A 288,358-nucleotide genomic window follows, 5' to 3' on the forward strand; every position below is an offset into this window, starting at 1 on the left:
CAATCAAGTCATCATCAGCCTTCTCCGTGCCTTCTTTTCCTCTTGCTGCTGAACCATCTTCTGTGGCTTTATCCTTCACATAAGACTCACGGGGGAGCAGGAGCTAATCCCGGCTGACATGGAGTGAAAGACTGTCACAGGGGCCAACATACTGTATATAGATAAACAACCATGTACTTACATCTACACTGAATTTACAGTGTTTGATTAACCATGTTAATCATGCCTGTTTGTGGACTGTGGGAGCTGGAATACCCAGAGAGAGCCTGCTGTGAGGCAACAATGTTTGCCACTTTACCACCCTATATAACTTGATATAAAATACACTATATGGACAAAAGTATTTGGCCACACCTGTTTGAATTGAATTCAGGTGTTTCAATCAGGCTTTGGGCTCTAGGCCCTTCATCTCCAATGAAGGACAATCTTAACGCTTCAGCATACCAAGACATTTTGGACGATGCTATGCTTCCAACTTTGAGGAAGTCCTTTTCTATTCCAACTTGACTGGCCCCACACAGAGCCCTGACCTCAACCCAATCGAGCACCTTTAAGATGAACAGGAACAGAGATTGTGAGCCAGGTCTTCTCGTCCAACATCAGTGCCTGACATCATGATTGGAATGAAATGGGATGGATGCGCACAAATTGCCATGGAAACAGTGTAAAATTGGAAAGGAAAGTCTTCCAACAAGTCTAGAAGCTGTTGTAGCTGCAAAAGAGGGACAGACTCCATATTGAAGTCATGTATATAGGTCATTACAGTCCGTGTTGGTGGAATGGTCAGGCGTCCAAATATGTGTGTCCATAGAGTGTTTATAAAACTGTTTTTCCATACAAAGTGTGTAACCTTTTACCAATAAATGGCAGCAACATTAAAAAGATAGCAGAACTGTTCTGCGAGACCAGGCTACAACCTTGTGCTCTTTTGTTGACACCCTCTAATTTGGCCTGAAAGGTAACTGGGCGGGTGATGGATGTCTTACTCTTTTATTATGTTGATTCAGCCAGGGGATCTTATACCATCTGTCAAGATTTGTTTTTGTAATCCTCCATCATGGGCACTTTAAGTAGTAACAATCCCTTTTAATGGCTTTAATCGATGGCTGTGAGCAGCTGCCAAAGTCATATTGTTGCAGACATTTCTCATGTGATATTTATCACTAAAATATGCGTATACAGTACCTTTAAGAGGCATTTATCACTTAGTGAGCCTTTTGGGTTTTACTGGTTCGCAATGTAAAATTAAAGTAGATTTAATGTGTTTTTCCACACCGATCAACAGAAGACTCGACACAGATTTTTATTAATAGGCCTTTTTCCCAGAGCAGCCATTCTGACATCGTTCTCCAGAGAAACCACAGGAGTTTCTGTGCAATCAAAAATGGGGTTCCCGAATCCTGTTACAGCAGCAAATAAGCACTTGTAATCAACATTAGTGATCCGTTTTTATTTGACCTGAATATCAATTTTAATTCACAGGCTGTAACTGTTTTACTCAACACTGACGACAACTGACTCGCATACCAATGTCATTGTGCTCCTAACAGAAAAGTATTGAATTGAATGGGATGAGGTGTGCAGCACAGGGAATCAGAAACAGATGACAGTGTCCAGTTTCCATGAGTGTGGAAAATGAAGGCTGCTCACTGTCCCTCGGGAGGTGAGAGTCACTGTTGCATCTGATAGCCAACAGAGATTAGCATAGCAACAGGTTCCTCTCCAGGTCAGTCTGTGTCTGTCCTCTGGGACAGTAACTTGTGACAGACAAGGGCTCCATTGAAGGGGCATAAGTTGTTGTTTTTTTACTTGTTGGTTTCTGAAATGTCAGTAAGACGCATGGTCCTGCCAGCTACTATGATTGAGGGTGGAACCCATCTCTGGCTTTTTGTGTAAATGAGCTGAATTTATTTCTTTCCCCCATCTGACTTGTGTCATTTCAAAGATGGACAGCCAACTGACCTCCTGCATAAACTCTCTGTAAAGGAGGGGAGGGTGGTGTCATTGGAGGGGAGGATAAGCACTGTCAAGGTCAAGTGCTCCTCTCCATCTTATCTGGCAGAGTTCAGGCACATTATTTTTTTTCTGTCCTTGTAGTAGCTGAATGGCTGGAATGTCCTTCGTGCATGGTGGACTCAAAGACTCACATATGGGCAGGCAGAGGACTAATAGGAGGCTGTTTAGTTTCAGTAAAGTGACACTTTACTCACTGTGTCCCTCCTCTCCGACATTAATCTCATCAGGACATGGCAGATAGAGAGGAATATTCATGGATGGACCATAATATACCCATAAGAGGCAGACACCCAAGAGCATCTTCTTTGTCATCTTTTAACTAACCTTTGGCTGAGGATACTCATCATGGCTGCTATGTTTTGATTGTTGTAACTTGACTCAGTAACTCAGCAAACTGATGATTCACAGCTCCTTTATTTCCCTGATGAAACACTGAAACTAATGCACGATATACACCAGTCTGGTAAACACCTTAACATCATCCAAACAAAATGAATTATCAAACATTGAAACCCTGCAACAAACAAGGACAGCAGATCAGTTCCATAGTGTAGATGTATTTGCAAATTTGATTCCAAAGGGTCCTGGGTCTGTCTTTGTCACTGTCCTCACTGCTTATATGGGTGTCATGATTGCCTGCAGGACCTACAGTAGGTGTTCCCAGGCCAGCCAAGAGATATAATTTCTCCAGCATGTCCTGGGTCTGTTCCAGGTCCTTCTTCCAGGTGGGCGCCCTATCTAAACCAGACACCCTGGGGAGGGAACCCATTTCAGCTGCTTGAATAGAGTAGAACAGGGTCTTTTGTCATTTTACAGGTACAACGAAAGTAGGGGGGGGGTTGGGCACCATGCACCACAAAGACAATGACAAACAACACAAGCAACGTCTCAGACAAGACGCTGCGACTGTTGGGGGGGGGCATGGGAGTCTGTGCGAGTGTGTGTGTGTGTGTGTGTGTGTGTGTTGGCAGTTGGTATGGCCCAGGAGAAAAAGCTGTCGGACAGTCTGCTGGTGTGGGACTTGATTGACCTGTAGTGCCTCTCAGAGGGCAACAGGTCAAACAGGGGGTGGTCAGGGTTGAGGGGTTTCTTGATTTTCCTAAGGCAGCAGGATGTGGCGATTTGATCCAGGTCGAGCAGAGAGCAGCCGATGATCTGATGTTTCTGATCCTGTCCTCATCTGTGGAGCCTGTGTACCACACACTCAGACAGTATGTCAGTACGCTCTCCACAGAGGACTGATAGAAGGCCAGCAGCAGCTGTGTGTCCAGGTTGTTCTTCCTTAGGACACGCAGGAGCCACTCCTGAGCCTTCTTCACCAGGGCCCTGGTGTCGAACGTCCAGGAGTGGTCAGCGGAAATGTGGGTGGCCAGAAACCGGAAGGTGGTGACAGTTTGACACCGGTTCTCCATTTATGAGGAGGGGGGTGTGGTTGTCGTTGGCTCACCTACACTAAAGTCCACATTGCAGACCAGTCCAACCACGGTGGTGTCGTCCGCATATTTTATAATGTGGTTGATTGGGTAGGTCGGAAAAAAGAAACTGAAAACATTTTGACCTGCTTCTGTCACGGAAATGAATCAGGAACATACCAGTGAATATACGCCCCTCACCCCTCACACACATTTTCCACTTCCACAGCTGGGCAGTACCTCCCCGCTGGTTTCCACTGTGTCGATCAAACCATAATATGAAGACAGAGATCCTTACAGACACAGCCTGTCCCCCAGATGCTTAATTACAGCAGGTTCCACTAACATATGGCTCAGTCACCATGTCTGTTCTCCACATGAACAGAGCAGAGGCCCACATCCCATATGTATGCCACTTTAATCCAGAGTGAACCTCACACTGAGGAGAGGAAACGTGGTTTCATGGAATCTCTCACATCTCAGCACGGTGAGGTGAAAAAACAGAATAACATAATGTTTTAATTTTCTTTACTTTTGTACGACCAACCACATTTTCAGTCCAGAGAAAAATAACCTGGCCTCCTAAAAACAGAAAATGGGGGTTCTTTCCTACTTTCCTAGTAGGTAAATTGGACACTCTAAATTGACCGTGAATGGTTGTTTGTCTCTATGCCTTGTGATGGAACTTAACTTACCCACAAATATCTGTCACCATAATCATCAGTTTGGTTGTAAACACTTAGATTCTGGTTTTGGTTTGTAGGAAGGGCAGAGTGCAGATTAAGGAGGGTTTTCATATGTAACCAGTGAGCCACATTTCTTAGATACTGGAGCACATGGAGTGGTTGCTGTGGTACCAGGTAACCCAACCCTCTCATTGGCCTGTTTCTATAGAACAGCTGGTAGCCTCTGTTCAGCCTGTCATATTCTAGTGGCTGTTATCTGTTTACTCCTATAATTTTATGTTTATAATCATTTCTTTTTGATTTCATTATTGTATTCCATAAACATTCTCACCTTTATATTGTAAGTGCAGTGTTTCACATAGTCCAGGCTCCTATGAGCCGTCCATCCATGAGAGACTGCAACTCATACGTCCTCATACACATATAATCTGTCTAATGACCGTAAACATATTTAATCTGAATTAGGATGTTGTACACTCCGGTCGCCAGGTTTCAGCTCTCAGCTGAGCGGCCAACCAATACTTTTACCGTGCCGATGTATCTGAATTGGATAATCTTAATTTATTGTACTTAAGGGTGATGCATTTCATTTCCCAAACAATTAATGTGTTGTTTTAATTCAAGGGTTATTTATTTTATTAGAAAAACCATATTTATTTAAAATATTATTATTTAACATATCTTAATTTGAACATTGCTGTTTTATATTATGTTCTGTCTATTTTGTTCCATTTGTGTTGCTCTGAATATTTTACTCTTGAGTAGTCTTGCATACTTGTTTACTCAAGTAATTATTTTGATGAGTACTTTTACTTGTACTTGATGAAATATTTTCTTAAAGTAACAGTACTTTTACTTTTGGCTACTCTACCCACTCTGATGTCTGTGTGTGTGTGTGTGTGTGGGGGGGGTTATATATAAGAGTTTATGAAGAGTTTTTTTCTGTCACTTGTGATCATTATTCATCCCTATGTGTAAAGAAAGACAAACGTGGAACGAATCCAACTTTCTTTGCAATTCACTGTATTGCAGTAAATAAAAGTACCTTGGAGGTAATTTGCATTCTACTCTTTGGGTAATGAATCAAAGCCTGAAAGATCCTTTTTTATTGTCAATAGCCTTTGAGATATGACTATAGGATGTGAAAGTGTTATTTATTCCTGCGGTATTGTCAGTGACTCTCCCTTCGCCAGGCTGTAGCTGAATGGGGCTTGTAAGAAAAGCTTTTTCAGGCAGAACAAAGCAGAGCATTAATCATTCAGAAACAACTCGCGCTGTCTTTGGGGGTTACGTCAGGGCTCAATGCAAAATCTGTTAAAAGAAATAGTTTTGGAGACTCCACCAAAGGTCAAGAAGATGGACTAAGAGATAAGTCTGATGAGATAGAAGTCTACGACACAAAAGGAATGCACCTGAGGAGGTGGAGGCCCTGTCTCCTTGCGACCTTTTCGGGGAGGTCCTCAAGAGGACAGACAGGCGTCCTCATCCGGCGTGACCTTAACCAAAGTAATCTGCCTCTATAAGCGTATCAGTGGCAAACTAGATCATCTCATAGGTCAGATGATAAGAACTTTGATTCTGTGTGGCGGTTAGAAGTATCCAGGAATAGCAATCACCCTCACAGTCGTCTCAGTGAAGGACTGTGTGAGGCTGCAGGTGAGGAGCAGGAACGTCTGTGAGTTAGAAGCTCCCATCATCAGGAGAGGCCTTTCAGAAGGTCAAGGTGCCAATTTGGGACACGGTGTGTTGTATTTATGAGCGGTTTTACTGCTTCTAAACATGGCACAAACTCTTTATATGCAGAGTGAACGTCCTCAGTTTATCATCACGACTATCCTGACCAAAATAATTATGATTCATGGTGTTATTATAATACCTACTTTTATTTAATGTAATAAAATATGCTTTCAACACTTAAAGTGGCCATAAAACACAGTGGAATCATTTTACCCAACATTCTGCTCAGAAACAAATTGTTTTATTAGTAACAGTTTGTTTGGGTCGGTGTGAATGTAGAAAGAGTTCATGTAGATCTATTGTTTTGGATAACAAATGCAATGCAATGTAATTCAACAAGTAATCTCACTATTATTCACAAATCTGTCAAATGATTTAAATATTACATTTTTCAACATGTATAACTTTAATGTCAATAACAATAAATATGTACAAACAGTCTGAATCCACAGACAGCCGATGACCATTTCTGCAGAGCACAATCAGACATTTCACAGGTGCAGACTTCCCTGCTCCCATTTCATACACAACTTGTTGTATGAATTCTCATGCAGGAGCACATTGCTTTGGGGAGTTGATGTCAAAGACATAAATCAACCGCCCCAAGCAGTAAACTTTGCTTTAAAGCTTGTCCTGCCAGAATAACAAACACCTGTGTACAACACTGAGGCTTGTCACCAAGAGTCAGGATGAAGGTAGGGTCACAACAGGGACCATACTGTTACCAACCTTAAACAGAAACAATTATAATATTAATAATAAATACAATGAAAATCCTGTTTAGTTTATTATTAAAATGGTTAATAACTAGACTTGTGTTACAAATGTTCCCGCTGTATATTCAGATGATCCTTTGTAACATTTCCAACAATTATTTCAACTTCACGCACAGGGTCCATTTCCTTTGGGGTCCTGTTAACATGCTGCTCTGTGCTGTTCATTTTTTAAACACTTCTGATGTTATTGATAAATCAAAGCTCCCAAATCCCCGTTCACTCTCGCGTGAATGGATGAACGTGACATAGTGCACCCTGGATTGGACAGATAACCAATTGTTAACCTGATAACCTGAACAGCTAATGTAAGTAACAAATAAAAGTGCCAGAAATGAAAAAAGTGCTGGATCTTATTTTAATTAAGAACTGTTCATTACTGTAATATCATGTTTAGCTGACTACACTCTGAATACTTGTACTGCAGTACAAGTATTCAGAGTGTAGTCTCTGTGTCATTCTGCTGACAGTAGCCTGATCCTGGTTAGCTAGCGGCTTCGTCAATTGTCACAATAGTAATTCACTAGCTTGACTAGCATCATAGTGATAAAACACTAATATGTAACATTATCTGTGACATCCTGAGATGTCTTGTGTTCTGTTTCCTGTTTTATTTTGAAATAATTACCATTGCCTATGGTTTCAGTGTCTGCTTCCTGTAAAGTGTCCCTCCTCCGTGATTACCTGCCCCGCCCTGATGCGTTTCACCTGTTTATCGTTAATCGTTATCCCTCCACCTGTGTATTTAGCCTGCATGTTTCCTGTGTGCTGCCAGTTCATCTTGATCAGTAAGCGTCCGTATTTAAGAGCAGTTACTAGGAGCCTTTTGATTTTTGTTGTATCTTTTGTTGCCGTGTGCTTCTTGGAAACATGTTTTGTTCAAGATCAGTAACTGAGACTGCTTTTGTGTCCACATCCAGTGTTCATTCATTCTGATGTCAATGACATCATAGGTGACTTTTACCTCGCCCAGTCGTAAGCTTCACTACACTGTCGTGTGGACGTCACGGTACAATAATAGAAACTAACGTTACAGTGATAGTTTTAGCTCCAGTGTCATCCTCCCGACACGCTAAACCTGTCTGCCTTTGGGAAATGTTTAACCCAGTAGATAAAAAACAAACAACCTGTGTGTGAGAAGAAAAAAAGGATATAAGACACTCTATATTGCACATTCTTATTCTCATTCCTCTGTAAATACTGTACTGTATAATCCAGCGACTGGATTACACAAAAACAACTACCTTTAAATAAGGTAGTTGAATAATGACCCACCAGGCTCAACCCAGCGGCTGGGTTGAAAAAAAAACCCAGCAGTTTAAAGGGAGTGATAAAAACAATATTCATCCTTAGCACGACATCAACTCTTTCCAAAAGACCGTTTTTCAAATCACAATTCAAAACTCATCTGTTTAAAGAATAACCTTACAACCAATAACCCCCTGCACACTGTCCCTCTAAAAGGTATATTCATTTCTGTTTTAATGTCCTGTGATTTAAATGTACAGTGTCCTGGAAGGCACTTTTTAACAGGAATTTAAAAACAACAGCGAGGTGTGTCCAGACAGTAATTTCAGTGTCAGACAGTTGGACAGCACGATCTACTGTACGTCCTTTTATAAAAGACAAAAAGGGCAACAAAGGCAAACACTTAACTATCAGACTAAGTTTCATCTGGATCTGATCCACGTTACATGATTCAACCCCATTGAACAAGTTCAGATGTATAAACATTCAAACAGACCTGGATAATGTGTGACGTGCTGATGTCAGATGGTAACAGCTGCAGTATAAGCAGGTAAAGTTCTATACAGATCCAGAAAGTCTTGTGGATCCATTAGATCAAAATGTAAAAAATCCAGGTGCCTCTCTATAAAATTCTGCCTCTGTTTCATCGAAACAAACAGAGATGACGTAACATTATTTGTTTGTTGTGTTCTTCATCTAAAAATGGGCACATTTTTATTGTGAGTGTGTCTTTGTGTTCTCAGTCATACTCACACTTGTTTGCTGCTATTCTGCTTTACCTGCTTAATGTTGCTGTTGTGCGCGACACACACCCCCACAACACGACACACTACACGGCACTCTGATTGTGTCACAGAAGAGACTGCGTCTGAAACGTGATGACGCTTACTAACGTGATGACGTTTACTATTACTGAAACTTTATTTACACACGCGTATCTCATAGACACTTGTTGACAAGAGACTTTTATCCCAGTGTGCGTCAGGAATAGAGAAGAATTTAATACTCTTGTTGACGTATATGAAAACAAATGTACTTTCTATGCAATTTGTGAATAATTAATGTCACTTTGTAAACTATGAAATGTTACAGCCAAACTGCTAAAATATATACATTTCGATTATATTATACAATCTCATGTTTACGTAACATAGTATCACATTTACATGATACTATTATCATGTTTATACAACATAGTCTCACATTTACGTGATACAATGATCGCGTTTATACAACGTAGTCTCACGTTATAACGTGATACTAACCCCAAAAAAATTCCACTGTGAACACACTTCCGTACAATGTAACATTTTGAATTATTTCATTTGTTTTTGCAAACTTTCAACATCATGGTTACCTGTATGTTACAAAAAGATGTGTTTAATATAGGCCTACATTTACTGATTTTTTTATTAGTCTGTAGTTTGACATGTTATTCAACAGAACAGAACAACGATTAGAGCTAATAAAAGTCTACTTGATCTAAAGATGGACTAAGAGATAAAAATCTGATGAGATAGAAGTTTACGACACAAAGAAATACACCTGAGGAGGTGGAGGCCCTGACTCCTTGCGACCTTACCGGGCAGGTCCTCAAGAGGACAGACAGGCGTCCTCATCCGGCGTGACCTTAACCAAGCGCTGATACGCCTCTCTAAGCGTTTCAGTGGCAAACTAGATCATCTCATAGGTCAGATGATAAGAACTTTCAGTACGTCAGTAAGGAGATGTTACCTATTTCCAGGAGGATATGTAAAGCATTGGTATCTGAATCAAACCCAGCCATCATGGTTAGACATCAGTAAGTATTTTGATGAAAGTAAAACAAAAGCACGAAAACCCTTGATTCTGCACAGAAAGTTGTGTAACTTTCAAATCCATGTAATGAATACAAGTATTGAATGATATATTGTTTTTATTTTTTGCACAGCAGACAGTTTACAATCTTGCAAAACTCTGTCAGGGATTACAGAAATTCCTCACTCTCTAAGGCTTTCCTGTAATTCCCCAGGAAGCTTTCCAGTTTCAGCCTTGCTTTTGTGGACGTGTGGCTCTGAAGCTGTTCCCCAAGCTGCGTTATCTTGCTGACAAGACAAAATGATATAACAAAATAATGAAGTCGTTAAAGACACTCACATACATCATAAACCATAAACTGTTATGAACATTGGATTAACAGTTTCCTAAAATACTCGGCTTACCTTGAGTCAAACTCCGTTCCACGTATCTCCTTGGCTTTGTCCAGGAAGATAGAGTGAACAGCTCCAAGGGCGTATACTGTTGCCTGTGGCATGAAGATTAAGATTCAAGATAGTGTCAGACAGTGACCATGTGTTAAAAGAGACAGACATATGCAGTCATATAAAACATGGAGTCTACAAGTCAGTGTCAGTGTCTGAGGTCTCACCTCTGGCAAAGGTACATCCATTATGAAGCGTCTGAGTCACTCACTCACTCACTCACTCACTCACATAACTACAAGCAAAAACACATGTTTCACCGTAGGAGTGAAATGATACCGGGTATTAACCCAATATCCCCTCAAAAATAATAATTGTTTTCCACCAGGACAATGCCCCACCACCGTCTCAGTGAAGACATACTAAACATAAAGCACAGTTACACAAAATATAGCATATTAATGGCTATATTTTAATAATGAAATAGTGAATAGTGACCCTGGTTTGTGTAATAAATGTCATGTTCAAAGCAAATGTTGAATTGACTTAATATTTAAAACATTAAAGTCAAAACTAGCCTCCATTGCTGGAGTCACTGTGGACACAGTGTCCGAGTCGCATCTCCTCGGCTCAGGGCCTGTTCCATCTGTTAAAGTACTCTTGCTCTATAAGAGAATTTTAACATTTAAAATAAAATTGTATTTTGTATTTTTATTATGGGAAAATGTTTAATCCAGAATCAAGTAGTAATGAAGTGGTTTGCTTTTTCCTGTAAGACTTTCCCTGTCTTAAATGAATCAAATCAAATGACACTGTTGACCGTGATTCAACAGAACTTTTCATTTCTAAACATGAAAAACATTATTCACCATCAAATCTTTTATCTTAACAATCTTTGTTTTCAAATGAGTCATTTAAAGATTAAAATACTAATATATAAAGAGCATGTAGTTACAATGTTATAACCTGTACATATAAATAAAAGAAAAAAAGTGTGTTGTGCACATCAGTCTTGATATGAAACAAATCACTTCCTGTGTGCAGCATGAGAACGTCGGCAGGCAATATGAGATCAGGATTGACACAGATCAGGATTGTGTGAACTCATTTGACGATGGTTTGATGGAAAAGATTGACACAGCCCACCTGCACTAACCTCAGGCCTACACACTGGAAATCACTATAAATCATCCATATTTCCTGTCCAATATCACCTGTGACGTATTTACTCTTTGTGCTCCTTGTTTAGCAGAAGACATTTATATTCTGCACAAACACAGAGTCATGCATGGACATGTGCATGTTCTCTCCCACAGTGTCTCCTGTACTCCGCCCTCGTCTGCTAATGAACACCAGTAAAACAAGGAACAGCTAATGGAATTACACTTTAATGACGTTTGCTGGGTTTTTTTATCGCTATAATTAATTACATCAGTCTAATCTCCATCGCCCAAAGATCTTCCCACGCAAAAACCACAAGCACCAAGCAGAAGTCCTGATGCTGCAGTGGTGGCGTAACCTTCATTACAGAGTGAGAACACAGAGGAAGAATATGAGTCTCAGTTGCTGGAGATGTTCACAGAATAATTACCTGATCTCTACATATACATTTAAAATTCCACTTCACCATTAAAGCTCCTGACTCAGCCTGTTTATTGAATCCCAAAACACCTCTTCAGGTTGAGTACCGCTCAAATGAGGTGTCATCACGCTTTAACTCTAACTTCATGTTGTATATTGTTAACTGCCAGACTACCAAGAATGTACGGGCTGTCAAGGGAAAAGCACCAGATGTTGACTTCAGGGAAATATGCAGATGAAAATGGAAACAGGCAATATGGTATATTAGCTCAATTAGCCAAAAATGTTGCTGAGGCATGAAGCCTGTCTATAACAGCAACAATGTCCTCAATGCTTTTTGCAGGTTTTCGTCAAGGCAGCGCAGATTCAGGGGTATTGAGAGCATTCACTGTCTAGCTGCCAGTATATTTCTGGATGTTAGGTTTAAACATCTTGGTTTTCAAGGCAAAGACAAAAGAATCTCCTCTCTGAAATGCAGGAAGTCTATCAGACAGGACAGGCCGCTCCCACTGTAGCCCCAAGCTCAACAGCTACTGTTAGCTCCAGATCAGGGTCTTCTGCCTCAGGGCCAAAGAGTCCTACCCCTCAGGTTCAGCTGTATCAAACAGATGGATATGGACTGATTTTGACATGCAGGTTTTGTCAGGACATCATCGCCGCTCAGCTGCCTTTGATGTGCTCATTGAAGTACGTCGGAACTCGGAAGAAAAAGTGATTCCCTGTGATACGGCTGCAGTGGTTTGGTGGCAAGAACATGAACCAACCTTGAAAAGCCCTGAAAACTGCACACTGGGAATTACTGCCACTTCTGTAGGAAGTCTTTTCAAAGGCAGGAGACGTTGTGAGCAGAAAACAGAACAGACTTAAGGGGAAGACAGTAAACATGCTATTGTTCCTTAACAAAAACATTTTCAGGTTAACATGTTCATGTAACGTGAATTAAGATGCACATTTTCATTTTTAAAGTAGTTCTTGATAATTAAACAGAAATATATTTTAATGGTTTTATTGTTTTACTTATTTTTGAAACACCATTTTCACATATTTTGTATAACTGTGTCCTCTTTTTTCTGTTGTTGCATTAGCTCGGCTATATTGTAAATGAGGCTGCTACCTCAATATACTTGCAAGTTTAAAATAAATGCACGTTTTTTATTCATTTTTATTTACCGAACACATTAGTTGTATTTGCACAAAGTATCGTATCAGTATCGCCGATACCAGCCTGGTATCATTTTTCTCAGATTCTCTATCCTTCCTCCAGGATAAATCTGAATTCCCTTGAGTAAAAATCGATTCATTTTAAATCAGAGAGTAGCAGCCTTCCAAGCATTTCAACATGTAGCTGCAATTCCTGGTCTCCTGTTTTCAATTTGCATTTACAATGCAGCCGTCATGTCGATGGTCACCCAGGAAAGTGAAATATTTGCCCTTCACTCACGCAATTGACACCACATGCAGCAGCAGGGTGTGGAAACAAACAGGGCAAATGAGCGTGTCACATGGTACAAATAACCTTGCTTTATGGCTTAAGTGCTTCCCACCTTCCCCTGTCGTCATCTGCCACCTTCATCTATCAATCTAACGACATGGTTCATCAAGTGCAATTATTTTTTTGCTCTCATTTATGACTGACAGTGATGCAGCACCGGAGCAGCTTCAGTGTCAAGACGTTGGACAAACATGCTGTCTGAAGTGTCCTGGAAGAATAAAATGTATTATTACTGTTAATAGTAGTATTTGTATTAATATTATATATATACTTCTACATCTCCTACAAAATACATTTACCCGGTGGCGGCTCCTGACAAATTTCTCTGGGGGGGGCAAATGTTTGCAATGATGGCTAAGATGACCTGTTCAGTGGGTAAAATAATATAAATAAAAGTCAGATGTTAGTATTATATTGCATTGTTTCATTTGGTTTCCCTGTTCAACCACTTGATGGCAATACCAGACATGAACTGTACATACTGTAGTATTTTTGTAGAGCTATATCAAGTTAAATGTCTTAAACACTTCCACCCGTGGCCTCGCTAACTCAAACACACCACAGAATTTTACACAGTCAACAAGTCGGCCTAGGATATGCCGGTTCTTGCTCACCTCATTGTTGTGACGACGCACAGCTGTCCTGTAGCTCTCATCCAACTGTGTTACGATGTTTTCTGAGAGATGGTGCATATCAGTGACACGTGTCTTTGTCCAGGTGCTGTCCGTGTTGGCATCATTGTGATATCACTTGCATGCAAAAATGAAGGAAGTGTAGAGTCTTTGCCTTCTGCATTTTTCAGAGTTGGTCTACTCAGGGGCAAAATGTCGTCAAGCATGGTGAGGAGAACTCTGGCGGACTGAAGGCAAAGTGTTGGCATACATCAGAACGTGTTTCTGAAATCGAGCTCCACAGTTGTGGTTTGCCATAATTCACCTGAAACGCAGATATTTGGGCACTTTTCCACAACAGTGTCCACCAATGCTTTGTGGCACTACACTCATTAATGAGTTGACTTTGGGACAACACTTGTGTTCATTTTGACACATTAAGTGTGTAAAGAATATAGTACACTGTGTAAAATGATGTAGATGTGTTGTGAAAATTACACTAATCAGAAATGTCATCTATAATACAATGAATTTATTTTAAGAAATGTCTTTTTCTTAACATTTTGACATTAAGTCAACATTTCATTTTGAATTCATAACAAGAAGTTTACATCTTGGGTTGATGTACATTTCATTTTCCCTAAAAGAAGAAAAATCTAGTGGTCTAAAATCAAGGCATTTGTACCACTTTAAACTCATCAACTCTTTTAACAGAATAAGCATAAAAGTGTTCGTCAGGGTACATATAGGGCAACGATACAACGAGCCAAAGTCTGAAGCTTGCTGATGAGCTTCCTCACTTTGTCTTAGACACTGGCAGATTATAGATATGCTGGAGAAGCTGACAAAGATAAGCAACATTGCATACCCAGAACAACCTGAAGAGCTTATCCAGGGCACAGGTTAGTCTGCCATCATGCAGTGCAAGGGTAAACTTGTCACTTCTGGCAACAATGACAAACTGTCGTGCTGGAAAGATCACCAATGCACACCAACAGTGGCTGATGGGTCGGCTGAGGGAACCTCAAGGATCCTTCATCAACTGCACAAAGGGAGGGGGATGCTGGTCCCTTCCTTAAAAAAGAAAACAGACCACACTTGTCTGAAGTCTGAAAAAAATCAGGACAGGACCTCTCTGCTGACCCACTCTTTGTCTCTGTCTCTTTCTTCTTCTCCCTCAGGTAGGTGTCTCTGAGGCGCTTCCATTTTCTCCTGCATGTCTCATCTTAACAGATAGTTTACTAACTTCTTCACGCTCTATCCTTTTGTTTCTGTTCATTTTTTCTCTTCATGGCTGTTGGCAAGTACGTGACTTCATCCGGAGAATCTCAGAGCTGATTGGCCATCGCCTCATCCGATTTCTCGCCAAACTTGAAAAATTCAACAACACGGTGGGCGTCTATCGCACCGCTCGGTCCGGCCAACGCGAAAAACGTTTTATCTGGTGAAATAAAATAAATAAATAAATACAACAATTATGTGGCGTTAATATAACTGTAATTTAAATTTCTGCTAATCTGCTACATTCTGCTGATGTAGCCCCAGAAATACTACACACTGTAACTTTAAAGGTGCCCTTTAATTAAAAAAAATCTTGCCTACTGTACCTTTAACTTTGGCGATGTATTCTCCCAACCTTTATATAATAAGTGAACACTCAACACTTTGTTTTACTTTCACCTTTTCATCCATCCTTTCTCTTTTGTTCTCCTTCTGTTGTCCCTGGACAATATGACCTCATTAGTCAACTGGTGACCCTCTTAATTTGAGATCAGCTGCTGCAGTCTGCGAACAGAGAGAGCGAGCGAGGCCCTGAGGCCCCCATCAGCTTGCCAGATCATTAGCGAGAGACTCCTGCCTTCCTGCCCAAACACATCAAAACATCTCTGCCTCTGTCCTTGAGCAAGTGGAGGTGAGACACAGGGAACATAAGGTTCAATAAATATTGCATTGCACTATAGGCTTGCCTTCAAATGGCAGCTAACAGATGTTAGTACATGAAAAGTTGTACTCCACACACACAGGAAACTTGATTTGCTCGTATTATCCTCTCTATGTTTAGGCCAAGTCTTCTGCATAATTCAGATTCAGAAGTCAGTATTTGCTCTTACTTACTTTACAACATACTTACTCACTTACTGGAAGTCACACATGGACAGTTTTTGAAACCAGAAATGTGTGGACATCTCTGCTCCTATTGGACGGTCTGTCAATCACACTGGTGTCCACTCGTGTATTTTCCCTCTAATCGATAGAATAATTAAAAATTTGACATTATGTTCTACTGAAGACCACAAGCTAGCGATTGAGTGGTCTGTTTGTGGTAAACGGCAAAGCTGCTTTACACGACAGTTTTTGCCATTCACCCATTCACTCACACGTTCATACATTTTTTCACATCACATAATCTTTCATATTCACTCACACACTGCTGACACTGCCTCTCAGGACTAAAATGTAACGCTCTCCCGTGCTTTGTGTCCTGAACCGAGTCCACTTTGCAACATAATAATTACCAGACCTGCATTAACTTAATTGTGGGTATTTAACTCCAGCAAAGTTGTCATTCATGAAGAGTCAGTAAGGTCAAGAAGTGGTAGAGTAACACATTCACCAGGTCAGAAAACTTGCTACCAAAGCCATTAACAACAATTAAGCCACTCAGTGTTTCCTCCCTCTTGGTTCTTGTTGTGAATAAAATGACTCACAGACCCACGGAACTGGACTTGATATTTGACTGTTTGTTTTTTGGGAGAAAATTGACCAAAAGGTCATCATTGTTGTTTGTTTGTTTGTTTGTTTTATTCCCAATCTTTCTGCTGCCATCTGGTTACATTACCTTGTAGCCTGGCTCATTAAATTTCAAATCGGATGTGGATGATTCAATCCCCTAAATCCTAAATAAACATTGTAGAGACAAGCGTGGTGACACAGCTTCTGCACCGACAACCAACGCAACACATCGACGCTCGCTCTCGCTGAAAACAGATCTAAGTCACTTCATAATAGTCCATACCGGTTTAAGTCTACAATTCCTGAGGAGTGTGTTCACCACTTTATTTTGTTGTTGTCTGAAAGGGAAGCTGACGTTTCAGTTGCTTCCTGTACCAAAGTCCGTAGAGAAAATGAGTGATTTCACATCACAGCACTCAGGAGATGTTGATCCACTGCTGCCTCCATCTAAATGTGTTATTTGTGACATTGGTGTTTGAAATGCTTTCCTCGTCCTTCTCATATGAGACAGCAACCAGTCGCTCTTGTGTTCACACGAGCATGGGCCAGTCCATGCAGAAGTGGAAGTGAATTGGAGGGTTGTAACTGGTTTGTGTGTGTGGGGAGTGTCAGCAGTCGCACAAAGTCACACAAAACTCTATTTTAAGATCGTAGATGCATAGATTTGATGAAGTCAGCCTTTTGCTAAATGGTTAAATTGCATTTTTTTGTTTCCCAGTGGTTGCCATGTTTCCGTCCTCCATGTATCAGGCTGACTGTGAAGCACTGACTGTGACCTCATACACACACATTTCTAAACAACTGAACCAGCCTTTAATATGTTGCCTGCTGTCTCTCGCCTCATTTCTGGATGGGGTCAGAAACGATTTCATGCTTATTTCAGCTAAGCCCCTGTTCCCACATTATTTATTTGAAATACATCAAGCTAAACGTCTTCCAAAAGGCAACAGGGGCAGGAGAGAAAAACCCTCTGTTGAAATGTTTAAGCGTTTGCAACAAAAATAAACGAGGCTCATTAAAAATGGAGAGCATTTGGAGGATTAGCGAGGGAGAGCTGCTCGGTGTTGGCGGGACTTCTCTGCAAAATCCCTGCTGCTCTGGATCAACACACAAAATGGTGTCAATGATGTTAATTGCCCCCAAGTCTGTGTCCCACAGTGAGGCTGTGAGCTGCTTCTCAGCTCTCTGACTAATCTGCACATGGTGTTAATCAATGTCACTGCCATTTCCATAACAAGGCAAACTCCTGTGTAACCATGTTTGCAAAGGGGATTTGACCTTTTTCTTCCTCTCTGACCGACTGTTGATGCATATTTGCATACGCATGCATACAGTGGTGAGGAAAGGAAAAGCCTGTGTTGATTTGGTGAAGCCATGCTCATCTAAACTTCAGGTTAGGGGTTAGCCATTGTTAGAAATACCAATTGGTGGTGTCAAACTGGTGGCCCGTGGGCCACATGCGGCCCCCCAATCGATTGCATGCGGCCCACTGCGTAATAGCATGAGAAAACATGGCTCGCGACCATTATACAACATTCAATTTCATATATAAATAAGCTCATTTGGTGTTTTAAATTACAGTTGGCCACATTATTTATTCACACTTCTTCTTCTATTATATATATATATATATATATATATATATATATATATATATATATATATATATATATATATATATTTATATAATTCTATTCTATATAGTATTAATAGATTCATTTTGCATCATAAATATGTTTTTTTATTTTGAAGTTTTGACATGTAATTAGGGATAGGAATCGAGAACCGGTTCCAACTGACCGATTCCATCGGAATTGTACGCCTCCAACGTTAACGAGTCTCTAATTTCTCGCATGACGTTTTTTCCGGTTTCCCCGAAATTTTGCGTCGCGGTACATTTACGGTAATTCCCACCCTGCTGAGGTCCTTGAACGCACCGTCGCCGTGCTGCTAGGCTCAGAGCTAACGTCTGCTGAACGATGTCTGTGGTGTGTGTTCGTCCATGAAGCCGTGAGTTGTAATGTTTAGCTTGTGTGTTGCGCTTTGTTGGTGTTTGGGTTTGTCCATGGATCTGTTTAATCACCTGCCAGTTGTTTTTTTCCATCAGTTATGTGGTGTGATGAATAATTAGTCACTAATGAGTGACGTGGAGCTAGCTGCTAACTAGCAATGATCAGAGAAGTTGATGTTGCTAATCCCTGTTGTTTGTAAGTAGCTGTTTTTGTGTTGTTATCCGATAGCTCAGTGTATTTCTATGTGTAAGTTGTGCTTTATTGTCTCATCAGTCAGTATTGTGTTGTGTTTGTGCAAATACTAAACCCAGCATGGCATTAAGTAAATATTTCTCGGTTTACTTCATTTTAGATGATTAGATTACATAAGAATTGCTGGTGTTCATTAAGCTTACAGTAGCATCATTTATCTAAAGTGGATGTAGTTATGTTCACTCTTTCATTTACATCTCTTTTTAGAAAAGGAGTGTTACGCTGTAATTTAGCATGCAAGCATTTAGCAAGTATTACATTTCTATTCTTGTGTTTTATTTATTGTATCAGTCTAAAGCTTTTAGACTATATTTTCTTTCTACACCAAATGTTGTTCAGTATGTGCACAGTCTTGTGTTTAAAATAAAATGGTTGCTTTTGCAGAAAACTGTGTAGAAGTCCTTTTTTCCATTCGATTAACTACTCAGGAATCAATAAGAGAATTGATAAGGAATTGGATTGATAGGCAGAATCGACAAATGCATTGATATTGATAAAAACCTATCAATTCCCACCCCTATGTAATGTAATGTAATGTAATGTAAAGTATAAGTCATTCCATATCAAAACAAACACTGAAATATAAATATCATGAATATCTTAATTGCGATATCATGATGGAATATTGTGTTTTTATTTTAAGCTTGTACTCGCTCATTGTCCCCCAGGTCAAATGACTTGGGGGAAAAAAGTGGTAGAAATAACTATTTAGTTGCGGGTCTGCAATGTAAGATATTCATTATGATATTAGAAAGAATTGCAAAATAAAAATGCTTGTTTTGTTAGAAAGTTGTGTATATTTCACCATAAAAACATATTTATGATGCACAAAAAACGGAAAATGTAGCAAATACTGAAGAGGATAACTGTAACAACAACAGCTTATATATTATGTGAGTTAATATTGAGTAATAATTTAACCCTTTAAGCCCTTGTGAACTCTGCTCCAAAAGTGCACACTAATAATGAAATGAGTGTATTTCTGCGACAGTGATGTCCAGGAAGTGGAAAAAGAGAGTCTTATACCACTTCATGGTCTTCTGCCGGACTCTGTAAAACCCAACCAGTACATCTGACAAATCCACACCACCCATGTGCTTGTTGTAATCAGTGATGCATTCTGTAACGGGTACAGATTTTACTTCCCATGCTCCAGCCTGCTTCACTCTCGTCCTCACCGTCTGCCCACTGATGCTTGATGCTCTGTGGAGCACATCGTGACCTCTCAGGTGTCCATCCACTTCACAAAGAGGAGTTTCTCTTTCCTCATCCAGCGGATGCTCCCCCTCTCAGCCTTTTTGAGCAGGTCGTTTGTCTGGGTCTGTGGAAGCCAATCTTATTCTTCCTGATAGTCCCACAGCAGTCGATATTTTTTGGGACAAGTCATTGAACAGAGTGGAACTTGTGTCAAAGTTAAATATGTGCCCACTACCAAGAACGGGGAAAACCATAAGGTCCATCACAGCCGAGTAACTCCCGTTTTACCCGTGTACACATAAAAGTTCCACGTGTAGCCAATGGAGGAATCTGCCAGCACGAAAAGTTTGTAACCCCATTTTGTGGTCTTGTTCTTTATGTGTTGTTGATGCTGATTCTGGCTTCACTGGCGACCGTCCGCTCATCAATAGACAGATTTTGCGTCTATTTTGAAAAGTCTGTTGTTTGACAGCGTTCTTTTTCTTTTCATTTTCTTCATCTTTCCTTGGGTCACTCAGATGAAGAGACCACCAAATGGCCTCAAATCGGACCCGTGACATCTTTTCCCTGGGGAAGGAAAAGTTGTAGGGCCATTGCTGCCTCCAGTAATCTGACCTGTGGTGGACCGACACAAGGCCAGTGAAAATGACAATAGCCAAGAAACTGTCAGCACTTCCCACCTAAACTTCATCCCAGCTAATTTTCTTTTCATGGCCTTGGTATTCGTGTTTTCAATGATGTGTCTGACCACAGTAGCAGAGAAGAACAGCAGGGGGGACCATGCTGTTGTTTTAGTAGGGCCATGAATCTGGGAGGATTCGGTTGGATATCCTCCTCCTTCTCTCTGTCCTGACACATTTCCTCCTCCCTTTCTGCAGTTTTCAGCCTCCTGTTTGCTGCAGCAGTTCCCAGAGAGGTGTGAGCGCTCTTCTGCTGAGTGGTCGGGGAGGTGCTGATGGGCCTGAATGAGGCTGTGAATGTCCAGGGCCAGACGATCGTTGACCAAGTGCTTGTAGCTTCGATGGTCATAGGACACTGGGAGATGACCTTGGGGGTGGCTCGCAGTCCTCATCCTCATCATCATCATCATCACTGTAAACCCAAATGTGGAAGAAAAACGAATATATTCATTTAGTCACCTGTTACTGAAATTGCAATTACGTGTAATAACACAAGCAAAAATGTTCATAATAATAAACACATATAAATACACACACAGACACTGTATATGAACACATATACACAAACACTGTATAAATGATATATGTATATATATATATATATACACACACACAATATTTATATAGTACATATTACTGAAATTGCAACTACATGTAAACAAAAGCAAAAAAAGTTGATCTTAATAAACACATAAATACACACTGTATATATACACAATTTTTTATAATACTAATAAGACATTTGGTTGTAATCATTGCTTTATTAAAACTGCTGGAGGAGGATGCTGGGAGCAATGTGTGTGTCTTTGATTCATCGTCAGAGGACGAAGATCTTTTGCAGCCTGAAATTCACGAAAGTGACAACTCTGATTTCTGTCCTCCATTGGAAATGTACGGAATGTTTATAAATGTTCTATATTTATATATAATGCTGTCAAATCATAATTATATATATATATACATACATACATATGTATTTATATATACACGTGTATACACACTATATATACCAGAGATGTCAAACTGGTGGCCTGTGGACCACATGTGACCCCACCAATGAATAACTTGTTATAATGAAAACCATGTGACCTTGTCTTCTTTTAAACACAGTGAGGTGAAAGAATACAGACAGAATAGAAAATACTAAATGTATTTGTTATAAATGTAATAAGACATCTGTTTGTAATTTTCACATTAATAAATGCATTAAATCCAACATAAAATGACGTATATATATATATATACATACTTGCATCACAAATATATTATCATTATCATAACAAAACAAGCACTTTTACTTTGAAATTCAGTGAAGTATCATCATGAATATCTTTAGTGCAGCATCATTTTAAGGTCATATTGCCCACCCACTACTGTACAGTTGTTTTCCCGCCCACTTTTTTCTCTCGTCCGATGTTTGACCAGACTGGACTCTCATTTGAGTTTGACAGCCGTGCTTTTAAAACCAGCCTCTGGGTTACGACAGACGAGCTCGTCCTCATTTCATAATGCGAGGGGCGAACAAAAGGCACGACGAGGCCACTCATCTGAAAGAAGCCGCTGCAGTCTTCTCAAAAAGTCAAAGGATTCTTCCGATCCCGCCCGAGCCATTTGTCTGTGTCACAGTTTATACGATGTTTCCAAACACTTTGCCTAACCCCCAACTTCTCCTGTCTCCCACCCAGGAAAGCCAAATCAATCAAGCTTCCCCATGCAGGAAAGCGCTGAAATAGAGAGACAATGAAGTGGAATGAGCGAGAGCAGGATTGATAGCGTTAAGCGGATTCTGGACAGCTTGTGAGGAATCTTCCGGGCTCGCAGTGTTTTCAGACTAGCTCACTTGAATTCCACACTGCTAAGTAGGACGTATGCAGATAAATGGAGTCAATGCAGTGTAATCATATATTCGAGCCCTGGGAAGCAGTCTGTGGCACTGGTCTGATGGATGATTGCCCATCTTCTCTTCGAGGAGCTGGAAAGACAAAGGTCTGCTGCAAAACATCATCGATCATCTTTCCTCTGCGCTTTCAGGGTGAGATGGAGGCACAGACAAACTTCAGAGTGGAAAGTTCCTCTCATGGTGAAAAGAGCTTCAACTGATTTGTTTCATCTCTGTGATGTAAGAGATAAGTAAACAGGTTTTCAGGTCTTGGCAAAGATCATATTTTATTAGCTTTCATTGCAGGAGGGGAAACAAAGCAGCTGAGTGTCCAGGGCCACAAGAGAAGACGCCTCTGAAACACAGTCAGAGTCCTGATCCTCAAAAAGGTGAAAAAATAAGAAATCGACTGGTTTGGGCAGGGCCAGCCCTCCGATCGCTTTCAAGTGACCCTCAAAACCAAAAAATAAATAATGAAAAAGTTGTATTTGTTTATTTTTGGATTCATTTTGCGTCATAAATCTAACTTTATTTGTAAATTTTACCTTTAGAACACCGAGCATTTCAGCTGCTTTTTTCCATTACTATGTTTAAACATACAGTTTATACAGAGGCTATAAGAATGTGCAACATAGAGTTTCTTATATCCTTTTTTCAGCACAACCACAGGCAATCTGATGAAAAAAATAATGATTTTCACCAACTATATGCAAAACATCATCGATCATCTTTCCTCTGCGCTTTCAGGGCGAGATGGAGGCATGGACAAACTTCAGACTGTATGAACTGTATAACCTATATAAACACCACCTGAGTAAAAAGTGCTCAAAATGTTGAAAATTGGTTTGAATGTGTGAAATTTGGAAACAGTTCAAAGTTCACTTTGAACACTTTTTCAAAAAAACTATCTATTTTTGTGACTTCTGCACAATTATTGCAACTTTATATCACTGCTAATGAATCATAATTTTGACTCAACAACACATAAGAATTTTTTAAAGCCTGAATATGTGACCTATTAACACACCCCCCCGGGATGTCCATATAAGGTGAGGGCAATCTATTAAGGTTAAAACAACCGCAGTGGACCAAAGTGCTGTAAAGAATAATAGATAAAAGACAGAAAAAATAAAATACATAAAAGTTCATGCAAAATTTTGAGCGTGCCTGCTGTTCAAGGTGCCGATGTTGTCGGGTGCAGGCCTTGTGCTGGTAAAGGAGGAACATTTGTGTGGATTGAGCCTTGAACTTTAAGTATTTACACAAAGTGATATTTTGGTGGAATCATCCATTAAAAAAGACTGACTCTTAAGCTGTGAGGATCCAAACTGGGGAGGGTTGTGATCATTTCAACGCTGGTCTCCCATTCATTTCATTACTATGGACGACATACTAAACTATGACTTTTTGGTCAACATTTTGGACGACATACTAAACTTCTTTGTTTGGGTTCAGATTACCATTAAAATGATGATCTTATCTCAACTACCTCTTGCTTTATTTTCCTCCTGACACCTCGCACAAAATACTTTTTCTTTGTGTTGAGAAATCCGAGCTCCCCTGCATGTGCCCGAGGATATGGATGCATCTCTGACTAATAAAGCCATACATCACGATCTTGTCACTGCTGCGAAATGTTAACTGCGATACAAACTCTGTCAGTTTGCCTTTTCTTTATGGAAGCCTTTTGAATTTGCACTGGGGTGAGTTTACAATTTGCATGTGTTGGGACGTGTGATGCTTCATATCTTTGCTGCCAAAATGGAATATATCCTGGATATTAATAATAAAGAGGCTGATCTATGTCCTGAGAATCATTTATCTAAAGTTTGTGCGATCTAAATATTAGCAAGAAACCCAGTGCACCAGTGCTTTAACAATCAATACATTATCTTATGTGCAAAGTCTAAATGTTCAGAGGGCTTTTTTCACCCCTCCCCGAGTGTGTGGAACAAATTAAAAGCCCAGACAGTCAGTAAAAGACCAATTCATAAAGGTGAAAAAATGGGGCTGCGGCTGTGACGGGGAGGACCAGTGAAAAATCTCTGCTGACCCTCTCATCCCTCTGCTCATCTATCTCTCACTACTGTCCACTGATAGATTTCCCCTCGCTGATTTATGGGAGAAAAAAAATGTCACAGTGGAATGGGCTTTTGATAAAATTGTTCAAGAGATTCTGGGCAATAAATCCTGATCTTTACATCCAGGTTGCGAGCTACTTTCACATTCTCGAGCCATCAATACAAGGCACCGAACATGACAACTAATCAATAACTTTGCAATATTCCAGGCAGTTCGGGAAAAACAGTAACATTTGTATTTAACAGTAAACGAGCAAGTCACTGTTTTATACTCAAACTATGGGCAAGAAGGGCTCGACTGTAACTTATTCTGAAAATAAGTCACACTGCGTTTGCGCCGCCTGCACCGGGTGACTTTTTTGTCCTTCACAATAACTTTCAAAAATATTTCTGACTATTTTCATATCTGACTGTTTTCATATCATAAAGGTTGATGATATGATTATTGTTATTTTTTTTTTTTTATGCATTCAAACCACGCGTGCACAGACGTATCAACTCCTGTCAATCAATGGAATTAATCATTTGTGTTTTGTCACGTAACCACCTGAGTAATGAAAAAATGGTAATTTAGCGATCATCAATCAAAGTGACTTCATGTTGCAATGGTTACTGGGGATGAGCTAATGTTTTCTGTGAAGCAAAACAGCCCACTATAAAAAAAAATAAAAAGAGTACTAACAAGTTCTAAAAGGTACTAACAAGTTACATGATCTCTTGTCCAACATCAGTCATGATGGAGTGTTTCTGACAGGAACTCTTCAGTCAGCCGAGTGGCGCCAGGAAGGATGAGTGATTCAGCAAACCTGCCTGGTGTTGTCTCTCTGGTCTCTCAATCTTTACGATGTGTCTAAGAGGAAAACAATGAGCCTGTTGCTCAGTACAGGTGTTTCTCAGAGGAGATGACTTGTAAAAACAGGTAGAATTTCCACCGAGACAAGAATTGACTCACATAAAAGGCTTCTGCTGCTGCAATAACTCAAAACGAGTGTTGGCCATCCGCCAAGAGACACTGAAATCATAGCAGCATTTAATTTGCACAAAATATCCTCACAGGAGTGACTCCAGAAAAAGCCCCTATGCAGGAGAAAGCCTCTGACAATGTTTGCGGTAATGTAATCCATTGTTGACTGGGAGATACACATCAGCACTGTAACCTCAGATTGACAAAGAGACAAAGAGAGTCAGCTACTTAGAAGAGTATATTTTAGAGGACCTTTGCACTTGCAGTGAAGGCCAATAGTGGAGCACGAACTCAAGTCACTGGTTGTCACAAGAGATGAGAGAAGAGGAAGCTAAAGACAAATAGAAAGAGGGGGAGCGCTGAGGCCGACTTTGTCTTTCAGATTAAAGCCTGAGCAACAACCGGCAACAAAGACATTTGTGACAGGATGAGGAAATGAAATGTTTACTGTAAGGAGGCTGATAAGTGGGGCCACATGAGGCATTCGAGTGCACTTGTTCAGACCGTCACTTTTTTGCTACAGATGAGGAGTGGTCACCCTTAAAATAGGTGTCATTACAGGGCAGTGAAAAATGGCAAGTTGTGCGCTTCCCCATTTAATTTACCCCATCTGTATGTCAACCAACCCCCTACAATTTCAATTTAATACAGCGCTCAGATCAGCAATTTGTTTTGTCTGCACAGTGAAACTGAAATACAATTCCCACAGCACAGCAGTGATTCTATTTTACTTCTACTATAAGATTGGATTTACGCATGTCTGCCATAAACACATTTCATGTGTACAATGATGTTACTGGACAAACAGACGACGCTACAGCCTCTCACGTCTATCAAGCAAAGACTCCCGACATGAGAGGCCGGGTATATTTGAATTATTTATATCAGTTGTCACCGACTGGTATGATTTCAAAGAACGCTCCCATTATCTTGGGGGTGCATTTCCTCACTGACAGACTGCTTTTCTGAGTCCTACGGGGAGGAAAAAGACCATGTTAATTCAGTGTGTACCAGCACTGCGCGATTGCACAAGCACAGGAAAACATTCTTGCTCTCATCTTTGTAATCACAGCCGCAGGAGCAGAGGGCACACGTCCCCCGTGCCTCATTTCAGGGCTAATCTTTCATTTCATAGCCCATCTCTCCATATCAAACAACACAAATGGCTCAATTTGCATGACAGGATTTGTAACATGGCGAATCAGGTGTCAGACTCGATTAAACATTACACCGGCACACTATCATAATCAGCTGTCTAATGAGTGTAGCCACTGGTGTGAGAGGCTTGGATGGATCAGGCTTCTCCACGGTGCCCAGCGGGGGGTGAGGGATTAAATCAGAGATGCGGTCCCTCAGGCCCTGAAAGAGAGGCTCCTCCGGGCGGTGAGCTCTGTGATGCTGACGAGACTCAGCGACAGGCCACACACACACACACACACACCCACACATAGTGAGAGGACAGAGCTGTTATATGGCAGAGATACACACACACACACACACACACACACACACACACACACCAAACAGGCAGCATATAAGGACTGCTTGCCCCTGTGTATCTTAAGCTCTGAATACTAATGCATGGGGCCATTACAGGAGGAGAGAAGCCTCAGCAGAGTGACCTCAGCCCTAGATCACATCAGGCCTTTGCTGAAATGAGGCGATGGGATCATTAAGATGCAACCAGACATGTTTTGTGCGAGAGGGCGGTTCGACAAGGTGTTTTTTGGTTTTTTTCTCCTTTCCAGTATTTAATCAAATCCAAATTGTCGGGATCTTTATCTGTTTTCAGAAAAACCTCAACAATAACACTGAATCATTGGATACGATTTTTAAATGTACACATGTGGACATATTCGACATGCACTGTTTTTTTTTCCCCCCACTCAAAGCGCACACATTTTAGTAATTAAAATGAACAGTGGTCATGATTTTGTTTCATGTAAACATCAAATCACATTATGAGTCGATGTCACTCAGCCTCTGCAGAGCTGCCCCCTGCCCACTCCACTGTCATTATCACGCCCTCTCCTTGTGTACAGTTTGCCCCTCCCATTGTATGGCCCGTATTGTTATCAGCTGAATATACACTGATGCTAATTCCACCGTTGGCTGCGTTGATGTGCAGCTTTTGCATCGTGGTCCACAGAGACTTCCCTATTGCCACCAACCTACCACCCTCAGCATCAAGGTCCCCCTCCCCCTTAGTCCTACCCCCACCCTCTGCCCTGCTCCCCATTTGGCGTGACCCGGGTGCTGTTCTGAGGGTTCCTCACACCCCAGAAGCTGTCAGTGGCCTCCTTCCTTCCCATGAGCGGCACACACAATAGAGAAAGGGCTCCGGCTGAGAGGTTCAGTAGCCATTAACCCCTACCAGCTGTTCCTGCCGAGGGTATTCTGTGCCACAATACGTGCCCCCGAGGGGGCCCTCACGTCCACTAATCTAGCCATTGTTGGCCAGGAATGCTGACAGAAGAAAAGAAATTTTTCTTGTGTCCATGCAAGCGTGTGTATCCATGTGTGAGAGCCGAGAAACGTAGGGCTAATTTCTATAGTTGCCTGTGAAGAAGGGAGACCATGAAGAATACCCTATTTAGCTGCTTGACAAAATTCTTTTGCTCAAAAATGGAAAAACAATGGCAATTGTTTTCAAGTGGACTCCTTTACACTGTCCAAGTCTCTGGATTTAACTGGAGAGAAAAATCTGATACATGCAAAAAAAAAAAAAAAAAAAGTTGAAATAACTATATGTGACTTGAATTTATTTGGCAAATGATTTCTAATGCACGGACAGACAAACACTGTGGAAACCACAATCCGTTTCCAGAGCCGTCTCTAAATGGATTAAAAATTGAGGGAAATGATTCCATTTCGGTACTTTGCTCTCAGAATATATTAACAATTAGTCCATTTCGATTAACATGGAAATTAAAACAGCATTTTCCAGTCAATTTAACCATGATGCAGTCATTAGCGGCTTCTGCTGTGCTGAGCATGTTTGTTACTCCAGTCTATAAATAAAAAAAAAAAAAGAGAGAGAGACAAAGATTTCTGCTAAGTATCAGGAAAGCAATTTTGATATTTCCAACTAATTTATTTTTCCCTTTTTTTTCCCCCCAACAAGAAAATACACAATTTGAATGATTAAAACGACGTCTTGCTAGAGTAGTGTTTGTTCTAAAATAAATGAATGAAATAATATAGCACAGAAATGATGGTTGTTTTTAAAAATAGAAGATAGTTAGTACCTATGGAGACGAGATGCATAGAGGTCTTAAGGTGCAGGACTATACAAACCCAAACACAGCTTGTGATATCTGCTTTTCTCTTCCCACTGGGCAAAGTCAACAGACGTAATATCAACAGTGTCGACAGCAACAGGAAGCAGAGCTCCGTTGCCGTCAGTATAGGATGCAACATTTGCATGGAGGAAGTAAACACGGCAGCACCTACAGATGCGGGGAGGCATCGCTAATGTAAACAGTTAGGTGTGCTCTGAAGAGGATAAGTATTTTTCTGTATGTGCCGTGTCCCGCAGCCTGTGCCGTGTTGTGACAGGCAGGGGATCTGTGTCAGTCAGTTATATGTCCCAACAGACTTTTGTGCTAATGAGCTGGTCCAGCCATCGGCAGACTTCCCCTGTCGTCCAGAAAAGATCACTTTCATTGCTTGCAGAACTAATTCAGGGCACAAAAGTGGGAGCTTCACCATTGCAGCCTCCTTTACTGCTCCTTTTGTGGAAGCTTTAGAAGTGCGCTGAAGAGAGGGCCTAGTGCTCAGGCCTCTTCATCTCCAGTCCATTGCCTGTCATTAACATACATATCCATATGAAAAGTGGGGTAAGGCCGGAACAGCTGTCCAGTAAAGAGGCAGTGATTCCCTCTCCCAAATGCTGACAGAAGCCTTTAGCCTTCCTTGGGCAATAATAAACCAAACCATTTAAACAGTCTTTCAGGGAGTGAGAAAGAGATTTGGCCATAACGCTACATTCACAGGCATTGCTGGTCCTCATTGGCTTGCCACAGTCTCTGCTAGGTTCACAAAAGTTAAACCAGGCAACAAATCACAGAATTAAGACAATGTGAATATCAGCACGACAAGATGCAGATCCAGACACAACTTACTTAAAAAAAAAAAAAAGGAACAGATGTTTCATTATTTTTTGTCTGATGCTACAATTTCAGTATAGAAGTATTTATGTTAGCTTTAGACATGACTTCTAAGTGTAGTCAAACATTGGGCATTGTAATAAAACTACATTTGTTTACTCTGAGGACTCTGTGTTGAGGGCTTTTCACCCTGAGCAAAATGATTTTGTCTAAAAGGACCTGCAGAGTGTATAGGGATGGAACTGAGCAATCCTCTTGTTTAAACTTGGGTGGTGGGCATGAAGACAGAGGTTAAGTGACTTGCCCCAGGTCACATGGGAAGTCATTTACTTAGGGAGGATTTTCTCACCCAAACCCCCATCCACTTAAGCCAGAAAGTGAGTTATAAAATCAATAATTTAACTTTTATCGCTGCTTTTAATAGTTTCATAGTTTCTTGCTTCTTAAAGTAAGACATGAGATTTAGCTCCACAAAGATGTTGTTATAAAAAAGCATTATTAAATGTTTGTATGATTGTGGTGGCAAATGTGTGGCTCCATTTGTATAAGTTTTGGATTTTAATTCGGAAAAATAAATAAATCACTGAAATTGTTGAAACCAAAAGAAGAACATGGAGAAAATCCCAGTCTGTGTGTGATGTTTAAAGCAACATTAAGATTGAAATGTATCAAAGTTGAATTTATTATTTTGCACTTTATTATATTATTATATATATATATATTATTATTATTTATATTATTATTCATTTGTGGTGATGTAATATTTTTTTCTTACTTCATTGTGCACGTTCATGTATTGTTACTTTTTCGCTGCTTTTATTTATTTTTGTGTCATGTAAAATATAACGAAAAGAAAGTGACAGCGCAAAAAAATTAACATCGCAACATGCAAAAATAATATTACTGCAACAGTAGGCAAATATCCTATATTATTATCACATATCATCAAGTGCAGCCTTTTTTATTTTACTCGTTAACTGATTAGAAAAATACACCAATATTATATAATTTATTATCATTCCCTTACACAGGCGTAGAGTGGAACGGTGCTAAACCTTGGTTCATGGACCTTTTTGAATTTTGTGTTCTTCCACTGAGTGGTTTTCTTCGCATGAGATACCTCGTTCTCTAGAAAAGGAGGTAAAGAGAGAAGCCAGAATCCGGATCTAATGAATAAGAAAAGCTTTTGGTTAAAAGGGGACTGGTTTGTCTCTTCATGGGTCTCTTTTTATTCAGCTTTAGAAAGACGAGGAGTCCTGATTGATAAACTCACCCCCCCCTTCCCCGGCGCCTGTGACCCCAGAGTCATCAAGTACAATACACAGCACCTTAAGTTTCTAAATCTGAGATAGAGAAATAGAAGCAGTGAATGTGTGTCCATTGAGGGAGCGCTGACGTGCTTTTACATCGGCGATAATTCTGTGGCTGCATGCCCAGCGGGCTACCAGCACATTTCTGCATGCAAGATTTATTTTCCATCGGATCATCCTATATCCTCCCACCCTCAGCATTTGCAGCAGCAGCAGCAGCATCCAGAACGTCGCGTGATGGCACTTGTTGCAGGCACTTAAATCCGGCGGAAGTGTTTTTTTTTTTTGTTTTGTTTTTTCATTGAATAATCAGCCAACACCTCAGGCCCTTACCTATCACACTTCCCCTCTGCTCTATGCTTTATTTATCACAGTTCTGTTGTTTGTTGTCTCTGCAGGTTCCACAATTCATTAAAAAAGGAAAAGGGGGTGGGAAGCAGAAGAGTGGGATGGAGTATGGACAGACAGAGCTGGGGCTGTTGGGGGAGCAGGGGGTAAAGGGGAGGGATTAGGATGACTTCTTGAACACATTTTCTCCCTTTTGCTGCAATTAAACAAAGTAGGCCTGTGATTAGTGCAGCGCGGGGAGCAGAGAAAAAGACACCCTTGAATCCCAATGGAGGGACCTGACTGAGCATTATTGCCTGACAATGCCTGAGTTTATTGCTGAAACCTGCTTACCCTCCTGCATGGCAAACCATGGGAACTCCAGTCAGGTGGAAACTTTTTCTCCTTTTCTTTTCCCGCTCCTTGTTTTTCCCCCCCCTCCTGACCACGGAAGCCCTCCAGGAGCTCACAGTGAGGCTGAAGCCACACAACTCCCCCCTGGTAACTGAGATGTTTGGGATAAGCTCTGCCTGGTTTTTGTGCATGAGCTCACACTTGTCTGCTGTTGTTCGAACACAGTTAATGATGAGCTTCCTCTGTTTTTTCCACACCCCTTCCCTCTCTCCTGTCCTCCTCCTCCTCCACCTCCTCTCTCTGCTCCTTTTCTCCTTTCTTATTTGAAGCTAAGCGGCTGTTTAAGTGGAGTGCCTCCTCCCTCTGGCTCTTGGGAATGCTCTCATACAGGCGGTAAGAGAAATACAAATAGAGCTTGTTTTTTAAGTAAAGCTCATATTAATGTCACCGTTTTTTAAACTTTTAAACTACATGTTTTGTGCATGATTTACACCATACATAGCATAAATATCCATGTGTGTGTCTGAATTAGAATAAATCAATTTATGAACATGTAATTCAATTAATTTATGTTCATAAAGTCAATGATATTCTAAGTCAACAACATGCTAATAGTTACTTTACGGACATTTACCCTTAGATACTTTTGGCTATCCATTACAACACTGTGTGATTTATTTTAATTTTTCAAACCATAAATGTCTCTTTAAAGTTCTTTTTGTGGTCATATTTTTTCAGAATAAAGGCTCTGAATTGGGTCATTTTTGTCAAGAGAAGCAAATCATTTTATTCTTAAAATCTGATTTCTGAAATCATCATGCTGGTGGGCCACACCGTCAGTGCCGTCTCCTTCTGACGGCCAAAGACAGCACAAGTGCAGCCAAGCCGCAGTCACAGCACCCTCTGCTGGACAACTTGTTAATTACTTTAAAATGTTTACAGTTTGAATTATCATCTACAACTGTATGGTAGAATCACACAGTGGTCATATTAAACACAAATGACATGAATGTAACAGCTTTGGGGGTCATTTGTGATGTAAACATGAATGTTTTTAATGATGCACCAGGCTACAGGGATCCAAATCTATGCAGTTTGCTCTGTGAAAACCTCTTTCACAACCATGGAAAACTAAATTAACTGATACCAAATCAAATCAGGATTTAAGCAGCAAGACAGGCCTACTTACAAACCAAGTAACATGAAAATGATTTTATTTTAAATGAAGATTTCCCACACTATTTCCAAACTTCTTGGATACAAATGTGTTGCTATTGGAGTGCAGGAATCCTCAAAAGGAGCCAAACATCAACATTAAATACTTGTTATTATGTACAGCAAGGTCTTGGAACGTGGCTACATCTGTGACACATTTCATCTCCCGCTCCTAAGACGCCTGTATCTGCTTGGTGCCGTCACTCTTGGGAGAAATGATCTTAACCTGGAAGGGGATGAAGAACTCTACAAGAGCCTTAGTGTCTGTCAAGTCCAGAGAATATTCCTGAGCGATCTTCCCTGGCGTCCACGTCCGCGGCTGACGCTGGTGGCTGCTGAGAGCCTTCAGGGCCTCGGCGATGGTCAGTTTGCCTTTAGGGACGTCCGTGAGCTCTGCCAGGCCGAACACGTCTCCTGGTAGAGTGAACTTGAGCGGACGACGCGCTGCATCTTTACCATGTGTCACTTCGTTTGATGCCTGTAGGAGGATTGAGGATACGCAAATGAGTGCAGGATACATGTTTGGTTAAATGTTTCAAGTTTAACAGCATATTATTGTTTCTATTATACACGATACATGGGGTAGGTTTTTGTTTAAGTGCAAGTCTGGACATGGGCCTCTGATGTTTTGCTGAATTGTTAGTGTGTGAGAATTATCCACATGAGCAGAGCATTAGCACACTGAGATTTCTTCTAAAAACAAGGCATGTCCATATACTAAGGATACTTTGCCTAAATTATATATAAAAGACTTCTTCAAAAACCTATGAAAATCAAATCAAAAAGATTATCCTCTTTAAGTGTATGTGATTTTTTTTTCCAGTGTATGTGACTGTCGTCCTTCTAAACATCAATATTTGAATTCATAAATGAATGAAATGAATGAATGAGTTGTGAATGAGTGTTGACATTATAGGAAGGCAATAGTTCCCTCATGGAAAAGGAGGGTTAACCCATATGTTGGTTGACATCAAATTCAAGGACTTTCCTGGACCAATTCCCTCAAATTCAAGGACCAAATGTGCTGACTCAGCTTGATGGAGGACAACTTCACCCATGGTGTCCAAATCCAGTATTTGCAATTTTCTAGAGCTGCAACTAACGATTATTTTCATAATCGATTAAACTGTCGAATATTTTCTCGTTTTGGTCCATAAAATATCAGAAAACCTTAAAATGATCAGTGTTCGTCAAACCTGGAAATGATGATGTTCTCAAATGTCTTGTTTTGTCCACAAACCAAAATGACGAACTTTTAATGATTTCTTTGTTATCCAGAGCAAAGAAATGAAGAAAATACTGACTTTTAAGAAGCTTAAACAATCAGAAATCTTGTTTTAATCATGAAAAAAGCTTCAAACTGATTACTCGATTATCAAAATAGTTGTCAATTCATTTAGTAACTGATTAATAACATCAGTGTTGTCTACTGCTGATGGGCAAAGAGGGCACATGTGCAGACCAAGCTGCAGTCACACTATCCTCCACACATAATGTCAGCACTTTTCAATGACTCACGTCCATTTAGGGTCATTTTCATTTAACACTTATTACTTATTTATGACTTATAAATAAATACATTATAAGTCATGAGGTGCTAGAATGACTGGAAAAAGATGGAGGTTCCCTCTTGTGGCACTTCAGAATAAATCACCAGGACTCTATGTTGGTAAATTAGACAGTATTTGAAGTCACTCGCATGAAATATTAACGATTTCCCCAATTTGTGATTATAGTGATAATGGAAAGTCACCATTATTAACTTATTGTGAGCTCTTATCAATTATGCCATGCGTTTAAAATCATCTCATCCATTTCACTATTGTATGATCATTGTAAAAAGGTACAGTCTTATTATTATTGTTATTATTGTTATTATTATTATTATTATTATTATTATTATTGTTGTTATCACAGTTATTCATTGAAATGTCAGTGTCCCGCTCTGACCTCTGCTGCAGCTGGAGGATCCGTGGACTCCACATACACAGACCTGAGGAGGTTGAGCAGAGGGTCGTTCCTCTGGTGAACCAAGGTCTCGCCTGAAGGACAAACAAACACATATTCTCTGAGCTTCTAGTTAGTTAGTTAGCTTCTAGTTAGCTTCTAGTTAACTACTGCTACTCAGTGTGAGGAGTGCTGACTCTTCCTCTGACCCCTGACAGCACAGCAGGAGCACAGTTACACAACTTAGCAGCGGCTCGCGGAGCTTCCACACTCACCGTCAGAGGCCGCGGCAGACGGCGGCTCCTTCACCGCGTGTCGCGGCGCCGCCTGTGGCTTCTCTTTGGAGATTTCTCGAAACGCTCGGTCCTCGAGGTTGAAATTTCTAAACATACGCGCGACTCGCGCCCCCATGTTTGACACTAGACCGTACGACCGCTGTCAATAAAGCGCATTCAAAATGTCGACCGCGAGCGAGGAGGTTCATTTCAGGGCGAAAAAGGCGAACGTATCAAACAGCAGCGACGCCAAGTGTAGGGTAGGAGGATTACAACATACTACACTACATACTACACTACATACTACACTAAATACTACTACATACTACTACTACTACACTATACATGCTACTACTACATACTACACATACTACTATACTACACATACTACACATACTACACTACTACTACATACTACTTCATACTACTACATACACTACATACTACTACATACCTACATACTACTATACTACACTACCACATTACACACTACATACTACATACTACACTACACTACATACTACACTACAACTACTACATACTACTACATACTACTACATACTACTACATACTACTACATACTACATACTACACACTGCATACTGCACTGCACCACTACTACACCACATACTGCTTCACACTACATACTACCACTACATACTACTACACTGCCTACATACTACTACATACTACTACATACTACTACATACTACTGCATACTACTACATACTACTACACACTGCATACTACATACTACACTATACTACACATACTACATACTACATGCTACACTACATACTACTACACTACATACTACACTACTACTACATACTACTACATACTACTACATACTACACTACATACTACATACTACTACTACTACTACATACTACTACTACTCATGCTACTACATACTACACTACATGCCACTACTACTTTACTACACTATACTACTACATACTACTTCATACTACTACATACTACATACTACACTACATACTACTACATACTACACATGCCATACTACACACATACTACACCACACTACACTACTACTACTACACACTACTACATACTACATACATACACTACATACTACTACTACACTACATGCTACTACATACTACTACATACCCACACTGCATACTACTACATACTACTACATACTACACTACTACATACACTACACTACTATACTACTACTACATACTACTACATACTACTACATACTACTACATACTACTACACTACACTACATACATACATACTACACTACGCACTACTACTATACTACTACTACACTACATACTACACTACATACTACTTCATACTACACTACATACTACACTAAATACTACTACATACTACTACATACTACACTACATACTACTACATACTATTACTACTACTACTACTAATCATAATAACAACAATAAGCAGAATAAGACCAATTTTTGATAGGAAAACATTTGGAAAAATTGAAAATCAAGACTTTGTTTTTAAATATTTGATAGTAAATATGATTGATGCCTTTATTGGACTTACTTTGTTATATGGATGTGGATGTTTATATTGAAATATGTATAGCAGTTCTAAGTAGTTGCACTTATGACTAGCACTTTATAGTTTGGCTTAATTTACTTATTATAAATCGCTTTGGATAAAAGCGTCTGCTAAATGACATGTAATGTAATGTGATGTAAAGTATGTGTGTATGTTACTTGAATATTTGTCTATACAGTTGTTCTCAAACCTTTTATACCAAATACCACATGTGAAAATACTCTCAAAGTAACAACATTATCAACGACATCAAAATGCAGTAGTGTAAAGAGGTCGAGCAAAGTCAGCTCCAGACTTATCACGGGAGGCAGATTTATTCCCAATAAGATCATTAGCGCTCTCATCATCCTCCTCTTCCTCACATATCTTCCTCACATATTAGTATAGTGACATTAGATTAGGATGGAGCAATGAGTAAAGTGACTGTAATTATTATTATTTAATTATAATTATTATTATCATTATTCTTTGTTTCATTTTCTGGTCAAAATTCCTCAGTTTGAGAACCATGGGTCGATAGTATCTATTTTTTATAATCTATGTAATATAACCATAGATCAGTGTTCTACAATACAAGCGGATCCGTTATATGACCAGCAGATGGCAGTATTTCATTGTTCAACCTGTTTATAAAATCTGAACAGAAAAATAAAGCGTCTGGCCTTTGATTTTCTGGGCTTCGTGTCATATTAGCACAGATTTCAAACATTAACAAAGCCTGAATGTGTTTCATCAGTAAGGTTTCATTTACAGATCGGTAAATCAGTCTCTTATCCTCTTCCTCCTCCTCCTCCTCCACCAGGACAGACAACAGAAGTCACTTTTCATTATGAAGGAGACACATCTGGAGACGATTATCTGCTCAATCATAGCAAAACAACCCAAAGAGCTCTGTTTTTACTTTTCTTTCTTCTTGGGGAGAGGAATGGAGGGCTTTTTTTAAATCTAGGAGTCTGACTTGTGAGTGAGGAGCTGATGACTATTATAAAAATGAACAACACAAAGTGATGCTGTCCAGGACCAGGGTGTAAAGCAGAGAGAAAACAGAGGTGTTGTCTTAGAAAGGGAATAAAAACAGACCCATCGTTTTGTTTTTGGGTTTTTTTTGGATTCTCATACAGATTTGCAGCGCGGCAATTTGATAGTCTGTGAAGTATGCATGTCTCTGAAATGGTCTGTATTTATTTAGCACATTTCTGGTCACAATGACCACTCAAAGCTGCTTTACACTAGTTTAGCTGTGTCTCAAACTCATACAGTGCACTTTTATATCACACTGCCATCACAGACACCAGGGGCAATGTGGGGGTAAAGTGCTGCAGCTCTTTGTTTTCTCTGCTCCATATTACAGTAAACACACCTCTGCATGTGGCAATTTTTTTATTTACAAATTGTAAAAAAAAAAGAAAAAAAAGAAACCATAAAAATATATCTTGCTTTCACATATATATACTTTATATACATTTCATTGTATTTCTGTGAACTGTAGTAGACAGGACAACTGTGAAGTACAGCGGAGGCGACTGTGTCATAGTGGCTTACCTCGAGAAGAACAAACTTCACACACAGATCGGTTCTAAAGCTCCACAGAAGCTTATTACATCAGAGGTGACATGGTTTCATCTTCACTTCCTATTGGGAATCAGCGTCTTTATCTATTCTATCTATTATGTAGATCTGACAAGTGCTGAAAAATACTTTGAGTCACTGATCGACCATAAAAAGATAATAATATGATTTCAAATATTTTCTGATATTACAAATTTGTTGTTGTTTTTGTTTTCTTGAAAATTCTTGAGTTTGTTGCCCAAGCACTCAGCTGCTCAGAGTGTGGACATTCAATCTGTGACTACATCCATAATAATGCTAAAAAAAAAGTTGTTAAAAGTTGTTTTAACACCAAAACAATCACAATCCAGCTTAAACCTCTCTCAGGTGACCATGCACAGATAGCTAAAACTGGGTTTGGATGGTGTAGTATTTAGATTTTTGAGTCGATTGGCCAGCGCTTGTGTTGGAATATCTGCATCACATGATCTGATTAGTTGCATTGTCCCATTCAAAGAGAAGGAGCAGTAAGAGCAGAGACTTTTCAGTGGAAATGAGCTGCAAGGGAAGCTCCACTTTGACTGGCCTTTGGAGTAGCCAATAGCAATGAATCGGAATTCCAGCTTTGACACAGCGTAAAAATTGTTACTTTGTCCTAAACATTTTACTCATCTTCAACTAGGAAACGTCATAAAAGGGGACAAACTCCAGATTGAAGGTCAGTCTGGAGTTTTGAGGATTCAAACCAAAGACCTTTCTTGCTGGATGACGTCTACTCTCTGGAGAGGAAGTTCAGTGATATTTCTCAGGAAGAGGATAATGATGAGGACATTTTTTAAGCGAGGTCAAGTTGCAATGCGGGGGAGCTGTGAGCAGGACGAGACCGGAGAAATGCAGACTTGTCTCCACAATGGAGTTGAAGCATCTAAATGATATAGGAAATGATACTCCAGGGCGTAGCACCTTTCTGAAATCGGAATATTGGAAAAGCGGCTCTTTTCATATTCAGGTGTGCAGGCAATCATTCAAGCAACATGTACAGTACACGGTTAAGGCAATAAAATTTTGATTTGGTGCCATGAGGTAGCCTGGGTGAGTCCCGCCGAGTCTGGCAGGGATTTGATTTTGCTCTGCAGACATGTCTGGCAAGGACGCCGTTTTGGCCAACTACAGAATCGCTTCTTTCCCCCTGACATCCTAGAGGCAGGCTTAACACGACTATGACAGAGAATTGCTGTCTAGCAGCTTTTGTACACGTCCAACATGGCAGCCAACGAAGAGCAGCTGTCTCTCGAAAGCGACTTGCTCCACGGAGCTCCCCTGGGCAGAAGTCGTTAGACGCCATCACAAGACAGCCATTGCTTCGAGGAAACTACAACAAGCACGTTGACGCGCTTTCTGCCGCTCTGCATCCGGATCATTGGTCTGATTGGCTGTAGGTCCATCCAGTTGCATACAGAGTCTGGACAGATGACGACGTGGAAGGTGTTTCCTCCTGTTTCAGACTCATACTCAATCTCAAATGAGATTCAGATACAGTCTGATGTTAGTCAGGCCAGTAATGAGGACACAACAGCACTATTTGTTAACATCATTGTATTCACATGTCTCCATTTCTGCTTGTCCAGACTAAAATGCTGAGCTTATGCAATGGTAAGAAAACCGCAGCAGTCTGGACGATTCCTCCCCCGCTCATGATGTTAGCACTGTGTGTGAGAGCAGGAAGAGTAGAGGTACAGTAAGATGAAGCAGTCAATCAGAAGGATGGTGTAGAAACACCTCTGTGTGTGCAAGCTCCGACCTTTCTGAAAGCGCGTCAGTAACACAGCCAGCAGTAAGAAGAAGGTAGCAGTGTTGAGCAGGAGGAAGAGTCTGATGTAGGAGGCTGTGCTGAGGAGACTCTCGCTCCCTGCCGTGGCCACCATGTGGACCTCTTTGAATTTACGGCCTTTGACAAAGACGCCTTTTCTGTTCTTGCGACTGTCTGTGTAATCTATGAAGGCCCGTGACTCTGCGTCGCCCTCGTCTGGACTGTCCTCATAAATACGCTTCGATGTCTTCTGTCTCTCCTTCTTCTCATTGATTTCAATCTGTGCAAAAATGTCAGGCAGACTCTCAGAAAGTTTGTCCCCGATGCTGACTTTCTTCCCCCCTTTACCCTTGCCCTGCTTCTTGGACATAGCGAACATCTTCTCAATGACCTCCTCGGTCTTCCTTTTGTCAGAGAACTGGAGCAAGCGCTCGGCAGTCTTTCGGAAGCTGGCAGTGTTGAGGACCCTTCCCAGGATGTGTCTCTCCATCTGCTGGAAGACAGGCTTGACATGCTGGAGGTTGTCCTCCATGACGTTGACGTACTCCTCCACTTCCTCTGGTGAGCTGTCCACAGCAGCGGCCTCCTTCTCAAATACAATCTTCTTGTGGTCCAGCAGTACCATGGCAAACAGAGGCTTACTCGTGACCTCGCCTGTCAGCAGGTAGATGGTGTAAGTGTGATCTTTGGTAGCAAGGTAAATATCCACTCTCTGATTGTCACCACGCAGGCTGAAGCTCTGAACGTCCACCCCTGGTCCATAAAAAATGTAGGCCACCCTTGTATGAGGATATCTCAACGGCATTGTGATGTTCACATAGTTAGAGCCGTTATATGGGTACCCTCGCGGGTAATTCCAGTAACCTGTAACTCCTTTGTTACTGAAGCCGGTGTCATCCATCCAGAACATCTTATACTTGTCTTCACCATGTGACACAAATGCTCCGTGAACGCCATCTATCTTTGTGCTCTGGAATGGCACCTCTGTGTTGTGAAAGAAGGCGCTCATGGCCCTGGTTGGGCTGTCAGGCTCCAGGTGGATGTGATCCACCAGAAGCAGGAGCTGTGGGTGAAGAAGGAGCAGGTTCCTCTGAAAGTTCCTGATCTTCAGCTCTGGATTGTAAGCAGAATGCGCCTCGCCTCGGATAAAGACCATTCCCTGTCTTTCCATGGCGGCCTCTACTCTGCCTTGGGCATCGGCTGCCAGCCCCACCTTGTACTTCAACCACTTGGAGTCACATGCCTCCGTCACCTGTCCGGCCCACGGCTTAAAGCAACTCCCTGAGACTGCCGAGCCAAATAAGACTGCATTGTTCAACAAAGTATACTTGGGTCCATAGAGTGCCTCTGTGATGAATGGGAAGCCATTAGGCACAAAAGTGAAAGAGTTCTGATCTGGGTGCTCGTGGCCAGCGTTGAAGTTCCTCCACCCTTTGATCCACTCTTTGTACTTGCTCCTGTGGACGATGTCAAAGATGGCACGTCCTCCCAGCTTCCCTGACTTGAAGGAGACAAAGGTGTGATTGGTGTCTGCGGGTAAAGCACTGCCGTACGTGACCACACCCCAGTCCTCAAAGTGGTGGAGTCGGGATGTTCCATAATCAGATGGGGCCTTGGCGATCAGGCTCGGGTCATACCTGCAGAAGACAACAAAGCTCAATATCAGAAGAATTAGATTGAAAAACACAAACGACTGAAAGACAAACAAAGACTTTAGCTGTGAAGGGGCGTCGCCTTTTAGCTCCGTCGGCTGCTGTTGACTGAGCAGACAAGTTGGTTTCCTGGTGGTAGCCGAAAACACCGCGAGTGCATATCTTGGATCTCCTGTTGGCTCAGCTGGTGAGGCTAAGCTGTCCGACAATTCAATTTATGATTTGATTCTGCACAACCTCGACTGTTTTGTACACATTTTCTCACTTTACGAGCAGATGTGTAGTCGGGAGAAGACGATGTGTTCTCTGAGATTCTGCCTCTCTCCCTGTAATTCCAGGCAGCAGCGCACAGAACACTCTGCTCACAGTAACAGGAAAACATGCCTATTTTTAAATGATAACCAGTTTTATATTGTATCATATGTGTTCATTTACAAAAGGAACACAAGTAGTGGCTATGTCAGTGAAACTAAGTGTAGCTACACCCCTCCCTCCCTCTTCCCCTCCCTCTTCCCCTCCCTCACTCGGGGGTTGTGTTACCCTTTCAGTACTGCTCCAGTTCAGGTTCAATACTTCTTCACGTAACCTCCCAACATGCAACATGAACTCTTTTTCCTGTTCCATACCAATATCAAATCAAAGAACAGTATAAACCTACAAAACTACAGTCGTCATTCACTCCTCAGTGTCATTCTGGTTTACAGCAGGGGCCTCAAAGCCAAGTGACACAGGGGCCAATGAACTTCAGGTCTGGTCATGAGGGGGCGAGACAATTGAAAAAAACACACACTTGACATTCGATCATGATACCACAATAAAAATATCCATGATGATATTTGCACAGCATTTCAAAATAAAATTCATTGTGATTCACAATGAATCTATGAATGATAGACACAGACAGAACATGTAGACTAGAGCTGCAACTAACAGACATGATGATGATGACATGTTCTCAAATGTCTTGTTTTGTCCACAAATCAAAATGATGCTTTTAATGAATTATTTGTTATCCAGAGCAAAGAAATGAAGAAAATATTCATATTTAAGAACAATCAGAAATCTTGTTTTAATCATGAAAAAAGCTTCAAACTGATTTATCGATTACCAAAATAGTTGTTGATTAATTGTTTCAGCTCTACTGTAGACACTTGTAATTATTACACCAGACAAACTTCTACATCATTTAATGTCACGGGGTGCCACACGTGGTCCACGGGCCGTGTGTTTGAGACCTCTGGTTTACAGCCTGTTCCTTGTGAAGCACTTATGTGATATGTAGGCTTTTTAGGTCGTACTGAATATCATGTTTGTCTTGTATCTGACACGTATAGATGCTGAATATTCAAACTCAAGCTCATTCCTACACTAAATGTACAGGTCTTTCTTTATTTGTTAGAACATTACAGTGGTTATGACTTTGATATGTAACTACAAAGTACTGCACATCACAAGTAGATTGTTTTTGGGTGGATTTCACCTTTTATTAAATTCAGCATCTTACCAGATGAATTCTGTGTGGAGAGTACACCAGCGTTGGCCTTTCCCAGCCTGCCCTGGCCCTTCCATCACCCTGTTCTGATGAATCACATCTGCCAGCCAGTTTCCACTGCCATTACGCAACACGTAGCGGTCCAAGAAAACCAGCTGGCTCTCTGGCCCGTAGAACCAGTTGTAGTTGGAATCTGCAATGGCTACGGTCCGCTGGAATCCTGGTGAGACACAGTGGGTAGCTTCAGTGCAGGCTCAGGCTGGGCACAGTTACTGTACATCATGAAGAAATCATATTGTATCACCAAGAGAAAGCTGACTTTTCAGACTGATTTTAAAGCATTGTGTGCCATCTTCATACTGTATATACATATAACCATGAAAACGCACAGCCACTGAGGTGCCAGCCATCATTCAGGCTGCTGAGGAGGCCATCGACGATAAGCCTTGGCCTTGTCTTCCTGTCTGGTGGAGGGTGAAAGCTGCTACCGTGGCCCTGGGTATGAGGCTGTCCTGGCTGGTGTAATTAGAGGTGGTGTCTAAATGCAGTGGCATTTGAATTCAACCCAGAAACGGTTGACGGGGGGCTGTTGCAGCTGTAGCGCAGTGCTTTCAACCAATCATGTGGCAGGGGGAGGCAGACATGTGTGGTCATTTTTCAGTGCTGCAGCCACGAAGACCAACGCGCCACGAGTGACAGCGAGTCGAGAGAGAGAAAAAAACAAACTCTGAAGATGGCTTTGGTTGCATGAAGTTCAGAGAACCAGAGTGGAACTCAAACTGTCAATAGTGCGCTACCACAAAGACCAGTAACACCACTAATCTCTTTTTCCCCTGGAGAACACACAACGTAAGACTTTACAGTGTATGTGCTGGTGGTCCTCCCTTTAAAGCTAACATGATGTCTGCACTGCAACAGCAGACCATAGTGTCTTCTTTGTCTACGTCAAAAACGGTGACATCACATACAACGAAAAAAACGACACGTTTAAGCTGCTGCTGAAAGCAACTTACAATCATTACAGTGACATATGTGCACTGATTAATAAAAAAAACATCAGCAACAACCTGAAAATTGCTTTCTGGAAACATTCAGACCTCTAACTAACATGTTAACGCCAGGTCTGAACGGGCTCCAATTTAGCAAAGTAAACAAACAACGTACACAAACAAAGTAAACAAACAACGTACACAAACAACGTACACAAACAAAGTACACAAACAAAGTAGACAAACAAATTAGACAAACAAAGCAGACAAACAAAGTACACAAACAAAGCAGACAAACAAAGTACACAAACAAAGTACACAACAAAGCAGACAAACAAAGTAGACAAACAAAGCAGACAAACAAAGTACACAAACAAAGTAGACAAACAAAGTACACAAACAAAGTAGACAAACAAAGTACACAAACAAAGCAGACAAACAAAGTAGACAAACAAAGTAGACAAACAAAGCAGACAAACAAAGTACACAAACAAAGCAGACAAACAAAGTACACAAACAAAGCAGACAAACAAAGTACACAAACAAAGTAGACAAACAAGGTGACAGTTACCAGGCAGGATTGTCCTGTAGAGGAAGGCAAAGTGTTTGAGGAGCCAGGGGTGATCGAAGTGGCTGATGGCAAAGTGGCGCTGCACCAGGAACATGTACTGGAACAGAGAGCGGGTGGTGTAAGTCCCGTAGGCCACGCCCTCATACAGGGAGCCGTCCGTCACATCCTGCAGGAGGACCATGGACTTCTCCATGATTGACAACACCTGCTTAGTCCACAGGTAGGCCTCCTGAAGGTAACCTGGAACACAGAGTGGAGACGGTGGCACAGGTTAAATGCAGTAAAAATAAAATTCCTCCATTGTTTGTGCTGGTTCTACATATTCACGTCCTATTGTACTTCATATTTTGACTGGATATGAAATTCATTTCAGTTTTCTAAGTCAAGAGTTATTGATAATTGATATATTTTTTCCCTCCATCTGATAAACGTCACGTTTCTTTACAGTGACGCAGTATTGAGTTAATAGTAAAGTGAAGCTGCTCTTCAGACAGTGGTAGTTTTTAAGTCAGATATTTTATAAATAACAATGTATTGTCCTCCAATTAACAAACTTTATATTACAATACTACGATGTTTATTCACATCATACTTTTATGTCATTCTTTGCAGTTTTGAGTGTCGTTGTTTTTTTAAGGTTTTGGTTTGTTCCGTCAATGATTTTTTCTTTTGGTTTATGTAAGTGTGGTTTGGTTGTGTATCTGTATCTTCATGTTCATGTGATTGTCAGACGGACTTGGATAAACACATTTGTCTATTTCTGATTGAACCCAAGTTTTCTCACAACTTTTAGTCGTTGCTTTTACGGATATTTTTTTTTCAGTCACACGTTGACGAACAACATCTGCTGCACAGTTTCCAGTCTGTGATGGATCAGTAGGAACCCAAGAGCAGGCAGGCGAGGAGGCGTAGTAGTTTTGATTATTTATGAACAAACAAAGAACAATGGAACAGTGCAGCAGGATGTCGGTGATGGCGAGGGGGATAAGCGTCAGAGGCAACATGCAGAAAGGGCTCAGGTCTGACCACAAGAGTTAATTCTTCATTTTCTGACCCTTAATTCATCTGTGTTTATGATGATTGTTGTCATTAAAATGGACAAAAGTCTCCACATTTGTATGTTTATGGTCAAAAATGATCACTAAAAAAATCCTTGAGGAAATACTGTATATGACTGTATCTGTTAATTATAACCATAACATACAGGAGTTTTACACATGAAATAATAAGCAACACATAGCCCCTTTAAGAATGTATGTGTAAAAAAACCATCTTGCATCTGCATATTATGGGCAAAGATGTCCGTTAAAGGTCAGTCACTAGCACTAGCACTAGCGGTGCTGGTTTCCTTGTTTTTGAATAGAAGCTCCAGCGTGTGCATGCTCAGAATGTGCAATCATAGAGGTGCTCTTTTATGCTAATGCCCAACTGAAAAGCTGCTAACATGTTCAATAACACAGTTAACACAGCAGTAATCCTCTTTGAATGCAGGGACAGTGGACGTGATTACATGAATGGAAATAGCATTTGTTCACAGCAGGACTTGTGAGTGACTGCTGTGTGTGTGTGTGTGTGTGTGTGTGTATGTCACCACTCGAATGAATGGAAAACAGCACCGGAGCAAACACGGTCCTCTTGGTGTGTTACTTCAAGAACCTTCCACATGCAACATTTAGCTGTGGCTGTGGAAAGCATGACACCACTGTGGGACACTACATCATGTATACTCTCACTCACACACACACACACACACACAGCATTTACGACGACAACAAGCGACCACATAAACACTGGGGCCACAGTTCTTTGAGGAATCCTGAGGGCCATCTGCACTAACCCGGCTGGCTGTGGGGGGTGCAGACGTGGGTCCGCTCACTGGAACTGTCCCTCAGCAGTGTTTGGTTTGGGTCTGGGGGACTGCTTGGCCTACACAGTGCGGGGTATTTACCATTGAACAGTAACTCTTTCACAAAGACCACATTTACACAAACAGAGGTTCGGCAAGTGCACACACAGTGCACGGCCATGCTTCAGAGCAACATGTTCTCTTCCTGGTTGTCAATAAATCAGCCACACTCAGCCAACGATGCAGAGATGGTTTTCATCAGCGTCTGCAGAAGTTTCTACTAAAGCACCGACTAAAAGACAGTGTGAAGGTTTTCTATCTATGTCAAACATTTCAATCTTAACGACAACTGCCCAAAAGTAAAGGGCCTGCCATGTGCACGTCGTCAATAGCTTTCCTCACATGTTAAAACGTAATGTGAAGAATGACATTTTTATGGCTTTGTGGACGTCAATCACATGAACACACATCAAGTCAAAAGTCAGACTTGATGTGGAAGCACTTGATGTGCAGCAGCAGCAGCAGCAGCAGCAGCAGCAGCAGCAGCAGCAGCAGCAGCAGCAGCAGCAGCAGCAGCAGCAGCAGCAGCAGCAGCAGCAGCAGCAGCTGGCCTTATAGTTAGTAGACTTCATGTGTGTTTGAATAAGCTCCTCCTCTAAGCTCGACACTCCCATTTATCCCGGCTTGGGACCAGCACACTGGACGTATTCCTTTCCTGAATTGCACTGTAGCCTTTGTATATAAACAGAGGGGGTGGAGTGGCTCAGTGGTTAAGACCCTGTGTGCAAAAGACTTGATGGTCGCAAGTTCAACTCCACCCCTGGCAGGTTGCACTCAATTCCCTTGTAAGTCACTTTGGATAAAAGCGTCTGCTAAATGACATGTAATGTATTGAATTGTCTGCACAGCCCAAGGAATACTTGTTTCCTGATGAGGCGGAATGTTGCATGCTGGACCTTCTACTTATTCTGACACGACATGACTGACAGGTCCACTGCAGATGAACAATGCATTGAGCTGCTACTTACATGCAGCAACAAGAAAACACCTGCAGGAGGAATGCAAGCTGCTGCTGCTGCTGCTGCTGCAAGCTTGTCTTCCTCTGATATCACAACCACAATGGTAACACAGGCGTCTTTCAGTGGCACAGAATGTTATTTCAGGGCACAAGATGATGGGAAATGATCAACTTCTGGTTAAAGATGAGGAACCTGATTTACAAAACCCTTAGAGAGGATATGCACTGTTTCAGATGTGATGTGCCTGATTATGGCTGCAGAACAAAACAGCCACAAATACACCATGTGTTAGCAATCTAGAAAGAAGCTATTTTCTCACCCATGCTGCAAATAAAACCATCAACTCTGCATGATATCGCCTGTAAAGCACAAATAAAACCTGTCATAAACAAATGTTTATCCAGGTAAAGTCACTTTTTTTCCTGGACTCCACCTACGTCAACAAAAAAGAGGTCAGGCTTAAACCCTCCAGAGTGTTCACCCTGCTTCGTGCCTGTTGTTGCACTTCTCATAAAACCACTGTGACCGCAGCGACTCTCAGAAAGCCAGCTGTCATTTGGTTCACATCAGCGCTGGCATCGTTTGTGCCACAAATAAAATCCTTGTGAGTGAAAACTGCGCAGCTTGAACTCCTAGGAAAGAATAAGCAGGTCAGCAAGTACCACAAAGGAAATGCTAGAGAAAATAAGAAACACATCTGAACAAAGCAGGGACACTAGAAAAAAATGATTTCTTTGTTATGAAACAATAGACTCACCTAATGAAAGTATAATATAATCACAACATCCTAAAATAATGTTTGCCCCTTTATTTTGAAAGTGTCTTTTCCAACTGCCATACCAAAGCCCACAGAGAAAATCCAGGATTCTACATACAGCAATCGTGTGTTTCCTTCCTTCCTTCCCTCTCTCTCTCTGTATCCTCATCTTGCAGGTTGCAGGATCAAGATCCAGATCATATCATCCCCATTATTATTGTGCTATAATTAAAGGTATTTGTCAGTTTACAGAGTGATGGGTCTTTCCTCATAGGATCTTTGATGAGTGTAGACACACCGAGCAACAACAAATGACTTTTCTTTCACTGTCATCAAGTTACTTGCCGAGTTTGCATTAAACGTGCCATTATGTCATTACGTCATTATATCTCGATGCACAGCAGTCACGATTAGGACTTCGAGTAATGATTATTTCCATAATCTGTTGATTATCTTTGCGATTAATTGAGTAATCGTTTGATCCATTTGTTACCTTTGTACACTGGAGCGCTGTGACGAAAGAATATCCTGCAAGGGATTAATTAAGTATATTCTATTCTATTCTATTCTATAAAATGTTGAAAAATGTTGAAAAATGTCAGTTGAAAATATTTGACAATTACACTTTCATTAATAATCAATTCATAATCCATGAAGAGATGAACCGTTGCAGCCCTAAATGTCATCACTGGGCCAATATCTTTACATAGATATTAGTATGAGTTCACACTGTGTATGGGTGGATGACTAACCTTGTGTCATGTACACCAGGCTTCCTGTGAGCAGAGCCACACAGTTGGTGGGCTGGTGGTTGTGCAGGTACTGGAACCCCCAACCCCGCACGTACGACTTCTCGTACATGAGGCGCGAAGCGTTGCCGATCACCTGCAGGAAGCGCTCCTGCTGACCCTTGTTCAAGTACTCGTACAGGAAGTCGTAGGCGGTGGCAAAGCCGACCAGAGAGTGCGCCAACGGAACCTCATCCCAGGGAGCGTCTTTGACCAGCCTGCACAACACACAACACGATAACACAAGCCTGAAGGCACGGGGATCTTTAAACACAACACAGGTGTGAAACTTTCACTCTTAAAACAAAGAACCTAACAAGAATCCTTTTAATCACACTTTAACACAGCTATGCACCGTGAAAGCAAAAATAAAGGCGCTAAGTAGTATTTTTACACCGCAACACACAGCTGCACCGATTAAGAAAACGTGTGAAGAGACAAGAAGTGCAGCATTCGCAGGTTCTCGCCCAGTTCACGAGCTCCACGACCTCAAAGAACTTTAGGAGCCTAATTAAAGAGCAATGGACCTCAGATGTGACAAAAGCCAGCGCTGTGGTTTAAACTGTCATGATTTAACTGCAAAAGTCATGATCTCATCTCCAGTTTAGATGCTGTTCACTGAAGCAAGAGGTTTAAGGAAAAGTGGAACATTGGTTTACTCTCGGTCCTGAAAGGCGTCACGTTTTGTTTGTAAGAGTCGAAACAACTCGAGAAATGTTAACCAAAGTAAGAGTTGAAAATATTCAGGGTTATAGGAAAGATTCAAATATTGAATTGATATTTAAAATGAGAAATTAACCAATTCATCTCAATGCATGTACTTCCTTTTAGTGCAATTATTAAAGTAAGTATAAGAGTATAAGAGTAGTAAATCTGTGTTCTGACTACAAATGGAACACAGCATAAGTCTAAAATCTAAAATAAAATAAAGTCAAATCTCTGCCCCGTGTGATGATAATGTGGCATCTTTTACTTCAGTCTCTCTTAAAATCCATCACTTAGGTCAAGGGTGTCAAACATGCGGTCCCTCCAGTCGATTACATGAGGCAGGTTATAATAGTAATAAGATATTCTTAGTTGTACTTATTGCTTTATTAAATGCAGTACACTCAACATTAAATGACATATATTTAAGCTGGTTTACTTACAGCTATTCTCGTTGTTATTTGTTCAAATTTTCTACTTATTTCTCTGTTTTTGTGCATCATAAATATGTTTTTATTGTGCAGTACACATTAGAGCTGAAACAATGACTCGTTGAATCGATTATTAATCGATTACTAAATGAATCGTCAACTATCTTGACAACCGATGAAACAGTTTGAGGCTTTTTTTCATGACTAAAACAAGATTTCTGAAATGTGAATATTTTCTCCGGATAACAAAGTGTGGACAAAACAAGACATTTGAGAACATCATCATCTCCAGGTTTGACAAACGTGTTTTCTGACATTTTATGGACCAAACGATTAATGAACAGCTTTTTTTCTCTAGACCGGCCCCCTCCTGACCAGACTAGATGCTCATTTGAGTTTGACACCCATGCCTTAGATGATCTGACTGATGAAATAAATGGTAACAAGTTTAAAAAAAGTAAGGATCACAACAAACATCAGTGCTGACAGACACGCTGATGGTGTGTTGCACGGAACAATGGCAGAAAATACAGCAGGTTCACACCGACATTCACCGGTATGAGGTCAGACGGTCGTTTCCTCCTCCGACAACGGCTCTGTCAGCTCTGCCATGATCAACGTCTAAAACAACAATGACTTAATCTTAATAATGAGGTTTCCTCCATTTTTTTCCCCCTGTACAAGTGTTTTTTTGGAGTTTTTCCTCACTCGATGTGAGGGTCTAAGGGTAGAGGGAGTCACACGAGACCTAATTTGATGAAGATAATTAATAGTTTCCTCTTGTTAAGTGACAGCTTAAGTTTACCCATTCGGAAAGTGAAAAACTGTGAGAGAATTACTGCCTGGACATTGTTAAATGTGTATTGAAATAAGCCAAAGAACACACAGTCTCACTTCAGTGTGTTTGCAGACCGTGTAAAAGGCCACAAAAGTAGAAGTTCTCCACTGGAAACATGGTTGGTGGCGTTGTTGCAGACATAATTGAAGGGCGTGAATGTACCACAGCTCCTGGAGCCGCTCTGCTCGCTGCACTCTGCGCTAACCTCAGAGGCTGAATGACCACAAGTGCGGCCAACAGGGGGAAAAAAGCCAGTGTGCCAACATGTAAAAACATGTGCTCAGTGGCTTCTCGTCTCTGCGCTGTGGCACACATACTGATATTGTGAAAAATGTGTAATACCACATAATGAGCCGCCCGGAAAATCCCCCCGCCCTCTGATCAGTGGCCGCAGGGGGACAGAATGAGGAGGATTAAGCTGCTGTAGCCTAGAGGGGTTTGGGATTAACTCACATGTGACGTGGTACCTGACGGAGTTGGGGGTCTTAGTTCATGTTTTTGTTTATGTGAGTCTTCTGCACTGAGAACCAGCAGAAGACTCACACAAGCACTCTCACAGAAAACATGACTGCCAGTGGGGAAAAACTGACTCACCTGTTTAAGTCTACAATAGCACAAAAGTGTGTTTGCCGCTTTATTTCACTGGTAAACAGGACTGTCAATCTTCCTCTATAATCCCATTCCAATTGCATTCCTTATTATTTTCAATATTCAAATTGTTAATGATTATGTTTTAACTTAATATCATGTGGTTGTTATACGTTCGGTCCACTGGACCATGCAGGGACACTGGCGGCCTGCAGGTTCCTCTCCAAGGTGTTAAAATGTTGTCCGTGGTGATGGAGAGCACTGACTCACGTTCTACTCGGCCTAGAATATCGACGATGCATCTGGCAACGTGTGGCTCGTCTGAGCTTCGGTGGTTTTGAGAATTCTATCTTTCAACACTTGATCGTGTGTGTCTCTGGTGTGAGAAACTGAAACGCCACCGTTTCAGTGATAATACAGGACCTCCACAAGATCGTAACATTCCTCTGGCCAGAATTCAACCAGGTGAGAATGTTGTCACACTCTGACAGGAATGCCGTACGTGCTCATGCCCGCACTCTTCTGTAAGCTGCAGGTGCAGGTGCACCACATGTGGAGAGTGGAGGCCCAGAGCTCTGCGGAGTCCAACCCACTCCTTCTCCAAGGACTCTTTAGAGTGCCGAGATGTTACCGTGTTAAAACTTCCATGTGGTCTATGTAAATGTATAAATGACTCATTCTGAATAATTAAATATTTTAACATAAACATTTGAATAATGTCGGGCGGGTCTGGGCTTTTAAAAAGCTGTCAATCAAAATGTCTGGCTTAATTTTTAAGCCAGATTACAGCTCTACCGCTGCGTTCCATTTGTAGTCAGAACTTTACCCGTAGACACACTACGATCTTTTTGTGCACAAAATACAACGTAGACCGTTATTATCAACAGCCCGAGATACATTTGTTCCAACGTCTGATGCAAATGAAATGCAGTATTAAGACTATTATTCATTGACTTTAACCAGATTGGGTTGAATGAGTGAGATGACTTGTTCACTTTTCTTGGTGTGATATTTTTCTTTAACAAAAACATAAATTGAAGTGTAGGAAACACTTGGCTTAACGTGATCAAATGATTTACATTTATTGGAAATGTGTTAAAAGTGTAGAAAACAGTGCATTTTTACTGTAGTCACATTTACAACACTGATATTTTTAAAAGAGTAATGGAATCTGAGTTCTATTGTCGGTTGTTAATCAGCTGTGTTAAAAATGTATTTAAACCTTTTCTGACCAACATTTCTTTCTAGTGTAAAATGACAAACATATAAAAGATATTTGGACATGGTTTATTGGATGAGCTGCCGAGGTTTAGGTTTAAACAATTCAGAAAATTAAAGCAAAGTGGAATTCATTCTCTGGTTTTCAGCTCACATCTGAACATTTAATTTCCTTTCATCGGCACACAGCTGCTTAACATATTTCATGGACTGCATCTTTATCAGAGGAAAATGGGGGAGGAGTTAATGCACACATGTGGGAGTGAGGAGATATCTGTAAACTCAACTGACAAATTCTCTGTGGAGAGAAAATATTTTCACTTCAAGTCAAAGTGGTTTTATGAGGTATTGACGTTGATGTTCACATTTACTGAAACTATGGCTGCCAGTGGGGAAAATTGACCACGTAACATCAAGAGCTCTTGTTCTCATCAAGAAATCTTGTTTTAATAATGAAAAAAGCTTCAAACCGCTTCATCGATTATCAAAATAGTTAATAGTTCATTAATATATTAATAATTAAACTAATGAATCGATAATTTAATAATCCATGAATCGTTTCAGCTCTATTTACATCTGTTTAATTCTATCATAACCTTGGTATGTATATGTTGCCACGGAAACTGAAGTTTGATACGATTTCTAAACTGCAGAAAATCCACTGCTGCGTCCAGCATTCATTTCATTTTCAGCGACTTACTTTGTGACATTGGTGTTTGCCACATTGACACAAACAGCAGCTGAAATTGATGGTTTTCCCTGTAGAGTTTGGTGTGGAAGACTGAGAGGTAAACAAACCTACATGCTAGCTGTAAAAGTGAAATGCCATTGTCTCAAGCTGAAAAGATATAAATAATAAAAAAGACAGAAAATCTACCAACTAGGCTGAGCCGCCATCCTCTCCATGTAGTCCTTGGCCAGGTCGAGGGCTCCGGCCCTGTGTGGGTAAAGCAGACAGAACATGGACAGCACACCCAGGTTGTTTCCATACACCTCGTTCCAGCGGGCGCTGAAGTCTGCAGGACTCCAGGGGGGCAGGTACTCCTCTGGGTGCTCCAGCATGGTTTCCCCGGCCTCGCGGATCCTCCTCGCCATATCCCGGTGTGTCCCCGTGGCCGCGTACTGCAGCTCCTCCACGTCCCCACGACTGAAGTACAGCATGGGGTGTCCGTCATAGTTGCCTCCCATGAAGGGGATTTCCCCGCTGGGGTCCCCTTCCGTCGCCGCCACTGCCTCCACCTCCGCCGGGACGAGTAGGAGCCACAGGAGACTTATGAAGAAGACGGTGGGTGCCCCACGTGTGTAGGTTCTCATCGTCTCATCAGCGGGGGAGTCTGGGGAGTCTGGGGAGTCTGGGGAGTCTGGGGCATCACCAAAGGAGCTCAGAGCTGAGAGGGAGGAAAAGGATTTAGAAAAAATAATTGAATAATTAGATACTGATGTAGTTCTGATGATACGCGATTACCATACTGATTTTTTATGGAATTAAGATTTGTGTCAACACTTTTCAGGAATCAGACGATACCTTTTAAGTGGCAGAACAATCGATTTAATCGTTCAAAAATATTGTATTTTATTGTTTAAAAATAGGGATGCACGATATTTATCAGACCGATAAAATCGGGCGTCATTTTTTATCGATCCGATAAAAATTCCGATAAATGAATGACATTGGGGAAATTGTTTTGACGTGCTGGTTACGTCATCTATCGCAGTAAAAAAAAAAACAGAAAAACACAATAAAAACAATTCAAATACAGGCAATAAAATTATAAATGAGTTATTCTTCTTATTGTGAGAGCCGCACAATAATAAGAGAGGCTGTGTATCAGCCTGCAGTGTGTGAATAAAGTGCTGTTCTTCAACGCAGACGGAGTCCCGTGGTTTAATTGGAGCTAAAGGAGCTAGCGGTCTTCGGTGGTCTCCTTACTACGGTTCGGGGGTCTGCCAGCTTGGTTGGTAACACTGCAGACATCATGACTTGGATGTGGGGAGTGCGTTGAGAAATGATCCAGGCTGCGTTGGATACGGAGAGCCCGCTTAGAGACGCTACTCAACGTTTGTTTCCGGTCTAGCTCGTTTTTCTAACGTTACTAGTTGTTGTAACAGCATTTGAAAAAAACTACCAAGTTTGCTAGGCCAAAAAGAACGTTAATCTCCCGATAATACTTAATAAATCAGTATCGTTATCAGGCCATGCACATCTGATATATCAGCAAATTGGATACTGGCTGTGCATGGAAATTGTAATTTTGAGTTAAAAATGATTTATTATTCAAACCTAATCATAAGTGTTGGCCATTGACTTCCTGCACCTCTTCATGTTGTGTTACCCAGTACTCACCACCCAGGACTTCATTCTGAGTTGCTTTTGTGAGGCGAGTCTAGCCGCGCACGCCCAGATGTCCAGACACGCAGACCCCGCAGGTCATAAATGGCCCATTACTGCAGTAACATTACTCTGGTCTGGTGAGACGAGCTCCAGACCAAAGTGCTGGCCCCAGCGTCTCTGCTCCGAACATGAGGGTAAATTCCATGACCTTAGTGGAGCTACTGGCAGAGGCCGTGTGGAAAACCATTTGGTAGTGATTTAAACGCCGTCTAGACGGGAGCCCATTCCGGGAGGTGTGCGCTCTCCTGCGTGTGTTTTGGGGATTTTGTTGTGTTTGATGAACACATTGTAAATATTGGCTGTGTACCTGCCTTATGTTGCAACTCAAGAGATTTTTGACCTCACAGGCGTGGTGAACATGACGATGCGTGGTCAAAGACCAAACTGTTGAGACAAATCATCCCAGGGAGGCTGGGACCGTGTAACGAGCCAAGAAACATAATTAAACTCGCTGTGTGATGATAAATCATTCAACAGATTTGTCATTTGTACTCACCCCATGACAAAGTTTGTAACAGATGAACTGTTTAATCATTTATCAATAAATAAAACAACACAATAAGCTGGTTACTGCTTGTCAAATGTGAGGATTTGTTGGTTTTCTCTGACTGATTTCACTGTCACTAAAAAGTCTATAAAGTCTAAAAGGTCCATCTTGAGCTCTGTGGAGTCATATTAGTATTTGTTTTCTATATTTTGTGACAATTTATATACTAAGTATTCAGTTTAGTCTAACTTAATTAATAGGTTAGCAGATAAGGGAAATAACAAGGAGTTGGAATCGCCATGTAACTCCATAGGCCACGTGTGTACATATACAGTATACATATATATGTGTATATATATATGTATATATATATGTACATATATATATATATACATATATATATGTATATATATATATATATATATACATAGTGAATAGCTACTCTGCTGATTGCAAAAATGTGTCAATTTGAATGAAAGTCTATGGTAAAATGAGACTTCTACTTAATTTATAACATCAGTAATATATTTTCTTAAGGACATAATGGTCTCAATCACTAGGTTCCAGGTCTCCTTCAATAAATCACAATGCCAATTTTGTAAATTATGTTCACATTTAGGAGAAAATAGATGATAGACTCGTGGTATTGTCCAACAGGAGCCTGGTTGCAGGTGATTTTGAGGTTCAGATTCCTACTGTCAACATCTTCTCCGTCCAGACACGAACATTTGCTATTCCAAATATCAAGACTGCCAGCAGGGACTCAAGGAGAAACAGGTTTCAGCCATTTAACTAAAGGCACACCTAATAAAATCTATCCCACTTAACTATTTTCAGACTATGTTGACTAGTTTGGGCTCTTACTAAACTGCTCCTTCTCCAGCTCCAAAGTCCATGGAAAATCTGTGATTTTACATCAAGGCACTGAGGAGTTGTTGATCAACTGCTGCCTCCATTATTGAATGCAAATTTGGTATTTTGCGACCTCTGAGTTAAAAATCCTTTGTTCAGATTAACTGAGTGACGGAAACTTGAGGCAGCAGTTTCTGTGTCCCTGAGTGAGTGGCTTTGGTTTCCAGTCAGTTTCCAGTTGTCTAACAGTGAGATCAAGTGGTCAACATATTCTTCAGATATCAAAGACGTGAGTAGGGGTAGATTTTTTTTCCTCGTGTCCATGCTGGCACCCATGTTTTAGCATGTTTTTGAACGTAAAATATGGATATTTGGTGCCAGCATAGCTATAATAGTATCTCACAAGCAAGGACTTTAAAGTTCTGTCAACAGGAGCAGGAATGAAAGTGAAAATGCAGGGAGGGCATAGCACCACAGCACAGATGAATTATTTACAATGTTTTGACTAGACTGTTTGAACCAAAGCTTTGAATGTAGAGTGGCAGAATTAATCAATAATTCCATAATAACTTTACAGCGTAATGTACGTCAAGTGATCTGAGAGTGAAGTAGACTCTCTGGATTCTGCTAACAGGCTAACAACTAAATGTCCAACTCTCTTTTAGAACCTTTTCCTTTTTTTAAGTTTCTTTGCAGTGAAGTAAATTGGTAAACGTATCTCAGGCTAGCCATTGTTAGCATTACCAGTCGATGTCAATGCTCTCCATGTTATTTTGTGAACACAGCAACATGTCTGTGGTTAAAAATGTACCATATGTTCGACTGATTTACCGTGAAACAAACATGATAGACGGACTATTAACGGTAAAAGTATCAGTGTTCTTGGAATCCTGACCTCAGGGTATGTTGCTCTAAGTTTCCCAGTTAAAAATCAGAGCGTTCCCTCTTTGTGACCTCGGAAATTCCGAGTTCCGACTACAAATGGAAAGCAGCATAGCATAGGTATCGAGAAAATGTACTAAATTGGTACTAGATCTTCATCGGTAAGTACTGAAGTATCAATAAGCATGCAGGAAGCTGCCGGTGGCATCAAACAACATATTTGATGTTGTACTGCGCAGTTTCTCAAGTTCCTTCATCATCTCTCCACTCATTATGGCAGACAAGCACCTAAAGGGCGAATAGTGAGTACAAATGAATTATAAAGGTAAAGTTGCTGCTGCTGCTGCTGCTGCAGGAAACTATCGCGTGATGTGTATGCACATAGGGATCCGATCATTTCACAAGTTTTCAATACAGTTTGGCACAATGACGTGGCAGCCACATGATAACGCCTTCCTCCACTCACAGTGACCTTCTACAAAACAACTGTGGATTAGCAATGCTGCTGACAATGTAACATTAGCTAGTGAATGTTATCACAGTGGGCTAAACCTAAGTTAACTTGAGACTGGGTTGCTACGAGGGCTGTAATCAACCAAAGGAATTCTTGGTCGACTGAAGCTCTGAAACTTCAACGCAAAATCAACTGGTCGGGGGGGGGATATCATATATATATACTATACTACGTTGATCAGCGTAGTATCAACTGTTGAGGAATATTTAGATGATTTGTCTCTGTGCCCCGAGACTGAACGTCTGCAGTTATAAAACGAATCAATGATTATTAGACTAAAACATTGAAATATGTCAATTCTGATATGATCACATACTCAAAACAGACGGAGAAACATAATGAAGACAAGTTAGCTTAGCGTTTAATATGATAAGTTTGTCGTCGAGCTGTGATATGAAAACTGTTGCTGGCAAACTTAGCATTTGACTTTGTTTTTGTGACATGCTGCCATGCATCTGTCTCCTGTGGGTGGGGCTAATCCAAAATACTGAAAACAAGAGGGGGCGTTCTCTGAAGACTCGCTGTTACCTGTGGAACAGGGGTTCTCTGAAAACACCCCCATTAGCACTTAGTACATTCCTCCAGATGAAATAAAAATTAACCATAGACTGTATAAAATTAACACGGAAGAAAGTGAACTTATCAGAATTGGAGTCGAATCAGAACATATCGACTCATAAATCGACCAGTCGAGCGGGACTTTACAGCCCGAGTTGCTACCAACAAAAACACAAATTTAATTAACTGAATTAACACACACACACACACACTGGTTTCCATGACTTCAGAGGACATTGCATTGATTTACCCTAACTCCCTGGAGACCTACTCTAACCTTAACAATAACTACTACTGGCTATCTATTTTATTTATTCTTTTTTTACAAGCACGTTTCCACTACGTCTGTTCCAAACTAGTGAGAGAAATGATTGGTGTGTCAGGAAGTGAACCAATGATCTGCTGTCCATGCCTTACGTGTCGGCCCACCCCCCCGCGGACGGTAATAGATATGATTGGGCCGGTCCAGTGTCAGTATAGTAAATCAACCAATGGGCCGTTGTTCAGGCTGTTTGTGGGGAGATCTGTGTGGTCTACCGGGAAAATGACCGGTAGACCAGATTACCCTGGAATGACTGAAAATAAACCCGGTGGAACTGTCATTTTAACCTGATAAAATATTAATCAGGGTTCAAACTCCAGGTTCAAGAGAACCAGGGTCATGTTTGTGTTCACGTGTGAGAGTGGGTCACACTACATACTACATACTAACTGCATACATGTTTCCCATATTTTCTGGATAAAGTAAGTCCAGTTTTTAAAAACTCAACTGTTTCATGCCACTTCCTGTGCTGTAAATAAAAAATAAAATAAAAACAGTTCCACCACAGACGTAAAGGTTCTATACATCACTCTCTGCCCCCTCTTCCTCCTCCTCCTCCTCCTCAGTAAATTACATTTACTGCCTCTCACTCTTTTCTTTCACTTTCCTCACGTCTGTCTCACCACTTCACTCGTCTGTCTCACCACTTCACTCTGAACTCTGTGTTACTTTTCAACGACAGTTTATCAGGTTAACGTTTATCGGTGACAGATAATCTGCGCACAAACGTCTCCTTGTTCACGTCGACCACGAAAAGAGCAAGGAAGGAAGGAGGGAAGGAGGGAAGGAGGGGGGGGAAGGACGTGAAGGCGATAGTTTACCTGTCAGAAGCGGCGCTCTCTGCTAACTCTTCTCCCCGTCCTCATTTCTTCCTCCTCCTCTTCTTCTTCTTCTTCTTCTTCACCTCCGTCACTGAGAACGTGGATGTGAGTTTAGAGAAGTTTGGTGGAGTAAAGTTAGAGAGAGAGGAGGGAAAGAATGTGAAAGTATGGAGGGAGCGTCATGCTGGCGAGTGAGGAGGGGCGGCAGGGGGACTGAGGCTTAAAGGAGACCTAATGAATTAAGTGGCCTCCTTCCTTCCTCCCTCCCTCCTTCTTCTCCCTCCTCCTCCCTCTGTGCACTGGGCTTCACTCGCTCAACTCAAGCAGGGGCGTTTTAAAAGAAAAGGGGGACCCAGGGGGCCCTAGAAGCAGATGCTGCATTCCTTTTACTTAGGATGTTTAGAAGTCGGAAACTTGGAGAGGGGTCTAGGTGCAGACCTGCACTGTCAGGACCGGAAGCTGATTCGAAGCCTTTCAAAATAAAGGCGACCATACCGGAAGCATATATTCAAAATAAAAGCTAGCATACTTGAAGCACGTATTTTTCGTTCCCCATGTGAAGTGTGAAGACGACGAGGTGGGTAACAGTCAAGTGACAACAACTTTGCGTCATACGAAGAAACAGAAACAGTCTTTATTCACTAGAACGTTATGTTGCACACTATATATTGTCCTGTAAAGTTATATTAATTTGAAAGAATCGGGTTTTGGACTTTTGGGTAGTTTTTAGCATTGTTATCGTATGATAGTGCTCACTTAAATGTGCCATTTTCCTACTCAAAGACCAAGAAAACTGAATTATATCATATCATTTTTATATTTTTTGTTTTACTTATTACGACATTATTTGTCTCTTAGAGATGCATATTTCGATCTTAACTACCGGCACTACGCCGAAACAATATTAAGCAATTATTAAATGAATTATGAGGTGTTATAATTGCAAACAAACATAAGATATGCCTATATAAAAAAAACAAGTAAATCAATATGTAAATGGATCCAGCAGTGCAGGGGGCTAAATTTTCAATGATAAATAATGGTATAAAAGAACAGTCAGCACACATTAAGGTGTATTTACAGAGATGTATTGTTTCAATATGAATTTGTAGTGCAGACTAAACTAACAGCTGTCCTTTTTGTGAATTATATTAAATTAAAATATTGCATGTTTTGAGTAGGCTAATAATGTTTATAGGGGATCATAACAATAGATTTACATCTAGTTTGCACTGATTATCTGTAGAATAACCCTAGAAGTGGTCATAACGTTTTGTATTTTCTTTTTTTTTATATATATATATAATATTTTGTTCGTTTTTTATCTTGACATTTTCCTGAGTTTTTTCACCTTATACAGTTGAACTGGAAAGATATACAGGTTTTTTTAAAAAATCTCTTTCATTAAACACATGGATACACATAAACATATTTACATTGTAAACATAAAATAAAGATCCAAGAAACATTGGGAACGAAAAATACGTGCTGCCGGTACGGTCGCTTTTATTTTGAAAGGCTTCGAATCAACTTCCAGTCCTGACAGTGCAGGAGACCTCACAGTGCAGGTCCGTAACGAAGGGTCCTGACAGTGCAGGTCTGCAGCTAGACTGTCTTGGAAACTTCTAACCTTCTCCAAAATAATGCTCGTTTCTTTTTTCTATTCAACACCAGACCACACCCCCTGTGTTTGTCATACATACATTTTGTTGTTGTTGTTGTTTTCTCCCTTTACATGCTATGAATGAGCAACAAGTGAGCGCTAAATAAGGTTCAGGAACAACATGTGATTACTTAGTATTATTTATAGTTTATCTGATAGTGACAATACAGATAAACATCCTCCCTCTGTGTGTAAACTGTCAATAATATGGTTAATATGCATACATGTATATGTACACACATATATATATATATATATATATATATACATATATACATGTATATTAATAACAAAGTAGAAGAAAAGGGTTGTGTAACAGTACTGGTCTGTTGGTAGTTGATCTGTCAGTGCTAAATATTAAAATGTACTGTAATGTTATTCCAATATGTGGCATGCTATTTTGGTGAAGAGACAACAAAGAAGACAACCATGGACATTTGTTAGAGGTTAGACATTATGAGGATGTCGTACTGAAGGACCCACACATGCACAATGAAACATGAATTTGGGTAAATTTCCTGATTAGAAATAACTGCTAATGAAACACGAATATTACTTGTATGTTTTTCGATATTTGCACATGTGGAAATGCGAAGTGTTGCCTTTGTGTCACTGCTGCATCACTACTGCATCACTGCTGCATCACTGCTGCATCACTGCCACGTCCTGTCACGTTTTTAATTTGGGCAACCATGTTATAGCAGAACTATGCAGGGTTTTTACCCTCATTTAACAGGTTCAATGTCGCGTTTATTTGTTTTTTTAGTGATGTTTGTCTTTGCAGGGCAGTACAGTTTATGAGACACGGTCGACCTTCTTAGATATAATCAAACACAAACAAACAAACACCAGAACAGGTCTTATTTAGGAAAATCGTCATAGGTTTTATTTCATTGACAGTACTTCAACACTTGAACACAGACTTGAACCTTCCCTGTGTGTTTTCAACGACTCAAGACTACAAATAAATCCAACATAAGGCAAATTTGCATGTCAAATTTTTCAAGGTCGCATGAGAAAAGTCGAGTACAATCACTACAAGTGTATGTATGAAACACTCTGCACACACATACAGCACAATAACTCACGGTGGATGACCCATCTCACATTTGTGCCAACAGCTGTACACTGCACATTTTCAAAATATGTTCTCTCTGTTTGTGAGACGGTGCCATCGAAAAAGAACAATTCCACATTTAGAATTTGAGCAAAATGAGAAGACTGAAACCAGTGTCATCTCTGTGTAGTTCAGGGATGCTCATGGTGCGTTCCATTTGTAGTCGGAACTCGGAATTCCTGACTTGGAAACATGGAGCAAACATGGAGCAAACATGGAGCAACCTCACATACAAGCAGTTTTGTCAAACACATGAAAAACAACAACCACAAAACACGTTGAATGATAAACAACAAATGTAACACATGTAAAACCTGTTCAAATGCAACACTGGTCAGTTAAGAATGAACTTATCTGAGACCGTCAACAGTTCAGTTTTGTGCGTATGTGCGATGGGTCTGTGTTTTATTAGAATCTCAACAGTAAAATTTCAAAGAATCTAATACGTAACAATCACAGTGTAAAAGCACAACAGGCCAAACCGTGTGAAATAGGCTGCTAAATGTTCCTATTGCTAATGAAATACACCGTAAACAAGCCAACAGACCCCAAAGCATTTGATACATGACATGGAAGTATTTCAGATTTTGTATTTTTTAATTTGTTCTGCTGGCTCTGTTCAATAATAAACCGCTGGTTACCATTCACTGTCCTCTTGATTTCTCTTTGCTCAGTTTAAGCAATATTTTGTAGATATTGATCTATAGTAGCATAAACTACAGCTTACATTTGGCTTCACCCATGTTAGATAATTCATTTTTAACATACTCTGCAAATCCATCTAACCGAACTCCATGAAAGGACGCAGAATAAAAATCAAACCAAATAATGTAAACCGTCATGGAGTAAAATGAATTCTGCATGTAAATCGATGCCAAAATATGTCGTCATATCTTTTCTTCTTTGTATTATACACAAAAGACTTAAAGAAAGAGATTTACCATCATTCCCACTAGGCCTTGACCTGTTTGCATATTAAAGTGAGTCATTAGGACCTGACATAACTAGTTCTCAGTAGATGAATTAGGCCTAGTTTAGACTGCAGCCCAAATTGGATTATATATTGCATGTGATCAGAGTGTCTGTATTGACATTGTCTAGTCTAATCTCACACATGGATTTCTAGTAAAATAACTATTACATTTTTAAACTATTGCTTAATTAACTTCCGTCTCTCTAGATCTACATCGTTATTGTTGTTGTTGTTATTCGAGCGACGCATAACCCCGGGACTCCACTGCATGTGTGTAAATAACAAATGTGTTGCACTACATTACATGTCCTGCTCTGAATGTTCCGTCATCCAGCAAAAATAGAACATATGTTTTCGATGGAGCCGGTACACAATGCAAACAGAGTCGGTGGAAGACGACACATTGACATTGAAGTGGAAGTGTCACTTCCGATACCGCGACTGAGATGCTATGCAACGAGTAGCATTCAGTGGAGTCCTGTAAATCCTATGTGAGTGACCAAGACGTTCAGATTTAAATGGATCTGTAAAAATACGACCAGAATCGCATTCCAAGCCACCTCCTCATGTGGTTTGAATCAACTTTGGAAATTTAGATCTCATGTGTTTTTTTTAAGATAGTAGATACAATCTGGATATGCTTAAAAATATGATTTGGGCTGAAGTCTAAACAAGGCCATTGTACTGGGATCAACGAGAACTTCTGTTATGCTCACAGCTACAGAACTCGGTTTAAAATAAACCTGTGGAAGTGACTGATTGAATTAACGGCAATTAGACAACAGACATTTCGGTTTTGGCACTAGTTGTATTTTTGACCTTGAAATTTGACCTTCCAGTCTTGGCACTGGTTAGTGTCATGTGCCGAGATATCAGTCTTGTGTGAGTGTGTTTTAAATATTATGGCACGAGTTCCACACCGACAAAAGAAAAACTCTACACAAGGCTTTTAAAGCATATATGATGTCACTATGCAGGTACTGCATATGAATGAAGCACAAGTAGTTCATATTTTTAATCACTCAAAGAGCACATGTCACCGCTGCACCAAAAGAACACAGAGAACATCTAACATAGTCTTTATCATTAATTATTACTTATTATTATTAGTAGTAGTAGAAGTAGTAGTAGTAGCGTTGTTTCCCAAAGTTGTGTTTTACGAAACAGCCAACACAAAGGACAGCATTGTGCCAGTTTTTTAGCAGCAATGACCTGAAAAGTAAAACACCTTCCATTAAACTGACACGGGGTTTTGAAGTGTGGTTTGTACTTCTTCTTCTTCTGAAGTCGGGCCGCACACACTTAACACAGTCCTGCGTATGTGATTATGAACACGGATAATCACACATAATTACAGCACACCCCTGCTCAGAGAAGCAGCATGAGACACAGTGGCTTGCTCTCACTCAAACACGGCTACAAGAAGGGCCAACAATAGGATCACACAACAGAATTTATGCCACAATAAGAGGATGACTTTACACAGTCTTTTCCTTTGTGTAAAAGTGGAAAAGTGCTCACTTTCCTGCACCAAATTCCACAGAGAAAATCACAGATTTCAGCTGTGTCCATCATTAGGTTGGATTATGTTATATTGTTGATTCAGGGTTTGATTCTTTGTGAGGGTTTAGTACATCACTGAAACAAACTTACCAAATGACGTAGCAGGAGACCCGCAGCTCTATTAGCTGAAATCACTGATTTTCTCAATGGACTTTGGTGTGGGAGAGTGAGCGGTCAAGAAGAAGGATGCCTAACGGTGATATCAAAGACATTAACTGGTCTAAAATGTGATTGGGTGAGCCTATAGTTAAGTGGTGGCCTTCAACAATCCCTTTAAGGTGAGTCAATCATACAGTCAAAGGAAATATTGTTTTATTTTATTTAAAAAAAAAAAGGAGATGTCAGGGGTGTTAAACATAAATTCAGCCACAATGAGGGACAGACACTGTGACTGTCGATAACGTTCTTGAGGTAATCACTTAAGGGGAAAGAAGAGGTTCCCTTTTATCCCCCAGAAAGGTTTTGAAACACAATCAACCATAAAAAATAACATTTAACACGACATCTCTTATTATTACTGTATGCAGACACGCACACTTATTTTTGTCACTAAACCACGAAACAACGTTCAGGCGTTATTACAGAGATACTGTGGCTTCTCTGAATGGGTGAGGAGGTTATGCTTCCTGTGCTCCACAGATGGTGGTGGTGGGGGGGGGTCAGGTGGGAAACTACAGGCAAATATGGAGGCACATTCCTCTCCTGAGGCAGAGGGGTAAGGGAGGACTTGTTTTTTTTTTTCTTTCTTTCTCTCAAACCGTTTTCCTTTTTTTTCTCTTTTTTTTTTGTTTTACTTCTTTTGACAGACTCTCGCACCACTTCAGCAAAGAATCCGGGGGCCGGGGGTAGTAGCCGGTGGTGTAGGGCTTGTCAGGAGAAAACCTGGGGAACTTGAAATCCAGAGGGAGATCTGGAAAGATCAAACAGAACAGTTATGGAGCACATGTTACGCTGCTGTGGCTACTCAACGGCAAACACTCACGTTTTTGATTTATCATTCGCAGGGAAAAGCACGCTTTGTTCAGAACTGCAGTATCAAATCATCCTATTTTTACCTCCAGGGATAAAATGAATATCATGACTCAATGAACACTGAGGGTAGTGCTGGGAATCAGTTTGAGAAACAAACCTTAACCGTGCCGTGGCGAGGCGAGGCGTGGCGAGGCGCATAGAGCCGGTGGAAACACGCCACTACTGATGAAGGCAACAGTGGTTTAAAAACTCCTGTGTGCCGTGATGTTACATCGCAGACTTTCTCTGGAGGATTTGGTGCAGGGAGAGCGAGCGGTTCATGAAATGACACTAACTTCATTTTCCAGTCAGAATAATGTCTCTAATGAGCCAAACTGGTTCCCAGAAAATGAACTGTCTTTGGGGTCAATCCCAAAATGTCCTAAAAAACATAGATTCAAATGTCCTGGAATGTGCGAGGGAAACCCCACGCATACACATCTGTAAACAACTGTAGACAAACGACCACCAGTGTTGGTGGAACTGGAACGCTTACATCCAGATACAGACACAACAAATAATCTCAGTGAGAAAACAGCCCTGAGCTCATCATTATATGGGAGACTGGCTCTTTTACCCCCCCCCCACACACACACACACACACACACACTAACTGCTCTGCAACAGAAGAAGAAGCTGGAGCTGATTCTGACTCACATGTGGCTCTGGTTCAGCCCCTGCTTTTGCCTCTTATGTCTGTCGCTGAGACGAGACACAAAAGATGGAGAGAACGTTTGATGTGGGGACAGAGATTTTCCACCACGATCTGTTTCATCATTTTTTTTAATCTCTGTTTTTACACAGTGAATTTGAATCTCATGATTGTTCTAAACAATACGTTGCGTTATTCACCAAAGGAAACGCTTTCTGTGCGACGTAGTCCACAGATTTACTGTATCGACAACAGAGTTTAAATTAGTAATATTCAGTCATTTGATGTTAAAGGTAAGGATTATATATTATGTTCTTAGACACATAGTCAGTGTGTGACTGTGCAGCAAAGGGTGGGCGTGCACAAGCTAAGCCAAAACATGGCTTCGATTGGGGACAGCAGAAAAACAAAAACAATTTTTTGCCCCCTGGTTTACTGCTTAGATCATTTCATTTGTGATAATTGTTTGAAAACAGTCCATAAAGGAGGCAGCAGTGGATCAACAGTTTGTTATGCCAGGTACAATTGCACTGAAAACATGTGAAGAAGCTGAAATAACTTTATGTTATTGCTGAATAAATGAGTGCAGTGAAAGACAATATTTAGACATATGTCTCTAGATCAGACAAAAACAGCTTGGAGAACCCCAGGAGTCTATTTTGGGCTTGTTTGCATTTCCCTTTATGCTGCGTCTGCATGCGGTACATCCCTTTATGCTGTCATTTTATTTCATTCTCACAGCTTTTCCTTCTGTAAAAACTTCCTAAATGAACAGCCTTCTTATTTATTTAGCACGTAGAGATAGGGCTTTTATTATTAACTTTAGCTGCTACACTCACAACTACCTGTTTGCTTTCAATGGCTTTAAAGACTTTAAAACTTTATTGCTCATGTTTAAAGAAGCAGGTGCTCGGTCACAAAGCTACAGATCTTATTTTGAATGTGTAAGTAACTAAGGTTCCAACCTCCTGTTTACGTTACACCTACAAAATTTGTGTCGAACTTGGACTTTTTATCTCATAATACTGACTTTTTATCTCATAATTCTGACTTTTATCTCATAGTTATGACTTTTTATCTCATAATACTGACTTTTTATCTCATTATTATGACTTTTTATCCCATAGTGATGACTTTTTATCTCATATTATGACTTTTTATCTCATATTATGACTTTTAATCTCATAATTCTGACTTTTAATCTCATAATTCTGACTTTTTATCTCATAGTTTTTATCTCATATTATGACTTTTTATCTCATAATTATGACTTTTTATATTATGACTTTTTATCTCATGATTATGACTTTTTATCTCATATTATGACTTTTTATCTCATGAATATGACTTTTTATCTCATATTATGACTTTTATCTCACTTTTATCTCATAATTGAGAGTTTTATATAGTTCTGACTTTTTATCTCATAATTATGACTTTTTATCCCATAGTTATGACTTTTATCTCATAATGACTTTTTATCTCATATTACTTTTATATCTCATAATGACTTTTATCTCATCTGACTTTTTATCTCATAATTATGACTTTTATCTCATATTATGACTTTTTATCTCATGATTATGACTTTTATCTATATTATGACTTTTTTATCTCATAATTATGACTTTTTATCTCATATTATGACTTTTTATCTCATGATTATGACTTTTTATCTCATATTATGACTTTTTATCTCATAATTATGACTTTTTATCTCATAGTTATGACTTTTATCTCATAATACTGACTTTATCTCATAATATAGTTATGACTTTTTATTACTGACTTTCTCATAATTATGACTTTTATCCCATAGTGATGACTTTTTATCTCATATTATGACTTTTTATCTCATATTATGACTTTTAATCTCATAATTCTGACTTTTAATCTCATAATTCTGACTTTTTATCTCATAGTTACTTGACTTTTATCTCATATTATGACTTTTATCTCATATTATGACTTTTTATCTCATATTATGACTTTTTATCTCATATTATGACTTTTATCTCATAATTATGACTTTTTATCTCATAATTGAGAGTTTTTATCTCATAGTTCTGACTTTTTATCTCATAATTATGACTTTTTATCCCATAGTTCTGACTTTTTTTTTTTTATGACAGTCTAACTTGAATGTGTGAATATAAAAGTGATAGGTTCGTTCCTGCGATGGACTGGTGAGCGTGTACCCCGTCTTTTGCACGATGGCAGTTGTCTCCATAGCTTCTTCTCCACATACCTGCTATGTGCTCAACACTAGGAATGGCCATAGTGCTGTATTTGTGAATGCACTGGCTGCACCAGGTCAGTTTCTGGCTCTCCTCGTCTTCTCCTCCACTTCTGTATACGTCGACAAAGTACGAGCCCCACTGGTTGGACACGGCAGAGGGTGACTTCATGCCCTGCTCCTGTCGAGGCAAACGACACACACGGGGCAAACTGTGTAACCGTGCGTCAGGACTCGTCTTCAGACAAGTACAGACCTGATTAAAGGAGGTGGGAATTCTACCCGGAGCACAGGGGAATATGTGGGAGACTTTAAAGTGGCTTTAACTCACACAGACTTCTGGGTAACTTTTCAGAACGGTGGTAAATCATATTTCCTGAGAAATCCCCCTCTCACTTATTCAGAACATCAATACCTTTTTCTAAGCAGAAAGAGCTGCAATCGCCGTGACAACAGGAGGTGGGCGTGAAGAGGGTTCAAGATACGTGTGCCTTAGAGAGAAATGGGTGTTTTGCTTTGTAATGTCAGCCTAATCATCAGGGACTGTTGCATAACACAGACACCACAAGAGGACGAGACAAAAGAAAAATATGCAAAGGAAGATGCATGCTATGAAGATTTTTTATCAAGTACGTCTAAAAATAATGTTTGAAATGGATCCAGAAACAGAACAAAGTCAGACAGCCGGAGGTATCACCTCGCTTGAAGTGTTGAAACACAAACCACTGACCTACTTTACCTCAGATCGACAGTGATTCAATTAATCACAAAAGACACTTAAAAGCCCTGAAGCAGCAAATACTCCTTTATCTGCGTTTAATCAGCCTGGAATGGCTGGAAATGTGAATGTAGTCGTCTGTAAGGTTGTCACTGAGCTGTGTGATTCCCCTCAAAGCAGAGAGCCACGTTCACACTGGCTGTGATGCAGATATTACAGAAGATTTTAGCCACTTAAAGGAAAACTTCACTGATTTGCATTTAGCTTTGTATCACTAGAATAGGGCTAATGTTTTTGAAAACTGATGCTTCCCAGCCTCAGTTTCCCCTTAGCCGAGAAATATCTTCATTCTTTTTTTGGACACTTGGTCCGAGCCTTGAAACTGCAGCACTAATTCCGCACTCCTGTTCCCCTACGACCCACTCGTAGGGGGGCGGGACCTCATTCCCAGGATGTAAACAGTGTCCACCATCAGTAACAAAGAAAAGAAGGCGAAACTGAGGTTGGGAAGCACAATTTTTCAAAAACACTACCCTATACTAGAAATAAAAAGCTAAATGCAAACCGGTGAAGTATTCCTTTAATAATAACTACACTGGCTTTAGTCCATTATATCTGGCCATCAGTCAAACTTGTTCAACTGGAAATTGCAGTTTGTGTCACTCTGGTCGCTGCTCACTCCTCTGGAGGAACGTCCAAAGAGGAACGTGGTGTTTTTAGATCCAAGGATTTTAAAGTCCAAACTGACAAAATGAGACATTTGAATTTGCTGATGGAGGCAGCAGTGGAACGACTTTGATGATACCTTAAGATATCACAGACTTAAGCAGGCATTACATTTATTTTCATGAGTCTTTTGTAAAGTGGCTAAAATCAGTTTTTCCTGGTGATGTTTTTTTGGCATCCATGTTTTATAGCTCAAACAATTGGTCCAAAAGCCTCAGCATTGATCTGTATTTTGAGGAAAAATAAAAAAAGAGGTCTTGGTGTTTCTTGCCAAAAGATGAGTATTCCCATTTGTGACTGTCAGGGTTACAAAATACTGAGCTTTTAAAACCTTCTGTGTAACATGTGGGTGCAATATCTCTCCAGCTGTTTTGTGCATAAAATTACTTGGAATACAGAGTTTGTATGCATTAAAAAAGTTGGTGAATCGATTAATCAGTGTTTCCTATTAATTATCTAGACCAGGGGTCTCAAACTCTAACTACCCTGGGGGCCAATGAGTGTCCAGTCTGGTCATGAGGGGGCCGGTCATGTGACAAAAAAGTCCAACTATGTGGGAAATTAGCGTGAAATCATATCACGATATCTCATCACCATAATGCAAATTCTGTACAAAAACACCTCCCTTTTAACAGGAAGAAAATATCTGACAGAAACAGACTCAAACACGTGCGGCCATCTGCCTAGACAGGTTGGGGTGAAAGGAAAAATGGGGGACATTAGAGGAGAGAAAGGACAAGGGAGGTGAGACAGAAGAAAGAGACGAGATCACAATAAAAAAAATTAAATAACAACATATGAACTCAACCTTAGGTGTTACTGCCCATGAAATGAGCTAACAATCCTAATTACTATTATATTCTGTTTATAAGGTTGTGGGCCAAATAACATCGAGTTAGAGACTTCTGATCGGACATATAAACACACTTGATGACAGCAACCAAGCTTTCACCCACTCACAAAGAGAAACAGAGGTGTTTATATTTTTATTTGTTAACTCTTGAGGGACCAGTAGTCCTCATGGAGACCAAAACCTGGTCTTTATGAAGTAGAACCACATTTCTGAGGAGCTGAATTGTGGTTATGGTTTAAGTGGTTAAGGATAAGGCTGTTTAAATAAATGGGAGTCATTGTGAGTCCTTAAATGTATAGCAGTGCAAACCTGTGTGTGTGTGTGTGTGTGTGGTGGTGGGGCCACTAAACGGAAACAGCTGCTTCAGTGAACATACCTCAAACTTTCCCTTCTTCTCCAGCGGCTCCACTTGGGCCTCATTAGACATCGCCGCGTCGCTCTTCTGGATCCCCTCCCCCTCCATTTCCTCCACTATCATCACTGTTTCCCACTTCCCGAAGCTGCTGGCGGGGAACATGTCTGACCTCATGCTGTCTCCAAAATACACCACCTGAAGGGGTGAAGAACAGAAGAGTCAGGGACGGTGTGGACAGCTGCGTTTATTGCCGAGTGCAAAAGTAAAAGTTCAAAAGCTGTGAACGCTGACATGAGTCCCCCCCGCCCTCACAGTGGGCCAGACCAGACGCGACGAGGCTGCAAAGCTCGTTACAACCTGGTTGACCATCACACGCTTTATGCCCCTCACATATGGAGAGAAGCACAAGTTGAGGCAGGTTTCACTGAAACACATTCCAACACCAAAGTGCAGACACACGCCGCGCAACACTTTCTTTGTGGTCCCTAAGTATGGGGAAGGAAATGGTGTGAGGAGTTTAGACCGAGCAGTCTGCTTCTATTTATTTCTTATTTATTTGTACATTCATGTTTATTGCTGCGTATTGTTCTTGTTAGATAACTTGTTGTTTTATTGTTATGTTATTTAACTATTTCTCCTGTCTCTATCCATCAAATGATCACTGTATCATTCATCTATCATCATCGACCTATGAATCATTTAACCATCCATCAATTTTTCAATGCATCCATCCACTCATCCATCAAACTCAATCACAGGGTACCTCGCGATACGATACTCGATACAACGATTCTGTGATAATCAATATGTTGCAAGACAATCATATAACGATACATCACGATATTTGTCTAAGTGAAAAAAAACAAAACATCTGTGAAAAGTTAAAAGTGCAGGATTTCTGTCTTTCCCTCTGATAGTGGAAGTCCTGACCATAAAGGATATGTCTGTCTGTCTGTCTGTCTGTCTGTCTTGTATTTGTTTATGTTTGTTTGTCGGGACTCTCAACTTTTGTACGAAATATTCAGTTTATTGACGTTTCTAATACGGACAAATGCTAAATAAAGTTGTAAAAAAAAGTGTCTATTTATTCACACAACCAAGAGAACAAAGTCTATGTCTTGAATGTGGGCGGAGCATCTCTTAACGTAGCTTCCTTCTTCTTCAGCCAAGTTTCCCTCATCGGTTTGAGCAGCGCCACAGAAATCAGGATCCTGTGCCGGATTCAAGTTGTGAGAACAGGATCTGGCGAGGGAGTCAGGTCATGGACAGTCTTCTGACGTGTCCTGTCCAGTGGAGGTGATGTCGTGTCATCGTGGTCTCGATGCAGGGGCGCTTGGTTAGGACGAGGACCGATTTGAGATAAGAATGAGTAAAAACGGCAGTTTTCACGATGACCGATCATCACTGTGACTGGCTTTTTTTACACAAGGCTCTGATTTTAAAAAGCAAAAAAAAATACTGCTTCCTGTAATAACTCGTCCTCTTTGACTACATGCTAAAAAGAAATTGGGGGACAAAGTTCACAGTTCATATTTCAGAGGACACTTCAAGCTAAACTAGTCTTCCACTAAAGAGGGTGTAACTACATGTTTAATTTTGTGAACTCAGCATGAGATTAACTGGGATTAAGAGGAGAACTGTGGACTTTATCCTGCAGTGTTTTACAGTGAGGCTGCTCAATGATTACAGTGTTTCACAAGTGAGTGACGCACAAAGACGTGGGGACTACGCTTCAAAGTTCTCTAAATTACTCCTAATACAAAATATACTTCACATGTATACACAGCAATTTAATGTTTGTGTGTGTAATTCATTTTCCTTCTTTTAATCTTATAATGACACAAAATAGTTGTTCATTGTTTTTACCTGAGAGATTTTTCCTTGAATTATGTTTCTACAAATAAGATGTGTGCACCACTCACTTTCCTGTTTGACCAAAATAAGAGAGCGCCACCAACTGGTCAGGAGAGTGCTGTGCTGCACGGAACAAGTGCATTATGTGTGTTCAGTCTTTTGTTACACATCATGGGGAAGTTGTTTTTCATTTGTGTCGTTACATTTTTATTCTTTCTTGTTATACGTCAACTTTGCTTTACTAAAGTGTAAAGTGTGTAAAATGTAGGTGAACTTATTTTCAATGGGCAGAAAAAGATAAAATAATAGAGTACATACATACATATATGTATATGGGCCATTCTACCAAATTCGTGCAAAGTCCACAGTTGGAAACACATTTTCAAAAGTTGTTTTTTTCCAAAAACCTTGTCCATACATATATTGTACCATATTTCAATGGTACATATCTAGTAAAGGCGCAGTCAAATTTCATATATTAATGTCTGCCTGTTCTTGAAATGTTTTTCAACTCCTGAAATTTGTCACTACCGTAACACAGCAACACACTGCAATAAAAACCATTATATTAATCTGTTAATATTGTGTGTCCATACACCCTCTAAAGAATAATTTTAGTAATTTATTATGAAGGGTTTTACAACTAAATCAATTAAAATAATTTTTTTATCAAATTTCAAAGTTTATTTTCGAAGACTCATCAAAATTTAAATGCAATCTTTTTTGTAAAATGAATTACACTGATCATAGAGATCTCAGAGTTCATTAGTTATTACATTGAATGTATATTTAACCAATAGTTATCATAAAATGTTATTTAATGACTCAATTCTTATTTTATTTTACAAAACATTCAGTGTTACGGTAGTGACCGCACTGTTACGGTAGTGACTGCACTGTTTTGCTTGTGACCACAGTATTTTGTTTGCAAGGTTGTATTATATCCCCTCAACCTTATTGCTTAATATTAACTCATAACCTGCCTTTTAATGTGAATTTTACAAACACAAATGTTATGTCTCTGATATGTGAACTTTAGATGTGGGTTGTCTGCAGTCGTGTTGAGAGCTGCCTGTGGGAGCTGCCTAGTGTTTCTCTGAGCATAGAAACAAGATTGTATTTTCTGAGCAACCTGCTTGTCAATGCGCTTCTTAATCCATGTTTCTCTTTATAATTGGCAGACTTGTATTTTTTTCTGCAAATTGTGCATGAGTGTGTTATGAAAAAGAAGGGTCTTTCTGATATGCACAGGAACTCTGTGCTTCCATACTTCCTTCTGAGTTTTTGTTCTTGCGGAACATTTTGACTTCTCTGGCCTCATGCACAATCTATGGCACCGTTTTCTATATTTTTCTTTCATCCATTCAAGTTTATTTTTCTGTGGTCACGCATTCCAACGTCTCTTATTAGTCTCACTAGAAGTGCGTGGAGTAACAGTCTCACTAGAAGTGCGTGGAAGGTAAGGCGGCATGGGAGAAGGCGTGGCAGAGGGTGTGGGAGGTGGCGTGGAAGTTGTGCACAATCTCTCCATCTCTCTTTGACTTTTCACCAATAGCCTGTGATGTTGCTGTCTTTTTCGCCATGATCTTCTGACCTTCCTTTGCTCCCTGTCAGATAAATCACTGATAGATTTGATCTTTCCTCCTTTCTTTCGTTTCTAGTTTCGTTCTCTTTCCTTCTTTCCTTATCATATCAAACATTATTTAGCACTCTGAGATTCTTAAGAATTAAATGTGCTTTAAAAATCAAATATAATAACAATATTATTATTATTATTATTATTATTATTATGTTTTAAGAGTATAATGTAATAATAATGATGAAAAATGTCCTTAAATATGTGGAACATTACATGTTGTCACTACCATAATGATTATGTCACAACCGTAACGTTACAATTTGTTACGGTTGTGACTGTTACGGTTGTGACATTTTTAGCTAATTCCTAGCATAACTCAAACATGCTAACAAGTAAATGGCTAGGAACAGATGTTTGAACAGTTGTACACACAACAAAACATAATATTTTGTTTTGAGCCCCCAAAAGTGTATTTACTTGCAGATAATACGTGTACGGTTGTGACAATTATTAATGCAACATGCTGATTTTCAGACTTTGGAGCCCATTTACTTAAAAATTATGAGAGGTAATATCTCACCATGCAGCCATGAGGGACAGGGATGCAGTGTCATTTCTTGGTCAGAAATTCTGGGGTGTGACTAAAACCAGGCTCCACCCATGTGGTAAAACAACTCGTGTTACAGTTGTGACATGAAAGTGTGGGACAGCATTTTTTAAAGCATGTTTTGTAATTTAAAAAAAAACTTCAAAATGAATCTAAATGTTTTACATTCTGTTTAAAAGAAACCAAACATATATCTTAAAATACACCATTGGAAAAAATGACAAAATTCTTTTAAGTATTATTTTCATGGATTGAAATTTAGGGCTTAGAGATTGGGACAACTACTTCCCAATAGAAAGTGCCTAGGAAGGTAGCATAAATGATGATTTTGTATATATTTAGCTTAATTACTTAATAGTTACAGTCTTGTGTTTAACTAGATCATAACATAATCTTAGTAAATATTGAAGGTCTGAATTCTTAATTGTTTTGTTAAATAGTTTTTTTATTGTGGGACAGCAATTTGCACGAATTCGGTAGAATGGCCCATATATATATATATGTATGTATATATATATATATATATATACATACATACATATATATATATGTATATGTATGTATATATATATATATACATACATATATATATATACATACAGTATATATGTATAATAAAGTACATGTTATTATAAGTGCATTGTATGAGTGATTGTGCCTTTTACATTTATATTAGGAGCCACTATTATGGACCACCATGTTTTTATAAAAGCCAGATAGATAGATAGATAATAATAGAATAGAACAATAGAATAATAATAATAAAATAAAATAAAAAAAAGATGATGTATAAAGTACTAGAGACCAAGTCTTGAGTAAAAGTAAAAGTGACTTCAGTAGAAGTTGAAGTGTTCTTTAAACACCACACTTATAGTGGACCCGGTACTTAAGTACTTAAGTATTCAACATTGGTATTGAAGGTAGTTTATTTTAAAATGTACTACTCAAGTACTGAAAGTAAAAGTAGAAGTATAGTAATAGTAAACATTACCTAGCTGCTAAGTGTCAGGAACAGCGGGTAGCTAGCTACTCAGCTAGCACTTACTGATAGCTGAAGCTGGTGTGCCATTTGTGTTTTATATTTCTAACATACCTTGATATGTTTCTTCAAAATCAAAGGAGAATTTTCAAAGACCATTATTTCACAATCTTTTAGGAGGCGGAGTCTGCATTTCTTTCAATATGAACGGTCTTTTACGCCCACTAATGAAAACATAGACTCAAAGTAGGGCCGGGGTGGAGCTCCTTCCTCAACACCTGTCAAGGGCGAGGCAGAACAAAGGACTCAAGGCAGGATTCTGGACACGATTCTGTTGGTAAACAGAGTTTATTACCAGGCAGAGGTTCGGTACGCAGGAGGACAACCAGATCTGGCAGAGGTACGAAAAGGCCAGGTCAAAAAGGCAAGTTTCAATACACGAGAAGACTATAAGGTAAAGAACGCTGGAACGTGATCTGAGAACATCAACACACTGGCAGCGAGACAACACACAGAGGGAGATATAAGCAGGGATTGATTGGGGAGTGACTGCATGCAGGTGTGGGAGACACAGTCAGGGATCAGGTGCACACAGACGAGGATACTCTGATAAATCTCTGTATAAAAATACATCTCTGATAAAAGCCCACAGTGTTGTGAGTTGTTATGTTAACTATAGGTCATACAGTTTCCCCATAACACCCAAAATTAAATAAATATGAAGCTGCAAAATCTATTTTTTCCACATAAAAAGAACATAACATCGAGTATTAAGTTTTATATATACTATATATACATACTGGATATATGGTATATATAAAATAACTAAAGCTTGTTTCATTTGTGCAATTTAAGAACTACAAAAAGACAACTGTTATATATATATATATATATATATATATATATACATATGATATTTGATTGTTGTTAACAAAGGAAAACAACAAACTCCTATGAAGTGGAGGGAAAAGAACACAGAACTATTTGAATCCTTCCATTGTTTGGGGAAAATGAATGAAATAAAACAATATTTGGACGTGTGTGTAGTTCTGGACAGATGTGTACTTCCTTCACTATAGTGTTGGGAATGGTTTTACATATTTTAAACTCTTGAATTTGATGCAGACACAGGACGTGATCACTTGAAATTAAAATATTGAAATTAAAATAAACGTTTATTGGTTGCCGACCTCCTAGAATAAGGTATTCACAGTATTGTGTCGTTTTTCACACCACAAGTAGTCAGACAAACTTTTTTAAATAAAATTAATGTATTAGTCGAATAACTGTAATAACTGTAGAATGAATAAAAACATACCATCATTTTAAATGTTTTGCATTTGTGTCAGTGTCACAAACTCACACCTTGTACATCATAATCACTATCTATATTTAAATATGTGCTGATATGTTGACATTTGAAATCAGTATATTTCATTCAAACTTCTCAAACAATATAACAGTGTGATTAGTTTTCACCTTTTGCGTAACATAAACGTAATTATTCAGAAACAACACACACACACACACCATATCCTCTTTTGTTGCCATGTGTACGTGTAATCCGGTCACATCTCTCGACAGGAGTGTGAATGCCTTAAAGAAGATGTAAGACATTCCAGTAGCTGTCAGAAGGTCCCTCCCCCTCACAGAGCTGATCTGTACCACATGTACCACATGTAAACAAACCGTCGGACTAATCATGGCTGCTGCTGCTGCCGTGCGGCCAGTCCCAAAGGGGAGGGGAAGGGGCTGCAGCTAAAGGAATCACATTTCTACCAGACTCTCCCACAACAGGCCACAGCTGGAAGATCGGACCCCCAAAACCATCAGCACCTCTCACTGTCCACTGCTGCTGCTGCTGGAGTAACACGATCACTACAATAAATATTTACAGAGGTCAAGCATTCCAGCACAGAGGCAATGTCTTTAGAGGAACTCAGTTACATTAACCTGGAGCAGACTCTGCATGAGTCACAGCTGCACACTCCAGGCTACAGTTATATCAGCTATACAAACTCCACTCTGGAGCACCACGGAAAAACTTTGTAAAAACGTACCGTTTCATGTGCCCTGCATTGCTCGATGAATGTAGAGTTGGTCTATGCAGAACAAGCATCGAGTCAAATTTACTAGCAGTGTTGTGGACACTGTCTCTCTCTGCTGCTGACGTGAGATTCCATGCAGAACATTGAGCAAGTAAAGTTAAGCAAGAGAGAGCAACTCTCTTGCTTAACTGCGTGGGAAATGACAATTCCAAGATCTATGGCTCACCAAAGAAACTTACGAGACTGGTTTGTGCCAGATCTCAACGACAATCTCCAGACACAGAGCGTGCTGCAAATCAATAAAAGTTACAGGTTGCCTTCCCATCTTAAGCTGTACATTTTAGGGAACTGGTCCTGGAAAGTCCTTGAAAAAACCTTGACTTTGATTTCAACAAAGGTGTGGGTTTGGTAAAATACGGTATGGTCTGGAATGATAAAGCCCTGGGTCCTTAGTAGTACCAGGGTGTGGACTGTGACCAATGGCTAGGTCTGCGAGACACGTCTCTTAAAATGTGTTTTAAGAGAGGACTTGAGTTTCAACTGAAAATGTGTGGTCACTTCACTAAGCTTCCTCTTAGTCTTAGGGACGACTGACAAAGACTGATCTACCGACCTGAGAGAGCGCGAGGGTGAAGCAGGTCGGACAGACCATGAAGACATTTAAAAATAAATAAAATCATTTTAAAATCAATCTGGAAACGACCCAGGAGCCAGTAAAGTGCCTTTTTGGTACAAGTTATAAGCCGAGCAGCGGCGTTCTGAACCAACTGTAATCGAGCAAGTGATGTCAGGTTAAGTCCAACATAGAGTGCATTGCAGTAGTTCAACCTAGTCGTGATAAAAGCATGCATTAAAATCTGACTGTCATCGACATAAAGATGGAATGTGATAGGAATTAAATACAGGGAGAAGAAAAGAGGCCCAAGAATAGAGCCCTGAGGCACTCCGCAAGTGAGAAGAACTGGAGAGACTGACACAAAATCTGCCCTCCATTAATCAGGACCTAAGCCACTCTAAAGCACCATCCTGAATGCCCACCCAATACTTAACTGGTCCTGGTCCCTCATTGCTCAGTGCCAAAATATTGATTGAAGAAATTGAGCTGCTAATGACAGCTAATGACTACTTACTTTGGTTTATTTTGCAAAAACACAGTAACACAGTAACGACATCCCATTGCTCAGAGATACCTCAACCCTTGATGTGTCGTTCATCGAACCTGCGGTCACAAGCCAAATTCCCTCTCCATGGGCTGCCCAGTTGTTATAACATTTTTCTGAAGCGGAAAGTCCAATTCCACTTAGCATTTTATCGACCAATGCTAAACTGTCAGTAGTTTAGGCTTTCATCTCTTTTCACGGCAAATCTGGCAATTGTTAGGAAAATATTTGACCTGTAATTAAAAGCTTTACTTGTTTCTTTAATACTAAAGTCAAATGTGGTCCCATTCTGAGATAGTAATACATTCAAACAGCAGTTGTTTCCTCCCTGAATGCCTCTATTATTAAACATGCTTGCCTTAAGTCTGCTCAAGTGAAAGTGGAGAAAAGTGCAAACACAGAGAGCCTCAGGTCATCCAGGAGGAGCATTTCAGACAGATATAAGTACAGTGACGTGCCGAATTCCAAGAGAGCTTTCTCCACGTGGCTGCACGGCTGAACAGAGGGAGCATTGAGCAGAGGGGAGGGAGCAAGGGAGCAAGGGAGGAGGAAGGAGGGAGGTGATGACGAGTGGCTTGGCAGATGGAGCTCTGCATGTGTGTCAGGGTTTGTGTCTTTATGATTCACTACAGTAAAATACTTCCATAGAATATTAAACTCTTAGCATTTACCTCCTATAAAGCTTGAACCAAGATAACATGGGTCCAGACAGTGGAGCCAACGTGGAAGTGCCTAAAACTTAAAGTAGTATAGAGCTGTTACATGACTCAGGTCGCTCAAACCGCCATGTTGGCAGGAAAAGCTCCAGAGAAATCTGCACCGGGGCTGTAAAGGTTCACTGTGCACCTTAAATCCACCCACGCTCAAGCCATGCATTGCAGAACCTTTGGAACTGGAAGACTTTGAGTGAGGCTGTAATTTTGTCTTATTATTAAATTATGGATTAATATCCCCAAAAGATTCTGTCTACTGTACCTTTACTGTGACTTAATATATTTTGTCTTTGCACCAACAAATCTAACTTCCATAGTCCCTGCATGGCATTATGGGACAGCTACAGACGCTATAGCCTCCCTTCACAGAAAGCCATGTACCATGTGGCTCATGTTTTTTTTCAATGTAGGCAAAATAAGAAAATTGTTGTACAGCTACAACAATTTTTATTACTATTACTATTGGACATAAGAAAAAGCCAATTTTGCTGTTAAGATTTTTGTTTTTTGCCGCAATGTAGGCAGTGCTTGCCACTTTTCAGACCCTCTCTTTTCCAAAAACGCTAACCCGACTGATGACTTACTGGCCAAACTGTAGCTACTTTCCGAGGAATAAGTCGCCGGTTCTGACGCACGAGTGAGCTGCATCTGGCTCTGATCACAAAGGCATTGTGCTGCTTTTCACTTTCAAATCAGATCAATCAGTTGACATGTGAACACAGCCAAAGGAATATGATCAAAAGGCACCATCTAACACAATCTAGGCAATATGGAAATACGTGATGATGTAACAAATATGCTAATGTTCTGGCAACTTGTAGCTAGCTTTTAGACTTGCTTTAGCTACTTTCCAGTGAAAGTAGTTGGCCACACTGGTTGTGGGCTACATAAGGAGCTAGTATGAGGGAGCTGGCTGCAGTCCTTATAATGTGTATGTATGTCATGCCAAGGTCCACACTCCGCCTCTCCATCACACCAGTGTGAATCTGCCTGAGCTGAGTTATCGTGAGGCTCTCATCTCTTTCAGCCTCGGCCAAAACCAAAGTTTGGGTCAACCTCAAAGTGAGCCATAGAGACGTGGCTCTGGCAGAGGTCTGGCTGCCTGTTGCTGTGATATACAAGGTGATGGTGCCTACCTTTGGCTCCGGTTTGCCCGTCATGGTTGTCAGCAGCTCGCGGAGGTGGGGCCAGTTGCCCTGAGAGTACCAGCCGGGTTTGTCCAACGAAGGCAGGCCCTCTTTCTCCTCCACGTCGTTCACTGGAGGAAAGAAGACGGTAAAATGAGACCACACAGTTGTCTGCAGCTACATGACCACATGACCTCCTGTCGTCCACCACAGTGTGTGAGCAACACGTCCACAAGGAAGGCTATGAGGAGTCCTCATGCAGATCAATGGGTTACATCTCAGAGGTTGTGAGATGATTAAAGGGATAGTTCAGTGTGAGACTATGGTGTATGTACCCATGCCCCCAAACCCAGAGCCACAGAGACTCCCTGTCGGCTGCTGTAATAATATGAGCTGAGGCACATGTCAACGTGGAGGACGGAGACAACGCTGAGACCGAGAGCGAGAGAATGAAACTCTGGAGAAGCCACAACTTCTAATAAAAGAAGGAGCCAGATGAGCAATTTGGAAATATGTGGCTTCAAGGCAAATGTGAAGGGTAAAAGTGGAAACAGTGAAGTGCCGGTCTGGGCGAAACATTTGAAGGACAAGGATCCAGACCTGTTCAGAGTTCAAGAGTTTAAAGATCAACAGCTGGTTAAATACATCAATAAAGTTTATTTAAAGTTCAAATAACTGTCTTGTTCTTACACAAAGCACTTTTAATGATTGAATGCTGAAATATGCCATTTTAAAAGAATATACAATATATTTAAAAATGATGAAATAGTTTTTCCCATGACAATAATAATTTCACTTGTTAGACAGCCTTTACCAAATGGAAACTGAAGTTTGTAAAATCAATATCATCATTTCACGTCTTCTCTGTTCAGATTAACATACGTGACATAAACTAACCAGAAGAGGCAACAGTAGAACAATAGCTCCAGTGTCCCTGTCAACTAAAAATGTCAATTTGTCTCAAAATCTCTCAAAAGACTTTGGTGCAGGAGAGTGTCAAAGTACAAGTTTGTATGTAATAAACCATTAACTATTATTGTTATTTCCTTCATGGAACCATCAATCCAACAGGAAGGTGGCCATTTTGGATCAACCTGCAATTTTATGGTCCTTTTTTCCCTGAATCTTAATCAAACTTGCTACCTGTTAAAAGGATTGAATTGTTGGGTTTCTCTCTGTGATAAAACATTTTTTGCCTTACTATGTACAGAGCAGTGACGTGTGGTCAGGGGTGGCACTGCATCATGACGTCAAGTAAAATACTAACGATGATAAAGGAAAATCAATTTATTTTTGTATGATTTCAACATTTCTACGGTCAAAATCACTGAATTTACGCATTTCCTCTTCAAATACACGGGACAACGGTGCGGTGAGTGAGCGATGAGCTGTGTCTCTGCTCTGGTTGGTGCATGTCTGTCTGATATATTTAATGAATGTGTGCGTGACCTGTAAATTGCGATATCAAGGGAGGGAATTGTCATTTTTACATCCTTCTTCTCGTTTTGATTCAAAAAACATATTTAAAAGGATTAACGTGTGATATTTGTCTGTGAGAAACAAAGATGTTCAGTCTGCAGAATATGATGTGTAATAATGATATTTTGACACACATTGGCTTGAATAAATATTGCGTCTCCTGTGATTTGAAAATTGCAGTAAGCTGTAAATTTGATTCATTCCTCAGCCCGAGCAACAGGTGCACGTCGCTGCATGCTCTTCGCATGGTCTTACAATATATATATGTATACATATAAAGGTATCACCATACACCATTTTCAATTTTAATTCAAAAATAAATACATTTCGAATTCGACCATATATTAATAAATATTCTTTTGCTATCATATTGTTGAACTGTGGAATTGATTAAAGCATAATTAAAAGCTTTTAAAACTAAAGTAAATGTTTCAATTAAAGTCAAAATTGAAACAGAAGCTTGTACTTTGGGTTCATATATTTGTACATCAGTGTCTCCCCTGTCATGAACCTCAACCTCAAGATAATGTATGTTGGTACAAATAAAACTGAAAACAGATTATAGCTCTGCCATGAAGACGTGGGTGATTACAGACGCTGATGCTTGTTGTTATTCAGTGTTGTACGACCGTGTTCTCAACAGAGCAGCTTATCTGAAAGCTCTCAGTTTATTGACTGGTTATTAAAGATGTTACAACAGGAGAGAGAGTGAGGGAACAGTGATGAGCACACACACACACACACACACAGACAGACAGACAGGAACGAGTGCTGAGGTCTGGAACTCAGACAAGTGAACACTGCAGATGTGGTTTTACACAGAAATGAGAGAATGATATCAATCAGCTCCTGGAGCCTGATTTCATTCAATACTCATATACTTGATGACTTGAAATTTAAGACTCAAGTTCACAGCAAAGATGTTTAGAGTCGGAGAAAAATGACTTTACAACTTTAGTGTTTCACTAGTCATTTCACTGAGGGTGTACTTGTACATCCACATGTGACAAATACAAAACTTCAATCTTGAATCCTGGTGTGTGGGGATCAGGAATGTGAACTTGTGATTGATTAATTACTGAGAACTCATTTACCTGTTATTTACATTTATTTTCTCTCCAGAATTGCCATCATGTGAAACTATAGTGACTGAGGCCATTAACGCCTGAGGATACTGCTTCCTGTCACCTGACTCATTTTCCCATATACACATCCTTTAGCCACCAGTGGAGTCGCTTTTCAATACATTCTTACGACTAGTGCACAGATGTAGATATTGACTAATAATAATAATAATGCAGTTGCATTAGCATCGTCATGGGCAAGAGAATAGCGTGGTGAACACAGGGGACCAACTTGAAAGCAGATGGTGTCATTTTTCTATCCCTGGTTTTAACATCAAAATGTGCTGAACAGGCTCTTTACTTTCTCCTGCAGCCTTAAACAAAAACAGTCAGCAGAACTTCAGACTGGAGCGATATGGAGACACTTAAAATGATGCTGAGACACTGTCTGCGAGCACAGCTGCTCTGCTTCGCTGTGGATCTACAACATACGAGTGTTAATGCTTGGAGCGCTGCTACGTTTGTGGCTAAAGCAGCGGTGCTATGGATATGGCTACACGAGCTGGACTGTGACTAGGGAACGGATTTAAAGCCACAGGAGCCTCAGTTATGACAGACGTCAAATGCACCACAGGAGTACGGGAACCCAGCAGCTCCAGCTCCACTACGTCAGACTAACTGCACGCATACAGTACAAGGATTCAGTGTTAGTGCTGCGTGGCATACGGCTTCAGACCAGAAACCGCTATTTATTTTTCTTGATATGAATTTCTCATATTGCAAGATGAGAGAAACGTCTACTGGCTAAATGTGACCGGTTGCACCGCGAAGGTTTACCAAAGTGAAACTGTAGAAAAACTGTGTAGCAATAATAGAAGCCGTGTCTGTTGTTTGGTCCATTTTTTATGTTTAAAAAGTCACAAAAGACACGGAACCAAACAACTATTTACCGTAAATGTTGTCAAGCTAAAGACACTAGCTTAGCAGAAAAACACGTCTCGCTGAACAAAGAAAGTGTTCACGTTCACACACACACACACACACATCGTAATATTACAAAAACTGTTATATATCTGCTCCTGGTGTCTTTCTCCTGTCTCTACGTGACCCCTCCCTCTTTGGTCCCCCATTTTCCTTTCACCCCAACCAGTCTAGGCAGATGCCACATGAGTCTGGTTCTGCCTGAGATTTCTTCTTCCTGCTGAAAGGGAGTTTTTTCTTCTCTCCACTGACACCTACTGTTTGCTCACTGTGTGAACTGTTGCATTTTCTCTTCTCTTCTTATTATAATATTGTAGAGTTTCTGCTTTACGATGTAAAGTGCCAGTAGTTTTCAAGGTTTTAGGGTCAGCAGGGACCCTGGTGTGTAAAATCTTTGGGATTATGTGAGGAAATCCACTGACATGCCCCAGATTATTATCTATTTAAGAATAAGAAGTGTGGGTTCTCATGAATATACTGTAACTTGATATTCAGCTGCATACAATCAGTGCAAATACTGCTCATGTTTCAAAAGTCTTTAATCATCAGAGTTGAACTTTCACTGTCAAATGTATTCTTTTATTTATTTATTTTGATTTATTTATTTAAAACCCAAAACATAAAACATGTGTTTCCATGTTAAAAAGGGAGTGTCTATTGTCTGCTGACTGAGGCCGGAGGAAGAACAGATACCGATGCCCTTTTTTTTTCTGCCAACGTGGCAAAACTCAGAAAGAGCACGAGGAAGGGGGAGAGAGTAGAGGAGGATATTTTAGTGCGTAGATCATCCTGTCTTCTTCTCTAGTAACATAATACATCCCTGCTCTGTGTTGCTGTTGGCACGAAGACAATCCAGATGACGGGAGGATTCCTGCAGGCTGCCTGTCTGTCAGCGGCATGTACCTCTAACACGGGCATCCACAAGCTCACTGAGTTAAACTGCTCTTCTGTTGTGGACATGTGATGGATCTGAGCTGATGACACACTGACAGATTAGATTAATCCCACTAAAATAAATAACAGCTACATTTGAGTATACATTTGGAGATAACATCTGTTCTGACCTCAGATTTCTCTACGACATTTGAAATAGTCTGAGACAAACTGCAGATGATTCACCCAAATCAAAAATAAAACACAGTATCTTGTCTGAAGTTTTGACTTGATTTGCCCAGGTTTTTGAAATGTGTGTGGGATTTTATTTCTTCCACCTCAGTACAATGGAATCTGGTTTATGCTGCTCACAGCTCTTAAATAACAAATGGCCGGGAGTGAGATGAAAAAGCACCAATATCAATAACATGTGTGTGTCTCTGTGAGTGAGAGGTGAGAGGAACACCGGCCTCTGAGCCTTATACGGCTGACAACATCATTCGTTTAATTAACCAACCGAAATAAAACAATTGGGCATTTCTAGTAAAAATGCAATTCAAATATTCTAAACTGACACATGAGAGCGAGTGAAAGTAATGCAGGGTCCACGGCGTGTTGAGCTCACAGGAGCAGGTAATGAGATGCATTCAAACACCCTGATAAACGTCATCGCTCCTGAAGGATCTACCGTGTGTTGAGCTTAAAGGAGCAGCTTTAAGATGCATTCAAGATAACTCGTAAATTTCATCACTTCTGCAAACAAACATGAAGTCCACTGTCTCAATGTCTGCTGCTGCTGCCACCCTGTGATTTTATGATATTATTTGTTGAAATTCTCCTCAAAAATCTGCTGCAGTGCAAGAAAAACAGGTCACAAAAGCAGGTTATACTGCAACGGCTGCAGCCCCGCCCCTAGCATCTGCACTCGTTCCGCCCTCACCCTGACCTGGTTCTGCTGGGATGTCTGGAGTGTTTGCAGACTCAGCGGCAAAGTCAGATAAGGAAACATGGACTGGTCTCTACAGGCTGCAACTTTGAATATTTCACACTTGAGACTGCTGATCATGTGCTGCTCGATCAGCAGCTGAAAATAACGTGTGAATTAGACTGAAGGTAAAAATGAAAGACTCAAGCTTTAAGTGTTCAGCTCTAAGTTCATCTGTTCACACCAGGCATTCAAATGCATTGTGTGTGTGTGTGTGTCTTCTGTGACACGTGTGATCAGGTCTCCTTTACCCTGAAATGTGGCCTGCAGCACAGATGTAAGTGAACACGTGTGTCATGAAACATCAGTGAGTGACGTTCACACAGCTTGGAGTCTTGTATCCGTTATATTTGATATCAGATATCATACGTTTTCCTTATCCACACTGAAACGGAATTCATCTTCTTCTTTGTCATTTAGGGCGTCCTGCCTAAAGGTAGAGCGTCTAATATCTTATTATTTTCAGTACAGGACACCCGGATGCCCTAGACAGAAGGTGTTGAGTGAATCAGTTTTTTCACAATCTCTATCAAGTTGTTTGAATTGAAACAAACTCTAAATCTTCCTTGTAAATAAAACATCTATGGATTTTGGACGTTTGGAGTGAAAAGCTTCCATTGGGACTCACCCAAGGTCCTGAAGGGCCTCTGCTGGGGCACCAGCGAGAAGAAACCGGGCTTGAGGGCGTTTGTGATGATGACGTCAAACAGCTCCTCGAAATCCTTCCTGTGGAAGCCAGAGAAACAGTGTTAACCTGCACAACAGAAGGACAATGACTGGACGGCGTCCAAATCCACTAAGAGCTCAGTGATGCCAAACAGGCAGCACATGTGCGATGGAAAACATGGAGCAATAAACAGTGTAAACATACACAAGTGTGGAAGGAATACTTAGACTGACAAAGTAAACAGTGTGACACGGCGGTATACAACCCCACAGGGACTTTGAAGGACAGTGGTTGGACGGTGTCTCTCAGGAAACCACAGCACTGGATACTCTTTATATACATATATGTGAGCGGATGGTGCATAGTCTTCCTTTTAAGAGCAGGATGTATAATGTAACAGGAGGCAGATCTTACTGGGAACCTAAAAAATATGTAAACAAATCAGGGTGATGGATGAAAATGTGTGTGTTATAGTGAAGGTCAAAATGTTTCACAAGTGCAGTCCAAAGACGTCCCAGACAGTCTCTGGGAATGAAATGAATTACATAAATTACATAAATTCAGTCCTACATTTGTGTAATTTGGTTCTATTTTACTGTTGTTCATCTATAGTCAGAAAACCTTTAGTATGTGGTGTATAATAAGTAAATATTCCTTTGATTGGACAAAAACTAAAAGCCCTATTCTAATTCTAACTTTTCTAAGCCGACAATCACAAAGTCTGTACTTGATAGTTTCATCAGAATGAGTTCACGCCACGCAAACAATGCTGCTGAACAAATGAATTTGAGTTCAGTCTTGACTTTAACTTTGAACTTCATGAAATTTGAAAGCATTCCATCAGGACATGCTTGAGAAATTATATTCACGAGGCAAAAAAAGGGATTTCTTTAACCTTTGACCATCACAATCTAATAAATTCATGCGTGACTCCAACTGAATATTAAATTTGAAAAGAAATATCCCTGCAGATGTTCTTGAGATAACATGTTCAGAAGAATGGGCCCACCCAAAAACAAAATAAAGACGCATCAATAATGTGTTTGGTTTTGGTAGTAGTACTAGCAATAGTAGTACTAGTATGGAATATCATGTTAGAAGATATGGTCGTATAACTGCTGCAATGCAACTCTGCACAGACGTCAGGAGTCTTATCGTCCGGGTGTGAAACAAAACTCAAAACGTTAACACCTGACAAATCAATAAGTTATTATGCAGCCATCCAGAGGTGGAAGTCTTTATCCAGTCAGGACAAATATCTGCAGCTTTTGCAGACATGTACTTGGCTGTCGGTCAGGCAGCTCTGGCCTTGTTGTGCTAAATCTGACAGCTAACTGTCCCTGGTCTGCAGCCGACTCATCACACTGAAGCAGCTGTGGCCAAGGGAGGGTTTGTCATGCAATGAGCTTTCTCAAAACTGAGTGCACTATTTAAATGATGCATTGTGGATGGTAAAGAGTGCAAGTGTCCAACTCCACTTTTGCTAGTTACACAGTGTGTAATCTATGTGCAAAGTAAGGCACAAGGTGCAAAGGGGTTGTATTTATTGTCTGAATTATTTGTCAGTGTGTTTTTGGGCATAACATCAATTCAGCCGATCAGATGGCTGCTCATTATTCCCTGAATCTTGCACATTGCACGTACCCTTTACAGAATTCCTACATATTTTCCATTTTCTAAATTCCACACTTTTCCAGACTCAAATTTCCAGACTTCTCTGAGGATTTTTCAGTCAATATTAAACATCTGAATCCCAATTGTTAGATGCTTATTATGCAAATACATGGTTTTAAAATCCAACTGTCTAAACTGTCTACGTAGCTCATATGAGTGAATGAAGTCCAAACAGAGACATGTTCAATGTGCAGCATTTTATTCAAGCTAAATGCTAAAAGAGTGCATTAATGACTGTGTACCTGTAACCTCTACACAGTAACAGTAAGGATGTACAATTAACTTCTTTTGATTTGTGTAAATTAATATATTTTATTTTAGAAAGTGAGATAATAGTCTGGAAACAACACAAACATTTTTCCAGACTCTTTTCCTTTTCCCATACGTACTCAAATTAAATCCCATACTTTTTCATATTACATAGGAACCCTGCCTTTACTTTAATTTAATTTAAAACGTTAAAAAGTGACTTGAATGTGATTCACACACTCGTGCACAGCTCGGCCTATAGCTGGTCTAACGGCATAAGTGACACATGCTGCGGTGTTGCAGCGGTCAGCCAGTGAAACAGCAGGCGAGGAAGGACAAGAGCGACCGAGCTTCTCGTTGTTAAACAGGAAACAGTGGAGGGTGGAGTGGGCAGGCGAGGGGCCACAAAGGCCACATGAAACCAGAACAGAGATCGGCCTGAAGTCCACCTGCGTTTCGGCTGCACAAAGAACAATCAGCTGCTGGCGTGGAAAGTGAAAGAGCAGCTCACAGAGAATGTGAGAGGGCTCATGTTTGTTCAATCACAGCAGCAACATGGACGCGGTGTTTTGTTAAGGGCTTGAGCGAGAGTATGACGGCGCTTAGGCTACAACAACACGGCGAAACCACACAGCGTGAGCGGCACACAGAGGGAGGTCACTGATGCACACAGCCACAGTTGAACCACATAAAGCCCACAGAGAGAGCGAGAGGGTCATCCTCACACCTATAGCTGTAAATGAAGTGCTGAGTGTTACGTTGGCACTAACAAATAGCAAAGTGGGAGCAGATGGACCCCAGTTATCACTAATCTTGCCAAATAAGAACAATTGGCTCAGTAAAAGTAATGAATTTAATTGGCAAAGCCACTGGGTGTTGGCTAGTCACTTTGTCTTTAAGTTTTACACTTGGATTGTTTTTGGCACAGTTTTAGCACCAGAACAAGCTACAAACACGGCGATCTATTATCATTATTCCCCTATAAAGTTGTTGTGAGGAACTTATTGTTAGTAAACAGGTGCTTATTTGCACATTCAGCAGACACGAGGCGATGACAGCATCCACAGTTTAACTGTGTCCTTAGAGAACTGAGAGAGAATAACACTGCGCTTGTGTGAATCACTGCCCCTAGGGGCCAATATGTGTATTACATGTCCACTGAGCATCTCAACACTTCACACATGGTGGCTTCAACGATTGCTGCATCCTGACGAAGGCATAGGCTGAGATGTTTGATGAGTTTGTTTAACATTTAACAAAAAATAAATAAATAAAGGTCTTTGAGTTTTAAAACCATTTTTGCACGGAAAATCTAATTTCCCTTTTAATATATGCAATTTCCTGTTTCCTGTGTGCAAATCTGACTTGACTGCAATAGTCCTGCATGCCATTGATAATCTTGCATGGCCCCATAATAATTCAGCTGTTAGCTTCACCAGAGCTACGGCTAAACTAGCAGCTGAACTATTATGTAAACAAAATGTTGTACAATTTACAGCATTAGTGCAGTGAAAAACTCTCATAACCGAGCAAGTTTGGTATGGAAAATAAATAAATGTCTCGAAATGAAATGAAATGAGTTCAATCTGCAGTGAAGCCGTAGATTTGGATGTTTTATGCAAACATGTTGTTTTCTGGCTTAATGCTCCCCCTCCTTTGGATTACATATGATGGTGTACAGTTAGGATCAAACTACTACTGTATCTAATTCATTATCATGCTTAACTATTCAAGTATGGAGATGTACTGTAGCTAGCATGTTTGTCCCTTAAAATCTAAAATAAAAACTAGTATTGTATTAACTCCAAGTATTAAAGCAATGAAGACTGAGGAAAAAAAGGGGGTGTATGCTTTGTGAACTGATTGTATATGTATTTATCATATGTTGTTTATGGTAACTCAAGACAAAATGGAGCAACTGCTGACAAAACAAGCCTCATGAAAGCCCGGGGATGTAAAGATCTTTGAAAGCTGCGTGTGGTCCCAGTGACGTCAGTCTTACCCCAGGACGTGTTCACAGATGAGCCTGCAGTAGTCGCTGTGAGAGCTGGTGATGAGGAGGAGGATCTTCCCGGCATTCTTCATGCTTTGCAGCCAAGTCTTTACAGAGTCCGAGCACGGCTGCAGGTACCGGCCTGGTTCTCTCTTCACACCGGGGAAATATGTCCCTGTGTCGTCTGTACAGGGACAGAAACACACACTTTAACAACTCAGCTGTATGTAAGAAATGTGTCGTATTCAGACATAACATGACAACGATTATGAAAACATTTTATATTACAATAGTTGTTTCACTGAGAACAATAGTGCAGCCAGTTTATTCACACTTTAAAACATACAGCCTATACATTTTATTTATGTCACGGAAAAATGATAAAAGTGTAGTTTTATTGGTGTTCCAAACTGATCCTGGACAGACACGTGCTGGACGCACTTTTTGCATGTGTCATCACATCACATCACATCACATCACATCACATCACATCATCCAGTTGTGGTCGTTTTGTTTCGGTGTTAAAAGTCTATATCTTTCGGTGCATCTCTAATGGAGTGTCTTCATTAGCCAGTCGTGAAGTGAAGCATGAGAAAGTGCTTTGTGTACACCTGGAACTACGCTCACTATACTATAGAATTATACTTTTTTTTAAACTGCAGACAATATAATCACCACTGAGTAAAGACTCATCAAAGAGTCACTGTTATTGTTCTCGTCTCTGCCTGCTCTTACCGTATATTAAGTTGTGCCAAAGAAAAACAACAGTATATTACTTTCTTTGTGTTGTAAATTAAGTTGTCATTTTCCAGGGAGATTTTGTTACCAGTGGCTGAAAGAATTGCAAAGCAAACTTTATATGGTGACCTCTTTTCCACAAGAAAGACAGAGGCCTTAGAAAAAGAGGTCAGGGTGAGAATAAGTGGTGTGTATTTGTGTTCTCAGGTGTATCTGTGTCCTGGTGTCTCTCAGGAGGAGCATCACTGAACCCTCAGAGCCACAGGAACACAATTAAATACATGAACACAAGAAACACAAGGCTGGTGTTAGGGTTGCAAAGGGGCAGACAACTGCAGCTAAATTTACAGAAACTTTTCATGGGAATTAACTGGAAATTTAGTCGTCATATAGAAATATTAACATGTAGTATATATATCATCTGCTCACCGGCAAACACGTAAAGCTCCTCTGACATGACAGCAGGCTACAGTACAAACACTCCTGATATATACGTAATGTTCTAATGGCAATAATGACCATAATTAACCTCATGAGACAACTGTTTTTTTATGGAACATCATTTCCTGAACCAAAATGAGGTTTCTTAATTGCATGTCTGCAAATATGCAAATCAGCAGCATTGAGGGTTATAATAACTTTTCCTGTTTGTCTGAAATGTGGTAGAAAATACATGAGTATACAGAGAGTACTTTAAGTTTGGCCGGGTGGGAAATGTCGTATTTGGGGGCGACAGGATCTGAATTGGATTTCAGGCAATTTTATTTGTTTTATTCAGAATGAGTTTAAATCATCACAGTCTGTTAAACTCTTTACAGACTGTAACAGAGGACGATCTGAGGGATAGAGTGATGATCAGTGGTCAAATGCTGCTTTTAACCCTCATTTTAATCTCGAGGAGCTGGGTTTTCAACAACTCTGTCCTGGACCACATCGAGAATGATACACGTGAGTGACCTGTTGTACCTTTAATTGAAAATACAGTAGTTTACTCAGTTTTGTTAGTTGGAATCTTAATCCTGATGTGAAAACCAGATGTGGACAAGGTCTCATGCATGTCAGCGAACAATGCCTTCACCATCTTTGACATCTGAAAGACTTTCCACAGACTTTTGACGTTGACAAATAACTTTTGAGTTCTTGAGGACATGCTGCCATCCTGTGGTGAAGCATGAGAATAGCATGAAGAAGGGGAAAAGGCTCCTGGAGGTTCTCAAGATACAGTAGACACTTGTAACCAGAAGATGGCGACAAACACAACTAACTTCCAACCAGGAGCCCAACGTTCACACATCTGAAACTGTCCCTGATGTAAACATGTGGGGCGTGATGTTATACAAGTTTCTTCTGAAGATTCGGTGGCGTCCACAGACCATTTCCTCTTCAGTTAAACAGAAACAAGCAAGTCATGCTGACCAACGCTTGGTCCTCGACTTTCAGGGGGCTCGGTCCTCTGGGACCCCATCTTGCCTCATTACCCACAGGCAGGGAGGTCAGCTGAGGGAGTTCTGCTGTCAGCAAAATCCCATGTCGTCGTTATGTGTGTGTGTGTGTGTGTGAGAATAAACAACTGATCTCGGCCGTCGTCCTTCGTGCGGCGTTCAAACGATCAGATAACACGGTGATGAAACGCAGAGCAGAAGCACTTTGATTCCACCGGGACCTGAAATTTACCACCCAAGTGCACAGCTGACAGTCTGCTGGTGTCACAGTGCATTCAAACGCTCAGAGAACACGAGCAATGAAGAATAAAATGTAAAGGCACTTTCTAAACCTTTTTCTTCTTCAAAACCCAGAGTAAAACGGATTCTCAGTTCAAATAAATCAAACAAATTGGTGATTTTAGTTCCTTTGAATCAACTTTAAAAAGCAAACAGGTTAAATAAAAGTAGCATGTGCCGCTGTGGTGCTAGAAAAACTCAACTGGAACAGTGATGTTGTCAGTAGAGGTGAAATGCCACTGGAACTATACTTAAAGGTTGTTTCGGAAACACTTTTATGGTGAATGGTCTGTATTTATGTCGCTCCTTTTCCCGTCTCTCGACGACCGCGCGAGTTCTTTACAGCTCTGCCATTCACACCTATTCACTCATTCATACAGTGCATCACATACACATTCACACCTATTCACTCATTCATACAGTGCATCTATGTGTAGCACCTTTTCTATCAAATATCTGTCATACACATTCACACCAAGCTCACAAAACCACCAGCAGCAGTTAAGGGTTAAGTGTCCTTATATGATATATGACATTTAAGTGTGAGGCCCAGTGTCTGTCACTGAGGCCTCATTTAGACTTTTGAAGCATATCCAGATTGTGTCTAGCTCTGGACATGTGTGCTAAAAAGAACACGTTTAAACAACATACAGCCGTGGTTTTGAATTATTTGTTTACAGATCCATTTCAATCTAAACGTCTCGGTGGCTCAGGTTGGACTTTCCAAGTGTCTTGCACTTGCAGAGCGACTCCAATGACAACAACAATGACGTCATGTTAATCGATGTACAGACTTGAGACCGTGGGCCCGCTCCACTGCAGCGGTAAAACTGTTGTATTTCTGGTCCTGGTCTCTCTCTTCTGTCTCTACCTCACCTTCCTCTTGTCCCCATTTTTCCTTTCACCCCAACCGGTCGAGGCAGATCGCTGACATCTTTGAGTCTGGTTCTGTTAAAGGGACTTTTTTTCTCTCCACTGAACAGTTGGTCAGGAAGATCAGATTCTAATCAGAAACTGCTCTGTGCTTGAACCCTGCCTGATATTACCAGCTTTCCCACACTTGGAAATTTTGTAAAATAAGAAATCAAGGTGATTTGTTTAGGAATGTGCATCAAAATTGACAAAAAATGAAAGAACTGTTCACCCCATGTTGAATGCTAATACACATGGAAGTCATGATTGTTGGAGAGGGGAAAGAAATTCTGGTTTTAATAAGTTTGACTGTACAGATGTGTTCTTTCTCAATGCATTATTGCACATGTGCATCTGAACCTGTATGTCAGTGTGAGTGTTGGTTAGAAAGAGAGATAAAAAAAAGAGTAGGGAGGAGCTGAGCTCTACTCATGCTGCTGTAACATAACAACACCATTTTAACCAGTAGAAGATCAGCGAAGGAGAACAAGCTTATTTTAAAAATGTTAATGTTAAGACTGTGTTGTTTTAGAAAGACTAACATACTGTACACAGCAGAAAGTTTTCAGTCATCTCTGGGAAGCATGGATGCACATAAGGAAAGAAGGAAATCTGGGCTCTACATGAAAGAATGTTTAAAATAATATTGTGGAATGCTTAATCTCACTTTCTTGTGTGTGTGTATTATTTTACTTCTGCTATCTTATTTGTATATCCTCTTTTATGCTGCTGAGTGAACGTGTGTGTGTGCATGTGCATGTGTGTATTATAATTAGTGTCTATGTCAGGTGTGTGTGTTGGTTTAAAAATGTGGCAAAAAAATACAATGTCAGTGTTTTGGGTTGGGATGTGTCACTTATTCTGGGCTGTTTATTTGATATCTTATATTTACTGCAGCAGTATGAACGGTAACACCAGGTCTAACGGGGGTCATAGATAATTAAGCACAAAACACTTTTGGGGTGTGGCTATGCGGAGCAGGTACTATTTTGCTGTACCGCCCCCTCATCCAAACATGAGCACGTGCAGAACTGAAATGGCCACGGTGGGAGGTTTGGATTCACTGGTGATAACAGCAGCGTTGATCAGTGTTGATATCATGGCTCATGATTACATCAACGTATGGACAAGGATTAGTGTACAAGTACTTTCAGTTTGACACTGTACTTGAAGCATTTAGCAGTGGTAGCACTTGCTAGGTCGAAGAGTCTGGATTGTGGTGTGCGGGGTGTTGGCACCACCAGACGACCATCCTTGGATGAACGGAGTAGTCGAGGGGTAACATAAGCCTTTAGGAGGGCATTTAAGTTAGTGGGAACAGACCCATGAAGCACTTTGTAGGCTAGCATCAGTGATTTGAGTTTGATGCGGGCGGCTAAGGGTAGCCAGTGGAGCTCAATGAACATTGGGGTGACATGTGCCCTTTTATGGCTGATTGAAGACCAGGCGCGCCACTGCGTTCTGGACCATCTGTAGCGGTCTCACAGCACAGGTCGGGAGGCCTGTTAGCAGGGCGTAGCAGTAGTCACAGCACAAGTGTTATTGTTAGCTTCCAACCGGTGCAGGTGTCGTTTTCAAGCCCCTCCCCAAGCACCAACGTTGTGCAGGTAGCAGGCAGCTCATTGTGGGGCCGTGGGTGTGTTGGTCTTAAAATGAGGTTTGATCAAACTCAATGTTGGTACATTGCTATTATGAGGCAGCAGAAAGCCACAGTCACTGGCAGTCACAGGCGTACACGGACTGGTTTAAGGAAAGGAAAGATTCGTTAATTATCTTGTGAAATTAACTGTGATCCCTTATTACTAGAGACTTGCAGCCGTTTCTAGCCCCAAAATGGCCTTCGTATAAAAACAACTTGCTATTAGCATAGAGGCAGCTATCTCTTTAGCACTCTGTCTGACAATAGGCTGAGAGAGATGCCAAATTGGTCATCATACAATTTTTGTGATCAATTCACACATACCACAAAGAAGAGAAGATTGAAAAATCACCAGTGCCAGCTGACTACTGTGTGTGTGCACAGTGGATTAAAATCTGGCTGTGAATGTAGGACTCAAGTACCCCGAGGGCCCACAGGCCTGTGGCTGGGCACTGAGCCGGGCAGGCTGGGCGCCGGGCCCGGGCAGCTGGACGGCTGCCGATCGTCACAGAGACCAGCAGCAGCAGCAGCAGCAGCAGCAGCGGCAGCTCCATCGCTCTCACACATCAAAGCGGCCTGACAGGATACACAAATCAACAGTTGCAGTGCAAATTAGGGCCGAGCATGAGAGAGCGTTCCACAAACAGCCACACCAAAAGTGATGAGGGAGCAGAATCCAGACACACGCTCGTTTATCGCCCATTTAATCAGCAGGGAAGATAAAAGCCACCATAACAAATATGAAGAAAGATGTATTTATACATTTACTCATTACACTGAACGAGCATCACGTTTCTGTGTGTACAGTTCAGTGTGAGGCACACGGAGAGACGCTCTATAATCTCCAGTGTTTTCTCTTCAAAAGGCATCCAGACAAACAGTGTTTTCCAGCACCTGTTGGAACCGTGTGGAAAACACTGGCCCGGCCATTTTATCTGTGGACTTTCTGTTTTTAGCAGACTGACCACAAATTGCTGCATCATGTCCCTCATGGTGCAACCGTCTTTTTGTCTTCACTCTTTGACAGAGGGAGAGAGAATCTAGAAATGTGACGGCAAAAGAAGAAGAGCGTATGAAATGCTGTACGGATTGTCCTGCATTATACACTGACATACCACTTTATTAGGTACACCTTGCTCATACCAGGTTGGACAAGGTGTTGGAAATATTCCTCAGAATACGGGACTCTCCCATTCCACATTATCCCAAAGGTTTTCTATTGTTCAAGGAAACAGTTTGAGTTCAAAAACTAGCTCCAATACTGAGTCATACAATCATATACAGTATACTATTTCCTGTAACCTCTGCACAAATCTCACAAGACTATCACAATCACGCAAGACTTGACCTCAAGTGAGCTCCAGTGAAGCTAACGGCAAAGCTAACAGGTGATGTAGATGTATGTTCATTATTTTAAGTACATTTGTTGAATAATAGATGTATTTTGCATCATAAATATGTTTTTTATTGTTTAAAGAAGACTTCAAACTTATCTTTTTACTCTAGCCTTCAACTAGCTTCTTTGTGTTTTATTTGCATTTTCAGCTCATTTTAAGGTTAAAACAGGGTTTCAACCTTCCATTCAACCAATTCCATATCAAAAATAAGCGCCTTTTTTACGCTGAAATTCTGATCTATACCATCATTGCATTATATTGCGAAATAATGATGGAATATTGTGTCACCTCTTGACCAGACTGGACGGTCACTGTACAGTACCACTGTCATACAGCCTTTTCTAAAAGGAAACATGTATATTTGTCTTTATAAACCACTCAGGATCCATACAGAGAAATCCAGTGTGAGAACACAGGACTCGTTGGTCCACAGCCGCCTCAGTTTGTTTGTACTCGAATGAATAACTTTGTGACTTTAGTGTTTGAATCCTTTGTTCAGATTTACCTCAGTAATGCAAACTTAGCGAACGAGGCAACAGTAGAGATGGTTAGACTGTCAGCCACGTCTGTGTCGGGAGAGATGACACGTATATGTAAATATGCGTATGTGTAAATGTCTATAATGTACATTCTATCAGTGTTATTGTCAGTGTTTGTCTGTATTGTATATTCACAGATGTGAAAATCTTGGCTGTTGTTACTAATAAATGACTTAATCTTGCCTTATCTCATCTTATTGTGATATGGCATTTTTTTAATCATGAAATACATGCATGCAGTGTTTTCGTTAACAGAATGACGAACACAGATTTTGTGGCTCAGACGGTTTCAAACAAAGTCTGGACCGTGTGCAGGAGGAATGATGCTCATCCATCTTCTCGCTGTGTATTTCCCAGAGTTGGGACTCACTCACTTTAGAGTCAAATTTGCCAATACCGCAGCATTAAGAGACACTTGGACCTGGTCTTTGATTGGTTCAGTAGGCAGGCAGACTGTGTCAAAGAGGATTCTTATCTCAAACACTTCCTGCTTTGTGAAAAATGTGATTCACGAGGAGAGAGAAGGCGACACAGAGAACAATGACAGCTGAAATTAAAAAAAAGAAAAAAGATACAGTGGTGGTTTTTGGACACCAGTGTGTGGATCTCTGTGGGGGACAGTGACGCCAGTTGCATAGTCACTCTCCCCTCAGAGCAAATGTTAGGGACACTGAAATCTGTCATTATACCAAACCAGAGCTAAATATAGCCAGAGCTATCTTAAGAAAACTGTGAGGATTCATACTTCAAGGTTTGATCTCTGGACGACCATATCTTGAGTGCCACATAAAAACTTCTGCAACTTAAAGTTTGACTTGAGAGGAGGCAAAAATCTCATTTGCACACTTTTTAACTTTCACCACTGAATATATCTACATTTATCCCCGCGTGGCTGAATTCTGCTGAGAAAGCAGAGAAAGCAAAAAGGTGTCAAATCCAGAGCAAGTCCAGTCAGGTTCGTTTTAATCCCAGGGGCTTTGTGGTAACTGCAGAGATGAAATGATTTTCCCATCACAAAGTACAACCTCCACAAACAACAGCTTAAAATGAAGGCACCAGGATCAACTTCATATAAGGAGACAACATACACAATGGTATGGGTATAGAAAAAAGTTCAATTATTGATGTCACATTTGAAGACGGACATATTGTGAAACATTGATATGTACAATATCAAAGTAGCAACCAGTCATGATGTCACCTTTAGAGCTCCGAACATCACGTGACTCAAAGCACCACGTAGGTTGGAAAACGGCACCAGTGCCAGTTTCAAGCTTCAAGAGTTCAATGTGCACTTTAAATCCACAGAGATCACAGAAACACCCACAGAGGACATTACTCCAGACCTCATTCTGCTCCAGAGAACACTTGGACATCACAATAAAAGCACGTACAATAAACAGGATACTTACGTTCGCCATCATTTATCACCAGTTTTGAGGAAACTTCAGCGTCATGATTAAGAATAGTTCTAATGCTCCTCAGCTGTTTTGCATTCACTTTTTATTCAAATTGTTTCCATTTCCTGGTTTTTATATGCTGCAAATGATATGTCATAAATGTTACTGTAGAAATGGCGTTACCTTGGTCATGTGACATCAGCTACCGGAGCTCTTCAAAGACTCGATTTGTGATTGGGCCAGTGTCAAGTTCAGAGGAATATTTGGTGCACTTTATCATCTGTTTTCTTTAAATGGGCAAAAATCCCTTATAAAAGAGGACCTGAATCTTGCAAATAAGGCCGTTATAAATCAAGTGGGAAGTAGCCTCATCGTCTTCTTCACAGACTTCTATTCAAATGGACGTCTTTGTGCAGCCAGTGGACTCACTGCCTGAAGACCACATCTATCTTTCATATACAATCTAAGTTGATTGTCTTGTATTTGAAACATACATTTAATGGGAGTAACTTGAAAATGCTGTGTCGTCCTACTGCCTGCCTCTGTCCGGTCCTTCCTTCCTTTAATTGTGAATGGATAGTAACATTAAGAAGGGTCAAGTGTGCCACACGTGCATAATCTCACATTTCATTACAGCAGCGGCGGCGTCTCTCATGAGACTCCGCCCTCTCGTATTCTCTGTGGCGTCTTCGTTGTCTCTTTTGACCAAAACAAGAATCTCAAAACTGCTCGCGTTCCCTCCTGCAGGACCCATGTGTGGATGACACAGGATTATGGGCAGGTAATGAATTAGTATACAGTATGACCAAGGTCTTATAGAATAATCTATTATAGAATAATCTATTATAGAATAATCTATTATAGAATAATCCATAAGGCTGGCACCTAAAATGGACAAACTCCGAGAACAAAGATGAACGACATCCTTTCTGATATGCCAACGTAGCTCCTAGAGAAGAGTGACCTTCTAAAAAATTGAACTTTTAGATCGCAATAACATATTGAATACTCATAGGTACAGTATATATTCTATGTCATTTATAATTCTTTGCCCTCTTTATCTTCTTTTCCAGTTTTATTTGAAGTTGTGTGTGTGTGTGAGTCAGACTTATTTCTGGAGTGGCTTCTCCGATTCCGTCGGAAAAAGGAGCCAAAGAAACACATTCACATCCAGTTCCACATGTACAGTATATATTCGAGACGTGGTCACAGTGACCACGTCTCTCAGTGTGACGCAGTACACTGCTGCAGACTGAGGTTACAGTAGGTCATGTGATGAAGAGGAGGGAGTGCGCTCACATGCTGCACGTGGAGTTACTTATAGAAACTCTTGAGGGTATGAATTATGTAACTGTTTGTTTGTGAAGATGCTTTTTTTTCATTTAAAGCAAGTCTGTGGCTACAGTTTTGCCATTTAATGACTGATTGCAAACCATCTCTTTCTTACGCAGCACTGCTAAATCAGACCATCCCAAATTACACTTCTTTTTCCATGACTGTCAAAGTGAAAGTTGAAGTCTTGACTGTGGCAGTTTCATTGAAATGTTGCTGGTGCATCACAAACAGATCTTATTGCTGTTCTTGGTCAATAATTCACCAATATTGTCCAGCGCCCAATCACAGAGGTCATTGAAGAGGTATTGAAATTAACAATATCTTTCATACTCATGTTGCAGCAGATGTAGATAAACATTTTCTTCATTGTGCAAAATAGATAAACTGAAAAACACAAGAATTTGATTGTTTTTTAGACAAAAGGAAGTTCTCCTTTACCTTGTTACACAGTTTTAGCGTGTATCTTCCACCATACTCAGAACTGTCATCTGACCTCAGTTTATGGTGAAACCATATATGCAAAAAAAGAACATGCGAAGGATTGTGAAGAGATCCGAATAAGAAAAAAAGAAATAAAATAAAATGAGCCATTTCAGACCACTGCAAACGACAGAATCCCATAATGAACTAGGAAGAGGACAGGGTCAATCGTGCAGGAGAAAATCATGGAGGCAGAGGAAATAAGGAAACGCGTGCACAGGACGATGAACCTGTGAGGATGAGGGAGCGTATATGCTGTTACACGCCTGGAGCGCCAGAACAAACTTTCACAGCATTTTAAAAAACAATAGCTGGTGATGGCAGCAGCTTGTTCAGTTTACTGTTACAGTCATAAGTCACATCAGGGGATCGTGTCATGTTTAGTTAATATACAAACATACTTTTTAAAGTCAATATTGGCCGATGCAATATCATTTTGATAATATCGCACATCACTATGAATGAAAATGAGAAGGATGTAAAAATGACCAATCATATCGCAATCGCATTTCCTGTCAAAATAATTGCAATTAGATATTTATTCAAAATGGTTAAAAGCTCTATTTGATAATAAAGAAACATTAGTTAACCTGGTTAGTTGGACAAACAGTAATTCAGTGTTTTTCTAATGTAATCTAAACGTAGCTCAGTGCTACCACAGCCACACTGTAAATCAACACTGCAGCCTCCTCACAAATTCATTGTGTCGTCCACAACCACAACAACAGTGAGGCGGGCTAATAAAGGCTAATTAAGCTGACGGCAACGATTGCCTTCTCAGATACAAACATATAAAACCAGAGCTCGGCGGTGTTACGAGCTTCCATCAGACTTTACAGCTTGTGTTGTAGCGAGAGCGCCTCGGCCACGACTGTTGCATGCAAAACACAAATTGAGCTTATCTGAGAGCAGATCAAAGCACGCCGTCACTAGAAAACATCATTTAGCAAGTCAGACATAACAGTGGACGTCCACACCCTCGTGTGTGACGTCTGACCGTGGGACATACGTTCAAGAAGCAGGTTTTTTTACCAGAGATTCAAATTCAAACATCGTGACATGCATGAAAATAGCTCGACCGTGATCGTGACGGAGGGGAGCTGGTGTTTAACTCTCAGCTGTGGATATGTGATGTTTACATGTGGCCGCGTCCTCGGAGACAGAGACAGGAGGGGTGAAGGTAAACGCTGTCTTTCCTGAACGCACACATTGAGCGCACTGGGAAAAGCAAAGTGTAAACAAGAACACAGTAAACTATACAGGATAATGTCTCACTGTTCATAAAAGCGATGGATGGATGAGTTCATTACTTTTGTTTTACATGTCTTGAACTTGTGTAAAGGCTTTGAAGGACTGTTTCACCCAGATTCACCTCTGGTGGTATCTGAGTTGTGTTGCTGACCATGTTTTTCCCAGTTTACAATCATTTAATGGCCACTTCCATCACGATAATGTCACAAAGCAAACGAGTTTGATGACCTCACTGATCAACTGTGTCGCACACAGCTCTGTAGTGAGAGGTAGTGATTCCCATGGCTACAAGTGATCTGTGCCAATCTAATCTGATAACAGAGATGTTATCAGATTAGATAACACGCACACACACGTCCAACATGGCAAAGGTCTAAGTCAGAGAAATGAATTGACGAGAAATCCTGAAGAATGTGGTAGAGCTGGAAATCAGCATGTGACGAATGTGATGGAACAAATTCACAAAGTCACGAAGACTTTTCCAACGTTTCGAACGTCTTTGCCAGAGGTCAATGGCTACATCATCTGACGACGAAGTATGCCCAAGCCACACTGATGTGGAAGCTCTGCAACGTGCCCCAATGGCCAAAACCAACCCTGCAAGCCTGTCCACACCACAAGCGCCATTGCCCTGTGCCAATCTCACTTTAGCGCTCTCTGTTTGTGCATTTCTGCTCATCTCTCACTGGCTATAAAAGATAAATATGTGTATACGGGGAGGGTATGAGGGCAACAGTGATGTGAGGGAGCAGAGCGACGGGGTGATGTGGAGAGGTGCAAAAGAGACGTTGTAAGGGTCCTTAAGGGGGAAACTATTACAACTCCATGGTCAAGCACCAAGGTTTGTTGTGCCTCGCCAACACAAAATGTGAGTCCACTCGCATCTGTGCACTGACTTTGTATGGAAAATTCTGGCGTCACCGTAACTCTGCAAGTCATTGAACTGGAAAACAGACGGTTTCAAGAGCCAGATCTACAGTATCATCACACACAGACTTCTACAATCACAGATAAAAGACATGAATGTTACGATGATGACAGCAAACGAGAACTGTCAGCAGGACCAGGTACAAATTCTCTATCCTTTGTCTGATTATCAAATCCACTGGTATTCTTAGCTCTATTCTATACACGTAGCTCATAAAAGAAAATACCGACCATCCTTAAAACCGTTGGGTTGGGTCCGTTTTAAAAGCAAACAAAGACATTAAATTAACTCCACTTTCCACACTAATTACAGCCAAAGACTTGCAAGTATGACCTCACCATCTAACCTAAATCTTTACGAAGCAACACGGATACAGTTGCTACGTCAACACAACGAGTGACACATGGAGTGTATATATGCACTTCTCAACAAGGACATGTGATCAAAGAGAGTGTGTTTGATGTGTAGGGAAAGAAACATCTCATTATGATATCACCATGGAGAATCCTGTGGTGAAGTCTGTCGTAAATCCTGCAACTGAGAACAATAACACTGGCTGGTTCGTACGTCGCCGCCGTAAAAACATAGAAGCCCAAGAGAAAATTTGGTAAAATGTTGCAAATGGGGTTCAAGGAGGAAATCAAACAGCAAACCCACGGCTTTATGGTCAAAGTCGGCTCCGCTGCACAGAGCGCAGCCGATCAGGCACTAGAAGCTCAGGACAATCACTCTGAGTGGAGCTAAACAAATTCAGCAGTTCATTTCGCAGTGGACGCTGAGGTGAATGAGTGGTTGGAGACGCGGTGGATTTGATGAGAGCATTTTGGTATTTTTTGCAGCTTAATGCCATGTTTGAACTAGAACGACCGACTTTAAAGCAGTCTTATTTTGGATTTGCTGGGATTACCATAAAAACCAGAGCACATGTCCCTTCACCATGGCTGAGTCAGTCATTTCTCCACTTGCTCCACCTTCCTCTGTGATATTCACACTGCGACAGGCCAGTCACACATATGCATATTGCTTATAAAATCCTATTATAGACTTGTTTCCAACAAAACTGAATTTAGTTGTGTTTGAGGAAGAAATCAGCTCTGTTTATTGCTCCCTAAATGTGTTATATTTTGTTTTTTTCAAAACCCTCAGAGAATGTTTTCAGCGATAGTTTTTAAGTTTTTTTAAAATGTGTTTTTTATGAGGTACCGACACATTCTCAGTGTCTTAAGTGGAAGTAGAAGACACTGCTGTGCACGCACGCCCTGCGCTAACAACCAGGCAGGCTCGCTCACAGTGAAAACATGGCAGCCAGATCGGAATCAAGGGGAAAAAGTGAATTTTACCACTTAAAAGGCCTAAAATCGACGTCAGCTCAGGTATATGTGTTCCCACTTATGTGTTTGTTGATTCATATTGTTGTTTCATGGCCGTCCTTGACTAGAAACTGAGCTTTGTGTTGCTTTGCAAATCAACTCAGCCACACCGAGCACACAGAGAAAATCAACATTTTCGGTCGGCTGACATCCTGTAAGTGTCAAAACCTCATACCACCACACTTTGATTTACATGTTCATGAGGAACTTCCTTACATAACCACAATCAGGAAATGGTAATCAGCACCCTCATTTCCTGAAAATGCCAAATGTGCCACAAGCAGTTGAAATACTATCAAGTTAATATACAGCTCTGAAGACATCAAATAATGTCATTTTCATATACCAACATATACGTTCCTTTCCCCTTTGTGAGTAAATGTTACTTTTAGAAGCCATAGTTTACACTCAGACCATGGTTCTCAAAGTGTGGTATGTGTACCACATGTGGTACATGAGCAAAATCAGAAATACTCTTCTACTGTATATACCAGAGTGCTTAAAAATGAAACAAATACACATATACATATACAATATGTGAGGAAGAGGGGGGTGATGAGAGAGCAAATTATCTGACTGGGTACTTTGAGAAAGTCATAATGAACGTAAAATCACATATCGGTTTGTGTGGCTAAAACAAGAAGGTCGCCAGTTCGAATCACAGTTCTACCAAGTTCTGTGTGGAGCAGGGGTCGCGTTAACCGAGAATTCTCTGTCACTGACGGACCGTTTTCTACCATGACGGAGAACTCTGGAGGCCGTTTGAACACAGAGGTCGTTCTGATCTACCGTTACTTGAAATAATTCAAACACAACACGGTCAATAACACTTGATAACCATATCTATAACCATAACCATCTGTACCCAATAACACATCTTTACCCAGATCTTCAACAAATCACTGGAGCTGTGTGAAGTCCCCTCCAGCTTCAAACACTCTACAATTATCCCGGTCCCCAAGAAACCAGCAATCTCAGGTCTAAATGACTACAGACCTGTGGCCCTGACGTCTGTGGTCATGAAGGCTTTTGAGAGACTGGTGTTGTGCCACCTGAAGGGCATCACAGGCCCCCTGCTGGACCCCCTGCAGTTTGCATATCGGGCAAACAGGTCAGTGGATGATGCAATCAATATGGGTCTGCATTACATCCTGCATCACCTCGACTCCCCAGGGACATATGCTAGGATCCTGTTTGTGGATTTCAGCTCGGTGTTCAACACCATCATCCCGGACATCCTGCACTCCAAACTCACCCAGCTCTCTGTCTCAGCCCCCACTTGTCAGTGGATTACAAACTTCCTCACAGACAGGAGCCAGCAAGTGAGACTGGGGAAAATCAGCACTGGCGCCCCCCAGGGATGTGTGCTCTCCCCACTGCTCTTCTCCCTTTACACTAACGACTGCACCTCGACTGACCCATCTGTCAAACTCCTGAAGATTGCAGACGACACAACAGTCATCGGCCTCATCCGAGACGGCGACGAGTCTGCATACAGGCGGGAGGTGGAACGACTGGTCCTCTGGTGTGGTCAGAACAACCTGGAGCTGAACACGCTCAAAACTGTGGAGATGACAGCGGACTTCAGGACTAACTCCCCTGCTCTGCCCCCCCTCACCATCCTCAATAACACTGTGTCTGCTGTGGAAACCTTCAGGTTTCTAGGATCCACCATCTCCCATGACCTAAAGTGGGCACCAAACATTGACTCCATAGTCAAAAAGGCCCAGCAGAGGCTGTACTTCCTGCGACAGCTCAGGAAGTACAACCTGACCCAGGAGCTGCTGATCCAGTTCTACACAGCAATAGTCCAGTCTGTTCTCTGCACCTCCATCATCATTTGGTTTGGATCAGCCACCAAACAGGACAGAAACAGACTGAATCGCACCATCAGGACTGCGAATCATTGGTGTTAAACTGCCCACCATCCAGGACTTGAACACATCCAGAGTCAAGAAACGGGCAGGTAGTATCTCTGCAGATCCATCACATCCCGGAAACAACCTGTTTGATCTTCTTCCCTCTGGCAGGCGTTACAGAACACTGTACACCAAAACTGCCAAACACAAGAACAGTTTTTTCCCCCAGGCCGTCACACGACTGAACACTTGAATGTATGTTAAGTTATGTTGATGTTTACATTTAATGTACAGCGTGTGTTGGATAAAACCGGAGTCAAATTCCTTGTATGTGTTCACAAACCGTGTGCAAAGACCACGTTGGGTTGCACAAACTGAATCTCCTCCCCACTAACCAAGCAGAAAAAACATTTCCCTCGACCTGGCTGACACCATGACTCCCCTGCCCCCCCTCCCCTCCCCTGCTGTGAGCCGCTAAAACCAAACGTGTCCGAGGGAGCTGTAGCATCATTCTCTTCTTTGATAGGAATGCGTCTTATTTCCTGCGTCAAAACTATTTATTATGAATTTGGGCTATCCATCCGTCCATTTTCTACCGCTCATCTGAGGGGTTGCGAGGGTAGCAGCATAAGCAGAGAAGCCCAGACTTCCCTCTTCCCGGCCACTTTGTCCAACCCTTCCGGGGGAATCCCGAGGTGTTCCCAGGCCAACTGAGCAACAGAGACTCTCCAGCGAGTCCTGGGTCTTCCCCGGGGCCTCCTCCCAGTGGGACATGCTCAGAACACCTCACAAGGGAGGCATTCAGGAGGCATCCTAACCAGGTGCCCGAGACACCTTATTTGGCTCCTCTAGGAACCTAGATCGACCGGTCTGTCTTCTTCACCAAGACAGACCAATGCAGAGCCCGCGTTGCTGCAGATGCCGCACTGATCCGCCTGTTGATCTCCCGCTCCAGTTTTCCGTCACTCGTGAACAAGACCCCAAAATACTTAAACCACTCAACTAGGGGCAGGATCTCACCCCTGACCCAAAATGAGTTTGGGCTATACAAATAAAATGTATTTAAATTGCTGAGTTAATTGAAGAGGACAAGATTTTAAACTTCTATCAAGAGAGCTAAAAAGAAGAATTTTTAGCCCATGTCTGAAAAAGGTTTTTGTGTTTATTTTGATTGCTCAAAACATTCAGAGAATGTAGCTTTCATGTCCTCCATGTAGTTACAATGAAGGAGGTCAAACCGTGGTCATGTCAACTCTGACTGTTATAAGCAGCTTAAATCTTCCCATGATACTGGACCAAGTGTTCCACATTCACATTTACATCAAGTATAGAATGTGTCGAAGACTTTGAAAGAGGTTTTTGTTAAATGAAAAAATGAACAAAACTTGATTTTATCCTCTCTCTATTTCCATCACTTTCCAGCGACTCAATGACCAGGGGCAAATGCATGAATGCGTATGAAAACAGCCTGAAAGTCCAGGTCCTTATCGCCATCAGAAAAGTTTGCAAGGACAACAAAGGCAGGTTTCAGACTGAGTTCTGGGAGAGCGAGAGCGTAGGTTTTTTGGCCCCCAGCATAAAACCTTTGAGAGGAGCAGGGAACCTCCTTCAGGCTGACAGATTGCAGTGTCTGAGCTTTGTATCATTCTTCCTCAGCCACACTCTGCTGTTTCTCATGCGCCGCTGTAAACAACACACACTTTGATGTCCTTTCTGTACCTGACAACAGCCAAAAGCAACAGGAGCGAATGTATGTGAAACATTCCACAACTCTTCTGACCAAACACTAATCTGACGCTATTGAATCCAGATGTGTTTTTTTAAAGAAAAACACAGTTTAATCTCTATTCAAAATGACCCAAGGGCAGGCGTATTAAATCCTATTTATATTACTGTAATAGCTTTTACTGCGTCAAAATGTGTGTTTTTGCTATCTATTCATCAGCTGTGGTAAGAATGAAAACAAAGATATTTATACTGCTCGTGAGATAAATACTATTCATGACTTGCTCCTTATTCATTTCCACTGAGTGATGTTAGGTTTCTTTGGATTGGAGGAGGAAAAAAAGCCAATGGTCTCTTAAGTTCCTTACACATTCTTCCCACTGCACTAAGAATGGTTCACAGCGATCTTTCCCAGCCCAACACCTAAAATAAAATCAAAACCAACAAAAACAACAACCGACCTGAGCCAGGAGAGCAGCTCGGCGAGAGCAATCCACACAGAATCAGGTCTATTTTGGACAGAGGCCACCGGGGCTGATAAGCACTATGTTCAGAATACCATGAAGACAACTCAAATGACATATGTGTACGTACTGTGAACTGAAAACTAGTGTTCTGAACGTCTACTGATTCAGCTGCGGAGACAGAAAATGACACTCGGGCTCTAATAATCTCACTTGTCGGCCTCATTCAGACGTCAGTGATCTGATCACTTTAGCACAGCCTTAAATTATACTGTTCGCACCTGGTATTATAATGCACCCTCCATGATTTCAAAAATCAGATTAATTTTTTTAAGTTTTTTTTTTTTTTTTTATGATTGGCTTATCTTCACAAAAACAACAATTTCAAACATTTATTCAGTTCATACATTATTTGGTTTAAAAATAAAAATAAAACACTGCTGTTTTAACAACTAGCATATGTTGGGCTCAAAGAAGAAGCAGGAAATCTCAAAACTGAAATACACAATTACTGTCAATAACGTTTGTTTTCTCCACATCTCGCACACATTTGTGTCTTAAAAGAGTCTACATAACAGGTGATTAAAGACAAGATCCACATGATCACTGTTGTTAGTTTAAGGCTCACAAACGTGGGTTTTAGTGTCTGAATGAAAACATTTTAAGACACTAGCAACAGAAAAATAAAACTGATTAAGATACAATGCTTTGGCCCGATATTCAATTGCTTAGGAAAAAATGAGCCCTCGGCCAAACTTAATTGTTGACCTCAGTGTGACCCCATGAGACTGAATATGATGTCCTCGTCCTTTTATACAAATACACATTTATGGCATAACTGTTGGCAAAAACAAAATCAGCACACTCGAGAGTGTGACTCAAGCTTTCCCTACACTTTTCACTTTGAGAGACCACAGACACAACAAACTTTGTACCTGATTTTCAATGTTTTAATCCTGAGAAAGCACAGACGGGACGATCCAGTCAAGACGCAGGACACACACACACACACACACACACACAAGAGGAGATTCCAGGGATTTGTGGGCCGGCTGTCGGCGTCGTCAGTTAATAGCTGTTGTTTGTGCGATGTTTTGTGTTGAGAAACACAGGAAACCGTGGCAAAGTCATGGCTGAGAAGACGGAATCAACTTGGCTTGTACAAAGCAACGCCCGTTTCCCGGTCTACTCGCCCTCATTGTTTATTGCGGGGGTTCTGCTCACGCCCCCAATCGCTGTTCAGTCGTAAATATCAAACAAGTTTCAGATTTATGATTTGAAAAGGGGAAGATTCTGATGTGTCTAATGAAGTTAAAACTGCGTCTGTTAACCCCTCTAACACCGAGACAGAAACGTGGCCAATTATCCTCAACCAAAAATCTGTGCCACTAAATCTTTTCTTAGGTCTCATTGGTGCAGCTAACATTTCGTATGTCTACACCTTGGACTTTAAATTTTGCCTCATCTTTAGTGTTAAACTGGCTCCTACTTTAACAAGGCAAATTTTACAGTGTGTTCTCTATCTGCATTGGTTGTCAAAGCCAGCCAAAGACAGAGAAAAGTGGTGTTACTGTGTGTTATACAGCGATATAGCTGCACAATGACACAGTGTTTCCCCACCTTCATTCATACATTCAGCTGCTGCTCTTTGGGTAGTTTGCCCTCTTCCCCACTCCCTCCTTCACTCTCTCATGTGGGCGTGGCTTATAGAGCAGAGTGACAGCAGTGCGCTACGTGCAATCAATGCCTTTCAAAACTAAACACAGAGATTTACTCCACCTCTGTTTTTTTAGATATCGTTAGGTTTGGTGTAAATAAGTAAATGAAAATGTAAATCTACAAAGACTTATACATCCTCTAGAACAGTGGTTCCAAACCCTTTTTTCTTTGAAGGTCCCCTTGCTCGACTCCAAGACAAACCAGGCCGCCCAACCCAATAACCCCTCTCCACATAATTAAAAAACGTTTATGTGCAAAAATAAACAGCAGTTGTAGGTTTCTGTTCCTATTCTCATAGTGTTTATGGATAAAACTGTCCTGTGCTTCCGTAAAATCAAAACCAAGGTAACTCGTGAGATGTTGCTGGTGAGTCTTTGGTACTTTTACGTTTCTCAGACATGAAATTTTGTTGTATGGATGCTGATAACATGAAACCAATCAGGTAGAGCTGCTCACTGACCTGATGAGACTGAGGTTCAGAAGTCACAGAGTGTTGGTAATAAATAGCTTAATACATTTAAAGGTGGACCAAAATCATTTTAATTTGAGTGATACCAAGTACTGATTAGCCAATAGAGTGGGTGATTGGTTTTTTCAAAATTGTATGTGCACAAATATAATTTTAACAACGTCACAACCTCAGAAGAGACAAAGCTCTGCGCCCCATGTGATCTCTGGTGCCCCCCTGAGGATGGCTTGGACCACAGGAACCATGGCTATTGAGTCTAGACCATGTGACAAAATGTTATATTTAATTATTAAACATATTTGTTCTTAGAGTTTATCCATAGTGATTAGTTATTTAATATTTTTGACAGTTTTTACAATTTTCTTTGAGCCACAAAAAAGTAACACTTTTATTTTGAAATATTGTCTTGAATAGCTTCGTTACAAATGCCCTCGGAATGTCGTGATACTGTTTATAAGATCATTCAGTGGTGGTGCTGTAGCGCAACCTTTAACATGAGACGAAAATGTATTTACTTTAATGTTAAAATGCAACAAAAACATTTGGTACACAAAAAATGATGGGAGGGCGTTTACCACGTCTTTTGTGTTCATCTCTGTTGAGACAGGGAACATTTTGTAGCTGACAAACATGTTTTGGAGTTTTGGAGTTTTGGAGTAGATACCTGAGATTCATTTGACAGAATCAAGAGTTGAACAACAACAACAACAACAACAACAACACAACGCCGTCTCTTCACACGTCGGTGTGGCTCCACCCCTCCCGTCACATTTTCCTCTTCACTGTCTCACTTAAAGCCTCCAGTGTCTCTAAATCAATACAGAGGATGAGTCTTCAAAGTGTTTGCCTGGGTCGTCTGCAGGAGCAGCCAGCACTGCTCATTCCATTTTTGTCTTTGTGAACCATAATTATTTTGAGCTCTGCGTAATTTGGTAAACACCAGCGCCCCTTCCAGAAAAACATCAACATAATAGTGCTAGAGCTGTTTAAGACATTGGGTTTGGCCTCCAACACCTTTTCTCACCACTAACACCCCCTCCACTGTCGGTCAAGGACAGGTCTGCGTCTCATGTGCTTCCTATATAGTGACCCAGGAGGACCAGAGGAGTCGATGCACAGTGAAAGGAAAATTAAATCTCGTACACTGGATAAGTTCCCGGGGTGGAAACCACAGGAGCAGATGGTAAAAGCTTTATTGGGAGAGTTTATGGGAGGTGTGGGATCTTTAACGTAAAGCGTAAACACGTCGTAACGTACAGTAAACTTTTCCGTTTTCCAAGTATCCAACTACAGTATAAATGTATAAAAAACATTTATATTATAGCACAGATCTGTTGTGGTTGTGGAGTAAAGGAGCAGCTTCTTACGTCAGCACACTGGTACGGGTAGTTTTTTCTACCCTCAATAGTAGGGCTGCAACAATTGATTGATTACTAAATTAATCAACCATTTTGATAATCATGGGTTTGAGTGTTTTTTTCAATAATTGAAACAAGCTTTGTGATGTTCCAGCTTCCAGCTTAAATGTGAATATTTTCTGGGTTCTTTGCTCCATTTGACAAAGAAATTATTAAAACTGAATAATTTTGGTTTGTGGACAAAAACAAGATGTTTGAGAATGTCATCATTTCCAAGTTTGGAAAACACCAAGCAATATTTTTAACAAAACAACATTTTTAACATTTTACGGACCAAACAAGTACTTAATCGATTAATTGAGAAAATAAATGACAGAATCCTACTCAATAGCTAAGTCGTTTTGATTTGTTCTGATTGAAATAAACAATTCCATCATTTACATGAACACATAATTAAAATATCTGATTGTGGTGTGCGTCTGTGACGTTTGTGTCTGCTCATTTTTCTTTTTTAAAATGGACAGAAATCACATTTACGTGGATCAGACACGAGATAGCGCCAAATAACATCTCAATATTTTAAGGCTATAAGCGTTATATCGTGATCTTTCGGGATATAAAGCTGCACACAGGTTGCATCTCGGGGCTAGTGAAAAGTTCCCTTTTGGGATGTTTGTGCTTGTCAAAAGAGAGTAAAACTGTACACTATAAATACACTCTTCTGTTTATGATCTGTGTTACATGATCTTAAAATACAGTTATTACCTTTTCAGATAATACCTTGTTCAAATGGGTGTATTCACTGCCTTCTCTGGCTAAACACCTGCCATTACATTTTAATTTACGTAATAGCTGGCTCTTCCCGGTCACTGTCCTGGTGCTTCGTCACCAAATGTCCTCCTCTGGCCACACCCCCAATATAGGGCGGGGTTGGAGTGGATATGCAGCACTCGTATTTCTTGCGGATGGCGCAGCAGAGCTTCATAAAGTCAGCAGAATTCAGCACGAGCGGCAGAGGAAGTAGGAAAATAAAACATCCAGTTTACTTTTCAGAATAAAAGATCCCGTGTTGACACCACATCGTATTCCACTTTACTACATCGCAAAAAAAGTCCTTGCGAGCTCAGCGTGCTCCTGTTTATTCGCTCGGTAGAAATACTGCTGCGTTTGTTGTGTTTACAACATTTACAGTGGATTTCCACGTGAGAGGAACCCGTAAAGAAACCTCCAGCTGTGCAACTGTGTGGAAGCAGGCGGACGTGAGACACAAGCAGTGTAACTTCGTGGAGCTTCTGATTGGCTGATAGGTCGCTAATTTGACAGCTGTATGAATGAACAACGCAGAGCAATCTGCCTTCGCATCATCAATTCATAGATTTTTAATTTATGTGCGGTGACTTTTATCACTCATCAGTCTCATGCTCTAAGCTGCCACTGTCACTTGGATCATCACACCCCGGTGACCCTCCAGTTACAAGTCCAATTTAACCATGGAGCAGCCCACATCACATATGTGTTGCTTTTCGAGCATCTGTTCTGAGGAAACCCTGGACACTGTGGGTAAATTCCAAGGAGGTTGTTTACTGAGCTCACGTGAAAAGCTAATTCAAACACATTCACATCAAATTAGCAACGTGTTTACTCTAAAGATCCATTCAGACCAGGTCTGTGGACGTATTAAAGTATGCCTGTTCATAACTGCTATACAATTACATCCTGGATGCACCCTGACATCAGATGGAGAAGCCCATAGCCAAGCAGAGAGAATTTGGCATGTGACCTAAGGGGTTGTAGGTTTGAGTCCCCACCAGGTCAAGGACTGGGGTACCCCTGAGAAAGGTACCCAAACCCCATTGCTTACTGTTGGGAATTGGACACTCCAGCCACAGGGGAGCCACATCCAGTGTACTCCTTGTGCCGGGTCCCAAGCCCGGATAAAAGAGAGTTGAAATCTGTCAAATCAGATCATTCGCTGTGGTGAAGCCAAAAGGGGAAAACAATTATAAAAACAAGAGCGATTAATACACAATAATCAGTCTCTAGTCCGTCCGTCCGTCCATCAGGAGGATGGCATTCGCTCATCGGGATCAGAATACAAGTTAGATTTGCTCTTTCAGAATTAAAAGAACAGGATGGACTGGCGACCTTTCCCTCTGTCAGCTGGGATTGGCAACAGCGCCCCCACGACCCTCATGTGGAGGATGAAGCAGTAGACGATGAATGAATGAATGCATGAATGAATAAGGAATGTTGTAATTCAGAAATAGAAATGGCAAGTAACAAGCTCCTTGACAGTGAGAGTAAGAGGTTCATAGCTTCCGCAAACAGGAAATCCTTTGATTGTACTTCCTGGACTGAATTCTCCTCCTGGACTCATGAGTAACTTCAACTTCACATGTCTGTTTTGTAAATAACTATATTTTATATATATACTGTACATGTATATGTATAACTGCTTTTCTGTCATTTGTGGGCCTCTGCAGCTCCCACTTTAGGAAAGCTGAAAAATAAGTGCAACATATAATTAAAGTATATCATAGACCAAGCTGTGTTGGAGTATTAAGGATCTTCTGGCACTGCGAGGATGGAGAGAGATTTCAATGGCACTCCTGTGAAATGTGCTGATTGTGCACAAATGTGGGAGGTACAGCAAAAATGAAAAGTGCTGCTCATTATGGCATTTACACAGCTTTGATTAAGATAATCAGCAGTAAAATAAGCCATTATCTGCACCTAAAATAAATCCTAAAATGAGAACAGAATCTGATTTGCTAACCCTAAAATTCTGCATCTGTGGTTTTGATTACTTATCTCCTGAATGAGAGCTTTTCTATGGTATTATAATGACTTGGGTGAGATTTTGTCGGGCTGAAAAAAGCAAAGAAAACACATAAGGATGCAGTGAAGGCCTTAGGTTGCTATTCTGAATTACAGTTGGCTTTAGGTTGGTCAAGCTTCCAACCGTGATTTTTGTCTTTGGGTCCCTGTAATTGTAGCCAACACTCAGCCAGGAGGTCCAGCTACACTCATTCCATTCATAAAGCCCTAAGTGCCTCTTAGTGGTGTATTTGGTTTATTAAAACGTTGAATCTTAGCCACTGTCACTTCCCAGTTCAAACACTCTATCTTTAGCTGCTGCTTTCCACTCTTCCCTCCTGGCTTAGGTACATCAGCCTGCAATTATTTTCTCCTTTCTCTCAGACACCATGGCATCCTCATGTCTCCGGGGCCAAATGAAGCGAGGGCAGTCCAAAAATGGCAAAAAGCAAAAAGAGTTATAAAAACAGACATTAAAAAAAGTTGTCCACCCCTGCCACAAACAAACTAGTGATCTCAAAATGACATGCTTTTTCGACAAGGAGGCAACAAGACACCCATGAGTGATAAATCTTCCAGGATTTTACTGTTATATTTTCATCCAGGACCATTTCATGTCATTTTGTTTGGCTTTCACTGACCATTAACATCACCGCAGGGATAAATTTAATATCAAATAAGAGTTTAAAGTTGCTTTTTCGGGATGTGAAGGTCAGACGAGACCAACATAGTTTTCTTATTGCAGCTATTTGTGCCGACCTCCTCTCATCAAATGGACAAACGCATTTGTTTCATACGTGTCGGATGACTTTGGCTGAACTGTTGATCTAAGGGTTTGACGATCCTCCAAATCCTTGATTTGATTTTCGATTTTAAGTGCAGTTGGGTCGAGTCTGGTTTAGTCTAGGATCACTGGTTTTATGTCATGATAACTTCCATTTCATGTCTACATGGTGTCATGAGTGATATACAGTGTCACACTAAGGCCTTATTGTCAAATTTAAATAATTTCTTAACAATACGAATGTTACAATAACCAGTAAATGCTTATCCAGGGGTTTTCACCAGCAAATAAGGTCACATGTCTGATGCTACCAACACGTCTATAGTGCTAGTTATCGCTTCAGCACGAGTTGAATTTTGAGGACGTTTCTCTCCAGATGAGGACAGAAGAGTCATCTGTGTTAACAGAGTTCTTCCCGTAGTTACGTATACATCCTTATGATGCATGCGGAGACGCGCCTGTGCTTTGCTACACACGCACATGCATTTACACACCCTGGTTTTTTTGTCGAGAGTGCAAATAATTTCCACAGCGGTGAGTTCAGAGAAGTGGGACGGGGTTCGAGTTCAGTCAATGTTTTGCCCACATCAAGCAGTTGCCATGGGTACTATTGGTCGGCAGCAGCTTCGGCTTAGCGGGAGGAGGTAATGTGTAGTCGTGCTACAATGGCTACAACCATAACACTGTGTTTTTCCCCCTCAGGCACGCCTTCAGGACTTCACCCTGGGGGCGTGGTTAAATCCTCGATCCCACATTTGCTTTTGAAGGCGATCTTTGATTTACAATCAAGATCTTGACATCCCCAGTTGATACTGACACATTTTATTGCATTTACTGTCCAATGGTCAGTCAAAGAGGCAGAGATGTTACAGAGAGTATTCAGCCATGAATTATAGAATTGAGTGGACACTGTGCACAGGGTTAGAGGGGTAGAGAGATGCAGCAGTGCTCAGCTGCTGTCCTCTTACGGTGCTAAAATTTATTTAAGGCCGTGTTGAATCCCTCAAGGCTAACCATTAAAAGATCGTCTAAAAGTGAATAAATGTAAACGTTTTGATTGAATTGAAGGTTTTGATCTCAACAACTTAAACAACTTAAAGGACTGGCTCATATTTTAGCAGAAATTGTACATTTTTTAGGTTTATTTTCACTGTAGGCAGTTGTTGTTGCTGGTGCTTAAAATGCTTCGACTCAAAAGGAACTGAATCCAGAGTGATTGGAGTGATGGCTTTCAGTGAAATTAATTTCACGTTAATTTAGTTAATTTAGTTTGTGATCAAAGGTCCTTTTTTCCCTGGGGCCCCTTGAAAGGCCCCTGTGTTTTGGTTCTCTCTCTCAGCTCTAATCAGGGTTGTTTTTGCACCGGCCTGCAGTTGTGTAGGGAGTTTTCAGTGGGAAAAGCACTAAAAACCCACAGCGCACTACCTGCCAAAGAATACACGACTGGCAAAGTGAGGCACTGGCTGGTGAACACAGAGGAAACTTTCACCAAATCAAGGCTAAAAAAACAGCATTCTACACTTCCATTCATGAGGTGTACATGCACCTGACTCCCCATAAATGCAGGTGCTTGTCTTCTGCTATAATATGACTCTTTGATAACGCGTCAGTGATGTATTTACGTCATGTTTTGCCAACCCAGTCCTAGTAACTCGTTATGAGTGCATATCCGTCCTCAGAAGACTGCCTCCTCAACACTGATCTACATTTCTAAATTTTCTGGTACATGACAATAGATCTATCAGTAGGGTTGGGCACCAAAACGCAGTGCCAATAGGGCACCGGTTCTGATGTAAACCGTGGTAGACCGAATAAGAACAACATTTTTGAACATGCCGACTTTTTTACTGATCCCTGGTATTCCGGCGTCAACTTGTTTGCTGCTTCCTGGGGCCACGGACATGTGTACTCGCCACACCTTCTCCCGCCTGCCAGCCGCCTCCTCACCTTTGGGCTTGTTGGTGGGACTAGGGGACAGGTTGCTCTGCCCCGATCGGAGCGGACTGTCCTCAGTGCACCCCAACATCACCAGGGTGGGAAGCGGCACCAGGGGTCACACAGGGCACACAAATGAAACCCTGTGGCACAATGAAAGTGAGGGCCGGAGCATGACGGCCGAGGTGGGATCCCAGCCCCCTTCTCATGGGATCTCACCACCAGCGTCGGGGAGGTGGAGCACGAGTGTTGGCGATAGGACCCGAGAGATAACACCTATGGGCCCTGGAAATAAAAGGGTATTGTTTTTCACATTACATTACATGTCAATTAGCAGACGCTTTTATCCAAAGCGACTGACAAGGGAATTGGATACAACCTGCCAGTGGTGGAGTTGAACTTGCGACCATAAAGTCTTTTGCACACAGGGTACTGGTCTTAACTACTGAGCTACCTCACCCCGTCAAAGTTTTTTGAAAGTGAAAGTGTTTGCGGTAAGTACCGGTTAGAGAACCGTTTAAGCACCGGAACCGTTTAAAAAATACAGAGTACACACTGGTATCAGATAAAACCCAACGGATACCCAACCCTATCTATCGGTGCAGTCAAACTGAAATATTGTTTGGTTTTTGGCAAATATTATTCTGTGCCATAGGCATCTGGCGAGGGGTGAGCACATCAGCAACGACAAAGTTTTTCCAGCCTGCAAGTCACACATGAAGACTTCCAAACGTTACTGCGGTGCTTGGTCACACATCTCTGAATTTAATAAAATGTTTCACTCACATTTGGGTTGTCACAAGTGTCTTGTCCAAGGACATACTGTAAATCTGCATGTAGACTACTGGAGCTGGGAAATGAACCTACAGCCTTCAATTTGAAAGACGACTCACTCTACCACTGAGCTACCATTGCCCTCCATTTATATCAATGCACTTCCTGCAAAGGTGCACGCCATGGTGCCTCTTACCAGTATAAACAAGGCTTGGGAGTGTTTATAAGAATACAAAATCAACGTATATGCGGCCTGAGTTAGACACAATACTGTAAATTTAGAAAAGGAAACATTGCAAAAGGATCAAGAAATGTACCCAAGCCATGAGGGAAATGCTCCTGGTCCTCATTGCAGAAATTCTATCTGCAATGAGGACCAGGAGCATGAAAAATATTAATTTAGAAACACAGAAGTGACTAAGTGCATATACATATACATATGAAGGTAATGTGGAAAACAGAGGTTGGGGAACAAAGCACAGTCATCACCAGAGTTAATTAAAGCCACTAAAAGAGCATTAAGTCATGTCTGGAGTGCAGCAGGGGAATGTTAACATGATTTGAGGGGTAAAAACAATGGTTACAGCAGACCCTTTCCACATACAGCATACCACCCACCCTGCCACCAGCACGCATGTGAAAAGAGACAGAGGATGACTCCATATCATAAGTACCAGTGCTGCTTCCCATCGAGCCCATCTCCGCTCCTAATAACATGTTTATGTACTCTGACTGCATTTTTGCCGTACGCAACGTGGGCTTATCCAAAAACAGGATGTGAATCTAAGTAACCGTTTACATTAAACCTCACAGTGGCTCGATTTAGATTTGGAGGCATTAATTCTGACACACCAAAAAAGAAAAGTAAAAAAGAAAGATCCAAATGAAATAAAAGGCAGCCATGCCTCAATGTGGTCACGGCTACTTTCATAGTGAGATGCAGTGGCATATCTGCAGCTCAGAAAGCTGTTAAATGGTGACTCCACCCCCGCACTACTCTGTCATTTAATTCAAAGAGTTTACCAAAGATGCCCACGGCTCACAGGGAACTCATCTGTGGCTGCTGACATGTTGGCAGTTTAAATGACACAGGCAAATGGAAGCAGACAAAAAACCTTTCCAAAAGCACGGTTTCTGTAAAACAGTAGCTCAACTCATCATAGGTCCCTCAGGTGTAGAGTCTACGGGGAATATGTGACGCCAGTCAACTGTTATCGGTCAGTCAGAACAGGTTCAGATAATATATCTGAAATGATGACCCCGTTACGACCTGGTATTCATGATGTGATCACAGGCAGATCATGCTAACTGCAGGTCTGAACACGGGCCGATGGGGCGTCTTTCAACTTAAGGGTGGATTTGATTCCTGGCTTCGCTAGTCTACATGCCGATGTGTCCTTGGGCAAGACACTTCACCTAACGTTGCTCCTGACGGCTGTGCTGGGCAGCGTGTGAATGGGTCTAAGGGATGAGTGACAGAAAATGTGCTGTACATTGTGAGTGAGAGAATGGGTGTGAATGGATGAATGGCAAAACTGTAGTGTAAAGCCACTTTGAGTGGCCATCGAGTCTAGAAAACTCTACATAAATAAAAACCATAACACTGTCCTGAATGTGTTCTCAGATTCATTCATTTGTTTTGTCCTCCACATGAGCGTATTGGGGAAGCAGGAGCCAATCCCAGCTGACATGGGGCAAAAAGCAAAGTTCACCATGGAAAATTTAGAGAGTTCAATTAACGTAATCACCTGGATGTTTTGGACTCAGCAGAAGCTGTTTTTTCTTACACTTATCTGCACTTCTACATGAATGTATTTGTAGCCACCATCAAAATAGTAAAAAAATTGAACCAATGCATGCTAGAGGCGGGCTTAACGTAATGGTGACAAGGAAGCGATGTCTAGCAGCTTCTGTATACATCCAACATGGCGGCCAGGGCTCACCCATGTCACCATGGGTGAGATGTTGTCTTGGCTAGGTAACTGACGTTAGACCCCATTAATAGATTGGCATCACTTCTAGAAAACTACAAAAACTACTCTGTATATGTTATAAGCATTTGTCCGGATCATTGGTCTAACGTGGTGACGACACTCTTTCCAGACTCATCCTCAATCTCAAATAAGCCTGAGATGCAGTCTGACATTAGCCAGGCTACAGGATCCCTCAAAAAACAATTGATTTTTCAGTTTCACCTGCAGGTTGCAGCATTACTCAACATTACATTCGGTCTTTTTGAGCTCCTCTCATCAGATGAGCATAGAGAGAAACAATCTCTCCATCTCTTTATCTGAAACAAGTTTATTTGCGGCATAGGAAGTTGTTGCTGGTGCTAGAACAGAGGCCCTCTAGTACAGTGCATATGGCCCGCCACTTAATATCGATTAATAATGGAGTTTATATTGTGAACTATATATCATTCCATGCTAACACAGGCATTTTTATTTTGAAATTCGGTGAAATATTTATCCTGGCGATTTAATTATGGAATATTGTTATATATACTCTCTCACACTCAGCATTTGATTATGACTTTTTATATGTCATTAACCTTGTCTCTTTCTCTCCCTAGTTTGTGTCTTTCCTTCCTTCCCTCTCTCTCTCTCTGTATTCTCATCATGCAGGTTGCAGGATCAAGATCCAGTTTCCGAGGCTACGCTCATCGTCACCATTATTATTATTTTGTAAATTAAAAAGTCGATATCAGTAACTGTATAAATTTGTAACCTGATACAGTTGTTGTGTATCTGCTGCTGGTCTCCCTCTCTCTCTTCTGTCTCTCCCTCATCTCCCTCTTGTCCTTTCTCTCCCCCCATTTTCTGTCCCCCACCTCTCCACTATCCCCCATTTTTCCTTTCACCCCAACCGGTCGAGGCAGATGACCGCACATCTGTGAGCCTGGTTCTGTCAGAGATTTCTTCCTGTTAAGAGGGAGTTTTTTCTCTCCACTGATGCCTAGTGCTTGCTCATTGTGTGAACTGTTGGGGGTCTCTGCTCTCTTTGATGTTGTCTATGTACAGTGCCTTGAGATAATGTATGTTATGATTTGGCGCTATACAAATAAAATTGAATTGAATTGAATTGAATTGAATATAATTGTATGCTCATATGAATAGTTTTTCATTTGAATGGCCCCCTACTGGCCAGACTAGATGTGCAGCGGCCTCAAGGTCATTTGAGTTTGACTTTTCATCTAAGGAACCTGTATATTTGTTTAGCAGGAGCATCTGATGATCTCTCTCTCTCCATGTGAGTCTCCCATGATGGGCTAGATATGACAATGGCTGTAAATTAAGTCTAAAGGAGATATAAAACTCTAGTTCTCTATTAAAGCATTTGATCTTTTAAAGCATTTGTTATTATGGTATTATTTATTACCAAAACATCCCTGCCAACTGCATTTTTTTTTCTTTTCTTTTTATACAAATGACTCCCGAGTGCAACATCAGCAATCAAACACATCATCCTTAGACAATGCAGATGTTTGACATCACATTTCTGCATGATATACACACATATACTACACTGAGGGACCTAAACAGTGAGGCCTCAAGTACAGTGATTCCCAAAGACTAGGTTGATTATTGGTAGATTATTTGGGGTCTCTACACATATTTACCAAATAAATGATTTGTTGACCAATTCAAAAAGATATATTTTTTTGTGTTACAGATAATTATGTCATTACATTAATCAAAAATGTGCCTTTCTCAAATTTTGAGGTTTGTGATTTGGATCATAATAGTTTACCATCTTTAAAACATGGCTGTAGAAAGTGTGTGAAACACTGCCATAGAAGTAGAATAGAATATCTGGGCCCACTCCTACTCTGTGGTTCTGAACTGCAGACATCAAAGCTCCACAGAGGGTGAAAACCCCCCCCAAAAAACTCACTTCTGCCTCCTGGTGTCGTCAAGAAAAATCACAGGGACAATAAACCTGCCACCATTATTACAGGCTTCACAAGGCAAAAAAAATTAATATGAGCAGTCAGATTTAGACATGAATCTTCATTAAAGAACAACTGTCTGCTGTCTTTCAAACCCATAATTTCCTACAACGTTCCTGTCTGCCATCTATTAAAAGCTGTGTTTAATTTCGGATTTAACCAAAATCAAGTGAAAATAGCCATCTGGTGCATGTAGTCCACCACAGCCCTCAGACTGGAGGAAAATATTGTCAGACTCAAACTGGCTTTACTTTTCCAGAAAAACAAGCCACTTGGTCAATTACTTTATGACTGAAAAAACACCTGAGAGTGTGTTTGAGCAGCTAAAAATGCTGCAGAAGAGACAGAAAGACAGTGATATTGACTCATGTGTGAAGCAGCACAAACAGTGATTAAGGTGTCAGCTAGGAGACTGAATTAACAATATTCCAGCTACACATCATGTATACAAAATAAATCATGATATTAACTTGGGAGAATGTCAGGCACAGGGACTTTGAGAAGAACTCAAGAACTGTGCACACAGGGATACAAGCCAGAGGAGGAGAGAAAGAGAAAGACAAGGAGAGACAGGGAGGAGAAGGGAGGACCGTCACCCAGAAGTGACATGCCTCCTGAGGACATGGCACCCATCATTAAAGATGACATCAGAGTAGGGAGGGCCCGCCACGCAAGGTAGACCATTGGTGATGCCGTAGAGCGGCTCGGTATAAATACCTTGAGAGCAGAGCCCAAGGAAGCATCAGCTGCCACTTACACTGACAGACTCCACAACTAAGGATTTAACAGCCAGGAGCAGGGACAGCAGCTTCCTCGATCCCCCCATAGTTTCTTTGGAGCGTAAACCTTCACGGTAAGGTGACTATGGTCTTTTTGGTTTTTATTTTCTGATTGCAGGGGTAGTGCATTGGAGGGGCTTCCTGCTGCAGCCAGGCTCTCCCTGAGGGGATGGAGTGGTAGTGCGAGTGCTGCTGGTTGCATGTGTAATGAGCCATGTGTGATGCTTGGGATTACACTGGGGCAGAAAGTTTCACTGTTTGACAACTGTTTGCACAAAGAAATGCACCGACTGTTATATTGTTGTTATAATAATGTAACATTTCTTACTTGTCTCTTCATTCTGCACTTCTCCAACACTTGAAAGGATCATGCATGGCCCTGCCTGTTCCTGACTATCATTAGAGGCACAGACTAACACACACTTCTTCCTTTTTTGTCTTTTCCAGGTTTAGCTTCACAAGATGGACCTCAGGGTAACAAGCCTTGTCCTCGTCCTCCTCGCTCTGGCCGAGGCAACCCCCGATAGGTACTACCACGTACCCAAAGTGAGCAAGACTCCTTACCCCGTCAAGAGTCATGGTGAGTCACTTTCACACAAGAACTACATGTCATGTACAATCAAGCAATCCTGACACACTGGGAGTAAGAGGGATGATAAACACAGCAAACAAAAAGCCAGCACACTGTCTCACTTACAACAATAAATACACTTACACAGTTTCAGTGCTCACATTTTTTCGGGGCAAAGTTTTGAACCATATCTTTCCTGTACACATGTCTTATGGCTCTGAACAAGAGAGATGCTGCAAGATCAGAAATCACTGCTGGATGTGTATCGGCTTCATAATACATTCCATTTATTTAAATACATGTAGACCTTTAATAATAAATATGGAAGCGAAACCATCAACCACCAAATGTGTTTCAAAGGAGTCTATACATGAAATATGTAATTATGCAGAGCAATTTCATTCAAATAAGTCACTTAAAGTCACCAGTGAAGGACTAAGCCAGTCACTGTGAGTTACAATCAAATCAGACTACACCCAAAACCTGAATCACTCCTCTAAAAGGGTGAACCTTGCCATGAACTCAATCATCATCATCATCATCATCACCACCACTCCCGACCATTTGCTTAAAGTCACCTTTATGCAGGCTGGCAGTAAAAGAGAGCTCCAAAGCCCTCCCCCCCCTTCATCACTTGTTAGCAAGGTGTACAACCCAGGCTCTGATTGACCTGCTCTGAATGTGTAGATGTGTACCTCCCTAAAATGGTGGTATGTGCCTGTAAAAAAGCACTTGTGCTCTAGATAAATGATAGTTCAAGACAGAAACTAGCATGTGCAATTTAAAAAAAGAAAGAAAAAAAAACCAAAGCTGTGGCCGTTGTGTAACTGCCAGGGTGATGTATACCACTGCATTTTATGACTCAACCAAACAATGGTTCTTATTTTGTGAACGACAGGTTGTTTCTCCAGCTTTGTTTTTGAAAAGGTCCTTGATGTGGTTGGAGTGCATGTCTACACAAAAGTAAGAGCTCAAATTTGACAAATCTCCCAAACAGATGTTGCTACCACGTTAGAGGCACGCCCCAAAAACTGCTTAGTGGTTTTAGAATCACACCACACAACAAGAATGACAAAAAAAATGCAACAAAGACTGCTGAGGGACGCTCACATCCAAACAGTTAATCTAACAAACATGCCACAACAAAGTCACTGCAACTTCACTCTGCAGAGGAGACCGTATAGATAGTTAGTTCAAAATAAAAGCAATAAAAATAGCCTCAGAAACAACAAAGCTCAGATAGAATAATGGGAGTAAACTAAAGTCAAGTGTAGTAGAACTCTGAGGGTCACACATTGTTCCCTTCCTGTGACCAGTATCATCATCACCTCAAGGTTGTGGTGGTACAGCCTGCCAAAGGTCCAGTTCTGGCACAAATATATCCTGTGGGGTTTCCAGCACAGACTCAAGTGGTCTGGAAATGACAGTCCTGTCAAAGTGTTTTTCCCTCAGAAAACCACCATATTGAAAAGAGATGCCAACACAACTGGACTAGTTTCATTGACAGGTTGTACTTTTCTCTTGGCAACAACCGGCAATTTTATCACACATGTACAATCCACAGAGTAGGACTGCTCTTACCTTTTCTATTTGCCTATATTCATGCAAAAGCCACATAGTCATACTCTTGTTCACTGAAAAATGAAGAGTGGATGGCAACATCCAAATTAATTAAGTTAATCTGAACTAATGTTAGCAAGTTATATGAAGACGATAATGAATATTTTAGAAAGACAGACCCATTTAAGTATATTATGAACATATATTAAACAAAGGTTCAATACTACACATGAGACATGTTAATTAGCCTTTAGCTAATGATTATACCTACGATTAAGTTAAAAAATGTTTCCATTTATTACAAAAATAAAGCTTGAGCTTTGTCAAAATGGTTCAAACCTAGATGGCAACCTTTTATGTCATTGCCAAACCCTTTGACCCCTCATTTCTCAGCTGGATTAATATCAATATACGAAATACATTCAAAAAATACAGAGAAAAAACAGTCCCTCATATAAACTTGTACCAGTACTAACCTCCAGTAAAATAACCAACCAACATTTATTGACAGTTTCATACATGTATATTACCTTTCCCATAAACACTACAGGATGTGGTAGGAAATGCATCTGCGGGATGTTGACAACTTGCTGACCACTAACTGAATATTCACAGTCATGAGCAGTGCAGGAAATTAAAGGGTATAGTGCGTGCAAAATAAATGAAATGCACAGAAGCTGCTGTAGTGGGTCCCATGCTAGTAGATGTAAGTTGGTGAGAACATCACCTCAGATGAGCAGTGCTGACTATTCCAGGGGCAATAAAAGCACTGCTGTCCCCACACCCTACCCCACAATCATATGGGAGCAGTGTTTCCAGTTGGTTTGTAGTCATAAGAAGTAGAATACCAGATTTTAGGTTATTCATGGACCGTAGAGTCATTGTACTGTATGTGACTGACTGAAAAGGCAAAAGAGAAAGTGGAGAGAAATTCTTCAAGATGAAGCCATTTCTACATCATACACTTGTATATGATCCAGAAATAAATTGTATCCACGGTTAGGGTATTTTATCCATCCACAACACCATGTAAAAATATTGTGCAATATACCTTTTTTACATCAAAATTAATTATTTGGTTAAACAGACTGACACATCACTAATTTCAATCAACTTGTGCATCATATCCCCTGAACAATTACTTAATATGAGTTTATATTTCTGTGTTTACTAGCCGTTACAGGTGAACAAGGTCCTCAAGGTCCTCCAGGTGAGCCAGGACCAATGGGACCACCTGGACCTCCTGGAAAGAGTGGTGTAGGACATACTGGACCACAAGGGCCACCTGGACCTCCTGGAACACCTGGCCACTCTCAGGCAGGTAAACCTGGTACCCCAGGTGGACCTGGAAAACCAGGTGCCCCTGGCATCCCTGGTGAGAGAGGCGCAACTGGCGCACCTGGACAAATGGGCCCCCGGGGTACACCTGGTTCAAATGGAGCACCTGGACCTGCTGGATATTCTTCTCCTGGAAAACCTGGGCCATCTGGCATTCCTGGGGCAATGGGACCAAGAGGAGAGCCTGGTCTGAAGGGACATCCTGGTATTCCTGGTCTTCCTGGCACCAAAGGAGAAAGAGGTATTGGAGTTCCTGGGGTTCAAGGATCACCAGGTCCAGTTGGACCAATGGGCCCATCTGGTATGCCCGGCAAGCCTGGAGTTGGTAAACCTGGAGCTACTGGCTATCCTGGGGAGCCTGGCAAGTCTGGTATGCCAGGAAGAGATGGTTCTCCTGGGGCAATGGGTATGCCAGGAGCAAAGGGTCACACTGGGGCTCCAGGCACAGGATCACCAGGAAAGCCAGGCCAAAATGGTACCCCAGGTTTGCCTGGACCTATGGGCCCTAAAGGCCCACAGGGACCAGCTGGTCAGGCAGGCTCACCTGGAATGCCAGGAGTTGGAAAAACAGGAGAATCTGGAATTCCAGGCAGCAGAGGAGCCCCCGGTACCCCTGGAACCACTGGTCAGAAAGGAGAGCCAGGTCCAACTGGTTATACTGGTCAACCAGGTGCTACTGGTCCTATCGGTCCAGCTGGTCCACAGGGTGCAAGAGGATTCCAGGGTGAGTCAGGCCCAGCAGGACCCAAAGGTGATGTCGGTATGGTTGGTGCACCAGGCCCAAGGGGAACCAAAGGTGAACAAGGAGCTCAGGGTTTCACTGGAAAGCCAGGTACCCCTGGAGCAGTAGGTCCTCCAGGAATTCCAGGTCATAATGGCCCTCAGGGTTCAAAGGGTGCACAAGGCCATGCTGGTTCCCCAGGTCAACCAGGTTCAAATGGTGCACCAGGACTAAAAGGACACACCGGTCCCCAAGGAGCACCAGGACAGAATGGTGAGGATGGAAGGCCAGGACCTATGGGACCCTCTGGTCCCCCCGGTCCCTCAGGCCCCGCAGGACTTAAGGGCCACCCTGGTATTCCAGGCCCACCAGGCCCAGCTGGCCTGACATCTAAGGGAATTTCTGGTCCACAGGGTCCACCTGGAATTCCAGGTGAAAGAGGCAATGATGGTATCCCAGGTGCCTCTGGTCCTCCTGGTCCTCCTGGTCCACCAGGAGAGATGGTCTACTACCATGAGAAGAGCATGCCAATCAAGTCCCACGAGGTTGCACTGTCTCATGAGATGATGAAGGCGCCCATGTCTGCATTTAGTGCTGTTCTGACCACGGCCTACCCCCCAGCTGGACACCCAATTCGGTTTAACCAGGTTCTGTATAATGGAGAGCACCACTATGATGACCACAGTGGTGTGTTCAACTGCCAGATCCCAGGTCTCTACTATTTCAGCTATCACATCCATGTCAATGGTGCCAACGCATTGGTGGCCCTCTACAAAAATGAGGAGCCAGTACTCTTCACCTATGATGAGTACAACAAGGGCTTCCTGGATCAGATGTCAGGCAGCGCTGTGCTCATGCTGCATGCTGGTGACAGGGTCTTCATCCAGGTCCCTGATGAGGAGAGTAATGGCATATTTGCTGCAGATAATGTTCACTGTGCTTTCTCTGGGTTCTTGATTGCCTCAACGTGATTTCACAAATCCAAGTAAACCTCAAAACCTTACAAACATTGAACTACTCAGAGAAAAAGATCCGCTTACAAAAATTCCAAATTGAGATTGTAGATCAAAGAAAAATATGGCTGTAGTTTTTAAATGTTTAATTGCCTCATTGAAATCATTAGAATTATGGGTTAGGTTTAACAGAGGTATTGATGCTAAATACAAGCTTAAAGTATGTGGTTGAAATTGATACCATTCCCCAGATCATCCTTATGTGTGCCTCTTCACTTTTAAGAAACACAAGACAACATTGGAAGATATCTTAAGTGGTGCTATACAACTGCCTGTAACATTTACAGCATGTCTTTTATTTGTGTTTGTTTTACTGATGTCTGTTGTTCAAGAGTTTTCCTGTAATATACATACAAAAGCACGAGCAAATCTGTTGTACTATGTGTTATTAGAGATCAGCACTGTGACTAGAAAGAAAAGCACAGAATGACAAATTGAAAGATTTTTTTTTTTTCAAAAACAACAATGTCCCATTGGGTGTGTTAAGTTATGTACCACTTTCTGACCTAAATACAGAATAAAAGTTCTAGTCTGAAAAAGAAAACAATACTGTCTCTGGTTTGTGTGTGTTCTCTTTTTAAAATATGTGTGTGTTCTCTCTTAAAATATACTTTCCTTGACAGAAAGACATCAGCAATGACTTACAAAGTAAAACACATGTGCAGCTTTACCTTTGAATGCAGACGTGTTGTAATTGTGGTCGATGGCAGCAACTATGTCTTTCCAAAAGTCGGGATTCACCTCATTTCCTCGCTGTTCGTCACACAGGAAATGGAAAGTTACATATTAACAAAGTTTTTCCAAATTTTCTGAAATAATAAAAATATCACTCAATGACATGAAGCTGCACACTCAATGATCAAATAGTACCTTGTGCAACATATCCACAACTCTTCCACAGAGAAGAGCACCAGGTAGATCAAAGTAGTTGTCATAGAAATAGTACTTTGCTGCAAAGACAAAAAGGAAAGATTGGTAAACCAATTAAATAGAGTGAAGTGGGAAAAGATAATGCACATTAACCAAAAACAAATAAGAACTAGCAGCAAACAGCAATAGGTGTATTTACGTCATAACTGACTGTAGGCCCCCTGAACCCTGGCAAGCTCGCACTAAAACATGGCTACCAGCAAAGACATAACAAATATAGCATTTTAATTAATTAGCGAAGAGATCACCAAATCAAATCTGTGTCTCACTATGAATATGTTGACCACTGTGTCTTCCCATTAGACAATGAACCACTCATTCCCCCACACCAAAGTCCATAGAGTAAATCAGCTATTTCATATCACAGCTCAAAGGAGACGTGGGATCCATTGCTGCCTCCATTATTAAATATATGGTGCGGGAGAGTGAGCAGTTTTGAAAACCTTAATTTCCAGTCAGTTTTCAGTTTGTTGTTTTGCTGTCCCCACTGGCGGCCATGTTTTTAATCTCTGCTGGTCATGTCTGCTGGTTCGCAGACAGCGCTGATGATGCCTCATACATCCACACTCCCTGAACTATCCCTTTAAAGAAAGATGATGATAATAATAATATGATACCAGATCTGGTGAAGGAGGTGTTGAGACTGTTGAAGTGCTTCCACTCCCTTTTAGGCCCATAACGTTTGATGATCTCCTCTGTGCTGAGGTCATTGGTTCCGTGTGTCGCTCTAACGAAGCAGGACATAAAAATGATATTAAATGTTGACAAACAACGCTGAGGACCTTAACAAAAGAAAGAGAATGAACTTACCGCAAGACAGTGCCATCTTCAGCCAGTTTCACCAGGTTTCCCTCCTCCAGATCCACCACAAGTCCTTTGAAGCTATACATGTGTAAAGACAGAGTATTATCACTGCTGTCTGAGCCACTAAAATAACAAAATAACAATCAATAATCTGCTGTATTTTTGCATGTGTCTTTAAGTATAGGGCTGGGCGATATGAGAGAAAAAATCTTGATATATACTGTGATATACATTTGATATAAATCAAATCTCTGTGGGGGATATGGCTTATAAATAATCCTGATATATGAGATATGTGTGGCTATAAAGCTGGTTGTTTCTGGATATAAAAGCAATCTCCAATACTTATTGACCTAAATTAATTTGTTAAAAAACTATACTTTTTATTAACTAAAACTGAGTTTTCGTCGACTCGAACTGGACTAAAACTGTTACACATAGAAATGACTAACATTTGAATGAACTAATTAGCATTTTAGTCCAAATCACTGAGACTGAGAAATCTAAAATGGCTGCCAACTAATGGTTGACTAATGACCCGTACACTCAAAGAAACAAAGAAAACCAGACCTAATATGATCAAAGAGAGAAATTAAGAGGAATACAGTCTTTTTATGTCATAGAAAAAAATGCTGCTGAGTAACAGACTCACCAGAAATCCCAGGTAGCAGGAGTGAGGTTCAGCAGGTCCTTGTCGTAGCCTTTGTGTTCCACCAGAAACCTGGCAAAGCTCTCATAGATGAGCTGCACACACACAAATCAATCAATCAATCAATCAATCAATCAATCAATAAGGATGACAGTGTCTGTATTAAATCAAAAAAGAAAGGCATCAGGCATCAGCAGTAGTTAAGAACAGAGCTTTGAGTTTACAGTCCTGCTGCATGTTAAAGCAGGGATTCCCAAACAGTCTCTCCATTCTTCTTTTCACACACCTCTCCTTCACTAACCTCCTTCCTTTCCCCCTCCTTTCTCTCCTCTCTCCTATCCCAACCTGTTGAGGCAGATGTTCGTACACGTCTGGTTCTAACAGAGTTTTCTCTCCAATGTTGCCCAGTGTTTGCTCATTGTGTTGCTGTTGAGTTTAATAATATTAAGGCCCTGTAGAAATATCCATACATCCATTTTCTACCCTTTATCCAGCAGGGCGTCCCGTGGTTTATCACGTCCTGTACTGAAAATAAGAAGGAATTAGACGCCATACTTTTAGGCAGGACGCCCTAAAGACGCCCTATTTTTCCTCCTGTTTTTCCCCGGTAACTTCGCTGAATTGATCAAAATTCAGCGATTAAACCGTCTGAACAAAAACAAAAACATCAGCATGATGCGACAAATCGAAACGTGTACGGTTCCTTTGAATAATAGGAAGCCGTCACTTTTTAAAGGTGGATAAATGGATGTTGTTTGTGGAGAACAGTGTGCTTAATTCCCACTATTGACATATTTACACTTGATAACGTCCTTTATAATGTGAACACTATATAAAAATAAGGACTTTTTTTTTTACTTTTAGCTTCAAGATTCAAAGTTACTTCCAAAAGAGTCATCATGTAAGAATTGTTTTGTTGTGTGAATGTTCAAAGGTGTGAAACGTCAGAAAACCATCACAAACTGTTTCAGTTATGAATTTCAAAATTCCACCCCGCCCACAAAAGTTGAATATTGTACATTGAAACAAATTGAAACAAATATTGAAACAATAAGACAAGAAATAAAACAAGTTTTTTTAACTTCTTAAAAGTGAACGCTAACACGGTCCCTATTCTCTTCTTTTTCAGCGTAAATTGCAGATTCACAAACACAAACAAAAACACACACAAACCCCAAAACACAAGCAGAAACCAAAACACCAGCATATATGGCAACACTTTGTTCAATTGTTCAAATAATTTGTTGCCATCGAACCATGTTCTTCATTTATTCATGTCTGTTCTAACTCTCTCCATGAGCTGCTGCAAATCATCTCGGGCGACAAAGGACGTCGGTATCAACCGATTATGAAAATAATCGTTAGCTGCAGCCTTGGAAGGAAACAATAAAAAGTGTAATTCAAAAATAAAAGACTACAAACGTGCCGTCTAAATGCAGACCATCACCATCAGAAGTCTGATTAGTCCAACTTTAGTTGACCTTGTGAAATACTTTGTTAACCTTGTTCTGCAAAGGTGCGATTTAAAGTTCACAGGAGTGTTGTTATGATTATTATTGATATCATTATTATTTAAATTTGAATGTATATTGACGGTATAATAGAAATAACACGTGACAGGCGGTGGATGGTGATGTGAGGAACTGCTGGCTGTCAGTGGGCCTCATTTAAATACATGCATGAGCATCATGAACCTGTGAGTCACGCAGAGTGACTGCAGCAGCAGCATCAGCAGCAGCATCAGCATCGGCAGCACACACACACACACACACACCTGTCCACTGCATGCAGCCACCGAGCGACCACACGCATCTGCACCGGTCAGTGGTCGATCAGGCGCCGGTGCTGAGGTGACGGTTATTGACTGTGAGCTATTTTTAATACAGATGTGATGCAGCGCGGGGTCGAAGCCACAGACCGCATGAATGTCGCGCGCTTGTGGATGCCCACGCGCACACGTACACACACACACACACAAACACACAACAATGACAAAAAAGAAATCAATCAATAAACAAACAAACGCTCACCCTGGAGATCTCCTTCAGACGGTAGCGGCAGAGCGTGTGGTCCAGGTCGAAGCCGATAACATCGCAGTCTGACAGGCTGAAGTAGTCGCTCATTGTAGCTGGAGCTACGTCCGTGCTCACACACCAACGACACTGCTGCACTCACACTGGCGACGTGTCCACGTCACACACCCACTGTCGCCGTCGTCTCACGAGTCAATCACCGCTGACCGGTTATATAGTCAATAAGTTCCCGAAAGGCGACAAAAAAAAAATAGAAAAAAAGCCTGAACTCGCGTGCGCCAGAGGAAGGCGGTAGAGAGGCGAGGGCAGGCGAGCGGAGGCTCGTGAGCAGTGCTTCCGGGTATGAAAGGGTACCGTAATACACAGTGCGAGCGCGCAGAGAGATTACAGGGGAAAAGCAGCGACGTTACGGTTGGAACCATTTTTTTGGGTGGTGATTTTGAGCTTTAATTAAAAACTCCGACGTGACGTAATGTTTTGAAGGTGTTGTGGGAGTGTTTTCTTGACCTTAGTCCCACTGTGGAGCAGGTGGTGTGGAGTGTGGAGCAGGTCAGGGCGAGGTCAGATATGGAGGAGCTTTGAATGTTAAAAGAAGGATTTTGAAGTCATTGTGGAAACGGATGGGGAGCCAAAGGCAAAGGCATGAGTGCTAACCACTACACCACCATGTGACACCTCAAACATAATTGTAAATTTTTAATGAATCACTAAAAATATACACACTTGCAAAAATCAAATAATCAAATATTCTCTGTCACGCACACAGACATAAATGAAAAACTATTCTTGGGTGGGTCGTCACACTGTCGATGAACAGTGGACCTAAACGTGTGGCTTTCATCAAAGTTATTGAAAATGTAATGTTGAAAATGTTCAGGGCCCCCGAGCATTTGCCTGGTATGTTAATATAACCTTGTAGATATAAATGATCTTGTGAGTTTAGAAGTCAAGGAGGTAGCAGACTTTTTAACCTACTGTTTCACTCATTAGTCATTTCGGGGGAGCTTTGCCTATAACTGAGAATAGATTTTAAAGCTAATACCTATATGCATCCCTAATATATATATATATATATATATATATATATATATATATATATATATATATATATATATATATATATATATAGATAGATAGATAGAGAGAGAGAGAGAGAGAGTTCTTAATATATATTACTATAGTAATAGTATAGTAATAAAAAACCCACACAATTATACATTTACACAACATTTAATTAAACACATGTATGAGTGCAGATATTGTATTTAATGTCACTGTGATTTCTTAATGTCGTTGTGATTTGCACTTCTTGGCCACCGTACTTACCTGTGTAGAGTCCAATAGTGTCCAGCTGCAGCCCAGGAGAACAACACCCTGGCGTGACAACAACACCCTGGCGTGACAGAAGTGACCTCAGAATTCTAGTTTTTTCTTTTAACTTTATTTAGACAAATAAACTTACAACAGTAATTACCATTTAAACAATACAAAAATAAAAGCTTTATTGTAAAATTATTTCAGTAAACATTTTTTAAGATGCTGAAGGTTCTGTATAGCTTAAAATTGTAAAAAAAATATATAATTTATTGTAATTAAACGCTTTTAAAGGTCGCAGGTTGTGCGTCATGAGTGTTGTACGCTAGGGCTTATATTTACTATTGTATATGAATTGGTTTATGTTTTGCTTCCTTCTCTTTTTTTTCCTCTTCCTTCTTGTTCTTCTTTGAGTTGAAAATCACTTCCGTCACATCACAGTACTTCCGTCACGCCAGGGTGTTGTTCTCCGGGGCTGCAGCTGGATGCCAGCGACTCGGAACAGTCATGCAAAAGACAGCTGCAGTGCACGATAATGGCCAGCAGAGGGCACACGGCGTCATCTCCTGTGTGAGGACCGCGGGGCCACTCCCCATTCCTCAGCAGGTGCAGCTGATTGAACCATGAACTTCCCTTTATTAGTTGTCCTACCTGTGTCAGAAGAAGTACTTGTAGTAGTAGAAGTAGTAGAAGTAGACGAAGTAGACGTAGTAGACGTAGTAGACGTCTTTACTGCGAGACTCTGGGATTATTGAGACACAACAAGAACAGCACGAATGGAGGATTTATTATGACGAGCGAGGGTTAGAGCGTTCAACCGTACATTGTCACAATGAGTAAGAGCGACCGATGCGCGGACATCCAGGCGAGTGTCTCGGCGTGCTGGGAGAGTTTCCTGGCCTGTTTTAAGAAGCCGGGTCCGGCCGCAGGTGAGAGCAACAGGCCCGAGGACAAAGTGGATGTTGTGATTGAAAACGGCGCGTTATCAGAGCCGGGATTTGACAGCAGAGTTCTCAGCAGCAGCAGCAGCAACAGCAACGACAGAAGACTGTCGCTGTCTGGAGAGCGTTACATCGCGCTGTATGATTACTCCGCCCGCACTGAGGAGGACCTGAGCTTCCATGCCGGGGACATCCTCCAAGCTCTGGACAAAAGTGCAGGGGACTGGTGGTTCGCCAAAGCCATCACCGGCCTGTCCTCCCCCAGGCAGGGATACATCCCCGCCAACTATGTGGCTCCTGTGGAGAGTCTGGAATCAGAACCGTGAGTCTTTTAAATCCCAGTCATTGTCTGGAAAATCATGTCAAATAAAGTTTGACTCTGAAAAGGTTAAATTCTTTCTTTATTAAGATTGGCTATGCATTAGTGTAATAAGTGAATATACATTTACTCAAGTCTTTGTCCAAAATGAAGTTTTATTTTATATATAACGTGTAGTTTCGATGTGTGTGAAAGTATTTAAATGAAATAAATATAGTCCACATATAGCTATGTGTTAAAAAGCTGCAGGAAAATCTCACATTTTCAGGAATGAACTAACTCAGTATACACATACAAATGTGTTTATATACAAGAAAAAATCAACACACACATCACTCCTATGTTTGTTTGTGTGTGTGTGTGTGTAAAGTGTCTTTATTAACACAGGCTATAAATGAGCGTATGTGTTTTAAATGTACAACTGTCAACATGAATCTCTGTATGTATACGCAATGTAAAGATATGAAAATGTAGCACAATAGTAAATGTATAGACAAGACTCACACAATTGTCTATGTATACATACATAGTGTGTGTGTGTGTGTGTGTGTGTGTGTGTATAGAGAGAGATGGATGGACGTCTTCTCTCGCACTCTCACACAGTCTTCAGAGTTAATCATTCTCTGTGACCAGGAAGTCTGACATTCCAGGTTAATAATTCCCAGAAAGCACCGGAATGAATCTTCCTTTGAACTGCTGTAATTAAATCTAATGACTGACTCTTTGGCACTAATACTTCAACAAAGTACATTTTTGGCTGCACTCAGTTTAAAAGACAAAAAGAGAGCTTTGTCATATTCATTTGTTGCACTGAACCTGGACGGTTTACTCTTTGCTTTTGCAGGTGATGATGTTTTCGCCTGTTCATTACAGTATCGTGCTGATCTGTGTGGAAAATGTAACGTCATGTTAAAAGTCCACCTTGTTTCAGTGGTGCATTGTTGCACCGATCGGCATCTCCGTCAAACCTGTTTCTGCTCAGCTGCATTCTGGTTTTTCCTGCGTCTGCAAACAGGGATTAGTGTTTTTATAACCTAGATTCATCCCGATTCATTGTTGTCAGAGTTTCACCAAGTCACACATGGACATGACATAACATTAACAAAAGACAGCAGCGACTATAGTGTCTTGTTTTTTCACTATATTTCACTGTTTGACAGACTTTTCCAATTGGAAACTTTACCTTTGAAAACAACGTACTCTCTCACATCAGTGTCCACTGAGAAATCAACATTGTTTGCATCATGTCACACGGAGGTGATGATCCACTGCTGCCTCCATCACTAAGTGTAAATCATTCAGATTTACTTCAATGACACAAACTGACCAAAGCACACAGCAGCTCCTGTGTCCCCCCATTTTTAAATATACATAAATAATGTAAGTGTACATTACAACAGGGGTGTCAAACTCATTTTAGTTCAGCTGTCACATACAATGCAATTTGAATAATAGAATAACAAGCTATAAACAACAAGCTCTCCAAGTGTTTTACATTTAATGAAGCATCTTTTTTACAAAACCTATTATGAACAACCTGGAATTTCTTGAGAAAAATAATTGCAACGTCAACACTATTAAGCGAAAGTTTACCAGTGTATCCACAAAGGCACAAAACACTTAGTCACAGAAATCTAGTAGTTTTACATTTAGATTAAACTCTAATCATAATGTTGAAATTATAACAAATTCATCTGGCGGGCCAGTTCTGGCCCACGGTCCGTATGTTTGACACCCCTGCGTTACAATGTGTGCAATCACGGAGACGGAATGAAGAAAGCCCAGCCACTAAGAAAATGTAATTAAACCTTTTTACATTTTGAGATTTTCCCACTTTTTTTCCTCATGTCAACCAATCAGAAAGTGTGTTGACACAGATTTGAAAGAAATTCAGTTTATTACAATTTCAGTATTTACATACATTTATGGCTCTTTTCCACTACGGTCCCAGCTCGCCTCGACTCGTCTCGGCACAGTTTCGGATGGTTTTCCACTACAAAATAGTACCTACTCAACGTGGGCGGAGTCATCACTGCACGGCTGCATGAAACTGCTGTGACTTTGTTTTACACGCGACACTCAAACGAGTGAATTAAAAATATTTGTTCGATACTTCCGTGACCGGAGCACAGACTGAAATACAGTGTTTGTGACACCGGTCGCAATCGCGATCAGCAGTGCGGTCACTAAATATGCCTCTAGTTTCTTATTATTTTCAAACACTCTGCTAAAAGCCTGCGCTTGATTTCTGTGTCGGACGTCTCTTCCTGTGACAGCACTGAACAATCGGTACCTTTAGTACCCAGAGCAGGAACTTACCTGCTACAATGCTAGTGGAAACACTACTTAACCGTGCTGTGCCGAGGCGAGTAGAGCCGGGGGAAACACAATAATAATAATAATAATAATAATAATAATAATAATAATAATCTCCTCATGTCATAAACACACAGATCTTTGTACATCCTCCGGTCCGTCATGTGATGTGTTGACCAATCACAGGGCAGCTCAGAAAGACCAATGCAAGAACATTTCTAAAATGTCAATATTTATATTATAATATAATATTTGTATTTAGTGACTGTGTATAAAAAGACGTCACGACAGTGATGTGCAACGTTGAGGAGATACGATAGTATTGGAAAATGATACCGAGCTGATTAGAGCAACAGTGTGATTTCACTATTGTGTTTATGTGAGTTTTTGAACATCGATGGCGAATTCTATAAGCAAAAGATACACAAAGAATCCTCGTCAGCATTATGCTTTATTTGACTTCTGGGTTTTGAAAACTCAGAATTGCGATGTGCTCAAATGTTATGTCTACAAAAGAGAGGAGCAAAGAAACCAGAATATAATTAAAATCATTGGTAATTCATTTGGTAGTCAATTACATCATCACTACATTCTTTCTTTTACTCTATAAATGAAACATATTGGTAAGTTTTAGGTTGCTTTATTGGATTAAGTGGTTTAGATTGTGCTGCTAGTACAGTGAATCTTTACCTCTCCCTCAAATGTGTTGCTTTCATCAGTGTTTATACTAAAGAAATGACTGAAATGTGCTTGACCAGCTGTGTTTCTTTGCCTAAATTCTCCCGTTTAGCTGGTATTTCCCCAACACCAAGAGGATAGACGCAGAGAAGATGTTGGTTGCTGGAGGAAACCGGCACGGTGCCTTCCTCGTCAGAAACAGCGAGACTGAAAAAGGAGAGCTCTCCCTCTCAGGTGAGCTAAGCTACTGTAACACTGCACCAATGTGTGCAGTGTTTGCATTAGAAATGCAAGAGATATTGATAGAAATCTGTGTCAGCTCCACTCTGAACACATACCCTGGTATATACATATGGGATATAAACAGAACAGTATTTCCACCAGAGGAAGCTAAGGTCTTAATCTTAGTCCAGTATCAAAACGGTTGATTATTTTTCTAATGGATTAAATATTATTGTTGACTCCTCACCAGCCTTCTAAGTAATCCCGTGCCTCATTACCAGGAAGTGGACAGACTCTATGGAGATGCTAAGCTACTAGCTGAGTATTATGTAACTATTCCTGTTTAACTGGCAGTGCTAAATCACTGCTATAACTTTATAATTCAGACTTTGCTCTGGGCTAGTTCCCTCCTCTCACGAGTGGACAATCATCTCCTGTGACCAATCATGGTTTCTTACCTTAGGCTGTTTGTGAAGAAGACATTGTGCGTTTTGAACCAGTCAGTGATGTGTGCGTTTGCTCATGTAAGTGAGTCATTGCACTTCATGTGTATCTTTACCATGGAATAAGATTTTCCTTCATCAGTGTTAATATTGTGGCGGCTGCTGCACATAAATCTGCACGTCGTGCTGGGAATTGTAAAAACTCTAGCGTACAGTGGCTGAGAAGACCGATGTGCTTTCACACATGTGAAAGAATTTGGCCATGAGCATCCCAGACCGGCTGACATGGCGGTACAGTGGCTAGCCTTGGCGTCCCAGACCACGTCTACATGTGGTTTGATGGATCAGATCTGACACATTTTGGGTATGTTCACACGTGAACTTTGTGTCGTCCACTGACTGGCTCATTCAGGACTTGACATGGGATAATATTAACATTTCTTGTCAGGATTGTCTGGACCAAAACACATGTGTAAAACAAGGCGCTCTCCTAAACACAAATAAAAGGCTTATTCTAAGACTTTACTATGAAACTATTATACAATTAAGCAATGTATTTCTGGGTAGTTGAGTTTCTATCAATAAACCATGTTACACACCACACCTGATTATCATACTAGTCGTGAGGTCCTGAACTGACTGGAACAATGAAGGCTGCCCCTTGTGGCAATCACTAGGACTGTATGTTGGTGAGCTAGATAGTATTTTCAAGTCACTCAAGTCAAATGTTGATGATTTTTCCCGATTGTTCAGAAAAGAGAAATTCACAACAATCAATGTGCGTGTGTAATAAACTTCAGGATCGATGTTAATGTCTGAATGACTATTATTGTTGCTAATATGTAATGTTGGAGGAAGTATAACCTCCACCAAGGAGGTTGTGTTTCCATCGTCATGGGTTTCTTATCTTTAAGTCTGTTCTGCTCTTAGCCGCCACAGTTTTTGACGTATCAATGTTGAATTTTTTGTGATGGGTAAGTGATCACCCAAGCATGTTCCCATTCAATTTTAATGTTAAGAATCGACCCACTGATGATCAAGTGTTCACAAGATCACTGACAATGGGCAAAAGTGCAAAACTAAAGTAATATCTCTGTCAAAACTGATCGTATTTTAACAAAAAGTTCTATGTGTTCAGACCTTCTACTTCTCTACCATCAGACAAATGTTAATCTGAATCTGATCCACATTACAGAGGTCACATAGGTGACATCTTAACAGCTATACAGTCAGTGGGTTCTATACTGATCCAAAACCTCTTCTGGATCCAGTGGATGAAAATGTAAACATTTTAGTTGCCAGTATGTAAAACGCACATTGAAACGTTCTGTGTTCTGTCAATATTTTAATAATGGCTACATCAATGTGATCGAGTGTTAGCTTCTAGCTTCTGTTAGCTGATTTTCCACAACATTAATTTTATGTCGCGCAATAATGATTAACCTGGAGTGACTAAGGATCCTGATGTGATAATGTTCTGAACAAATCTCTGTGATAAATGATAGCATGTTAATGTCTTGTCAGTAACTTTCTCGCATGATTTCACGCCACTAGCGTAGCATTGTCCTCTTGTCTGTTTGCTCCTCCTGTCACAAAGCGAAGCACATTTCATGCCCGAGCAGCGCTCAGTGATTCATTTGTTCCCTCGATTCACTCAGATGATTGATGGTCTGAAGGTCATCAAGTTAAATAATATAGAGGTCTCCGCTCCCATAAAAGCATCATGATAACTTTATCTCTCCGTGTGCTAATCTGTCTTTCCACTGGCCTTGTTCTTTCCACTACAGCTGAATTCTTTCCAAGCATTCTCATGCATCACTGACAGTCCACTTCATTTCACAGTCGATAAGTCTGCGGTAATTCGCTGTTTTTTTGTTGGGATTTTTTTGTGCATGGATCAGATCGACATTGGGGAAGAAAACGGACCAGCAACCGGTCCAGGGTGTACTCCGCCTTTTGCCCTATGGCAGCTGGGATTGGCAAATCTTGTCATTGCTCTAAAATCACTTTCCATTACTCAGAAATCACAGATAGTGTGTGTGTATATGTGTATATATGTGTATATATATATATATATATATATATATATCACAGAGAATCATAAGTAAGTAGATCATAAGTAAGAATTATAAATCATAAGGTCCTGAAATGCCTGGAAAGAGAGGACTGTATGTTGGTGAACTCATTCATGATAATCCTTATAATGAACATTCACCATATTTATATTTTTCATGGGTGCTTTTTATCACATTTGTTTCATTTTTTGTCATGATTTTTTTTATCCATCTCTAGTTGGTTCCAACACCAGTAGAATTACACAATTATGTGCTGTGTATTATGATAACCACACCTGTCTTACTTACTGGTTACTGACTAAGTTCTTATTTTCTTCTACTGTCGTCACAGAGGCACTGCTTTTGAATCCTCCTTTTGTTCAGCATACGAGGATAATCTACATGTCCAGGCGTGTAAAAGTAGGCTGCACCGATCACTTAAATGTCCACTTGGACAGGTTTTTATTTGTTTTTTTAAATTGGACATTACATGCAAAACTGGGAAACACCCACTTGTTGTTAAGTTTTTGCATTCTCATCACCCGATGAAGGACATGATTATAGTGTGCTCATAAAAAAATGTGATGAAATGCTGGCAAAATCCAGTCAGTATTAATAATAATAATAATAATAATAATAATAATACTGCTAGCTTGTATCAATGTGTAGTGGAGGTGGTGGTGGTTCACTCTCTCACACGGCGTTGTCTTCATTGGGGAAAAAGACATGGAGGTCTACATTGCTTTAGGGCAGTTGGGTAACTCTGTGGTTTGTATAACCCTGGATGTTGGATTGTCTTTCAGTGCTGGACAGTGGGAAGGTGAAGCATTACAAGATAAGAAAACAGGACAATGGTCAGTACTTTGTGTCAAGGACAAGGTCGTTTCAAACTCTGAAGGAGTTGGTGGAATATTACTCCAGACAAGCTGATGGCCTTTGTGTGCGTCTGGTTGAACCATGCAAAAAGGTAAAGATGTGGTACAAACGCTGTCGACCCTGACATGAACTAAACAAACCCTGGGGGTTTTTGGGAAGTGTAAAGAATGGTGCTTTTTGTCCTTGTAGATGGAGGCTCCACAGACTCATGGTCTTTCCTACAACACAGTGGACCAGTGGGAGATTGACCGTAACTCCATCAAGCTGCTGAGGAAACTGGGAGCCGGTCAGTTTGGTGAAGTGTATGAAGGCATTTGGAACCAAACCACAGCAGTGGCCGTGAAGACCCTCAAACCTGGTATATGTGAAATAAACGTCTTTTTAATTGTCCAGCATAACCTCTGTTGCATGCTGAGGGGTGTAGTTTGCAGTACATCCAACTGTACATCCAACTGTAACCATATTATAATGATGTAGGGAAGTGGTTCCTTTTCACAGTTTGGGTTTCCTTGGTTTTCTTGACCCGGGTCGACCCGGGGCCAAATCTGCTACAGAGCCTTGAGGAATCTCAGTTGAGGAAACACACTTGGTAATATTTACAATGTGCTCAAATGAACACACCCAGAACATAATACTGAACACACCCGTTGTTGATGGGAAGGAAACCTTTTAAATTACATGTTACATGATTTAAGATGGAATGGAGTACAATCAGCCAGGGGTGGAGTCAAACTTGCGACCACTGTGACCATGATGTCTTTCGCACACAGGGTACCGGTCTTGCCCACTGAGCCACCCCCCCCCCCTTTTTGTCAGGTTGTCTGTCCTTATTTGAAGCCTTTTAAATCCATTAAGAGATAACTTAGCCTAAGGGGACATATAAAGATATGACTTAACAACCAGTGTGACTTGGCTGAGGCACCTCTTCCAGATGTAAACCATAGTATATGATTGAGGGGAACTATTAATATGAATAGCATAACATAACCAGTGTTATTTGGCTTGGGCTTCAGGGCCCTCTGAGCCCTTTGACCCCTGAGCCTGTTAGGCCTGTTCACTCATCCATCCTAGCGTGTGAACACTACACCACACGATGTACAGATCCCCAGAGTTAATGCTTATCTTCCAAAACATTACAAATAACCATCAATGAACACTTTTGCCAGGTACGATGGATGCCGAGGATTTCCTCCGAGAGGCTCAGATCATGAAGAGGCTGCGGCACCAGAAGCTCATCCAGCTGTACGCCGTGTGCACCATAGAGGAGCCCATTTACATCATCACAGAGCTGATGAAGAACGGCAGCCTGCAGGAGTACCTTCAGAGTAAGAGAGTGCTTTGTTTTCGTCCACACGTGCGATTAGAAGCGCCTGCTACTTTACGATGGGGTCAGAGTCCAGTGATTCTGCTGCTGCAGCGCTTTGAAAACAGTCTTCACTGCCTGAGAAACTGAGAAACGCTAACTTGTGGTGGATGAGGGAGCCGCTGGTCGACGACGACAGACATCAGAATCAAAACTCCCGTGTGCAAACTGATTTAATGGGCAAACCATGATTTTAGTGAGTGCTGATGTAAAACAGATAAAGACGTGCACTAATGTTCCTCGCGTGTTATCTTCTCTTGGCATGAGGACATGTTGAAATCACAATGAGGAGAAACTTGTGTTCTACTCGTCTGAATCCTCATCCAAATGTACAGGAATGTACTTTTTTTTATTAACAACATGCTGCCAAATTCTCCTTTGTTGCTGTAATGATGGTGTTTTTGTACATTTCCTGCTACAGTTTAGGGCTGCAATGATAAATAGATTCATTTAGATAATTAATCGATTACTAAGTCATTTGTCAACCTATTTTTATTTTCTGGTTTCTTCTTTCAAAAATGCCAAAAACATGTTATTTAGTGTCTTCAGTTTTCAAAATACTTAAATCAGATTGACCCAGTAACAGTAAACAAGCAGCTCATGTCCTGTGAGATGAGAGTCAATGGACTTTGGTGCAGGGGAGTGAATTTACAACCCCCCCCATTCGTCAAATGTGCTGCCAAGATACAGATAACAGACACCTAAACTTCAAAAATGACTTTTACCGTGTGTAATCACTTCCTGCCTCATTCATGCTGCTTCTGTGTAAAACAGCGACTCTGTGTCTGCGTCTCGTAAAAACCAAACCCCCAAATAAAGATTACTTTAAACCTTTTGGAGGAAAGTATTTACAGTCTACCAGCTCTCATCAGTGTTGAAATACCTTTGCCATTAGCTAATCCTGGATTGTTGAACCTGTTGCAGTCTAATCCCATAGGCTGTTTTCCCCGCAGATGTATCAATCAATAACAATGACGGCTGCATTCCATTTGGCTGTGTCATTTCAAGTTCTCTGTCACTTCCTGGCACAGTCTCAACTTTGTGTAGGCTTCTTTAAACCTCACAATAACACAGAGCACGAAGCCCTCTTTGATTGAGTGACAAATACAAATCATCACATATACAAATTGCTCATTGCTAATTGGAGACTCTAAATTTACCCCAGCCATGGGGGGGAGGGGAGGGGTCACATCCAGTATACTCCTAGTGCTGGTGCAAAACCCAGATGAAATGGGAAGGTTGGGTCAGGAAGGGCTATAGACGGAGTAGCCAAAATAATAATTCTGTTTTTGTGAGTGTTACTCTTTCATTTCCCTTGTGGGAATCAGTAAAGATTTTATGGTATTAATTAATATGCGCCGTTTCTGCCTTGATTTCAGAAGATAAGGGTTCTACTCTCCGGCTCTGTGACCAGATAGAGATGGCAGCACAGGTGGCATCGGGCATGGCCTTTCTGGAGGAACAGAACTACATCCACAGAGACCTGGCAGCCAGAAATGTCCTGGTGGGCGAAAACAACATCTGCAAGATCGCCGACTTTGGTCTCGCCAGGGTCTTCATTGTGAGTTTGACTTTGTTCTTTATTCTCTTGATTTGAAGCTCTATGATTTCAAGCTAGTTATGAGCCAGGCATTTCCAATGTTCCTCTTCAACCCACTGTGGAGATGTGGATCTGGACACTAAAACTGAATTGTGTGTGTGTGTGTGTGTGTGTGTGTGTGTGTGTGTGTGTTAGAACGAGAGTGTGTACGAAGCCAAACAGGGCACAAAGTTCCCTGTGAAATGGACCGCTCCAGAGGCCATCCACGACAACAAGTTCAGCATAAAATCTGATGTTTGGTCCTTTGGGGTTTTGCTGTACGAGATCATGACCTTTGGCCAGATGCCTTATCCAGGTAAAGACTATCACCTTCCATTCTTCCATTGTCCATAATGTCCATTATCCCGCTTATCCTTTGAAGGGTTGTAGGAGGAGCTGTAGCCAATTCCAGCTGACATTGGGTGAGAGGCAGGGTTCACCCTGGACAGGTCACTAACCTATCACAGGACCAGCTGTTAATGCCGAGAACACAGAGGGACACAGACGTTCTCTAGATGCCATTAACTGAAGGCAGTGTCCAAACGGCTTCTATGGACATTTGTGCGCACTCAGTCCCACTGGGTTGATTCCCGGGGAGAGTCTGAAAATGCATGTACATATTCAGCCTAAACAATAGAGTAAATGAATCCTCAACAACTCTCCCTCACTTGGTTTGCTACGTCCTCTTTCTGCAACAACTGTCAAGTCTCAAGAGAGTTGAAAGACACAAGTGCTTTGGTAATGTGGAAATAAACCAAGACACTTTTAGTGAACAAAAGGTAACACGTCATCGTTTTTGTGAGTAGTCTTCTTGTACACACACATATTTAGAAACACGAGGCCTAGGTTGAACACAAATCTTGGAATTCCCCATTTAAACACTTAGAATGAATTAACTGAACAGATTTAAACAACGTGACTGTTATTCGGGGTTCAGTCGACATCAGAAAACTTTAATTTAAGTGAAGAAATCTGATCCTGCTCGATTTGTAACCATGTCTCTCTGGGACTCTTCCAGGCATGTCCAACTTCCAGGTAGTCCAGAAGGTTCCCCTGGGACACAGGATGCCACGCCCCCCAAATTGCCCCCAAGTCATGTATGACATCATGATGGATTGCTGGAAGAAGGACGAACATGAACGACCCACGTTTGAGACCCTGCAGTGGAAGCTGGAGGACTTCTTTGACCTGGATGTGAACTCGTATGACGATGCCAGCCGATACTAAGACACTCAATAAAAAGAAAGGACTTAAAGTGACGTATTTAATGAAGTAAGACACTGAAAGGTAATTTAAAATCCATGTGGTAGAATACTGTGACAATAACTGACTGGCTTTTCCTACAGCAACACTCCTGGCTTTGCTTTGTGTGATAACCGAATGCACTTTGAGACGAGGCCACATGCACGTTGAGCCTAACTTGTAACGTTGGCTCTCAAAATGGAAGAGGCCTCTGTCAGAACAGATGAAAAGCTGCAAATCTGTCCATCTCGACCAACCAGTTCTTCTTGCGCTCAGCATAGCGCACATTGTTTCCACCAGCTACGTGAGCTTTACTGTCAGGATCTGAGAAATGTTCCCGTACTTTTATTGTGAAATGCACTGCCCATCCCCCTCAAAAAAACAATGCCATACACTAATATTTGGTATGAGTCGTACCATTAAAGCCTCATCTGGGGGCTGTATGGATGAGATTGATTTATTTTGTCACAGTAAATAGGAAGGATGTAGCATATACTGCACAAAGTGAAGTGTGATGTCATCTCAGGTGGTCAAAGGTCAAATCTATCCAGGATACATGTGTGAATATGTCGTATTTAGTGCTGTCGATTTGTGATAGGATTCCTTAGGACAGATGTTTTATACCAGGTCTGAACGAGGTCTATAGGCAACTGTCTTTGGCTTTAGTAGTCAACTTTAATCCCGTAGCCTGGCTAACACCAGACTGTCTCATGGAAAGAATGTCGTCACCTCCCATTTTCTCAATGGGAGACTCAAATCTCTGCTTCACTCCACAGTCCATCACACGATCCAACAGTTTGTCCTGAAGCTCATGTCTTCAGACGACATCACAAAAAGAACATGGAGCTCTGCAGGTTGATGCACACAAATAACTGGAGCGTAACTATGAGTCCACGTTTTTACAAACCCCGTTTTGTTGTTTTGAACATTTATAAAGAAACTTTTAAGCTGCAGTAAATCATAAATCATTTGTCTCATGGCAGTGCACATTTTTATCTTATCAACAAGTTATTTTAACTGTCGTTTTTAAAGTGGATCATAAACGTTTATTTTGCCTTTTTCGTTGTGGTTTTCACTCACCGTTTTACCCCCGAGCCGGTCAACGACTTTGCTGATTGGAGGCAGATGGGTAGTTAACTGTGGGGTAACCAGCAGCTTACCTTTACTGAAAGCAACACTGACTCTTCAAGGTCAACAAAGAGTCATTGATAATTCTTTTTATTTGTTCACTATTGGCAGCCATATCATGATGTGATGTATGAAATAAAGATTACTGCAACTTTAAGGGTTGTCATAACTTTCATAATCCAAAGTAAAGTAAATACATGTAGTTCCATCCGTCCAATATGCAATTAAGTGCCACTAGTTGTTGACCAACTCAAAAAAACCAACTTGACTCTAAAGGCTGTAGTACATAATTCTAGCCCTGTTTGTAAATAAAGCTTTATTCAAATAAGTTGTGGATAAAAAGATGATAAAACATTTATTTAGTCGGATGTTTTGACCCATTTATTAAAACTGCCGTGTAGCTTGTTGCTCACTGTTGTGAACTGGCACCATGGATTTCTTCTAGGCGCTAACAGGACAACCTGAATTTTGAGCCTTTAAACGAGCGCTAACGGAACGTGAATGTGAATAGTTGAAGTGTTTTAAAATGAGCTTGTGACATGAACACGATAAACGAGGCTCCAGTGTTTTCATCACATCCTCAAATGCAACAGAGAGAGCAGCTTAGCAAAGGCCCAACAACAACAACAACAACAACAACGCTAACCGTATTTCACATATTGAAATGATATCTTTTGTTTACTGACGTCTTGTGAGGCTGAATGTTGCATATTAACGTGAGCATGTCGATGTTACAACTACTAGTTACTAGCTAGTTACTAGCTAGTTACTAGCTTGTTAGTAACGTGCTAATAGCAGACGAGCCTGTTAGCCTGTGACTTGTTTTTTGGTACTGAATGTTTACAGACACGACAGCCATGACTATTTATGTTGTTGTGTTAGTTGTTTTGTAGTATTCAGTATCCTATCAACATGTTTTATCATTATTTTTGAAATATTGCTACACAGTTAGCTAAGTCAGGGTCTTGCATACAACTGATTGTACAGCTCCCTCTGTATCTAGAACCTGCAGGAAAACAATGTTGGCTACTTATCGAAAAGGCTCCTTTAACAAAATCTACACCTGCGTAAGTGTTTGCTATCTTGGGGAAATGTTTGCTGCTTTATCTCACGGTTAGACATCGTTTTCTTGCTGGAAAAGTGAACCGCTCACTCTCTTTCACCAAAGTCCATTGAAGAAAAATGGTACTGCTGCTTTACTGCTGCCTTGCTAAATAAGTTTGTGTTACACTGGTAAAACAAAGGATTTCACAATTCAAAGTCCCAAAATAACACGTTTTAACTGCCATGATTTTGATGGAAATGAACAAGCCAATCAGACATATCGACATTAGTCTTATTACGATATCTGGATGATGTCATATTCTCATGATTGCCTTGTTATTTGTATATTGTAACCATGCCAGTGTTTATATATGATCATACATTTATTCATAACACAATTAAAGTATTATCCTGCTCATGGGGTTATGTTTGTTACTGCAGCTGTGAAGTGTGTGTACTGAATGGGTACAGTATATAAATATGCAGCGATAAAGGTAATACTCAAACATTTAAGTGAAATAAAAGAACAAATAAATGTACTGTGTACATATGTGTGTCTATATATATGTGTGTATATATATATATATATACTGTGTATATATATATATATACACAGTATATCTCACTACAGAGTGTATCTAAGCAGTGATAATTAATATACCTACTGTACTGAAAACATGGTAATTGTTACACACTGCATTGTAGAAATATTGTGTCGTACAAAGTACTTATATTTGCCAATATACTGTATGTAGTGGAGTAAAATTTACCCAAAGTTACCTATAAAGGAACTACAGACGCACAACAATTATGTACCACCACTGCAAATATGCCTTATACACTGAATAATACAAGTCCAAGAAAAACATAAGAAAACAAATGAGTTACACATGAGTGAAGAAATGCTGGGTTTGATAACACTTAAAATTACAGTACAATATAGTAATAGTAAAAAGATAAAGGTATTACCGCTCTACTAATGCCCTATTACAAAATAACTACCATAACATTACCATGTTATGGTAATATAAAGTGTTACCACCGGTTTAACAGAAATAATGTGATGAGTTCATGTGCTGAGGGTGGTTTGCCCTCTCCTTCTCTTTCTTCATTAGGTTCAGATCCTTCTTTGTTGAATAATTGCTGGCGTGCTGTGCACTGAAAAGTGCAATACTGCCCTCCACAGGAAACAAAACCCTCCTTCTCTTCCTCCACCCCGTCTTTAGTTCTGCAGCCCCAGGTATACCTCCCAGCTACTTCTGACACAGATTTAGATCAGCTATAAATGCTGTAGGAGGACTTCCCCACAAATAGAAACAACATCCAAGAGAAAATCACCCAGGAACCCCTCACTTCTACCCACTAAACCAGGGGTGTCAAACCTAAATGACCCGGGCACCAATGAGGGTCTAGTCTGGTCAAGATGGGGCCGGACTAGAGAAAAAAGTGGTGGAAAAAAGACGACTGTTCAGTAGTGAGTGGTCAACATGACCTTAAAATGATGCTGCAATAAAGGTCAACTGAATTTCAAAGTAAAAGTGCTTGTTTTGATGTGGAACAGCTGTAATTAAAACACCTAACAAGCTCATATACACATGTATATACATGTATATACACATATATACATTTAGTATTATATTGTGTCTCTATTCTTTCACCTCACTGTGTGTAAAGGAAGAGGAAGTCACGCTGTTTTCATTATAACTAGAGACCAGTTTGACGTCATTTCTTGTCTCTGACCTCTCGTCTGTCTTCTTTCCAGGTTTCCAGGTTTGTGACAGTCAGGTTGTACCAGTCTTTGGTCGCACCTGGACTCACATTCTTCACGTGTGTGTGTGTGTGTGTGAGATCAGTGTTAGGTTTGTGTGTTCTGAACTATTGCTTAGTTTTACATGTGTTTACAGCCTTATCTTGTTCCCGCTGTAAAACCCACAGACATATAATCAAGTGACACATAAAACTATAAATGAATGAATGAAAGAATACCGCATATCATTGAGCTACGGATTAAAATGTGTTACTGAGTGCTGCATTGTGTATAAATGAGTCAATTTTAAACTACTAAAATGAAGAAAATACTAATTAAAATGTAATTATTTCAACACAAAGTAACATTAGAATTCAAACAATTAAACTGTAGTTCATCACAAGTTTGAACACTTTTGAGTCTAAATGTAGTTTCACAAAATGACCACAGGGTGGTGCTGACTCTCTGCCACTGACAACAACAGTTTCAACAAAAAGGCTGATTATTGTACATTTGTCTGTTTCTTTTGCTTAAAAACTTTGAGTGAAGACATTTGTACACAGACGCTTTATTTTCCACCAGTTTTCTAATAAATCAAGACACATTTTTAACCCTGAAATGACACCGATGTCACTGTGATAGGAGTGGAAATGTGTCTATTATCTTGTAAAATAGATACATGTAGTAGAAAACATACATACTGTATCGTATTTACTGGAAAAACTGTGCATATTATTTAGTATTTACTGCTGAAATCCTGATTCACACATTCATTTCATCCACAGTCAACTAACATTATCCATCCAGAATGCTGCCCACCTGCCCCAGAGTCCACATCACTGCCCCGTCCTCCCTTCACTCAACCAGCACATCTATTTTAACATAATCTCACTAACTTCTTCCACTCCTCCTCCTCCTCCTCCTCCTCCTCCTCCTCACAGTCTCCAGCCTCTTATCTCCAGCACACAGGACCATGGGGGCAACAGAGCTTTCTCCACAGCTGTCCTCCTCTTCCTCTTCCTCTTCCTCAGCTCCGTCCACTTTTACTCAGAAGTCATCAAATTCTAACCTCTTCAAACATGTGAATAATGCATTTCTTTTAACCCTCAGTGCTCACGTGGCATGGATCTGTGCCGCAGGTGCACCCATGGTGGTGTGTGTTTATAGGTCACATGTTCAGGCTTTTGCCTCGTCTTCTTACTTCAGTCACGATATAAAGTAGCAATAATTGTGTAGAAGTTACAAAATTTCTTTGCTTTTTGTTCATAAAAACGAGCCAAGTGAACTTTGAACTGTGACGTATTTTCAAATTTCACAATTTCAATCCAATTTCACACAGTTTGAGTACTTTTTGCCCAGGTGTGTTTATATAGTTGTTGATTGCCTAAAAAAAGGATATAAGACTCTATAATGCCCTCTGTATATACTGTATGTTAAATCAATGCTTTGTGTTGTGGTTTTTAACACTGTAAAGCGTCTTTTAAAGAACATTACAAGTACCTTCTCATCTGATCCAAACCAATCCAGTTTTATTTTTAAACCACAGTGTGAACCAAAGTGCAGTCCATACTATACAAATCAACAATAAGAGGGCTAACGAGGACTAAAGACACATAAAGGTCATTCCCAGGATCATTCTGGCTCATTATTATAGGTTTTTTAGTATAGGTTTTGCCATATCATTTTGTTTATGAGATATTTTTTGTATGTCATTTGACACGTTGGGTGTTTTTAGCATCGTTTTGCTCACAGCAATGTTCATTTTAATTTTGTTTTAAAAAAACATTATCAAGATATAGAACACTTGAGGCTGTTTTTCTCTTTGTTTTGTTTTTTACATAAAAACTTTTACAGTGTTTTTATTTCATTTTGTGTTACAGGCACAAGAACACTTTCTGTCCTTGTTCAGGCAAAGATGCACCTTACACTCGTCACAGTGTTTCAATATACTTTCTTTTTCTCTCTTCTTCTAATCTAAAAACACACATGTAAAACAAATCGCTTAGCGATTCTGAGCAATTGTTAGTGAAAATACCCAAACTGTATTTTAAAATGGTATTTCAGTCAATAATTATTTTAATGAAATCATCAAAATAATGTGTGATGGTATTGTTGAAGACAGTCATGTTACAAAATATGACATGAATTTTCAATCCTTCAAATTTGACACACATTTTTAACACGACTTTATTGTTATATAATGAATATTTTTAATGTGATTATGCATTGTTTGAGAAATGAGTAACAATATACATGTTATTCTTACTGTAACCTCTTGAAAATGAGCCTTAAGTGTGTGATTGATGATTTAATGTCAAGAGCCAATTTGAAAAGGCCAGAAAAACAAACTTCCACTGCCTGCAGTGGAGTGATAATCCACTAGGGGGCAGAATACAGGTATCAGATCATTTACAACAGGTTTTAAAGGTTGATAAGGTCTAGCTCTCAGAAACATGTGTAGCAAATCTGATACAAATGGTTTTATAATTCTAACTATAAAAGTATAATTATAGGCAAAGTCTCCAGAACCGGTAGTGATGAATGTGAACACTGGACAGGAGCAAAATGATGTCATTAGCTGATGCAACACTCTGTTGACTCATGCAGGCGAAAACATTTCAGTGAAACTGCATCATCTTGGTAAGAGTCTCCCAGCATCGTTATACCTGTAGGTTTGTGGTTTTGCATGAATCATCCATTCATTTTCTATTTTACTTCCTCCACTTCTCAGTGGGCAGACATCATGTACGCCCCACATATGATTAAAACAATAACATTATTGTTTTAATCTGATTATTAAATACAACTGGAATCTACCAGTAAACAGAGACTTTTCATGTTAAATGTTAAATTGCTTCATGCACATTTATTGCTTGTGTTGTGGATTAGTGCAGATCATCGTGTTGTTCAATAACTTGCTAATGACGTTAAGTGACTTTTTGTTATCACTGAACTGTGGAGGCGACATAGAAGGAATTATTTTTTTACACTTACTCTCGATAGATAACGTATTTCTTATGTAGATTCTGTGCACATATTTGTTTTGACATAGCTTTAATGTTCAACTGTGTCATAGTTTCACAGAATTTCAAAATAAAAGTGCTTATTTCTTATGTAACAATGTGCCATTCACAAAAAACAAAACAGAACATATTTATGATGCAAAAATAATCTATAAATAACTGGAATGGTAGAGAAATTATACATCTTTCTAGTTTAATGTGTTACATTATTTATCTCTTCCTCTGACGTTGTCACGTGACCATGTCCCGTATTTATGTTTGCGATGTTAAATTTGTTTGTCTGTGTGACAAAGTGTCTGCTGTTGTTCATGTGATCAGTAACACATGTGCTTTTCCTGCTAAAACACGTTAAGAACACACGTGACTTGTGTAGGAATGTAACCATTCAGGAGATAATGTCGCCTTTTCTTCGCCGACAGTCGACGTTTGGAAATAATTGCCGCTCACACGCAGCACTGTGAGCTCTCGAGCTGATAATCAAGTTGTTCCGGAAGCTACAGTTCAGTAAAGACAGAGTCTGGTGCGTCGTCTTTAATTCAGTGGAAAAGGCTGCACTTGAATGTTCAAAAGCTTTTAAAAGAATCATTTCACAGAGGTAAACCGGATAACGACTAAGTAGCAGTGAAAAATAATAATCCATCTTCCTTTTAGTGTCTCGGATACACATAGGGCTTGAGGAGCTACCTCGTAAAAGCAGATGTCTTTCTCCATTAAAAGGCCTATTTTTCCCTATTAAACGTAATGTTTCGTGTTCTAATGCAGCGCTGCTGTAAAAAGCACAGCAGATAAATTACAAGCAGACAACGGGTGATTGCTTCTCAGATGGGGAAACAAGCGGATGAGACAGGTATAGTGAGAATTATTCAAATGAATTGCTCTTGTTTGCACAAAGAAAAGCAGCTTTCGAGCAGATGGGACCAGGTAATGCCTTCACTGAGAGTCAATACCCTTATTTACAGGGGCATTTAAAGACAGTGGGTGTGTCGTCCCCCGTCCCTCCTCATGTCTGCATGTGTGTATGACTGTGACTAAATCACAGTCATACACACATGTGCTGAGTGTGCATTATGACACTCTGAGCTGAGGTTAAAGGGAGAGTTCCAATACAATCCAACTTTCTTTATCAAGCACTTTAAAAATCAACAACAGCTGAAACAAGTGCTGTACATCAGAGATAAATAAAGTATACAAACGACATCATGAACCTAACAACAAACAATAAAACTACACAATACTGTAGAAAGTATAAACACAACACAAATGACCAAATCATACAATACAACTATAAAAAAAGATCAAAACCAACGTCTCATACTGGGTCGAAAGCCAAAGAGTAAAAATGGGTTTTAAGATGTGTTTTAAAAGTGAAGGGGCGTGTCTAACATGCTGTCCCCTCTGAGCTTGCGGTATCTGCAGTAGCAGCTGATCAGCTGACCTCAGAGTACGGGTTTTCAGTCACGCTTGTTCCTGGTATCGACCTCAGCCTCGACAACGTCACGCAAACACTCGTAACTGTCAATAACAAACAGAAATAACAGATGAGTCTCACATCCGTGTGACATTACAGAACATGAGACCTCATATAACGTTTAAGATTATTTTTAATAAAATAGTTATTAAATAATGGCAAAATGACACAACTATTTCAACTGTTCCCTGGGACGCCGACTCAGACACTAGCAACACTTATTCATAATGAACTGGTTTTACCTGCGTCTGCTGACGTCACAGCGAAGCCACTTCTCTAGCTTTATTTTCAAAATAGTCAATCATTTCAGTGGCTTCTTGTTACTTGGAGGAGGAGAAAGTTTGTGCAGTGCATGTTGTCTTTCAAAGTTGTTTCAAAGTAGCCATCGACTGACCGAAAACGCCGAACCAGAACCAGACTTTCCTCTGGACTGTTCCAGTGACGTTGTCATACTGCGAGAGGTTCAAGGACTGTTGACTGTCATGGTGCTGCCTCCTCTCCCTGCTCTCCTTGTTTCCTTCCTTCCTTGATGAGGGTGGGGCCACCTCTTCATTGACCTGCACAGCTGCCTACTCACCACCTGCAGTATATCTACCGACTCTTCTCTCTATCATCCGTATCATCAGCGTCCCTCCCCGGCGTCTGTCTGCTCTGGATCAAGAACAATCAAACCCTCTCCACCACCGTCGTCCAGCATTGGATGTAAAAGTTTGATCTCGCAATAAATCTCCTTAAACATCGTCGTCTGCCTGAGGTTGAGCTCACAAATGTCACATGAAGCAGCACAAACACAGTCAAACACATATGCACACATTCATAGAACAATTGCCAGAGTGAGATTCATCGTGTCCTGCTGTTCACCGCTGGTGCAGGTTAATGATGTTGCAGCTGCAGACGTAGACGATGACTTACAATGTAGCTCACGATTCAGTAGGTGTCGGCATTGCAGTCTGTGTTGTGGCAACTCAGGGGCAACGGAGGTGAGTCTCAATGTCTGAGACAGTGTCAACTTCCACAATCAAATGTTTTTAAGAAGTTTCTGTGGGGAAAGTTCACTTCCCAGAGTCACAGGCTTCCAGTTCCTGGTCCAGGCTTTCAGTCATCGGGTCAAAGAGAACAGTGAACACTCGTGACCACCTTTGTTTAACTCAGCAAGGGAGAGGGACAGATAAACCAGTTGCCTTTAGGTGTTGAGTATGTTTGTTACCTCTGGCTGTCTTCTCTCCTTGCTGTTTAATTGATGGGCTGCAGGTGTGTCCAGTGGCTCCAATGATGATGTCGCACAACCAAGGTAACGCCATTTTGGCGCGAAACAACCGACTGGTTTCATAAAAAGTTGAAGGTCGTGGATAGATGTTGTGAGGCAGAATGTCAGGATGATGACACAGTCTGGAAAAGACTAATTGGAGAGGATTGAGTAAATACTCCAAGTACAACCTCCCCTACCTGAGTCCAGAGAGTCGCACAGCTTGGCTGTTTCTCCTGGTTTGCTACAGCATGCATTTTATGGCTCAGCCAAGTCTATTTGATCCATGTTGCACAGTGTGATTTATAACAATCTAACACGTTTGCTATAATCACACAGACTGAAATCTGATGCAGGCCTTGTAGGTAATGCATTTACGTTCATTACAGCTCATTGTGCACAGCAAACCAGAGGAAAAACAGATTTTATCCACTTAAAAGAAACATTTCCAGCTTCAGTGTAGAGTAACTTTGCTGCTTTATTCCGCTGTAAGGCAACTGAAGTTTGTGTCACTCTTTAAAATGTTCACCCACATAAAACCAAAGGCACAGGAGTTGCTGGTCTACTGCTTTCTACTGGAACTATTCCTTTAAGACCCAAAGTTCTTAATGTGACAAACGCTTAGATTCTTGTTGAGTCAGACGGAACTGTGGATATTTGAAATTACCCTGACGTTTGCTCATTTTTGGGTCCAAGCCCCTCAGTTGTGGGACTCCCTCCCTGTAGATCTCAGCAAAATGAGGTTTGAATTTTACGTTGCTTCCTAGAGGCCTTCTTTTAATTACATATTTATTGCTTTTGCTCTTTTATTTATTAATTTGTATTATTATTGTGCAGTTTTACTATTTTACTGTTTTACCTTTATTTTGCTCCTTTCTACTACGTTGGTACATTAAAGTGCTATACAAATAAAAGTTTTTAATATATTAAAATATAAATATATTAAAGCTTATGCTCATCTGAAGTTTAACCAGCTTTGCTCAGAGACAGAAAAGAAAAACTTCAACATGGAAACTTATCTAAAGCCTCCACATACACACTCATACACAATTGTAATGAGAGACATGAGTTGACTGTAAATGAGCTAACGTTTATATTTGACATGTTGTCAGATTTTTATACATTTATTTCAACAATCCATTGGTTTTTTTTCAATAAAACCACATTGTTGGAATGAAAATAAAGCATGTTTTGTTTTGCAGGTGCAGCCCTGTATATATATATATATATATATATATATATATACATATGTATATATATATATATTAACTGTACACACACAGATACATATATTTGAAGCAATTTAAAGTAGCTGGAAAAAAACCAGAATAGACTATTTAAGAGAAAAGAGTATCTAAATAATCAATGTTTAAATGAATCCCTATAAGGTTTGCTTTCACAATCAATCAATCAATTAACTTTATGCATATTGTCCTTTTCAACAATTTGTATAGACAAGGATTTTCATTATGGCAAAAACTACACAGGTTCTGAGGAAAAGTACCTGTGTTCAATTAAATAATTAATAGAAACATGTTCAACAGGTGAGAGCAGTGGAGACATTATATCCTTCCTCATATCAATCTCTGCAGTTACGGAGCTAAAAATGTAAATATAAACATGTAAACATGCATGTTACATTCTGACTATAAACAGTGTGTTATCTCATTGCATTCAAAAAGCAAACTGTCATAAAATAGACATGTATTATGTTTATACAACTGCAACATAACAACAAATGAAGGGGTCTGACTTCCTGTGTTTCCAAATAATAGACTGGAAATGGACTAGTTTACTCACTAGATGCTTTACAATCTATTCAAATGAATGTTCAGTATATGACCTGTGGTGAAACGGTACCTGAGTTCATCCAATGCAGCATGAGTTCAAACGCTAACTAAACCTTGTTTGCTAAAGGTAACTCTTTTATTGATGAGACAGGAGACTGACCAAAGCTTGACCAGTGATGCAGGAGTGGACTAAGAAGGACAAGGTTTCATTGCAACAGCTGATGTTCGAACAAAGAGGCGGTAGATACACCGATCATTTCAATACTGTACACTAAACTGTGAGGATTTACAAACACCCACTTACACCTAACTAAAAAAGTGGTTTAGGGGATTAGCTGCACAGTTAAACACGATCTCTTAATTGCATTGTTCATTGTTCGGAACACATTTCAGGTATTCACGCGTGTCCTTCATCCGTCCTTGCCGGTGCAACCTGTGAACACGCTGTGGACCCTGCTGTTCTGAGAAATGAGGATATCCTTTGGGTCACTTTAGCACAAGGAGGCTGCATCAGGGCAACAGTGAGTGTAATGTGTAATTATATTTGTGGCGTGGGGTCGGTGAGGTTCAGGAAGTCGGCTCCACTGGGGTCCGTGTGGGTGACATGATGGATGGACTCGTCTTTGGCTGCTCACACTGATTCCTAAAACTCTAATGGCTCAGGGAGAGAGAGGCATCATGGGAGTTTAAACTCAGAGACGAGCGAACCCGGCCCTGGAGTCCAGGCGTCGGTCGCGCAACCTCTCACTAAGTCTTTACTAAATCAAAATCTAAATACGGGTTACACCACTTTTACTAGCAGTTGCTTAGCTTACACCTACCACATAGATGGTAAAGGACTAGCATAACCTAGCTAGCCGCCAGCGGAGCATTTGCCACATTTAGAGAGGACGATGACGCTAAAGGAGGAGGAAGTTTTCTGCAAACGTATCCGCCCTCTCGGTGAGTACGACTCAGATATTTATTCTGTTTCCAATCTGACCAAATAATCTACAAATCAAGGATTTGCTAACTCCATCAATTGACCGCCACATGGAACTAAAGCTAATTGTGTAGCCAGCTTCTTGTTGTCTCTTTATTTACTAGTAACCACTTGCACATTACTATGAATTTACTAGCTACAGGATTGTGTAAATTGGTCTGGTCTGGTGCAACCAAAATTAGTAAACTACTGGTTGAAAAACTAGCTAGTAATTACTCAAGCTTCGTGGTTTAGTAATAACTAAATCCTGAAGTTAGTAGAGACACACAGCAGCACCGCTCTGACTCTGGTGCCTCCACATTTAATTATCTGAACTCTGTCTGTGCTGCAGAAGCAACTAAAGCAGGCGCTGGATTATGTTCAGACAGATTATGTTCAGGCAGAAGACTGCTGGACGTCTGTGTCCTGCACTGGGGTTTATGTCTTAAAGGACATGTGCAGGTTAACTCATCTAAGGCTGTTGGCTCTGAGCTTTGATAGCCTTAAGAAAAGGGGGCCCTATATTAAACCAGATCACCCCCAAGAAAAACACAATACCAGAATAGAAATCCACAGTTTTAGCTTATTATGCCTGTTGTTTATGTTTCTACAGAAGCTAATCTACAGTTTTACAACTGCTCAACCTCTTGTTCATTAGAGTGAAGAAGACAGTGAATGAGTCATGGTTGTTGGTCTGAGTTTCTCACAAACTGACTAACCCTAACCCAGCTGACTGAGTGGGTTTGCCAAACCAAACCAGGTCCATCGTTTGCAGATAATAGTTCATAAAAAGAGAAAATATCCAGTGAGCAGCAGTTCTCTGAGCCAACATGCTCTCTTGATGCCAGAGGTCAGAGGAGAATGACCAGAGTGGTTCAGCAATTATAGAAAGACAAGACTAGCTCAAGTAATCACTTGTTACAACCAAGGTATGAAGATGACCATCTCGGAACACACAACAACAACAACAACAACAACAACAACGACGTCCTTGAAGCCAGGGTTACACCTGGGTAAAATACAATAAAAATTCCAATCCTTTAGGATTCCCAACAACTAAGCAATGATTCATTCCTACAAAAATAAATAACTACACGGATTTTTACGTTTAAATTAGAAAGTTGTACCCACATGGACCACAAGTAATTATTATGATTATCAGTGATGACCACATTTCTTCACCTCTGCCACATTTCCCAGAATCCCACAGTGCTTCCATATGCTTTACCCATTTCTTTTAGAGGCTCATGTTGTGGAGCCGTCTGCCTCTAACTGTGTAACAACTAATGCAGAAGTTGCTTGGTGTGGATTCAGTGAATAAAACAGTGTGAATGGCTTCTCTAATCAGCTTCTGACCTGTCCAAGTTGAAAAATTAACTTGACAACAGATGCTTGTGTTTCTCTTTGGAATGAAATGCCTGGACACCAGCCAGAGATGCCAGGTTTCACCTCAGAGAGAGGGACATCTGACAATGAACCCTAACCCAATAAAAAGCTAAAACAGAAAAATGTCACATAACGTAATGTGAGTGGTGAATAATGCACCTCTGGAGCTCTTCAGTATCAGCAGTTTCAGTGTTCAGTGTTCAGATTCCCACGCTGCACACAGGAAGAGAGTTGTCCTTTTGAAAGACGGACGGAGCAAAGTGGAATAAAGTGCTGATAAAGCGAGGTGATTGCATGTTGGAGTGTGACTGAAAGCTCAAAGAAACGCCTACAAAACGTTTCAGGAGTCAATTCTACTGTTCAATAAACCCGCTCTTTCAGCAGCTGACATCCGACAACAATAATACAATATCAGACAAAAATGTCATAGTTTACTATGTTGTCCAAATGTGACAAAAATGTCATAGTTTAGTATATCGTCCAAAATTTGAGAAAAATTTCATAATTTAGTATGTCGTCCAAAATGTGACAAAAATGTCATAGTTTAGTATGTCGTCCAAAATGTGGCAAAAATGTCATAGTTTAGTATGTCGTCCAAAATCGTGAAAAAATGTCATAGTTTAGTATGTTGTTCAAAATGTGACAAAAATGTCATAGTTTAGTATACATCTGATGATGTTAGTAAAGATGGGGTTAAAGTTCTTGAACAAGAACCCTCAAATAAAGAGGGATTTTCAGACACTTATTTTAGTTATAAGTTAGAGGAGGAGTTTAACTCTCCCTTTAAGACTGTTGCCACTAAAGGCCTGGACTTTGACCCCTGGTCCAGTAAAGGTGCAGAGGAAGAAGTCGTTGTTGACATGGGAGGGATGCAGGGGGTCAACGGTGAGCCTAAACCTTTTGGACTAGCAGTGGACGAACAGTCTCAGGCCACTACACCAGATACTACCCCAGCCCGAACACCAACGGATGATAGTACCCCGACGAGTGAGCCAAATCCATTCCCCTTCCATGAAGGGAAGATGTTTGAGATGACACGCAGTGGGGCAATTGACATGAGCAAGAGAGACATGGTGGAGGAGAGGCTCCAGTTTTTTCAGATTGGTGAGCATTCCTATTCAGCAGGCAAGTACAATGTCAGAGACTCAGAGATAGTGGCCTCCATACAACACAGAGATCATTTTAGTACTCAGGGTCCCACAAACACCTCATCAATCCCTCAAGTATCCATTCAGACTACAACTGTCAAGCTTGAAGTGTCAAATCTAGCTGGCAGTTACAGCACATGCAGAAACTCAGCTTCCACCACTGAGCTTAAATTCTCCACTTTTAGAACAGAATTCAAATTGCCATCGGATAAACATTCTGGTTCTCCAGATAGCAATATTAAATGTAGAACACCATGTACTTTTAATGACATGCCATCAGGAACAGCTTTAGATTCTATTAGTTCTTATGATGTAGCCTCAAACCATGAAGATTCTTTTGATCTTAATTCATTAGACCCGGCAGATTTTTATTCAAACCACACAATTCATTCATGTATGTCCAAACCAAGGGACCATTTGGATTGGTCCTCAGGTAATCAGGATATTTATTACCAAAGCACAGATTGTTTTTCTGCACCTTCACAAGATAGAAGTAATTCTCAAACATGGAGTACCAATACCAGTTGCAATATCCCTGTCTCCCATTTTGTAGATTCAGATGTTGTTCAGACTGGTAGTAATTTGTTGTCCTCATCAGGACTAACAGAGATAAGCAGGATAGATGCTGGCTTCAACCAGCTAGAGGTGAAAAGTAGGGAAGGCAGGTTTTGTCCTAATGTAGCAATAATAAACATGGGAGCCAAAGAGGTCAAAGCACAGATATGCAAGTCCAAGTTGCCGGTTAGGGTGCCCGACCACAAACTTTGTAGCCAAACTCGAGCAATAGGGAAAGGCAAAGCACAAGAAAATGTTGACAGATTTCGAGATAAGAAGCATGCAATACATAAAGTCAGGGAAAGATGTGACCCGTTTGAAACTCTATTTCCTAAATCTAGAATCCCAGTAATGAAAGCCATCCAGTACTCCTCTTCCTCTCAGGGTGCAAAGCGGGTTACTAACAAAACTGTAATTGATAGAAGCATTAAAAAAAACATTGGTAAAAAACAGCAAACTAAATGCACAACCAGCACTGAACAAAAACGCAGTTTAGTAAAAATCTCAGGTAGGAGTCGCACAGATGAGACAGGGAGGAAAACTTGTTTAGTCGTCCCCAAAAACTTTAAAGCAAGGTCAGTTAGTAGCCAGGTAGCCAAATCTTTGGACCAAACCATTCCTAAGGAGGCTGAAACAAGGTTAGAAGGGAAAAAGCTGCCCACTGAGGATGAAGAGAGCTGCAGTCTCAGCACTACCAGGAACACTTCCCTGTCAGAGACACCTACATCTTCTAGAGGTTCCTGCCCTTCACGCACCTCTACCTCCACCTCCACCTCCACCACAACATCAACACCATCAGCTAGAGATGTGAAAGCTGAGGTTGAGCAGGCCAGCAGTGAGATGAGGAGGAGCAAGAGGAAGAGTAGGCGGACTCTTGGAGAAAAGGAGCATAAGTTTGATCAACCAGTCAAGGCTCCTGTCTCGGAGAACAAGACTAGTTTGTAACCTCTTTCTAAACACTTGTTATTCTCAATCTTTCTCTGTGAGATGCATGTAGCTGTTGTGGGTGCTTTGTGATGTGACATAAGTGTAGCTGTCACTTCTTCCTGTCGTTCTTGTTATCTGTGTCTTGTGCCGTCTGTTTAGACAAAGACGTAGAGGCTAAAACACAAAGAGTCAGTGAGTGAATTAGCAGTACTCTTAAGATCGCTTGAGGAAATGGCAATGGTCTGTTGTGAGACTTGATGAATTAATTCATAGGAACTTCAATATCTCTGGTATTAAAACAAATGCACAGGAACAATCATGTCAAAATCAGCATCATTATCCATTTAGAAGTGGGTATATAGAGTGAATAATATACATTTATTTTTATTACAGTGGACCATGCTCAGTTTCATGTAACACTGACATTAAGATAGCCTTGCACCTTGCATCATGTGAGACCACACTACATCTGGGGAAAAGATTCCTTCTGTTTGTTTTTGGTCTGCTTGCCTGGTTTGTAGATATTGGGTGGCCTTTTGTTCTCTGAAATCACGCCGAAAACAGTCTATCGGCTGAACTTGACAATCACGTGAATGTCAGCTGTACAGGATGCGATCATTTGTAACTCGGCAGAAAATGTTGTGCAGCTGCTTTACGACTGATTTCAAACTCACGCCATGGCTCGTTGTTGTTTTTTTCGGTGTGAGGGAATGCTGCCTGATGGTAGATGTGTGTTGTTAGTGACGTGATACAAACATGTTTCACACTTAACATTGACTACTAATACTTCTGAACATACTACACATCAAACATTTTAAAGTAAAAAATGGAATTTTGTCTTCTTCTTTTTTTCTTTTCTGGCCTCCCAGATCCTCATTCTTGATTGCATTTATTTATTTTATTGTGCATTTATCCATGTCCTCAGCAGAGATCTCCAATGTCCTGCACACTTGGCTTTTAAAGAGAATGGCAAGCGAAACTTTGCACCAAGATAATGCGCCATGTAAATAACAAGTAATAATTGGACATGCCTTAATTGCGCTTCAGACCAGGCGTTTTAGATTGTCTAAATAGGGCCTTAAATGTCCAATTTAATATTATTTTATTTATACTTAAGCAGGCTTCCTGTTTCCCTCAGTTTGTAGTCTATACTTAGGTAAGCTTACTATTACGAGAAAACAAATTAAACTCTTTGCATACTTTTCCAAGCATCCATGATTTAAACCAAATCATTGAACTATTGAGGAGAGTCTGGCCAGAAAAGCCTGTTTTTAAGGTGAGACATGGGAGAGTGAGCTAAAGTTGATCTAAAGGTTTGATATGGATATGACCAGAGGATTTACAAAAAAAAAGAGTGAATAATAATAATAGACTTTAGTTCACTATCCCAATCTCTTTCTTTCATCAAATATCGTTACTGTCTTCTGTGGTCATTTCATGGCGACCTCGTTTAATACTGGGATTATTGTCGAAATGCCACATGTTAATTGTTCTCCCTCGCACAGGCCCTCAGAGTCCCTGCGAGAGAACAGACCTCCGTATGGCAATAGTAGCTGACCACCTTGGACTCAGCTGGACTGGTAAGTGTACACAAATTTAACTTCTTCACCCCTTTGTTAAACACTTCAATCGAAAAATGGTGAACACTATATTTAGGATGGTGATCAGGATTACTTTAACAACTGCAGTGGTAGATGTGAGTTGCTTTTTTCTAAAGGATTAACGAAATATGAATCTGATCCTGTAACAAAGATGATTCTCTATGTGAATTTTCAACACCCACATGGGAATGAATCAGCCTTCAAACCACTATTTTTACAGTGTTTGTTGCCATCTGGTGGCCGTGCAGTATAATTATCTTGACTTAACCATTACAGCAGTGATAGTGATAATACATATGTTGTATGCATCATTTTGCTACAAAACCTCAATTCAATCAAATCTTTTGAATTCAAATATGTTAAATTTAAACATTTTCACCTGATTGAGATGCTTAGATATATTAGGGGCAAACATCAAAATAAAAAAAATCCATATAAAGCAATACATGTATTATTCATTTTGCTTTTAAACTGTGGTTCGCACTGCAGTGTATTTGCGTCCTTACATGTTATGAAGCGTGTGTGTATTTCAGAGGGAACGGTGAGATGGCGATATTTCTGTTTACAGTACAGAGATAAGGGTGTGGCCTCTGCAGTTTAGTCCAAGTCTGTCCGACTGCTCTGCTCTGCACTGCAGCACTGCCCCACGCCTGTCTGCATGTGTGTGAGTGGGTGCACCGTCATCCTCCGAAGAGTGAGAGTGTGTGTGTGTGTGTGTGTGTGTGTGTGTGTGTGTGTGTGTGTGTATAGCTGTGGTGGACTGCCTCCCCGTCCTGTGGCTGAGTGAGCACTCAGTAGAGGAAAGGAATCTAATCCATATTTAATGGTTGTTGCTGTTGCAGAGCTGCAGTGAATAAGCATATCAGCCGAACATTATTTTCTTACAGTTTTAGATTTACAGCCTGTGTTAATCTTCACAAACGTGTTTTGTTTTTTTTTTGGCGCAGAGTGTTTGGCAGGTTAATAATTACTCAGTGAACAGACGGCAAGGAAATAAATTCAAATGAATGTGATGCTTTCAGTGCTACAGCTTCACTTCAGTTCACAGTGAGTGACTCGTTTTTAAAGAGGGTGCATTTGTGCTGGAGTGAGCATGACTCAAACTCAGATCTCTTGTGTCAAAGGCTGAATTAGAAACGATCCTACATGCTTTTATCTCAAATCGCCTCGACTATTGCAACTCTTTTTACATGTCTTAATAAGGAGGAGCTTGACCGTCTGCAGACTGTCCAGAATTCTGCAGCTCGACTTCTCACTCACAACGGCAAAAGAGCACATATCTGCCATATTTTAGCATCACTTCACTGGATACCAGTTCATTTTAGAATACATTTTAAAGTCCTTGTTACTTCTTTTATATCTTTAAATGACCAGGCTCCTTCAATTATTGCTGATCTGCTGCACCTTTACTACCCAAAAATGAATTAAATGATTGTCTGCTTTATGTATTATGTATTGTAGTGCATTGTATTGTTTTCTGTACTTGCTGGAGCGGAGGGTGTCAGCAATCCTAAGCCTGTGGCTCCATGAACAACAATCATCTTGCATTTGAACATTTATGGTGTTTGTTGTTGTTTCAGAGCTGGCCAGGGAGCTGGAATTCTCTGTGGAGGAGATCAACTTCATCAGAGTGGAGAACCCAAATTCCCTGACAGCACAGAGCTTCATGCTCCTTAAGAAATGGGTGCACAGGGACGGTAAAAATGCCACAAGTAAGCAGTGTGTGTGCCTTTGTGTGTTCCGTTCCTGCAGTCTATGAACTCTGTGTGAGAGAAATGGCCGTTGTAGTTCACATAGCTGGGATTACGCTTATATCCGAATACATGATAAGGCAATATCAGTGTTGAATAATATTGATGAAATCCCTCTGTTTCTTTCCTCTCTAGCGGATGCTTTAACTACGGCGCTGACTAAGATCAATCGGTTGGATATTGTGACTTTGCTGGAAGGGCCCATATTTGACTACGGTAACATTTCAGGCACACGCTGCTTTGCCGATGATAACGCAGTATTCCCGGATCAGTCCGATGGTAAAGTGTAGCCCACCCTAGCTGAATTCTCAGTCTATCTCTCAGTCTATCCCTTCACCCTTCTTCACCTCTTCTCTCAGCCCGATAGTCGGAGCTAACCGTGTCAACAAACACAGACCCAATCAGGCCTAACCTGAATAGTGGGAGTTAATTAGACGTGAATCGAAATGACTTCATGCTCCAGCAGGTTTACTTAGCTTCTATCTAACAGACCATCAGGTGATAATAGCATTAGATTTGTCTTTATTAAGCTGTTAAGCCCAGTCAGCTTGTTAGTTTTGCAGCACCTTGCAATGAAACCTCTTAAAACGTCACTTGTTTCAATTAAGTGCAAGGAAGTCTGTGCCAGTATGGGTGCATGAGACGTTTTAGTATGTGTGGCTGTTTTTGTAAACCGTCCAAAAAGCATGATCTTGAAGTAAATGTGAGTTATGAATGAATTGGTGTTTCTGTCCCATCTGAAAAATGCTGATAATTGTATTTATTTAGATAATAACAATAATAAGGGCACTGGTTAGGGCACTGGTTCAAGAGTAGTTACATGTATGTGTCTGTTACAGGTGTAAATATTTAATTTTTAACATAATTATAACACTTAATAACAATGGCATGCTTGTTTTAACCAGTATGAAAGTCCTTTCCTCCCTCTTTCTGTGTTTCTCTCTTTCTTCTTAAATGAAATTTAAATGTGGCAGCTAGTAGTTTTCCTAATTTTGACTTTGTGGGTCGTCTTAGGGCCCTGTGAACACAAGGATCAGTGTTACTTTTGCCTTGGCCAACGCTGAACGCAAAACGTGATCTTTTTGTAAAGATGATTTAAAGTGAAACCAATCTATGGCCAAAAAGATCAACAAAATGCATGGCTGTGGCTTTGTATGAGAGGCTACCTGTTGAATTATTGTCACCTGTCGTTGACAATAATACACTTTTTAAACACATTTCAAATGGGTGGAAACCTTTTTTCAACACATCCGCGAGTGTTGCCGCGTGGCACGCGCCGACGAGGACGAGCTCTGCCCCGGGCGACACTTCAACATGGGTTGAAAATGAAACACCCTTTTTTTTCCAAAGTGGACAGTATATGATTATGCTTGTGTGTCACTGCTGTAAGCTGTACTGTAGCCCGTCATCCCCTGGGATCCTCCGAGCCTCCCAGCGTCTCCGCTCTGCTGTAGCTTCTCCTGCCGCCTCCTCCTCTCTGCTCCTCTTGCTTCTAAATGACTAACCACTAAAGCAAATTCCCTTGACACACCATTAAGCCACAATAACCAGCAAGTTCTCCCCAATGGCTAACACTTTCTTCTTTTTTTTTTACTTTTGAAAATATGAAATCAGCCGAGTAATAACTTTTTACTCACGCGTTTGCTGCCGACTAGAGTGAGAACTGAGTCAGTGAAGTGCACAGTGACCCCTGTCGGCACGAACAACAACGCAATTAACAAAAGAATTGCAGAAGAAAAGTATTCCTGTTACATTCCAAAAGATGGAGGGAAGATTTACATTTATCAAACTGACCAGTTTTCACCTTTTTTTCTTGTAAAACTAAGAAACACAGTTTTAAAAGTCTCGCCTTTGTGTCAATTGGAAATTGTTTTCAAATGCGGCAAAAAAGACACTCCTCCACCTCATTTTTGAATTTTTCTTTTTCTTTCAAGAGAACGGACCATAAGAATGAAAAGTAACTGGTGGAAAAAGAGCAAACATTTCGACCACACCCAAGACAAATCCAGAACATACATTTACTATTTTTAATCAGCTCTATTGCTCCTGGCTAGGAAGCCTATTCTTGCTTCTCACCTGATGTAAGCGGCGTGCGATATCTTTGCTTCTGCAGCTTTACCAATCACGTTTCCACTTCATTGTCTCTTTTAAAAGTTGTCTTTGTCTTTTCATCCAAGTCTTGTCTAGCACTTGTTGTTTTTTTTTGTTTTTTTTCGATAACTAAAATAGCTCCAACACTTCTCAGAACTTCTCCCACCTGCACCACCGTCACCTCTTCCTTTCCTCCCTTTTAATTTCAGTCATATCACCTCCTTCTCTTTTACCTTTCCCCCTGTTACTCCTCCTTCCTCCTCTGTCTTTCTCTACCCGTCTCCCCCCTCTACTTGTCCAGTTTACATCCTGCCCGTCGCTCCTGTCCTCCCTCACTTTTTCACTTCCCTTTTGTTGCCCACTTCCTCTGCTCATTCTCCACCCTCCTCTCTTTTCTGCCTGCCTTACATCTCCCCATTTCCCCTCTCTTGTTGTATGTTGTCTCCCCCTTTTCCATCTCCTCACCTTCTCCTGTCACTGTTCCCCCCTTTCTCCTCCTTCCTTCAACTCTCCCCTCCCCTGTTTAAACCAACACAACTAACCTACCTTGATTCTGCTCAAGCTTTTGCTCCTTCATCACAGTAATGACTGAGCCAATAAGCTGAATTTGCCCAGATTTTAATTTACTGTATGGAAGGAACCTCAGTAGCTCTGTGTAGCGTAAAGTATATTTAAATACAGCATATACAGGATGTGAAGTTTCTATTTTATATTTTATATTTTCTATTCTGCCTGGTGCGTTCTTTTCTGTTTCCATCTTTTTGTGATGTTGTCATGTGTCTTTTCTGGGATGATGGTTCAGGAGTCACATACAAGTTCCCATGTGGAAAATAACCTTCCACCACTGTTATTTGATTTGCACTGCATGGGCAGCGGAAGAAGAAGAAGAAGAACGAGAAGAAGCTACCAATGCCACATTGAATACTGTTAATGGATGAGCAAACGGTTTAATAATTACACACCCGACAGACATGAAGCAACATTAGCATTATTTAAAAGGTGTGCTTCTGGCCCTCTAATGAATGCAAGGTCATTATTCGCTCTCTTTTGGCTTTTAGATGCTGATGCTGTGCATGTGTCACACACAGACTTCGTCACAGCTTTTTTCTTACCATGAGCAGATTACGATCCACAGTGATTTAGAAGCTTTTGGCTAACATCTGAGGCACCCTTTCACCCTGTGTATGGTCCCGTGGCCCCACAAAAGTAGAGATTTAACAACAGGTGGAGGATGTTAAACTCCCACCTGTGCAGAGCAGATCCGTCCAACACCATCAGGCATCCAGTCCACTGAAGTGAATTGTTATTTCAAATTTAAGATGACACACGACGTCTGCGCTTGCGTCTGAGCCGCGCTCTATTTCGATTCTCAGTTGAAACAGCAGTGAAAGTTTACTCATGGAGAGGAGGAAGAGACAGACGTACAGCAGCAGATGTGAGTCCTGTAACCTCACTGTTGAGATCTGAAGGACGTGCCTGTGTCTGTGAGTGTGAATGTACAGTCCCTGCAGCCAGCACCACGCTTTTCCTTGCTAATGTGTACGTGGTCCTTCACCATCTCTGTCACACCAACAACTCCATTACACGGCACAGAATAAGCAATTGCACGGGCGTTCAACCTGCATTTAAAGGAATACTTCACCGATGTGCATATGGCTTTGTATTGCTAAAATAGCGGTAGTATTTTGTTGCTCTGCAGAGCAGATCAGTTTTCAAACTGATATGGCTGCAGGGGAAATGACCTGCATTTCTGTGAAAACTAGAAGCCGGCAGGAGATGGCGAATGGCGGCCCCCGGCCGTGGGTGGCGATTATTTTATTTTTTGTTGTTTTGTATTTTTATATTTATTATATATTTAATTCCTCACAGGGATTTGTGTTGCTTCAAAACTTGAGACAGCGAGACTCTCGTTGTCGCTCATCTACATGAGCCAAGATTAAAATTTTCTGCCTCTCTCGGCCAAGAATGCACTTGCTTCAAATATGATTTCACATTTCTACTACATAGATGACCCAGTTTTAATAGACATTCAACTTTCCAACGGTGAAATATTCCTGTAACTGATGAGGAAGAGGAGGAGGAGTGCTGAAGCCCGTGTGGGCAAACCACATTGTCAACCCCCAAAATAACCACTGGCCATGCTGGCAGCATAAGGGCACATACTTATTCTGTGATGCTCCGCAACAAAGTTTTCCCTGTTCCGAAAAGTAAAATAAACAGCCTGTTACATTCTACTACTTTGCTAATGAATGCATAATTCTCCACAAACCATTCAACTGATTTCCATAACCATCACATATCCTCACAGTGGAGACACTTTATATTAACAAGCCAATGGTTGGGGTTTTTTTTATATAATAAATGGCAGATCCATTGCCAGTCTCCTGCTGTAACAGCTGTGAAAAATAGATAGAGGCTGAGCGGATGACAAAGGATAATGGGTTTAATGTGAATCAGGTGTAGTCGCCAGGCATTTAGCTCAACATTCTTGGGTTCACTGATTTTTGAGCAGAACTCCCACACGGAACAAGCGAGAGTCTATTTGGAGAAGCACAAGCTTTTCTCGCCACACAGAAAAGACCTTAGCGCTACGGCAAAGTCATGCATAAAGATGAGGCCTGAAAGTGTTTGCACATTTATATGTATTGATACAAGGGCTGTGGAGAAACAAAGTGCTTCTCTGCGCTGACCCCATCCATTTCTGACAGTTAGCCTGCAGCTCCGCATGTCAAAGATATTGCGAGTCAGCGCACAGAGAGCTCGACATCAATGTCATGTTTTCCACAAACAGGGGTCCTACAAGCACAACCGGCTCTTTCTAAACTTAGTGAATTTATATCCACATTTACACAAGGGTAAGAAAGTTCAGATGATGTCACAACTTCACGGGGAACATCACAGCCATTTAAAAAAGAATACTGAAATTAAGAGTCTGACCCCCATTTATTGGAAGGTTTTGTAATGCTGCACACATTTCTATCAGTGTTTAACTTCCAATTTACACATGGTGTAAAAGGAAAGCTTGAAAATACTACCCAGTGCCTGCAGGGCTAAGAATTAAAAAAAAAAAGAGGCTCAGCAAGAATAATTAGAAGTATTGATTCACAGCTCCAATTATATGCGGAAAATTTGGCCGGTGTAGACATGTGCTGCTTTTCTATGCCCTGTCACTGTTTGCTTTCCCACAATGCAAATAATTCATAGTGTAATCATGTAGCATGAGCGGCACCTTATTTTTTATCGTCTCTTTTTTGCTGGCTTTGCTTTTTCACCACTGGGCCTAAACAGAACCTTCATTCATGGCTGTGTTACGAGACAACGGGCCCCTGAAGTCAAACATGTTAAAAAAAGGCCCACCCACCCTGTCACACACACACACGAGCAAGACACGGTTGTTTGACTGGATGTTTATGATGATATGCATCTTTCTTTGCTGTGACTTTGTTTCTCTTTGTGGTCATTTTCCATCTTTTTCGTCCTGTTCTGTATCTTTTTCTTATGGTTTATCTTTGTCTCTTTGAGGTTGTTTTACGTCTCGCTTGTGATGTAATGTCTTATATCTATTTTCACTTGCATTGCGTTCTCTTTGTGGTCAATGTTACGTAACTTTGGATCGATCTGTCTCTCTAAGGTTGTTCTGCGTCATTCTGAAATTTCCTTTTTTTTCTGAGAGGTCAGAACATTTTGCCAAGACAGAGGGGACGACGATGTCTCAGCAGCCAACTGAGACAAACGCCGTCTAAAAAGATGAGCAGCATGTTGTTCTGTAAATTCTGCCAGCACGTAAATCTGGACCCGTAAAGATATGAGCAGCGACCACTTAGCTTCGTAAGCTCATAAGAAGAACAAGGAAAAGCAGCATGCTCACAGATACATGCAAAACACTACAGCTACAACCACAGAGGTCAGTTGATGTTGCTAAGTGTAAAATATCAAAGAGCAGAATTTGGAGGGGGAAAAAACTAAATGGAAAAACTAATTTAAGAAAATAAGATTCCCAATAAAATGGAATTTGGAAAAAAATAAATAAAAGTGTGTCATATGGCTACATGTGACTGGCTGTAGGTTGTACAATTAAAGTTAAATTCAGGAAATTATCAAAGGGATATTTCAAATTAAAAGTCTGTTAATATCATGAACTGTCTGAAATTAAATTAAATGAATAAAAGTCAGAAAAGGCTCAGTGAAAAAGTGACTTTGAGGAGATGGTTCCTGAGCGTCTTCTCTCTCTATCTCTATTTTTTTCTACAGGTCTTGTTTTCACTAAATTGCCAGAAAAGATGGGGATTCCTCCTGTAGCAGCGGTTCATGGCGTGTATCCAGCCAGGAAGTAAGCGACACAAAAAAGCAGAGAGATCATAAAAAAGCTTTATGCTGTGAAACCAAAAGTCTGAATGTTCAGCCAGGTCTGACATGATTTAACTTTCCTGCAAACCATGAGAAATGTTGCATTTCATTTGTACGAAAAAGACATTTTCTGAATTCAACATTATTATTACACCTGCTTCTATAAAAAGGTTAAAGCAAACATCTGTTACATTCAAACCACTAACAAATGCTGATTAAATGGATCATAAATATCCCATCGGAATTGAACCCACAACCTTCCAGTTGAAAGCTAACGTCGCCACTATAGGGCAGATAAACTTACAGATAAACCCGCGGCAATGAAAACATAACCTCCCTGGCAGAGGCAACAAAAACGTACACACTACAGCTTTAAATAAAGTGAAGAAAATACAAGCAAACTGGGGGACGTTGGACAAGGTTACGAGCAGCCTGTTCAGACATGCAGCTGCTGAAGCCTCTGAGCTGCGTCTCATTCCAGTCACACAGTGAACACTGCACCTATAAAAAGTGTCGTGTCACTGTGCCAACTATCAGACCAAGTGTCCTCTGGAGACTGAGGGGTTTGTGAGGGATGGAACCTCAGAGTGTGTGTGTGTGTGTGTGTGTGTGTGTGCGCTGTTTATTTCTCTGCTGTCAGTCCATGTAATGATTACCAGCCTGTCAGTGGAGTCCCTGCTGTGTGGTTAAACACAACCTCACTATGAGTTAATACTCTATTTCCCCCCAAAGACAGGATGACAGCTCCCACCATTGAGGTGATGAACAAATTAATTGCGCTGCAGGATTGGTGAAAAAAAAAATCCCTGCAGGTTAAATATACAATAAAACATTTGGAGTGCTGCTACAGAGACACAGAAGAAAGTGAGGCAGAAATATATCTCACTCTATGACACTGATGCATCCTTTTAGTCCTTTTTTTGCTGTAGAAATGTCCACATTATTTATAAATCTTAATCATTTGAATTGAATTTAAAGAGCTTCAATTTTTCAAGTCCAAAGATGGGTGTCACTGTATTTTTAAACGTTATGGTGCTATCACAGTCCTAGAAATGGATTTAAATTGTGGTGATATTCAGTACAACCCATTGACTGTTGTGTGAACTTCTTTATTTACCTCTCAACTGAAAACTTTACAGAGTAACTAATAAATACATTAGTGAACCCAAGACATAACTAATAGATAACTATAATAATAATATACCATAACCTCAAGGTAAATGTATGAATACCTGAAATCTTGTTAATGAGAACCTGTGTCATTCTAACAACTTAGAATGACACAGGTTCTCATCCAGGGTGTAACATTTAGGTGAAATTAATTTAATTTGGCAGAAATTGAGGATAAAATAACTATAATAACTTGTGTATGAATTATGTGAAGAGATGAGGAGCGTGGTGAAATTCCGATGTTTTAAAGTTGTTGTTTTTCGTTCTTGTTCTTGTTCTTTCAGAAGTTTCCAGGAACAATTTAAGCAGGTTCTGTTCACTAATAGTAATTAGTGTTATGGAACCACAAGGTCTTACGCTTGTCTCAGATTAGGACACATTTTTACTTTGACTTGGACAAAATATTATTGTTAATAAACATAAAACCTATCAAATTATTACTTAATGTATATATGTTGTGTATTCTCTTCCATTTTTATGACCTTAATAGTTCTTCATTCTATATTGTACATTCATAGAAATGCATGTTCATTTATTTATTCCCAGTGTGGGACTAATTCAGAATTATCTTTTCTTCCATTGTCTAAAATCTTATTAGACTCAGTTAAAAACTACAGGAGCACATCATTTATTGTATATTTCAGTCCTGTCAGTTAGATCACTCATCATCACCCATCATCTTAGTGTAGTCCACACAATACACATAACCAAAAGGGAACGCGGGAGAAGCAAAAGCTTATCTAGTCCCGCCCCGTCCCCATTTAAGTTAATGGGTCAGATCTACGACTATTTCATTGAGGTAACTTTGGTTAACCTGGTCTTATTTAAGCAATTTACACATAAGAGCTTTTCCCAATAATGAGAGAGGTTGATTGGTCCTCTAAGGTAAGAAGTTATTGATCCTGGAGGAGAAGATCAGTGCAGACAGTGGAGCCGTAGATCAACAGAGCTTTCAGCTTTAATTCCAAACTATCATCACCACACAGACACAGAGGTAATAAAAGCATCAGTTTATGCTCTGGAATTACTGCAGTGTTTACCTGTAGAAGAATCATAGTAAATATGGCGATGGTGTATGAAATGACTCAAAACTCTACGTCTTTATAATGAATGTGATGCTGTATAACTTTGTATCCATACAGTATAATATTGTAGCTCTTTGTAAATGAGCCTTTTAAAGGGTTTTAAGTGTCAGGTTCCGAGGGAAGAATGTACTGTGTTGATCATTTACCACCACTTAGTAACTCAGATGTTCATTCAGCTGCTTTGCAATGTACATACATGTGCATGAAAGGGTGTTTTGTCAGATTTAGAATAGAATGCCTTTATTGTCATTTAATAGCCGAATATACACGTTGTCTGTTTCCACGTTATTTTAATTCATAACGCAGAAGAGGATAAGGGCCATGTGAATATCTTTTGCAAAACTAGATAATAAATAAATGGAAAAGTCAGAATTCTGCCTTAAAATTATTTTTTTTTCTGACTTTAATCTTAGTCACATGTGGCCCTAAGCTTCTTCCATGGAATTATGATGGAGCAAATGTAACAAATAAAATAATTCTGATTCTGACCGATAGAGATGGTAATAGAAGCAATCGTATAAAAGTGTAAAACAGCAGATGTAGCACGTGTATCATTAAACTTCATCCGTCACTAATGTAAAACAGACGGAGAGAAATTCTTGGCAAATTATGACAGGATACATTTTGGGCTTTATTCATCAGTAAATATGACACATTTCGTTTGATCAGCTCCCATTAAGCACAGACACGACTTTGGTACTGAATGAGATCTAATATTAAACACCTGTGGTGTGCCCTCTTCATTTCTGTGTGACCGTGAGTGGTCGATGATTTAGATATTGAGTTTGCTGTTATTTGAGCTTTTCCTGTTGTTGTTCTGCTGTGTGTGAAAAGATCTTCTGGCTTGCCTCCTAGTGTGCCATATGTTTGACAGAGTAATATGTTGCCATCATCCAAGGTCCCTTACCCACAACAGTACCATGACATCTGCTGATGGAATTCGTCTCCTGCCCACTTTGACAGATCCGAGCAATCAGGAGCCCAAGGACACGGGACACAAACCTGACCAAACAAAGATGATAGACTCATCCTCTCATGAACTCGGACCACACCACACCAGCAAATCACATTTCACCCACTTTCACTTTACTCTTTCCTTTTCTCTACTTTTCTGTCCAATCTCTCTAATGCCTTTATCATATCATATCTTATTTTCCCTTCCTTTATTGTTGTGATATTCACAGCCATTCATTCAGGCAACTATGTTCTGGGGTTATTTACTCAGTTTCGCCAAGGCTCAAGTCACATTGTAGGGTCAGAGCACCGACTGGTGCATCCACTCTTATTCATTATTATTATTCATCTTTTTTTCTTCTTTCACTTACTCTTGCACAAAAACTCGTCAACCTCAGTGTGTACATCAGGACTTGCAAAAATTGCAGTCTGACTCGGTTTTAGGGCAATCTGATGAATTTTGCAGGAATTACTGTTAAAAACACATTTTCACATTTTGTGTTCCTACTAGCCCAGCAGACAGCTACTGCCCTCACCTTCCTCTGATCTGTATGCGGGTTACCGTGGCAACCACTGTACTTTATCACCTTCTATGTAGGGCCCATTGGTCCCCGGGTGATAACCTGCAAAGCCAGTCATTGCGCCACCTACTGGCAACAGGAAGTACGCCTTACATTCTGACAGAACACATTGTGGGCTGGGCGGTCAAACTCAATGAACGTTTAATCTGGTCTAGAGGGAAAAAAGTGGGAAAACACAACTGTTCAGTAGCAGGTGGCAATATGACAATATGACAATATTATAATATAATATATATAATAATATATCACAATATTCCATCATGATATCGCAACAAAGATATTCATGAGGATATTTCACAGAATTTCAGTGTAAAAGTGCTTGTTGTGAGATGGAACAATGTGTATTTCAGCATAATGAATGATGCAAAATAAATCTATGAATATCAAAAACAGAGAAATACATCTAAAACTAAGTCAATAATAACATGGACAACTTTAAGGCTTACAGTATATATATAATAAATGTAATACTGTGATAATTACAACCGAATGTCTTATTACTAGCAAACTTGGTGTTTAACCACACGTTATCGGGTGGTGGGCCGCATGTAATTGTTCAGGGGCCGCATATGGCCCGTTGGCCGCCAGTTTGACACCACTGTTCTAGGGCCACGCAATGATCATTGCTGTAAAATGGCAGAAAACCATATATCTCTTTTTGAGAATTGAAGAAAAAACTACCACTCAACTCTAGTCAGTTTGTTATTAAACACGTCGTTGTGGGTGGGACGTTTTAAATGCGACACAAACGGACAAAAGCAGCTGTTTTCGGTGTAACTGAATCATTAGAATCAGTTCATTAAAAAGATTTGTTCACAGAATCGTTCAGTACTTCCTGCATGACCAGAGTCACTGAACTGAAATACCACTGAACGGGTTGTGATTTGGCTCACGATCACCATCTTTCAGCAGTGCTGTCGCTAAATACACCAGACTCCTCCGTTAAATATTGACATTTTAGACATTTCCTTTGCTAAATGTTAGTGATTAACAAATGTTTCAGGATTTTATGTCTTTTTACCTGATCTACAGTTCGGCATTGTTGACGCTTACAGTGACGACACTCTCTGACCAATCAGTGGCCGGCAGTCTGTTGACGTCACATTTTAGTATCAGCTCGCTTGTAACCTCACCAGAGCAGGTACTAAAAAAAGCACCAGGTACCAGGTAATGGAACAGTATGTGTCATATGAGAAGAAACTCAGCAACTTGTTCAGTAAGGGTGGACAATTTTAGCTAATAATTATATCACAATATTCCCCTATTGCCATGAAAATATAAGTGACTTCACAGAATTTCAAAATAAAAGTGTCTGTGTGGCTATATAGCAATATATAGTTCAGTTCACAATGAAAATGTATTTATAATGCAAAATTATATTATATAATTACCTATTGCTCCCAAAAAAAATACAGAAATAACCCGATTATTATAACTTGACATTAAGAGGTGGGTCACATGGAATTGATTGCAGGGCCGCATGTGAGACCTCTGACCTCTGAGTGAATAACGATGTATTATTTGCAGATGAGCTGCTCTCGTATGACTTGACCTTGTGAGAAACGTTTGTATTCTGTGTTTTTTGAATTTTGGTCACACATTTGTGGTCATTTATGGCAGCAGTGTGTGCAGCTATATCATCTCCATGCTCTATCCTCTCTCTCACACACACACACACTCGCTCCTGCCTCTGACAGCAGCAGATATGCTACACAGAGTGAAATACTACTAAATTAGCTATGTACACAGTCAAATGTCTCCTCTATTATGGTTGTATTTGTGTATCTCATGACCTCAAAACACCTGCAATCAGAATTAGCCTGCAGCTCAGGGCACTTTTGGTTTTTCTTTTTTCTTTTCTATTTTATTTCTGACCTAACTGGGGCTCCGTAGCCGTGGGGCAGCAAATATTTTATCACTGCTGTCTTTTGAAGTGGTTATGAAAGGAGAAACATTTAACTTGGGTAAGAACTGAGTCTTTTATGAAAGAAAAAAACACTTTGAAAGTTTTTTTTCCATTTTTTTCTGTTTCACAGTTTCAGGCTGACTGTGGCACCTGAATAAATAGGTTCCACCCACATGGACACTATCACCAACCACTATAATCACTGTCAGTGAGAGCTACCACCACCACCACCACCACCACCTACTTCCACCTCGAGGAGCCAGAGAGAGAGATGAGAGCCGAGGTGTCAACACCACTGGGAGTCAGAGAGAGTCAGTGAATCCACCTGCAGCTGCCGGGTGTCAGTTTCAGGCCTTGCGCTCGCTCCGCTGCTGTATTTTTAGCCTGAAGAGATGCACAACACTGAGTCAACAACACATTGTTGTGGAAATAGCATGAAAATATATGAGTTCATTCGGTCGGGAAGAAACATTGTTTTGTATACTCTATACATGCACATTTAAAAGAGTATTACACATACAATATTTTAAGTTGTAATATTATGAGAATAGAGTCGTAATAATATTTTAAAAACAACGTTATAAGAATAAAGTTACAATGTTACAAAAAAGTTGTTAAATTAAATTTATTAAATTTATTGAGAATAAAACCATAATATTATGAAATAAAGTTAAAGTAGGAGGAAATAGTCTTAATATTACTACAATAAAATCATAATATGAGAAAGCAGTCATAATTCCACAAGAATTAAGTTGTAACATTACAAGAAAAAAGTCGTAACATTATGAGAATAAAGTCGTAATATTCGGTAAATAAAGTCACAATGTTATGAGATTTAGAGTATGAGTTGAGTTTGAGACCTCTGCTGTCATTTAAATACCTCTCTTTAAATCTGTGTTAATTAGCTCTGTATTCCAACAAATCCAGAGTGTTTGCTGTAGATTGGTTCTCTCAGGGTTTCTCAGTCTCCAGGCTCTTGTCCACTGATCAAACAAACCCTTCTTGCACCCACTAACATCTGGCTTTTGTCTGCTGTGGAAATATAGATACAATCAGCTTTCACTCCGAGGTCAAATGACAATAGACGCGGGTTTTTATCGACTCCGATCTAAAATTGTTCAGCTGCACCTGGGTTTGAAATAAGGACTTGTTACAGGGACTTGTTAGAGGGCATTTGAGATTGTTAATGATCCCACTCGTGTTTTCTTTGACAGGTTTCAGCATATGAACGTCAAACTGTTTGTTTGACATATTGTTGATCCACTGCTGCCTCCGTCAGTAAGTTCAAATGTGTGATTTCTCTGAACTCGGCCTTTGAAATCCTTCATTCAAGTGACACAAACTCGGCAAATGAGGCTTCTTTGTCCATGCAGGCGAAAAAATAACAACAATAATAATAATAATAATAATAGTTATTATAATAATAGTTATAATAGTTATAATAATAGTTATAATAGTTATAATAATAGTTATAATAGTTATAATAATAGTTAATTATAATCACAGAGGCAGACCCACCATGCTTAACCACTGTGGAAATATGACCTCAATTCTATGCTTTGATGTCTAAAATGAGTCTGGGGAACCTTTATTCTTAATCTCAGAAAATTGTGGCTTTTATTACATGTCATTTTTATATCAAGGCGTTGTTGGTCATGTGACAGCGATAAAGGGCCTTAGAGAACAGAATGTGACGTACACGGGCGGTTTGAGTGGTTTCTGGCCACTGCACATTTCATAAACAGTGCGTGCTGTGGAGCGTTACGCTTCTATGGGTGACATCATTCACGTTTTCGTGGGCCATCGCACACCAGCATAATCCATGAAGCATCTGGTTGTTAAGTGTGCGCTTTGCTCTCATCTGAAGAGCCTCTGTACGACTCAGGAAGTGGGATTATGTGGTCCACGGGAAAGAAATCCCCCCCCCAAAAAAAAAAATAACACACGTCACTTTTGCATATTTTAGCATACAAAGATGTCTTGTGGAGGCCTCTAATCACTTTATATTTGTGGAGTAATTAACTTCTATTTTTAACTGCAACTCAACTGCAAATAATTTTGATTACCATGCAATTTCATGTAAAGGTATTACGGTAATTAATGAATTCAATTATCTGAACATTACTTTGGAAATGTCATTGTGTTTTAATAATATTATTATCTCTTTATCACCACACTAACCAAGGTTGATTTTTTTTAATTTGTATTAGACATAAGATGATATTGCAAAATCACTATTATAGTTACAGTATTGTAATGTACATTGTCCAACTTTATCAGTTGGGAATACTGAGTCAGCATTTCTGGCTATGGCTTCACTGCTATCTTTGTTTACTAAAGTTTTACCAATGTGGTTTAAAGACCACAGTTTACTGCACATTTTTATATTTGTTAAAATAGAAATTCACACATAAATTCTACACACACACACACACACACACTGGTAGAATTATTATGAAAATGTACAGTGCACAGTAAAAAGTAACAAGTCTTGAAAATAATGTTTTGTATTTATTTGAATAAATGAAATAAAAAAAAACATTCTTTGTTTATCTTTGATTTACAGCGTTCTACCGATGCCATTTAAAGGAGAATATATATACATATACATACAGTATAATTCTTCACTTAGGAAGGACATCCACTACAGTGTCCTCTCAGTCTGCCTGGTTAAAAGATGTGATCTTTTTCTTAAGCCTTAAAATAATTCAATATGTAGGGGAATCTAAGGATCATTTTATTAAGAAATGACATTATTTTTTATCTGTCTGCTGTCTGTACTAATGTGCCTGGACACATATCTACATTGTACCTCAGAATCTTACTTAACGTGTACACTTCCTTCCTTGAATAAAGCATATGATAAAAATAATAAAAATATCATCTTCTCATTGTGTACATATGCTTTTTCATGAATTCCTGACAGAATACAGTAACCTCTAGACAATACACATGTACTGTTATGTGTCCTATTTTGACGTGATGACACACAAATATGCTTTTACACAAATAAAGTTCCTCATGGTTAAGTAAACCTATATGAATTGAATTGAATGAATAAAATATGGGTTTAAAAAACAATGTTACAGTTTAAACCTTGACTTGACTTTAAATCAGTAACACACAAATTCAGTTTATTCTTTTGTCATTCAACAGTCACATACACAGTCCTCTGCATAATATAATATAATATAAGATAAGATAAGATAAAATAATGTACAGGATGTCATGATACAAAATGATGAAGGTTTGTATTCTGTACATTTACTGTACTGAAGTTAATTCTCCACTCTGGGATTAACATACTTCATTATGGGTTTTTAATATTTTACTTCTTTATTTACTTTATATTATATACATTGTATTGTATAAATATATATGTGACTGTAATACAGCAAAATTCACTCAATTAAATATTTCTTGTTCTGCCTCTGATTTTGCTCGTAAAAAAATGACCTAATTTTCAGACTGTGATTCGCTCTTCATATCTCACCCACACACTTCACACCACATCCATAACATGCTGTACTTTAATCTCGTAATCCTCGTTACCTTGAGCGCTCGTTAAATCAGAGCTGAAAGGCAGAGAGAGAATCGTACCATACATCCTTAAGTTCCAACAATTCCACTTCCAAACTTTGTTTCTCCAGATTCCAAAACGTTGCTCGAGGCCACAGATCATAGCTTCTTCCTTAGAGAGATGCAGATTTCATCCAACAAGGCTATAGCTGCTCTATACACTGATATGAAAGCTGCTTATATAGAGAAGTTATTTCAACATGTTCGTCATCACAGTGGGCCTTTAGAGCTCACATGGCTGTGAGACATACTCACTTCTGCCAGACACAGAGGGACAGTTTTCTCATTGAGATTGGGCCTTTTTAAAAAATTAACTCGCAATTAATTACACATATAGGCCTGCAGTGAATATGCATATGACATATAATTACTGTACTTCACTCGTACCAGGTCTTTGCTGGCATGATGGAGTGCTCCGTACAATTTAGTAACCATCTGTTAACCACCAAGGGAGGGACCTCAATAGCTTTGGGTCTACTGCTACCTAGAGGTTACAACTAATCACTGCAACCAGACTTTGTCCCATTGTCTCTCTCAGCAGGATGACTGTGATAAAGATTAGCAGATGATCTGGGTGTACTATTTACTGTATATCTCTATGAGGTCCAAAAAACATTTTAAGTTTAAGACCTGGTTTTAGGGTTAGAATTGGGTTTAGGTTATGGTTACAGTAAGAGTTATGGTTAGGCACTTAGTTGATGTGCATGCATCCAGCCATCTTCTACCGCTTTATCCTCCACATGAGGGTTCGCGGGGGGGTGTTGTGCCAGTCTCAGCTGACATAGGGCAATAGATGGCATCACACCGAGGACAGTTCACCAGTCCATCACAGGGACACATACAACACCCACTCTCACTCTCCCACCTATGGTCAATTTAGAGTGTCCAATTTACCTAATCCCCATATTGCATGTTTTTGACCCAGAGAGAGTGAGAGAGAGGATCAAAAAAAAAAAACATAAACCATAGGGAGTGAGGGCATTTTGGGAAAGTGAGGACATTTTGGGAAAGTGAGGACATTTTGTTTGGTCCTTTTTGGGGGTTAAAACTATCCTTTTAAGATTTGACTAAAGTAACTCTGGTGTGTCAAAGAACAATGGCTCTTAATGGAGAAAATAGAGAAGATGGTGGACAACCTGTCATTCTTGCAACCATGGTGATAATTTACTGGCATTTTCTTCTTCCTGTTGTTGTTCTTCTTCTACTTCTTCTTCTCCTTATGTGCTCCATTAACATTGGATGTTGGAGGTCAGAACCGGGAGTGACATCAACTCCAAGTTGACCATTGTTAGCAATACTAGCCAAAAATTCCCACGTTGGGTTTGGTGAGGCTGTTGATTCGACTTGGACATTTTGACTTACAATTATGACTGGAATGCAGCATTCTTCTTCGGACTAGGTTCTTGGTGAGTTATGAGCAAACCAACTTTCAATCATGATTAAAAATATGCAAGTAGGGGTCGCTAGAGAGTCACTCCAAACCATGAGAGCGGTAAAAATGCATCATTTTATACCAGGTTTGATACACATTGAGCTCTCAAAGTTGTTGGTTTCACAGTAAATAAATCATACAAATAGTGCCGTTTAATTTGTATCTGTAGACATGTTGCTGTGCTGTTTGTGTGCGCAAAATACCATGTGAGAGAATTGTTATTCACTGGTATTGCTAACGATGGCTAGCCCAGCAAGACGTAGAAAATCGGTATTCCTGTGGCTTTGATGTCATGACACCTTTTCCTGTGACTTTGATGATGTCCCTGGACAGTGTATAAGTTCTCTGCTGTACAAAGAGGAATCCTAAAGAAGTTCCCTGCACTCTTTACAGCTGTCATCGGTGATGAACCTGTTCTTTGAACATGTCGTCCTGAAGAGGTGGAAGCTCTCTCCGTACTTCAATCAGGATCCACACGCCATGGTGGATACACATGAGGACCAGCCTGTCCTGTCCCCACAGACGTCTCCAGCTCCTGCAGAGAAGGACAAAGCTGAGGACCAGTCACCTGAGACTGAGGTTTTTCTTCAGATCCCTGAGCTCGAGTTCAAACGCCTCCTGGATGAGCACCAGATGAAGCTTCACAGCGAGGCTCAGAAGAATCATCAGCTGACCTGTGAGCTCGAGAATCTGAGGAAAGCACTGGCACGTGTGAATGAGGAGAAAGACATCCTTGTTAATGAACTGTCTGAGGTGAAGAACCTGCAGCAAAGTACTTACCTAACGGTTCAGCAACTGGAGGACACAGTCAGTGAGAACAGGGAGCAGTTGAGGGAGCGTCTGGTCAGTCAGATGGGCGAAACCTCCAGACTCAGCAACGCTTTGGCCCAGGCCCAGAAGAAAACACAGGAGGTGATGGAGAGGATGATCTATCTCGAGAACAGTGTTCATGAACTGCAGAGAAAACCAAAGAAGAAGAAGTCTGTGTGGAGAACATTCCTCCAGAAAGACTGAACTCTGAAGCCCCGACTCTGCCTCTTAGACTGTAAACAAAAATGGACATAGTCTGCAGTTTTCAAAACAAACTCCCATTGTGATTTCCGATTTGGCTGAAAAACCTGCCAGCTTTTGCAACCAGAAATTCATGAACTTCACCTGCAACCAAACACCAACTAGATGATATAAACTGACGTAGTGCTTTATCATCTCTTATTTATTCTTTCTTCCACTTTATCCTCTGCATGAGGGTCGTGGAAGAGCCGGAGCCAATCACAGCTGAAATAAGGCTTCATGACATAGTCTATCATAAGAGATGAACAATCATTCACTCTCACATTCACACTTATGGTCAATGTAGAGCAGTGGTTCTCAATTATTTTCTGTCATGCCCCCCTCAGAGGACAGAAATGTTTTCACACCCCCACATGTTTACAAGGAAGCCAGAGTACCCTGAGAGAACCCACACCCTTGCAGAACATGCAAACTGAAACAGAAAAGCCCTCGGGTGAACCTGGGATCTGAATCAGGAACCCGAACCAGGGCTCCCCTGAGGGCTGTACAGTTACTATCTCTATTCATATGGACTGCACTCTAACCCAGGTTTGTCCATGGTTTCCACGATGGGCTTCCCATGTAGGGCCCATGTTACTGAAACCATATTGTTCATTCATTCATCTTCTACCACTTTATCCTCCACATGAGGGTTGCGGGGGGCGATGGTGTCAATCTCAGCGGATGTAGGGCGAAAGGTGGGGTACAGATCGTCAGTCCATCACAGGGCCACATAGAGGCAAACAACCATTCACTCTCACACCTACAGTCAATTTAGAATGTCCAATTTGCCTAATACGCATTTTTTTGGACTGTGGGAGGAATGAAACCAGGTGAAAGAAAGGAAAGTGGGCATGGGCTTAAGGTGGGTAAACATGGGTGAGGCCACCATAGAAACCATGAACAAATCCACTTGGGACCCATATATTGTCTGTGAATATAACTCTTATGGGGTCCACATGGACATGCTGGCTGGGACAGAAAACTAAACAACTCATCTTGGACTCTAGGAAAGCATTTTAACACACTTTAGCACACCTTATAGTATGTCATGCAGGCCGCTCAGGGGGTCATAAACACAGAACAGGATATTATTGGCTGCTCTCTACCCTCACTCCAGGGCATTATATTGCAGACACTCACTACCTCTCCGCAACAAAAAAATAAACATTATCAAAGTTTTTTTCTCACCCTTGCCACCACCTGTTCCACTTTCTGTCCACAGAGAGGCGATATACTGTAGGTAAATTAAATCACTCACCACCATGCAGAAGAGTGCTGAATACAACCCAGGGACAATTAAAGAAAGTCAAACAATAAAACAGAATAATATACATGTGCAATATTGACTGAGCAATGTGGACTTTCATTTAAAATATTTTATTCATACATTTGTTTGCGTTGTATGTGGATCTGAATATGTTGTAAAGCACCTTTTTTTTTCCTTTTTTTAAAAAAAAACAAAATAAAAATAAATAAAGCCAGAATTCTGAGAAAAAACATCTGGCTTTGTTTTGTTTTTTTATTATTTTGTTTCCAAAAACTCTTGCGGCTCTAATCCTCTTCCATATAGAGGTCAATTTTGCTGTTGTGTTTGTGTTTACCAAATCAAAATGTGATATAAAACAATATAGAACATAATATAGTAGTAAAAATAATATAATAATGAAATACATGAAAAAAAGATAACATGTTTAATTAGTAGGGAATGCTGAGTCAAAATCTTGGGCCCTTCTCTGTGGTTCGTTCAAGTCTGAGAAAGTAAAATCATGTTTTTTCTATTTACGCAACGTTAGTAAATTGAGGGCTGTGGTCTCTCATGCACGGATATGGAGATGCTTATACATGCCTGTATTTCATCCCCTCTTTGCTCTTCTGTACTCCGCCGCTTACAGAATGCCACTGCTATAGGCTTCTCACTAGGTCAAATACATGTTAACTTGTTCCGTATAGTGTTTGGGTTCTTATCTTATCTTTTGGGGCTGTTGGCATTTTTCAGCTGATTTCAACAAGTAATACATGATCATGAACGGATCGTTTGCCATCTCAAAATTTATAATTTTTTTCTACTTTTTCAATATATTTAACTTTCCCTGCAGCTTACAAAGGAAATGTATTGAAAAAGTACAAAATTTGTTTTTTTTACTGTTGAATTGACATTTATGAATGTGGAATTTTGCCAACAGAATTAATACATTTATAATGAAGTTCACATTCTCATTACTTTGACTTATATTAAAGCAAAATACCACATTCTCCAACAGTGAGACAAAGTCTTTAAATATGGTCAATGACGAATCTGCTGAAGTTTTGCCAGAATGTTCTGGTGTGTAAGAAATACCAAAAGAGGTGCAAAACACGTATTGATGTCTCTTTTAATGTCTCGTTGTTTACTTCCAGTCAATGTTGTTTACAAATCGGTTCCAATAAAATATAACATTTGGAATAAATACAGTTTCTTTCTGAGAACGTTCTTCATTTTATTCTGAAGGCAGAATTTGTGTAGCCGTCATCATAGATGTTTGTCCGCTGTGGCTCGCCGTACTACGTCACTGAATGTTGACGTGTGGCTAAGTAAGCAGAGAGCTGTCTTGTTTAGCCAACGCTTCATTGCAGTGAATGGTTCACTGACACCTGACAACCGAGCGTCGGTACTGACACATAAAGTTTCAACAATGGCGGCAGACTGGGAGGAAATTCGCCGGCTTGCCGCGGACTTCCAGAGAGCACAGTTTGCTGACACAGTGCAAAGGTAACCGCAACGAGTAGCAGCTAAGCTAATGTTGGCTAAGTCCGAGTCTGTGAGTTGTGACTTGTTTCTTCTCTGTGGACAGATGTTGTTAGAAAACACTTGTGATTGTTACTGTCAAACTCTCCGCAGGCTGTCAGAGAGGAACTGTATTGAAATCATTACCAAACTGGTTCAGGATAAGAAGCTGGACGTGGTGCACACACTAGATGGGAAGGAGTACATTACACCGGCACAGATTGGCAGAGAGATCCGAGATGAGCTCTATGTCCATGGAGGTGAGTATAACGGCCGTTATTCACCTTATACAGCCCAGCTGGATTTTCTTTAAACAGGTCAAGTCTCATTGAGATTACAATCTTTTTCTCTACAGAAACCTGCTTTAGAGAGAAGCATAACTATTTTACAACTGGGGCTATGTTTAAACAATTTCCCCTTGGGGATGAATAAAGTATTTCTATTCTATTCTATTCTATTGTATATTATTTGATATCAAATATAAATCTAATCAATATTTCTGTAAGGCTGGGCAATATGACTGAGAAAGTATTCAGATATATAAGTTAATAAAAAATAATAAGTGTGTAGTCTTCATATACGAGATATGTCAGGCTATATAAAGTTCCATACATGTTGTTTCTCTTGACCCATGAAAAGTTTTCTTTTGAGATGTTTGCGTGACAATTGTAAATACACTGTAAAATAAAATACCTACTATTTGTGATTTGTATTACATGATCTTAGTAAGCAGTCATTACAGTAGCTATGTATTTGAATTGTTAATGTTAAATGAATGACATTTACTGGCGTTAGAATCTTAGAAACCTTGAAATTCATCTCTTTTCTTTTGGACCTGAAGAATTTTGAGACCAATAAATTATGTAAAATTGGTCTCTGACTTGTTGACCCCATCCAATATATATTAGCAGTAAATAATCTAATTTTATAACATGTATATGTAGAGCAATCTCAACACAGTTTATTCTGAAGTGAACATGATAACTAAATCAATCCTGTATTTTTGTTTCACAGGGCGAATCAACATTGTTGACCTGCAGCAGGTGTGTATATGTTTTTGGTTTTCAGAATGTGTTTACTCTTACTGTATGTTTTTATTTTGCCAATTAGACAGTTGGAAAATATAATATATATAATATATAAGGGCTCAGTCTGCTACATCAAAATCTATGCAAAAACCATGTGATTTTTGCATCACAGTACACAGGGGTATCCACTGCTGCCCCTAAATTAAGTTGTGTTGTTTGGTCACTTCAGTGTTTGAAATCTTCAGTTCAGATTTAACCAAGTGACACAAACTTGCCAAATGAAGCAGTTGTATACCAGCAGCTCCTGTGTCCCCACAAGGTCAAAATGCTGGTTTTCTCTATGTACTTTGCTGCCATAGATTGGACAGTTTGGGAGCTTTAGTTTCCACTCTGAAAAAAATGTTAGGGTTAGGTGAGTAATGTGATATATATCTGTGTGTGATTAGCTCTGTCCTGCACTATATGATGATAATGTAAAGCTGAGAAGCAGAATATAATCCTCACTATCTTTTTCCTTCCAGATTATCAATGTGGACTGGGCCCATGTGGAAAATAAAGCAAGTGACATAGCAAAGTCTGATAAGGGGGTTCAGCTCATACTGGGACAACTTATTGATGAGTGAGTATGATGCTTTTAGTGCACTTCTGTTGGAGAGGAATCCACCTGCTTCATCTTAAAACAGGAATTAGATTAGGGATGGGATGTATTCAAATATTCGCTCGAAAAAGTCAGTTACTCAGACAAGAAAAAGATAAAAAAATAAATGTTTTTATCAATGTTTTAGCAATTACATTACAAGCATTTCCACTTCAATGTGGCACATCTATTACCACAAGTTTGCAGCAGCAGCGAACATTTAGGAAATTTACAAGGTTTCTTGAATGTATCTCATTAGCTGCGCCTGTTAGCTCAACACCCCATGAACCCTGTATTACTTTTAGTAGCTCTCATATGCTGCAGTACTCAATCCATGAATATTTGAAAAATAATAACATATTCGAATAGCATTTTTGCTAGAAATGCCCTCCCCTAATGGATATACACCCTCATTTATTAACGTAATATTACATGTGTGAAATATTGCTTTTGAAATAACAGGTTCTTGATTAAAAGTTACAATAAATTTCTTTGAAGTAACACCATTAGTCACCTGATGTTTATTGGTCCTTGCCAGGTCAGAATTTCTAAGCTACCCTCTGAAGTATAGTATATACCTCAGAGGGTATAGAGTATATACCCTGGTATGTACAGTACCACAGTTTGAGAACCATGGCTTTATATTAAACCTGCACACAAACTGTCTTGTGTTTGTTAAGCACCAAAACACCAGAGCAGTTTCCTTGTTTGTAAAACTCTGCAATAAACCAGTGTCTGATTATTTTTCAGAAGAAGCAAATATGAGCCTACATAGCTTGTCATGTAACTTCATAAAACAATCTGCTACCTAATAGCATGTAAAGCTAAGCTGTATTCTCAGATTTACATTTCTCAGTCACATTTTTCATACAGCCATGATGATTTTTGGAGAACTAAATGATCCACAAAAAGTACGTGGTAGGGAAGGTTTTGGTGTTATTAAGCCATAGTGTAGCATAAGGCAGATCGAGTTCAGAGAGGGTGAGCACTCCTATTGGCTGTTCTTCTAACCCTACTCTGCATACAGATGACTTTGGTGAATAGGTTGCTCTCCAGCACCACTTCCTAAGCTGCAAAGAAACCTAAAAAGAAAGTTGGACAATAAACAGTAACTTGCACAACAATCTTACAAACCAGGTTTTAAAAAGACAAATTCCTTCAGAGGAAACAAACCTGTTAAGTAAGGGGGCAGGGCTTTGATCAGCGCTTGTCATCCGCAGCTCGTACCTGGACCGTTTAGCTGAGGAGGTGAACGACAAACTGCAGGCGGCTGGTCTGATCAGCATCGCTGAGCTGTGCAAAAGCTACGACCTCCCAGGAGATTTCCTAACAGAGGTGAGACACGTCACCTTTACAACACAGAGTCCGTAATCTCATGTCTGTATTCAAATCGTGGATGAATTTCTCTCTGCTGGTAATCTTAGCCTCTTTATGCTGTATACATTATACAGTAGGGTCAAAATGTCTGACATCACTTTGCTCGAACACCTTTGCATGTCATTGTAATTTACACTGCATATGTATTGTATACATACATGGTTTTAATCATTTATGGCTACACTTTACTGGTTGTGTTTTCGATATCAGGAGCTTTCAAAGCGTCTGGGGAAATTAATCCAGGGAGAAATGGACCAGTACAACAGAGGAGTTATATTTACACCAGCTTTTGTCGCACGGCATAAAGCCAGAATACGAGGGCTCTTCAGTGCCATCACAAGGTAAACAGTGTAAATATAATCCCCATACACACTTTTATTTGCAAGCTTTTCATACTAGTCATGTTCTGATTTGATAACCATGCTCTTTTTATTTTCATGCCACAGTACAACGCTACCTATTATTAACACTTATAAGTCCTTTGGTTTTTTTATATGCTGTTTTTAGGGATGAGATGATCCGATGCTACTTTGTCTGTATCAATGAAATACAAAATCAGTGCATCAGCTATCAAAAAAGAATATAATGCGATGTGTGATTTAAACTCTGGAACTTTCAAGCTATTTTAAAGACATCATTCTTCAACTGTGTAACAAATATTGTTCTACCATGAAGAAGAAATAAACGGCACACTACATGACGCAACGAAAATGCTGTGTTAGATTTTTAATTAACATTAAACAGTCTGTGCATAGTGAAGCATGCAATATACTGTATATAGGATTTTTGGATTGTAACAAATTTTACATTTTTATCTATCCATGCCCCATATCCGATCCAGTGATTTTGACCAATACTGATACTGTGTCGAATCAGCATTATATCCATAGATAACTCTTCTGTTTTTGATTATTCTATGTTCTGGATCAGTTAAAAACCTTATTTATAACTTGTCTGACACTGCAGTAGTCATGTCAACTCTGAGGACTCATTTGGTAATCGATGAATTGGTATTATGGTTTTGATAAGTGTGAATATTTTATGGTTTCTTTGCTCCATATAGCAAAGAAATCATTAAAACTGAATTATTTTGCTTTGTTGACAAAATAAGACATTTGAAAGCATCATTGTTTCCAGGCTCAGGAATCAACAATTGACCTTTTCTGACATTTAATAGACCAAACAACTAATCAATTAATCGACAGTTTAGAAAAGAATCAAAGTTGCAGCCATAGTTGAAACACCTTGTTTAAACTGGTTTAAATGTTTATGTCAAATGTGCTTGTTTCTGTGTAGGCCAACACCTGTCAGCAGCATGATCGGAACATTTGGATTTCAAGAGCATCTTCTCTACTGTAAGAAGAGATTTGTTCGTGTTTATGTTTTATTTATTCATTGTTCCACAGTGTTTTTACTTTAATGTTGTTGTTTTGTTTATTTGCCAGCTGTTCTGGAGGAGTTGGTGAACACTGGACGTCTAAAGGGAAGCATCGTCGGAGGTCGTCAGGACAAAGCTGTGTACATCCCCGACATTTACGCCAAAACGCAGAATGCCTGGGTTGACTCTTTCATCCAGCAGAATGGATATTTAGGTATGTTGACGAGAGCTCTTACCTTTTATTTTTATTTTAAATAAGATAGTTTTTTGAATTGGATGGGATGTAAAGTGCAAATTAGCAGAGATAATAACGTTTTAGAGATGCAAGCCTACAGTACACAAGGGAGACTCCTCTCTGCAGATAGCGCCCCCTAGCTTTGAAGTGACACAATATCCTCCAAAGTCTGCTAATAATCATACTAATACTCTCTGTAAGCTGGCTCATAATTATCTGTTTGTGCCAGAGACATCTGTGTGCATGTTCTCATCTGTGGGTAGTATTATAAATAAAAAGAGAGCCACACTTGATCCCGATCAGGTTGTATTGTTGGCAAATAATATCAGTAGTGAAGCTTGACCCTGTACCATTATTACATTTTAGTTAAAAGCTGTTTGAGCCTCCTCCTGTTGTCTGTGATTTTCAGTCCAGGGGGTGTTTATTCCATCCTTTTTTGCCCCCAGAGTTCTGTAAGTTAAAAATACTCTTAACGCTAGCAGCACTGTTAAGGTATAGCAACAATTATTGACTGTGGTAATGATCACTGTGGTAAAGATGCTTATTATAGCACAGCACTGGCTGTATAGGAGGTTTTTAGCACCACTTTGGCTAAGATTTGGAAAATAAGTAAGTCTCTACACTGTAAATTCAGGTTTTCACAACTTTATATATTTAAAATATTGGTATTTCCTGAAATGTTCTGGTTTTCAGCCATTTGGCTCTCCACTTTTCCTTCCACTCCTCTCACTTCACAAAGAAAACTGTATATTCTCTATGCATAGTGTATCACAGTATATCTTATTATCATCCCTGTTATAGGACATGTAACTTATCACCACATTTGTGCTTGAATTACGTTATTGTTTTGCACAAATGAATTAAAATTGCAGAGTAGGTAAACTTCAGAATGAAGCAACAGTGGCAAAAAACAGCAGTCTTTAAATCAAGTTGTCATTTTTCTGTAAACACTATACTATACTTACACTATACTGAAAGCAAGTCTTTCATTCTCTGCACTCGGTTGTATCCTCATAGTAGCAACTTTAAGCCAATCTAAGTCTGTTTTTACCTGTGTGTATATTAACAGTTGCACCAGCTGTCACTTTGATGCCCTATGTTACAATGCAGTGTGGGTAGTGACTCAAGATGTGTCACTTATGTAAATCAAAACAAACGTATTAAAACACCAAAATCACAAAAAGACACATTTGGACTTAGTAAACAAGGCTGTAGTGGATGAATAACTCCTGGCTGTTGTAAAATAAAGTCTTAAATTTTATTTATGGGCTTTTTGTGCAGGGAGTGAGCATGTGACAACGTGATACAAACTTTAATTTCCTGTCGGCAACCTCAACCACACTTTTAAACGTTTATTTTGATCTGTGCAATATTTCATCTGAAAGTTTAACGGCTCCTTATAAAACAAAAGCAGGTCAAGTTCAGTCGATTTACCTGCAAGTTTAAGAGACGTCGTCCCCTGGCGGTGTGGTTACTCTCACTCTGCGTAAATTAGATTCAAATGCACTCAATTCAGGTATTTGCACCCTTTTAATGAAAAAGTTGAGGAACATAAATTGAGATGCTGACATGTTTGTTTCTCCGCAGCCGATTTGAGGCTTTGATTTAATCTTCAGTGAAATGAAATTGACTTCAGTCTCAGTCTCAGTGGGTTAATGCATTCACAGTTCCACAAACAATAAATACGTTATATGATTTAGAGAAGTGGCACAGTGTAGAATCATACACGTACTGTATATTGCACACATTGGGGTACAGCTGCGTCTTGCATAAACATAGTTTTCCTGAGCTGTTATTGCACCAATGAAAGCATTTTGTTTTCCATCATTTCAGCACATGCTGTCAATAACCATTAGCGCGACATTAAAAGGGGGTAACATTATCAACAAAAAGGTCACTGATTGCATTGGTATTTTCCATTGAATCTGCAAACACAGCCGTGGTTCAGCTCCGGTAAACACTAAAAGCTCCTGCTTGTTTCCAGGGGGAAGTGATAGTGCTGCTAATTTCATGTTATTCATAGCTTTCATATTTGCTGCTGTTTGACGGAGGCTGCGGAGCTGCAGCTACTGAGCTGATGGCGAGCTCCACTTTGAAAATGTAATTTAATTTCACTGTTTGGAAGCAGTAAGTAAGTAGTGCTGAACATTATATAATAATGTCCTAAACATTATCACTCTGTACCGCAGTGAAACAAACACTAGAGTCGCCACAATAGTGTTGTATTCTATAATGAAATGAGTGACTCATCACAAAGTGAGAGTCTGAGAACTGTGGGAATAAAGTGAAAGCACAATGAGGTTGGACAACTTATAATACACCAACAGTAAACTTGGCTGGGTAAGATGCCGAAATATCAGATAATGAAAGATTATTTATTTATTTTCCTTTATTTAACCTCACTTAGTTTTGGTTTTGTCTTGCTCTTGTGTATCCTTTATTTATTGGCTCAACTGTCTTTGGCTTGTTGAGCGATATATCCGTCGCTTTACTTGATATTGCTTTTGTTTCTCTTCCAAACACAATGTCAAAATCTGCACTGCACACTAAGGTTACAATGATCGATCGATTACTAAATGAATTAGAAAATATTTTTGATAATCGATCAATCGAGTGTTTGTTTAATAATTAAAATAAGCTTCTTAATGTGAATAATTTCCTGGTTTATTTCCTCCACATAACAAGGAAACCCTTAATACTGACTCGACAATATTAAGATATTTGAGAACGTCAGCTGTGAAGTTTGTGTTTATGGTCATTTGTCGACTTCCTGCAGAGTTTGATGCGTTGGTCAGGCTGGGGATCCCTGACCCGTCCAGCTACATCAAGAAACGCTACAAATCCAACAAGCTGCTGTTCCTCAGGGCGGCCTGCGTGGGTCAAACTCTGGTCGACCAGGTGGAGGCGTCGGTGGAGGAAGCTGTCAACTCTGCCACATGGAGTGACATACAGGTACTCACTCACACACACACAAATTCATGACATTGTCATTTTAAATGAAATGAGTGGTTTCTGAAGTCTTTCACTCTCACTGTGACTCTGTAGCCAATTCTGCCCAGTTGCCTGTCCATGGAGGATGTCGGGATTTTGATCAACCAGGCCATGAGGAACACAGACATCCAGTCCTCTGCCAGAGTGCTGGGAGGCACCGTGGTCGTCAGTGAGAAGTTCATCAGCAACTGCCTCTCCCTGTTTGATGACGCCATGCAGCAGAAAGCTCAGAAGGTCTTTCATCTTTGCGTGTCCACAGAGAATAACACATTTTTTCTCCTGCTTCACACAGCGTCTGAACCGTCTCTGTTTCTCCGCCTGCAGGAAGTCAAGAACAACCCAGTGTTTGTGATCACTGAAGATGATTTGAAGCAGGTGTCCATGCTGACTGAGAGCTCAGCGCCTTCTAAAAAGGAAAAGAAAGAAGCTGAGCGCAGGAAGAAAGCAACAGGTTTGTGTATAAAGATGGAGAAGTGTAATTGTGTGAGGTTCTGACAAACAGGAACCAGCACTGATAACATGGAGGCACTGATAACATGGCTGCCAGTTGGGACGTAAGTCACCAAATAAAACATACGCCTGCTGAAGTTTGTGCTATCTTAAGAATGTATTTCCTGCGTTATTTCATCATTAAAAAGAAGGAAAATAAGGTTCATAAACCTCATGCTCTCCTGTGCCAAAGTCCATTAAAAAAAATCAGTTTTGGCCTACTAAGTTAGTGTCACTTGTGTGAAGCCAAACTACGGACTTCAAACAATAGAAGTCACAAAATAACACATTTGAAAGTAATGGTAGAGGCAGGTAGTGTTCTAATAAAGCATCTGAAAAGCCTCTTAAGATATCATAGAATTCAGCTGAGTCTTGTCCCTGTGTCGTCACTTGCAGCCATGATTTCAGTGACGGTGTGTGTCCAAGTCTCAGGCTGGTTCTGCCTCGGTGAAACCACCACACCTCACACCAAACAGACGTGTGATTGATCTCAGATTATTGATCATCTGTGAACTGTCTGTCCCTCAGAGGGCAGCGGCAGCGTCAAATCAGGCGGCGGAGGCAACGCCAGGGAGATCCGGATCCGTAAAACTAAGAAGAAAGGAAGGCGAGACGAGGACAGCGATGAGGAGAACGGACCTTCACAGCAAAGTACAGTGAGGGCCACAGAGCCATTTCATCTTCAGCGAGACGTAATGTCTCTACACGCACATTAAGTCTGCTCAGTGAGGCGCTTTACTGTAACAAGAGCGTAATGGCTGCTTGGCTACAAATCTCTCCCCTGGGTTGTTAACTTTCTTTTTTCTTTTTTTTTATCATGAAGACAAAGTTAAATGTAGTTTCCCTGTGAGACTAATTAGCTTGTGTTACCTTTTGCCAAGATCGCAGCAAACACACCGAAGCGCCCTTTATGGCCCAGGAGGAGATTGTGGCTGTTTTAGAGAAGAGAGTGAGCGACTGCCCTGAAGAAATCCTCTCTGAGCTGGCCGACCACTTAGTAAGGTACATGCATCCACTGGGTTTTTTTTAATGTTCATGTTTATAGGTGTCAAAAAAATAGTTCAATGTAAAAAACTGTTGTCATAACCCGTTTAGTTTCAAAGAGCTGTGCCCTTACAGCTCCGTTGAAAACAAAGACCTCAGTTTTGAAACAACTTTATAGCAGAACTTTGCAAGTCTGGTCACTCTTTCACCTTTTTCTCTCTGGAGCTCCGCCTACACTTCTCACTGTTGTAAAAACTCACTGCTGACTCTCCCCTCTCCCTTCACCTCTCCGGCGAACATAAGCCGTGGAGCCATCCATGTCCATGCCGGTCGGCATCCGTTTTGCATGCTTCTGTGTTTTTTAAATCTCACAGTTAGAAAAAAGCCGGTCAGATGTTCTTTTTGGGGGTTTTATTCGCCAGCTCTGTCACGATGAACGTCTAAAATGACACTATCACTGCCTCGGTCTTATAGCTGGTACTTTGCTGGAAGTGTGTAGCGCTGTGAAGATCTTGCAAGACAGGGTAAGGGTAGTAGGGTCTGGAATGGACAGATTGTGCAAACTTCATGACACCTCATGTCTCTGTAGGCCTCTGACCAAAGCCTATCAGGAGGTGCTGCGCACAGTCTTCATGTCCTCCACCAGCTCCTCATCAGGAGCCAACAAGAAGAAGAGCATGAAGGATCTACAGGAGGAGATCACCAACTTCTACAACAACATCCGACTCTTTGACAAGGGAACCAAGCTCTTCTCTGGTGAACGCTCTTTCAGACACACACACTATTATTAGTTGTATTATCGCTCCTTTTTTCTTGATTGATTAAAACACAGAAGATTTTAACCCTTAACAAGAGGTTGACCTAATGAAACCTACACCAGCTTAAGTTAACAGTAACAGCACGTAATTGAAGGTTTTTCCGCACCAAACTCCATAGAGAAAATCAGCAATTTTAGATCACATTACACAGGAGCTGATCCACTTCAGCCTCCGTCAGCTGGGATTTACCTAAGCTTTAACGCTAACTTATCGAACAAGGTGACAGGAGAATAGTAGCTTTCACGGCATCACTGTGGTCTTAAAATGAGCGATTTACAAAGTCAAACAACCTTCAGTCTCTCACATTTGTCTTCTTTTACCAAAGTCATATCTTGGTTTGTAAACAACATACATGTTTAATCCCTGCAGATGAAACCCAGGTGCACATTGCCAAGCACGTCCTGAAGACTGTGTGCACAGATGTCGCCAACATTCTGGTTAACTTCCTGGCTGGTGACCTGATGATGTCTGTGGAGAATCCCAGCTCCATCACCAACGAGGTCAGGAAACGCTGCTGCTGCTGCTGATGATGATGATTCATTCATGTTCCTCCTCCTCTTTGTTTGGGGTGAAATCTAAAGATAAGATGTGTCATGTGTTGCCTCAGATCAGAGTGAAGATTTTGGGCAAACTGTCGGAGGAGACCAAAGGTCCACTCATGAAGCTGCACAACTGCCTGAATGGCAAAGTAAGTCTGTGTTGTTTCACTGTCGGGTTCATTGTCACACGCTGCTTCTGTTGAAGGAGGAAAAAACACACTCTCCATCTTTTCTTCTCTGCAGTCCATCGAAGACTTTGTGACCAACATTGAGATCTGTGCCGAGGTGTGTGGATTCATGCTGAAGAAGGGAGACAAGAAGAAGGAGAGGTAGTAAAAATGACATCCAATAGGAAAGAACGTTAACAGTGATGGTCTTCAAAAGATTTAATCACAGAATCACAGAATGTACTGTCCATCATGGGCTCCTTTACTTACCGACTGTTTCGTTGTTGGCAGACAAGTCCTGTTCCAGCACCGTCAGGCTCTCATCGAGCAGCTGAAGCAGACCGAGGACGCGGCTCTGGTTCTGCACCTGACCAGTGTGCTGCTGTTCCAGACCAGCACCAACTGTATGCTGCACGCTCCGGGACGCTGCGTGCCTCAGATCATCGGCACGCTCACGGGGCGAATATCCACGGTACGTCCCGCGGAGACTTGACCTATGACATCACAGTGATTTTGTAACATATTGGTTTTAATGCTTAAAATAGCCAATAATATGATCAGTGAACCAATCAGATGCAAAAACAAACTGAAGAAGCTCATAAATAATGAGTCGTGGATAAATGTCTTTTTGGTCTAATGAAATAAATCAAATCTGAATCCACTTATAATTTCTTCAGTCAGGTCAAAGTAAAAGTTCTCCACAATTTCAGTTCCCTGAATCATACTTTAAACAAGGCTTTTATTGTGAAGTATTTGCAGGATCAACGCGTGTGCAGCTTCACACTAAACAAGTATGGTATATCGTTGATTACAGAGGAAAACCATGAATAAAACAGGGCAGCAGCTCCTTGTGTGAACACCAGAGGGAGACACACTCCAGCAAGAGATGAGGAGGAAGGACAAAATAGACTTAGAGAAAAGTAACTTCACATGGTTTCATCAGAGAAGAGGAAAGAGATTTTAGTAAAATACAAAAATGTGATGTTAAAAGTGTTGCTTTGTTGGACTGTTTTATTTTTCCAAAAACTAAATCAACTGATTTAAAAACAATCTACACACGGATTCTGATACTCATATTTAAATATACAGCTTATTAGACCAAATCCACGTATTAGTCTTAAAGAACTCTTCCCTGTCTGGACCGCTCTGGTATTTTAAGTTACTACTCCCTACTTAGGGTTTTTGAACCTTTAGTACAGGGTTTTTGAACGTTGTGAACCCCTTCAGAACCTCCATGAGGCCCGGCTCATACTTTGATTGGTGTTTTTCAAACCTGAAAATGATGTTTTCAAATTATAAATTCAAATGTTACTGATTTCTTTTGTTTTGTGGTGCAAAGAACCCAGAAAACACACATTAAATAGATGAAAAATCTCATATTTTGTTTTGTTATTAAAAGAAAAAACAGGGGACTTAATATCTAAATAGTTGATGATGAATTTAATAAATTAATGAATTAATAAGCAGAACACCATCTGTGCATACTCCCTTCCTCTTTCCAGTCCAGTTGGTGGCGCTCTCTTCTTGAGTTCACGGAATACAAGGGAACATAAACACAGGCAAACTTCTTTTTAGCTCACATCTGTTGCAGTTTGGGGGGTATTGTGACTTTTGTAGAGTTATTCCTCATCATCTAATATTGAAAATAACACACTTAATTGCAAAACAAGCAGTTTAAAGCTTGTGCAAGTTGTGAAAATGGTCACTTGATTTGAGCAAACAAGCAGCTGCAGGTGTGTGTCTGTGTTTATCTCTCACATAATGGCTGATTTTATTAGTTTGTGTCTCATTGTTGCTCTGAGGAGCAAACGTTGGCACCATTTCACATTTATTCATATTGTTTATGTTACTCTTTGGACTCGGCAGCTGTTGCTAATCTCCATCTGTTACAACAGAGCATCTGCTCAATCGTGTGTTTGTTGTTGTTGTTGTTGTTGTTTTACCGTTTGCTTATGTTGCGTCATCGTGTCGCCGCCGCAGGAGCAGCAGCAGCTGCTGTCGTCCTACCAGAGCCTGGTGGTGAAGCAGCTGGTGAGCCAGAGTCAGGGCAGGAAGGAGGAGGAGGAGGAGGAGGAGGACGCCCGCAGCGTCCGCACACAGCTCCTGACCCTGATGCCTCAGGTGAAGGCGTTGGTTCTGTCCCAGAGGAAGGCGTCCATCAACGAGGACTAAACATTTCAAAGATGAGACGAGCGAATAATGTTTTTATGGTCTTAAATGTCGGGATGAGTCCTTTAAAGATCGGTCTTTGATACTGCATTTTTTTGTGATTTATCCACGTGGACATAATCCTAAATTATTGAACTTAATCCCTGTGTGGGATGTGTCGCTGCAAAAGCCTAATTAACACGAATGAACGTCCTCAATGAGGTTGTGATTTTCCTGCCTTCATTAAAACTTCACACACATGTGCAGTCCCCTCCATTCATTCATTCATTCATTTATTCATTCACTGTCAAATTATAATGCTGACTCATGTCTCTGAACATGAGACATGTGGGGGGGGTAGCTCAGTGGTTAAGACCGGTACCCTGTGTGCAAAAGGTCGCAAGTTCAACTCCACCCCTGGCAGGTTGTGCTTAATTCCCTTGTCACTTTGGATAAAAGCGTCTGCTAAATGACATGTAATGTAATGTAACATGGAAGTTTAGTCTGAGCTATAATTCTGATACAGCTTCCATTTTAAACTCCACAACATGCATAACAAAAAAAAGTAATCATTCTTTTACTACAACAATAATAATAGTAATAATTTAATAAAGTCAAATTACAGGATCACGCTTTAATTTATGACCGCATGTAGGATCTGGCTCCCTCTAATGGCAACTCTTGACACTTAGTTTACTGCTGTGTTTATATTTCAATGTGCAACTCGCCTTTTGGACACTAGAGGGCAACAAAAGCCCACTGAGTAATACTGAGTGTGTGTGTATCCAGAATGAGATGCTGTCTGACCTTTGCTTACATGTGAATGTGACGTATGACTCGAGACTGTAGCAGAACATTTACAAAACATGGGGATAAAACTTCGCTGATCTGACAAAGAAAGGTTCAATTTAACAACTACTGCTGCTGCAGTTTATCAAAAGTGCCTTTAGATATGTAATACCTAGATTAGATTTCTGTATGCACAGCAGTAGGAACCAGTTTAAAGACCAAACAGACCCATAATACAACAATCACAGTCTAAAACACAATCACATTGTGAACACGATGTCCTCCTCTGACATGTGACCGCGCTGTGTGGAGGCAGACACAACGTCTGCATCCTGGCAGCAGAGGAGGATGCCGAGGAGGATGTACATGCGTGAGGTCATCATACACACAAGCACATGCTCCACGTCACCATGGAAATGGACATCTCTTCACGGAGGCCGGATTCTTCTTCTTTTTCTCCGCTGTCTGTTTGCCTCTGAAGCCTCCGTGCTTTGGCAAATGAGATGTCAAAAGAGGGATTTGGTTCTAAAATCAGAGCCTCCTACTCTCAATATACTGTATGATTCATACTGACACAGAATATCAATGCAAAAGTGAATAAATCCCTGCAGAATTCACAGAAAATAGATTCATCTTTTTTTTTTTTTTTTTGGTTCCAAAATAGTACATGCAGCAGGTGTTAAGATGACATTTAAAGCTGCAGTGTGTGATTTTTCTATGGGTCCAGTGTGTAAAATGGAGGTAAAATAATGTTTCATGTGACAGAAACTTCATAAAGATAAAATAAATGTATGTAATTATGTTTTACAATAACCTGATTGTTTTTCATTACATCAGGATTAGCCACAGAGGCAGCCATTTTGGACCCAACATTAAGAATAATACCAAAATAACCTGCCCCAGCCTTTCTATTCTTTGGCACACTTCCCTTGGAGTACCAGAGGTAAATGGTACACTACCGTCTGGCTGGCTCCGCCCACGACAGAAAAGCATCCACTGCAACCAGTGTTTCTTCAGCACCTGCAGACGACACCAAAACCCACAAACTGAGCAGGTAAAAAAAGAGCTGCTGGTCATCAAGACTAGAAAAGCACGATATAAATACAAACCATTTTCCATTTCCTATCTACCCTTAGGTGGAAAACATGCAAATGTGTTCCTCTGTTTGTTTTAATTCACTCTTATTAGTACTCTCTCCACAAGGTTCTTCTCTTGTATCCCTGTCCCCGCTCTTTTAACCCTCACAGTCGCCTACCCCAGCTTTAATTGCAGTGTGTCATGTAAATGTCTCCTCTCGTCATTAGCGAGAGCAGTCACTCTCCCACAGGGAGCTCATTCAGTCAATATAATGCATGTTTATCCAGTCCATGAATCATGTTGTTGATGTAAAAGCCTAAAAGCACTCACAAAGTCAACCTTTGTACGCCGTGTAATAATTACTGTCGGGACACTGTGTGACTCCGGCTCACACCACAGTGCGTAGCAACGAGTCGTGTTAGCTTTTGCTAAATTACAGTCACACGTACGTTAGTCGCACATGTTCCCTCTTACCTTTGAGTTCTCGTGACGTGATGTGAGTGTTGCACAACTGTCACTGTGGGCAACATGACACTGATTCTGTCTGCACTGATATATAGTGTGTATATGTATATATATATTTATGTGTACACATATGTAGGATTATTTTTATTTTTCCTTGTGTTTCCACAGCCATGTCTCTCCACATCATCATCACGTGTTTAGTTTCTGCTGTTGTTGGCCCCTTAAATCCATCAGGGTCCATGACACTGGCTGACACTCGTAATAATGCTAGAATGTTATGAGCGGCAAACATAACCCACGAGTGCCTTTGTCTTCTCTTATTTCCTTTGGCGACCATCACTTCCACCATCACCACGTGTCCTCCTGAGACATCTGCAAGTTCCTGTTGCTTAGTAATAGCCTTCAGTGCTATGATTAAAGTGAGCTTCAAAGCCGTGGCTACGCTCATTAATCACTGCTGGCTGCATAATGAATCCCAGGGAGGCGGCTGATTAGGAACACCATCTTTTATAATAATCACAAGTCTGAAGCAAATCAAACCCGACTCGTCTAACTGCAAGCATCTGCACCTGACCGGCTGTGATGGCTCACTGAGGTCACTCTGCTGAGCCAAACAACTGCTGCCGACCTTTTCACCGTGTGATGCACAAACCTCATTTGCTCCACTTTCATGTCTCACGGTCCACACAGATTATGTGGTTTTTGATGTGTCCTCCACGCTGACATGAAGGTGTGCAGGTTCACGCTGGGACGTCCTTTCAAATGAATTCTTGACTTTCAGTCGTTTTCATTGCATGTGCAACATGACAGCAGGTGAACATGAGGAAGCTGCGTCAGCATGTGTGGATTATTCCTTCATTCATCTTCTGCCGCTTTATTCCTCCACATGAGGGTCACTGGGGGGCGCTGATGAGGACAGGTGAATGATGAGTATTATAAAGTGTATAATGTGTTGTTGTTTCTTACTACAACACAAAATAATTGTATCTGGATTATATTTAGTTTAACCTTTTCTTTTTAAAACCTAATCCTAAAACTCCCTTGCTTTGATAGAGGGAAGGTCAGGACATGGGGTGGAGGGAAAAAAACTTTTATTTTATTTTATTTCTATTGTCTCATAATAAAATCAAAATGCTGCTTTTATTATGAGCATGAATATGAATGAAAGTGATAAAACAGTGGTTGTCAGGGACAAAGCAGCTGCATTTCACACTGTTGCTTCCAGTGTGGGTTATTATTATGAGTGGCAGTGCTGCTGAAATCATGGTATGTGTGTGTGTGTGTGTGTGTGTGTGTGTGTGTGTGTGTGTGTGTGGAGGAGGAGTGATGCACAAATGCGCCGAGGGCGTATGTCGTCCGCTCCAGAGCATTCGGCTGAGAAGATGACAGGAAGTGAAGTCCCTGAGTGGAAAGAGGAGATGCACGAGACGCTTTGGGAGGAACTAATTAACACAGAGCTTGCACCGAGACATCACACACACAAACCAAATGCCTCACAGTATGTTGTTAAATGATCACTCATTTGTACAGTAGGGCTGCAAGAATGAATGGATGAATTGATCTTTCTAGTCATGTGATGACATGTTGATTTACTTTACTAAATAAACAGTTTGTATTTATATGGAGCTTTTCTAGTCTTGATGATCTTCTAAACCAGAAGGCAGCACAGGTTCTGGTCCAAGCTCTTGTCATCTCACGCTTGGATTACTGCAACTCCCTCCTGGTTCGTCTCCCTGCGTGTGCCATACGACCTCTGCAACTCATCCAGAATGCAGCAGCTCGACTGGTCTTCAACTTACCAAAGTTCTCCCACACTACACCGCTCCTCCACTCCCTTCACTGGCTTCCTGTAGCTGCTCGCATCCACTTCAAGACTCTTGTGCTTGCATTCCATAATACAAATGGATCCGGTCCAGTCTCCATCCAGGACATGATCAAAACCTACACCCCAGCCGTTTTTGGACGACATACTATACTATGACTTTTTTGACTGATTTTTGACGACATACTATACTGTGACTTTTTTGACTGATTTTGGACGACACACTATACTATGACTTTTTTGACTGATTTTGGACGACATACTAAACTATGAAAAGTCATAGTATAGTGTGTAGTCCAAAATCAGTCCAAAAAGTCATAGTATAGTATGTTGTCCAAAATCAGTCCAAAAAGTCATAGTATAGTATGTCGTCCAAAATCAGTCAAAAAAGTCATAGTATAGTATGTCTTCAAAAATCAGTCCAAAAAAGTCATAGTATAGCATGTCATCCAAAATCACCTAAAAAAGTCATGGTATAGTATGTCGTCCAAAATCAGTCCAAAAAGTCATACTATAGTATGTTGTCCAAAATCAGTCCAAAAAGTCATAGTATAGTATGTTGTCCAAAATCAGTCAAAAAAAGTCATAGTATAGCATGTCGTCCAAAATTTGAAAAAAAATGTGATAGTATAGTATGTCGTCCAAAATGAGTCAAAAAAGTCATACCGGCGTTGTCCAAAATCACAAAAGTCATAGTATAGTATGTCGTCCAAAATCAGTCCAAAAAGTCATAGTTTAGTATGTCGTCCAAAATCTGTCAAAAAAGGCATAGTATAGTATATGTTCAAAAGTCGAAGTTCAGTCGACTCCCAGCATTCACCGTAAGTTCGACTACACTTAAAACCGTTTTTTTCGTTGTCCCAACATTATCTTATGCTTCCCTTCCCGATCACAGGTCGTCTTCTTCTTCTTGCCTTGTCCAGTCACAGGTCACTTCCGGGTCACGTAACTTGCATTTATCAAAAGTGTTGGGTTTTTTTCCATTGTTCATTTCAGCACAAAATCGGAAATTGGAAAAACAAGTTGTTTTCCGTTTTTTCAATTTGATTTTGTAAACGAATATTGAGAAAACAAGCCGTTTTTTATTTCTGGTTTTATTTTGAAAAACAAATGAACAAATGATACACGGATTTGCTGCCCCAAGTGTGTGCCAAATGTGGATTCATCCACCACTGAAAATAGTCCCAGATTTTTAAAAATCAGATGGTTGTATAAATGAAGCAAGAGTGGTTGTATGTGTATAGTTCATTTCCTAATCTTCACATACAAATGATATTCATTCATCGATGGAACAATAGTTTGTTCATCCCCTTCTGAAAATAATCAGAAACATACTATTTCTCATGCTTGGTTGACATTTATGATGTTCCCATCTGTTGAAATTACAAAGAAAATGAAATTAAAAAGAAAATTATAGAGGCTGTTGCAGAAGATTTACACATCTTATTGTTAAGGATTCCTTTAGCGTAAATTGTCAACATGCTGGAATATCAGAGAGCAGTGGTGTCCTCCATACAAGCTAGGTTTATATTTGATATGTTTGTGTTGATTTACCTTTTTTACTGTTCAATTATTTACTTCAAATAACATGCTGATAAAGTTGTTTTTTTTCTGTTAAGGCTGCTGTTTAAACATGGCGGCACAAAATGGCAGACTCTTTGCTTTGAGACACTGGGGGTGTGTCTACTGGAGGAGTCAAACACATACATAGGGACACAAATATTTGGACGCCTGACCCTTAAACCGGCAGGGACTGTAATGACTGTAATTCAAATCCACATACAGTACTTTAATATGGTCCCCCGTTTGCAGCTTGCACTTCTTGGAAGACATTCTATGTGAATTTGTGTCCATTAATTCTGTCGAGAATTCATGAGGTCAGGGACTGATGTGGGACGAGAAGACCTGGCTCATAATCTCTGTTCCACTTCATCTCAAAGGTGCTTGATGGGGTTGAGGTCAGGGCTCTGTGTAGGTCCGTCTTCATAGTCCTTGCTTTGTGCACTGGGTCACAGTCATTTTGGAATAGAAAAACAATGGCAGTCATGTAGGAGCGGGTTCAATTATGCAAAAGGGAACCGGTAAACTGCTGCTAAAGCTAGTTGAGGGTTTTAATGTTGTTTTTATTGGAGTAAGATGTATGTTTTCAGTCTTTACGTCACATTTCTTTACTCTAAATTTGATTTATACACACTTTAAGTCATAGTGTGTTCAAGCAGGGTACGGAAGAATATGTTGCCAACACATTGTTGGTTCTGGCCTTTTCCCTGGATTTGTAATAAAATCAATGAATATAATAATTTTAATGCACATTGAGCCAAAAACTATTTTTCTGGGGCAAGAATAGCATTAACTATCCGTTATTTGTTATGTAGTTTCCCCTTAATTCACATGTTTCTGGCATTAAATGTCTTGAAAAGAGACAAAATCAGCACATGTACAGTAAAAAGCCAACGGGTGAGTCACTCAGGGAAATGAGACAGATTTGAAACAGCTGAAATAATCCAAGTCCACCTGCAGATTTATTTCTGTTGTAAGAAAATAAGTTGTTCATGGTTTAACAGATAAAAATGTGCACATGGAATTTTCTTTGTAGTTCACCCCAGACACATGACCACATGATACCCTCAGTAATGGCATATTGTTGTTTTTTCCCCCCTCAGAGATGATTTATGTGAGAAGACCCCAAAACAGCGAGGGTAAATAAAGCTTTAATGAAGTTATTAAATCATTTTATCTTCCTTAGAGGGAAAAGTCACATTTATTAGTGTATGTCCCACAGATCCCCTTAACGACCTGCAAATGAATGAGGTTTGGAAGTGACGCAGAGGCTTCTGCATCCACACTGTGCAGCTGCCAGTAATCGCAGGACTCCCGACCGTCCTGCCAACTGCTGCTTGTCCCTTCTCTCTGGCAGACGTGCTGAAGGCCCCACACCACTGCAGCCTTTCAACATGGCACCGGCTTCAGGACACACTGTACCAAGAAGATAAAGACTCTGCACATTAGAATGCCACTAATTAAAATAATCCACATCCTCTTAACTTTTAAAATATGTCCCTTTTAATTTCACGCACTTAAAGCCTCTGTCACACTAAAATTAGCCAGTATGGAGCTCCAGACGTCACATGACGTTGCTCACAGCGTCATGAGGGCTGGCAGAGCTCCTGAAAAATTAACGCCACCAGTGCCGGCTTCAAGCTTTAATCGAGAAATATATCGCAGAACTCGACAGAATATTATATCTGATCTTTAAAATGGAAACAGCTGCAGTGGGCATTATTCCAGACCTGCAGCATTACAACTTTCCTTCATTCTACTCCAATAAAAACATGTAAAATAAACAATATAGTGAAGTTAATTAGCCTTGGAGTTGCATGTTCTCCCCGTGTGTGTGGGTTTTCTCTAGGTTCACCAGCTTCCTCCCACAGTCCAAAAACATGCAATATGAGGATTAGTTTAAATCGGATACAATTGATAGGTGTGAGTGTGAAAGTGAACAGTTGTTTGTCTCAATGTGTGTCCCTGTGACAGACTGGTGAACTGTCCAGGGTTTCCCCCGCCTATCGCCCTATGTCAGCTGAGATTGGCACAGCACCCCCCACGACCCTCATGGGGAGGATACAGTGGTAGAAGGCGGATGGATGGATGGATGGATGGATGGACAGATGGATAGCCTTGGAGTCTGTAATTGTTACCTGTAGTAATGGTGCCTGTGAGTGGTTTCAAATTGAAGCAACAGCCAAATCTAAAGAGAGCTGCTCTATTGTGGGAGCCATGTTGTTGGATGTTGGATCAATTCAACAGTGCCTAGGTTGACCATGGTTGGGGTCAATTTAGAGTGTCCAATTAACAATGTCCAATGTGGATTGGTTACCTTGCTCAGGGGTACACCAGTGTCTGACGGCGGGGTTTAGAATCTGTAACTCTCCAGTTACATGGACTGGCCCAAAAAAAAAAATAAAGATACAATTAATAAATGTTGAGGGCCGTCACAAGTTGTAAAAAGTGTAGTTCGCTAAACATATTCATGGCTAACTGCTAACAACTGCAGAGAAATAAGAAATGAGTTTGTTCACCTGAGTCTCGCTCTTCTACTCATGCTAATCGGAGCTAACTAGATACTTGTATTGCAGCGTAATTTGATCCAGGACCTTTGTTTTTTGACCAGTATATAGCTGCTGCTATATTTGAGTTTATTCATCAGTGTTTTTCTTTGTGAGCCACAAAAAGCTGCTTTTATCTTTGACCCATTGCCTTGTGATCAATACCATCTCTGTGTCTTTGATTGCTGAGCTTATCTTATCTGCATTTAAGCACTTTGGGAACTGAACCATAAGAGAGACACATGCCAGTGGGTGGAAGTGAACTGCAGGAGAACATATGGGGTCAATTAGGCAGAGTTTGCTCCTGGACGGCTTTCAGCCGATGCGCAAGAGGGACCTGCAGAATAGGTGGTCTCAGGCCATTTGGCAAGGCAATTGTGGGCAGCCTGCGAGTTAGTGACATGAAAGTATCAGGTGTTAGCCAGCAAATGATCCAGTAAAGGTGAGGCAGCCTGGGAGAGCAGATTGGTTGGCTCCCGCCCCATGTGACCAATGTTTACTGACAGAGGAGAGAGGGAAAGAAAGTAGGTAGCTGCCTGCCGCAGCCTGAGGGACTGAACAACACTGCACTACATCGATCCTCTGTATATAAAGAATGACACATACTATTTTCTAATTTGTAATAGGAAATGTGTGATTTGTAAAATTGAATGAATGATGTGTAAAAGGAAATGCAAAGAAAAACAAAAAAAACAAAAAAATCTATCCATCTATCTATCTATCTGTCTATCTATCTATCTGTCTATCTATCTATCTATCTATCTATCTATCTATCTATCTATCTATCATTCCTATTACAAACATTTCCTTTCAGTTCTAATGATGGCTGGTGGTGCCCTCATCTGGATGAGCTTTGCTTAGCTCATGCTTAGTTAAAGTTAAAGCTGTTATAGGTGCAAAAGGGGACCAACTCCATATTAAACTACTGCATATATATATATTTAAAATATATCATTGCTGTCCCTGTCAGTGTAATGGTCAGACTTCCAAATACTTGTGTCCATATAGTGTATGCAGCTCTCCTACTCAGTGTTTTTTAAAAAAACTTCTTCTTCTTTCTTGTCAGTGTTTGTTTTAGGTTTCTTTGCAGCATAGAAAGTTGTTACCAATGCTTGAATAGTGACCTTTGCACTGAAAGGATGGCTACTATATGGCAATTGGGGACATGGGTGGACTGACATGTCCTCACATGTTGCTGCACACCGACAAGAGGCAGGGGCAACTGATGAGTTGAATCTTTCAATTTCAGGCAGCAGAAAAACAGTATTATGACTTTACTGTATCACATCAGTAAACAGTGTGTCACAATGATGAGCCCTGTTCTCTCCACATGGAGCTTTAGCAGCTCATGGCTCATGATTGTGGAGGCGACTGACATCACTGCTCATGTACAGTAATCTAAAACACATACAGTAGCGACATACAGTAGACTTGTTTTTTTTTCCCCCTTTCCAGATTGTGGTTTGATGTATTTTAAGTCAAAGCTGAGTTGAACCCACATAATATCATACATATGCATGCGGATCTAAAGTTGGCTGGCTGGTGTTGCCGTTCGTCGAGGCAAAGCTAATGTGGAGTGAAACATGATAATATATTTCATGAGACTTCGGCCGAGGTTGAGAGCTCGGTCGGGGATCTGGATGAACCCCGATGACATCAAATCAGTGTAAAACACACACATGCCTGCGCACACATGCACAATCCTATGTCTGTGAGACACAAAAGGCCTTCAGGAGAAGCTCTCTTGAAGCTTTCATACTCTCTAAACATGCCTCTTAGGTATATGAGTCACCCGCAGTTTAGAGTTCAATCTTTGCTTTCAACACATAAATGGGATTCAAAACCACAGTTTACAGTTGCAGGCAAAGCTATCCATCAGAAAAATGAAACCATCTTTTCAATCTTTCACTTTGATGTGCCGAGTAAAGTCAGAAGTTGTCTGTTGTGTTGTGTCAATTGGAAAAATAAGGGTGGGTCAAAAAAGAGCTGAGATGAGATGTCATAACTGTCAGGGAAAATCAAGAGAGCCGTGTAATGCCGACCATGAAAAATTATATTGATGAACCTGTGATTGATCTCCCCCCCACACTCCAAAATGGTACGTTTCACTTTTCAACAGAAATTGCTCTTTGGGCAAGTCTGTGTGAGAGAAACCTTAGAGGTGTAACGTGAGAGCCACGGATCCTCGTTTGAGTCAGAGATAGATTCTGTTTACCATGGACCAATTTATGCCGAGGTCCACATGTATTTCTAAAAACTGATATATTCAGCCGGCGTTTTGTAAAAAATAAACTTCCACAGCATTGTTTTTTTAAAAATACAGTATCTCCAGCTACAAAACAACGCATGGAAACCCTGTCAAGTGCTATAATGAGCCAAACAGTGACAGAAGATATATTCTCATCACGCGAAAATTCTCCTTCCATTCTTCTGGAAGGATGACTTTAACAAAATAATCCCACCATCCAGGTTTGTCCCCGTCTGCTCCAAAACTGGTGTCTGCATTGGGTGATTGTGTGTCTGCGTTGAGGTACTTGACGTTGGAGTGATTTTATCAATTAGGCTGTGTTTCCACTTCAGTTTGGTATGGTACATATTGTTTTGTTTTTCCATTAGGAATAGTACCAAAATAACCAGCCCCAACCGTGCCATTCTTGGGATAACAGAATAAAATGGTGCAAATATCAAATATTTACAGTCCATTCTTATACAATGTTGACGTCTTGTTGAGAAAAACAATCACAACCTGAGCAGGAAAATTGTTTGTTGTGCCATGTTTAGATGTTGTCGTCACACTGGTACGATGTCACGCTACGTCTCTCGCTGACGTGGCCGTCAGATACAGCCCACCCCCCCGGAAATGCAAACCTGACCCTGACCGTTCCAAACCTGACTGTTCTGTACTGTACTGCACCAAACTGTCCCATGATGGAAACACGGCATTATTCACCTGTGCTCCTTCAGATGCTCGTGTACAGTTCATGGCATTAATTGTTGTGAAAAAAAAGGACCTTTTTAGTCCCAGCGTGATATGCCACAAGGAAAAAACACATGAGACTTCTTTAATGTCTGTTGACATGTGAAAAGAAACAAAACAAATTGAAAAAAGCTCAGATTTTACAGGATGTCAGTGGCGTGGTTTGCAAATGTTTCACCTGCCATGTTCCTCACAGCGAATGATGATGATGTAAATACGTCACGCAGAGATAGGGCTGAAGAATTAAACTACACTATACTGTATATCACAATATATTTGTGAATATCAATATGACAAAGGTCTTATTACATGAATCCAAAGTGCAAACATAACACATATTTGCTAATGCGCGTAATTAAACGACAAAGATTACTGAAGTGCTTGTTGTTTTCTGTCTATATGATAATGTTTATGTCTATGTTGAAACATTCTCAACAGATGGTGTTTATTCCCATTATTTTTTTCTTTTAAATGCTGCACTTAATGACCTCTGACCCCTCTGACGAGACACTCATCTGCCCTTAGGTCAATTTTGAGTTTGAGACGCTAGATTGTTTAATGACACTGTCAAAGAAAATTGCAATATTGAAAAACAAAGTATTTTATTCTATTTAGAAAAAAAAACAAAAAAAAAACAGGAAACATCCCTTAAGTGCAATAGGAAACAAAGAGTTTCAGCATCAGTCGCTCTTAACACCTAAGTCAAACTCTTTTTTATGATTTAAGGACTGTTATTACTTCAGTGCACTCGTGTGGTGCATATTATTAAGGGAAATGTGTTTAATCAAATTTAATTAAATTAAGTGACACAAAGAGAATAAGTCCAGAACAGGAAGAGTACAGTCTGTTTTAATGAAGATGTGCAGTCTGCTGTATACGCAGCTAATCTGAAAATTAGACTCTGGTGTGTAGCTGGGAATAATGTGTCATGTTTTTGAATATTAGTCATATTTAAATAACTCCATAAACGCCAACAAGTTACTTTCTAACAATTGTTATTGTTTAGTTAGTGAATCTATTGTATATTCCAATGAATATTTTGGTATTTTATGACTCTGAAAATGTCTGTAACCCTGAGACTTTAATAAAGGTTACAGTAACGATGTATTTGACAGTGACAGAGACAAAGATAAGTTTGAGGACTTGCAACCATTACTGATTCTACTGTAAAATCATTGTTTTTCTTTCCCCCACTCACTAAATCCAGCGGCGCTCTCTCCCTGCTCTAAAAAGAAGGAGATTTCCTCTGCTGCTCTTTTGCCGAAGTCTCTTCAGATTATTTTTCGACTTGAAGGGGAAATTTGATTTGGAAATTGTTCCTTATCCAATTTGAGGGTCAGAGCTGAGGGGGACAGAAGTTGTTGTAATGCTGTCCAGATTGTTCAGCAGCGTCTTCGGGCATGAGTCGTGGCTGTGGACTGTAATTACAATTTGACTGAACTCAACTTTGCTGTACAATTTTTATTTATTTTTTGTCTTAACTGAAAACGAGGCAGTTATGAAAACAAAGCTGTCATCAATGAACGGGACATAAGTCAGAGTCTGACCTCTGACCTCTGATCATCGCGCGGCGTCTGTGTGAACAGTGTCTCGCCTTCCTTCTGACACTTTGACGCGTTCACTTCCTTTGTAAGAGCTGGCATTTCACCGGCAGACCTCCTACAGTAAAGCCCACCAAAAAGTTGCAGATTACCATTTTTCTGTGAGACAGAATTGCTTTCACGTTATTTTTTTATTTATTTTTGGGGTGGGGGCAGGGGGTGACATTTCCGTCCTCATGCATCATTTATGTGCCTCCCAGAAAACACAGGATGGGGAAAAAGGGAGACGGAGAAGATGAAATTATAAAATAGTAGCCCGTGTGTGTGTGTGTGTGTGTGTGTGTGTACCACTCCTGTCTGATTATATCTGTATTGCATTGCATCACCGTGTCTATGTGTCTGTGTGTGTGTGTGTGTGTGTGTGTGTCACGTAGCCGGGAGATAAAGGGAGGGGAAGAGAGGGGGAGACGTTCCTGTTACATGGGAGAATGTCACAAATGTCGCTCACATGGATGAGAAACAGTGGGACATTCCAGGCAGCGTCGCAGGTCCGGGGGATAATTCCGCCTTTCAACTGCTGCCCATTTATTTCATAACTGCACCACTGTCATCTCAGCCTGGTCCAGATGAAACGCATCGTTGTGTAAAGAAATTGAAATGGAAAATCCGTCTGGACTCAGCAGGATTGGGGGGCGGGGGATGCAGAGCAGAGGTTGGGGGGCGGGCGGGGGTATTTATCTATGACTCAATGGCACTTCACCGGGATAAGATCTAATTCTAGGAGGAAAAAAAAGGTCTTTATGTGGCCACCTGCTGTCGTCAGCTTTGTCCCGGGATCACAAGTTGTTCTGGGTGACCGGTCTCAGGACACGGCCAGAGGAATGCACTCAGCTCCCCGCTGACATTTAGATCTCTTCATTTTCTCTTTCATTTAGGCCGGAGCTGTGCGGCTGCAGAGGATGGAGGGGTGTGGAAGGATGGAGGGCCCTGGCCATAGGGAGGGTTTCTGAACAATATAAGCACCAGGCATACTCTTAACTAAGAAACACTATATATGTATGTATGTATATATATATATATATATATATATATATATATATATATATATATATATATATATATATGTTTTACATGATTTCTTTTACTCAACAAAAAACACAACAAATTTCTTTTCCCAGAGAAAATCTAACCCGTTCTCATGCCGACAGCGTCATATAGGCTACCACCGCTCTGTATATATACGCACAAGGTATCCTTCAGCATCTGAAAGAGGCACACGGGGCTTTTAATTGACTCTAATGTGAATCCACTGTCGCTCAGAGCAGAGGGTTAGGTTAAAGTTTGGGGCAAGACAAAGACTGAAGATTTAGGATTAGGATAAATACCCAGATTAGGATTAGTGGATATCCACTGCTGACTCACACTCAGACAGAGTTGTATTTTATTGATATCATCAGCATTTCCATGACCCATAATAACTCATAAATTTGTGTTTGTGACCAAAGAGTTGCCGGTCTGAGTCCCTGCCAGGTCAAGGGCTGGGTTACCCCTGAGCAAGGTACTCAATTCCTCATTGTTGATTGGACACTCTAAGTCAGGGTTTGAAATAACTCAAGGCCTTTGAAAGAGTATTTTTAATTTCTAAATATCAATGGGTCATTGAAAAGGCACAGGTACAGGTAAATATAAAAGGTACAGCGCCACCTACTGTTTCATTTCCTGCATTGCTTGACCTAGTCAGACTAGGCCTACGTGGGACGTGTGCAGAGTCGTGATTACTCGTGGTGTTGTGGAAACTGTCCACTGTCTCTCTCGACGTGAGATTCCATGCAGAACAATGAGTGAGTAACGTAAAGCAAAGAGAGAGCAAACATGACGTGATGTCTGGGAAATGAACATTCCAAGATCTCTGTCTCACCAAAGAAAATTACAGAGACCGACTTGCCCAAGATCCCAAGGACAATCGCTTGTCCAGATGCAGAGTGTGCTGCAAATCAATAAAAGTGGACGCCACGGGCAAAGCCGCTGATGGTCTAAATGTGCCGCCCCGTGCGTCTCGTTCAGATGCGGAAGGATACGATGCTCTCGGGATGAAAACGGCCTGGAAAATCACATTAACCTGCTGAAGTTTCTTTGTAGCCTGTGAAAACAGCTGTATCCCATCTAATATTTACTTGTGCCTAAAGTCAGAATATACTGAGAATATAGTGTATATGTGTGTTGGACAACTGCTGTATAGTGTGATACTGAATCTGTGGACTGGCCCTTTAAGCCACACAGTAACTGGGAGGTAATGTAGTGAAATGAAAAGTATAAAATGTATAAAATGCCATTCTTAAATTATGTCTTAAATAAATGTGCATTTACACCAAACATAACACAATTGGGTACTAAGGGTTTAGGTTGGCCCACTATTAGTTACACCCTTCATCATGCTGTTAGTATTGGCTCCTCCTGCTGCTGTGTGTCAGGACAATTTCTCATTTATAGGAGGTAACAACCTGACACTGAGCTCAACTGAGCATTTGCTTCAGACTAGAGAGAAAAATCATGATGTGAAAACTATTGTCAAAAATTGAGGAAAAACAAAATATTGTAAAGAAAGTAAAATAAGCCCCATTTCATGGAAGGCAAGTTTTGCAATATATAAATAACCACATTTTAACTTTGTCTAACTTTGACTGTAAGGTATTACAAGACAAAAAAAACATGAAATCTCAACTGCTCCTACTGTGAGTGTTCACTACTGGTATAAATTATGAGTATAAAGTCAGCTTATTAAAGCACTTCATCAACTTTGTTAAATTGTGGCCAGTTTTGTCTACTTTTGGGCCTTTTTCCCCGTTACAGTCTGAAACTGGTTAGATTTACGAGCTAGTTTTAAATATTCTAGCCAAGCAAAGATGTTTCACCTCATTGGCAGATTCTTTCCCTGAAAGCAATAACATTTAAATCAATTTAAGAACATGTTTAGTGGAGCTGTTTTTGGGTGTGTTGAAATAGCGAAACATTCATGTGATGTGATGTTGCACGAGCCAATCAGAAATGAGATTCCTTCAACTCCCTATTGCTGTGTATTTGCACTGTGAGTGAGCAGAAGGACAAGGTGAGGCAGAGCGTGAGAGAGGAAGTTGTACTGCTTTATGTACGTGTGTGACTTGATTCTTGCAGTTATTGCGCTTTACCATGACTGTAGTTGGATCTCTAGTATTAGCAAGGGCTGTTAAGTGACTTAAGAGTGCACGGTTCACCATCTACCCAGGTTGTTGTTGTTGTTGTTGTTGTTATCATGCAACTTTTATCGCTTCACTCCATCTTTAATCTCCTCTATCAGTGGGACATTACAGCCATTCAAAGTTCACTGTCAAAGTATGCAGGAGAGGGTGGGGTCATCACTGCAAGCCTGCTAGTTAACAGTTAACCTAAGATAATGGCACATGGAATTTTAACGTTTCTAAACTAGTTTTTTGCGACTTCTTAACTGAAACATGTGAATTTGGGGCGTGGCGTCCCTCCTCAGTTCCGAGTTCCAAGTAACAAATGTTCAAATGTTCACTGCAATAAATGAAAAAATAGTTCAATGTGACAGTTTTCAAAGTGACAATAAATAAAACAAAAATGTAAAAGGGAAAAACAAACTAATGAAGGAGGGAAAAGCAAAAGAAAAACTCAAACAGAAGAATAACTTTTACCACGGGGCAAAAACACATGGTACAAGAACAGTGACCATGGTAACAGAATAAAAGTGAACAAAGTAAACTGAAACAAATTTATCCTACAGAGATATCGGGGAGTAGAGAGACTAAATACAGCAGGAAGACAGGGATAATAAGACACAGGTGAAAGACATTAAGGTGGGGCAGACAATCAAACAGAAAGACGAGACGGGAAATCAAACTTGAAATGCGACCAAAGGAAAAACTACACAGTAAAACAGGAAACAAGCAACAGAAACGCAGACTCAAAACACTTAATACCCGAGGTTAAAGGGAAAGAACAAAAAGTCCAAAGACAATTATCCAAACAAAATCCAGGGGTCATGACAGATTTGTACAGAGCAGCTGTACACGCTACGCTAGCATTAGTCACTCACGCCGCCTCCAACTGTTAAACTGACTAAATCTATTCTCTCTGTTTTTGGTCAGACTAAGACTAAGAGATTAAAGCCCACATAGACCGGAAGCTCCAATTAACGCTGCGTTAGTGTGTGTATCTGCGTCATTACCTCGTTTATGGAACCCTAAAGTTTCAGAACAAACAGTTCAGCCACTGCTGAGAAAATAGAGTTTTATTGTTTTCCTGGGCTCTGTGAAGCAGATCGGCACTTCACCACCGTAGCGCCTCCTGGTGCGGGCACTAGTCCGGGCACATCCGGTTGCGTACATTCAACCACAGTAAAAGAACTACTCTCATTGTAGCTGCTGAGATGCAGAGCATCCACCGTGCCAGAGGGGGAGCTGTGTATCTGAGAGCTGGCCTATCTATTACGTCACTTCCAGGTACCTGGCCAATCACAGGACAGTGGGAAAGCTCTCGTTGGCTGGCCAATCACAACACAGTCCACGTTCTGGGGGTGTGGTTTTGGTCTGAAACAGCGCGGCTGACGAGAGCGTCAGTGAGGAGATATTTTGATCGGCTCGTTTGCAGCGATTAGGAGGTTTTTAACCATGAAAACAAGTTAATATATGTAAGTAGACCTCCATAACTAACATATATGTGTGATACAAGCATTCTATGTCACCTTTAAGTCACGTGTGGTTGTGACGGATGCTTGACATCCGCTGCAGTTGACTTGGTACTATCACAGTAGCATCATTTAACAGCAAAAAGCCATAGCGTAATGGTGCGTTCCATCAGAATTTAGAATTTCCAGGCAGTTTATGCCATTCATAGAAGAGTTCACATACAAAGTTGATGCACATATGCGAATAGACGCATTTTTCCACGTTTGTGACGCGATCCCGCAGCACGGCATTAAATTCCACGTCAACGATAAGAAAACGGCCAATATGGCATTCCATTTGTGTTATCAGTGTTGCTTTCGTCAACGATGACGTTATTATTTCGTTGACGCCCCTTTTATGAGACGGTGACTAAATGAACATGGATCTTTGATGACGAAAACATGACGAGAAGTGTGTGAGTCCGCGGCGAGGTCCGAACGGGGGTTCGCTGTAAACCACCTTTGCCCCGAGCCTTTCCAAGCTGACCTAGAGTCGGTCACGGCACACCACCGGCGGAGGAAATTTCATTTTCACAACTAATGTGTGACACTGTTTTATGACGAAGCAGGCATCAATTTATGAAATAACGTTGTTCATGTTGAAAAGTATAAATATGGAGATAAAAGGTTTCTGCCCAACAGCAATCTCCAAAAATGTGACTAAAACAGACTAAATCTAGACAGGCTGCCAAAAACAACCCTGCACAGGATCTCACTCTTAACTCAGATTTCCAACTCCGCCACACAAACACTTCTCTTTTTACCATTAAAAACACTTCTGTCTTTGTCCGACTAAGCCTTGGCATCACTCCCATTTCCGACTTCCTATGTAAATGGAACGCATCAATCGTCCGAGTTGAGTAAGTGTATTTATTTGTGTTAGTGGGGTGATTGAAAAGTCACTTCATGTTAAGTGTTAATGCACAGTCACGTCTCCACTGACTTCAGTCCTGTTTCAAATAAAAGAAAAACAATCACAAACAGAGCTGTTGTCATTGAATCTACTGGTTGTCATGCAGCTCCTCATTCAGCTCTTTGAGGGGAGGTGTGTGTGTGTGTGTGTGTGTGTGTGTGTGTCCTTGCAGTGAAGTCACATCAGAGCCAAGACAGAACTTTCACCATGAGACACCTTTTTGTTTCCCTCTCTGAAATCTGCTGCTCCTCACGAGGTAATTAATGAGCAGACGTACGGCGCTCTGGTCGCCTCGGGAGCGGCTGAAGGAGAACGGCGCGCTGGCTATTCGTCTTTCCCACGCATGCCGCTACGAGACGGGCTCCGGATAAAGAAGTGAACCCACATAATTCACACAGATGTTGTAGCTGGTAGATACAATCTTGTTGAGTTGACACTGATGTACTGTTATATACACGCTGTATAAGCTAAGGTGACGCCGCCAGCTGATCACAGCCATAAAAAGACAAAAATAATACAGAGTACGCTCCGAGGAAATATGAGGCCTGTAAACAAAAATAGATATGTGACAAGTGTTTGTTTTTTGACCTGTTCTTAACACACACACACACACACACACACACACACACAACCAAAAACAAATTGCATGCTTTTTTAAAACTTTGACTTTTTACGTCAGGCTGCTGACAATATAGGAACAGGTATAAAATAAAGATATACAGTTATACAAGTATGAGTTATATATTTATTAACATTAATGTTCAATGATTCATAAAAAATATTACATTTTTACAACCGCGTCTAATGTTACTCATATATCAGAAGATTCTAAACAAGTTTTGGAATGGAGTTTTAAAATATGGTCAGACTCTTGGTACTACAATTAGTTTTTGCCAATACTTCTACATCACGTATGATTTTAAATTTCTACATCTCTGGTTCCTTCTGTGTTGCCATATCATCTCCCTCCATTTCATATGTTTTTATATGCAATTTGCTTAATGTAATGTAATGTTGTTTGAATTGTCACTTATCAATGTCCTACCTTCTTTTATTGATCTTTACCAATGTATGAATAGTTTGAGTGCAAAAACAGACTTATGGTAAAACTAAATACACAAAGCATATATGAAATAAAACAGCTACATATATCCTGCATTCAACAGGTGTTATAAATGATATAAATCATTAATAGCTCATAATTAATAGCTTAAATATCAATCTCTAGCTAAACTAATCTTAATTTTTGGACTAAAAACTCTAACAAAAATATTCCCCCTGCTGTATTTCTCATGACGTAATCTTTCGAATGACAAAGATGATGTAGTTTGATTGAAAATCATTTTGAAATTAGGAGGTGATTCAGTTTTTTTCCAAAAAAGCAAAATGTGATTTTGTGACTTTTTGTTTGATCTAAATGAAAACTGGAAATATAATTAACAAATAGAGACGGGGATTTGAATCAAAGTTCACCTGTAAAATTGATTTAGTAACAGAATGAACTGAATTCCAAATTGCCACAGTGCCAACGTATGTATAAATGTTCCTTAAATATGGTGAATTAGAAATTAGAAATGGTATGCATCTTTACAGGTGTGAGGAAGAATTTGTAACTTTCAGTTTGTTGCTATTAAATAGTGTATTCTTTAGATTATTGATAGATCCATTGATAGAATTTTTATTAAATCCATAAAATGGTAAAAACAAACGTCTAGTTAAAATAATTTGATGTGTTCTGCAAACAGAGAAAAAACAACAGCTTTAAATTCATGGCAACATTAGGAAGGGAAACAGAGAAGGTTCTCACGTTTTACCAAGTTAGAATCAATGAATGTGTTGATGCGATAATTTAAAGTGACAATTTCAGTCGGGTGATATTAAAAAATAAATAAAAATTAACCTGCTTCAAAATCTTATCCCAGTTATTTTCTTTGTACTCTGTACATATATATATATATATATATATATATGTATACATATATATATATGTATATACATATGTATATATATATATATATATATATATATATACATATGTGTATATACATATATATATAGATAGATAGATAGATAGATATATATAGTGACCTAAAAAATTTTGTTTGTTCAAATTCCACAAATGAAAAATTGGCCCAAAATGGCAGCTTGATCCAAAATGGCTGCCTTCCTGTTGGGTTTAGGTGATAGGACCAAGAGACTTTTTTGTCGATCTGACCCTGAGAGACGTGTGTGCAAGTGTGTTTATTTTAAATTCTCCAGCGAGTGCTGTTGAGCCGTCGTGGTAAGATTCCAGTAAACAACATGATATTGTAGTGAAGGCAGCGTTCACTCGGAGAAATGGCAATTAATAAACCATGATTAATCGCTAGCAGAGTTTGGAGAGTCCTTTAGATCAGCTGACTATGTGAACATTGCCTACGGGCAATTTAGAATGTATTATGAATACAATTTCAAGTAATATGAGGGTGGAGTAATACTGGGGGTGGAGTGGCTCAGTGGTTAAGACCCTACCTTGTGTACCAAAGACATCATGGTCGCAAGTTCGATTCCACCCCTGGCTAATTGTACTTGATTCCATTGTAAGTCGCTTTGGATAAAAGCGTCTGCTAAATGACATGTAATGTAATGTAATGTAATGTAATGAATAAATTAAATATGTAGCAGGTCTTATGCTGCTTAGAAACCACACTTAACTCAGGTCAGACTTATTAGGCCTAATTAGCATTTCTAATTTCTGGGGAACTTGCAGGGACATTATGAGTCGTTGTTCGTAACAAAAATGAAACGATATCAGAGTTCATCTGCAGTATACAGTGCTGCGTAAATGTCACGGCAAAATGACATCAATCACAACAAAATAATCTCACCTCAAGGCTCACTCAGTGGCCGTTGCCGAGTTTTAAGCTGCATCACATGGTCCTCATCTGCGTCTGAGACGACTAAATCGCTGTGGATGATAGATGCTGAAACTTCCCATGATTCCGAGCACCTGCAGGTACATCTGTGTTGGTTTAAAGGCCGAGGTTAAGAGTTCATTGTCATCCTTGGAAACAGCAGCGGCTTCGGGAGCCGTGTCACACAAGACTCAATCTGCTCCTCGCTGCATGACGTTGCGTTTCGGTGCCACTCTTAATCAGCTTTTTGTCTTAAAGGGATAGTTCTGTATTTTTGGGAATGTGGTTGTATGAGGTACTGACACTGAGAGAGCACTGACCGAGCTCAGAGCCAGGCTCGGGTGCCAGCAGAAACGCATCAAAAACAGATTTAACCCACTGAACCAAAGGCTCACCTCATAAAATCTACAAAAGCTTAAGTCTATAATATCTTAAGCATATGTTTCCTGTTTTTATCTCATCATTACACAACCTTTTTCTGACTGAAGCTGAAGTTTGACTCGCTTTTATTAAAACACTTCCTCCCCGCACCAAATTCCACTGAGAAAATCAGCACTTTTACATGGAGACGCACAGACATTGTTGATTCACTGCTGCCTCCATCAGTTATGTTGAAATGTGTTATTTTGTGACTCCTGTGTTTAAAAACCTTGGTTCATATTTACCTGAATGACACGACGCAGCGGCACTCCAGCAGCTCCTGTGTCCTCGCAGGCTAAAAACGCTGATTTTCCTGATGGCACAGGGAAGTGATTTTGGTTTACAACGTGGAACAAACATTTAAAGAGTAGAAATATTTCCACTTTTAGGATTGTCAATGATACTTCCCTTCTTTTTAGGTGTAAATACGTGCACATATGTATATGGTCATATGTAAACGAGTGGAAGGAGATAAGATCTTACTGATTTGCATATATAGAATCGTTACTTGTTTTACCTTTTAACCGGCTGGCTGTTTGGCGTGGGCATCCATATGTGACTGTTTATTGTGTTCATCTCAAAGTCTCCTCTTTCACTGCACTGGAACAGAGAGGTGTTTCTTTGGGAGCAGAGGCAGCGGCCTGCAGCCGTGGCCCTGTGCCGGGATCGCCTTACCCCATACAGCTCGGCTTTGTTATCGGATCTCCCGGACTGAAGGACACGGTGCATCATCTAACCTGCCTTAATGCATGCAAGATGTCCAATCAGCTCTGCGTTTGGTCATTATGGCCTGTGCCAGGCCTCCTTCCTGCAGGGCCGTCACGGCGGCCGGACCCAGGAGACTCTGCTGATGATCTCAGGAGCGGATTCTCTGGTTCTCCCCCTCTAACATAAGGGTCCTGCAGCAGGATTTATTTATGCTGGAGGGAAACCTGCACAGACGTGGGTGCCCACCATACATCAAACACGTAGAATATCCCGCTGACTCTGATATCTCAGTCGATACTGAATCAGCCGGCCGTGGAAGGTGATACCTTCTGGATTCTTCACGGACTCAGACGCTGCTCGACATTCAGCGGAGACAGAGAAAACCCAGAGGGTCTGATCATGTATGACCTGATCTTTTCTTTTCTTATTGTTACACAAAAACGCTGTGTTTGCACTTATATATTTGACACAAATCTGAATTTTAAACAGAGAGGTGTTAAAATAAAAACTGTATTTTAAGCATCGGGATGACCTGAAAAGTGAAATGAAAATTCTCTTCATTCTAATAAAAATAAAACAATTGTTTTTTTGTGTGTGTTTAAAAAAGAATCAGGAGGTTCTGCTGTAACCCTGTCTTATTTTGTCTAGCACATTATTCTACAGCTGTTATGTATTTGAACACATTGCTTAGTATAAAAAATATACCTTTTTCCTTAAAAAAACAAAACATTTATCTGTGTATGTGTTGTTTAATTATTACTGAGTGTACTGATGAGTGCAGTGGTGTCAATAATGACAGTAATAGTATTGTTTTGTAGAAATAAATCAATGAAAGTAAAACCTATTGTACTTTTTTGTGTATAACTTTAATACTGTATATCCATGTGTATATTTACGGTTAGTGTTTCTAGATAGATAGATAGATGGAGAGAGAGACAGAGAGAGAGAGACAGACAGACTGACAGACAGATAGATTATAAAGTATTATAAACAAGTGTCCAAAATATAAGGAATAAGTCATTAAAAGGTTGAATTTAACCACATGTACAATCAAAGTCAACAACACTGAATTCTGACAGGAGCGTCTCATTATTTCAGCGTCATACAACATGGCACAATTCTCCACAGTGGAATTAATGAAGGATTAAATTATTATGTCTTAAATTGGTGGCACAGTTGCTACATATCATTACACACATTTGATAAATTGCACACAGAAGATTACAGACATTTCCAGATGAACACTTTGTTTTGTTTTGGTTTTATAACCAATACAACCAGTGTGATTCATAAAAGTTATATTTATAAAATAAATGATGGCCACATGTGAACATTGTTTGTTTGTTTTTAGAGGGGAAATTTTAAATAAATTAAAAAGAGAAATCTGAGAAAATCTGACAACACAATATTCAGAATTCTGAGAAAAAGTTAGACGTCGAAAAAAGTCAAAAATTCTTGAAGTCAGAATTCTGAGGGGAAAAAAGCAGAAAGAGGTTAAAGTAAGAAATTAAGAATTTTTTATCTGAGAATTCTCGTTTTTTTATTGTGACCCTAATCTGCTTCCATATTTAGATGTGAAAATGTATGTGTATTATTTATTAACCTTTATTCGCTGCTGTAACAATGTCAATGTCCCTGTTGTGGGACTAAGAAAGGATTATGTTATCTTACAGAAGAAAGTATCTGTACCATTTGAGTGGTTGTTGATGGATGATGTGTGAACACTGACAGACAGACAGTCAGACAGACATGTTCTACCAGTATCTCCCTGCCACACCTGCAGAACTCCCTCTGCTTTACTCTCTTTGCAGAGCTGAATAGAAGAGTTGTCATGAGCACTGCACTCACTGTCACAAGCAAATTCCTCTCTTCATGTGCAGCTGGTGTTTCGTTTGGCAGAAATGAAAAATAAAATAAATAGATTGTATGAATTGTTTTTTGTGTTTTGTTTTGTTTTTCAGGGTCAGCTCTGTGGAGTCATTCTGTTTTCACAGTAGCCCACGATGGACAAACTTAACATGTCAACTGAAGGCTACATAGGTTCAACAACACATTTAGAAGGGCAGAGTGAGGTCAGTGATAATCAGCTGCAACAGGCAAGTTTACACACTGTACCTTTGACTTTCTCTTTTATTGTACAGCTACTCCACAATAAAACATGCACGTCTCTTTATATTTGTCTTTAGTTTTGGTTGTTTTAATATGTTTTTTAGTTTGTAGTATTTTGTAGTTGACAAAAAATTGTTAAAGTTTGAGTAAAGAAAGAAAGAAAGAAAGAAAGAAAGAAAGAAAGGAAGAACTATTGTTTCATTCACAGCTTGATGGGAAAAAGAGCCAAGAGGGAGTGCAGAAGTGTCCTTGTGAAAGGTTATTGTGGAATAATTAATCAATAGTCATAAAAAAATCTAGCCTACTGTGCCTGTAAATGTAATACAAACTGTTATTTAAAAAAAAATAAAAATAAAAACAATGCTTTCCTTAATCCATCATTAGAAGTCCGGATTTTGAAGAAAAACCATTGACTTTTGTGGATAATCAATATGCACATGTAGTTTCAGGCTATGTTACAATCAATCTGTGCATCACTAATGTTTAAGTGAAGTGCCACCTTTTCTATACATCGTCCATGAAGGGCTTTAAAAAAGAGCATTTGTCTAGAAGAATAAAAGAGAGTAAATTGCCACTTTATTAGGTACACTAAGCCAGCTGTTTGTTAACACATGGCATCGACTCAGTGCGGTATAGACTTGTTAAAAATGAGCTTCTGAAATTCAAACCACTCATCAGTTTTGGTCTTTGAACGTAACGTGGTTGTTTTCAGCAACTGCTGATTCACTCCTCCCACTTTATAGGTGTCATGTGTACCTAATAAAATGGCTGGTGAGCGTAGAAAAGGCTTTAAGACGAACATCTAGTCGGGTCAAGAGGGTGCAGACAAGCAAACAAAGCAAATATTCAGTGGTGGTGGACAATAAAGATATTTGTGACGATGGATATTTCACAGAATCTAAAAATAAAAGTGTCTGTGTTGATTTTTTTAATGCAAAAAAACGTATTACTTACAAAAACATACATAAATGACTCTATTAGAACTTGATATTACGTGGTGGGCCACCTGGAATTGATTAGAGGGCCAATGTGGCCCGTGGGCCGCAGGTTTGAGACCTCTGCTTTAAGGCAATTAGTAAAGAGAATTGGGCAGCCCATGGCCAAGTAGAAGGGGATTGGACTTGTAACCAGAAGATCACAGAACAGGTCATGGGGCTGGAGTGCCCCTGAGCAAGGTGCCTGACCCCCATATCTCCCAGTCTGTGTGTGTGTGTGTACAAAGGAAGGATTAAAATCACTTATTCTTAAAAAAACTAATTAGATTTGTTGTAAAAAACAAACAAACAGAAGATTCTAAAGCCTTGGTGACCATGACATGACTGATCATTCAGCAGTGGTTTAAAACACACACTGCTCCTTTACATTCATGCATACACTGAGACACCGAGGAGTAATGATAAGAATAAAATACAGTGACACTTCCTGATAGCAGTGGGAAGCTCTTCTCACTCAGGAGAGGAGTCATGATTTACAAGCACACACACACACACACACACACACACACACACACAGTCGCACACCTACTGTGGACGTGTATCATTTCCCCCCAAATGTCTTTGCAATGTGTCGGCAGCTCAGAATAAAATATCCGTCCACAATGACAGTGTTGTCTGCACCCGGCGCTGCAGACCCACTTCTGCATCAAATAGATATTTTTTCACTTTCCCCACAGCTACTTATTTCTTTCCCTCCTTTTTTTTTCTCCTCAGGAACTGATTTGAATATTATAGATGGAGCGATCTGTCCTTTTCAGCACAGGAAGAGGGGGGGGAAAAAAACTGCCACTGGGAACAGAAACACAAACTGGGAGTTATATGTCCTTTAACCAGCAGGTAATCTGAAGCAGTAGCTTTTTCAAGACCTTGAAAAACAAAGTAGTGGAGGGATGGCATGGCAAGTGGAAGAATCAGCCCCACACACACACACACACACACACACACACACCCTCTCCATGTGATTATGGAGTGAAGTAGACCATCAACACAACACACAGCTCTCCCTCAGTCAGGTTTGCTGCCACATCAATCACCTGGTTTCTGTCCAAACCAAATATGAGAATACAGAATACCGTCAAATTACGGTTTGTTTTTGAACTCCGCCGAGCACATTCGCCTGTTTCTGCAGCCAAGACGCCGGGTGCTCAGATCCGCTTGGGTGTGTTGGGTTACACGCATGGTCTTTTTGGAGCTCCGCTGCCTCCACCGTAATCTGCCTAATGCCTCTGGCTTCCTGTCATGTTATTAATTAATAACATGACAGGGGGGGGGGAGAAAAAAGAATGAAAGCGAGCGGTGGGTTTGTTTTTTTGTTCTGCATACACACTTCTGCCACGTGGTGATGTCACCGGCCGGCAATTTCACGCAGGTGTTGCTGCCTGTCGTGTGAATCATTAGGTGAAAGGGTGAGGTCAACAAAGGTAGAAGGGGGGAAAAAAAGACAAGAAACTACTGCAGGTGGCGTCTAGTTTTGTTTGTCCAACTTTTTCAGACGTGTGTTTCTGGGATTTTCCACACTCCAATTCACCAGAGGAAATGAATATGGCATTAAAAATGAAACAGGAAGCTTGTTTTTATTTGTTTTTCTCCTTCTCTTGTGTGACACACAAAAAACAAACAGGCTAAATTTAGGTTCATATTTGTCAGTGACCTTCACCTGACGTAAATGTACGATGTCACGTAATTCTGTGCATGATTTGATCTTTTTTACACCTCACATCAATCGACAAATGATTACAATTCCATTTAATTTACAGACTAAGCCCCCTAGTGTCCAAAGCAGGGAAAGCATTTCTGTACAGGAGAGATAAAACCTGATAAAAGTGATTTGTATATTTGTAAGATTGTTGGATAAATCACAATGTTTAAGTCTATTATATCCACTGACACAAATGAATGAATGCAGGCTATATAAATGTAATAAACTTTGATCTGTCTATTGATTTTTAATTATGTTTAATTAAGCTAGCGTCAGTGTGGGACACAGCCAACTGCTGGCCCTTGGAGGTATTGCAGGTGAGGGTTATAAAAATGATCTTATTTACCAAATTTATTGACGAAACGTTGAAGAAAAAAATCCCTGTGTTCATTTTCTTTGTCATAACTTTGTTTCTCACACTTTCATGACGCCGCATATGTTGATTATGCTGTTAATTAAAAACAAACAACAACACGGACACAATGTGTTAAACTGGTTGAATAAGTTGTGATTTAACTACACAATTACACAGTTTGACTTTAATGACTTGAACCAAACAATAGAATTTAATTAAAGAGCCCTTTTAGCCCATTAGTTTTTATGCTAACTCACAAATGGAAACGAGACCATAACGTCCTCACCGATAATCACCGTAACAACAACTTTAACATGTCCCGAAATGGCAACACAAGACTAACATCACACACAATAATTGAGCTAACACACATTATTCAGTAATGGGATTATAAGATATGCACACATTCTACAAACACAGTGTTTGTACATCCTTGTGTTTGCAGCCGCTGTGACCTGAACCCACTGAAAACATGATCAACACACATTATAACAGCAGCACTTCTGTTGTGTTGCATTCTCTAACACAACAAACATCACGGGAACAACAATCTGCACCATGAAAAAACACTTCAATAAGATTTTCTACTTTCTACTTTGCCACTGAGTTAACACAGAGCATTTAGGCTGCGTTTGTCCATTACCATGTTAAAATGTGTATACAGCGGCTATAAGAATGTGCAATAACGTCTTATATCCTTTCTTCAGCACAACCTACAGGCAATCTGATGAGAAAGACTTGTTTTCATAACAACATGTAAACACACCTGAGCAAAAAGGACTAAGAAAAAGTTTTAATCGCATTGAATTTGTGAAATGTGGAAATACGTCAACGTTTAAAGGTTTTTTATTTTGTTTGTGGCTCATTTTTATGAACAAAAATAAAAGTAAAATGGTCTATTGCACAATTATCCTTCCTCGTTTTTTTTTAAAGTGATATAAAATGATTCATAACTTTGACTCAACAACGCTTAAGAAGAGGAAAAACACATTTAGTAAAGCCCGTTTAAATTGAACATGCAACATCTGTTGTTCATGTACAACTGCAGTGTTGATGTCTTCATTTTAAATTCTTAAAACAGTATTTTAATAACTGCCAGATATTGGAAGTTATTCTGAAAAAAAAAAATGGACAAAAGCATTTAGTTTCAGGACATTCTCAAGTCCAGGTGGACATTTTGAGGGTTAGTTGTTAAAGGGTTAAAAACTGGGAGAAGGATAATTGTGTTCATAAAAATGAGCCAGTATTTCCAGATTTCTTTTACTCTCAGGTGTGTTTATATAGTTATGAAAAAAAATCTTTTTCATCAGATTGTGCTGAAAAAAAACTCTATATTACACATTCTTATAGCCTCTGTATATACGTTATTATGCCTAAATGCTCTGTGAGCTCTGAGAAAACAAGGACATAAGATAACACATGACGTCTCTCTGTGAGCCTGCAGCTTCCTTTTTTTCCTCCTTGAGTGAAAGTGTCACCAGGCATGGATTTCCCTTGAAGACCCTGTGTGTGTGTGTGTGTGTGTGTGAACAGGTTGCAGTTTGTTATCAGTCATGTACACTCCTCAGTTCCTCGTTTGTTGACGCTAAATCACAGTGTGACTTGTCGCACCTGAGCTTCAAGGAGATCCTGTTACCTTTTTCTTTTTTCTCGCTTTTTTCCCCTCAAAAGAGCTGACGCGACTTTAATGAGCAGCTTTTGTTTGGCGAGAGTCTGCGTGTGTGCTATCACTGAGGTGGAGGGGTGTGTGTGTGTGTGCGGGGTGGGAGGGACAGGGCATGCCCTCCAATATTTCAGAGAGTGGAAGTGGGAGTGGGGAAGGGAGGGGAAGGGGAGGGGAGGGCTTGCTTTCAAAGGAGCAACAGGCTTTAAAGTCAACAACGCAGCTGTGTTTACACAAATGCCTTCAGAAGTGAGGGTCAGCGGCCGAGGCGGTGGAGGCCGGGACATGGACACGATGAGGTAATAACAGACGCTGACCGCCTCCCCTCCTCACCCCTCATTTCGAATGCAATACGAGCAGAAGACGAAAGTGAAGAAGAAAGGGAAGAGGAAACAATGAACCCACTCACCTCAGGTTTCTCCGAGGTCCTCGAGGCGTTTGCTCCAATCATTGTCGCGTTGAGTGAATAATGGACGACAAACCCAAACAACATGGTGCACCGGTGGAGACCAGGTCTGACCAGCTCTGGTTGTTGTTTTTTTAAAATAAATACACACCTGTGATTATGGAGTGTAAGAACTTCCTGCGAGTCTCACTTTAACGTGAAGGATGGAATAAACTTGTGAGATGTTTGTGAGTGAGACAACAACATGCTTCAAATGCAGGGAACTCAAAGTGAGGAAGACAGGTGGGAAGACTGTGTCTGTCATTGTTAAGTTTTTTGATTCTTAGCATCAGAGTTTTCATGATACAAAAACAGAAAAACTTGTATTTTCATAACAATTCACCACAAACACACACTATACACAGTTAAGGACTGAAAAGGTGCTGATGAAGGATTTGCTCTTTCTCTCTATCCGTCCATCAATCTGTCCATCTACTGTATATCAGCTATGACATTGACATTGTCAACAGGCAGTTACATTAAAGACCAGTCATCACACAGAGCAGTGGCCCAGGGCAATTCTGCCTCAATATTTGTAAATGAAATCAAACTAAATTAAATGTATATATATATATAAATGTTCAGTATGGGCCTGGTAGCAGGGATATGTAAGGAAACAAACAACAACACACGTCTTAAGAAACATAGAATTCCATCCAATGGATCGATATGGATCACTTTGAAGGGCAAATGTTCAAATTTGAAGGTAAGTCAGGATTCCTTTAGATAACTCTGTGGTTAAAGGTCCAGTGTGTAACTCTACTCAGGTTCCTCGCAGCAAACCTTTCAAGAACTTCCATTAACCAGTTAAGCATGATCCAAATCTTAGCCCTAATGCTCAGAATGTAGGTTTTGCCTCATGAGGACCAGGTTTTGGGTCTCCATGAGGACTACTGGTCCTGGCAAAGTCAGTGTTTATGCCACAACAGGTGCTAAAGAGGTGACACGTGCACATTTTAGTGGGGACCAAAGCAGGTAAAAGCCCCTTTTCATTAGTGCGTGTTCAGAATATTCATGTGAATGTTCTCATTTGAAACCACTTGTTGAAACATTTTTCTTCTTCTTTACTCAATCCCTTCATCTTTAGCAAATATTAAATAAAGCTACAGAGCTGCTGTGTGTTTTGAACAGAACAGAATTATTATTATTATTATTTTTTTTTTTAGAAAACTTCTTTGTATCTCTTCAAAATCAGTTTTCAAAAACAACACGTGACTGTGCTTTGAGATCATTTACATATGAAAACTGTTCAGAGCTCAAATGACTTTGTTTCCACCTCAGCAAACGTGTATTCCTATTTACAGCATCGTTCGGTTGCAGCTAAGCTTTAGTGAAGCTTTATTAAACGTTGGACTCCGTGTGAAATGTGTTTTATTGACAGTCGTTACTCAATGGTCAGTCCCGCTTTTTTTTATTACTGTTCCTCTTAATCAAACTCCACATTTTTACACCACAGCAACCGACTTTAAAGCGACATCTGTGTTGTTGTTTTTTTGAAAGAGCAGAAACGGCGCGAGCGAGCGACGCTTTCATGTTACGCCGCTGAATTAGCTCTGCTGTCAACGCGCTGATTTTACAGTACAGAAAACAAAGAGGGAGAAAAACGTTGGAGCGCAGCCATGTTAAACACACAGTCGTAGCATGAGACCGTATGGAAACAAGTGTAGAAGCGGTTTGATCATGTGTCCCTCTAATCTGATGTGCATCTGTGTGAGAGTCTGCACGCTGACAGCTCCCATGTGTTTTAAATGAATCAAATATTCTATCAACACGAGTTTCAGCCCGGGCTCCCACACAAACGCTGCTATTTTTGTTTTCTGTAAAAGATTGGTACAAGCTGTATCTTTCTGTTTTTCATTTTATTAATTCATTCCTTTTTTTGGAGTGGAAAAACAGTCCAGGAAATGTTTGATTTTAACGTTTTGGTGAACTCTTTCATACATTTCTCAAATAAAATCAATTAATTGGACTTTATTTAACATATAAAGCACCTTTCATACACAGCAATGCAACTCAGACTGCTGGATGAAAACATTACACTCACACATCGACCATCCCAGCATGATTAACAAGTATTTAACATAAAACAGAGATGAGGGAGTGAGGAAAGTGAGGAAAGGTTAACATGGATCACAGTCAGCCAAGAGGGAAAACTCCAGAGACTAAAAACTGATGAACTCAGAAGAGATAAACAAACGATATTTATCTGATATGGCTCCAGTTAAAAGGGCTTGCTGGTGTCAACTAAAATAAAATAGATAAATGAAGAAAGTCAAATAAATAGTTCAGATAAAATGTCTGAAGTTCATTTGAAAGTCATGGTTAAAAATGTAAAGTTTGCTGTTGTTTGTGACGTCTGCAAAGCAACAGATCGCAGTTCACGACCAGGTCAATATCTCAGTGTGTTTGAAGGCTGTTTTCAGTTTTAACCGAGCAACTGTTGCTATTTTCAGAATGATGATAAAAAAAAGAACAACAGGTTCTTTTTGTGCTTGAATCTTTATTTAATCGTAATCACTTTGCACAGCAGCCATTTTCAACAAGTCACGGCAGGAAAAGCAAAGACATGAATGTATTCATTTATTGATGGCTGAGTTCCATTTAGTTTGTGCAGTTTCATGCTGTCCTGACTTACATGAACTGAGCAGAAGCATGTGATCAGTAACACCTAATCACCTCATTTTTCATTTATGATCGAGTTTATTAAATGAGCGCCGTGCACGTTAAACAGATAAGTCTTTAGTCAGGTGAGGTCACATAAAGCAAACTGTTGCACATCACACAAATAACTCAAGAGCACGTCAGGGTTATCTTAGCTGAGGTTCAAGGCCAACGTGACATCTGACCTCAGGAGAAATGTTTGAGTGACCTTTAAAAAACAACAAACTCTTACAGCATTTCAAAAACTTTCAAGGTCACATTTTTTCTTTCATTTTTGATTCTTATCTCACTGTTTTATTCTCATATAATGAGAATAATATAGTGTAATATCATAATTCTCACAGATTATGACACTCCAGTCCTGACTTCACTTCACTGGCACAAATATAATTGATTTCACGATTTTACAACCTTTGCCAAATCAAATATGAGGATCTCTATAAACACAATACTGGAGGCAGATGATCCACTGTGGTGACACATAAGAAGGAGAAGCCAAAAGAAGAGGAGGAAGAAGGCTGATGACTTCTTATTGTGTATTCTGTGTTTTAAAAGGTGCAGCTGTTTATGCTCAGTGTCAACAAATCTCCATGACGTTGATATACTGCATGTATATGTATACTGTATGTATATGTACACTGCATGTGTATGTACACTGCATGTATATGTACACTGCATGTATATGTACACTGCATTTATATGTACACTGCATGTGTATGTACACTGCATGTATATGTACATGTATGTGCACACTGCATGTATATGTATACTGCATGTATATGTACACTGCATGTATATGTACACTGCATGTGTGTATGTACACTGCATGTATATGTACACTGCATGTATATGTACACTACATGTATATGCATACATACATGTATATGTACACTGTATGTATATGTACACTGCATGTATATGCACACTGCATATATATGTACACTGTGTATATATACACTGCATGCATACTGCATGTATATGTACACTGTATGTATATGTACACTGCATGTATATGTACACTGCATGTATATGCATGTATACTGCATGTATATGTACACTGCATGTACATACTGCATGTATACACTGCATGTATATGTACACTGCATGTATATGCATACTGCATGTATATGTATACTGCATGTATGTACACTGCATGTATATGTACACTGCATGTATATGTACACTGCATGTGTATGTACACTGCATGCATATATGTACATATGTACACTGCATGTGTATATATGCTGTATGTACACACTGCACACTGCATTTATATGTACACTGCATGTGTATGTACACTGTATATGTACACTGCATGTATATGTACACTGCATGTATATGCATACTGCATGTATATGTACACTGCATGTATATGTACACTGCATGTATATGTACACTGCATGTATATGCATACTGCATGTATATGTACACTGCATGTATATGCATACTGCATGTATATGCATACTGCATGTATATGTACACTGCATGTATATGCATACTGCATGTATATGTACACTGCATGTATATGTACACTGCATGTATATGTACACTGCATGTATATGTACACTGTATGTATATGTACACTGCATGTATATGTACACTGTATGTATGTACACTGCATGTATATGTATACTGCATGTATATGTACACTGCATGTATATGTACACTGCATGTATATGTACACTGCATGTATATGCATACTGCATGTATATGTATACTGCATGTATATGTACACTGCATATGCGCGTAGACAGAGATTTGCAGAAAGTGCAACATGTGATCCTGACGACTGGGTTGCACCTTTCACAAATAGCCAGACGGCTATAGTTTTATGATGATCATAATAAAACACTGTTATCAGCACATTCTGACCAGTTTAAAAAGAATGACATTGACCCTGGTGATAAAAGCTGGGGACACACTAGAAGTTCTTTTGCCTGATTTGACCGCAGATTCACAGTTGGGCAGAGTCTGCACCAGTCCAGACTGTAGTTGGAGACAGTTGGCACAGAAATGTGTTTGTGTGTCAGGGTAAAAGAGCCGACCTCAGTCGTAGACAATCAGAAATGATTCTGGACGCAGTTTGATCGTTGATTATTGACCCAACTGCAAACACATGCTGCCAACAGCCAGTGAAAAAGAATAGGTGGGACAGGAAGTAGCGGGAATAACAACACGAAGATGGCGGTGAAACTGTTGCTCCTGTGAGTCTGTGATCCCTCATCACGCTCAGTCGTTAAATGTGTGATGTGTGATCTCCAAGTCTGAAGACTGTGAAAGTTGAGGAGTGTGACCCCAGCTTAAGTCAGCACTGAGTGCACTGAGTGTGCCCTCTGCACCGGAAACCAACCGACATGAAGGCACACTGTGAAAACATGACTGCCAGCAGGGAGATAACAAACAAATACTCTTTTCCTCACCAAGGTGAATGGATAATATTTTTGCTGTAAGTCAAGAAACTAAAGTCCCTGTGGCTTTGTAAAGTGCTCACAAATCAGGAAAGTCAGTACCATGACTGTGTGTGTGTACCTCATTTCATCATGGCTATTACAAAAATTAAGGTTGTAAATGCAGATTGAAAACAAATAAAAAGTTAGTATAGTAAGTATATGAAAATATCCAAATCAGGAGGGAAAGACAAAATAGAAACAAGACAAAAGAAGATACCGGGGAACCCTGAGACTAAATACACGAGGGATAATCTACACAGATGAGACAACTGAATAAACTGAATAAATGGATCTCTTATCATTCTTATCATTGTCTCTGTGTTTGTGCCGTTTCCAGAAACACTGTGAATTCCTCCATCACAAAAACGGAGTGAACCATCTGTTGTTCGGAAGATACTCGCTGTTAAAGCGTTAGTTTGGACTTTACAGAGGGAGCGGCGCGCAGAACAGCCACAGCCTTCATTAAAACAGTATTACACTTTGTCACATTGACTCCCCACACGGCAACAAAGAACAGCAAAATACAAGGGAATTACAGTTCTTTTCTTTTCTTTTTTACAGCCAGTTATGTATTTGCCTTTATTGAGACTGTGTGTGACGAGACCTCTGCGGCGGCAGCGAGGAGTAAAGCCCTAAACTCTGTCATCAAAAGACAGCTGACAGTTATTCAATAAGAGGACAGCGAGGGGTGTTAAAGATTTTACTGGGAAAGGATTTTCACTGAAGGCAGGGCACATAAATCTAGACAAAGAGGGTGCTGGGCCCGTTCGGATGACACAAATCGCCGCCTCGTTAGGATCAATAAAGTAAAACACAATGCTGCAAAAGCACAAGTGCAAACTGTGAGGCTCCCGAGGATTCAATAGCCCCAAAGAATGCGTGGGAATGGGGAGCTCAGGTTAGGAGGAGAGCTTCAATCCCACCAACTCTGCCATGAAATAGAAAGGGAGAGAGCAATTGACCCATGAACCGGGCTGAAAGAGAAATCACTTGTTCCCGTAATGACTGCCTTCCACATCGGCGAAGAGCCGGCGGATATACAGGCTCACTGTTGGGCAACTGTGCTGAGAGGGAGGATGAGAGGATGAGAATGGGGAGGTTTGTCCAGCTCCTGCTGGTCTCCAGCTGGTGTGTAGAATGATGATCAGTCTCAACACACACACACACACACACACACACACCCTATCCAAACAAGTGCAATCAGATCAACACAAACACGGCTGCATCTTGTAAAAACCAAATCTGAGACAAATTAGCCGGCCCATTAGACAGCGGAGGTGAGTTTTCTTGAACGAATCCAGAAGGTGGTGATGAATCGCGAGGGTTTAATCAGCTCTTGTTTATTTACAGGGAGCAGAGACCCGCACATTTGCATTCCCTCCCCTCCGAGTACAGGAAGACTGAAGTGGGTGCTTATGTACTCTGTGCTGGAGGAGCTTATCCGGCTCTTTGGGGAGCATCTGTGTGCCGCTGGGTTCCAAAATAAATTCCTCGCTCCACCCGCTGTGGGTCATCTCGCTCTCCAGACCCGAGCAGTGATTGTGCAGGTGGAGTGGAAACAACCACCACATTGATATTTCCGGACATTAGCATTTTACCGTTCTATGCTCCAAATCTGCAGTGTTTACATTAAGCTGCTCTAATGCTGAAATGCCTTGTTCCTGATCCTGAAGTACAATATGTAAGGTTTGCTAATCTCTACATCTACTAATCTTCTACAATTGAGAAAATAATCGATTATGAAAATAAATCCAGCAAATAAATCCAGCAAACGTATGTTAGTGTAAGAGACGCGAGTGTAGGTGCAGGGAACTTCGAGATTCTTCCTCATGTCTTAAGTGCAGTTCAAATGAAGCTCAGTTACACCAACAACAATAAGAGCCTCACTCTCACTCCCCCTCTCATGAGGTTAACGTTCACCAATCCCAGTTTCCCACTTACACTTTAAACACTTGAAAACCTTCCACAGAGAATCAGATCACTCTGTGGCCACTGAGTGTATCTCACTCCATCGGCACCGCAGGAAACTGCTCACAGGCGTCAATGAAAGAAACCACTGCTCTGACTTTCTGTGCGGGGGCCGACGGGCCCTTAGCAAACCATTGCAGATTGTACTTCCAAAAATAGCTTCTCATTGCCCCTAAAACACTGGCTCTGTGTGGATGTTACCATCGTGGTGCAGTACAGTATGTATGGAAGGGTAAAGCTCTGGGTCAACAACATCAAAAACAACAGCTCTTTTTTAGCCTCTCAGTTTGTGGCTGTTTCCATGTGATATGTGCAAGGGAGCGACGTTATTCTGGCACCCAGTAAGCTGAATGTTGTGGGTGCAGCTGGTCCAGCTCCAGCCATTACCGTACTGTACAGTTTTACTCTGGTACCCCAAAGGGAACTGGTTATTTTGGTACGATTCCCAATGGAAATAAAAAAAAAGTCGGACTGTACCAAACCGAAGCGTTACACTTGGTGGTTTTAGTAGCAGGTCTGGATCTGGTGTGTCCCACCCGTGTGCTAAATTGGCCTCATCCAAGCCTCTCTAAACCTCCCTGTGATCCTGATAAGCAGCATTACCCCCCCCCCCCCCACCCCAGCCTTTAACCCCCAACCTGAAGCAGCTCCCACTCCTTCAGTCATGTCTTCATTGTCCCTCTCTGTTGTAATTGAGAGCTACATCTCTCTCCTCATACAATCCCCAAATCCACCCTGCCTGTCTTTCACACTCACCCACCCCCACTAGCCTATCAGTTGGGGGGCGGGCGGGGGGGCGGGGGGAATGCTCCTGCTTCTAAGTGACAACCTTTTCCAAATGGCTCCATGATGGTCGGATATCTCTCTTGCCCAAAACCGCACTCCTGCTCACACTCGTCTGTCTTCCTCAAATCTTTCTAATGGCGTCTTTCACGGCCTTTTTCCGTGCTACTCCAGCAGATCTGTAAGGGGGGGGGGGACGGGGGGGGCTGAGAAAGTGATGGCCCCGGGATATTTTTAGAGCTGCTGCAGCAATAGAAATATAGCAGGAAGGCACGAGCTTGGCTGCTGACAGTTCAACTGCACGTAGAATGGCTGCAAAAATGTTTATGGTCTCGGACTTGTAGAAAAGTCACAACAGATAAAGGAGGAATCAATCACAAAGCCACATTTTCCTGCGCTCCAGTAAAAGCCTATGAATTTTCAAAAAGATTTGTACAAATATATATATATATATATAAAAAGCTCTCCTGGGGGGAGAAATAATTCATAGCAAAGGTAGTGGAATGGACTTACCATGTAGTGTAAATACATCCACGTATGCTGCTCTTTTGGAGAACTCAAAAGTTATCACTAAAGGCGGCACGCATGACAAGATAATGCCTTCGCGGTGCAGCCTGTATCAATTATCTCTACTGAAGCTAATGACATCTTTTAATTTTTCCATAATTATAACTCAGATTGCATTGAACGCAGCCTAGCGGAGCAGGAGGCGGCGGCGGCAGATCCCCGCAGCTATTCACGAGTGTCCCTGACAAAGACATCAGCATCTGACAGTCTAACAAAGAGCGAAGGAGAGGAGAATAGAATATATCAGCCAGTGCAAATATTGACCGAGTGCCACGATTGCAAATTAGTGACAAAAATCTGAGATAGAATGACAGCCTCTAATCTGCTCATTTGGGTGACACCCCCCCCCCGTATAAAAATCATCTGAGCAGAAACAGACATACGTCATGTGTGAAGCTTCTACTACAGGCTGTTACTTTAGTGCATTTTACTGCTGTATACTCACATGTAGGCTTGAAGTTGTAGCCTGATGCACGTTGAATTTGATTATCTGTAACTGCATCACATTTTTGTTTTTGCTATTTACTTTATAAAAATGGCAAGTTCATCTATAATTTGTGATCATAAATGTTCTTTCAATCCAGATTTTTCTATCACTCATCTTTCATCCTTCAGGAGCAACATGAGGTTATGTGTCTTGCCCAAGGACACAACGGCATGTAGACTAGCGGAGCCGGGAATCAAACCCACAACCTTCCACAACCCGATATTGTCGTCCTAAACCAATCATGGATATGTCGCTAAGAGCTTTTTTTTTCCTTTTGTTCATTAAAAAGAGCCAAGTGAACGTTGAACTGTGACGTATTTACAAAAAATAAAGAAATGGAGGACAAATTTATAATAAGATATCTGATGTTTCGTGATTTCAGAGGAGCGGATGGTGATGATTTCAAGTCATAGCTGATTATGTCAAATTTATTGAGTAATCGCTGAAAATGTATTAAGAAGTGTTTCTGTGTTTCAGAAAGAGAGCTTTGTGAGTTTTGAAAGAAAAGTAAAACATCATCAGCATAGCGGCTTATTTTGTGACGCAGTTGTGTTGTTTGAATGCCTTTAATATTTTTGTTTGGCAAATACGGTCAGTGTGGGAGCTTCACTGTGAAATACTTCACATGCTTAATGTGTTGTTCAAACTTGTTTCAGGGCTGAGCTCAGACTTGCAGCCCTTAAAAAAAGTTCAAAAAGTAGCTGGGCCATAAATTAGCGATAAGTCCACTCTGACACCCAAACTGACGCTCAGAGCTATAATTCTGCTTAATCTGACACACCACTACTATTACCATGCCACGCTGAATTCATTACATTCTTTGCTGTTCTCACATGAGAATAACTCTTTATGACCCGTCTACAGTTTACTACAGTGTACCCAGTGTCACCATCAGTGTGGGCTAAGCATGTTTTTTTTATTGTTATTAATGTTATTATTATTGTTATGTCCTTCACCACCAAAGACCTGAAGGCAGCAGAGAATATGAATATTTTTTAAAAGCAAATGACCCACCTCTAACTGTTGGCTTAATAATCATAATTTCTTCTGATTTCCAACACTCATTTTTCTTTCTTTCTTCTTGTATCTATTCTTATATTTTTGCTCCAGTGCTTGAAGTGAGCAGGTACTCTTTAAGCAGCTCTTTTTAATTTGACTATTTTAAGTGCTGGCACTTTTAATTTGCGTACCAGTACTTCTCACCAGAGGCCAGTATTCTGTTTAGTTTCTCTTTCAAATTAATTATTATGGCCCAGAATAATCATTTATCTACTTGACTGTCCTCACAACAGTCTAGTGTTTGTGTCTAGTGTCTACAGTTTTTCATTATTATTGTTAAAGCAGAACAATATCAGGCAGTTAACAAAGGCAGAAGCAGAAAGAAGAAGAACAACAACATCTATTAAAAGTAGGGATGCAACCAACAATTATTTTAATAATAAGTTGAGTATTTTCTTCGGCTAATCGAGTTTGGTTTGTAAAATATCAGAAAATGTTGAAACACTTTGATTGGTGTTGATGATGATGATGATGATGATGATCTCGAAAATGTCTTGTTTTGTCCACAAACCAAAAAAATGTATAAATTTTAAGGATCTTAAAGAAAGTTTCAGAAAGAAACCAGACAATAATCACATGAATTGATGAATTTAGTCACCAATTGATAATCGCTGTGTAATAACTGTGTTCTTGTTTAAAGCATTGATGGAAATGTTAAGGATAATCTAAATAGAAGTTATTTTTATATAGACTGAATATTTCAATAAATATATATTGTGAATTTATGGAATATTTTAGATTTAGATTTTCATATTTTATAATTTTATTATTAATGATTTAGTAAAAACAACAGATATACATGCTTAATATGGATACGGGCAGTACTGGCACTTATAATTCTGGAACTGGTCATTCATTAGGCTCAATATGCATGTGCACGTACAATAGTGGTGTAGGGGTTAGTTCTCTTGCCTTTGCAGCAAGTTTGAGCCCCAGTTGGATCTGCATGGAGCTTGCATGTTCTCCCTGTTTGTGTGTGGCGGTTTTCTCCGGGTTCTCCGGCCTTCTCCCGCAGTCCAAAAACATGCAATATGGGGATTAGCTAAATGTGTCACTCTTAATTGACCATGAGAGTGAATGGTTGAATGGTTGTCCAGGGTGTGACCCCGCCTATCGCCCTATGTCAGCTGATGTTGGCACAGCAACCCCCGCGACCCTCCTGTGGAGGATAAAGCGGTAGAAAATGGATGGATGGACATACAATAGTTTACAACCGGGCACAGATTCATGCAAATTAGGTCTAATGTGTCATTCTACTTACATTGGAACTCCAGAGTTCACCGCATTGAGAAGTTAAGGAAACTCACATGTATTTAAAGCAAGCATAGCAACAGGTGATTTATTGTGAAACAAATATGACGGAAGTGTTATTAATGTATTAACGTGGAGTATCTACCTGACCAAGACCATGTCAGGGATTGTTTATGTTGCTTGTTTCCAAGATGCAAGAACTGCATTCATTCATAGCTGCATATGCTTGTAAAAGAGATTTATCTACATCTCTGTAAGTTCACACAATCCAACTTTCCAACGTCATCCATTAAAACTGTGTTTATTCATATTAAAGAAGGTAAACTATTGGTCATAAAAGACTGCAAACACTGTAGCAGCCAAATCCCTGAGTGCTGGCCTGAGCTCTGGTGTTTTCTTCCCTCATGAGCCCAATTTTTCATTTAAATGAGAGCGTCTTTGTTTTTTTTTGTTTGAATGAATTTGCTTTTAAATGCAGTTCTTCTGCACTGTGAGTCGCACGGATTATTTTGTTCAAGCAGCCGAAAGCGAAAGTCCCTCCATTCAATTCAAACATCTGCCCGCACTGCAGATTATACACCCAGTCCCGTACTCCTCTCCCTTATGTCTGACTTATGTGAAAGAAAAGAATGTGAAGCGTTATTTGAAAAACATTGCGTGCGCGTATGTGCGCCCACTTCTCCTGCTTCTCCTGCTTTGTCTGAAACCTGAACGCCGGAGTGCGGCGTCCTTCACTCACTGGAATGTTTACTCGGGCATGGAGAGGGCAAGAAGTCACACTCACTGGGGGAGGTTCCAAGAATAATTCTGAGGACACGGTGGGATTTCAGGTTTGGAAAAGTTGAAAGCAGAGAAAGGGTCAGGGGTCAGTGAAGGATGAATAATCAATTAAAGGGGAATTACAAGTGTTACACTTATTTGCAAACAATCTAAGTTCCCTGATTGAATCTGGCAGCCTTGGAGTGAGGCTGCACGCAACTGCACTTCACATATGAGTAATTGATATGAACGTGACTGCTTTACAATAAGCAATAGATACAGGATGAAATGGCAGATTTTTAATTGAATGCCGAGTCTGTGGCTGAGCACGCCGGCTCTTTCAATGCCTCACAGATGACTTATGATGAGCGCTTTTCAATAGTTTCGCTTTGCACGTTGAAATTGCTTCCATTGTTACGCGTTCTCACTTTGCTCCGAGCTTTTTCGCCTCTCCAGCCTATCAAGTTAAATATTAATTGCATGCCACAAGAGGATCAACTATCAGGCTGAAATCAAACACTCTGTTTAGCCCCTTTGGTGACAACAGGAAAAAAAAAAAAAAGTTTTACCTTTTCTCGGCATCTTTTGTTTTCCTCCAACCGTTTGCAGTGTATTTGTGTGGGACAACAGAAGCAGGTTTTGTCCCTGGGCTGAGTTTGAGTCTCAAAGGCTCTGAGATGAATGGCCACCGCGCCACCACAGGATCCCATGGGTGTTCTGTCTATTCTTTTTTATTTGCCTGGCCAGGATGAGCAGAGATTCAGAGCCAAGGAAGAAAGCTACAAATTATATCCACCATGTACACACAGTGATGCACATTATTCTCACACACACAAACAATAATGTTTCTGCTTTTTAAAATGTGTTCATATCTGCTTTGGAGTGTGTGTGTGTGTGTATAAAGGTCTTGCTTTTAGCCTGTGCAGGATATGGCAAGTTCAAGGTCAAGGAGTGTGTGATATCACCTGGATGAAAATGTGCCTAATGAAACCAGCATGGGGGGTTTCATGCATGCATACACTGTACATCTGAAGACTTTCTCTTCTCGAGAACCAAATGTTTTCTATTACTTCACAAAAGGGAAAACGTGTCATTTGGAGTTCATATGAATTAGTTACAGTTCGTCGTCGTGATTAAAAGAAAACCAACGCAGACTGTAGGTGGATGCTCACAGATGTCTCCTGTGTTAAAGTAACGCTCAGTAACTTTTAGCTTGATGTTCTGTCACTGTGGCAAACACGCCAGATGATGTCTGATACTCTGCAACTGACGTTTGAAGCCGCTTTCCATTAAATCCTTTCAACTCTGTGTTAAATAACTCGAGCATCTCAAATGTCTTTCACACTAAAATGACCAAGTATAGCCAAGATTTGTTAACTAGAGTGACCTCTAAGGTGGTCTAAGGGATTTCTATGTGAAGATGAGTCAAGGTGAATCTGCTTTAAGTTCATATTGTCATTTTATCCACACAGAGACTGTGTTTTGGGAGCCCAGAGTTTGGAAATCTCAAAACCACACCTTGGGTGTATACGTTGTAATGTACATAATATGTAGAAGCGTATACAACGTATACAATCATGCAGTTTTGGTGTAGCAGCACGACAGCACCACGTACAGGCCTGGCACATGCACAGCGTTTCGACTTGTTTTGGGGGGTTTCATGTGGATGGAGACATTTCCTGAAACAACGCCATGTTTATGGAAAACCTTTTCAACATAACAAAGACAAAGATCGTTTACGTTTCCTTCCATTTCCACATGGATAAGACCGGTACCATTCAGATCATTTCACCACTTCACCACCGTGTGTGACATGTGACATTACCAACGCACTGGCAACAAAACACGTCACTGTTTCCTCAAGCTAGCAGAGAATTTGGTCTCGTCTTCAGTCCAAAAATGCAATATTCTGTTTTTTTCTTGCAGTGGTTTATTTGTGTACCAGCTTCTTCCATTGTTTCCAGGCCAAAGCTCAGGGGTTAAATGTGCACAACACCAGTTTGGTTCCAGTTCCAGTTGAATGTGTACATGAAGTAGTACTTCATCTTGATGCCTTAGTCCGACTTTGAGAAATGTGTCTCAGATCTATTTCAGTTACATGTATTTAAACAGTCCTGTTTTGGTCGGACACAAACACAATAATTAGATTTCTGTAATCATGTTCAGAACACCTACAGTACATACGGCACCCTTACACCAGTATGATCTGTTAACAATGGTGGATGTTCCCATACGTGAGTACAATCGCGATGAAAATAAAACAACTATTTATAATCTTGTCTCTTTTGAAGTCTTTATTGCTCATCGTCAGTTGTCGTCTACACTGTAAAAAGAAGAAGAAGCTAAATTGGCCCAAGGTCAATAGGCAAACAGGCAGATCATTTCAAGGCAATTGCCTTTTAAGCATGTTAGATACAGTGTGATGTGTTAATTTATTGATCCCTGTGGGAAAACTCTCCCTTCCCTTCTACACGGAGGTCAGGGTCGCCTTCACCGCAGTCTGAGCGCAGCACAACGTCTGTGTGCTTTGAACACACACACATGTAATAAGCAGCAGGAGTTGGACTGTGTGTCGTAACAGGCTCCTCTGGCCACAGGCTAATTGAATGCAATGGTAGAGTTAGCAGTGCTCTGTTTAATGAGCCAGCTCTCTGGGAGGTGATAAAAGGGATAGAGGAGAGTTGGGAGGAAGGTGGTTCACACAAACACATGCAACCATTAAGACACGATACACAGACATTCTTCTTTTTGCTTTTGGTTCCAAGTTATGGTCTTTCTTACTTGAGTAGTCCATGGCCAAGTGGACATGAACCTGGGAGTGTTCCAATCCCCACCAGGTCAAAAAGTTCTGGGGTTACCCTGAATAAGGTGAACTACCCTGATTGCTCCCCAGACTCTTGACACACCAGGTCAAGAAAGCAAAGGGCGGAGTGATTCCCCTGAACTCTGGACACCTTTCAATCCAGACCTGGACCTATTTCCATAAATCACTGTCACCTGCCACGTTACAACAGAGCATTTGTATTTGAACTGGCACAGTTTTCCCAGCCCTTTTCTGTGTTGGACTCCAGGAAATGCAGAGTAATGACCATGTGAGGACACTCAGCGTGTCGACATCATATTAGGATTAGAGTTCTAATTTCAACATCACATGCTGGTGTTTCACCGCTGCATAAAGAAAAGTCTCTTTCACCACGTCGCGTTATTCCAACGATGATTCCGAGGAAAAATCCAAAAAAGAAAAGTAACTTCACGAGGTGTGAATCACAACATCACGCTTACTGTTGGTGTGAAAGCACGGTGGACACAAGTGTAAAGCTTTACTCTACTTTAAACACACTATGACATTGATAAAACCTTTCTTCTATTCACTTAGTTCAGGGGACAGTCATTGTAAGTTAAGTTGCCCTTAAGTTTCCTCTTAACTACCACGTGGAAGGCTGTGAATCTGGAAGGCATCGTCAGTGTTGTTACAGACACCACACTAAAGTGCAATCAGAGGAAATTCATCAAACATTTGATGAGGTCTGGAACGACATCCACTCTGGCTGTTTCCATACTCGTTAAAAGCCAACTTTCAGTTTCAGGAGTTTAGATAGTTGCATTTTCATACTTTTAGGAACAGGTACAAATATTCCTGGGGATAAATACTCCTATAGCTCCTTCTTAATATTATAATAAATACACCAACCTGACAGAAAGTAGTACTCAGCTCCTTATTCTCTACATTATTTCCATGCATTCACATACCTTGCTTTCCATACATAGCACAATTAAATGCACTGCTGAGGGCTCTGCTGCTAAAGTCACTAATCATGTTCCTCACTGCAGTCAAGTGTATTTTTATTCCCAATGTCATCCCACTGTCACAGAGCAGCACATGTAGACGTGTTAATTGATGGTGATACTAGAAAAAAAAAGCATTATTTACATAACTTAATAACCTCTGATTCACATAATCTACTCTTTTGTGTAGACCTCTGCAGTGTGGACTAAAGGAATCATTTATGTTGTTTAAGGTACTACATGCATAGACAGTGTGTTACATATATTATACATTACATACATTAGTGTTTACACTGCTTTGTGTTTGGAGATGGAGAATCAGAACATGATTGATTGATATGATACCATTTGTAGAAGTCCATATGTTAACTACCATTAGAATTAGTGCCGTCAAACGATTAAAATATTTAATCGCGATTAATAGCATTAATGTCATCGTTAACTCGCAATTAATTGCAATAATCGCACATTTTTGTCTATTCTAAATGTTCCCTTGATTTTAATGCTCTTATCAACATAGAAAAGTGGATGGGCTTGCTTTATTGAGACAATAGCACAATAGCACAATAGTGAGAGCAGCACAATAATAAGAGAGGCTGTGTATCAGCCTGCAGTGTGTGAATAAAGTGTCGTTCTTCAACACAGACGGAGTCCTGTGGTTTAATGTGTTGTTGCCGTGACGAGCTAATCCAAGCTAAAGGAGCTAGCGGTCTCCGGAGGACTCCTTACTACGGTTCAGGGGTCTGCCAGCTTGGTTGGTAACACTGCAGACATCATGACTTGGATGTGGGGAGTGCGTCGTGAAATGATCCACGCTGCGTTGGATACGGTGAGCCCTCACCATCCACTCAAAACGGAACGTTAGCCTCCTTCTCTCTGGCCGGCTCACAGCGTGCCTGTTGTTGTGTTTGCGGTCTAGCTCGATCCAGTGTGGTGTTGTAGGTTTTCTAACTTCACTAGTTGCTGCAACAGCATGTGAATAAAACCTTGAAAGTTTGCTCGGCCAAAAAGAACGTTAATCTTGCTAATTAAAACAATTAACACGGTTAAAATGGGTTTGCCTTAACACAGTTAATAACACGTTTAACTGACAGCACTAACTAGAATGTTGATACTTTGAACATTGCTGTCATTGAATGTGCACAAGATTATGTGGAGAAAATATTGTGGAAGGAAAGAGTCTGACATTTTATGGTAAACCAAATTATGACATCAACTATGCTGTGAAAAACAGCCCCACTAGAAACACGCCAAACATTATTAAATTGTTTCCAATTTTCTTGTTTTGAGAAAAAGTATCTGCCATCGGGGTAAGCAAAGTTTACTTTGCTAAAATACAAAAAACTAGTTTATAAATCTGCGTTTAACTCATATGAGACTTCCTTTACTTGATGTTTAGAATTTAATCCAGATATCTTTATATATTTGTACAAACAGCAAATAGTGATTGTGTATTTTACCTTTGTATTTAACCCATCCCATACCGACATTATTTTTCTTTTCAGGCAAAATCAAAAAATAGCAACACTATTCTCTTCATCCATCGCTTTATCCAGCTGACATATCGAGCGAAGACGGGTCACCAGTCCATCCTCGGCCCACACACACACACAGGGGAGAACACGCAAAATACCCATAGAAAAGCCCTCAGCGGAACCAGGATTGGAACTGGGGACCCTTGATGTGAGGCAACATTACTACTCACTATCGTGTAGCCAGGCTAATTTCACTACATTGCAAATCAATTTTTGCTCCATACAAAACTTTTTCAAAAACCTTAAAAAACTCCCTTCATTCACTATTTCAGAAAACAATTAGCATCCATTTGTGATTTGAACGGTTCAATGAGGCTCCCCTGTCCCACTGAGTGAAGCCAAAACTGATCTGTATTCTTTATGTTTGCATCTCAGGGTTTAGGGGCAAAGTAAACATGTGCTTCCTCAGTGTGAGGTTGACATGTGGAGGCAGGTACATGTAAGTGAGGAGGGGGACAGGGAGAGGAATGGCTGACATCACTCCGCCTCACATCAAAAGTATTGGGTGAGAAACTGAGATTTTCATGTTGCCTGCAGCCCCGGACATTCTCGCGTTGCCTCTCCCCCGTCCAGCCACGCTCAATCACAGAGCAGCTCCTGAGAAAGCAGACAGGAAGTTGGTGGAGCATGAACGACACCGGCGTTCCCCACACACACACACACACACACACAACTCCTACAGTGAGAGGCTGAGTTCAGGCTTAAGTATGCCTCGCGCGTCCCCGGGATGCTAGATGGACATCCACTCTCTGACAAGCCGCCGCACAGTTTCATCCTCTGAATGTACAAGCACCAGACATCCAGTGAGATGTAGCCTTCCAGAGATCAGCGTGACAACACACACACACACACACTCAAGACACTCGCTGACTCTGATGATGTGCATGGTCAATAAATCAGATCAGGCAATCTGGAGCTCAATCAGCCTCAGATCAATATAATCCTCCAGTGTGTCTTTGCACTGTGGCTTTCACTCCGAGGGTTTCTTTCTCTCTGTAGCTGCTCATCTACTCTGTCTATTATTCATACACACAACACACACACACACACACTAACCTGGTGAGCTGCTCACACTTCAGGTCTCCGTGCTCAAAAGAAGAAATAATACAAATAGAGTTGCCAGACCTGTGTGGCAAGACAACACAGGCGCCAATCAAAACCAACCAAATACACAATCTTTGGTGTTCCTTGCGTGTTTTTGCAAAGATCCCAGTCTTTCCCATGAATGAGTCCTGTTGGTGGGATGTGTCTGTGTTTAAAATGTTAACATTTGACTTTAATGCAAACCTTTGGAATTGTTTGCGTATGGAAAATAATGTCAGCATCTTTAACTGACAAAGTTCTAAAATACTTATGGTAAAACTTGTCACTCAGATGGTGGTGGTTGAGTAGAGTAAAATTACAGGTATCTGGATTCCTCCCACAGTACAGAAATTTAAGCAATTTAAGTTAATTGGACACTCTAAACTGACCATAGGTGTGATTGTGAGAGTGGGTTGTGTCTAGGATGGACACAGACTGCAGGTGAATGTCAGACTTAGACACCCCCAGTACCGGAGGCAGCGTCAAATGTGGCAACAAACACATAATAAAGCCACGTCTAACTTTAATAAACACAGAAACTCAACTAAAAGCTCATAAAAACCATTCTTACGTTCACCAAACACAGTTTAAACGCCAATCAATCAAACCAGCAGGAGCCGAAAACACCGTAACAGTGTAAACAGTAAAAAGCAGCACCAGTTACATGAGTTTTTAAGCTCCTACTGCATATTTTTAAAGGTAATATTTACTTAAAATGCTATATTTTTTTTAGGCGAGGGAAAAAAATCCTTCTTTTCATGCTGGGTTCCATCTGCATTTACTCTGGTGTTATGTGACAATTCACATAATAAATAATAATTACTGCAGAGATATACTCTGTTTAGCAAAAAGAGAGTCAGGGAAGAAGAGGTTGGTTGTTGGTCTCTGTATGTTTGCCTTGGACAAACAAACGCACACTCAAAAGAACACGTTGCTTGGTGCTCATGGAAGCTAACACAGATTAGCAGAGTCGTCTCTGCTATGTTTAACTATGTAGCAAGAGTTGCATTTAAGCTTCAGGAGGATTTGCATGAATTTGATTGGCCAACAACAGTGAAGCAACAGGAACTTGATTCAAAACTTGCATTGTTCTCCACAATATTGTAGCTTGAATTCAGGGGAATTCCACGATGTGGATTGTGTTTTCCTTAGTCTGAGTCAACATGACAGTTCAAAATTGTTCCAAATAGATGTTTTTGTGAACGTGACAAAGCTGCAGCTCATGGGAATCGCTTCACTCTGAATGACTTTCGAATGAATCGACAAATAGATACTTCCTGGAGACGTGTTGCTATTGTACCTCAATTTATTTTGGTGGGGTTTCACTGACTTGAAAGGATAATGCTGGCAATATGTCATATACTTCTTACTGTCGGCCAAACCAAAACAATAACGAATGTATCCCACTAACAAGGATCGTCTGCGTTCCCAAAACCTGATCCAGCACATTTGTCTGTAACAAAGAAGATTGAAGACACATGGATGCGCCGCACGTCTGTGACATGTCTGCACAGCTTTGACCAAGAGACAAATAAACAGAACAACAAGAGCACATTAGCAGGCGTTTTCCACAGAGACGGTGACAGTCACCACTGCTGGAGCTCTTTCAAAGCAAAGCACACAGACCGTAGATTTCACAATGACTAAACAGATCAGAACACTGTGGTTCATCCAAGTGCTTTCAATGCAGTTGACAACATTGGGACAAACAGCTGAGATCAGGATACAGAGACAGTATTTGTTTGTTGTTGTTGTTGTTGGATACGTCCACGTCTTCTGCTTTTTCTTGATGTAAGACCACTCACTCACTCTCTCACACCAAAGTCTGCACTTTTATCTCAAGTGAATTTGTTTAATAATATGTTTTCAATGAGAGCAAACGTCCACGTTCACTGACGACGTCAAGTCAACGCCGACAATGTGTCAACAACTAGTACAATCACACTTCACCACGTCTTTAATATGAAACATGAATTGTGTGACATGTCATCGTTTTGCAACTAAACGACTTCAAGCGTTTGCACTTAAGTCTTAAAGTTTGAGATTCAACACACAGACAGGCCATAATTTCCCTTTCTGTCTTGATTGAGGCAACTCGAGATCTGATTAGATCTTTTTTTTGTTGCACTTTTGTTCTTGAAGACAATAGCGCTGATGCTCTGAGCCTGTGACTCCATGTGGGTTTTCATCTTCATGTTAATCAGGAAACATTGTGTCTGTGGGTAGAATCACAGCACTTTCCTCCCCTCTCATCCTCTCATTCTCCTCCTCCTCCTCCCTCCTCCTCCTCCCCCCATGTTCTGTAACTCACTGTGTGTTTGGCCACTGCGGGCCCCTCTGCAGAGGTGACCCGCTGCCGCGCGGCACACTGTCGTACTGTCGTGCTGTCAAGCCGTGGAAGGCGGGTGCAGTGCCAGAGGCACCGCTCTGACAAACAGAGCAGATGCCTTTACACTAACAAACAGCCCGGCGGGACTCGGGGGCCGCCTCCCCTCAGTCCCTCCATTGCTACGTCAACTCAAAGTGCTGAGGCTCGCAGCTGCCGCAGCAAAGAGCTGTGCCCTTAGCACTCACACTAACGCGGCCAGCGCACAAAGCACCGTGACAGGTCGCTCTCTTTTATTTGTCCGTGGTAAGCTGCTGCCTCTGTCACCTGCAGCTTTGGAGTTTGATATGATTGTATTTTTGGTCACTGGCAAAAATAAATAAATAAAGAAGGCTATTGTGAATATGCAGCTTGTATTTATACGTACACAAAAGGACTATTGTCAGAAGCTTATCCAGACATTAAAGTTAAGCTGTTTATGCAGTGGGCAGCGATGACTGTAATCTCAGCTGATTGCAGGAAAGTGTAGGGACATTGTGATTTCACTGTTTTTAACTCGACCTTTCATTTTCAACTCACTGTAGTGACTACACGGGACCTTATAGATCTTAAAGGAATCGACGAGTTGTACTGACACAGACTGACTGTTTACACCTGGCATGAGAAAGATGACGATTCTTCTTCTTCTTCTTCTTCTTCTTCTTCTTCTTTCACGTTAGCTGTGCCCGGAGCCACCAGTGTATTTCGGCTCATGTAGTTGTTGTGGGTGGAGACGCATCGGACACTCACTGCATTCACACTTGAATTCACTGTGGTCTCAATGCATCTCTGATCACCTCCACAATTTAATGACTTCTCAAGGACATTCCAGGAGCAATTCCTTAAAATCTGACACAGCTTAAGATGGGATTGTACCATTGTACATGGATTGAACCAACTTGTGAGTGCCGCTTCCCCCTTGGAGTCCACTTTTATTGATTTGCAGCACGTGCAGCTTCTGGACAAGTGATTGTCCTTGAGATCTGGGGCAAGTCAGTCTTTGTAATTTTCTTTGATGAGCCAGAGATGTTGAAATTTGCATTTCCCAGGCATCACGTCATCGCTCTCTCTTGCTTAATGTCACTCATTGTTCTGCATGGAATCTCAGTGTCCACAGTGTCCACAACACCACAAGTAATTACAACTCAACGTTGGTTCTGCAGCGTCTGTGTACGTCAAGCAATGCAGGACACAACAAACAATAGTAGGTGATTGGTGGAAGGTCAGTCCAGTTCTAGGTCATTATAGTAAAAACTAAAATTGGAAAAAAAAAAAACATTTTGATAACTGAATTAGAAATAAAAACTAGAGTTAAAAAAAATGATAACTAACTGAAAATGATTAAAATAGTTTTTTCTCTGTAAATTTATTTCACACATAATCCCTTTGAGTTCAAATGAAGTGCATTTATTTTTGAAAGGTTTCATTTTCCGTCTTAATAAAATGTTTTCAGTTTGTTTTTGTTTACAATAAGCAAGTTAAACATACCATTCATTATGTAGTTAATGCTACTATTTAACTCCCTGAGACTCAAGGCTCACAAGCAATGTGATGTGTCTTATGAGGGTTATTTATGTTGTTCATGTGTGTCTTCAGTCTGTTGGCTATAGTTTTTACATTCACACTATCTACAGCCAACCTCAGCAGTATGATGCACATCTTGCACTTTGGTCTCCTTTCTTGTAGACTGTTATCTTTTGTATTCAGAGACGGTTGTTCATCTGTCCTAATACATTTTTAAAACGGCATCTTTTGTTGTGTTTTATGACCTTTGTGCATAAAAAAAAACTACAAAAAACTAAAACTTCTCTAAAAACAAATTAACACATTTTACAAACAAAATCTGTTATTTTGTCTCACAGCACACAGGAGTTGTTGACCCACTGTTGCCTCCCTCACTAAAAAGTGTATTATTTTGTGATTTTGTTTTTGTTTGAAATATGTTTTTTTGCATTACACAAAGTGACACAAATTTACCAAAGTGGCGGCAGTAGACCAACAGCTCCTAAAGTGTCTCTTAAAATGATGATTTTCTCAGTGAACTTTGTTGCACTTTATAAACTTCAGGTTCCTGTCAGAAAAGATAAAGTGGTAGACATGTCCCTTTCTTTTTCTTTTTTTTTTTAATTAGGTAAGCCTTTAGTTATTTGGTGGTAAAAATCTGTTTTCCTTCGTGTTCCCGCTGGCAGGGCATGTTTTCACTGAGAGTCAACGTCTGCCTCTCAAGCTGGTTCCTTGCCCCGGGGGGGTAGTGCTGACCAGAGCATGTGCGTGGAGCAGAGCACTGAACATTTCCACTCATTATTCCACTCATTTCCTCTAAGACTACTCTGCTGATTATTGCTCAGTCACTGCCCTACAATCACCGTCTCCAAAAAAAAAGAAACAATCTACGTAGTATTTAAAATTTTAGCTGAAATGGTGGTACATTATCAGTGTATCTGCAAAATATTTGAGTCTACATTCACAGTAAATTACTGTCCTAGCTACTGCAATTTCATTCAAGTATGTTAAATTAAAGTACATTGACATTGTTTGAATGTCATTTGCCAAACATAGTGATGGACAGCATAACTGTGAATACTGAGCAGTATTGCCTGTACTGTAACTTTAATAAGTATATTACTCTGGTTTAGCAGTATTTCACTGTTTTACTGTAACTTCACAGTATGTCATACCCTATATTGCTGGTTCAAAGCTATATTTGTTTCTGTATAAATTCAGTATTTTACTGCAAAGTTCATGGTAGTAATGCCATATAATGCATTACTTCGACCTATTTGAATATGTATTTTACTGTAACTTTACTGCAGATTTAGCAGTATTTCCCTGTATAAATACTATATTTTAATGTAATTTCACAGTAGTAGTAGTAGTTCAGCTGCTCTGCTCAACTCTGACTCTCTTCCCCTCTTTAAATCCAGTTATAAATAAAATACTCTCTGTAATTCCTCTCCATTTTCTGTTTTTTATTGTTGTTTGTTATGTAAAGTGTCTTTGAGTGTCAAAACGGCACTTATAAATCAAATGCATTGTTATTATTATGAGTAATCTCAAACAGTGTATAACTTTGAGTTTGCAGTATTGCTTTCAAAGTATATTACTATGATTTAGCAGTGTTTTTCTGTGTAAATCCTACATTTTACTGTAAACGTAGTACTTATTTCATACCTTACATTGCCATGATATAGCTAAATTGTTCTGTACTAGTATTATATTTTACTGCTAAATCCACAGTAGTAATGCTATATAGTACATTACTTTGAGTTGGCTGTATTTTTCATGTATAAATATTGTATTTTACTGTAAAAGATCCCACTGAACATCACTTCTGGGGAGTTTTAATAGCCAAAGCTAATTCAACATGACACTTTTTAGATTGTAAGTATCATTGATTTTCAAGATGGCACAAGAGAAAAGGTGACCTTCCATTTTTTTTTCCCAACAATGTTCTTGCCAAAGTCCTTCCTTTGCTCCTCCTCGTCCAACCACACTTCAAGAAGCCGAACTATCGCTGTAAGACCTCACCACCACCATATGGCCATGTCCATCATGTGCACAATGTTTGTTCCTTTAATTGTCGCATCAATCCCAACTTCAAACAAGGACATACTGTACTCCACACTTTGAATAGCTACATGAACACACATGAGGCTGAAATGAAGCTTTATTGTTTGGATTAGTGGGTTCAGCCAAACTGTGAAACAGCACCATGGGCATCATGAATGTATCATGAAGTTACACCTATTTAAACAGAATTATTATTCTTATTATTTAGCGTCTTGGGTGATGGATAAATCATGAAGAGAAACAGGCACAGCTTGCATGCATTTTAATTAATCTTAGACTGCGGGGGGGAGGAGAAAATGACTTTTTATCTCCTGCCAAGTGGCGGACCACCTACAGCAGCGGAGCAACGTCTTCACTGATGAGTGTCAATCTGGCCAACACAGCCGAGCAAGTACGGAGGCTTTACTCCGCAGCATCAGCGTGACATTTCCCCGCACTAATCCAGCATTCGACGACGGATCATGAAAGCGAGTCATTTATGCAAATCACACTGTTGGTTACAGGTAAATCCCAGGCTGTCACCTTGTACACGGATCCAGGTCAGCAGTTGTACTTCCAAGTTGTAGCAAATACACGTTAGTGCTGCACCGTGTAATTACGCCAGCTTTTGCATAAATCCACAAGCTTTGTTATGCTGTCACTTTTGATGCCGGTTACAGCGAACAATGTGGTTTCACCAGGATTTTTATAGTCGTTGCGAGACGTTCATGCAGTCATGTTCTCCCACAACGATTCTCAACCGCCTTCAGCTGTCAGATGAAATCATATTATTTCAATTTATGTCCAGGCTGCAGCAGCAGCGGTTCCTTTAAGCTAAGCATCCTGGTTAGGGTGCAAATATTTTTAAACATAAAGAGGTTTTTCCGTCGGGTCATAAACCAAACTAAAGGGCACATGATGACATTCAAAGCAAGCTAACATGCTATCTGTAGTTTCTTTTTAAAACAATTTAGTAGTTTGAGATTAGAATTTGAATTATTTTAAACACGATGGAGCATTACCACATGATAACTTCTTAATTACTATCCTCTGTTTCAAGGGTTACAACTTAAAGTTATGGATTATATGTCATTGAACATGTATGTATGGTCTCAGATTGTGATTCTGATAAGAAAACAATGAATTGCTCAGCCCCAAATACTAATATTAGGAATTTTGTAAATAGACTTTAAGATTTCTTTATGTTTAAGTGAAGAAATGTAGTAAGAAAAGTATAATCTGTGCATTTTATTTGCTAACAAAGAACACAGAACTCGTAAAACATAGTTTTTCTATCACCCCAAAATTCCCCAAAAATATGAAAAGATGTGCTTTTTTCCAAATAGATGTTGTTGTATAATCTACAGGAACCCAGTGTGGTCTGGAGTGATTTTGGAGACACTACATTATATTATGGTGGTGGTATTAATTACTAATAATAATAACAATAATAAAAATTCTAAAAACATTATAAAAAAAATAAACCATCCCAAATGGATGATGTGATGTAATATAGAGACAAATGAACTGTGTAGCCACTACATTGTATTATGTGTAAGATATTGGCCCATTTGTTGGTGTTGCAATTTGTAGACGGTCCCTTAGCTCATTTAACAACAACCAAAAAAGTCCAGAGGAGACAATCTGCTTGCCCAGCACATGCCCAGTGCCCCTGACTGGTCACATGATACATCCAACGATTGTAGGTGTGTTAGCAGGTTATTTCTGATACGGCGCCACAGAAAGTTTCTGTCTGAAAATGGTGTTTTTAAATGAAAACACCGTCGTGTGGATGTAGTCTTAGAAACTTCCTGCCAGAGTGTCATTCAGTGCAATCTCATGCTGTGCTGTCAAACACAGTGAAACCCATATAACTCTATCTCCAATTCCCCCGGAGTTCACTCCCGGGCTCTGAGCCAGGTCATATCAAAGGACACACATAAGACTTTCCTGATGTCGTCCCTGCAGCTCAGGCCTTAGCGGGGACAACAGCGATGATCTACAGACTTGTTTTGCTGTGCTCGAAGCCTCGTCGTTACAAACCGCGCGGCAGGAGATTCGTGACAGCTGCTCTGCGGAGGAATGCATCGTGTGCGTGATGGATGTGAAGAGGCAGAATACCTGCCCGTGTGGCTCCCCCTCGTTTCGTCTGGCCATTGAGGAGCCGTCAAAACAAATCTGATCACAGCCTGTAACCTTAGCTAAGCATAATGGACTCATTTCAGGTAATTTACTTTCTGGTGTTCGTACCGGTTAAACACGCTTGAAGAAATAGCTGAGTGTAAGCTCTCAGTTTCTTTTGTTTTGTTAAGCTTTTAAAGCACGGGCTGCAGCTATCAGATGACTACCTTCTGTCTCCTAATGCTCATGAAACCTTGTATTTTTGAGCGAGTTTCCAAGGTGAATCCCAAAAGTCAGAAAATTGGAATCCGCAGTAGACAGAAATCCGATTTCTTACCATCCACTGGGATTTGACTACAGGCCAACATTTTTTTACATGTTATACTGAAAGCCATGTATAAGAGTATCTTTTGATTGTTAAAAGTAAAAGAGTTGGTGAAAATGTAGCTTATACAATATACCCCTGCATTACTGATGACTGTACAAATAAGATTGGTGATTATGAATATATGGTTAAGGGATAATCGCCTGAGTCTAGAAGCAGGAGGCTAATTAGCTTAGAGGAATGTTTCAGCCACATTTTGAATGGGGGATAAATTAAATAAAATGCTTTCTATCCCTCCAACTGGGAACATGTGAAACTGAATCTGGTTTTTAAAATGCCAGACCGCATCTCAATGAGACTGGGTATGGGTCTGGAAAGGGTGTAGCACCTCCCACTCCCAAGAGGCATGACCAACTGACATAGATCAAAATTCCTCTGAGCACAACAAATGACCCGTTTGATGCATGCGGAGCAAAAACGTGTCAACAAACGTCCTCGTCGTAGTTTTGTAGGAGTGATGACTTTTGGTCTGGATCAGCGAAATCCAAAGACAGCTGCTCTTCGGTGGCTGCCATGCTGGATGTATACAAAAGCTGTTAGACGTTGCTTCCCAATCCCCTAGATTGCCAGGAGGAAATCTTGCAAGACGTGTCGTCAACAGTGACGATGTCGCTTAAATCAGGTTAGACAGATGAGCAAATACGAGCGGTCACATGATCGGCAAGGAGTAAACAAAGTAACTGGTTAGACCGAAAAGTGAGAACATGCAAACTCCACAAAGGACGGCTCTTGACCCATCCGAGTTGCAAGCCAGCGATGCTCTTGCTGTGTGTCTGCACGAACTTCATTTCAAGGTAAAAGCTACACAACAACAATATATGTAATTTCCAGGTCCCTGAAGTGAAGCCAATGTGAAGTGAAACCTGTATCCTCTTTTGTGTATGTAGGTCGATGAGAAAATTAGCATATTACTCACTCAATATAGCATATGTATTTATTTTATTTATACTCTCTTTCATTGTTATTATTATTATTTCTCTATTTTTCATATTTGCTGATTGTTTCTTATTTTGTAATGTCATCAGTCAGTCATCATCTAACCGCTTTATCCTCCACCAGTCTCAGCTACATCGGGCGATAGGCGGGGTACACCCTGGACAGTTCGCCAGTCCATCGCAGGGCCACACACACAGCTAGAGACAAACAACCATTCACTCTCACACTCACTCCTACGGTCAATTTAGAGTGTCCAATTTACCTAATCCCCACATTGCATGTTTTTGGACTGTGGGAGGAAGCCGGAGAACCCAGAGAGAACCCACGCACACACACAGAACATGCAAACTCCATGCAGAAAGGCAGTTGTTCCTACCGGGGCTCGAACCTGGGTCTTCTCGCTGCAAGGCGAGAGTGCTAACTACTATACCACCGTGTGGCCCCTTATTTTGTAATGTTTCTATATAAAGCAATAAATAAACAACCATGGGAGGGTTATGGTCTCAATCACAAGTATTCCATTGGTTTCACCATGATGTCCATTTTGTAAATTATAGCCCAATGTAAAGTGTGTTTATCTCTAAGCGATAAAGTGCAGCTCAGTTTGGAACGGTAAACTCATCTGGTGTTGCGACAAAGCCAAGTGGTGAGTGTTTTACACCAGAAACAATAAAACATGTGGAAGTGGCCTTTGTTTTCACTGTCAAATCAATGAAACTGTCCTGGAGAATGAAAGATAGAAATGAAATCACTTTGAGTGCAACCTGACACTGACACTGCATTTCCTGTTTACTAAAGCTGAGAACTTGTCAACCTCTCCTTTTATACTGTTTATTTAAATGTTTTTTAACTATTGCAGTATAATATTAATAACATATTGATAACATAATGTGGACAGAAGAAAGGAATCAAAAACCTGCATTAATCCATTAATCCAAGTTCTGTATTCTATGTGTTATTCTCTTTTTTTATTGTTTGCCTCCATTTTATTATTTGTGGCCTCTGTCATTTGGTTAAAAGTTGAGCTTTTGTTTGAAAAATCGTTGAGTTTGCACGTATTTCATTGACATCATTCAAGCAAACACCTCCATTGCTTTTCCAGGCCACAATGAGCAGACCGACGTTTGTATTGAGGCCTTGGTATCAGCCATATTGTCTCAGCTAACAAACTGCAGGCTGTGAGTTCAAATTGCATCTTTCTAATCTCGGCACACAAACCTCGGATGAGAAAAAGGTTTCAGAGTGTGAAGAAGCCAGAGTTAGGGAGGGGGAGACGTACTCTCCCTGCAAAGACAACTAAACATCACTTGATACAGCCAGTTGTCTCATTTACACACTTTAGCTGTCAGCGTTCCCACACATCTGAATTACAACATGACAAACTAATCAAGTACCATGGGAACGGGAGCCTGGAAGCCATCTGCACCCGTATGGAGGGAGAGACGGAGCAAAGCCACTCCATTCTCCGTGCCTCGTTCTGTGTCTAATAAGTCATCAAGCACTCTGTCCCGCGGGCGTCCTGAGCTGTTAAGCTGTTGCTCAAACATGATCCTTGCCATGTTGGTGATTTGCAGGACAATTGGTCTGCTAGGGATGTGAAAAGGTCAGGCGGAGGTGCTTGTCCAGTCCCCCCACTTTAAAGCTGATACACAAGCAACACTAATCTCCCTCAGACCTTGCTACTGGCCACCTAGCTCGGACTGGGAACCTCCGTGTCTGGGTTACGTCCAAAAAGTTTGGGTTTGTTGCAAATTTGTGTGACAAATTAAATTATAAAAGTATAAAAACAAAAAGTCAGTATAGACAAGGCAACAGAGGACTGCCAAAAATGTTAAAAAGGTAAAACACAAAAAGATACGCGTGGAAGACACAAGATAAACTGTTCCAGACCAAAGGGGAAAACAGAGTCTATACTCACCAAAGGGACTGGAGATAACAAGACACAAGTGACTCACATTGGAAACTGTTAAAGAGCAGGTGCGGCTAATCAGAGCATGTAAAGGTTAAGTGGGAAGAGGACACACAAGGGAAAAAACGACAAAGTAAAATAAAAAAGCAACACTTGAAAACGTAGGAAAAGAACAACAGTGTCAGGCAACACCTGAACAATAGAAAAGTCCAGATGAAACTAAGAAGTCTTAAAATGCTATAAACAAAAAGCAAACCCTAACAGGCTGAAGTTATTTAATCTGTAATTTAAGCTGGGGTGTACTGGAAGGAAGTAGAACCATGACAAATATCACTGCACACAGTCTGTTCTTAAATGATATGTCTCCAACACACTTCAATTTCAGCATAAGACATTTCAGGCTATCTAACAGCTGTCTTTAAACCTCTCTCACAGAGCGTCATAAGGCCGCTGTCTCCTCCCACCTCCAAGAGGTGTGACCAACAGAATTAGAAAGACCTACAACCAATGATCCGGATGGCGTACGCAGAGCGACGGATAACGTGTCACACAACACCCTTCTCGTGTGATTATCCCTGAGTGATGCCACCGAGTCACGACACCTGACATCTGATGGAGCTCCATGGAGCAGCTCGCCTAAAATGGAAGCAGCGGCCGAATCGAAACGCGGCGGCTCTTTGGCGGCCGCCGTGTTGGATACACACAGAAGCTGCTGGAACGTCGCGTTGAGCCTGCCTCTCGCGTGCCAGAGGAAAAAGCCTGTTTGTGAATCTGATTTTTGTGAAACCTATTTTTTTTGAAGATTCTGTAGTTGGCAGACATGTCGCGGGTTCACTCAGGCTATCACAGGTTGAGCAGGACTGTGGCAACATTGTGTAATTATATTCAGGTTTGGTCACGATACGGTGCATTAACGATGAAAGCTGATAGATGTTGTGTCTGTGTTGGCTACGTCCTGTTCACTAGAGCGTATTATTCACGAGACAATGCCTGACCGTGAGCCATTTATAACATTTCAGGCTGTAAAAACTCTGGTAATGTTAGCTTAGCTTAGGATGTGACAGCACTGGGCTCAGTCAGGGTTTCTAAACAGGAAAATGCAACCCAAGACACACACTACTGCATATCTACCTCTCTCCCTCTTCCATGACTGACAGTGATGGCCCGATACAGTCACTGCGGTGGTCCTGGCCTGGTCCACGTCAAACACACTGGAACCCGTCTGATCCAAACTCATTTATTTTGCTTCCATTTGACCAAAGAATATGCTGCCAACATTCATCAGGCTTCTCTTCATGTTCTCTGGCAAACGCTAATGTTGCAGTCTCGTGCTGCTTTGGGAACAATGCTTTTCTTCTTGGACTCAGACCATAGAATTTGACTTCATGCAGTGTCCTTCACACTGTCTGACCAGGCACTGAAACGCCAGTTTCCACAGCTAATCCTTCTGCAAAGTCAGAAGCACTTACTCATCTGTTTTTCAAAGCAACTTTGGCAGCTGGAACTTCTATTAGTGCTAGCTTCATGTACCTCCTACCCTCTGCTGGAACTGTGTATCAGCTTATGTTCCCCATCCTGCAAACGCTCTTTTGACCTCTCCATCTATAAAGTCACATTTCTTTCATCTTCAGGCAGTTCCTCACAATGTGGAGTCGTGTTACGCTAGACACAAGCTGGACCAAACCTGAGGAAGCTGTCAGTCAAGTCAGATTTTATTTATAAGAACCCAAAATCACAAATCACAAAACTGCCTCAGGGAGTTTAACAATATGTTCAGCATTATGACACCCTGTGTCCTTGGACCCTCAAAAGAGACGGATAAAAAGTCCCAAATAAGAACAGAGCTGGGATTCCTGCTCTGTTTTTACAGAAGAGTAGAATTATATTCTATATTTATTCTATATTGTAATAAAGCTGACTGTACAAACTGTATTTTATTTCCTCTTTTACTATTTCCAGAAACTGTTTCTATAAGTTACCGGCAGCTCATGTTTTCTATTAAGACGATGATGAGGATAGTTTGATGATTTATGTGTTTGGCAAGTTGTAAACACACTGATGTTGAACGTATCAGTCAAATATTCATAGACGCAGATTTGTTCCCTGCCAAAACGTGTGATCTTACTGTGAAAACTCCAGCATCATTAGACCTTACGCTGTTTTTATGGTTCTGTTTAGACTCTCGGAGATGTTGGTTAATGTCAGTGAAAAAAACTAAATCTGGTTTCATATAAAAGAGGTTTATACTGACATCAGACACTTGGTGGTGATTTATTCATTTATTGACTAACTTAACTGAAGCACATTAGTTGCTGAAAACCACAGAGAGGATTCTGGTCCCTGGTGTGACAGTCGTGAGCTTTGTACGCCCATCACCCACTGACACACATCCTGGCTGCTCTTCTGCTTCGTTTCTATCACAAACTGCCTCTGAACATTATCCAGACAGTAAATAAGTTTCCCACAAAACACATTTGTCGTCACATTTCTTGTGTGTGTGTGTGTGTCCAGTTTTGTTACCCTAGACCTGATGGAACTTTTCTGTTATAAACACTTAATTTACATGAAGAAAAAAAAAACTATTCAAATACATGTAAACATGTATTAGTCTGTCAAATATGGTGGTAAATCAGATTTCTCAAAGTTGGAATGACACGCGCAGATAATGTGGTTGGGAGTGAAATTACTCTTGGACCCAAACTGGCCTTGGCAGCTCCTGCACCCAGGCTTTGGCCTGGAAATAATCCAAGACGCCAGCACACAGAAGAAGAAGAAGAAGAAGAAGAAGAAGAAGAAGAAGAAGAAGAAGAAGAAGACCACCGTGAGAAAAAACTGAACTGACGAGGAGATCAAACTTATGCTCTGCCAGCTCAAAGAATTTGAAATTTTAAAGTCAATGGATGGCAGCAAGACTCCGATTGACACTTGTATAATATGTCAATCAGAAAACCTGTAATACTGACAAGCTGATCATCACCGAGTTTAGCAGAGGCAGACAAATGTCATTCTTGCCAGTCCTTGTATACTGGAACAAGGTCTGTGCAGATTATATGGCACAGACATAGTCATAGTTCACTTCACTGTGAATGGAAATGTACTGACAGACCTTTCCAGGGCCAGCGGTCCTCATGGGCACCAAAGCCTGGTCATTTCAGAGGGCTAAGGTGTGAATTGTGGTTACATGGGTGTTGGGTAAGGTTGGGGTGGCACTAGGCAAACAGGGAGTCCTTTGTTAGTCCTTTATTAAAAGTCCTGCCTAATTTAGTTAAGAATTTGGTTCAAAACAAAGATGTAGATACATTATTCAAAGGCCACAGCACGACTGCTCGAGATTCCTTACAATTCTTGAGATTTCCACAGCCTCTGGTGATAATACTGTATTTTAGGATTGGCTGTCCACAATTAATTAGAATCCGAGCACTGTCCTGAAAAGGAAAGCAATGCAACCTTTGAGCCAGGAATAGAATCAGGTTTAGGTTAGCTAAATAGATGCTAAAATCAAGCACAGGTGTCAAAGCGAGTGAAATAACTTGCATGTTGCCAAAGGCTGATCATCGTTGATATTTATCCAATTCCCCAGTGCTGGAGAACAGTTGATCACCTCGAGTGAGCAATCAAGACCAAGTTAAGAGGGAAAGGGTTTTTTACAGCTATAGAAAGACACATAATCTGTGTTTATATAGCACTCTGAGGGGTCGTCGAGCCTCGGAGAATGCTGTGTGCCATTCACACATGTTAACACGCCCATTACCTTCTATAGGTCATGCTGCACTATTTTCGATTCATTCACGCACTGCTGGGACAGCTGTCACACGGAGCCAGATCTCAAACTGCCAACAATTCTGTTTGGAGGACAACCAGCAGTGCCACTGCTGCCCCACGTGTGATTCATGTGAGAAACGGTTGTGTTTTGCACTTGGTTGTTGACTAAGCAAGACGTGGAGGACTAAGTCATGAGCTGGTAACCAGGAGAGAATAATCAGGTCCATTACAGCTCTTGGGCTTGAATGACAAGACATGTTTGAGGATCCACAAACACATTCTGTGCATAATCATGCAGCACATTGTGCTCAACATAAGACACAGAAGGGTGGGAATTAAGAAACTGAGGAAAACTGAAAGGAATTAGATGCACATCTTGCTGTTGCCACCTCGTTTCTCTCGGAGTGCATTTAAATGATCCATCCGTTCTTACTGAATTTGATTTGTGTCAATATTTTCAAACACTTTTTAAGAAGAAAACAAGAGTTTATGAGCAAAAATGAACCACTAAATTAAAATACACAAATTGCAAATAAAATATCGATTTAATCATTCAATAATATTATTTTTGGGGGGGTACACTATTGGTTTGCGCCGACACTTTTGCGTTTGCACTCTCTCACTTTTGTTTACGCTCCCCGATTTGTTCTTTGCGCTGTGGTTTTTGTTTGCGATGCTGACCATGGGCGGGCCTTAGGAGGCTGCCTGCTGATTGGTCACTGAGTTTGGAGTGGCAGCTCAGTGGACCAGAAGTAGTCATGGCCCTTTAATCTGGAACTCGTGACCACCTCCTGTCCATCGTCCCAAAAATCTGTCCTCCTAAGTTTTACTTTGGCTATAAATAAACGGGAAATCTAAGTGTGTTACACCTGTGTGTTGGTGGTCAGTCTTCATGATGCATTTGAGACTCTATTTAAATATGCTATATTAACGCTGTTCACAAAGTGTTTTGAACACTTCTGAAGTTGCGCTTCTGAACCTTACTTTAAAAACAAAGGTGAATGGAGAAGAAGGAAGAAGTGCCAGAGAACGTGAAAGACGGTGTGTTTACATCCTTCCTCAAATGCAAAGCCACTGTCGTCAGAGCAGTCCTCCGGTTTTTCCACTCAGACTTAAGCCACTTCAAAAACAATGTAGAAAACTTTCAAAAAAAATCTGTTATGGTTGTGCATTGAATACTTGATAAGAATAAAGTGATAAATAACGTCGTCAGGCAGAAGAGAGTGCATGTATCAGCTTGTAGTGACAAATATGATGAGAACAGAGCTGTGGTGCAAAAAAAGGGATGGAAAACATTCCCATGATTTCTTTTCTGCCAACAGCGTCCCTGCACTTCCCTCTTCATATGTTTTATGGATCGCCATAACTCTGATACCGATACTGACTATTTTGAGAGTGTATTTTGTTTCCCCCGCTCTGCAGCGGCAACACAGCCACTGTTATTTCAGCCCCGCATGCCTCCATGGCAGCCTGCAGCATGGGAGGGCACCTGCAGGGGCTACAAATGATAGTGCTGATGCAGGGTTCTGGATGTCCCCAACCTTGACACACCCTGGCTCTTCCCTGTGAACCAGCACTGGCCCCCGCTGTCCCTATCCCTCGCAGAGAAATTTTGAGCGAGCGATTATGGGCTCACTTTGGCCCCGGCCCCTCACCCGCACACAAAAAGCAGGCACTTGGCCTCTGACTGGAGGGGACTCCAAAACAACATGTGCATGGTCTGCATGCTGAAACTGAGCCCAGGATTCAGGAAGCAGCCTTCTCTCTCTGTGACAGTCCCTGCCCTGGTGCTTGACATGGTGTCAGGCCTGTGTGCCATGGTGGCTCAGCTCCACTCGGCGCTCCAGACAGGCCAGATCCAGGCTCTGACAGGCTCAGTCTGTGGGGAGAGGCTGGGTCCAGACGCTGCTCTGACCCTGCTGCCCTCTGCATGTTGTTTACCTTCAGGTGTTGGCACCTGCTCAAAGGAGGGGGGGGAGTCTGCATCTAACATTTCCAGACAGCAATCAGAAATTGACAATGCTGGAGCTCATAACACCTCAGCTAGACTTTGCAGGCCCAGTGGGGCTGCCAAAAACTGACTGGAGCTTGACCATGGCTTAAGCAGGTTCCCTACAGCCCAAATGGACCTGGATCCGTCTTTCACCTCGACATGAAAACACAACACATTTAATCACAAGTTTGCAGCTTAAGGAAAAGAGCCCTTAAAGCCTGAATAGACAACTTTTTGGCTGTTGTGTGTAACATTCACATATGAACAAATGTCCATGTCGTTAAAACTGTTGTCAAACTAGTGCACACGACTCAAACAGTTAAACAGTGCTACTAACTACAAACAGGAAGTGACTTGTTTGTGTCAAGACAGACGGCGGCAACAACAGCACAGAGCTAGTACAGTGAGACATCTGCAAACAGGTTGGTGTGTGACTGTATACATACAAACGCTCCCTCTGTCAGGTCTGATAGTACTGCATGACGGAGGCCAGATGAAGGCCACGGCATATAAATGAGAAGATTTGTCTCTATAATGTTAAAAGTGATTCCACAGTGAAATGTTGAATGAAAATGATTTATATATGGGCCATTCTACCGAATTCGTGCAAATTGCTGTCCCACAATAAAAAAACTATTTAACAAAACAATTAAGAATTCAGACCTTCAATATTTACTAAGATTATGTTATGATCTAGTTAAACACAAGACTGTAACTAGATAGTAATTAAGCTAAATATATACAAAATCATCATTTATGCTACCTTCCTAGGTACTTTCTATTGGGAAGTAGTTGTCCCAATCTCTAAGCCCTAAATTTCAATCCATGAAAATAATACTTAAAAGAATTTTGTCATTTTTTCCAATGGTGTATTTTAAAATATATGTTTGGTTTCTTTTAAACAGAATGTAAAACATTTAGATTCATTTTGAAGTTTTTTTTTAAATTACAAAACATGCTTTAAAAAATGCTGTCCCACACTTTCATGTCACAACCGTAACACGAGTTGTTTTACCACATGGGTGGAGCCTGGTTTTAGTCACACCCCAGAATTTCTGACCAAGAAATGACACTGCATCCCTGTCCCTCATGGCTGCATGGTGAGATATTACCTCTCATAATTTTTAAGTAAATGGGCTCCAAAGTCTGAAAATCAGCATGTTGCATTAATAATTGTCACAACCGTACACGTATTATCTGCAAGTAAATACACTTTTGGGGACTCAAAACAAAATATTATGTTTTGTTGTGTGTACAACTGTTCAAACATCTGTTCCTAGCCATTTACTTGTTAGCATGTTTGAGTTATGCTAGGAATTAGCTAAAAATGTCACAACCGTAACAGTCACAACCGTAACAAATTGTAACGTTACGGTTGTGACATAATCATTATGGTGTACTGTTCCACATATTTAAGGACATTTTTCATCATTATTATTACATTATACTCTTAAAACATAATAATAATAATAATAATAATATTGTTATTATATTTGATTTGTTAATTCACATTTCATTCTTAAGAATCTCAGAGTGCTAAATAATGTTTGATATGATAAGGAAAGAAGGAAAGAGAACGAAACTAGAAACGAAAGAAAGGAGGAAAGATCAAATCTATCAGTGATTTATCTGACAGGGAGCAAAGGAAGGTCAGAAGATCATGGCGAAAAAGACAGCAACATCACAGGCTATTGGTGAAAAGTCAAAGAGAGATGGAGAGATTGTGCACAACTTCCACGCCACCTCCCACACCCTCTGCCACGCCTTCTCCCATGCTGCCTTACCTTCCACGCACTTCTAGTGAGACTGTTACTCCACGCACTTCTAGTGAGACTGTTACTCCACGCACTTCTAGTGAGACTAATAAGAGACGTTGGAATGCGTGACCACAGAAAAATAAACTTGAATGGAAGAAAGAAAAATATAGAAAACGGTGCCATAGATTGTGCGTGAGGCCAGAGAAGTCAAAATGTTCCGCAAGAACAAAAACTCAGAAGGAAGTATGGAAGCACAGAGTTCCTGTGCATATCAGAAAGACCCTTCTTTTCCATAACACACTCATGCACAATTTGCAGAAAAAAATACAAGTCTGCCAATTATAAAGAGAAACATGGATTAAGAAGCGCATTGACAAGCAGGTTGCTCAGAAAATACAATCTTGTTTCTATGCTCAGAGAAACACTAGGCAGCTCCCACAGGCAGCTCTCAACACGACTGCAGACAACCCACATCTAAAGTTCACATATCAGAGACATAACATTTGTGTTTGTAAAATTCACATTAAAAGGCAGGTTATGAGTTAATATTAAGCAATAAGGTTGAGGGGATATAATACAACCTTGCAAACAAAATACTGTGGTCATGAGCAAAACAGTGCAGTCACTACCGTAACAGTGCGGTCACTACCGTAACACTGAATGTTTTGTAAAATAAAATAAGAATTGAGTCATTAAATAACATTTTATGATAACTATTGGTTAAATATACATTCAATGTAATAACTAATGAACTCTGAGATCTCTATGATCAGTGTAATTCATTTTACAAAAAAGATTGCATTTAAATTTTGATGAGTCTTCGAAAATAAACTTTGAAATTTGATAAAAAAATTATTTTAATTGATTTAGTTGTAAAACCCTTCATAATAAATTACTAAAATTATTCTTTAGAGGGTGTATGAACACACAATATTAACAGATTAATATAATGGTTTTTATTGCAGTGTGTTGCTGTGTTACGGTAGTGACAAATTTCAGGAGTTGAAAAACATTTCAAGAACAGGCAGACATTAATATATGAAATTTGACTGCGCCTTTACTAGATATGTACCATTGAAATATGGTACAATATATGTATGGACAAGGTTTTTGGAAAAAAACAACTTTTGAAAATGTGTTTCCAACTCTGGACTTTGCACGAATTCGGTAGAATGGCCCATATATCCCTCCATAAGTATTGATTTTACTATGTTTTCATAGTTGACAAGGAATTGCATTATTCTTTATTCAAAACACAACATAAAGAAATAAAGTATGTTAACTTATGTTTTAAAAACAAAACAGGCAACTTAATCAATTTAATATTTAACAATATTTATGTGTGAAGTTGCATGTGGCAGCTGAATATCCCTCACCTCACCCCATCAAGTGCCCTGGACGACCTGTGTGGCCTTCAGTTTTCATTCAAACTCAAAACATGTTTAGTTTGTCCCTCGTGGGCAACCATAAAAACATGTGGGTCCAAAGTGACGGCCTCCACACTGACCAAGCTCCGGATATGAATAAAATAAAAGGCTCATGCAGGGGTAATGAAAACCCATCAAGTGACTGTGCAGTTATACACAAGCGAAATCATGTTATCTTTAATTTCAGCCAAATTAAAATAATTTAAACTTCATTTACACATTGGATTGTAATAAAGTAATCATAACATTAATAATAATGATACAAGATACAATCAAATTAAATGAAGCTTGCAGTAAGAAAAGAAAAGGCTGAGTTCATTAGCACCTTTGTGAGCAGGACCACATAGACGCCCACTTTTTCCAACCCCCCCACACAATGAATGGCTTATTTTATTTTATTTTATTTTATTTTTGGTTGATTTCTTTTAATTCCCTACTTTCTGCTCAATGGTGTGACGTCCAAATAAGAATTTGGGAACACAATACAGATTTAAATACATCTGGCCTTTGGAATTAGGGGTTAAAATGACTGCACAGCGGTGAATATATACTTACTTATTGATGGTTTGGTGCCGACTGTTGTATTCACAGAGAGCATTGGTGCATGAGTAATTATGGAGAGTTATTCAGCGGGAGTATAATTATGCAAAGTCTTTTAAACGACGGACAAATCTGTCGCCTTATGTGCATTGTTTTGCAAATGTGGCTGATGATTCCGTTATCTGTCTCATGCTCCGCAACACCTGTTTCTTATAATGGAAACACATTCTGACACCTGATTGTGACTGTGGCAATCCGTCAGAATCACATGCACAGTTCAGCCTCGAAGGAAAGCCGAGTGTGAGCGGCTGCCCACAGGTGAGCGCTGCTACTCACGGTGAACCCGTCTGTCTTTGAGCTGCGTGGGCAGCAAACTTCAAACTAGGTCAAGAAGTAAGTTTGGATTTAGGAGACTTTAGAACGGTAGTTTCAGAATCCGCACAAAAGAGGATTTTAGCTATTGAGAATTAAACATGTCAGCCACAGTTCTGCCAGTCCATCCTTACTAAAGAGTTGGGGGAAATGTTGAATAACATGTCAAACAGAGCGTTGGAGACTTGAGAATGGTAGTTTACGAATCCTCACCGAAGGATTGGAGCTCATCACTTGAATTTTGTGCTACGTTATCGACAGTTCTTTTCCCATCATTGTCTTTATTTACAGAATATTTCATCTTTTTTTTCTTTAAACTTTATTTCAAACAGTCCACGAACACTGATAAAGGAAGACAATCAAAGGAAAAGGATAAACTAAAGATAAAGGTTAAAAACAACTTGCATTTATGATTGTGGAATTTGGCAAAATAAGAAAGTATGATCAGACTGATGAGAAAAATACATCATTGTCCTGATTTTCCGTGTTAATTAACAAGATGAAGGCAGTTTCAGGTGAACTGTCACGTCAATGTCACCTAAACATATGTACAAGTTCTTTACTTGAATTTGTTGAAAGGAACTTTTAGGACGATGACCAGACTTTTCTGTGTCACTGACAAACTTACGGTGTAACTAACTTTTGGTGTATCTTCAACTATGACCTCAATAATTGTTTTAATAGTTAATGAATTCTCATCCTAGTGGCCCACGTGTATAACAAATGCTAGTTTAAGACTATCTTTGCTTTATTCTAGCAGAAAGCTGAAGTTTGTGATGAACCTCTCACTCCCCCATACCAAATTCCTCTAACCTAAACCTGTGATTTAGAACAAAGCAGATGATGATGCACAGTTGTGTATCATCAGTTGTGGGTTTTAAACAGTTAGTCCAGATTTACCTAACTGACAAAATAAACACACGCACATGTTAAACATATTTTCAGTTTCAAATCAGCAGGAAGTAAAAGTATTTTCTGGAATACATCTACTTGTATGTTTAGAGTGAATTTACTACTGTGACAAACGGGAGAAAATGTACGTGAGAAGTCGAGCATGAATTATGGCCGACAGAGCCACATGCAGTTTATCACCCTCCTCACATACGCGTACTCTTTAGTAGTGGAGGTACAAGTAGTAGAAAAGTTGTATTTAACGGTTACAACAAGACATTTTTAGTCCTCTCCAACAAAATGGCTTATCTGCACTTACATGTCAGTTTCTTAAACGAATGAGAGAAAAAAGAGGTGTAGATGCCTTTGGATTGTTCAAGTGCCTGAACTGTAGTGGAAGCACCAAAAAACAAAGTGTCATTTGATGTCTGCAAATAAATTCCCCTTTGGGGATAACATGGATTAAAAGAGCCTCTTCATGTCCTTCACTGCTCACGTCTGGACAGAAAATAGCTTCTGATTTTTATTCATTGCTTTCTATCGTGAAGAACTAGTTGGTAAAGAATGTGTCAAAGCAATTTACTCCCTAACATCTTTACTCACACGCAGGACAAGAGTCATGCTGTGCAAGGAGGCGTTCTACTTCCTGGCTCATGAGGCAAACAATCCAAAATGAGGAAAAGAAGAGGGGGTGGGGTTAAAAAATCCCATCTTGAAGGAAATCTTAAGCAGATGCATAGAAGCAGGAAAATCCCCCTGGATAAGCTGTTACGGCATGAAAACCTGTCTGCGGTTATGAGCTGACAACACACTACTGCTATTAAACATGGCTTTCATCTGTGACAGATCTAGAGAGGTATTTCAGAGATGCACTGCGGGGCAAGTGCTCGATCCACTGGTACAAGATATTCCCGGCTCGGAGGTCCAGGCAACGTGTTTTATGACTTGATGTCATAAAACTGATAAACTGACACTTGGGTAATCCTTTCAGAGACTGTTCTCTAAGCCAGAAACATGTCAATCTACAGTCAGTTCAGATTAGGTTTCACATGTCTTATATCGTTAGCCTAATAGCATAAAAGTCTAAGTCATATATGATGGTTGAGAATAGTGCACGCCGTTATTAACGGTACATTGGAACCAAACACAATGCAAACCTTTTGCATGATGACATTACATGCAAAGTTAAGGCAAAGTCTCAGGAGGATAATGGTGGCGAAAGCCACGCCCACAATCAATATGTCGACTTTAGAGCGACGGCAGCTCAGTGGTAGAGCGAGTCGCCTTTCAACTCAAAAGTTGTGTGTTTGATTCCCTGCTCCACTAGTCTACATGCTGATGTGTCCTTGGGCAAGACAGTTAACCCCACTTTCCGGTTTTATTTTGAAATTTCTCTCTCCTCTTGTTTCAGGTAACTTGGACCATGTGTCGTGTCCCAGCCCAACGAGAAAGACTCTGATGTCTCCACGGTTGGACACCTGCTGGACCCTGAGACACGAGGTTGCTGTGGTTTGCATGTTGTTACATTTCTGAAAACAAATAACTAACACTGGTTTCTCCAAGTCTAAATAAACTGGTGGATATTCATTTAAATTGTATTAACTGGCAAAATGTTGGACTCCAGTGAAAACAGCAATAAGCACAATTTTTACAATCAATTTTAAAACGGTGCTTACTGTGCAACATCATGTCATCTTATTACTGCTTTATTAGTGTTTAAAGAGGTACCAAAATAAAAGACATTAATGACAGGAACATTATCACTTTGCCACTTGCAGTTTTGTGGTTTTCTCCTTCCTCGGATTTGATTCACGCAACCAAAACGACGCCACTGTGGCAGGAAACAACACTGTCCGCGTCCACAGAAGTTAACAAGCAGCATGGATAGCAGGTAACATGAAACGATGAAGATGGTGGACACCTGCTGTGCACCACGGTGCCAAAACAGTGAAGGACGCGCTAACGGGAGAGAATCTGACCAAACTGACAAAGATTCCAAGAACAGCAGAGGTGCCATGAAAGACACTCAAAGCAAGTGTAGAAGAGAGAGGGACGGGAACCCACAGACACTGGATTCCTCTTGTAGAATAATTTTACTATTTTACAAAGTTAGGGTACAAGCAGTGTAAGTTAAGTCTCCCTTAAGTTTCCCCTCAACTGACAGGATAAAGCAGTGAAACTTGAATGTGGTAAAACTTAAGTATCTTGTTCATTTCCTGCTTGTATTGTGCTGTGTAAGTGTTCTCTGCAGCAGAATGAGGGGACATTTATCAGAAAGTTGAAGATGTAACGCTGCAGGTGTGGAATGATGACTTTTCCGGCCGTTTCCATTCGTGTGAGAAGCAGCCATATTGTCGTAAGGGTAAGCTACAGTCAGTCTGTCAGGTTTTGTGATCAATTGCTGGATCTTCCTGGATTTGAAGCGCACAGTGATGTCCGGTGCTCTACACCTGCAAACTTCAGTATTATAGAGGCTTTATTTCCACTGGGTCCAGACTTTGAGTCAAAAGTACACTATTGAAAAGTAACCTGGCTGGGACACAAGGACAATGAATTCAATATCTGTATTTGCTTACTGAGTTCAGAGGCATAGCAGTGATTTATTTCACCAATTAAACTGGGGTGATAATTAGGTGTTGATGGGGGAGGGAGCCAGGCTGGGACTTTGTCCAGTATGCAGAGGTTAATGATAATCCCCCTCTTTGAGATAAGTGCCATGTGACCAATGGGAGTTGAGAGCAAAGTGGCTGATCCAACAGACACCGCCGCGGCCTCTGAAGTGCATCAGCGAGCGTTGGGGCAAAGCCCTCGGCTGATGCACTGCAACTCCCCAATGTCACGCTCATTACTGTAATGTCTCCTCGGCAGCTCACTACATCCTTATTTGATCACATTTATTTCGACCTGATTAGCCCCAGTGCTTTTGCTTTCTTTTTCACACACCATTATGAATAAAGGAACATGAAAATGCAATTATTTTCTCGCAGAGAGTGTGGATTAATTGAATGAAGACAGAGACAAGGCCCCCGGGGGTGTTGCGTGTGCCGGGCTAACAAACACCACTGGTCCTGTTTGGCATACGCCGACATTATTGACAGCAGCGTGCAATAATGAAATAATCAGTGCCTAATCAGACAGATTGAGTGGCTTTTTTTTCTGCACAGAGCATCATTCAGTGGGAATCTTGTGCTGTAACATTTGATTACTCAGTAATGACTGGAATAATAGTAATACAATGCCAAACTGTAAAATCACCATCAGGCCTCATCATGAATCTAAACTGAGGTCAAGGTTTTCGAGGAATGTTCCATCATCAAATTATGTAGTTTAATATAATCGAGGGTAATTTAATTAATTAGCTGACATTAACGAGGCACCGTTTCTCTCAACTGGTGGATATACTTTGGTTGTTTCTTGCTTGAACTTGGTTTTAATCCAACTCAAGCTCATAAAATAATGTTCTTATTCACAATATGTGCACAAGTGTGTGTGTGTGCATACACACATATCTGTTTGTTCTTCCGTACGTTTTTCTGCCATGAACTCTGACCTTGTGTCAGACCACAAGTCTGGTCCCACAGAGAAAAGCTCTGGTTCAAGTTGGAGCTAAAATGTGAGTAATTATTTCAGTTGTATCGTATACGTTCGTATTAGTTGCTACGTTATGCACAAACGTGCTCTTCTCACGGTGTCTGATCTGGGTCACAATAGTTTGTCCCCATATAGAAAGATTCACACCACTTGATGAGTCCATCATCAGTGCCTCTGTGGCAACTTCAAATCCTTTCTTATATACAGTTCATTGATGTACAGGATATGACATACAGTATAAACTGTGTCTAAAATGAGGGGCTGCATCTTTCACACGACACGTTTGAAAGCTTGTTGCACCACAATCCTAGCTGTCCCATTCCACAATCTCTGTTGACAAATGTCTCCTTGGGTGTATCCTTCCTAGCCTGAGGCATCCGAGGGATTATCGTGACCAACATCATCAAAAAGTCCAGAAGACATACTCTGAAGTATAAGTGCCTTGAAATATTGGCGATTCAAAAGCTTTAAAAGAGTTACTTGCCTGTAGTAGATTGTTGACAGCCCACCGAGTCCAAGTCCGACTGCAGTTGTTACTCGGTGACAGTGGTAATCTCATTGTGGTGACGCTTCAACAGCAGCGGTGTCAAACTCAGCTCCACATGAAACTGGGTCCAAGTTGAGGGTCAGCATGCTGTTAGATTAAATCAAGAGACAAATCAGATGGTTATGTTGTGTCACAGATGTGTCATGTTAAAATATATCACGGAACTCAATGGATACATAAAATAACATGAATTGATTTACCCATGGCTAAATAACAACATTGGACTACTGTATAATTCAAGTTACATTAGTACTCACAAAACATAAATGTAGGAAATATTGTTGAGTTCTATCAATGATCGTTCTATTCAAATCAGCAGTGTAGTCCCTGTAATCCCTCTGCTGTATTCCAGTACAACAGCACACACAGGCCTGTCGTCACATGTATCTTTGACAGTAATTGCTGAAAGACAGAGCATACAATGTCTTACGGGCCAAATGCATTTGTACTGAGGGCCGAAATGGCCCGCGAGCCTCGAGTTTGACACATGTGCGCTACAGTCTTTGCAATTAAGAAAGGGCACCAGCCATTGTCAGCAACAGAGTACAAATAACTAACTCAAAACAGAGACACGGTTTTATACCATGTGTTGGTATGAAACTACTGTGTGATAGAAGAAAAACATGTAAACACTTGTTTGTGCAGATGTGTTTACTGATTATCCGTAACGTGTGCCTCGTCACAGCTGCTCAGCGGGAGCAACCTACTGTGTGCAGCGACACAGACGGTGAGTCACAGCGTCGGTGTGAGACACACCTCGTCTCTCCTGTTACGCGCTGTACACAGTCAGCGGCAGGTAGGGTTTGAGTCAGAGCACAGAGAGACAGACAGGTGAGACAGGAGCACGCACAGGCCGTCCGTGACGTCGCGCTGTGCACGTCTGGACTGTTCTGTGGCAGAGTGACGACGCGGCACTGTGGGAAACGGCTGACGTCATGCGTTTGGTGTTGACTCGGCTTAAACGGGCGCAGGAGACTGCACGTGATGACAGGTTCTGTTGTAAGATTCCCCACTGAGCACTGATCATTAAAACACACCCTCTTAACAACAACAACACCCACCACCACCTCTCCGCCTCCAGGTCTTGCCCTCCTCCTCCCTGCCCCATGAGGAAAACTGCATACCTGCAGCAGCCCAAACAAACAAAGGAAGTGCTATGGGAGGAGTCTCTGCTTATGTTGAGACACACACACACACACAGTCTGGTTTCTATGGCTTCAGAGGACATTATATTGACATTCTTTTCCAGGAGAGTTACTTTAACCTTAATCATAGCTACTACTGGCCTAACCCTAAACTTAACACAACCATACAACATGCGTGTGCCTTAAAATGTGACTTTTGTCAGCATTTAAGGATTTTTGTCCCCATAAGAAAGATATGTCGCCCATAATGTGAGTGTGTAAACCGATTCAGGTCCCCAGAACATAAGTAATACCTAGAACACTCACACACTCATGACTCTCCTCACTGTAGGACTTCCTGAACGCCTCACAGCAGCATGAGCAACAGAGTGCGAGCTCCTATAATCATTTCTCCATATTCATATTCGCTTGCTTTCATCAAAGCGGGGCGTAATGATAACTAATGCATTTATGTGAGAATGGGAACCGTTGAATTCCTGAATGAGTAATGTGTTTTTTGTGCACTTATAAATTTCAAACAAGAAGTGGGGAATTAGACAGATGTGATGTTCAATTATTATGACTCGGTCCAGCGAAGGACAACTGAAGAAATGCAATCATTACCTGAAAATTGTCCAGTCGGTGTTATTTATTATTAGATATCTCTCCGTCTAGTACCCCTCACTACTTAGCAGCCATCTTAGTAAGATAAGATTGTCTTTTATTATTTATTTAACAGGGACATTTGCAATAGCAATGTCTTACATGGCTAAAAAGGCCAGCTTTTTATCTAGATGTGCGTGTAGACAGCCATGACCTTATTTTCAATGGTCACATGGGCCATAAATAATATGGCCAGGAAAAAAAAAAAGATAAAACTTAGCCATGATAATAAAAATATCCTCTTAGTAAGTCAAAATTATGTGATAAAAAGTAATAATTATGAGATAGAAAGTCGAAATTATGAGATAAAAAGTCGAAATTATGAGATAAAAAGTCGAAATTATGAGATAGAAAGTCGAAATTATGAGATAGAAAGTCGAAATTATGAGATAAAAAAGTCATAATAATGAGATAGAAAGTCATAATTATGAGCTACAAAGTCAGCAGTTCATGTGTGGTGTGGGGAGACACAGACATGTATATTGAGGACTACTTCAAAGTTGGCTTTACAACAAATGAAATCCTTCATTTGCTTGCGGATTCACATGGGATTCTATTAAGCAAGCGCACCCTTGAAAGGATTTTAAGCAAGAAGCAACTCTGGTGTAGAAATTAACAGCAACGACAGACTAAATGACTTAACGATTACGTCTGATATAACAAAAGTCACTTCTAGTTACCTCATTTAGGATTGCATATTATGAGCATGGTTATGCCAGTGAGATGATGGATGAAGGGACCATTGAAAACACTGCCATTGAGGCACATGCGCACTTCTTATCTCATAATTTTGACTTTTTATCTCATCATTTTGACTTTTTATCTCATAATTTTTACTTTTTATCTTATAATTTTTACTTAGTATCTCACAATTGTTTTTCATCAAGTGGCGGAAATGGGCTTCCATATAAATAATAATAATACTACATAAGACTTATTTTTTTTATTTTTTTCCTTAAAAGACATAAAGGAGGAAAACATTTAACATTAGGAGAAATTAGCTTTTCTTTGGCTTGATTTTAATGGTGATTGGTTTGATTCTGTGTGGGTTCTCGGCACAGGAAGCACACAAACAGAGCTGACTGAGTATCAATAGATGAAACCACAACTGAGTGGTTTAATGCGCCAAAACTTACAAAGCGAGAGAATAAATGAATGAACTAAGGAGTGAAAGGACAAACCAACACACAAGTGAATGAATGAAAAATCTGTATAATAACTGCCACAGCTACATGAACTCCAAGGTTTTTAAATTACTGGACTCGGATCGCAGCTTCCCAGTCGGCATGGATTTTTCCCACAATGCTGCTTGCTTGCCACTCTCACGTCCTATTTAAGCCACATTGTTGCCAAGCAACCAGTCAAACATCACACACCATGGCAGCATGACATCACCTTTCATCATAATGTAAATCAAGTGATCTGGAAAGGAAAACGGCACTTCCACATCTCATCTGGATTCTATTTACAGCCTCACCATCAAATCAGTAGCATCTCAAATGGCTTCAGCCAATCACAGTTCAGAGAGGAGTTTCTCCTGCCGGCTATTCTACAACTGTTCTGCACACAGGTAAAAAACTGCTATTTCAGCAGCAACAACAACTGCCTGGGCTACAACGAAACACAAACAAATTACCAAAAAAAGAGTCAGACAATAAAAACAATGCAACAGGTGGTTATATATATATATATATATAACTGTGTGTCCAGCCATGGTCATGTGAGGAGAGGAGCTCAGAGAAACACATTCTGCAATTCTGTCTCCAGCTGCTATAAGCAGCAGTCAGTTGGATTATTTTTTTAAAGGTAAAGTCAAACACTTTCCTGACCAATAACCAGAAGACTGCACCACAAGGTGCAATGAAAACTCATTAAAATAATATTTTTTAATTTTATTTTGATAAATCCTTTGGGGGTTTTTTTCCCTCTGGGGACCAAGAATGTGTTAATGTCATTAACACATACTAATCCTGCTTTGAAATCTGAGTCTGATAGTTGCACTGTAGAGAAGGTCAGTGGGATCATGGACATTAGCTTGAATGGTCCTCTGGGGATCATTAAAAGCCATCTCCTGTTTCACAGCAATCTGGACTCTTAGGTTTTTCCTGCTGTGGATGAAAGTGTTGTGCGGACACACCAACTGAATGACCAGAAGACCTCGCTGTCCTTTACTGTATCTTCATGACGTGCAAACGCCTCAGGAACACGGATCATTTTCACGACATTTCCCTTTTATTACACAGTCCACAGAGGTGTGAGGAAGAAGCATCAATGTTCTCACACTGAATTTGAACATACACTTACTTCCAGCCAAGTGAGCAGCCGCGACATCCACACACTCCCATGAAAAGCCTCTTTAGCTCTAAAGGTAATATGTATACTCTATGGGTATGGGTATACTAATGGGTACAATTTAGATGAACCCACATTGGGTTTAAATGGGCAGCAGAAGGACCCAGATTTGTGACCCGTGTGTGTGCAGAGGTCTTCTCGAGGTTTTCTGGTTTCCTCCCACAGTCCAAAAACAAGCAGAGGTTAGAGACTGTCTCTGTGTGTTTGCTCTGCGATGGACCGGCAACCTGTCCAGGGTGTGACCCGGCCTTTCGGGCCTATATCAACTGGGATAAGTTCTGGTGACCTGCAACCTTCATGTGGAGGATAAAGCGCTAGATAATGAATGAATGAATGAATGAATGGTTCTTATGCCTGTGGTGTTTTTTTGTTTTTGGTTTTTTTTCACAAACAAAGCTGGAAGTGAGATGAAATGTAAAGAAGAAAAATAAATAAACGATAACATAACATATGTTTAAACCTAAGTGGTGAATATTAAGCATTACATATAAATAATCAGTGGACCACATGATGAGTGTGTAAAGGGTGTGGTCACCTCGTACTTCCAGAGGGCGTGACCAACAGACTTCCATCACAATGGCAGTCTAACGACTTCTCCCTACAATGGAAGCAACAGACCAACTGAAAGACAGCTGTTCTTCTGTGGCAGCCATGTTGGATGTATACAAACACTGCGAGACACTTCTCCGTCAAACTGTTGAGAATTGGGTCCAATTGGTTCAGAGATTGTGGAGTTGGTCAAAACAGTGTCCTTGTCAGATGTGTCGCTGGCACATTACTTTCACCCAGGCTGGATCATTGGTATTTGCCAATGAAATCCTAAAAAGCTGTTTGTGTGCATGTGCTCCCATTCTTCCGATGACAAACAGCAGGTAAAAATAAAGTTGACAGTAATCTGATGGGCTGTCTACACTGCTTAGTACTGTGGGACATCAAAAAAGAAGAGCGATTGTATGCGACAGTTTTCAGCGTGGGACACGTGGAATTCTAAACAAACGATTACGAGCTGCAGTGATAGACAAGCGGAGGCACGGAGGGGAGGAAAAACTCATCGGCGTGAGCGGATTCTGTGGGTGGGACGCACAAAAGAGTCCATGCACCCACTCTCAGCTCGCACTTTCATGGCTGAGCGCTGGTGACAGGTCATGAAAGGAGAGAATGCTGAGAGAGATATTTATCAGGGGTTGAAAGACGAGAGACGATAACAACAATCAGGACGAGAACAAGGTAACAACAGATATGGTTTAAGGGGAAATTCCTCTTAAGAGCGCGCTTATGAAAACAGGATCAAGTGAAATCAAACGGAAAGGCTCACTGAACGTTTTCTCCCCTTGAGAAGGTAGATAAAGGCACAGTTCACTCGTATTAGGTCATCTCAAAGTTACTTGATGGTAACATGAGTTTTTTCTGTAATGATCATGTTCTACCACAGCAGTTTTAAGAGTATCTGTCTCAGTAATTGTACTTCTTACTTTAAATGAGGTAGATACACACAGTGCTGTCGCTCACTCTCAGTGTAGAAACAGTTTATATCCAGGTTACTTAAGGCCTATCAAATAAATCATATTTTAAGAACGTGTTTGCCACTCTATGTCATCGGTTCTTAGTGGAAAGTGAGGTTTGTAAACTCTTTATTCTCTCTCCAGTGTTTTTATCTCTCAGGGACACAGTGGGTCAACTGCTGCCTCATTTAAGTAAGTTTAAGTCACTTTGATTCATTTGAACAAAGGGTTTTTAAACATTGAAGTCACATGATTTAACATCCTGAAAGTGGCAGCAATGGATCAACAACTCCTGTGTTTTTCCCGTGATGTAAAATCACTGGTTTTCTCTATGGAATTTGACGGAATCCATTTTCCCATTGGAAAGGGTGGCGAGATTAAGTGTTGTTCTTAAAGACTTAAGTGGGCGTGTCCACACTGGCAGCCATGTTTTAGTGTGCATGTGGAAGGTTCTTGGTGCAACTGATGCTCAACTTATTATACACACTATACACAAAAAAACCTGAACTATCATATCAAGAAAGCACAAATGAAAAGATGAAAAGGTTTATATAAGAGAGGAGGATTGAAAAATGTCAGTATGAAACGTGAAAAACTTGAATAAAGTCATAAAAGTCGCGTCACATTCACTTTGAAATGCGACAGGGTCGACATAACAAGCTCAAAACAGGAGACGGGTGAAATGTTCTTGATTAATGCTGAAGTTGTAAAGTCGAACCATTAAACCTCTGCAGCCTCGTCTTTGACGTGTTTGATACAAGGTGGCAAATTAAACTGCACATGTACTGAGCCACTACAGATTGGTAGTCTGCAGCTGGGTCATGTGCCCCCCCCCCAGCATGTTATATCACTCCCCTATAGTAAATCCATAAGGATTCACACCTTTCAATCCATTATAGCTCACTGTCACCAAACATATCCAGTGTGAAACAGAGTGAAGCCCACAACCTTAACACGTTCCATGAGAAAATGCTGACACTATGAGGATAAGCAGAGGCTTTTCATGGGACTTTAGCGGCCCGCGTCAATATGGAGCTAGGACCAATATCAAAACTGCCTCTGTACAGCCACAAGCTTCCAACCATCATGTCCACAGTGTCTAGGGCCTCACAAATTGTCATGGCTGTGCCTTGAGGACCCTGTTTCTGCCCAGGGGCCCGGGCACGTGCCTGATTTGACTAACCTGCTGCAACACTTACGTTTATGTGGAGAGTTATGAGACGGTTCTAACAACGAAACGCACATATAGGTCATATGCAGGAAGTACGACCTCTCAGTGATGTGCGGTGAAGGACCATCTGGGCAAACAGGGGTGTGGCCCCCCATGAAAATCACCGCTTGTTGATGTTGTAAGGCATTTTCTGGTTTCGACCGATCTTTACTCGGTGGGTAATTGGCACCAATCCTTTTACCATTCATTCATTCATGTGAAAAGATTGACTTTATTAAGCTGAAAGTTGTATATTTTGTGTCATGGACATAATGAAGACCTCCATCTGGAACTTTTGCTACTCTTGGCCAAATTCCACAAGCGATGCTCACGCAGTTTAATTGGCATCGTCTTTACAGGGAAGCTTTACAGTCGATAACCTAAATTTGTTGTGTTTAGGGATGGCTCATCAGCATCAGTCAACGTGTAATACCAATATCACATCCTGGGTACCTATCGATATCACCATCAGTCCGATACGGTCTTTTTACAGATAATACATATAGTATCTAACACATGGAAATAGAATATTTATATACGCATCTAATATAATCTGTTATTTCCTTATTTTATCTTGAAATATGACGATATAGGTCACATGATCACTGCAGGTGGACGTGGGCCATTGGTGGCACATGTCTCTCAGTACGACCTTTGCGCCTTTCTGTGAAAACAGAGTGGATTGATACAATACTGAATATTGTATCAGCTCATTTACAGTTCTGATAAACCTCGACCGGTACTGTGACAAAAAGTTCTAGCTTTCAAATGTCAGGGTTGTGAGTGTGAATGCTTTTGTCTACGTTACATAACGACTTCAGATCAGAAGGATACGGTTTAATCGTGTTCCCGAGAAAGAGCTGAGAGGGAGCGGCCAATGTGGGTGATATAAGCAATAAAACAAAGTGACAGCATGATTTGTGACGAGGGAGCTAAATATAAGGACAAAGACAGCAGCTACAGCATGAGATGGAGATAATGGAGAAGATTTTATGATCCCAAAGATGCTCAGGAAAAAAAGCCTGATGACCAGAGTCAGAACTTACAAGACAGCGCAGCGGGCGAGAAATACTTCATACAATCTTATCAGATAATTAAATCTCAAAGCAATTGCACCTCACATCTTCTTACATGTCGGATTCAACATGTGGAATCGAATCTGCCAATCTGACGGACAAAAGCCTGAGAGGAGTCACCAACACTTTATTCCCCGACGTATCACAACATCAGCGGATTATAGAGAGCGGGAGTGGCCGCGCATTCTTCATTTCCGAAAGCTTTGTTTAATAATAGCCGCCATATAACAAAGTAAGTGTGAAAAACGCACTTTATGGCTTGGAACCGCTGTAAAGTTATATTTCCCGTTAAATTGAAATCCTGCTCCCTTGACATTATAGATAAGGCATCTGAAATCATAATGTCACTTTAACAGCCCATAAACTTTAGGGCATCACTGCTGGCATGCGCACTGCTTGACATTCTCGCATCTTGAGGGATAATGTCGGGGCTTGTCGCGCGCACTGAGTGACATTGCATGACAGCTATTGTAACACTCCAAAAGCGTCTCTCTCTCTCTCTCTCTCTCTCTCTCTGTCTGCCTGTCTGTCTTCACGTAGGTTTATGAAGACGAGCAGGGAGTGGAAGAAAAAAATTCATCACTTTAGAAAATCCTTCTCCCCTCAGTGGTTTTGCACAATAATTGTTTTTCCACACCCTTGGGCGAGTCATCAGTGTAGCTGCCACATCACCACATGATATTCACGATAATCCCCATTAGTCTTACTGCTGTGGTGTCTCTTGCGCTCCCAAAACTTTTTCTTAGAATGTGATAAAATTGTAAATGTGTTGATTCCCTTTAGGTTTCTTGTCAGGACTTGATGATCTTTCTTGGTTTTACGGCTTTTTTTGTTCGGTCTGTATGTGATGATTTAAAAGGTGTTATTTTTTTGACATTATAGAGAGTCTTAGAATGGCTCGACCCGGGTTATCTATGTCATGGAGCTTTCACATTAGCTCATTAGGTGTGTCTGGCAATTTTCAAACAAGGAGGATTTTGTAATTTTGCTTAAATTAAACTGTAACTAAACCAAAAAATCCACTTTTTCCAGGTGTAAACCAGTATGGGTATCTCGTGATGTTATATGGTCATCCATCTTCACAGTTTAGTGTATTGACATAATACATAAAAATCTAAACATCTGTCGTCCCAGGCTCCTCCCCCTTGTTTAAATGCAGGACTCACTATCAGACCACGCCCCCTGCACTAATCCCCACTCTCCCTCCCTCCCTCCCTCCTTCTTTCTCTCACTCTTCTGTGCATTTTTCAATCCAAGGCACTGGGTTATTGCGTGAACCTCACAATAAGGGTTTAGTTTAGGATAGTTTTTGGAAGTGCTGCACAAACACGGCTTCTAGTGAGGACACCAGCAGCAGCAGCAGACTACGACCCACCTTATGTGTGTGGTTATTAAGTAGATGCAAAGAGGTGTCGATATGATGCGACGCGCTCATTTGATTCAGACCTACTTAGACCGTAACTTCACTAACACTTACCACTGGGGGATGTACATTAGGAAACGTTCCTATGGGTCATATTAGGGGGGAGGAGAGGTTGGAAGTTACTGATGGTGGCAGCAATAGATCAACATCTCATGTGTGTCCTGCCAATTTCCTCATGACTTGCATGGACATAGATTTTATAGATTTTATTAGCCGAGCCATTTGTTTTCCTCGTGCCGTATTTTCAGTGACGGCGGGTATCCCTGAGTTCTGCTGGTTCTCTGCACAGGTGTGTGCTTCAGAAAGCATGAACGAGGCCTTGAAAGCCTTTGCGTGACATGAATATACACGGTTGCAAATCGTCTGGAGGCTAATTCTGACGCACGGTTCAGTATTTACAGGAAGTGTGACAGGTTTAAGCAAATAAATCACAAGGGACAAACAAAAATTGCGTCATCTGCAAAAAAAACAAAAACAATGATCTGTTGCTCATTTTACTTCATAGAAAAATGAGATTCAGTTAAAAACCTCAGAATGTCGTGTCAGCGACACACATTCTGATTTCCTGTCAGACGTGAAACTGATTTGAAAACTTATACTGACTCAATAGAGGTTTGAGAAATTTAACGTACATATATCAATACATGTGATTTAATTAGAGCCCAAAAGTGCATTCATCTTTTCTTGACTAGTTTTTTTGGTTGAAACTTGCTTTAACTTGAGATAATAATCAAGTGACTTGGGAGAAGTAGAAAAGGCAATTTGCCACTAAAGAGAAATGAAAAGCCAGAACGAGAACTTCTTCACTGCAAAAACAGCCCTTAATAAATAAATAAGCCAAATATTCTAAATTGATTTACATTTCCTTCTTGTTTTAAGAATGGTATAAGCAAATTTAAACTAGCTTGTAAATCTACAGCCCCTCTCAGATTGTAATGTGCTGAGAAGTTAAACTATATTATAAGCAAAATTAAAAAAAACACAATTCTGCCATACAAGAACTGCTCAAATTTGCAGACACCAATCTGCAATAGTGAATTTTACTGTCTTTCACACATACTTAATATACACCAGTAGGGAAACTATAAAAAATATAGTACTTTTTTTCCGTTTGGGCAACAAATAAGAACAATTTCTCAGAAATGCAGCTTATTTTAATTGCTTGAAACTGAATTGAATTTTTGCAGCGTTTGTACAATATCTAGAAAATCGAAAAGGCGACAGCCCCTAAACAAGTTATTATGTCAAACAAGGACAGAAGTTAAGTTCTTGTTCTGTTGTATTTATTTAAGGTTTTTCTTTTTCTGACTCCATCAGGTGCCGAGATCAAAACCAAACCCGATATCACACGAGTTTGCATGTTTCCATGCGTTCATTTGGTTGATCTGTAACGTGGAAACACAGCAACGACCTCTCTCCAAGTCAACGCACGCCATTGGCATGCTAATGCTAATGCTAATGTAAACACACTGTCGGAACCGTAGCCTCTGCATCATAATCAAAAATGAGGCACTGCTCGTACTTTAGGTTTGATTTCAGCAGCGTAGCGTTCACTAAGTCCCAGAGGTCAGTGTGGTCAGTCTAAGCTGTAACTGTGTCTTGAGGGTAAATCCGACATATCTGTCGAAAGAGAGTTCATGCGACATATCGTCACTGTATGGAGACGAGTCACTGAGACAAAGATCTCCTTTTATTCAGGGAAACATGAACGAAATATACATTTAGATTAATAAAAGCATTGCAGTAGGTTAATCGTCTGTAGATAACATGTATAAATTTTGATAAAATACCCTTATAGCACCACTTCTCTCTTGAATTTGCTGCCTCCATCTTTGTCGTTGTCATCTTCTTCTTGTGTTTGGAGTTTGTTTGGTTTATTCCCTTGATGATGACTTTGATTTTCTTTCCTCAGTCACCCCGGCTTGGTTCATTCTGTGATTGTATACACTGTATTATATACTTGTTCAAATAAAGCTTTATTTGGTTTGTTCACAGGTCTTTTACTGTTGTTTTCGAGGGTCTCGTGTGAATGAATACATTTCTCGAATCAATGAAAAGAAACATTTGAAGAAAACTTTTTAAGAATGACAGTAGAAAAGTTCCGTTTCCCTGACTGTAACAAAGAATCAGTGCAGTAACAAGGTTCCCAGTATGAATCATGGTTCAACATGGCCTTTCCTTTGAGGAGCCTCTCCTTGTGTTTGAATGTGTCCTGTCATGTTATTCCAGGTTCAACCCAGGTTCCAAAGACAAGGCCAGACCAGTGAAAAGCTGTCCGACAGAACACTGACTGTCTTCTGCTTTATAGCCATGAAGCATTTCTTTCCTGCTCACTCCTTCGCCCAATAACGAAGGTGCCGAGGCTTCATGTGGGCTGATCCATATGAATCTTACATAACCCCTTCAGTTCCCCTATAGGGCAAAAAAAAAGACTGAATTCCGAGTGAAAAGTGCATGTGGGCTAGTTTAATGACAGGATCGAGCTGGAAAGTTTGGAGTTAGCCAGTGGCGTCTCATTAATATATACACACATGCTGGAGCTTGCGTTAAAGGATGACTACCTGCTCCTATACTCTGTCTCCGTCACTGCTGATGTAGTGCAGTCCAAACGAGTAGTGATGAGAAAGGAGTTTAAGAGAGGCGGGTGGCGATTGATGTTATAATGATAGCCGGTTTCTCCCTGGGCTGCTGCCTCCGCTGGTGAAAAGCTGTGAGGATTCTGCTCTTTTTCCTCCGACTTGTCAGACGATGGAGACATTGTTCTGAAGGGGCTGGATTCCTGGAGAGCGGGAACATGTGCGGCATGAGCACAGATTGTTCGGGGTCTAATGGTTGGTTACGCAGAGACAAAAAATGAAATCCTGCATTCATGATTCCAGCATTAATTCCTGCAGGACTGATGGAGACGGAGCGGTCTTGTTTTTGGTTTATTGATGTGGTTTTAGTGCAGAAACGGCTCGGGCCTTGTCCACACATAGGTGGGCATTTTGGAAAACTGAGGTTTTCATCCTCCTGAAAACAAAATAATCCTGTTTGCAACAAACATCTGTAAAGCTTTGCAGGCCAATGAGAAAAGAGGTAGACAAACATCACCGTATGTTCTGGTGGGCAACAATACACAATTCTGACACCTTTGGGCTGTCGTATGTTCCAAAAATCAAGTTCAAACTAATATTTCCTGTTATTTCTTCTTCTTCAACCAACGCACTTCACTCCTTTACTTGATTATTTTACAGCTGCAGAGACTCACTTCATTTCTGGGTTTGATTGGAAAATAATTGATCATGTTAATTAAAGGAAAAAAGGTACAAGTGTTTTGTTTGTATTTTGAACATGACAAATTTATAATGATGGTGAACTTTTCTATTTTCACTGTGGGAAAGGAGAATTGCTCGTTTGTATAGATATCCGTGAACATAGCTGGAGTAACTGTGTTTCCACATTATGTGTAAGAATGTTAAACGTGCAGTTAGCACAACTAACAATCGCACACGTTTGGCTCCATCTGACACTATTACACAACAAAAGAGATGATGCTTCACACTGACGTCAAACAGAGGACACACAAGCAGCACGTTACAATCCAAATAACTCCATTTTCATATGGTGAATGGTCTGGATTTAAACTTTTACTCTACAGTTTTTCACATTTTTATGTGCAGGCACATCTTTCACACCCATTCAAACATCATCAGGAGGAACGTGGGGGAGCAAGTGTCCCTGTGGCAAGATTGGCATGGGAATTGGACCCTCTAACTTCAAGTTGAGACACAACACTAATAGTTAACCACTCATCCACTGTCGCCCCACATAACACCTATGTGTGGACTGGGCATGAGTCCAGCGATTTTAAACAGACAACACTCATTTCTCTTAGTTTCGTGTGTGTTTCTCACACTTTTCCACTTCAAACGGCATTATTATCACTCTTATTTATAATTGTAGGTCTTCTTAAATCATACAGTCAAAATTACAGCAATATACTCAGCGCTCTCAAAATATAAAGCTGTGGCAGGCAACATAGTTCTGGCAATAAAGGCAAAGGACGCTCCAAGGCACTTTCTTTTAAACTATTCAAATGTCTTTAATCTAATGCCAACTTCATGTTAAACCCTTTAAAAACCCTACAAAACACACACACATACATTATATATATAGATATACATACATATATATCTATATCTATATATATATATATATACACAAAGACTGGGTCGGGATACACAGTTGTGTCATGGTTGATTTATTTTGGGTCGCCAAATTTTCCTCACATTTGTTTGCCACTTTAAAAAAGTGTGTCCCCTCATAGAAGGTTTGGAAAACT

The 288,358-nt window shown here is 40.5% G+C and overlaps 7 protein-coding genes across 12 annotated transcripts; 4 read left to right on the forward strand and 3 right to left on the reverse strand.

Annotated features, from left to right (window-relative positions):
* Nucleotides 1-32,831: 32,831 nt before the first annotated feature.
* LOC122784251 (NADH dehydrogenase [ubiquinone] 1 alpha subcomplex assembly factor 4-like) lies at nucleotides 32,832-35,259 on the reverse strand. The gene is made up of 3 exons (XM_044049415.1): nucleotides 35,072-35,259; nucleotides 34,800-34,891; nucleotides 32,832-33,327 (listed from the first exon to the last, which is right to left on the reverse strand). The coding sequence occupies exons 1-3, from the start codon at nucleotides 35,205-35,207 to the stop codon at nucleotides 33,022-33,024; spliced, it is 534 nt and encodes a 177-aa protein (XP_043905350.1). The 5' UTR covers nucleotides 35,208-35,259; the 3' UTR covers nucleotides 32,832-33,021.
* Nucleotides 35,260-37,181: 1,922 nt separating this feature from the next.
* On the reverse strand, nucleotides 37,182-59,934 carry LOC122784250 (dermatan-sulfate epimerase-like). 2 transcript variants are annotated; one of them, XM_044049412.1, is made up of 6 exons: nucleotides 59,715-59,934; nucleotides 53,764-54,274; nucleotides 49,071-49,324; nucleotides 44,697-44,936; nucleotides 43,149-43,356; nucleotides 37,182-41,629 (listed from the first exon to the last, which is right to left on the reverse strand). In XM_044049412.1, exons 2-6 carry the CDS (start codon nucleotides 54,198-54,200, stop codon nucleotides 39,883-39,885), a joined length of 2,886 nt encoding a protein of 961 aa, XP_043905347.1. In that variant the 5' UTR covers nucleotides 54,201-54,274; nucleotides 59,715-59,934; the 3' UTR covers nucleotides 37,182-39,882. The 2 variants fall into 2 exon arrangements, with proteins under 2 accessions (XP_043905347.1, XP_043905349.1); XM_044049414.1 differs by lacking the exon at nucleotides 59,715-59,934 and having other exon boundaries at nucleotides 37,183-41,629; nucleotides 53,768-53,825.
* Nucleotides 59,935-64,907: 4,973 nt separating this feature from the next.
* On the reverse strand, nucleotides 64,908-133,904 carry nt5dc1 (5'-nucleotidase domain containing 1). Its single transcript, XM_044049693.1, has 12 exons — nucleotides 133,572-133,904; nucleotides 131,545-131,636; nucleotides 130,899-130,970; nucleotides 130,706-130,815; nucleotides 130,029-130,108; nucleotides 129,830-129,911; nucleotides 91,623-91,797; nucleotides 87,659-87,756; nucleotides 81,658-81,779; nucleotides 71,603-71,776; nucleotides 68,942-69,110; nucleotides 64,908-65,940 (listed from the first exon to the last, which is right to left on the reverse strand). The coding sequence occupies exons 1-12, from the start codon at nucleotides 133,662-133,664 to the stop codon at nucleotides 65,783-65,785; spliced, it is 1,425 nt and encodes a 474-aa protein (XP_043905628.1). The 5' UTR covers nucleotides 133,665-133,904; the 3' UTR covers nucleotides 64,908-65,782.
* On the forward strand, nucleotides 123,902-129,705 carry col10a1b (collagen, type X, alpha 1b). Of its 2 annotated transcripts, none has more exons than XM_044049689.1 (3): nucleotides 123,902-124,034; nucleotides 124,403-124,535; nucleotides 127,261-129,705. In XM_044049689.1, the coding sequence occupies exons 2-3, from the start codon at nucleotides 124,418-124,420 to the stop codon at nucleotides 129,114-129,116; spliced, it is 1,974 nt and encodes a 657-aa protein (XP_043905624.1). In that variant the 5' UTR covers nucleotides 123,902-124,034; nucleotides 124,403-124,417; the 3' UTR covers nucleotides 129,117-129,705. The 2 variants fall into 2 exon arrangements, with proteins under 2 accessions (XP_043905624.1, XP_043905623.1); XM_044049688.1 differs by having other exon boundaries at nucleotides 123,902-124,029.
* Nucleotides 133,905-135,542: 1,638 nt separating the features above from the next.
* On the forward strand, nucleotides 135,543-149,514 carry frk (fyn-related Src family tyrosine kinase). Of its 2 annotated transcripts, none has more exons than XM_044049691.1 (8): nucleotides 135,543-136,151; nucleotides 139,255-139,376; nucleotides 142,665-142,828; nucleotides 142,927-143,095; nucleotides 143,904-144,062; nucleotides 145,483-145,661; nucleotides 145,836-145,995; nucleotides 146,698-149,514. In XM_044049691.1, the coding sequence occupies exons 1-8, from the start codon at nucleotides 135,721-135,723 to the stop codon at nucleotides 146,904-146,906; spliced, it is 1,593 nt and encodes a 530-aa protein (XP_043905626.1). In that variant the 5' UTR covers nucleotides 135,543-135,720; the 3' UTR covers nucleotides 146,907-149,514. The 2 variants fall into 2 exon arrangements, with proteins under 2 accessions (XP_043905626.1, XP_043905625.1); XM_044049690.1 differs by having other exon boundaries at nucleotides 135,544-136,151; nucleotides 145,480-145,661.
* An 11,873-nt stretch (nucleotides 149,515-161,387) lies between these two features.
* On the forward strand, nucleotides 161,388-168,282 carry LOC122784410 (ankyrin-3-like). 3 transcript variants are annotated; one of them, XM_044049672.1, is made up of 4 exons: nucleotides 161,388-163,354; nucleotides 164,850-164,924; nucleotides 166,526-166,657; nucleotides 166,832-168,282. In XM_044049672.1, the coding sequence occupies exons 1-4, from the start codon at nucleotides 161,575-161,577 to the stop codon at nucleotides 166,984-166,986; spliced, it is 2,142 nt and encodes a 713-aa protein (XP_043905607.1). In that variant the 5' UTR covers nucleotides 161,388-161,574; the 3' UTR covers nucleotides 166,987-168,282. The 3 variants fall into 3 exon arrangements, with proteins under 3 accessions (XP_043905607.1, XP_043905608.1, XP_043905609.1); XM_044049673.1 differs by having other exon boundaries at nucleotides 161,388-161,839; XM_044049674.1 differs by having other exon boundaries at nucleotides 161,388-161,818.
* Nucleotides 168,283-187,444: 19,162 nt separating this feature from the next.
* On the forward strand, nucleotides 187,445-200,709 carry ufl1 (UFM1-specific ligase 1). Its single transcript, XM_044049769.1, has 19 exons — nucleotides 187,445-187,643; nucleotides 187,773-187,918; nucleotides 188,673-188,701; nucleotides 189,208-189,305; nucleotides 190,544-190,658; nucleotides 190,911-191,041; nucleotides 191,997-192,055; nucleotides 192,146-192,292; nucleotides 195,090-195,265; nucleotides 195,359-195,538; nucleotides 195,629-195,755; nucleotides 196,322-196,444; nucleotides 196,675-196,795; nucleotides 197,367-197,533; nucleotides 197,965-198,095; nucleotides 198,203-198,283; nucleotides 198,378-198,463; nucleotides 198,593-198,773; nucleotides 200,282-200,709. The coding sequence occupies exons 1-19, from the start codon at nucleotides 187,567-187,569 to the stop codon at nucleotides 200,471-200,473; spliced, it is 2,367 nt and encodes a 788-aa protein (XP_043905704.1). The 5' UTR covers nucleotides 187,445-187,566; the 3' UTR covers nucleotides 200,474-200,709.
* The last annotated feature ends 87,649 nt before the right edge of the window (nucleotides 200,710-288,358 follow it).

This window comes from Solea senegalensis, linkage group LG17, assembly GCF_019176455.1.
Source record: "Solea senegalensis isolate Sse05_10M linkage group LG17, IFAPA_SoseM_1, whole genome shotgun sequence".
Lineage (NCBI taxonomy): Eukaryota > Metazoa > Chordata > Actinopteri > Pleuronectiformes > Soleidae > Solea > Solea senegalensis.

Bases quoted from the DNA above. Each gene is read 5' to 3' on its own strand.
- LOC122784251 (XM_044049415.1), bottom strand. From the start codon at position 35,207: ATGGGGGCGCGAGTCGCGCGTATGTTTAGAAATTTCAACCTCGAGGAC. The intron at 34,892-35,071 runs GTGAGTGTGGAA...TTTGTCCTTCAG, and splicing joins GTCTGCCGCGGCCTCTGACG to GCGAGACCTTGGTTCACCAG. The intron at 33,328-34,799 runs GTCAGAGCGGGA...ATCCTCCTACAG, and splicing joins ATCCTCCAGCTGCAGCAGAG to GCATCAAACGAAGTGACACA.
- LOC122784250 (XM_044049412.1), bottom strand. From the start codon at position 54,200: ATGAGAACCTACACACGTGGGGCACCCACCGTCTTCTTCATAAGTCTC. The intron at 49,325-53,763 runs GTAGATTTTCTG...TGTGTTGTGCAG, and splicing joins ATGGCGGCTCAGCCTAGTTG to GCTGGTCAAAGACGCTCCCT. The intron at 41,630-43,148 runs GTAAGATGCTGA...TGTCTTCTGCAG, and splicing joins CTCCACACAGAATTCATCTG to GTATGACCCGAGCCTGATCG.
- col10a1b (XM_044049689.1), top strand. From the start codon at position 124,418: ATGGACCTCAGGGTAACAAGCCTTGTCCTCGTCCTCCTCGCTCTGGCC. The intron at 124,536-127,260 runs GTGAGTCACTTT...TGTGTTTACTAG, and splicing joins TTACCCCGTCAAGAGTCATG to CCGTTACAGGTGAACAAGGT.
- nt5dc1 (XM_044049693.1), bottom strand. From the start codon at position 133,664: ATGAGCGACTACTTCAGCCTGTCAGACTGCGATGTTATCGGCTTCGAC. The intron at 129,912-130,028 runs GTACTATTTGAT...TGTGACGAACAG, and splicing joins TTGTGGATATGTTGCACAAG to CGAGGAAATGAGGTGAATCC. The intron at 69,111-71,602 runs GTATGTTCACTG...TTGCCTCGACAG, and splicing joins AGAAGAAGGGAAAGTTTGAG to GAGCAGGGCATGAAGTCACC.
- frk (XM_044049690.1), top strand. From the start codon at position 135,721: ATGAGTAAGAGCGACCGATGCGCGGACATCCAGGCGAGTGTCTCGGCG. The intron at 139,377-142,664 runs GTGAGCTAAGCT...ATTGTCTTTCAG, and splicing joins AGGAGAGCTCTCCCTCTCAG to TGCTGGACAGTGGGAAGGTG. The intron at 144,063-145,479 runs GTAAGAGAGTGC...CCTTGATTTCAG, and splicing joins CCTGCAGGAGTACCTTCAGA to AAGATAAGGGTTCTACTCTC.
- LOC122784410 (XM_044049672.1), top strand. From the start codon at position 161,575: ATGGGAGGGATGCAGGGGGTCAACGGTGAGCCTAAACCTTTTGGACTA. The intron at 164,925-166,525 runs GTAAGTGTACAC...TTGTTGTTTCAG, and splicing joins CCTTGGACTCAGCTGGACTG to AGCTGGCCAGGGAGCTGGAA. The intron at 166,658-166,831 runs GTAAGCAGTGTG...TTTCCTCTCTAG, and splicing joins GGACGGTAAAAATGCCACAA to CGGATGCTTTAACTACGGCG.
- ufl1 (XM_044049769.1), top strand. From the start codon at position 187,567: ATGGCGGCAGACTGGGAGGAAATTCGCCGGCTTGCCGCGGACTTCCAG. The intron at 189,306-190,543 runs GTGAGTATGATG...TGTCATCCGCAG, and splicing joins CTGGGACAACTTATTGATGA to CTCGTACCTGGACCGTTTAG. The intron at 195,756-196,321 runs GTTTGTGTATAA...TCTGTCCCTCAG, and splicing joins GCGCAGGAAGAAAGCAACAG to AGGGCAGCGGCAGCGTCAAA.